This window comes from Salvia hispanica, chromosome 1 (genome assembly GCF_029641045.1).
Source record: "Salvia hispanica isolate PSC_SH4W2 chromosome 1, Shi_PSC_v1, whole genome shotgun sequence".
NCBI classification, from domain to species: domain Eukaryota; kingdom Viridiplantae; phylum Streptophyta; class Magnoliopsida; order Lamiales; family Lamiaceae; genus Salvia; species Salvia hispanica.
In genome coordinates, this window is record NC_142692.1 from 50478551 (window position 1) to 50707966 (window position 229416).

The 229416-nt window shown below is 35.5% G+C and overlaps 22 protein-coding genes, 3 non-coding genes and 3 pseudogenes across 33 annotated transcripts; 19 read left to right on the forward strand and 9 right to left on the reverse strand.

Annotated features, from left to right (window-relative positions):
* Positions 1-14150: 14150 nt before the first annotated feature.
* Positions 14151-16264, reverse strand: LOC125222710 (Thioredoxin z). The gene is made up of 4 exons (XM_048125474.2): positions 15974-16264; positions 15539-15661; positions 14630-14710; positions 14151-14481 (listed from the first exon to the last, which is right to left on the reverse strand). Exons 1-4 carry the CDS (start codon positions 16181-16183, stop codon positions 14365-14367), a joined length of 531 nt encoding a protein of 176 aa, XP_047981431.1. The 5' UTR covers positions 16184-16264; the 3' UTR covers positions 14151-14364.
* A 72-nt stretch (positions 16265-16336) lies between these two features.
* Positions 16337-19352, forward strand: LOC125222711 (uncharacterized). Its single transcript, XM_048125475.2, has 6 exons — positions 16337-16612; positions 17402-17455; positions 17568-17683; positions 17768-17910; positions 18072-18153; positions 18884-19352. Exons 2-6 carry the CDS (start codon positions 17419-17421, stop codon positions 18998-19000), a joined length of 495 nt encoding a protein of 164 aa, XP_047981432.1. The 5' UTR covers positions 16337-16612; positions 17402-17418; the 3' UTR covers positions 19001-19352.
* Positions 19353-20237: 885 nt separating this feature from the next.
* On the reverse strand, positions 20238-21423 carry LOC125218612 (ARM repeat superfamily protein). Its single transcript, XM_048120316.2, has one exon. The coding sequence runs from the start codon at positions 21279-21281 to the stop codon at positions 20388-20390; it is 894 nt and encodes a 297-aa protein (XP_047976273.1). The 5' UTR covers positions 21282-21423; the 3' UTR covers positions 20238-20387.
* Positions 21424-22207: 784 nt separating this feature from the next.
* On the reverse strand, positions 22208-23362 carry LOC125218001 (uncharacterized). Its single transcript, XM_048119592.1, has 2 exons — positions 22757-23362; positions 22208-22679 (listed from the first exon to the last, which is right to left on the reverse strand). Exons 1-2 carry the CDS (start codon positions 23219-23221, stop codon positions 22350-22352), a joined length of 795 nt encoding a protein of 264 aa, XP_047975549.1. The 5' UTR covers positions 23222-23362; the 3' UTR covers positions 22208-22349.
* A 2746-nt stretch (positions 23363-26108) lies between these two features.
* LOC148934078 (uncharacterized) lies at positions 26109-27734 on the forward strand. Its single transcript, XM_089062175.1, has 2 exons — positions 26109-26774; positions 27546-27734. The coding sequence occupies exons 1-2, from the start codon at positions 26109-26111 to the stop codon at positions 27732-27734; spliced, it is 855 nt and encodes a 284-aa protein (XP_088918301.1).
* A 13522-nt stretch (positions 27735-41256) lies between these two features.
* Positions 41257-43048, reverse strand: LOC125217557 (aspartyl protease AED3-like). The gene is made up of 3 exons (XM_048119072.2): positions 42589-43048; positions 41770-42244; positions 41257-41695 (listed from the first exon to the last, which is right to left on the reverse strand). The coding sequence occupies exons 1-3, from the start codon at positions 43030-43032 to the stop codon at positions 41337-41339; spliced, it is 1278 nt and encodes a 425-aa protein (XP_047975029.1). The 5' UTR covers positions 43033-43048; the 3' UTR covers positions 41257-41336.
* Positions 43049-50389: 7341 nt separating this feature from the next.
* Positions 50390-53976, forward strand: LOC125224289 (phosphatidylinositol 4-phosphate 5-kinase 6-like). The gene is made up of 7 exons (XM_089064022.1): positions 50390-51825; positions 52116-52283; positions 52441-52606; positions 52765-52884; positions 52960-53153; positions 53236-53391; positions 53485-53976. The coding sequence occupies exons 1-7, from the start codon at positions 50681-50683 to the stop codon at positions 53771-53773; spliced, it is 2238 nt and encodes a 745-aa protein (XP_088920148.1). The 5' UTR covers positions 50390-50680; the 3' UTR covers positions 53774-53976.
* Positions 53977-54854: 878 nt separating this feature from the next.
* LOC125217926 (uncharacterized) lies at positions 54855-59174 on the reverse strand. 2 transcript variants are annotated; one of them, XM_048119502.2, is made up of 8 exons: positions 58877-59174; positions 57823-58107; positions 57419-57478; positions 57127-57336; positions 56044-56162; positions 55861-55958; positions 55226-55350; positions 54855-55145 (listed from the first exon to the last, which is right to left on the reverse strand). In XM_048119502.2, the coding sequence occupies exons 1-8, from the start codon at positions 59078-59080 to the stop codon at positions 55005-55007; spliced, it is 1242 nt and encodes a 413-aa protein (XP_047975459.1). In that variant the 5' UTR covers positions 59081-59174; the 3' UTR covers positions 54855-55004. The 2 variants fall into 2 exon arrangements, with proteins under 2 accessions (XP_047975459.1, XP_047975458.1); XM_048119501.2 differs by having other exon boundaries at positions 54855-55148; positions 58877-59173.
* An 11661-nt stretch (positions 59175-70835) lies between these two features.
* LOC125219150 (Major facilitator superfamily protein) lies at positions 70836-73441 on the forward strand. Its single transcript, XM_048121037.2, has 4 exons — positions 70836-70925; positions 71038-71255; positions 71720-72249; positions 72543-73441. Exons 1-4 carry the CDS (start codon positions 70859-70861, stop codon positions 73375-73377), a joined length of 1650 nt encoding a protein of 549 aa, XP_047976994.1. The 5' UTR covers positions 70836-70858; the 3' UTR covers positions 73378-73441.
* A 3461-nt stretch (positions 73442-76902) lies between these two features.
* On the forward strand, positions 76903-77922 carry LOC125223822 (two-component response regulator ORR9-like). Its single transcript, XM_048127117.2, has 3 exons — positions 76903-77168; positions 77272-77441; positions 77535-77922. Exons 1-3 carry the CDS (start codon positions 77063-77065, stop codon positions 77787-77789), a joined length of 531 nt encoding a protein of 176 aa, XP_047983074.1. The 5' UTR covers positions 76903-77062; the 3' UTR covers positions 77790-77922.
* Positions 77923-82831: 4909 nt separating this feature from the next.
* On the forward strand, positions 82832-82951 carry LOC125185716 (U5 spliceosomal RNA). Its single transcript, XR_007170223.2, has one exon. It is a non-coding gene; the product is annotated as a U5 spliceosomal RNA (small nuclear RNA).
* A 1447-nt stretch (positions 82952-84398) lies between these two features.
* LOC125185790 (U1 spliceosomal RNA) lies at positions 84399-84543 on the forward strand (annotated as a pseudogene).
* Positions 84544-87941: 3398 nt separating this feature from the next.
* On the forward strand, positions 87942-91434 carry LOC125220096 (laccase-14-like). The gene is made up of 6 exons (XM_048122231.1): positions 87942-88081; positions 88562-88713; positions 88816-89060; positions 89158-89286; positions 90117-91058; positions 91192-91434. Exons 1-6 carry the CDS (start codon positions 87992-87994, stop codon positions 91320-91322), a joined length of 1689 nt encoding a protein of 562 aa, XP_047978188.1. The 5' UTR covers positions 87942-87991; the 3' UTR covers positions 91323-91434.
* Positions 91435-91571: 137 nt separating this feature from the next.
* LOC125185845 (U1 spliceosomal RNA) lies at positions 91572-91732 on the reverse strand. Its single transcript, XR_007170332.1, has one exon. It is a non-coding gene; the product is annotated as a U1 spliceosomal RNA (small nuclear RNA).
* Positions 91733-99159: 7427 nt separating this feature from the next.
* On the forward strand, positions 99160-102686 carry LOC125220440 (transcription factor SRM1-like). The gene is made up of 3 exons (XM_048122609.2): positions 99160-99428; positions 99670-99840; positions 102596-102686. Exons 1-3 carry the CDS (start codon positions 99160-99162, stop codon positions 102684-102686), a joined length of 531 nt encoding a protein of 176 aa, XP_047978566.2.
* An 8173-nt stretch (positions 102687-110859) lies between these two features.
* On the forward strand, positions 110860-112411 carry LOC125220439 (transcription factor SRM1-like). Its single transcript, XM_089062176.1, has 4 exons — positions 110860-111128; positions 111374-111543; positions 112115-112258; positions 112302-112411. Exons 1-4 carry the CDS (start codon positions 110860-110862, stop codon positions 112409-112411), a joined length of 693 nt encoding a protein of 230 aa, XP_088918302.1.
* A 7263-nt stretch (positions 112412-119674) lies between these two features.
* LOC125185767 (U1 spliceosomal RNA) lies at positions 119675-119845 on the reverse strand (annotated as a pseudogene).
* Positions 119846-120167: 322 nt separating this feature from the next.
* LOC125185722 (U5 spliceosomal RNA) lies at positions 120168-120286 on the reverse strand. The gene has a single exon (XR_007170226.2). It is a non-coding gene; the product is annotated as a U5 spliceosomal RNA (small nuclear RNA).
* Positions 120287-123700: 3414 nt separating this feature from the next.
* LOC148934079 (transcription factor SRM1-like) lies at positions 123701-124607 on the forward strand. Its single transcript, XM_089063937.1, has 2 exons — positions 123701-124143; positions 124389-124607. The coding sequence occupies exons 1-2, from the start codon at positions 123875-123877 to the stop codon at positions 124504-124506; spliced, it is 387 nt and encodes a 128-aa protein (XP_088920063.1). The 5' UTR covers positions 123701-123874; the 3' UTR covers positions 124507-124607.
* Positions 124608-124874: 267 nt separating this feature from the next.
* LOC125223063 (Protein kinase superfamily protein) lies at positions 124875-132876 on the forward strand. The gene is made up of 21 exons (XM_048126022.2): positions 124875-125277; positions 125462-125506; positions 125716-125754; positions 126130-126300; positions 126429-126581; positions 126811-126846; positions 127164-127207; positions 127688-127778; positions 128125-128166; positions 128253-128361; positions 129451-129565; positions 129649-129698; positions 129833-129911; positions 130174-130224; positions 130358-130499; positions 130611-130655; positions 131303-131404; positions 131494-131535; positions 131866-132030; positions 132154-132258; positions 132491-132876. The coding sequence occupies exons 1-21, from the start codon at positions 124942-124944 to the stop codon at positions 132593-132595; spliced, it is 2067 nt and encodes a 688-aa protein (XP_047981979.1). The 5' UTR covers positions 124875-124941; the 3' UTR covers positions 132596-132876.
* A 3538-nt stretch (positions 132877-136414) lies between these two features.
* On the reverse strand, positions 136415-139427 carry LOC125219747 (NAC domain-containing protein 17-like; annotated as a pseudogene). Its single transcript, XR_016135189.1, has 3 exons — positions 139062-139427; positions 137410-138569; positions 136415-136958 (listed from the first exon to the last, which is right to left on the reverse strand). The product of XR_016135189.1 is annotated as an NAC domain-containing protein 17-like (transcript).
* Positions 139428-139593: 166 nt separating this feature from the next.
* LOC125220438 (Pseudouridine synthase family protein) lies at positions 139594-145600 on the forward strand. The gene is made up of 15 exons (XM_089064056.1): positions 139594-139743; positions 139852-139911; positions 140246-140360; positions 140460-140532; positions 140886-140931; positions 141513-141623; positions 141952-142039; positions 142338-142434; positions 142540-142600; positions 142711-142841; positions 143788-143905; positions 144646-144769; positions 145138-145245; positions 145306-145380; positions 145452-145600. The coding sequence occupies exons 1-15, from the start codon at positions 139666-139668 to the stop codon at positions 145502-145504; spliced, it is 1338 nt and encodes a 445-aa protein (XP_088920182.1). The 5' UTR covers positions 139594-139665; the 3' UTR covers positions 145505-145600.
* A 1492-nt stretch (positions 145601-147092) lies between these two features.
* LOC125217786 (MA3 domain-containing protein) lies at positions 147093-149949 on the forward strand. 2 transcript variants are annotated; one of them, XM_048119321.2, is made up of 4 exons: positions 147093-147212; positions 147513-147701; positions 147861-147955; positions 148034-149948. In XM_048119321.2, exons 2-4 carry the CDS (start codon positions 147521-147523, stop codon positions 149840-149842), a joined length of 2085 nt encoding a protein of 694 aa, XP_047975278.1. In that variant the 5' UTR covers positions 147093-147212; positions 147513-147520; the 3' UTR covers positions 149843-149948. The 2 variants fall into 2 exon arrangements, with proteins under 2 accessions (XP_047975278.1, XP_047975277.1); XM_048119320.2 differs by lacking the exon at positions 147093-147212 and having other exon boundaries at positions 147486-147701; positions 148034-149949.
* Positions 149950-151763: 1814 nt separating this feature from the next.
* LOC125222402 (uncharacterized) lies at positions 151764-159208 on the forward strand. Of its 2 annotated transcripts, none has more exons than XM_089064068.1 (12): positions 151764-151941; positions 152176-154749; positions 154840-154947; positions 155034-155134; positions 155252-155342; positions 155429-155539; positions 155622-155687; positions 155961-156020; positions 157009-157566; positions 158149-158268; positions 158662-158781; positions 158855-159208. In XM_089064068.1, exons 2-12 carry the CDS (start codon positions 152248-152250, stop codon positions 158918-158920), a joined length of 3903 nt encoding a protein of 1300 aa, XP_088920194.1. In that variant the 5' UTR covers positions 151764-151941; positions 152176-152247; the 3' UTR covers positions 158921-159208. The 2 variants fall into 2 exon arrangements, with proteins under 2 accessions (XP_088920194.1, XP_047980939.2); XM_048124982.2 differs by having other exon boundaries at positions 152190-154749.
* Positions 159209-159764: 556 nt separating this feature from the next.
* LOC125218128 (WD repeat protein) lies at positions 159765-162656 on the forward strand. The gene is made up of 2 exons (XM_048119731.2): positions 159765-160162; positions 162156-162656. Exons 1-2 carry the CDS (start codon positions 159803-159805, stop codon positions 162363-162365), a joined length of 570 nt encoding a protein of 189 aa, XP_047975688.1. The 5' UTR covers positions 159765-159802; the 3' UTR covers positions 162366-162656.
* A 1222-nt stretch (positions 162657-163878) lies between these two features.
* Positions 163879-167960, forward strand: LOC125218989 (ras-related protein Rab7). The gene is made up of 7 exons (XM_048120826.2): positions 163879-164137; positions 164278-164304; positions 164445-164544; positions 164646-164792; positions 166583-166663; positions 166733-166878; positions 167629-167960. Exons 1-7 carry the CDS (start codon positions 164085-164087, stop codon positions 167690-167692), a joined length of 618 nt encoding a protein of 205 aa, XP_047976783.2. The 5' UTR covers positions 163879-164084; the 3' UTR covers positions 167693-167960.
* Positions 167961-169897: 1937 nt separating this feature from the next.
* LOC125185213 (putative ATP synthase 24 kDa subunit, mitochondrial) lies at positions 169898-173672 on the forward strand. The gene is made up of 7 exons (XM_048081712.2): positions 169898-170054; positions 170250-170349; positions 171538-171682; positions 172225-172335; positions 172686-172832; positions 173036-173158; positions 173295-173672. The coding sequence occupies exons 1-7, from the start codon at positions 170013-170015 to the stop codon at positions 173356-173358; spliced, it is 732 nt and encodes a 243-aa protein (XP_047937669.2). The 5' UTR covers positions 169898-170012; the 3' UTR covers positions 173359-173672.
* Positions 173673-189354: 15682 nt separating this feature from the next.
* On the forward strand, positions 189355-193208 carry LOC125217768 (uncharacterized protein At1g76660-like). Of its 5 annotated transcripts, XM_048119298.2 has the most exons (6): positions 189355-189495; positions 189828-189895; positions 189998-190061; positions 190144-190276; positions 191130-192300; positions 192619-193208. In XM_048119298.2, exons 4-6 carry the CDS (start codon positions 190223-190225, stop codon positions 192822-192824), a joined length of 1431 nt encoding a protein of 476 aa, XP_047975255.2. In that variant the 5' UTR covers positions 189355-189495; positions 189828-189895; positions 189998-190061; positions 190144-190222; the 3' UTR covers positions 192825-193208. The 5 variants fall into 5 exon arrangements, with proteins under 5 accessions (XP_047975255.2, XP_047975253.2, XP_047975257.2 ...); XM_048119296.2 differs by having other exon boundaries at positions 189998-190276; XM_048119300.2 differs by lacking the exon at positions 189828-189895 and having other exon boundaries at positions 189360-189495.
* The last annotated feature ends 36208 nt before the right edge of the window (positions 193209-229416 follow it).

Consider the following 229416-nt stretch of genomic DNA (forward strand, 5'->3'; position numbering starts at 1 on the left):
AGGTGTGCCTAGTTAGGTTGGGGCAGTGCTTTTAGCATCTTTTGTAAATTTTGGTTCATGTAATATGCATCGAGACCATTGAATTGTTTGTGTTTCATTTATGATATAATGGTTGTGCATTCATTTCATTGGTTGTTCACATCCATCTCTAGTTTCCATTCGAAATGTATAACTCCAATAATCTTTCGAAGTTGGACATTGAGAAGATAATGGAAAAGTGTAGGAAACCAGGCGACATCGACCGGTGTTCGAGTAAACACTTGGAAACCGTTGTGGCATCGACAACAATAATGAAGCCAGAAGTTAGACGGGAGAAAGAGAAGGTCCATCATCAACTCCAAATCGAGATCAATCTATTGGATGAGATTTGTAATGCATCTATCCAAGGATAAGTTAATTTTTTTTTTTTTTGTAAATTGTAGCTTCCATTTCAAAGAAAGAACATTTCAGACTTCAGATTACATAACATTTCAGATTTCAGCCAAAATCCTAGGTCCTATTTATACCCGCGGCGAAAAATAGAGCAATTGCAATGCACAAGCATATCACCCGGCCAGGCAATTTCAAGTGACAAAACGCCTGGCCCGGGCATTTTTCCTGCTTCACGATCATGCTCCCAATGCCCGGCCAGATGGCCAAAACGCTCGGTCTTCTTTAGTAAAATGCCCGGCCTACGGTTTATGTGCCATTTTCGTCTATTTCCACCTATCGTGACTACAAAAACTCGATAAACTCATCAAAACACTAAAATATGGGATAATGGATGAAAACTCAAGTAGTGTGCTACAAAACATTGAAATATAACACTTTAAGGATCCAAAACACTTGCTAAACTACGAGTTTATCATAATTCACTCCACATTCATGCCAAAGAATGCCAAATACATACCTTACTGCCAAAAGAAAGCCAAAAAAAAATCCATACATTAGTGCCAAAGAAAGCCAAAAAATCCATACATTAGTGCCAAAAGAAAGCCAAAAAATCCATACATTAGTGCCAAAAGAAAGCTCCACTCCACATTCATAGCATACATTACTTCACTACACATTCAAAATACATACCTTACTGCAAAAAGAAAGCCAAAAAATCCATACATTACTGCCAAGAGAAAGATTCAATCCACGTTAATAGAATACATAACTTCACTTCACATTCAAAATACACACCTTACTGCCAAAAAATCCTTACATTACTAAATCCATTGATGCCAAAGAAAGCTTTTACATCATGATTCCACTCCACTTTCATGCCAAAATACATACATTACTTCAACATCAAAATACAAGCCAACATCACAATAACAAAGAAAGTAAATTCATACTTCACAACACTAGCTAATTTCTGTATGGCCCGATTTTTGTCATCGATCGATGCCAAAATCAAGCCTAAACAGTCCCCATCCGTCTCGGCAAGTGTCGGCAATGATTCCACACCATCGTCTTCTTCAATTGGTTTGATTGGTGAGCACCACTTGAAAACAGTGCACTCCTTTTTCTCACAAACAAAGTAGAGCTTTCCCCTTGTAGGTTTATCATGGCTTTTGATGATACGAAGTGAAGCAAGTTTCTTGCAATTGCAATACTCGTATCGGAATCGCAGGTCAAATCGACCGCTGCCACTCTCGCCGGACCCTTTGCTGAAAGTTGAACGCTCCATAACTATGGTTTGAGAGAAACAAGAAGGAAGAAGATGAAAGCTGGAAGTTGAATGCTCCGTAAACACGATGTGAGGAAATGAAATAAGAACCCTAATTCTATTATATATTTCTGGTTTTAAATTAATATTTACTAAAATAATTAAACTTTTAATTAGTGACTTAAAAATCAGAATTAAAAGTATAATTTGGTCAAAATTGAGTTAAATCTGTTGACTGTTATAAAATTAACGGAACTATTGACGAAGGATCAATTGTGATCCGATTTTAAATGTGCAGGACCAAAAAATCTAAAAGATAAAGTTTAGGACCAAAATCGTAAAATGACCATATGTTGAGGACCAGATTTGGCCTTTACTCTAAATTGAAATATGTATGTTTTTTTTAAAAAAAATAAAATGGTTGCAATTTCTCTGTATTCGTGTCGAATATTTAATGCCGTATTTGCGAATTTGTGCATTTGTTTTATTGGCTAGTGCATCGGCTAGTCCTAGTACTAGCCTATTACTGTGTTGTGAGATGTCCTAGTACTAGCCTATTATTGGGCCGTGAGATGTCCTAGTGATGTGGCAGACTGTGGGATGACCTAGTGATATGGCAGAATGTGTTTTTAGTTATTCCTGGGCACTAGGCTATTGACTAGTTCTACCTTTTGTGCCTGCTCTAAGGTGGTATAGGGTTTAAACTAGAAATTTTTCTCCATTGACATGTGCAGTGGCGGACACAGGTGGAGGAGGTGAGCGGCTTAAGCCCTCCCCAAACTATTTTTAAAAAATAAATTTCTACTATTTTTTTTTTCAAAATTCTTAAAACCTATCTTCAGCCCTTCGAAATTCATTTTTTTTGGGTTTAATGGGAAAGAATTTAGTGAGAAGGAGGGGCTGAAAAATAAAATTACAAAGAAAACTTCATGTAATAATGGCCGCACAGGAGTATGGATGAGGTAAACTTAAATGAATATAATAATAATAGTTGAAAAAATCAATCCCTATTCCTCCTATTTAAATGGTGGCACATTCTAACTTCTAGCTATACAAATATTGTGAATAGTGTAACTATGTTTTAAAAATATTACTAACATTTTTATGGAGTATTAGATATTTATTGCTTTTCAATGCTTAGGATCAGTTTATAACAACAACTCTACCACGACTCGAGATATTTAACCGATCTTCGCATATAATATCCTAATGCCATTTTGTAAAGTCTTTTTTCATGGAGTATAAAAGAGTTACAGATTCCTTGCCTGGAAGAAACAATAATCCTACAAATTTTGTAGTCTCGTTGGTCCTAAAATTTGACAGTGTTGGATACAAGGACAAAACATTTAAACATTCTGGAACAGTACAAGTGTTGTGGCAGAATAGAGCAATTGTGTAATCGAGACAAACAGAAACGTAAAGAGACACATAATTTACGTGGTTCACCGACGTTGTGTTGGCTACGTCCACGGACAGGAAACGGATAACATATTGTATTACAGAGTTATTACTTCTATATAAATAGTCACATAGATGACGGGCTAGGCCTATGACCCCTGCGCGTTCGGCTAGCGGCAAACTCCACGGATTCAAGACATACTAACAACAAGAATAAAGAGGTCATGAACTTATGATATTAGCACGAAAATAGAGTTACGAGCCTGTACTCACCCGTGCAGAATTGCCTGAAACACAGAAAAGCAAACATTAAAAAGAAAGGTACACCAACTTAATTAAGAGAAAATATCGAAGAAAAGTAAAGAAAATTGAAATGGAACACCAGCTTGTCCAACAACTTATATAGCTTTGTGATGTAATAATTACATAAATAAACAGTTTAAACCCTAAAAAATAAATGCATATGGCTTTCCAAACCCCTTCAACAAACTTGAATAAATTCATCAAGTACTTGCTAACTTATCGTGCTTCTATTTTAATCAAATTTCCCAACTAAACTATGGTGCAATCATTCTAGCATAAGCTCAATTGTTTTAAACTTCTAAATAAATCCAAGTTCAAAAAACATCAAAATCATCTCGAGATATTTGAACTATTGAATAAGCTTTAAACGATTGAGTTTTTAGGGTTTGGCGGGCGCTGGTGCCACTCCACTCCCGCTCCTCCGCCGCCGCCCGCCGCTGCCATCAAATCAGAGTTTATTCTACTGCTTCTGTTAAAGTGCACGCCACAACTAATGTGTGTTCTTCTCAATAATATTTTGCGTTACTAGAACGACATAAATTAAGTTAGGAAAGTACTAGTAGTATTTCACATGGGTAATGAACGATTATAAATTAATTTAGGAAATTCTATTAATTTCATGAGATATAAAAATGTGTGGTCAAACTTGAAAATTTATGAGATAACTGTATAAATAATTTATATTATGAAGTTGCTATAATTTATGTCACTTTTACAACTTATCAAAATTCAAATTTAAAACCAACTTAAAATTTTTCAGTTATCACATCCATTCGTATTTTTGGTGAAATTAAACTAAGGTGGCAGCCGAAAAAGTCTTGCGGGGAAAATTTTTAGGACGACGCATATTTGAATGCATAATTAGTAAAATATGAGAGAAATAGAAAAAAAAAAGTAATTGAGGTAGTGTTAATGAAGAATAAGAATCCTCGTTACAAAGAAATGAATTACTAAAAATAAAAATATGCTATTTTTATTTGACGAATACAAATAAAAAAAAAATCTATTTTTATGATATAGAATGAGTACTAAAAAGTCAACATCATTTCATTAATGTAATTATTTCCAAAATTCAAATTCAGTCCCATATCACGTCTCATCTCATCAGCATGATTGATCCTTGTTGGATCTCCCGATGAGACAAATTATTGTATCACTTGGCATTAATGGTACAGGTATAAACCACCAATGATTTAGTGAATCTTAACATCGAAGCTATCGTGTCGAGACCATCTCACTCAAACATGGGCGGTTCCCGCGGGGGGGGGGGGGGGGGGCATTAAGCCCTCAATGAAATAACTTTTTCTAATTTTTTTTTTTAATTTGTCAAATTTAGTTTAAAATCTAATGCAAAAACTCCTGCAATTATTTAAATTACTCAAAAATATACCTCAATTTTCTTTTTAGAAATCTCATCCCCTTGCACTCAAACCTTTGAAGGACTGCCGATTAAATAGTGAGAAACTCTCAGATGTCTCAAGAACTCGGGCTCCTTTGGGTTGTCAAAGCTCGGAACTCTAATGAGTTTAGACTAGAGCTGATATGCACAATAAAAAGTATTTCCTCATTTCCATAATAGTAGAATCATTTCATTTTTCGTCCATAAACAATTAATGAATGGTCAAACTAAAGCGTTTTAATTGATCAGCACAATATATGGGGTACTCATGGCATGTTATTTTGGCAACACATCCATGATTCATCCGAAAACCATAGAGGAAAGCACACATTTTTTATTTATTTAAGTTTAGAGGGATAAAAAGTTGGGAATCGTAGTTGTCGAATAATATTTGGACAAGTTTAACAGAATGAGACGTCAAATTGTCAATGAGTATAGTCCCAGCTGCAGCAGCCTCCACACTACATTCCATGCACCCAACCCAATTCCAACCTCTACTTATTTCTTCCCACCTTATTGTTTCACGACAACTTCAAATTCAATAAAGCCAAAAAAATAGATACGTACCAAATTCATTGTATTTATTAGAGTTGAACCTTAGAGACAAAAATCATCTTTTGTTCTTACCTCTTTACCTCTTCAAAAAGTTACTATTGATAATCTTGAACAATAGAATACAACAAAATAAATAGATACAAAACTGAAACCATTATATAAATTTCATGAATGGAACCTCCTAAACTTCTAGTATACATTATGGCATGTGAGTTGGATCGTTGGATGAAGATTGAAAATTTAATTTCTTATCATTCTCATAACTTTTGAAATTGAAAATTAAATTAATCATTTTTCATGTTTTTGTAAATATTGTCTCATTGTCAAACTTTGGATGAAATAAGTGATGACGCGAAAATTGAATTTTCTACTAGAATAATACATTCGGTGAACATAACGACATCATCAATGATACTTACAACAACATAGTTGCATAAATGCACAGGGATCGATTCTCACTACTGTTGTTGGTTGCAATAGACACTGAGAGGTGGACTTCTGGTAGGACAGTGAGTTATTCTGATTGAACACCCCTCACAATGCTGCAAAAGTGATATCAATAAATATAAACAATCAAATGAAAATTGTGGCAAAGCTAGAAAACGTCAGTCACTTAAGGCTGCCATTGAAGATAAGTCAATCTTCAAGTAACCTAGGAAATCCAATCATATGATATTTGAATGTCTTTTTTCCAACTTTCATATATATTTCCCCTGTCACCTCAAATATTTAGTATCCTTCCAAGAAACAACCCTTACTTACAAGCCTTATACGTATAAATATGCTATCTCTAACTCTGCTCAAACACACAACAGAAAACACAATGGATCACAAGAAGAAGAAGCGCAACCTATCACTCAAAGTAGTCTACATCTCTAGCCCCATGAAAGTCACGACCAGCGCCGCCAGGTTCCGGGCGCTGGTGCAGCAGCTCACCGGGAAAAACTCCGACATCGGCCCCTACATGGATTCTGACGGCAGCGCCCTCGTCGACTACCGCGACCATGACGGCACGCTGCTCCCGGACCGGCCTCTGCCCTCTCTCTCTAATTCCGACACGTCGGATTCCCTGCAGGAGGCTGTCGATGATGTCTTCGCTTCCCAATTCTCCGGGATTTTCTCGCCGGAGATGGGCGACATGTTAGGGACCTATCATGACTTGATCATCTGAAACTTTTCGCTGTTTTTTTTTTCCTGGGATTAGAAAATTTTGAGTTCGCTTTGACTAGTGATTATGTAGCTAATGTTAGATGCTTGTAATTAATTAAGGTGTGTTCAACTTCAATCAACTATACTTCAAATCGTAAATTAATTTGTTTTCCCAACATTTATGTCCGATCTTACAAAATTGACGATCAAAAATCTCTAAGAGTATGGAATTCAGATCGAAATCCGAGTCATTAAAAATTAAAATGACTAATCATTCTCGCTAACCTCTTTACCACAAGACATAAAATCAAGCAACGGTTTTAACTATTCCAGGTTTATTATTTCTATATACTTGTGATATCCACAGATAAGACCATTTTGTATGGGCGGAGATAATATATAATACCTCGTTCACTTTACTTTAATAACTATAACTATCTTTCTTTAACTCACAATTATCTCACTTTTATAAACTCAACCGTTTAAATATATTTCTCTTAATAACTTATTAGTTATATATATTGAGCATAGGAAAATGATAAAATTATAAGTGATAATAGTAATTTAAACATGAAATTGATCAAATTCTAATTAGTAAAATCGCGTTTGAAAATAAAAATACTAAATTATGACCATTTATTTTTTCTCAATTTTCTCATCCATATACGAAACGATATTTTTTGATAGTGCTCAAAAAGACGTTATTTTATTCAAGTATAATTCTTTTCTCTATTTTTTCCTACCTTTTTTCTTTTTATTTTATTGAAATTACATTGTTTTAAAATAATCAAAATACATTATTTTGTATACGGATAAGATAATTAAGAATTTTTTTTTTAAAATATCATAAATTTTCAAACACCGAACAAATTTAAATCCAATTTTATAATTGAAATAAGTAGTATCCCAAATTCCGAATAGTGGTTTTCAATAGCATGACGACATCGCATGTTGTTCATCAATATTCTTGATTCCTCTAGCTACAAGATAGCAAGAGAATGCCAAAATGATCCAAGAACAAATGGACCCGCATGAAATAAAAGTCTTCATGTCAAATTTGTCTCATTTACCACTTTATAACTTTATTGAACTTCTCGAATTCAACTATATATATCTTGTGTGAATGTAGCTCATTGAATTCAAAGTTAGATTTGGTTCTTCAAAATCAATGGAAGCTTCCCACCTTAAATTAATGCAAATTAAAGCGTCACAAAAGTTTAAATTTCTTTAGGGCTGCTTTTTAATATTTTTAGCAACGCCTAACTTTGGAATCTTCGTAAAAGCTAAAAAAAAGAATAGAAAAAATAAATATAGTACTCCCTCCGTTCCATAATAATGGAGGGAAAACTTTTCGGCACGGAGATTAAGAAAAATTGTGTTAGGTGAGTTAAGTAAAGAGAGAATAAAGTGAAAAATGAAAAAGGTAGAGAGGTGAAGATAGAAAAAAGTAAGAGAGAGTAAAGTAGGTGTGGAAAAATGTGTTGATTTTTACTAAAAAAGGAAATGACTCTATTACTATGGAACAGACGGAAATAAAAAAACGCCCCTATTACTATGGAACGGAGGGAGTATAAATTTGGAATGTGATGTATATCAAGTCAGCAATCAAATTCGTTTGTCATCTTACAAAGTTACAATTATGTTTAAACTTGGTTTGGGAGTTTAATAAAATCATAGTATTTATATTTGTTGAAATCTAGTTTGGTCAATGCAGTTTGATCGGGTTGCATAAGTGCTAAAAGATTTAATTTTGTAAGCTTAAATATTATACTCCTTCCGTCCACAAAAAATAGGACACATTGGTAATGAGGTTTTAATGTGAAATTGATAAAGTAAGAGAGATGAGAAAAAAGTAAAAGAGAAGTAGTGTTAGTGGAATGTGGGGTCCATATTATTAGTAAGAGAGAATTTGTTAAAAAATTTCCTTTTTTAAATGTGCTCTATTTTTCATGGACAACAAAAAATGACAAATGTGCTCTATTTTTTGTGGACGGAGGGAGTAGAATCTATCTATATATTGAATAGATGGTCATGGAATATTCATTTTCTCTAAATCAATTTATGATAAGCAAGAAGAAATAGTGAATTACAATAATAAAGGTCAAAGTATATTTAGAAAATTTATAAAAAAAATATATAGTAAAGATATTTATAAAAATATGAGTATATGATAAGTTTATTAAAAATATATACCTTCAGGTATTCAGGGTATTTTCGTCCGGAAAGATTTAGAAATACTTCACGGGCCTAATATGATGGTTTGATAAAGTTCATATGGACCATAAAAGATGTTCCCTCTTTATAAAAATGAGCCCCTCATTCCACTATCTTTTCTCACTCATTTTTCTTTACATATCTTAAAACTCGTCCCAAACTCAAATGAGACTACTAATGGCGGACGGAGAGAATAATGATTATATATTATGTTAAAATATAGTAAATATAGTTAATAATAATGAGATGATTTTATGGATTTTATATAATACATAAAATATGTATAATATTTAATATCAATTTCAAGAAATTAAAATACAGATTCAAATTAAGAATTACAATCTTATTTTTATACAATTGAAATGAGATTATGTTGATAATAAATCGTCAACTATAAAACTAAGAAAATAAAATTTAGTAGACATAATTATATAGTCTTTTATAGTACTTAATTAATTATAAAAATAACGAAGATAAAACTTGACCATGATATAATGACATACGTAATTAATTACAAACATAGTCAATATAAAATATTTGACTAAAAGAAAACCAAATTTTGATGCATACGAATAGGGGTCGGCGCGGTACGGTATACCGCACCGAGAATGTCATACCATATACCGTACCACAAATTGCGGTATGAGAAAATATCATACATATACCTTATCGAATTTTTCGGTATACCGCAATGCGGTATACCGAAAATTTGGTATGATAATTTCCGATACCGTTATCATACCGTTTATGCAGTATATCATACCGTATTTCGGTATACCGCACTTTTACGGTATACCGAAATGATGTATGACATACCGAGTACGGTATACCAAAATAAGGTATGATATACCATTATACATGTGTTTCATACCAAAAAATTCCTATTTTATAACCAAATATATAAAATAAAATATCACCTATTTAACTAATGTCCAAAACATTAAAACTACACCACAATCAAATCTTATTCAAAAAATTCAAATCATCAAAACTTCAACAATCAAATTACTAGTGGACTGGATTTCTATCTCTGCGTGTAGACCTGCCTAAGGTTTACCGAACCGCAGGTTAAAACCGAAACCGTAACTGCCGATTACGGTTTCGAACCGAAACCGTGACAATTTACCGAATCGAAACCGTCGATTTTTGAACCGTGGTTCGATTCAGGTTCAAAAATCTTCGAACCGAAACCGTGCCGGAACTGCCGGTTCTGGGTGGTTCCAAACCGGAACCGCGAAAAACCACCAGAAAATCGTGAAACCCAGCCAGAACCACAAAAAATCGGCAGTTCGGAACCGTGAAAAACCATAAAAAAACCGCCAAAACCGAAACCGGCGGTTCCGGAACTATGGGCACCTATATCTGCGTGAGTGTGTTTGGGGTTGGGGGCAAAGGAACTAAAATGTGAAAGTAGAGTTAGAGATTTTAACTTTTCAACAATTTATATATATATAATATATAAAAATAATATATATACCAAAATTTTGGCAAATACTATATATGCGGTATACCGCGATATACGAAAATCTATACATTTACCGTACTGAAATATATCGGTAAGGTATCGTACCATACCGCAAATTCGGTATTTTCGGTATATTTTCGGTACGGTAAGTGCAGTATTTCGATATATTTAGCCAACCCTGCATACGACATGAACATACATAAGAAATATTCAATTAATTATACATTGTCAATAACACATTTACTTGATTAAACGAACACCAAATTTTGATGCATACAATTCTACAAAATTATGTTGTGAAGTTATAAAATATGAATACAAGACATGTAGTCAAGTTATAAGAGAAATTATGTGCTGAAGTTATAAAATACTATGAATAAATAAAAAAGCTTGTGTTATTGTGTATACTGCATATATATTGTATACATATATGATTGTATACGGGGTACGTGTTATAGTAGTATATGTGAAATTGTGAATTATAGAAATTTCCATAAATCATCACATTTTTCCTTTATAATCCATTTGGATATGTATGCTCGAGCTCTAAGTGGGGCCTAATATATTTCTATTTGGTAAAGAAATATTGGTGGAACACACCAAATAACATTGCTAACGTGGTATAGGGTTTAGGGTTTAACTTAGAATTTTTTCTCCATTGACACTGTTAAATTTTTATTGACCAATACAAATCATACAGTAAGTTAAAATTAATATCTCTATTTATTTTGAAAATCATAAACGACATCGGTATTATACAAATTTTCATCTTTACTAAAAGTTCATGATTCTTTTTTTAAACAGATGATGATGGTTCCTGGATTAATAGAAATGGGTGAATCGTAATTGACATAGATGACATTCAAGCTATCAATATAAAATAAATCACGACATGAGTACAATAAATAATAATTGGAGCAAAAAATAGATTTACTAAGCAAAAAGAATACGTAGGGAAAAAAAATCAAAAATGGATAACTCAGCAAAATATTGAAAAGGCAAAGGCAGTAAACTCTCCATCTCAACTCCCTCACATTATGCTGCAACCGTTGGGATTTTCATCACTGAAATATCCGCCGTGGTGATAGCCATTCTGCGGCGGGGCATAGTGGTAATCCAGTTGAGGACGCCCGAACGGCCGGGGCGGACCATGGTAGCTTTCCATCGGAGGCCGTCCGAGTTGGGCCGGGCCATGGTGATACTGCATGCTTGATGATGGGCCATAGCGGGGAGAATTCGGCGGCCCAAACTGATGATGATGAGGAGGAGAATCATGGTAATACTCCAAGTTTGGTGGCGGTGGGCCATAGCTCTGATGAGGAGGAGGAGGAGGCATCGGGTTCTGACGATACTGACGGCGGCGGTTGAGATCTCCGACTGGATAGTGATGGTATTCAGAGCTGCCGTATTGCTGCGGATTTGGAGAATCGTCGAAATTCAGTTTCCAGGTTCTGTAGTTGGAGTATTCCACGCTTCTCAACCCTTCCATGCGCTGCAATTCCGCTATGTACGGCGAGAATTGGCCGTATGAAGGCGGAGGAGGACCTCCTCCTCCCCCTCCCTGTGGCGGATTTTGAACCGCCACCGGCTTTGCAACCGGTGGCGGTTTTTCAACGGGTGGAGGAGCAGGCAACGCATTTTTCTTGGAAGACTTTGGACGTAGCGCACAGAAATCCATGGGTGTTTGTTTTATTATTTTTTTTTTGATATTTTTGAATTGTTTGTGAGGGTTTTTATATCTCAAGTTTGGGACTGAATTAGGAAATTACTATAGACAACTTTTGCCACCAAGAAATTAAATTCCTACGCGTGAAAGATTATGAGAAATAAGATCAATTTTGTACAAGGAAAAAATTGATTGTTATGGTATGACATTAGATTTACAGCTGCGAAATGCATCGTCTTATTTTTTTTGTAAAAGATTTTGTATTGTAATTTATTTTTGTTTTGGAATGATATTAGAATGCAGCTGCGAAATAAATCATCTTATTTTTGTAAAAGATCTTGTATTTATTATTGTTAAGGCAGCGAATTCATACCTTAATTTGAATTATCAAAACCCTAGACGTTCAACAAACAGTATTTAGCACGATTCTAACAAGAGATTAATGGGTTTTGTGACAAAATGATTTATACTAATAAAATATTATTTAATACTAATAGCTTTTATCAACCCCGTGACGACACACTGAATTTTATATTTTGAAATTATTTTATGAAATAAGTTAATAAACAATACTATTATTATACGAAATTTAAAGTCATAAATAAATTGATATATATGTCAAGAATTTATATTAGTATATATTTCATTTTTAATATACACATTAAATATATTCTTTATATATTTACTTGTTATAAATTTATTTTAACTTTTTGAATTTGAAAATGTCATTCCAATTACTATCATTTTATTGAACTTTATCGTATAGTATAGTGTAATTTTATTCAAATAAAATTAATTAATTAAGGTTTGTGTTAAAATGACAACACCTCTTAAAGTGACACCGTGACACCACATATACAACAATATTATAAACGCTACACAATAATATTCAATACGCTAGACAGCAATCTATAAATTGCTGTCTAGCGTGTTGGATATTGTTGTCCGAGAAAAATTGTTGTATAGTGTACAAAATATTGTTGGCCGTTTTTTTTTATCCTTGAACATTTTTTTTATTGCCACATGACAGCTGATTATTTGTCCACGTATACAAATGATTGGCTAGGAATGATAGTATGATGTTACTTTTAAGAGATGGTGGCACCCTAACACTCCTCTATTAATTAATTGATAACACAATTAACTACTTAAAGCCAATATCCTTGCAAGGATTACAAATCATTACTAATTAAAAATCGTTAAAATTATTTTTCATTCAGGAAAACATATACGTATTAAATACGTTTTCTGAAAAAATATGATAAATACACATAATTCTCATAAATAAATATAGTAGCATTAATTATTTTTAACCCTAGAATGTATTTTTATATTTCATTCGTCCCTAAAAAAATAGACAAAATTTTCATTTTGGGCCGTCCCCCAAAATTAGACAAAGTGAAAGTTTTGAACTACTGGACCACGATCCACTAATACTATTTCCACTACTTTTTCTCTCTCTTACTTTACTAATGGTGTCATATACTCCCTCTGTCCCATTAGAAATGAAACGTTTTCCTTTTTGGTCTGTCCCATTAAAAATGAAACGTTTCTAAAAACGGAAACAATACTCTCTCTACTTTTTCTCCTCTCTTACTTTACTCTCTCTTCATTAACTCACAAAACAACCCTACATAAAATCTTGTGCCGAAAAGCAAACGTTGCATATTTAATGGGACGGAGGGAATATAACTTATTCAATTTTTAGGGGGTGGAGGCAGACACTGGTGGATCTAGGGGGCAAGAGGGGGCGATCGCCCCCACTGTGCGACTAATTTCCTCTTATCCGGACGTAAAATTACCATGTCCCCCCTCTCTGTTTTCCCCGACGTCGCCCCGAAAATAAATTTTTTTTGCCATTTTCGCCCTAAACCAACCTACTAATATCTATTTCGCGCTCTCCGTTTATGAATCCTGGATCCGCCAGGAAGTATATTATTTGTATGCCTCCCTTCTCTTACCCTTCATCCTCGGTTCCCTGTTTTCTTCCACTCAGCTGTGTGCCTCTTCTTCTCCTTCCTCTTTCTTTCTTTCTTTTTTTTTTTTCATTTCTTCCACATGTATCATTTCTTTTGAGTCTAAATTAGTGAGTGCAATAGTATTTATTATAAATTAAATTAATAACAAATGTCTATTGTCTTGTAGAAAATGGAATAGGAGATTGTTGAGGCTTCGACCTTTCAATATAAGAATTGCAAAATTTAGAGGTCAGATAATCAATAAATAATTTTCAATCATAAGAATAGGGCTCCAATTTATATCAATTACTCGAAAAGATAATGCAATGATTTTTATTTGTAATAGCCACATTAATTGAATTTGCAATTAAAAATAGCATATTGTTTAAATAAAATGGCTATATATCTTTATCAAAACTCGCTTTTATATATTGATAAATCTAATGATTATGCAGCAGTCGTAAATAGTCACTCATCTAAAACAAGAGAGGAAAAATGAAAAAGCAAATCTAGCCTAATCTGTCTCTCTTCCATCATCTACTACCGCTGAAACAATAATAATACTACAAGCTATATTTTCAGAGTAAACAGAAGCCTAGCTTGACCTGCAACGGTACTCTTTTACATTTCATTATCGAGTATATCGCGCATCATTTGTATCGGGATGAGTCCTTCTGTCCTTATAGCATCTTTCTTTGGGTCAGGGCTGATGAAATACAACGTCGGCAACCCTCTAACCTGTAACACCAACACGTTAAATAGAACGGTAAGAGATCTTACAAGACGAAGACAAGATCGATAGCAAATGAAGCTATGTTATTGGTAGATGAATCCTTAGTTCATAGTTGTGTTGATAAGCTATGAAAAAGATGGAAAAGAACGTCACCTGCATATCACGAGAAAATTCATATTCATCATCCGTGTCGACCTTCACTATAATTGCATTGTTTTCGTACTCAACAGCGAGCTGTATCACAAGCAGAGCTCATAGTCAAGAAAGATCTAAAGATTTATTATGCATGTTGACAACAACAGAATTTCATCTCAAAAATATTCTCTGACTTGATGAGTGAAAACATAGCACGATTGACATTCACTGCAGAACTGCAGAAGAGTGCAACAGTAAAATGTGTAACTAAACTTCCACATTCATCCATATGGAAGCAGTGGCGAGACAGTCATGCTCGGAGCATACTGAGCTTTGGTAAAATGGGTCAACCAAAGTGGACATATTATTCCAATTAAACCTGCAAAGTATCATTTCTCCACTACCATGATGATACACCAAGAACCTATGCTGTGTTGCTACTCAAGTGTTACAAACTACATAAGGAAACCGGCAAATCAAATGCTAGTGTGAACTTATTTTGAAGGATTAGTTCTTAAGACGGGACATCAAATAATGTGACAGTGGATTGGAGTGTCGGTAACGCACCATCAAAACCATCTTAACGATAATTTCTGCCTATAATTTAGGTCAGAGGTGAGCAAACAACCATAGCTTCATTGTAAAGGAAATTCAAGGCTTAGTTAGCAAAACATGGACCCTAAGTCGAAACTCCGTAATGTGTTAAAATCTTCTGTTTTCAGGCTGTTCAGCCTTTATGCCAGCAACAATTATGCCCAAACTAATCTTACCTACAACAGTTATTCATCCCAGTTTTCAAATATGTAGATTTGTTGCTAAGGAAATGAGGCTTGGCATAATTGAAGGAAATCATAACATTCCAAATAATTACTCAAAAAAAAGAGCATCTTTAACAAATAACAAGTGACAGCACTTTACAAAGCATACCATTTCAAGTTCTTGTGCCATCAAGATACAAGGTCCACACCATGTAGCATAGAAATCAATAATCAGTGGCACATTCCTCTCTCCCTTCACCAACTCCTGGATTTCTTTTGCAGATAGTTTTTTCTGCAATCAATAAAACAATGATGATATAAAACAAGAAGCCAAAATCACAATCAACAAAGACTCACCAACTAACTAAGACAACATTATTTGCTTTTCTTCAATTTGTGGTTCAGATATAGTACCAAATTCTTAGGAGAAGTAATAACAGCTACCTAATAATACAATCTATACTGACAATTCACAAATTATTTCTAGCAGCCCAGTTTTTCTAATTCCAGAAAAATCAACAATCAAAAACAAAATATTGAAAAAAATCAAATCTTTCGCAACAAGAAGCACTAAATTGGAAGTGATAAAAGAGTAGATAAATACCACAAGATAATCGTCGCTGAGATACTTTCCTGCAGGGGGCTTGCAGATAAGCTTTCTTGAGAGCGTTTGAGTTGATAAGGTGGAAGCTCTGTTGTTGAAGGTGGAGGTGAAAAATAGAGTGTTTGGCTGCCGGGTTTTCAGCGAGCAAGGTGAGGAATTAGGAGGCTGAGGAGGAGGCGGAGCACCGAATGATATAATTGAAGTTTGCATTATAGCTTAATCGTGTGTCTGCCGGAGAGAAAGAGATAGTGCAGAGGTTTGGAAGATGGATAAATCAAAATATGTTTTCCACTTAACTGAATAGTAGAGTTGATAACAGTAAGATTTTGAGCCCATTACGCGGCCCGATAACGGGCTACGGGCCGTGGAGCGGGCTCTTCTTTGTCCTTTTTATAATAAATTAATAAAAATTGAAAAAAAAGAAAAAGGTACTCGTCGTGTACCTCATTTTCAGTCCCCAAAAGCCCTAATTAAGAAGGATTGAACAATCCTTTACAGCACCGGCGAAACAACTTAGCCTTCTGCCACAAACGTTGTCAGTTCCAATTTAGCCTCATCCTCCAGCGCCTTTACAGTGCCGGAGAAATCTGCCTCGGTTAATTCCTCTGTGCCGGTGAAACCAGATAAAAATTCTCCCATGTATGTAATTTTTTTTTTTTGCTTTTCAATTTTTGTTTTTGTTGGTAATTTCTCTCATATATGTAAATTCTTATCGCAATTGTGCTGAAAAATAATCTGTACGTTGCATCCGTTTTGTAGTATACAGTAAGTGAGTAAGTATGTGGAATTGAGAAATGAATTGTTGTTATATGATTGTTCTCGTCGTTTGCTTAGCTTGTCCAATAAGAACAAGAGAAAGGGAAGCTGACTATTGTTGTTTGCTTTCCTTGTTCAGTCTCTATTTTAGTATTCTTTTAGTTACAGTGCAATTGCATTTTTTATCTCGCTATTGATGATGAAACTGCAAAATTTCACACCTACAAAAACCAAAATGTCTATATCTTTTAAGCCATAGCCACTGCACTTAAGCATATTTCTGGCTCAAACACTTTGTCAATTTATGCGCAAAAACAGAGAATGCTGTTGTTAATTACATATCGTGTTTGTTGCATTATTCCGGTCGCTGTTAAATGCTTTCAGAGGTCTCCATCTGCACACGTAAGAAGTTATGTGTGTATGTGCTTGTCTGTAGGGTGGGACTGAAGACATTTCTCAGGTTCCACCTTCAGTTTTTCATGATAAATCTGCAGTTAGCTTCACATATTCATGCTAGACCGTTTCCGGGTGTAAATTTGAGTCACAATTTGTTTAGTGGCAACCAATATGAATCCATTCTGGGGAATCTTATGGTTGTATTTGTTAGAGTTTCCTCCTTAAATGTTCCTTTACTTTGCTCTTATCACTCTCTTTTCCTTGATTCATCTGCAGTTTAGCTTCACGGATTCATGACGACCATTTCTGGGTCAATTCTGAATTTCTCAGGTTCTACCTTCAATTTTCTTGTTGTGGAAACGTGCAAAATTGTATTTTTGGTGTATCCTTGATCTTTTCCACAATATCAGCTCATTAAAATTGAATAATGTGTAATACCTAGGTATTAAAAGGCTGGAAAATGGTGCTGGGTATCCTAAGATGCTACTCCACCGTCACAAATGCAATACAACCAGGATTAGTAAATTTCACCATGGGACTGCATCAGCAGGGGGGAGGGTGAGCTGCGGATATCATTCCTTAGTTTCAAGATTACTTTTAACTGTGTTTTTGTGTAATAGTCTGTCATTGATTCAAGTTCAGTTTCAAAACCTTCAGAAGCTGTGGTTTCATGGTTGTGCTGCCCCAGTACCAACTATATGTGCAGGAAGAAACTACGAGCTGGACCACAATGATGACTATCATAAAGAGCCTTTCTTGTTAGACATGGTTAAAACAGTCACCTGGTAATGTAATCACAAGAAGGGAAGTGGAAATCGAACCAAGTAGTACGGCTAAAGCAATTAACTAGGAGAACTTTTGAACATACATGGGATTACTTAAGCTTTTCTTGTTTGTATGAAGTGTACATTGCTGTATGCTAACTTTATTATTTTCTGTTTTTTAGGGCAACTCAGAGCTTGTTTCAGTTTTTAGCTGAGCAGCCAAGCCAGCTTAGATATATTGAATGGCCAAGCTTCCAGAGCACGGTTAGTGTCTCTTTGATGGCACACAATCCTTTTCAGTGATTTTAAATATATGTTTGCCATAGCCAGTTTCTTCTCTTTTCCTGTTAACTCTATGTTAAATGTGTATCAAAGGAATAAGGACTTGTCTGATCTATAGCATGAAACAGGTGGTAGACGTGCTAACATTTCTGACTATGTGATAAATATCATAGTTCCAATCATATTTGAGCAACAAAAAGTGATTCATAAGGTCTCTAATACATCTGTAGTTTAGATGGAGTTTGCCATACCATTTCTTTGATAGACATTTAAAGCCCTTCCAATATACATTATCTGAAATCAAATATCTGGATCTGGTAATTTCACATTGCATGTACCAAATGCATTCCATCTGAAGCCATATAATAAGAAATCTTCAACTTTACCTATCAAACACCTACTTTTAGTGCACTAATGAATCATATGATTCTACATAGGGGACATGCTGAAAGTACAATTTCTATTGAATTGTTTTTTGTTGGGTTGGTCTTGTTTAAAGTTTGTGAAGTGAGGCTCATGGCTTGGCTTGCTGCTTCATTGAACTTCTACTATAGCAAGTTAGTTTCCGATGAAATATATCTGAGTTGAATATGAAGTTAGTTTTCTCCCTTGATATCTCATTAAATGTTATAGTTTTGCAAATTTATGTGTGTTGGCAGCTTAGAACTCAAGTAGCCTTAATTAATAAGAGAGATATTTGTATTCTCTGCAGGTGAAGACAGCAATGCTGACTCTTGTTCTTGTTGCTTTGCTCATCGTTGCCCTGTCCACAGTTGATTCTGCCTTGTCTTATCTACTAGCTTTATTTTTGAGGAGAAAGGCGTGGTGATGGAAATGACTTGCAAGAGATTCGTTGGGCGTGGATGTACAAGATGATCCACCTGAGCATTAGCAAAATATCCCATGGATTTGGAGCCGTGGGAGTATAAAAAGGTCTAAAGTCTCGATGGATTCTGACATGGAGAAAAGAACAGAACCCAAACGCGTGATTCCTTATGCTGAGGTAGAAAACTTGACCTTTGATGCTATCAAAACTTGTGTGTAAATTGGAATGCCAACTTTCTCAATATTAGCTGCATCTTCAGCCTCTGCAGCTGGTGCTAAATAGATTGTTAGGTTACGAGTCTCAGTCCTCTTTATTTAATGTTTGTCTATGCAAGTGCATTTGATTTTTTATACTATTATATGCCTAGACTCAGTTCATTATTGTTTCAAAAGTATTACGATGAATTGTCTACAAAAAAGATGGGCTAACTGAAGCATCATTTGCTGATATGGTTTTGTGCATATAATATCTTAATGACCATATCTTAAATCCTCTTAGGGATACACTTGTACAAAATATTGCTAGAAATGTATCGTCTTCTTGTCTTGATGGTGACCTAACTATTATTAGGGCATTCCCAATCGATGTCTTTGTCCCACCTCCAATTTGTCATTTCAATTCGTCGTGTCATCATTTCTCTATTTTTCTGCCTCATAACCTAACACTAATAATATTAACGTCTGATCATACCGTATGAATTAATTTGTATTATGAACTGTTTTTCATTTTAATAATTATAAAATTGAAATTCATAACAATATAATTAATCAAATTACTTCTATACAAATTACAAATTCCTAAAAAATTACTACATCATTAATATTCAAAAAAATCAAAATCTTAAAAATTGAACAATGAAAAGTGATCTAGTGCTAGCATATTTCCATCTCTCGGATCCAATTTTGAAGAGAATTTTAAAGTGGAAGATAGGATTTTGAATTTATAATTAATACTAGCAGTAAAAAATAGGGATGGGCACGAGCTGTGCAATGGGTGCCTGCGCTGGGATGCAGACCTGTCCCATACCTCGTGCCACCCTCACCAGCAGTGCATGGCTCAGTCGACCGGAACTCTCCGAGCAGAGCCTTGCTCAAACCCTCCATTGCAAATGCTCTTATGAGCTGGGGTCGAGACAGTAATCACAATGGATAATCATACAATCAAAATGACTAATTGGGAAGATAATCGGTCAAATCTATAGTCATATAGGATCATCACACGATACTATTAAACTGTAAAATTGTGCGCAGAAAAAGATCATGTCTTCCAAATTTCAACTCACAAGAAGAAGTCCATCTAAAATAACAAGAATGTACAAACAACAAAATCCGAATTGAATTCAGAAGATATGAACAAGTATCTAGAAAACAAGATAATTAGAGGAAAAGGGTCAATAAGAAGCATCAAGAATCTTCAACAAGGCGCTTGCCTTGGCCTTCCCCTTGTCGCTCCCGGTCTGCACAATATCCCCAATCCCCTCAAGCACCCTGGGCTCCAGCTTCCCCCTCACGTCCCTCGCCACCTCCTCCCCTCCACAGTGCACCAGATTGAGCAGCGCCGCCACCGCATTCTCCTTGGTCCGGGCGCTCGACCCCGTCGCATTGTCCAGCAGATCCATCAGCATCTCAATCCCCAACACCTTCCGAAACACCTCCCAGCTCTCCTCACACCCCGCCACCTGCGCGATCACCGCCGTGGCGTCCTCCACCAGCCCCACCCTCCCGTCCTTGACCACGAGCGAGAACAGCGCCTGCACCGCCCCGAGCTCCACCATCTGCGCCCGGTTGAGCGGGTACAGCGCCACCCCGAACAGCGCCCGCAGCGCGTCCTTGATCGACCGCGCCGCCGAGCCCTGCCCGCGCACGATCTCCACCAGCCCGAATATGATGTCGCGCTTGTGCCCGATGATCGGCCGGAACGACTCCACGCTCAGCAAACTGAAGATCGCCGCGGCCGAGCACTGCGCCACGGAGGGGGTCGCCGGGTGCCGGAGCGCGTGGGAGAGCGCGTCGAGGACGCCGCGCGACGAGATGAGGTGGTCCTTGGAGGAGATGGAGAGGTTGAGCAGCGCCGCGGCGGCGTTCTCCTGGAGGATCGGGGACGGGGAGTAGAGCGACTCGGCGATCAGGGGGACGGCGTCGGCGTCGGCGATCAGGGGGCGGGTCTCGGGGTCGTTCTTCGACAGGAGCCGGAGCTCGCAGATGGCCTCCGTGCGGGTCTGCTCCGACACGGAGGTGAGCTTCCCCACTAGGGTTTTCACGGCTCTGCGCTTCACGGCGTCCATCTTTACAGATTCATGTGATTTGGGGGAAATTCAAATTTTATTTCTCAATTGTTTGGTTTCGTTGGGGCGGTGGGTGTATATAAGCTGACTTTTTTGCACGCTTGAATCCATCTTCACAACTTGCGCTCTTTTTATTCACTTTTCTTTTTCCATTCAACCTTCAAATATTTCCATTTTTAAAATCTATAAAACCGTACAGATAACAAGATTGAGATTCGAGAATTTTATCTATTATAGGACAAATATTCTGTGTATTTACCATCTTTATTGGGGATAATTGTGTCATTAAATACTCAACTTTGACCAAAATTGACTTTTCTAGTACGTACTATTTTATTCAGCTAAATAATTCAAAAATTTTCAAGAAAAATTTAAATCTTCGTGGCACGACAAAGTTGAGTTTGAGAAGATTAAGAATTGGCAACTTTTAACTCGGTCGATCAACGGCTTAGGAGAGAATTGCATCGAGTGTAACACAAATGTTGGAAATTGTCAAATTGCTACGACTCTTCTAGTAAATTTATTGTTATCTTCTTGTGTTCATACTCCATAAGATTGAACTCATAAATAACGTAAAGAAGTTAATGTGAAAAAAAATACATGGATAGAAAATGGTTAAAGATCATCCAGTAGTAGCGTGGAATAGATATGTCACGCTTAGGTATGTATTATGATATGGTCATTAAACAAAGACGCAATATCGTCTATTTCAACAATTTAATAATAGCTACAGAAAATTACATGGCCACGAGCCCACAACTAGTCCTAAATTACTGATATTGATACATTAGTCGTAGTTGGTAGAGTTTGGCCAATAAAATCGATGGCCTTTAATTTGGTTGAATTTGTAGGTAATAATCAAGTAATTGATCCGATCAAACTCTAATTAATCTGCATATTAATCGCATCGCAATCACACAGATAAATTCTTCCAATGCAAGTAGTACTAAATCACAATCGTATTGTAAACGTGCGAATACATATTTTCCTATTATTATAATCATTGATTACGAGTGTTTTTGTTTGTGTCAACACAGATATAACTTGAAGATGAAGATGAAGATGCGATTATTGGATGGATGATGATCCTCTAGCAAAAAGCTTAGCGATTTGCAGCTGAGTATTTGCGATGATTTCAGTCCGTTTAAGATCCAATTCCCCTCTCTTTGCCTCTGCTTCTGCTCTAATTCTCTCTATCTCTCTCATCGTCTCCATCCGCGACTGCTCCCACCGCACCACCATCTCCGCCAACCACCGCACGCTCTCCCAGCACCCCTCCCTCCCTCGCTTCCTCTTCACCTTCCCCTTCTCCTTCTCCACATCAATTGCTGGTGTGCTGCTGTCGCTCTCATCAATCGCCTTCTCTTCATTGTTGTTGGCGCCCTCTCCTTCCTCCTCCTGCATCAATCCTTTTAATCAATCAACCAATTTCAACTCTGATTAAACCCTAACAAGAGCTAATCGGCACAATTTACCTTACCCACCGCACCACCGCCGTTGGAATTAGGTGAATTTACTCCAATCTCCTCCACCGCAACAGGGGGAGGGTTAGGGGCGGAAACTCCATTTCCGCGGAGGAGAAGATCGAGGCGAGGATAGAGCGGCCAGGAGGAGGCGGCGGCGGACTCCGATCGGTACCTCTTCTTCATGGATTCGATCTTGTTCTTGCACTGCGTCTGCGTCTTGGCGGATTTGGAGGCGGCGGCGCGCGCCGAGACGTGCTTGGCGATTTCCTCCCAGTCCTGGCCCTTGAGCTTGGCTCGATTGCGGAGCGTCCATTTGGCCTCGTACGCTTCGAGCAGGCACGACACCGCGCCTTCGCTCCACTCGTCCCTCTTCAGCCGATCCGCAGCAACATTTGTGTTAGGGTTTTGATTGGGTGAGAGGAGAGATGGTGGTGGGTTTTCTAATTGTTGGTGTTTATTATCATCTTTCTCCATCTCCCCTTTTCATAATTGGTTGAGGCTAAATTGGTTTAGTTATTTCTCTGCTAGCATCTACAATTTGAGGCTAAAAGCATTTTGTGGCTGAGTTAAGAGTGACAAAAGGACTTTATACAATTTGGAAAGAAAAAAATAAAGTAGGGTGAATGACTAGAGACTCATCTTATATTTGTGTTTTTATTAGGTCATTCATCTTCCTCGTTCTATTATTCCATCATGATGATTCAATTATTCGCATAACAAATTATGACTTTATATATAGATTAAATTTACAGTAATTGCATCATTAATATGCTAGTATGTGGGTGGCCAAGGAGGGCATGCCAATATGCCATGCTAAGAAGTTGATTTGAATTTGATTTTCATGTTTTAGGAATACAAAATGATTATTGATTATTAAGATTTTCATTTCTAATTTGATATTCGTAATGTTACAAGTAGTTCTCTGGCTTTATTCTGATTCGATTGAATTCTATCTTCTAATCATTCTAACGTGTTATTATAGCTCAATTGGACATAAGTCAATGCAACTAAAAAAAGGAACATAAGCTCATAGCTCAATTGGACCAATTTCTTTATAATACAAAGAACAACTCAAGAATCTAATTCCAAATAAATAAAATAAGGGACGCAAAGGGATGTCTCTCTACTTGTTAAGATGTAAACATTTGTATAAGATTAATATGCATATTCAATAATCTCAAATTGTAATTAAAGAAAATGGCACGACCAAGAAGTATTGGATTCCCTAGCAAACAGATGTCGAAAGAACATTAGGTGATGAAAATTCAAAAGAATAATTAGAGCATCTACAACACAATTTTCAATCACTTGATGACAAAATAAGGCCAAGAATCAATGTGATGGCACCCCGATGCATGTCATTTAGCGTGTCTCACGCCACTCGCATAAATAATGCAAGTGATGAGATGTGGTATTGTTGAAAGTGAAGAAGGGGATTGGGAGGGGAAGTTTAGGTAATCAAATGAAGTAATATGATCGTAAACCAACTTTAGCACCCACTCCCTCGAATTTTGATTGCGTTGAATTGTGGTGTTTTAGTGAGTTTTGGCAGTTAGCGTTGATATGAAGCCAAATAAGACATCCACCCATCCATCAACGGTGGTGGTGCCCAATTCACGTGGGGTTGTCACCACTTTTCATCTTACTGCCTTTTTCCAGCTGACCTTTCACCAATGTGAGAGATTACGGCCATTATTTACACCACCCTTATTTTCCCACTTCATATTCCTGTATTATAATAAAAGGCTGATTAATAATGGTTCTAGAATAAAGATAGGACTACGCATTTTGTATATGGCTGGTTTTCTTTAGTACTCCATGAAACGTCTAATTTATTACTTGTACTACAAATACAATAACTTTATTGCTTGTACCATAGCTTTAAAAATTCATTGTTTCATCCTAATTCATGATTTAATTAATTAAGTTAATGAAATAGAAGTAAGTTCATTTGGTTGTTTTTTATTTTTTTATTTGATTTTTATTATTTTATTTGAGTCAAATTTTATTTTGTTTGAGTCAAATTTTATCTCTTCTAAGAGATTTTATTTATTTGCAATCATTTTCATTTAAATTAGAAGTTAAGTTAAAATTCGATAGTATTATATTCCTTTGTATTACTCCTTCCGTCCCACTTTAGGAGAGTCTTAATTGAGTTTGACACGAATTTTAAGAAATGTAAAGAAAAGTTGGTGAAAAAAATAGTGGAATGTGTGTCCTACTTTTTTTATACTTCATTAGTTTTATAATAAAATATGATTGAAAAAAAGTTAATGGAATGTGAGATCTAATACCATTTATGGAATATTCCAACCGGGACTCATGAAGTGAGACATCCAAAAAAGTAGGACATGATTTAGAAACTTAAGTTTTTATATAGGTTGGCCTCATTTCTCTCATATGTTCAGCCAATCTTTTGAGAATCTCGAGAGCAATTTTCACATAGTAAAATTAGGGCCTATTAAGTTACCCATGGCCCTAGCAATTTATGGTTTTATATATCCATCAATCCATACACGTTTAGGTATAATAGCTATTTAGCGCTCTTGTTTGGTGATATCGAACATAATTGTGAAGCCAAATCCGAAAATAGAGATTTAGCAAACAATCGAAGAAGTTCAAAATCGCACACATAAAAGAAGCCAAAATGCAGATATGATAAATCCATATATAGTAGTACTAGTAATTTATAGAGTAAGAAGAGTCGAAGAGTCAAAATGGATCCTTAGTCCTTAGATCTTTTATTTGCTCACAACATCTTAATCCCTAGAGCCCTTCAAGCATATAAACCCGGAATAGTGTCGAAGCTTAAACACTTTTGAGGTCAGGGATGCCATCGAGATAGCTTAAACATTCCATCTGATCTACATAAAGTTCGAGATAGCGCAGATTAGGCATGGTTTTTCCAATTGCAACACCATGCTCTGAAAATTGTAGATGATAACACGAGCAGTATTGAAATATATAGATGCAAATGAGAATAAAGGGAAAATGAGCTGCATGAAGTGAAGTGAGCCGCATGATGAATAAGAAGGAAGACGTTGGAATGAGCTGGCAAGTTAGTTGGTAGTTATAGGTAGTTATAAGGGTTTTGATCGTATGTGATCACACCCATGCTCTCCATGCACCCGTGCACATGTGTGCTGCGTGTTGTATTTGGAGTATAAATAAGTAGTTTGCCTTCCTTTGTAATTCATTGTATTGAATATATGAATAAGAGATATTTTTCTCCAGTTTTATCTCAATATTGAGAGTTGTTTTTCTTCTATGTTCATCTTATATATTTCTTATGGTATCAGTGAACAACAATTGCTTTCGCTTTCACCTTTGATTTTTTGATCTCCTCTATTTTGATTCAATGATGGCTCCTCGCGGCAACGCTGGTAATGCTAACGACAACGGCGGCTACGTGAATTTGGAGGACAATTCAAGTCCGTACTACCTTCATCCAAGTGATAGCCCGAGCTTGCAGCTCGTATCTCAAGTTCTCACCGGTTCAAAATACATTGTATGGAGTAGATCGGTCACTACTGCATTATTGGCCAAAAACAAGTTGCCATTAGTCAATGGTAAGCTGCTCCGTCCAAATGAAGATCATCTTCTATATCCGGCGTGGATTAGATGCAATAGTATGGTTGTATCATGGCTTCACAACTCGATCTCACTGCAAATATGCTCCAGCGTGATGTATTTGGATAACGCTTATGAAATTTGGTCAGATCTGCACGTTCGCTTTGCTCAATCAGATTCGGCACGCTCATATCAACTTCGACAGAAAATCTTGAGTCCCTGTCAAGGTCTGGATGATGTTAGCACTTATTTCACGAATCTGAGAATTGTTTGGGATAAGTTCAAGCATTTTCAACCGATCTCTTGGTGCACTTGCTCTACTTGTCGATGCAGTAGCGCACGGAGGTGGCAAGCTTCACAGGAGGAAGATTGCACGATGCAATTCCTCATTGGCCTTAATCCTTCATTCTCTCAAGTCAGATCTAACATTCTGTCAATGATACCATTGTCATTAGGGGTGTGCATTCGGGTTTCGGTTCGGTTTTTCGCCCAAACCGAACCGAACCCGAAAAACTGAATTTATGCTAAAATTGAAATCGAACCGAACCGAAAAATCAAAAAATCGAAAACCGAACTTAAAAAACCGAACCAAACCGAAAAAACCAAAATTTCAAAACAAAACCGAAAACCCGAAAAAAAATAGTATATTTTAATATATATAATTTATTTTATTTTATATATACTAATAGAATATATATATATATATATATAACATAAAATTAATATAATATATATAATATTTATTATATAAAAATATATTAGAAGAATATATATTATATATATGATATAATATACTATTATATGTATGATATAATATACTAAATTAATAGGATAAAAATTATATAATAATATATTTAAAATATAATTCGGTTTTTCGGTTTTTCCGGTTTTTTTTCGCCCAAACCGAACCGAACCAAAAAACCGAAATTTTTGTATTTTTAAAACCGAATCAAACCGAAAAACCAAAAAAACCGAACCGAATTTCAAAATTTTGGTTTGGTTCGGTTCGGATATTCGGTTTTCGGTTATTTTGCTCACCCCTAATTGTCATCTCTATCCAAAGAAGAGAGGCAGAGAAACATGGATCATGGTTTTGGCTCTCCTTCTCACTCATCTAGTGAACAATCATTTGCTGAAAATGCTACTTCTTCATCTTTTGGCAGGGGGAGATTGTGTACACATTGTGGCAAAAAATAATCACACAATTGATAGATGCTATGTCCTACAGGGTTTTTCACCTAGTTTTGGCCGTGGAAGAGGGAAACCTCCTTACAAGGACTCTTTGCAGCCAAAATCTGTGAATTTCGTGGAAGATAATCTTGCTAATTATGGTGATAAAAGTTCCTCCAATGTTGCAGGAAATACTTCTTCAACAATATCAGCAAACTCTCTGAATTCAACCATGGAGCAATGCTAGCAGCTCATGGCACTCTCAGCTTGGCATATAATCTCCTTCTACACCCTCACCAGAAAACATCTCTGCCGCACTTATACATTCCTCTACCTCTGTCACACCCCAACCCCCCGACATATATATTTATAATAAACAAACACATATTAAAGTAAAGAAAACACATATAAATCATTTCACCATCCAAAATACTATAAATACAAAATCCATCATTTACTATGCTTAATTACAAATATTCTAAACCCGCACAGATAATTGGCGTCAAATATCATAAACAATTTCAGATCCATATGCATATGCCTCTATGTTCAGTTTATTATTCTGTGACAAATTAAGCCTGGTATCTGTCCAGGATTTCCAATATGCCAATATGATTTGACCCGACGGTCCCACTGTGATTTGACCCGTAGGTCCCAATATGATTGACCCGAAGGTCCCACTGTGATCAATGGCGGACGCAGGAATTGAAACTCGTGGGGTCGTCACAATACAAAATAATAATAAATATATAATATTTAAATAATTATTTTTAAATAAAATATTTACTTTAAATAGTTTATTTTCTAACTTAAATATTTGTTTTTAAAGTTTCTTTAAATATTTTAAAACTAATGTTATTGATGTTTATCAATAATTTTACAAAAAAAGTTAAATAAAAATATAATGAAATTATCATTAATAAAATGAACATTATAATTATAATTACTCTTCACTAATCAATAATTTATTTTAACTCATCACTTTTTAGAGTAGGCCAAATTATTTAGCCCATTTCGGTAAGAATTAGAACAATCTTCTTCTCCATCATTCTTTCCACAGCGGCGACTTCTCCCTCTTCCTCTCGATCTCTCTCATCTATTCTTTCGATTGTTATTCTCTCTCTCTTTTATTTCCCGCAAAGGATGACAAATTGCGGTGGAAATCATGTGTTTCATGGTTCAAAAATGTCGAATCTCGTCTGAATAATTTTCGTCTTTGGTAAATTTACCAAGGGATATAGTCATAGTTATCCTCCTATTCAACAACTTAGACCATTTCCGAGCACCCAGCCTCGTCCGCTTTGGGGCATTCCATTCATTTCTTTATTTGATTCCACTTTCAATCAATTACATCCATGTTCATTTCATTTCATTTCATTTCATATACTAAGAAGGACCTAAGAGCATCCATACACCACAACTCCTACCACGCCACAATTTTATAATACATCATCACTTTCCCCACTTTTTGCATCATGCCACAACTCTTGCAATAGGGCACCTCTCGTCATGTCCCTCCCCGCATATCTTACATTAATTTACAACTGTAACTGTTTTAATTGTATAATTGAACTACGGAAATATATAATGCTAAATTTATTTATTAATTAAAAAGAAAATTAAAACACCAAAATATTAAAAGATTAATTTTTTTTTAAAATTAAAAACTTATCTTCTAATTTATATTCATATAAAAAAATGGGTTAACCTGATATTCTCATTAAAAACATATTTTCCTAAATTTATGTAGTCCACATTACAGCTACATGAAATCTAATTTTAACATTATTACCGCCTGCACTCACTTCAACTTGAATTTCATACAATTATTTCTTCAATATTTCTTCTTCAAACAGAGAGTAGTTTCTTCCACAATACACATAAACCACTCCCCCACCCACTCCCAAAACCACCCCACCCCATCCCGTAGCCAAGCGGGTCACCCCTTCCATTGCGCGCCGTCGTCGCCTACCCGATGCGTTGCGACAGGCGACACGCCGTTCCACCACCTGTTGTGGCCCTTCCCCCTGGCCCCTTCTATGTGCACTCTGTAAATGCTCTAAGAATTCTGAAAGAATTAAAATTGCCAGCTCTACATTATTTGTTAGAGCATCCGCAACGCTGCCTCGTTGCGATCTCGGTCTCGTCTCGACGAGACGAGACGGCATCGAGACAGCGTTGCTGTAACAGTCCGCCCTCCTAGGGTACAATAAATGCGGCGGCTGCTTCCCGAAACCGACTCCAAAGAAGTAAACACAGACTAGGGTTTCATTTAAAGAGTACTGACCAAAAGAATTGGAAGAAATATCAGAGTATTTAATGCAACAACTTAACCTAGAAGTTCAAAGGGAGATAGATATCATAAATGAGGGTCAAAACCTTAAGAGTACGACATAGTATCCCAGACAAAATCACGAGAAAAGGGCTAAGGCCACAACCGAAAGTAAGATGCAAATATTCCAAAAAGAAGTTCTAAAGAGTATCAAAAATTCAGCGGAAAACGACCAAGAGAAAAACATAGCTATGTATGGTGACACAACTACACTTAGAGTTCAACACATCCATATTAATTAATTAAGCTGCTCAACACCCGCCACCGCTCGTCATCATTCAACCTGCACATAAGGAAAACACATGCAGGGCTGAGTATTTTGAAATACTCAGTGAGCTCGTTGCCAAAACATTTTATAAGTTATGCCACCCTTACCAAGTGAACTCGAGTTTTAAGCAGTTAAAAAGAATATCACGAGTATCACAAAATATATTTTCATAGACTGGCCAGTCAAAATAACCTCCCATTTTCTCATCAATTAACAATCATTTCATGGTGCGACGAAAGTGTGGCCACACTTTTCGCCCACGAGACCGGCCGACTAGCAAGGACGGCTCTCGATCCCATTGTGTACACAGCCTGGTAGGGCTTGCGGCCCATACTCAGACCCGAATTCGTATAAGCATATCCAACAATCACATTTAAACAAACATAGGCATGGCATAACAGTTAAACCACCCTTATAACACCAAACAACATTTGATAAAATAAAAGAGAGATTTTAGAGTAAAGCCCACCTCGATTGCTTAGTTTTCAAGTAGTTTCGCTTTTCCGTTATCCGGCTTCGCAACCAAAGTTTCACCTTTTAATCACATAGGCACATATCACAAATTAGGTTCAATACTACTCTTACTCATGCATGTCTCATTACTTTTCCCTCTTCCCAACGATTTATTTTATCATTACTAATTAACCAAGATCATGTTTATCACACAAGATTATTTAACCAACCAACACACGCTACACAACACAATAACACACACACACGCGGCACACACATACACACGCCACACACACACACGACACACACATGTATACACGTTCCCACATCCCTTTTTATCCCTCTTTCACTCAACCAAGATGCATGAGGGTTCAAGAAGACCGATTAATCGGTTAGAAGAAGAAAAAGAAGAAGTAGAAGAAGAATAAGAAGGACTTATAAACAAAATACCTTTTTAGCGAAAAACAATCGATAGAAAACAAGTATTAGCCTTGATTCTTCAAAGTTCTTGGATTAAACTTCAATTTCTTCTCAAAGGATGAAGGATTAATGGAGTAAAGTAGAAGAAAAATTGAGAGAGTGTGTGGGAGGGTGGGGGCCGAAAATTATGTGGGCTAGGGTTGATGTTTCTCTTATTTATAGTGCTCAACAAGATCTTTAGGTAATTAGAATAGAATATTTGGTAAGATCTCCTTCTCCACAATTAAATAAAATAAATAAATATTGTGAAGTAGGGAAGAAGAATTAACAAAAATAGATTAGGGTACTAGGCATGAGATTTTTTGAAATTATGGCCTTCCAAAAAGCCAAAATTTTGTTTTGGTATTTTTCCATATAGAATAAAATATCATGGAGCAAAATAAAAATAAGGAAAATCCTCCATGAAGCAAGGTAAGGGGCGATTTCTATGCCTTTTAAATAAGGCATGGATTTTTGAATATTGACTAAAATAAAGTAAGGCAAGATCTCTTGAAGTATGGAAAGAATTGGTAGAATATTTAAATTCTAGGTATGGAGGGAAATCAAGTAAGGAGTCAAATAAAATAAAATAATTCTTTCCTTCCCAAGTAGAGTGATTTTCAAAAATCACTAGAAAATAAGGGGGCTCGATTTTTCCATCTTTAAACAAGGAAATAATTGGCTCTTGGAAGTTAATTTGGATAAATATCCCAAGGACTAAATAAATTCTGAAAAAATAGAAATTCTTTCTCCAAGGGGTCTAGGGTTCGAGAATTTCAAGAATTAGGGTGACAAGTATTTATGGAAATTTTCTCTAATATTCTCACTCACCCTTAGATAATTAATTTACCACATAATCTCACAAATAAGTAAATCACATGCCACATCATTAAATCAATAAGTTTGACTTTTCAAACTTTCAACACAAACCCTAAACTCAAATCGACCATAACATCTCATGAAATAAATGCATTCTCGATTCCACGTCATCAACAATTAATTCTAGGGCTCTAAAATTAGGGTTCTAAAATCCGGGATGTTACATCCTACCACACTTAGAAAAAATTTCGTCCCGAAATTTGATACCTTTTACGGAAAGAGTTCCGGGTATAGCTCTATCATCTTATCCTCACGCTTCCACGTGGCTTCCTCGGGCCCGTGGTTTCTCCATTGAATTTTCACGAAGGCAGTGGTTTTATTTCTCAAGGTTTGGACCTTTCGATCTAAGATTATCCGGGGTTGCTCCTCGTAGCTCAGATCCGGGCTTACAGCAATATCCTCGTAACGAATCACATGCTTTGGATCGAACACGTATTTTCGCAACTGCGACACATGAAAAACGTTGTGCACATTCCCAAGGCTGGGCGGCAGCGCTAAACGATAAACTACGGGTCCTACTCCTTCTAGAATCTCGTACGGCCCTATAAAACGTGGCTTCAGCTTGCCCTTGACTCCAAAACGCGCAATCCCTTTTGACGGGGATACTTTGAGGAAAACTTTATCACCAGCGTGGAACTGTAGGTCCGTCCGTCGAACGTCGGCGTACGACTTCTGTCTGTCCTGAGCTTCTTTCATTCGCGCGCGGATTCGTCGAACGATTTCGACCATTTCTTCGAATGCATCGAGTCCAAGCGCTCTTCGTTCGCCAACTTCATCCCAGTAGAGCGGAGATCTACACTTTTTCCCATAGAGTGCTTCGTAAGGCGCCATGCCGATCGTTGCTTGAAAGCTGTTGTTGTAGGCGAACTCGATCAAAGGGAGTGCGGTCTCCCAACTTCCGCCTCGGTCGAGCACCACGGCTCTTAACATATCCTCGAGAGTTAGTATCGTCCTCTCGGATTGTCCATCGGATTGTGGGTGAAAAGCGGTGCTAAAGTTTAAGCGTGTTCCAAGCTCACGTTGTAGACTAATCCAAAATTCGAGGTAAACTTCGGGTCACGATCAGACGTAATCGTCACTGGGACTCCATGTAGTCGCACGATCTCTTGAATGTAGATCCTAGCTAACCTATCCGATCCATGGGTTGCGGGGATTGGTATGAAATGCGCACTCTTGGTAAGTCGATCGATGATCACCCAGATCGCGGTGTTCCCTTTGAGGGTTTTCGGCAACGCAGTCACGAAGTCCATAGCGATGTGCTCCCACTTCCACTCGGGTATCTCAAGCGGTTGTAGCTTCCCGTACGGTCGTTGGTGTAAGGCTTTCACCTGTTGGCAGGCTAAGCAACGCTCCACGAAAGCTGCGACGTCTCTCTTCATGCCGTTCCACCAAAAGGACTTCTTCAGATCCTGGTACATCTTCGTGCTCCCGGGGTGAGCAGTGTATGGGGTTTCGTGCGCTTCGCTCAAGATTTCGTTCCTAAGACCCTCGTCGTTCGGCACACACAGTCTCCCTTTAAAGGTAAGAGTGTTATCGGAAGCCTCGCTAAACTGTCCGGACTCACCGGTCCTCACTTCGACTCGAATCTCCTCCAATTTCTCATCTAGCCGTTGAGCTGCAACGATCCTCTTCCTTAGATCGGGTTCTACTACTAACGCGGTGATTCGACCTTCCACGGTATCGGGTGTTCTAACTACCTCTGTCCGCAACCTACTCAACTCTCGCACTAAACTTTCCTCTTCTGTTAGAAAAAGAGCGAGTTGCGAATGGTCTCTACGGCTTAAAGCGTCTGCTACTACGTTTGCCTTGCCGGGGTGGTAGTTGATACCACAATCGTAATCCTTCACTAGCTCGAGCCATCTCCGTTGTCGCATGTTCAGGTCCTTCTGCTCGAAGAAGTACTTCAAACTCTTATGGTCCGTAAAGATTTCACACCTAACTCCGTAGAGATGGTGCCTCCAAATCTTTAGGGCGTGCACTACTGCGGCTAACTCTAAATCGTGGGTAGGGTAGTTTAACTCGTGCGGTTTCAACTGTCGTGACGCGTAAGCGATCACCTTGTTGTTCTGCATCAACACGCATCCTAATCCGACTTTCGAAGCGTCGGTGTAAACTACGTAGTCGACTCCAAGCTCTGGCACAGCTAACACTGGTGTGGTGGTCAATTTCTCCTTCAAAAGCTGGAAGCTCGCTTCACACTCCGGCGTCCAGTTCACCTTGATTCCTTTCTTGAGCTGCTGGGTCATTGGTCTCGCTATCTTTGAGAATCCTTCTATGAACCTTCGGTAGTATCCTGCCAAACCCAGGAAACTCCGAATCTCGTTCTGCGTCGATGGCGACTTCCACTGTTGTACCGCCTCGACCTTAGCGGGGTCCACTTGGATTCCTTCTGCTGACATGATGTGTCCTAAAAAGTTGACTTCCTTCAGCCAGAATTCATACTTGCTGAATTTGGCGTACAGCTTCTCCTTCCTCAACGTCTCCAGCACGATTCGTAGGTGTTCCGCGTGCTCCTTCTCGTCCTTCGAGTAGACTAAGATATCATCTATGAATACTAAGACGAACGTATCTAGGTACGGGTGGAAACGGTAATATGACCGTTGAACGGTCATATTTTTAAATTTTTTTTTTAATTTTATTTTATATTCTATATATACTCTTCTCCATTCTCCATTTTACACACAAACACACATCTATTCTCTCATCTCTCTTTCTTTCCTCTCCAATCACTTTTATAAAATCATTCCTTTATTTTTTTCTTCTCCCAAATTTAATCAATTATGGATCCATTTGAGCAAATGCGTCGAATAATGGAAGAATCGCTAGAAGAAGATCGATGTAGGGAGGAGGAAGCCGCCGCGCCTCCTAGGCGACGCCGGACATACATCCATCGTAACCGGGAGGAAGCCGCCGCAAGGTTGGAACGTGATTACTTCAGTCCGAACCCGGTGTGGGGAGATATCTACTTCCGTCGCCGTTTCCGTATGTCACGACCGCTATTTTTGCATATCGTGAGTACATTGGCGGCACGGGAAGAGTTCTTCAGAGAAGGGTTCGACGTTGTTGGCCGTCCTAGCCACACGACGCTCCAGAAATGTACTGCGGCGATCCGTCAGCTTGCTACTGGACAAACGGCAGATGCGTTCGATGAATACCTGCACGTCGGAGAATCCACTGGGCGACTTTGTTTGTTGAACTTCTGCAAAGGCGTTCGGGCAGCCTTCACCGCCGAATTTTTGAAGAAGCCAACCACCGCAGATTGTCAGTTTCTGCTCCGTCTTCACGAACAAGTGCACGGATTCCCCGGGATGCTCGGGAGTGTCGATTGCATGCATTGGCAATGGAAGAATTGCCCTGTGGCGTTGAGGGGGTCATACACGAGCGGCCACAAAGGCACCCACCCCACCGTTATACTTGAGGCCGTCGCCGACTACCAGCTATGGATTTGGCATGCGTATTTCGGGGTCCCCGGCTCGAACAACGACGTCAACGTGCTCAACAACTCCGACCTTTTCGCTGAAGTTCTGAATGGTAAAGCGCCGGCCATCAACTTCGTCGCTAACAATAGCCAGTATAAAATGGGGTACTATCTTGCCGACGGCATCTATCCGAAGTGGCCAACCTTCGTGAAGACGTTCAACAGGCCTACGGACGAAAAACAGTCTCTTTTTGCGCAGAAGCAAGAGTCTGCTCGCAAGGATGTGGAGAGAGCGTTCGGGGTTCTCCAAGCTCGATGGAACATTATCAAAGCCCCGGCTCGACAGTGGTTTATGGAGAATATGGTCGACATCATGTATACGTGCATAATCTTGCACAACATGATTGTCGCCGACGAAGGACCTGAGGCGGGAAATTGGTTCGTCCCTGAAACCCCGGGAAGCTCAACCGCAAGTAGTCCGCCTCGAACGGGAGTGCATCCATCTTTGCAAGAGCGGTTGTCTATTCGGGCAAGGACACGTGATTCTACCGCCCACGCCCAACTCCAAGAGGATCTAATGGAGCACATTTGGGCAAAATTTGGCAACCGTTAGATGATCGTCACTAGAGAACTCCTTCTTCTGCTTCTTTGCCTCCATTTTTTTTTATTTGAGTTTAAGTGTGCAATTTGTAATTTCTAGTTTTTTAATTATGTCTTTTATATTTTTTTAGGTATTTAAATTGTACTTTTATTTTATTTATAATGAAGTGTGTTTTTTATTAAAATTGAATTTGTTGGAATTAAAAATAAAAAATGAAATTGAATGAATAGTTAAGAGATGGAGGGATGCAGGTGCTGTCCCTTGAGCTGAAAAGTACAGTGGGGCCCATGAATAGTGAAGAGATGAGACGGTTACGAGACGGATAAGAGATAGCATTGCGGATGCCCTTAGTACTCCCTCAAGTCTTTCATATCAAAGTTATCACTCAAAGAAGATTGCACAGCCTTAATAGTTTTCAAACAAGGTCCCATAATAAGCATATCATCCACATAAAGCAACAGAAACACAGGAACTGAAGCAAGATCTTTAATATACAAGCATGCATCAAAGGTACTTCTAACAAAGCCTAACTTATGCATACAATTATTGAACTTGATGTTCCACTGCCTGGGAGATTGCTTCAAACCATACAGGGCCTTCTTCAATAAACACACATGATTAGGAAACTTGGGGTCAACAAAGCCTTCAGGTTGTTTCATGTAAATAGGTTTATCTAACTCACCATGCAAGAAGGCAGTCTTAACATCCATCTGTTTTAATTCCCAATTAAAATGAGCACATAAGGCAAGCATTAATCTCACAGTGGTAAATTTTACAACAGGGGCAAAAATCTTTGTATAATCTACCCCCTCTTGTTGGGTAAAGCCTTTTGCCACTAGTCTAGCCTTGTACCTAAGGCCCTCCACCTCATTTTTCAATTTATAAAGCCACCTGCAATCAACCACAGATGCACCAGGAGGCAAAGGTACAAGAATCCAAGTAAGGTTAATTTTTAAAGAGTGCATTTCCTCCATCATGGCTTTATGCCACTGACTCCAAAATTTAGATTTAGTAGCTTGCTTGTAAGTTTGGGGTTCATCCCCATCTGACTCATGAACATTGAAAGCTAAATTTATAAGAGCAACTAAACCAACAAAGCCATCAAACTTAACAGGTTTCTTAACATTAGTTCTTCTAGCTCTATCTCTAGCAAGCACATAATCCTGTAAGTTAAGAACCTCAATGGCATTTTGAATACCAGCAGGGCTATTAATCCCATTTTGAACAGGGGCAGGAGGAAAATTTCTAGCAGGACTATCATGCATATCAGATAGGTTGTCACAAACATTTTGAGCAGTCACATCATTTTGAACACCATTTGGGTGTCCTTCATTAGGTGTCTCATCAGGCATATGGGCTGGATAGGTGTTCCAGAAGGACTGCTCCACCTCACTTGGAGCATCATTGAGAGGCTCCACAGCAGTGAGTGAGTCCGTGGACTCCACCTCACTAAGAGGCTCATTGTCCACATCTATGGGATCTGGGGTACTTGTCAATCTTAAGCAAGGGAATTCATCTTCATTGAAGACTACATCTCTGCTTATGATAACCTTAAACCCAGGTTCATCCCTAAGCCAGACCCTATAACTTCTAACACCCTCAGGGTACCCTAGGAAAACACCTTTCCTAGACCTAGGCTCAAGTTTATCGGACTTGTAATGCACAAAAGCAGAGCAACCAAAGACCCTTAGGTGAGAAAAATTAAGAGGTTTTCCATAGAACACATATTCAGGACACTGACCAACCAAAGGCACAGAAGGAGACCTATTCACCAAATAAGTAGCAGTTAATAAAGCCTCACCCCAAAATTTTTTAGACAAACCAGACTTAGATAGCAAGCATCTCACTTTTTCAAGAAGAGTCCTGTTCATTCTTTCAGCAACCCCATTTTGCTGGGGAGTATATGGTACAATTTTATGTCTTTTAATTCCAAATCCATCACATAAGTCATCCATCTGATTATTGCAGAACTCCAGGCCATTATCAGTTCTAATAGCCTTGATTTTCTTACCAGTTTGAGTTTCTATCAAGATTTTCCAAGTTTTAAGTTTTTCAAAAACATCAGACTTGTGTCTCATCAAAAAACACCAAACTTTTCTTGAAAAATCATCAATCACAGATAAGAAATATACACAACCAGAGTGAGAAGACACAGAAGCTGGACCCCAAACATCCATATGCAAGTATTCCAGAATGCATTTACTCACATTAGCAGGTGCAGGAGTAGAAGGGAAAGAAACCCTATGTTGTTTACCCAGCACACAAGAATCACAAAAGGGCAACTCACTTTGGACATCATTATCAGACAAGATGGCATGCTTTTTCAGAATACTCAGACCTTTAGCACTCATGTGACCAAGCCTATTGTGCCACAACATGGTTCTATCATTTTTAACAACATTGGCATAAGCTTTTTCACATGAAAGAGGCACAGCAGTATAGACATATAAACCACACTTTTTGTTAGCTTTGAACAAGCACATAGACCCTTTGCAAATTTTCATGCAGCCTTCCCCCCACTTTCCCCCCATACCCTCATTTTTAAGAGCAGTACAAGACATCAGGTTATAACACAGATCTGGAACATATCTCACATCCTTCAAGTTAAGCACATAACCATTTTTAAACTTCAAACACACAGTGCCAATACCAAGAATTTCACATTTCTTGTCATCAGCCATTGACACAAAGGTTTTAGTTACAGGTTTTAGCTCAGAGAACACTTCCTTGAAAGGACTGACATGATAAGTACACCCAGAGTCACATAACCAATCATTAGTAGTAAAGGGGCATGAAGGGAAACATTTACAAGAGGCAGGTCATGCACCATAAACACAGAATCATTCATGTTATCATAAGTAGCAACATTGACAAGAGGTTCAACCTGGGAATTATAATTCTGGGACTTATTCTTTTTAGGTTTAGTGCACTCCTTTTTATAGTGCCCTACATCCCCACAGTTAAAACACTTCCTATAGGTCTTAGGATCCTTACTTCTGGACATAGATCTATATTTTTTCTTGCCATTATTACCTGAGTTAGAGCCACTTCCTGATTCATTTCCCCCTCTAGTTTTAGACCTACCTCTAACATTAAGGACTTTGTTATAGGCATTCTTATCAGCAGCTCTTTCCCTAAGTTCAAGTTCCTTAGATTTTAGGGAGCTAACAATTAAATCCAGAGGAGCAGAGTCTCTGCCATACTTAATGGCAGCTTTTACATCACTATAAGAGTCAGGAATGACATTCATTAGGGCAATACTAGTATAAGCATCTATTGTGGTGTCACCAGATCTTTTAATATCCTGAACAAGCTTCTGAAACCTATCAACATTATCATCTATGTCCTTAGTAAGATCAAGTTTAAACTTAAACAATTTTTCAAGCAAATACATCCTTAAGGACATAGAGGTTTCAGTGAACAAAGTATCAAGTAATTTCCACATTTCAGAAGCAGATTCAACATGATCAACTTTTCTAATCACAGAATCAGACAAGTTTAGCACAATAGTGGCCCTAGCCAACTCATTCATTTCATCTTTCCTATCCTGAGCAGTATCCTCAGGTAAGGAGTCATCAACAACTTTGAAAACTTTTTGTTGAATCAAAACACACTTCATTTTCTGTTTCCAAATAGCAAAATCATTTTTACCATTATAAGGGACCAAACTCACAGACTGAGACATTTTTACAACAATTTTTGCAAGAACACGGGAGGCAAGACAGAAACACACAAACTTACACACCTGAGAACACACAGACATTCACCAGCAAACACAAGAACAGGAACAAGGCTTTCACACACAACAGAAAGGACCTCAAATCCTTGACTGTCACGAGCAACACTGGCCAAGGCTATCCCAGCTCGCAATCACTCACTTGTGGAGGGCGCAGGGGGTCACTTGGGCAGTATAGGTGCTTGGTGGTCAAGTAAAATGAGATCACAAGATCACAGAGCACAAGAACCAGCGGAAGCAACACAGAAAGAACAGAAAGCACAGAGAGACCTAAGTCTTTGCCAGAGACTATCTACCAGAAAACAAGATCCCAAGCCTATAGTGGCACTAAGCAGAAAAAGTAAAACCAGGAGATAAAGCCAAAATACCAGATCGAACCCTCACTCGAAGGAGGATTCCACTTGCCCACCTCCTTATGCGACTTGGCGTGCCGCCCTAATCCCCCTGTGGCTCTGATACCACTGTAGAGATCAGATTAGGGTCGGATTCACTAATTACCAAAACCTCTTTGTTCTTCATTAAGGGAGCTCAGTCAAACTCCAACCACGCGACTGATAAGTATACAAGTTACACAAAAGAAGCCCTCACAACTATTACAATCGTAGTAACAAGTTCTATCTAGGGTTCTTGAGTAACCTTGACTTCTTGGAGTACCTACACACTCAAGAAACTTGTTAGATTCACAACACAAGATCCTTTCGGATCAAATACAAGTAAATCACACAAAGAGAGAGACAATACAGAATAGATCACAACATATGGCTCAGAGCCCACCACATAGCCAAGATCTATTCTACTAGAAACCAAATCCAAGGGAGTAACGGTGAATCAACTGGAGTCTACCCTTGTACCGTCGATACCTTCACCACACCACTCCTTTCCACCGGATTAGGTCACTGAAACCCCTTAGATCAGAAACCCTCGTTCTCACACCACAAGCAACCGAAGCAGTTGCTTTCCTACCACTCAACACTTGGATGTTCACACAAGAATCGTGAATAACCCCAAATAATTAAGCGGAGAAGCAATCGGCGAAGTAGAGAGAAATCAGAGAATAGTGAGAGAGAGAAGTATCGAATGAATCAGCAAAACCAACCGGCTCATACATCTCATAGCCACACATCTCACAAACCCTCCATCCAACGGTCAGGAGACATCATCCGAGTGAGAGGGACACATGGCAGTGATCCAGCTACTCTCACTTAAGAGATTGGGCTTCTGGGCTTGGTCCAAAAATATTAACAGCCCAGACACAAATAAACCAAGCCCAAAGAATAAAGGCCACATTAATTCAACAATACTTTATTCTCTCAGTCTTTTTATCTCTTTTTTTTTATCTATTTATTAAACACATCCAAACATTCATTTCTAAAACTCCGTGACCAAAAGTTCCACCTCAACTATAGCGAAACGGAAGGAGTAATTTAGAACGTGTGTTGTTTGACTAAAGACGCAGGGGACATTGTGGCTAAAATTTGGGTGAAATTTAGATGCTGATTGTTGACGAAATGGTCAAAAATAGTAGAAAATGATGGAGCGTCCTCAGCTTACACATATCGATTTATGTTAGCAATCACATTAACCAACGCAACCCAAACCCGTGACCCAAACGCAATAATAACAAGACTACAAATGTGAGTTCTCAATTGAATAGAATAATTTCCAGTTTTCAATTTGATCGGAAATAAAAAGAAATGAGAAATCTAGGTGCACGCCTCACGCGCCACGCCCAGCTTCGAGTTCGGCCCGTCGATCAGTATCCTGTGGTTCTGCTGCTGGAAGCTCGCAATCACGTTCAGCCCCGAATTCACCGATCCCTCCGCCGCCGCCGCCATCGCCAGGCACGACGTGCTCCCCGCGCTGCTTCGGATCACGAAGTTGTCCTGCGCCAGCGTCACGTTCATCCCCGTGAACATGAACGTGATCGTCGGCACACTGATCGCCACGTTGTAGCACGTGTCGAACCCTCCCAGCGACGACACCGCCGCGCCGCGCATCCTCCGCCGCACCTCGTCCCTCACCGCCTCGTACGCCGGCTTCACCAGGATCGTGAACACCGTGCCTTTCCAATTCAATTAACCAAAACAAATTTAGCAATTCAATCAACCAACCAGATCAGATCGGACAGAAATCAACCTGAATCGAAAATGGTGCCGGCGCCGGTGTTGGGGTCGAAGGCGAAGGCGGATGGAGGAATGTCGACGATCCTTCCCCCGACTCTGATTGCGACGAGATTGACGTAGTAGAGAGACGATCTTCTAGGGTTCCTCAAGAGTTGGGTGGTTTTGATTCTGACGGGCTGGCTGTGGGGCCCCAGCGTCAGTGAGCCGGCGAAGCTGGTGGACTTGTAGCCAGGCAGGCAGTAGGAGAATGTGGATTGGTAGAGGCTGGTGCTTTGGCTCATTAGAGATAATGGGCCTCGGCCCAGGCCCAATAATCCTTGGGCCGGGAACGATGAACCCGTGCTTTTCTGCACACACCCGAAGGTGTAGCCGCTGATCGAGTCGGTAGCTAGGGCGATGCTGTCCTGCACAAGACCGGCCGAGATGGAGGAGCCTCCGTATGTCGTGTTAAACCCACACGATGCGCCGCCGCAGCTTGGGTTAGGTACCTTTATGTTAAATCTGTCAATTATTTTTAGGCAAATGAATATAAAACTAAAGATCGTGTACTAGACCAACTCAAACGTAAGATCTGTGTTATCTTATGTCATGTGGGGGTATGAATACAGGGTCACAAGAAGAATAATTGCAAACACCACACCTACCATTAATGGGTCTATCCCCAACATTGCTTTATTTGGAAATCCACATGTTTATAGTAAAGTTAATTATTCAAAATTTTAATTTTTGCACCCTATATATATCTACACTCAAAATAAATGAAACTTTAAATGGTAAACGTTCTAAAATAAGAAAAAACGAAGAGAGTATACGCACGAAATTAAAGTGTTACCTGGGAGCATTGGGGTGAACCGCAGCGGAGGGGTTTGAAGGTGGAGGACTTGGCCGGGTCGAAGGTGGAGGAGGAGCAGCCAACGCAGCCGGTACATGGGATCCAAGCAGCGTCGTTGCTGGTGTCGAGTGCCACAAGCAGCTGCTGAGGTGGGGTGCCGATATTGACACGGACAATGTAGGTGGGATTCTGGGTGATGGTGCGGCCGGAGGCGATGGGGACGACGAGGCTGGAGAGGTATTGGAGGCGGGATTTGTCGCCGGCCTGCATTTGGAGGACCGAGTTTTCCCATGAGAGGGATTTGGGCCTGAATGGGGAGCAGGGGCTGTTCACATGGAGGAGTTGTAGGGTGGAGCCCTGGTCAATGGTGCCGCAGCGGGCGGAGACGGTGGAGGGGTGGTGGCAAAGGAAGAGGGCGAGTAGTGAGAAGAGAAGGGCAGCCATGGTTATGGATTACTCTGTTTGGGTTGTGAGGGTACTTATAGATTAAGTTGGCATGTGCTTGCCAACTAAGTGTATTCTGGAGATTCACTACTCATTACTGTTGATTATAAGATTAACTTTCATAAATACACCCTCTTCTCTAATACTACTTGAGTTAGTACTTTTTTGGCAAAAAAAAATTTCTCATATTTTATCCTCTTTGTAGTTTAATCGTTAAACATCAATTTTTACAATTTCATGGTAATGACGTCTCGACTAACTTGGGATAAGAGAAGGAATTAAATTATATGCCGTGTCCATTGCATTTTTTGCAAAATGAGGATCTGCCGAGCTTGGAAATTTCATAAGAAAATGATTTTTTTATGTGATAGTAAATTATAGTAATACGGTTTAAAGAGCATACTAATTTTATGCTTCCTCTGCCCCACCATAAACTCTTGTGGTATTTCTTTTTAAATTTGGGGCATTCCCACCTAAAATAAGTTATTTTATTTTTTGGCAAGATATAACACAATTATTTTCTATACTACTACTTTATTATATTTTCACTCTTCTACTTTATTTTCTTTCCTCTTAATTTTATTTTTTCTTTTCTTCAATCGCTCTATCTTCTACAATATTTCGCAAATAAGTAGAATATATAGATCTAAATCTACACTTTACAATACAACCCAAAAATCTGTCATTTTCTTTATCCACGTCGACTATTGAAATGTACATATTTTTAAAATAATTGATTTTATAAATCTTACTTTTAATTTCACTAAGTTAACATAATTAGGCAAAGAAATCAGTATTTGATTAGTTGATTGTTTTTTTTCACTCCCAAATTTCAGGCTGCAACACAGTAATTGTGAATAATTATAGATTTATCTTTTTTAATTAAAGAAATAGAGAGAGGGAGAAATCTATATTGCAAAACAATGGAGAAAATAAATGAAGAAATGAACAGAGTTTAATAAATATCAGTCAGGAAAACGTAGAAATAAAGGAAATAAAGTGTGGAGTAATTATGAAAAAGAACATAAGAGCATTATATATCTCAAATTCATGATTCATTTCATAATTATCTTAAAAATGCTAAATAAGATATTTGATATACTACTATGTATGCTATCACTGAGTTTTCAGCTCCACTAGCAGTCTCACCTTCCTATATTAGCTTCTAAAATGAAAAATTTTGGCAACATTCTTATATTTCTTGTAAACTTACAAAGTGGACTTGAGCTGAAAGATACAATGAGTGATATAATTGGAGTTTTGTAGAGAGCTTTGGGGGAGGTCTGGTGTTCAATATAAAGAGGAATTAATGTGTTTTAATCAAAGAAAGGGGCCTAAATAATTTACTCATCAGATACAATTAGTGCTAATTCCACATATATAGCATACAATAATTAGTTAAAAGCGAAAATCTATAAAATAGCCACTAGTATTGTCAAAATAAAACTATTTCAAATAGGAAAACAATAATAGCATTGGACCAAATTTGATGCTCCATCTGAGAAGTTCTTATTTTCCAGGCTGGACCAAACTTGATATCTCTAATGATGGTAGATGATGAATTTTTTCTCATATAGATATTTTACTATAAATTAGATGAGGATGCCTTTTAATTACGGAGTATCTTATATAGATTTGAATAATTAATTCTGGCTAGCTGTTTTATGCACCACGTACGACATGTTTGCTTGAGTGTATTCCCTAAAATGGGCTAATAATCCAATCACATGATTTTATGGGATTAGGTCAATAATTGAAGAACTAATCTTTCACATTTATCCTTTTTGCTTCTATTTTTCATAACATTTAAAATACGAACTTTGAAGATGATATTGCTTTGGTTTGTGGCAAGCAAGCCTTAGTCTCAATTATTAAAGCAATTTCATACAATTATTTCTCTCTCTCTTTAATAGTAGTACTATATTTTCTTAGCTAGAAACCCCGAAATGATTATTTCATTCCATTTCAGATGTTATATGAACTAATACAAATATGAGTACTTAATCGTCCGACTAAAAATGTCCACATTCTTGAGTGATATGAAGTTTTAGGAGGAGTTGTAAAAGGTGGGGTAAGTAGAAAAAAAAAGTAGTTAAATATTTTAATGGGGATAGAAAAATTTATATTCAAATGTAGAAAGTAAACATCTTGAGTGAGACGAACTAAAAATAATGTGAACATCTTGAATGAATCGAAGAGAGTATAATTTATGTCTTTAAAAAAAATTAAACTGCTGCACATGAATAGAGTTATCTCGAAATCTCCAACGTACATCATATGTAGGCAGCAATTACAGATTTTCATGATATTAAAAAAAATACTGTGCGTGTGTGTGTGAGTAGTAGAGGTGTTTTGTAGTTCACATCCAAAACAAAAAATGGAGAATGAATCTCAACTTGTGGTCATTTTGTCTTTACTTTGCTTGTAAGTGTGTGAAACCAAGAATGTTGATCTGGGCAATGTGCGTAGCTCCATGTAGTAAAAAACAATGTTATTGTACTAGTTTAATTGTGAGAGCGTAAGCAAGATTTCACTCGTGTTTTTAGTCAGATTTTCTGAGGGGAGCATATGCGAAATGTTTGCTTAATTATAATAATGATATTTTCTCGTGTAGTATTACCCAATCATGCAATTACAAAGTCATGTGACGGTACACCCAATCAGAAAGTCATGTTACGGTATAAATGTTTGGAATCTATAAGCCCGGGAATCAGTCGTACAAGTGGCGAAAAATTTTAGTTTAATAAAATTAAATAATATAAAATTGATCTATACGTTTTAAACAGATGATGATTGTGTATTCATTTTTTTAACTGATTCCTAATGAATGAAAAATAATGTATTAAAGTTAGTCATAAAAATGAAGTTATGAAATTCCCATTTTGTATTAATTAAAAATAATGAACCGATTCCAATTTTGTAGTATTAATTAATCTCATGGAAACAAAATTTTTATTGTACTCCATCCGTCCGCTATTAAATATCTTTTTTTTTTGGTCCGTCCGTCAATAAATGTCTCATTTCACTTTACATTCCGCTAACTCATTTCATTCCGCTAACTCATTTGACTCACATTTTATTATGAAACTAATATATAAAAGTAGGTCACACATTCCACTAACTTTTTTACTCACTTTACCACATAAAGTCAAACAATTTCTTAAAACTCGCGAGGATCAAATATGAGACATTTAATCATGGATGAGAGAGTAAACCCAAATGCGCCGACTACCTCGTCGAGGTTGTGGCCCCGACCCGAGGGCCTTGGGTCTTGGGTCTGGTCATTGCCATTGGGCTTTGGGTCTGAGTTTATATGAGCCCTATTAATATTTTGGACAACAAAAGCCCAAATTTAATTAATCCAAAATATATTTATTGCTTTTATAATTTCAATTATCAGATTCCCTAATTATTTTTTCAGTTTTTGGTATTGTTTTATACGTGTGATATTATTTCCTCAATTAACATTATTGTTGTATTATCATATTTTCATTTTAATTATTTATTATTCCCTCCGTCCCAGATAATTTGGGACACTTTGATCCGGCACGGGTTTTAAGAAATCTAATAGAAATTGAGTTGGAAAGTTAATGGGATGTGGGTCCTACTTTTAAAATATTAGTTTTATAATAAAATGCGAGTAGGAATAAGTTAGTGGAATATGGGGTCCACTACAAAAAATAGTAAAAGTGAAATGAGACAAATATGTGGGACGGTCCGAAATGGAATACTGGGTCGAATTATCTGGGACGGAGGAAATATCATTTTTATAAAACAAGTGCAAAAATGACCGGGACTCTTATTCGTGGACGGAGGGAGTATATAATAACAAAGCACTTCGCAGTCTCGTGCTTTTGTGCTTACTTTAATCCTTGCCATAATCCTATACTCTTTAATACCATTTCTCTGATTTCATATAATACTAGTATCGCTATCTATGCACATATTAATATATTTTTAAAATATTAATTTTAAATTTTAAATTAATTAAACAAAATTAGAATTAATATTAAAAATGAACCATACGAGTAACAATTTTAGTTATATCAGAATAAAAAATCTATACAAATCAACATTGAAGCATAAAAAATTTGAAATAAATCAAATAATATAATGATTAAACATTAAATCATGGAGTAGGAAGACAAAATTTCAACATAAATTTTTTAACGTGGATCAACTATAAAGTAACATAGATGTACTAAAAATCTAATCATTAATATTGAAAAAAAATTATAACTAGTAAAAACAAAAAAGAAAAAAATGGTGGTAACATCTATCTAAAAAAAGAAAACATAGTAATGAATAAAAATGGATGAAAAAAAATAAAAAATATAATTAAGAAAATGTTAAGAAAAGAAAAAATAATTAGTAAAATGAAAAGGAACGAAAACATAATTAAAAAGAACAAAATTAGCCAACCAAAGAAATTGGGGAAGCCTCGAGTTCACTAAGCATGGTATGGAATGGTTCCATGGCGTCAAGCTTTCCTCCTACGGTAAGAGCAAAAATGGTATGCTTGAGTTCTATAAGATAAATAAGTATGTGTTGATATCCAGTGTTTAAATGACATATTTATAGGCTAAAATATTATGCACGTAACTCTTGATGTAACTGCAAAATTTAGAGGCTGAAAGAAGACGAACCTTGATGTAATACTTGAATGTTCCGCTTGATCCATGTAAGATTTTGGATGTGCCATCAAGTGGGTTCTCTATACCAGGATATTTGGGTCCAAAGGACAAGTCGTGAATTATATGACTCACATTGGCATGAGAAGAACCTTAAAAAAATCTGTAGGAAAGAGATAGATGCCATGCAAATTTATTATATTGCAGATAGTTCGAAAATGAAGTTTCACAGTTATCAAACTGAGAAAGACAAAAACTTGAGGAGAAGGACAATGGCTCCGAAAACATTACCAGTCCAAGGAAAAGAAAGTCCTATATAAAATTAGAAGCTAAGTGTTGTGATTGGTGAACGCCATAACTGCTTAGCATAAATTATAAAAATACTTTAAAATATCTTCATTTACAACTGTCCCACTAATTTATAACTGCCCACTCACTAATTTTAGTTTATAGTTTTTTTTAAAATATGACAAATGATCTCAATAACTTAATTTTTTCAATACTTACCCAAAACTCCCCTTTTATATAATGTATAGATTGTTCCCTCTATTCTATAGAAAATAGATTATTTAGGATTGACATAAGTTTTAATACATAAATAGTATAATAAGAAAGAGAGAAAAAAAAATTGTTGAAATTATGTAGTGAATGGTAAAGCTCAAAATGATAAAATTAAAGAATAGGAGAAAAATATTGTCTTAAATGAATATAGATTATTTCTATGCTATGGATAAAAAAGGAAATATGACCTATTTTTATTTTATGGGACGAAATGAGTATTATATTATATACTAGTACAACAATTCGCTTAATTTACTAGTATCAGAATATCAATATGTCCAGTTATTATACACAGGAGAAAAAATTCAGTGGACCATCCACACTATATAGACATAATAAGGGGGTATATCCCACCAATTATTTTTTGACATATAAAAATTTTTATATGAAGAACCCAACATCCAACTAGACATACAATAATTTAGGAAACATTCAATCTACCACTATTTTTAGAAAATTTCATAATCTAAATATGGACAATTACCAATATATTTTCACCTCCTATATATATTGCATATTAATACACATGCGTATAATATAAATATCTCATATATACAGTCAATAAAAAAAATCTTATAACACTTGTTAGTATTATTTTATGGATATGATTTCCTTTTTCTTTTTTATGTATAAATATATATGTAATTGAAAATTTTACATAGTATTGACCATAATTTAATTTTTTAATATTGTTTTAGTGTATATAAACGATTATATATCTACTCATGCAATAGCTTAGTTCGCAAATAAATATTAAATTATAGTCATACTATCCGTCCACGATTAATTTAACCCTTTTGACTTGGTGCGGGTTTAAAGAAATATAGTAGGAACTAGGAAGTGAGTTGAAAAAGTTAGTGAAATATGAGACCTATTTTTATATTTTAATTTTATAATAAAATGTGAGTACGATAAATTAGTGGAATGTGAGGTTTATTGCCAAAAAATAAAAAATAAAAAAAATAAGAGTGTCAAGTATTTGTATACATACAGAAAATATAGTTGGTGTCGATTAATCATAGACTCTTAATACTATATATACCCAAAATGAAAAAAGAAAATCGTACCCATAAAAAATACTACTAACAAGTGTTGTACTAATATAAATATTGTTTTTGTCGGTACATATAAGATATGTTATTATATTATGTGTATGTATAAATATGTAATATAATGTATAGTACTCCTCATTTTCATAAAAGAAAAAGGAAATCATACCCATAAAAAATACTAACAAGTGTTGTATATATTATTTTTATTGTCTGATTGTAAGGTTATTTTATTATATTGTGTATATATAAATATGCAATATAGTGTATAGAAGTAATTTCCATATTTAAGATTATGGAGTAATTTTCTATAATAGTGGTAGAATGAATGTTTTTAAAATTATTGCACGTCTAGTTGGATGTTGGGTCCTTCATATTTTCATATGTCAAAAAATAATTAATAGCATATACCACCTCATCATGCCTATGTGGTGTGGATGGTAAACTGAAATTTTTTCTCTTATACACAGTCTATACTTTACCGTCTTCTTAATCTCATTTTTAGTTGCATACATAATACTCCATGATTAAACACATCAAATTCGCCTTACTACTATCTAAATATCTACATATTCTTTATGATTCACAATCTCGTTTCTTAAATGAGAATATCTCCAATTTTACTTTATCAATCATAATCTTGTAATAATCACCAATATAAAATTATTATGAGTGTGTCAGATAAATTGGTTTTATAAATGCAGGGGTTTCATTAAATTCCGTGAATTAAAGAATTAAATTATTCTATGCTAGTGAGTAATTATTCATAGCATTTTTTTTAACAATTGATTTGCATTTACAACATATAGTATTCACTATCAATTTGACCGGTCTTCACTATTTCCATTTTGATTTTGATTTGGATTTGGATTTCCACTATTTCCAACCACTGTTCGTTACCATCCTTCCATTTGTTTGGCGCGCAAGCAGATTTAGGAGCCTATTCCGGAAATGAAGAAAATGTATTTCCTCAATTCTTTGGTTTCAAAATAATTGTCAAAAATAGAAGCTTTATTTAGTAAAAATGAAAGAATGAAACACAAATTTTGCAATCCAAAAAAGAGTAATTCCCTCAGACAAAAGAACAATAGGCTGTCCGTTTGTGATTTGTTCCAATTGTGTCCATTAATGAAACAGCTCCCATTCCTAAAAATTATTTGACACCGATTTTGAGGAATGAGATTTACTACGAGACAGGCCAATCATTTTCCAACAAAATCAATATTGTAAAGAAAAGAAAGAAAGTTAAAGGAAAATTTTGGCATTGTGTTGGTGATTCAATCTGCTGCAAAAAATGGGTGTTGTCAATTTATTGGAGCTGGGATTCTTGAAAGAAAGAAAATATGATTTGGGGTGAGAAATGGAGATTGAAGAAAATCAGAAAAGAATTGGATTGTTTGAAGGAGAATGAGCAACGGAGTGAGTGGCATTGTCAAAGTGTGGGAAGCAAAATTGAAGAAATCTCGAGTCACAGCTAGGAGGAGGACCAACAGCATATTTTCAGCAATGTCAGTTGCCCACGTGGACGATGATGACGACATGCATGACGACAACGGCCTGCCCCACGTCGACAAGAGCTTCCCCAACCATGACACCTACTCTGGGCAATGGTCGGACAACTGGCCCCACGGCCACGGCACCTGCTCATGGGCTGATGGCTGCATCTACGAGGGGGACTGGCACTGCGGCTGGATGATGGGCCGTGGCAAGTTCACTTGGCCCTCGGGGGCCTCGTACGAGGGAGGGTTCAAGAATAGTTACATGGAGGGGAGTGGTGTTTTTGTAGGGTCCTCCAATGAGCGGTATAGTGGGACTTGGCAGTCTGGCCTTAGGCATGGTAGGGGGATATGTGACTATGCCAACGGTGATAAATACGAGGGCCATTGGCGCCGCGGCCTTCCTGATGGGAAGGGGAAGTATAGCTGGATCAATGGGAACCAGTATGTGGGGCATTGGAGGAGGGGGAGGATGAATGGGAATGGGACTATGGTGTGGGCCAATGGGAATCGATATGATGGGGGTTGGGAGGTTGGGCTGCCCCGGGGAAACGGGACCTTCCGTTGGGTGGATGGGAGTTGCTATGTGGGGGTGTGGAGTAAAGATCAGAGTGAGCAGAGCGGGACTTACTATCCATCAAGTTCTCATTCGGGTAGCTTCGACTGGGATCCCCAAGAGGTGTATTTGGAGAATTTGAGTGACTGTAGGATCCATCCGGGTGAGGAGATCAGTGACCACCCTTCTCTGAAGATTTTGAACTGGCCTTGTGATGGGGAGGATATGCTCAAGAATTTGAGGGCGAGCTCCATGGATGGAGGGGGGTTGAGCAATGCAGGCTCGGAGTATAGTTTTGATGGGAGTAGTGCTTGCTGTGAGTCGGTTAGGGATTTGGGAGAGGGCTCCCCTGCGTTGGGGCGGGCTGAGGATTTAGATATGCTGCCTAAGGGGTCCGGGAGACCACATATCGTTATCAAGCCAACCAAGAAGCAGGGGAATACTATATCGAAAGGGCATAAGAATTATGACCTCATGCTTAATTTGCAGCTAGGAATAAGGTAATTTTTAGGATGCATTTATGTGATCTGATAATATGCCTTTTATGTTCAACATGTTTGGTAGGAGAAACATTAGAAAGTGGGTATTTCAAGGATTTGGCAATGGTGTGGATGTGGAAAGAAGGAAAGTGATCTTCTAATTGTATAGAACCTAACGTATTTTTGATCGTGGTAACCATAAGTTTAGATTTCTTGATTCGTGTTTCTTACCAAATCATGATACAAAATATTTGAATTTAGTTTGTCTTGCTGCACATTGTTTCTGTAGGCTCATGTGTAGCAATTTACAGGCACGCTGTGGGAAGACCGGCTCCATCGACAACCCTTGATCTAAAATCATCGGCTTTTGATCCAAGGGAGAAAGTATGGACACGATTCCCTCCTTCGGGATCCAAGCACACCCCACCTCACCAATCGTGCGATTTCAGATGGAAAGACTATTGCCCGCTTGTTTTCAGGTGAGGTACTGTCTCATTGGATAGCAAGACTATAATAAATATTAAAAATCTTCAGCTTTGTTTAATTATTATGTTATGTTGTTCTCAAAATATTAAGCTTGAGTAATTACATTATCCGAAATTCAGTGACTAGATATAGCTTGTCATTTCCATTTAGGGCTCTTCGGCAATTGTTTAAGGTAGATGCTGCTGATTACATGATATCCTTGTGTGGAAATGATGCCCTCCGAGAGCTTTCGTCACCGGGAAAAAGTGGAAGCTTCTTCTACTTGACTAATGACGACAGATACATGATCAAGACCATGAAGAAGTCAGAGGCAAAAGTGAGTTCAAAATATACACTATATTTCATTCCCAATGCTCATCTTATCAACAAGTTACTCTTTTTTATGTCAATTTGAAATACAATGCCATGGGAAATGTGTTAAAAAGATTTCAATCTTTGGAGACATTAGATATATCACAAGAAATTATTCTTTAGCAGGTGCTTATCAGGATGCTTTCCGCTTACTATAAGCACGTACGGGCCTTTGAGAACACCCTCGTCACCAAATTCTACGGTCTTCATTGTGTTAAGTTGACCGGTGCTGCACAAAAGAAGGTACCAACAACAACGCACACTCCATTTATCATATTGAAATCACCATTCCTCCCATAATGTGACTGGTCCAACCAGGTGCGGTTTGTGATCATGGGGAATCTGTTTCGCACGGAATATGCCATCCACAGACGCTTCGACTTGAAAGGCTCCTCCCACGGCCGCCTGACTGACAAGCCTGAATCAGAGATTGAACCAACCACGACTCTCAAGGACCTAGACTTGAACTTCATATTTCGTTTGCAAAACTCTTGGTTCCGAGATTTATGCAGGTATACTATAATCTAATATAGTAATCAATAAAAACTATGGTCACATTAAGGAATCTAGTTTGATTAATGAATTCTTGCGCAGACAAGTAGACAAAGATTGTGACTTACTTGAACAAGAAAGAATCATGGATTACAGTCTTCTTGTTGGTGTTCACTTTCGGGACATGTCTAATGCCGGGGAGCCCCTAAACACGGGTGCCCGAACTCCTCTTGGCAACGGATCACTAGACCTCAGCCAGTAAGCCTGCTCATATAAATCAATCTATCAATAAATCTTCTTGTGCAGGAGCAGTTTTTTTACTTAATAGAAAATGACAAGTGGTTGTGGCAGGTTGGCATCGATCAAACTAGGTGACCATATGCCTGCACGAGCCGAGCTGACAATACGGAAAAACGGCGAGGAAGCTCAGCTAGTGGGGGAGCCAACAGGGGAGTACTACGACGTGGTCCTCGTGTTTGGCATCATCGACATCTTGCAAGACTACGATATCAGCAAGAAGCTCGAGCATGCCTACAAGTCGTTCCAGTACGACCCGACCTCAATCTCAGCCGTGGACCCCAAGCAGTATTCCAAGCGCTTCAGAGACTTCATATTCAGAGTCTTTGCCGAAGACGGTTGATGATGGATAGATCTTGTTGTATTTGTAGCTACAATTTTATACCAATTTGTTTTGGTCCAAGTCCATCACAAAAGCAGCTTTGTACACAACAACGGCGATGAGATATTATTCTTTGCGCTTCACCTTGTACTCTTAGCATTCGGACTAGTTTTTACTTTTCACATATATGATAAATGCTTACAATTATTACATTTTTGAGATAATTTATAGTTTACTTTAGTGGTGCCGCGAGCTCCAGTTCCAAACCACTCGTTTCGCTCTTTCCCACAAGGTGAAATCGACGATTTTGGTTTGTGTCCAAAATCAACAGTTCTCCTAATTTTGGAAGTTCCACGAGCTTCCAAGTGTTATTCGTGAGAAGAGAGTCAAACTCATCATCCATGAAAAATTCACCTTCACTTACCAACGCCTTCTCATTCTTCAGTGTATCACTTTAACTTAAGACTGTCAGTGAGTAACAATTGAAAACTTAAAGGTGAGTAACTATCAGGTGCATGCCACTCTGTAGTCGGTCTAGGTAGCAAAATGTTCGGTGATGGAGTTCTTGATTCTTCATCAAGCACCTCTTCAGCGTTCCGACTATTTATTCTCCCACTCGAGTTTAGGACTTAGGGCTCGAAACAGCTAGAGCTTGATTCCTCCAATCTGTCGTACAACATCTGTTCATTTAAAACTACATCTTTACTGCAAAGAACATTCCAGTTATCCTCATCCCTAAGTCTATAATCGAACCAATCGCCTCCATAACCAATGGACGTACACTTTACTCATTTCATTTGGCATCCAACTTCTTTCAATAGAACTAATATGAGCATAAGAAATCTAACCAATTGTGTGTAGGAAAGATATATATATATATATGCCATTTTCCCGTCCAAACCTCCTCAGTTGTTTGAAACTCCAATGGAATTGGTGGACCATTATTGATTAGGAATGCAACCCAAAATATACCTGGAAACCCACTTTTCAATCCCATGCATCTAGCTCGGAAACATTGATGAATTCATGATATTTAACACAGTTAATGTATTGAAAAAAAGCGCAGTATAATTTATTGAACTGAACATATATTGCACTACAGTTAGTTCTCAAAATAAGCAGCTCTCATTTGAACCATTTCCAATGTATGTTGCATATACATATTAACTGATCAGCTATACAATTACAAGGATATATGATAGATATACATTAACTTAGTACAACATTTACTACATAAGATTGGACCTGAATATTACCATGGTTCAGAGTTGTTAAAAAGGATATTTCTAGGCTCTGGCTTTCTAGACCAACCAACCTCCATCAAGATCAGGTTTAGCCGTACGACAAGTTTCTCCACAGCGTCTTCCTCAATTTCGATGTCCGAACCAGATTGCTGCTGGAAAACGAAATGCAACGTCAAGCCACTCTCCTGAAAACAACTATGTACAAGTTTTTGGAATCGATAAGCTATACCTTTGTGTCCTGGTAATGCTTAAGGAACTGCAGTGCTTCCTCGTAATATTCACAATGGTAGAGGAGAACAGCGTAGTCTCTTAGATCCTTAGGGTCATGCTTAAGTAAAATAAGGCGTTCACACGCTGTACAGGCATAATTTGTTAAGATTATGATAAATCCGATGCACGATCTTGGAAAATATGGATTCTAATTGAGTAGTGCATTTATTTAAGCAGCCCCCTTATAGAAAACTACTTCACGAACACGGAACATAGAGTATCTAGAAGCTAGAATCTTCAAATGGCCCATCTCGGGTTATATTATGTTGTTCTTATGGTACAACAGCTAACAAATTGATTACATCCCATCATTGATGTTAAATATCCAACAGTTCCCATTGCATATAGTTAAAATTCAGTATTCCTCACAAATATCTTAAAAGTTTAGATGAATTGGTCATTCTAGTAACCTAGGCTGTAAACAATGAAGATTCACCAAAAAATATTATGGTATCATATCTAGGACTTATTTCAGAAATCCATCAATCTACTATAATACATTACCAAACTTATGCTAGAATCTAACATTCACCATGTCCAGTAGATGAAGGTCAAGTGGAAGTGACTGGAACAGGAATCCATATAGTAAGATACCTGATAATGCACGACGCATATCTCCAAAATGAACACTAGTCCAAACACCTCGTTGCAGCCGATGACGGGCAGCCTTGGAAGAGGCAAGCTGTGAGGCACTGTATTGAACAAAGAAGTAGTAGATTGTGCATGGAAAAGAAAACATTCTTCACTGTATAGATGGTGTCTAAGCTATGGTTCTACCTTTCTTTAGCATTACTGGAACCAGTGACACAGTGAGCTGCTTCTGCAGCCCTTAGAAATGGACTCCTAGCATGATTAAGTTGAAATGGCCAGAAAGCATTCTTTAAATCTTTCAGTATCTGCATGAAATGGGAACAACTTACATTTAATGAAATAGCTGCAGGCATGTTTGTTTACATTGTAATCCTGCCCAGCTGACTAGATTTAAAGACATACAAGACCAAACCTCATTTCTGGATCAAAATGCAGTATCAAGATTACAGGAACTTGATATTGAGAACTTTCAGAATTACAGAATTAGCTACAATTTAATCAAAAACAACAAGCGTGGAAACAGTTGAAGCATTAAAGAGTGATAGGATACAAACATATACGACCTGTGGGTGTGGGTGTGGGTGTGTGAGAAGAGACAGGAATTAAACCCCCGTCCCAGATGCACGCATGCATGCAATTAGTTTCTCATCAGAAAACATGAGGTTTCCGCCAAATATTTAAATTCCAAGCTAGCTAAAGTAAATTGATGAACTGTCATTTTTCCATAGCACATTCCACAAAAAACTGATGATAAATAAACTGGTTGCCAACTTTACAAAAGCTAGGTCAAAACATGTAAAAGGATAAACAGAATTCTTGAAGTTTTGCAGGTTATTTACCCAGGTAAACATTATTAGATATTAGAATTGAAGTTCAAAATCAGAGGCATGCTCCTTTAATAGTAGCCAAGGATAATAGACATCTGGCAGCCTAGATGAACTGGAAGCACAATTACACAATGTTGGACATCTACCAGCACATTACTGTCATATTTAGACATAGCTTGCACCAAAGCAATTGAGTTGAGATAAAAGATTGATAAAAACCGACCAGCAAAAGTGTCCACCACAAACTTGGTTTGACTAGAACAGTCTCTAATGTGATTTCAAATACCAAGATACAAAAGTGAAGCAAACACAACCATCCGAAAAAAGTCTAACCCAACAGTATGCAGGAAATATTCAGAAGATTGCCGAAAATCATCTTCCGGAAAGGAGTGTATGCTACAAACTACAAAGTTAACTAGACAATGAATAATAACATTATTACCTCCACTAATAAAGATTGTGATGTCATAATATGTGATTGATCGGATTCTTTGCTCTTTTGTTTTAGATATCCTCTTGGAGAACTATGTGAATCATGAGGAAAGAAGATTTCCACATCAAAATTCAGGACACCCCAGATGCGAAGCATCTTTAGAATCTCTGAATATATAAGGGAGAGCATTGAAACAGAGCCAGAACGATGTGTTAAGACCTGTACAAGAAATCAGTACAGGGATGATAAACCATATTAGAATCAAGAGCATAATAATCATGGATGTTGAAAGGCCACGCACTGAATTCAGATACAGAGCACGGTGCTCAACATGGTTTCTGGTACTTGTTCTTCGGAAACCCTGAAAAGAAACAAGGCCACGTTAAAGTTGACACTCTAAATAGTGACAAATATACAGATTCTATAACGCTGACATAAAAGAAGCTTTACAGAGACCAGTTATCCCAAGAGACATGCTCATTTTCTGTGAACAACAATTAGTTCCCAAGGCCGAAAGAATAAGCATTATGGTTCCATGAGTGTTCAGGTTTCTTAAGAATTCAGAGATGATGGAAAAGCTTATAGTTAGGGAACATGATCAGCTGATATTCTTCAAAATGCAACTTATGAAACTTGTGGAGGACACAAAATAGAATACACAATCAACTGTAATTGTGCCATGCATAAAGGAGAAGCCTAGCTTACTTTATTGAGGTATAGATATCTTTCTAAACAGTCAAGAAATTTTTCTGGTGTGGATCTAAATGAGGAGCTGTATTGAGAGCAATAGCCCATAGAAAGGTTATCCAATCTATCAATGAAATCATCAACTGGAAGCGGAACAGAAGAGTGAGAGATAAGGGCATCGTCTTCAGCTGCAATTTGAAGAGCTGCTCTAGCTAAATCAACTCCTCTATTTATAGTAATACTTGTTCCTCTCTCAAGGTCAGAGAATCTTTTTATCTGCGAGCAAAAACCAACCCTTGCAGCCTGTTCAACAGAGGCATAGTCAAATATCTATCCCATTACAATCACAAAAATAATTACTGAATCAAAGAAGAAAAAAGATACTCAGTACTAATTGGAATTCCAAAAGATACTTCTATTATCAACACATTATCCTTTGGTCTCTGTTAGCACGGTTAACTAACAAAAGAACTAAAGTTACGCCCTTGGTCTGCCAAACAATATGTCAATCTAGTGATATAACAACTACATCTATTATGTGCATAATGCAAATTCCCTTAACAAGTTGTGTGACCACCACCATTGACTCACATCATTTTATTTCCATCTCATTCCTCAACAAGAATCACAGCACATTCTGTATTCACTTTAAACATGTGCTACCATCAGCAGAGCTTATCATACAAAACTTGCTTACAGATTCCAGAATTTCGAGTGTGATCAAAACCAACAAGAAATCAATAATAGCATCCTAATTCTGTAGCAAGCACACCTAGTACAATCAATTCAAGTTTAAACTTAGAAGACCAGACTATAAATTCTGAATTCAGCTTAAAAACTAGCACTAAACCACAGCAAAGCTTCCCAAAAAAAATCATAGCTTTCAGTATTGATCACTACCTACATAGAATTATCCATCCAGACTACCGAATTTCACAACAGAATTGATCGAATAGTTGACTTCACAAACTATTCCATTCATCAATAAACCACACCACATGTATTTTTTTTACTTAAAGCAGATAAAAATCCATAACTGGATATAAGAAATGTATTAGAAAAAGAAAAAAACCCTGGCGTGGGCCGTATCGATGCCGGAAAAATCAAGCGCATCATGAAGCACAAATTTCAAATCATCTTCAGCAGAGAATCCACAATTAGAGATGCAATTCACGCTCCGTGTGGAAGGATGGAACTGAACTTTGGGCAGTGTCCATGAAAGATTCGATGACGAAGATAATGCTAAGCTGCTGGATAACATCCACGGAAACGCCATAACTGAGCTACTAAAACTTAATTAGATTTCCAATTGCTATTTCTGAAATGAAATATCGGAGACAGAATGAACCTAATTATCTAGCGATTATATGGTGGATTTTTAGTTTCAAAGCAAAAATTAAAAAAACGTGATAAATTTCTAGCACTACTAATTTTTAAATGAAAATTTGAAAAAATGAAACCTATATTATCCTTTCTAACTATAATCAACACATATTTTATATAAAACTTTCTAACTTAGAACATGGTCCCATAATTCATTTTATATTTTAATTTTACTAATGCTTTTATTTATATTTGTGTAGACCCTTACTAGTAGTATTCTTTATCCAATAAAAATAACCTACCAACCAATTTTTTTATAATATGCATCCATCCAATATTGCATAGTATTATGATTAATTTATTATCACTAACCCAAATGTTAATTTAGTGAAGTTTCAAATGCGTCATTATTTTAATTTGTTGTTCCAGTATGACATGTAACAAACTCTCTTGTTAGTACTTGCGTCATTTAGCAACATATTATACATACCTAACTTAATAATCTTCTACGGCACTTGTTCATACAAACCAAAGCTTCATATATATACTTTACAGCTCTCAATGTCTACTATTCACTCCGATCAAGAACATTGCAAATTTACAATGTATACAACTAATCAATGTGGGTGGCGTGATTATCAAAACCTCAAGTTCAAAACCCTTTATGCTTCATCTCTTAACTATAGCAGACATGCGTTTATCTCTTATACTTCGTCCCTTCATAAAAAATAATCTCATTGGTAAAGGTACAAGTTTTAATGTGAAATTCGTAAAGTATGAAAGAGAAATGAATAGAGTGAGTAAAGTTGAAGAGAGAAAGATAGAACGCGAATAAAGTATGAGAAAAATAGAAAAAGTGAATAATTAATTGGGAGTATCTCTCCAGTTTTAATATGAGACTAACTTTGATGGATAAACGAAAATGAAAAGATGGTACTCTATCAGTCCCAACTAGTTTAAGACATTTCTTTTGGGAAAGATTAATAAATTGTGTTAAATGGATTAAATGGATATAAAATAAAATATGGAGATATGAGTAGGAGAAATAAAAAGAGAATAGAGTATGAGAGATAATAAAATAAGAGTGATTAAATATTTCGTTTTTTGCCAAAAAAAAAATAAATTGACTCAATTTAATTGGAACATTCCAAAAAAATATGACTTTTAACATGGGGATTGAGGGAGTAGTATTTCTGGTGGACGGATGGAGTATATGCATGAATACTGCATGAGAATCATCAACACTACTTCAAGCAAAGGCTCTAATAGACTTAACAACCTCAACCCCTACACTTCTCCTCTTTGCTTTTATGTGAGAATTTGCATGGCCACCAATAATCCCAACAAAATCTCCACATGGGACTTCAAAACTGGTTAGATTCTTCAAAATAAAACACCACCACAACGAATCAACCAAAACACCAACTTGAAGCAATGCATGAACTTTGGAAACTGGTAGGAATATTGTTTTCGTAACATGCCAGCTGCATTTCCTTTGACACTACTGACTTTGATAACCTTCACTGTCTTTTTCTCTATCTCATAGTTAATATAGTGAATCTGCATATCAATATGTTTACTCCTTTCGTGAAACACTTGATGTTTTACTACATAACGCTATTGATTCACATTTAATGTTTACTTTGTCTTGTCTTATCCGAATGATAGAGCCATTACTGATTGCATACTTGACTTCCAACTGGTTGCTGAGCCATATAGATTGAAAATATAGCTCGATTGTGATCTTTTATTGTCTGAAGTCTCCGTCTTTGGATAGTCTTGTTAATTAATCTTGTTACGTTTTGGGTATTCCAATCGGTGTGATTCTTTTTTACCTATAGACACACATAGATCTTGCAAGTGCATTCCATACATCATATAATGTGTCGTCCTTTTGTTTCAAGGTGCGCTCCTTCAAGTAGTGATTGAACACTTGTCGTTGTCACTTGTATTTGTTGGATGTTAGGATACTCAGTTGATTAGTTTTGTTCAAGATTCTGGACAAGCCATGTGAACACATAGTGGTTTGCTTGTTTCCAGTGTGAGAAGACAGGTTCGTTTTTGGCAGGGGATGGAGTCTCTAGACTCTAGTGATGTGAGAGATCATCCACCTACCAACCACTAATTGCCATCTTCACGAGCACTTCCGACATAGGCTAGTTTTCTTCATTCAACTTGAAGTCGAGAACCAATGGTTTTTTTTGTTACTAACTTTTTTGCCTCTGGATTGGGTTGCGGTGTTTGTGTTACTGGTTTTGAATATGGTTGTGTTAGCGCAAAACTATTGCGCATCAAGTTTTCAAACTCCTCTAATTTAGACAATGTATTTCGAGGCATCGTTTCATCGGTTTCTGGCATGGTTTTTCTGGTTGTGACTTTAATTTTGCAAACTTTTAGCTAAGAGGCCAAGAAAAGATTTAGAGAGAGTGAAGTTGATTTTTTGAGTCTCGTTGTGCTCTGATACCATCTTGAGTGGTATAATTGTCATCTGCGATGCAGAAGAAAGGTCTGTAATTGTGTTAATTGCTTTGCTTGGTTTCTAGCTACCGAAATGAAGTCCCCTCTAAATAAGGAGAATTGCATATTTCCTCTTATTTTATTTTCATTTCTAACAAACGAAATCAATAAAAAATAAACGTGAGTTCCTTCCGAAACCACAAAAGTTGCTTTTAAAGTCATTGGTAGAGTTCGATGCAGTGATATATAGTCTGACCACATTTGAAGATAAATAAATGTTAAATGTAGGTTATCTTTCAACTTTTTAAATTTATAACTAGCTAGTTCATAAATTGCATATTTAATAAATATAGGGAAATGTATCAATTTGGTGCTGAAAAAATGGAGGCAAAAACCAGAATTGATGACTGAGGTGGTAATATGTTACCTGCAGATTGGCAGACATTACTGTTAGAGATAAAGATGAATGGACCCAATGAATCATCAGATTCCTTAGATGTAGACACAATTCTTGGAATCCATACCTTTTAGTAGTGTACTATGCCTGCATTTCATACAAATATAATATTTACACAATGTATTCATTCACATCAACTTTATAAATACAGATTGTTCCAGAAAAATGTTATGTGGGTGATTGTTTTAGTGCCTACTGAAAAGCTTATTATCATCCTCACATTCATCGGTTTGTGGCTCGTAAGGGTCAATCGGATTTTTCTCTTGTTTTTATATATTTTTGTATATAATTAAGTATATTTACTAATTTTGAAATTAGTCTACAAAGTTAATTCGAAATTATGCGATTTAAGGCCATGATATGTGTGGTGGCCTATATATTAGGCAATGTATTTGGATAGTCTAATTATTACTACTACTACTACTACAAATAGAGTATAATAAAAAAAATTCCATAATTCTAGAAATTTGTAGTCATGGTGGCATGGTGCGAAAGTCATTCATCTAGTTTTTGTAGGTCATAAGAGTTGAAAGGGATGTGAAAATATTGTTATTGATTGAAAAAAGAATCAAACCATCAAACTTTCAATCTTATAGGCAATTCTTAGATAGCAATCTTCCTCAATATTCCATACACTAGAATCTACATTCTTCACTTCAACATGAAAATACATATACAAAATGAACGGGAGGAGGTGGCAGTGATGGAAGGCGGGGGAGAACCGGAGAAGATGAGCAGGAAATTTAAAATTTTAGTCATTAGCAATTTTATGAGACATTATTACATTTTTCAAGAAATAGTATTTCCTAGTAACATATATGGCGCGACAAATACGTTGCAATAAAGGAAAATAATGATTATGTGTGTTTTTGTCCTTTCAGCTTTGGTTACTTAGTCGAATGAAAGTGTCGTCAACTCTTAATACACTATCCCTTGTTTGAAACTTAAAGAAATTGTTCAACTATTTGAAATGCTTATATTCGATAACTAAACATATGGTATAAGTTGATGTGATCGCTTCTCATTCCTATTACTATTTCATGGGCTCACAGTTATGATGGTGCAATACATATTCATGAATTTGGGGGACATATTCATTGAATCTATACATATTTAAATTTTACATTTTGATTTTTTTTTTGGAAAAGGGAGATGTATTATAAGATTGAGTCAACCAAACTGGGAATCCACTAGCTAGTCCAAACAATTGGACAATTGGAGTAGAACAGAATCAGAAACACAAGCAAGCTCTACAAAATAAGTTGAGTGAAAGAGTAGAAGAGCATTAATCAGGTACAAAATAAGTTGAGTGAAAGACTAGAAGGGCATTAATCAGGTACTTCTCCCTAACCAACTTATCGTTTTGTAGCGTGCCTATAATATCACACATCATATACGCTTCTTGGAGGCTACCCAAACTATTGACTTTCTATACTATTACTATATATATCGAGAGTGGTGTGATCAAATAAGAACCACATCTAAAATATTAATAAGAAAAAATCTCATTTCTTGAATATCAAGATTTAGTGGACCTTGTTTACGCCATGCCTTGTTAGATCATTTTCAATTTTTCTTTACTTTTATTTGATAAATGGTACTCTTCTGTCAGTAAATAGGAGTCTCATTTATTTTCAGCATGAGTTTTAAAAAATGTAAGAAAAGTAAAGTTAATAGTATATGAATCTCATTTGTATATATTAATTTTAAATGAAATGCGAATGGTGTGAATTACTGGAATGTGGGGCCTATGGAGTATTATTTATGGTAAAAATAAACCCGGACTTGTGAACTGACTAAAATGGAAAAACGAAACTCATATTCGCGAGCGAACGGTGGGAGTATTTTAACTTGTGACAAAATGATGGTACATTTTTATTTCTGAAAAATAAAATAGACATTGTTCAATACGGTGGAACATATATAGTAATCAATTAACAAAGCAAAACATATCAACGTAATTTTACATCAATATTAGTTCTAAATTGTTTTAGTAACAATTTTATCTTAACTTTACACTTTCAATGTAATTGACTAATTGGGCTATTAGTTTAGAATGCAAAATATATCAGTTCTCTTTAACATCAATATCACTTAAAAAATACTCGATTCATCCCACTTTAGGAGTTCCGATTGAGTTGGGCACATGTTTTAAGAAAAAAATGTTTGAGTGTGTAATAAATAAATATTGTAGTAGATGTTGGGACCCACTTTTAATTGAGTGTCCAATAAATAAATGTTGTAGTGGATGTTGGGACCCACTTTTAACACTTTTTTATTAGTTGTAGTAGATGTTGGGATCCACTTTTAACACTTTGTAGACATTTTTTAATTAATTTATCTCAATCGGGACTCCTAAAACGAGACGCTCAAAATTGATCAACCGGGACTCCTAAAGCGGGACGGAGGGAGTATTAGTAATATTTTGTTTTTCAAAAATATATCAACACGATATAATATTTTTAAAATTATTGATGTGAACATCAAATAGTTATTCACTAATCATTTAAGATGACTCATTCTTTTTCGCACGTATTTTGGAAAAATAATAATAAAAAATTAAAATGAAGAGAAAGTAAAGTAAGCGAGAGAATAATATAGAAGAGAGACTCTTCTACATTATTCTCTCTTAATTTAATTTCTCTTCACTTCAACTATTTATTACTCCCTCCGTCCTACAAAAGACGTCACACTTTCCATTTTAGTTTGTCCACAAAAGATGTCACATTCTCTTTTTGGAAAAAGTTCTCTCTCACATTAATATAAGTGTGAAAAAAAAATAAGTCATCTTAAATGGGATAGAGGAAACTATTAATTTAAAGAATATTATTATCGACATAAGTAATTTACGAGTACAATAATTGAACGTTGAACAACGGCATAATTAAAATTTGATATAATGGAGGACTACTTAATTACTAGTAATTAGTGCAGGATCGTTTAGTGTTAATAATTAAACTTGTTGACTTAACTGGAAGATATATAAAACTCCATAGAATTAATCACATGCTCTAAGATTCTAATTAGATAAATTTTGAATGTACATATTGATGTTAATTTCCTGTAAACTTTAACAGAAGTAAACAATACATATAATTACAGTAGTACTTAATTATTAATACAAATTTAAATTTTAACCAAATTACTTACATATTAGCGAGAATGACGTGAACCTTTAAACGCCTTCACTTCATTTCATAAGATAGTTAGAGCACTGCAAATAAAATCCTAATGAAAAACTTTAATTTGGTAAATTCAGTGGAACAACGACGTTTAAAGATTATATGTATCAATTTGGATAAAAATGAATTTGCAGAAAATTGCTATAAATTTATTGATTTCTCGTACAATAACTCTCAAAAACACTATGAATTACTCCCTCCGTCCCGGCTAAGATGACACATTGCTTAGCCGGCACGGGATTTTAGGAGTTATTGGTTAAAGTGTTTAATTGGAGAGAGAGAAGGTGAGTGTAGGTATTAAAGTAGAAAGATGAAGATAAATGGATATTTTAATAGGAGTGAGAAAAAGTGGTTGAGTGTATTAATTGGAGAGAGAAAGTTACCAAAAAAGGAAATGTGTCATTTTAGTTGGGACAAACTAAAAAGGAAAACGTGTCATCTTAAGCGGGACGGAGAGAGTAATAAAATTCATCTTGTAAAATTTCGACCATGTAACTGGTCTAGTATAAGGATTGGTTTATTCACAATAAGAGAAAATTTTACTTTAATTCTTTCAAAAAAAAAATCTCATTTCTAAATATTATAAATTTTAATCCACGATTAATAAAAACAAGAAATATAAAGAGAACAAGTGAATAATATAAAATAAATAAATAAAAAATGATGAAGTTTTTTTTATGAAATACTACTCCATCTGTCTCAACTAAGATGACAGTTTTTCACCTTGTATTGGAACAATGATAATAAATAATTAAAGTGAAGATAAAGTAAATAAGAGTGAATAATATAGAAGAGACTCTCCAATATATTATTCTCCAAAATACATGTAGAAAAGAAACGTGTCATTTTAGGTGACGGAGGGAGTAACAGTACTCCATAAAATTTTGATCAACATCAAAATTATAAAAAAAAAAAAAGACTCAAATCTTGATGAGCCTCACCTATTCTCATGCACGTCGGTCAGTGGATTTTACTAAGTAAAACTGGTAAATCGGTAAATATATAATCATCGCGTCAAAAGTGAATTGCCACCAAATATAATTGCAGTATCTAACACTAATAAGTAATTATTATAAAAATATATATAATACTTATGCCGACTAAACATGTTGAATGTAAGTTTGACGAATTGACAATATCAATTACCGTCTTAATCAAAACATATCTCGCAATTAGATTTTGTTCCATGATTGTCTACGTGTCTATGATGTAAATTGTTTACTTTTTTTACAACTTTTGTGTTCCATCAAATATGGATCGCCGAACTAGGATCAGGAATTTACCGAATAGTTTACGGATTTGTGATTGAAAACAAAAGTTTGATGGATGATAAAGATATCCATATGGTGGAACAAACACTTGCTAGCAACATGCTCGTGTGTTATGCAATATAAAATAGTGTGTTACATTTGATTGAAATGTATATATTAAGGGTAAAAACAAAATTTAAATGCAACACACACAATAAAAACCAAATACGGAATATGTCATTATAAGAAAACATCGAAGATCATTTTTACTTCGTTTTTAGTTCATTGTTAGACATTTAGTGTTAAATTGAACTAGACAATTTTAGATTCACTGCAAAAAACTTATCTTTAAGAGCACAAATATTGACGCAGTCACAAGCATTTGAAATTTTTTAAATATAATCATAATTTAGGATGCAAGAGAAAGCGTCCTAAGTTAAGAACAAATTATCTTATCTTTTTTTTAGGACGCTTTTATTTATGTACCTTAATTTTAGCTGAGACATCAACAATAGTGGTATTTTATTTGTTATTTTTATTTGTTTTTTACTTATATATGTTTAGTTAGTTATAAAACATTCTTAAACCTTCATGGATTTGAGTCTTTTGATAGTGTATGACGATGAAGTTGTAGTACTTAGATGCTAATCATTAATCTCTGTGAAGACTGATATGGGTACATACCTTTAGCTACGCTAAAATAACACTATCCACCTGCAATATTATGTTATTAATCAAAACTGTATCAAGTTAGAACTATCATAGGATTTTGGTTTGAAGCAAACACGAGATTGGATTATACTCCCTTTGTTCCAAAAAAAATATTTTTCTTTTTCTATTTTGGTTTGCTCCGTAAAAATAGGCTTTGGTTTGAAGCAAAACACAAGGTAGATATCTATTACACCATTATCATGTGTTGCAAACAAAACCCATACTAGTTAGATTGAATCTAATTCATATTTTAAGGGTGGGTTTATTTTTATCCGGAAAAGTATAATATGGTGTAAATCTATCATTTCAAAATGGATTCATAATTTTATATCTCTAATTCTTCTTAATGATATATTCTACATCCTCTCATCCAATGGGTGTCATACTTTTAATACTACTATAATAATTTAATGAGTACAATAAGGTAGTAAAATATACTATAGTCCATTTACCAAGAGGCAAGAGATGAGTTTCCCATGATTGCAACCTATTGTGTCATTATCCCATGAGTGCAACCTATTGTGACACTAAACGTATCAGGAATTTAGGATATCTAGTATGTACAAAAGTGTCACAGAATACATATAAAAGTGTCACACGAAATATTACATGGCAAATATGTCACAATAGATAAGCATACATATTGTGTCAATTTAAATTGTCACAATATATCACTTATCCATGCACAAGCTTTTATCCTTTTAAAATTAATAAAAATAAAATGAAATATTTAATGGCGAATATCAAATTGATAGTAATAACAAACAAATAGAATAATTTATACACCCTTCTTATTCCTTTCTCATAGTACATCAATGCCAATACACCATTACAGCATGTTTGTTTTTTATTCTTTTAAATGCAGAGATAATGAAATGAGATATAAATTCATGATTTAAATTTAAAGTGGGGAGCACATATTTTTATCTTGTTTGTTTTGACTAATACTTTCTTCGTCCACGATTAACTGATATCAATTTCTTTTTTTCGTCCATCAAATTAATTGACATTCTTACTTTTTACTTATTTTTGGTAATGGACCCAACCATATCACTAACTAACTAATTTATCATATACTCACTTTTTTATTATAAAACTAAAATATAAAAATAAGACTTAAATTCCACTAATTTTTTCAATTAATTTTCATTTATTTCTTAAAATCTCGTGTTAAGTCAAAATGGCTCAATTAATTAATCGTGGACAGAGGAAATAATATATATTTATCCTAGTCTTAATATTAGTTGAAGGATAAATTCAAATTGTCAAAAGCTACTATTATTAGTAGTCCACTAAATTGAGGGTACAAAGATTTTTTAACCAATGATGAAATGGGTTATTCCGACTGTTATATGATATGGTCGGATTGATCTTTCCGGAGGAAAAATGGGTTGTCCCAAAAGTTAAATGAGTAAAATATGCTCGGTTTTTAATTTATAACATACAAATGTGGTATTTCATCCATCCTAGCCTTTTTTTTTTTATTTTGGTCCGCATTTTAGTAAGAATTTCTTTTTCAATTTTTATTATAAATAGAAAAAATATACTTATATTTTTATTACTCCCTCCGTCCCACAAAAGATGTAACACTTGTGGGACGGCACGAGATTTTAGGAGGTTTTGTTTTGTGTGTTAAATGGAGAGAGAAAATATAATTTTTATATTCATGTGAGAGAGAACTTTTTTCAAAAAGGAAAATGTGACATTTTTTGTGGGACAAACTAAAAAAGAAAGTGTGACATCTTTTATGGGACGGAGGATGTACAAAACTAGGCGTAATTAAATATCAAATTAAAATTCATATCTCACTAATTTTTTATATTATTTTTCTTTATATTTTTTAAAACTCATGGAGAGTTATCTATGTACTCTTATTCAGAGCGGAGGGAGTATAAATTAATAAATAGTAGAATTTATCCATTGTATTTCAAAGCAAACACAATCTTAAAATAGTCGAGTATTGTCCCACTTAGTGTTATTAGTGAACTTTACGGCTCCTTTGTTGCGTACTTGCGTTAGAGAATCAAGACATTTAAAGTGTTAATAATTTAACTGATTTTATTGTCTTTACTATGTGGTTTGAGATTTGCATATACCAAAACAACGAGAGGGAAAAGTCATTAAAATAGAAACGAGATTTACAATTCAATACACACGTTAAGAAACGGGCATAGAAAAATTATGCAGGTATAAATTGTTCACTGAGGCAGATGAAATCCTATTCAATTAATTATGAATAGAATTAAACATATAAGAAAATAAATACTAGTAAATTTAAGCAAGAAGTGATTGAGTGGTTAAATTAATAGGAAGAAAATTGATCACTGAATTATTTTCTTCGAAACGAAGTTATGCCTGATGAATGAAAGTGTAATTTGATGGTTAATTGTACTTTCTTTAATCAAAGTTGTATAGATTATGATGTGGCTAAAGATAACGTAGTACAAACTTTTAACATTTTAACGTAATAAATAGATGATGTCATGTAAATATAACCTAATTGTAATTCTTTTAATTTGATTTAAACAATATTTTTCTTGAAAAGATAATACCGTTAATACTATTAATAAAGGGTATTTTCAATCCGCAATCAATTGTAAATTGATTCGAAGGACAGTCATGAAAATCTAGGCTGAAATAACTTTTTGAAAAATGTCATTTCCCATTTTCTTAGGAGTAGTTTTTAGTTCTTCTTTTCTACTGTTCCCGTAGTCCGTCCGCAGATAGGAGTCTCAGTTATTTTTACTATTGATAATAATAGGATATCGCATTCCACGAATTTTATTCCACTCATATTTCTATATTTAAAACTACTAATATACAAGTGAGACCAATATTCTATTAATTAATTTTTCCACTCACTTTTTAATATTTTTTAAAATCTATAACGAAAAGAAAATAAGACTCCTAATATGATTATACATGATATATAAGTGAGATCAATATTACTACTTATTTGCAAAATACACCATACAGAGGACTACTTATAAAATATTTGTTGATTTTACTTGACCTCACTTATATGCATTATACATGATTTTAAAAAATCATGTATATATAGCTCTTATTTTATCCTACATCAAATAGATTTCCACAATCTACTGCCATAACACAAAGATTTTAATCTGACTAATGTGGAGGTTGTGAATGAAAGAAGTGGTAGAACAAATATTTAAATAAAGTTATCTAAACTAGCTAGGTTGTCAACAATATTGATGCAAAGAACATAGACATGACAATATTCCACCACAAGGAATTGTTATTACACTTCCATATTGGTGTTAAATCAATGAGAAATACCATATGCAAAATATCAAACAACCTCTCACTCATAAAACTATACTAGTGTTTTTCTCATCAAATCTCACTACCATCAAGTGCTTTATGACCCTCACTTCTCATGTGAGGTGGGGCTACCTCCGGTTTTTCTATTTTTTCCATATTATTATGGGTGTATTTTCATTTTTTTACATTTTATTATTACTAATTTGCTACTCACCTTATAAATTTAGTCATAGTGCACCTACTCTTAGAGCATAGGACCAGAGTTAACCACGTCGACAAAATAAAATAAAATAAATCAAATAAAATATCAATTTGGGTTGAATGTGTGCGTATATATATCTGTAAATGTGAGTAAGATTTATGCAAAGACAAAACCTCAAAAACTTAAAATGGCTGCGAATCCCCCTTCCACCAAACCTTCCAGAGGTGGCTGGAAATCAGCCATTTTCATCATCTGTAACGATCTCTTTTCTTACTAATATAGTAATTAATTTGTATATATGATTCTATTTTTATTTTATTTTTTTGTAAATTAAATTTTGAATTTGATTTGATTTGAATTAATTAGTTGTGGAGGTGGCGGAGAGATTTGCCTACTACGGAGTTGCTGGAAACCTGTTCATGTACCTGACCAAGGTGCTCGGCCAGCCCACCGCCACCGCCGCCAAGAGCGTCAACACGTGGCAAGGCGTCGCCGCCATCTTCCCGGTGGTCGGCGGCTTCCTCGCCGACTCCTACGTCGGCCGATTCAAAACTATTCTCATCTCTTCCATCATCTATCTCATTGTACGCCTCTCTCTCTCTCTACATTAATTTATTTTCCCCAATTTTTATCACACACCAACCAATTCAATGTGTGTACGTTTCATTTCTCTTTTTCTCCGCAGCAATTTTTTTTTGAATCTTTCATCATTTCATTCAATTCTCATCAATCCAATTTTCACTTCAAAATAGAAATCCAAACAGACGTTAGCTGTTGCCTTGTTGGATCATTAATTGTATTGTATACGTATTTATAGGATTTTTCATAATACTACCAAGTACTATACGTAGAAGAATCCAATGGAACAGTAATTAATTACCACATACAAGTGGTGAATAATTAATTACATATATTCAAAATGTATTTGCCTCTTCACATGTGAAATCCTACCAATATTTTCTCTCACTATATGTACAATTATTTTTGTGTGAATTAATTAACTACTTATTTTATCATTAAATTTCAATTAAAATATGAAATTCGACAGGGCCTTATATTGCTGACGGTAGCGGTCTCTACGGTTCCACTCGAAGCGCGCCATACAGTTTTCTTCATTGCGCTCTACATTCTAACCGTAGGCGAAGGCGGTCACAAGCCCTGCGTGCAGACCTTCGCGGCCGACCAATTCGACGAGAGCATACCGGAGGAGAAGGCGGCGAAGAGCTCCTTCTTCAACTGGTGGTACGTGGGGATCGTCTCCGGCGCCACCGCCGCGGTGCTGGTGGTGATCTACGTGGAGGATCACGTGGGCTGGAGCTTAGGGTTCGGGATGCTGGCGGCGGCTGTGGCGGCCGCGCTCGTCGTCTTCCTGGCGGGGAGCGGGAGCTACAGCCGCGAGGCTCCGGTGGGGAGCCCGTTCACGAGGGTGGCGCAGGTGGTGGTCGCCGCCGTGAGGAAGCGGCGGATGCCGGAGGGTGAGGCGCGCGGCGTGTGCGTCGAAGATGACGATTACGGTGGCGTCAGCATGGAGGGTGGTGGTTCCGGTGCGGGGACTCTAGCACCCACCAGTCACTTCAGGTTATCATAAATCTACTTTATTTTCCTTAATTTTTTTTTGTGTTACCAATTAGCAAGATAGTATCACTGTTTGTGAATGATTAGGTTTTTCACCTTAAGGCTTAATGTTGGCAAATTGAGATATGGTTGTTGTTGAAGGTCCACTTTATGACTAACACCAATGTCCATATTCATTTTTCTTTTCTTTTTTAATTATATGAGTGCATGGATTTTGAAAATAGATAATCCTCTAGTTATGAGAATTTTGAAGGGGTGAAAGTGAGTCATTTCTAACAGGTCTGTGTTGGATGCAGGTTTGTAGACAAAGCAGCGGTGATCGATGCGAGGGACGCATCGAGTGAGAAGCGGGACCCGTGGCGGCTGAGCTCAGTGAAGCAAGTTGAAGAAGCGAAGCTGATCTTCCAACTGATCCCGATCTGGCTGAGCTGCCTAATGTTCGGGGTTGTGATCGCGCAGCTCGGGACCTACTTCACCAAGCAAACCTCCACCCTCAACCGCTCCATCACTCGAACCTTCACAATCCCCCCGGCGTCCTTCCAGGTCATCACTGGCCTAACCATCCTCCTCTCCGTCCTCCTCTACGAGCGGGCCCTGGTCCCCATCTCCCGCGCCATCACGGGCCGCCCCTCGGGGATCACCATCCTGCAGCGCATCGGGACCGGCCTGCTCCTCTCCATCCTGACCATGGTGGTGGCCGCGCTCGTGGAGTCCAGGAGGCTGCGCGTCGCGGCACAGCACGGCCTCCTGGACAATCCGCGGGCGGCGGTCCCGTTGTCGGCGTGGTGGGTGGTGCCGCAGTACGTGATGTGCGGGCTGGCGGACGTGTTTGCGGTGGTGGGGCTGCAGGAGCTCTTCTACGACCAGATGCCGGTGGGGATGAGGAGCGTGGGGGCCGCGGCGTACATCACGGTGACCGGGGTGGGGAGCTTCCTGAGCACTGGGGTGATAGCGGCGGTGCAGAGAGTTAGCGCGGCGGCGGGAGGAGAGGGGTGGTTGGGGGATAATATTAATAGGGCGAAGCTGCAGAATTTTTATTGGGTGTTGGGGTGTGTGAGTGCGCTTAATTTCTGTGTTTATATTTGCGTGGCTAATAGGTTTGTGTATAAGAGGAGTCAGCCTGCAGCTTGATTGTGTGTTTAAACTTTAAACTTTAAAGGGACTTAAATAATGTCTCACTCTATATTCTTCTCAATTCTTAAGCCTGCATCGAACAGTTTGGTTCACAAAAGTGTATCTCAAGATTAAATATGTAGTGAGTTTGGTTCATAAAATTGAATTTCACAACTCAATAATCATGGGATAATGTGATAATTAATTATAGTCAACCCTTCAACTAAAATAATCTCACAACTTAGTCGTAGATTATATTTTAGCTAACAAACCGAACACCACCTTTTATTATTACCTATACTTTTTAATTTTAATTTTTATATGTTTTGTTAAATTTTGTACTCCCTTTGATTTATAATAAAGTCCATTTTTGTCATTTTAGTCTGTCTCATATAATAAGAGTTTATTTTCACTTTTGCTGTAAATGATAAGCTGTTCTTAAATTCTACTCCTTTTAACTTATTTTTGACTCACATTTTGTTACGAGTATATAAATTGAGACTCATACTATCAACTTTTTCGACTCACTTGTTTTTTACATTTATTAAAACTCATTCTTAGTCAAAATAATACTCATGTTCTGGGACGGAAGAAGTACTTATTATCAAAATTATTTGTAATTTTTTTTAAAGATATTTAATGTTAACTTTTATCATATAAACATTAATTACTTAAAATTGAAAAATTATTATAAATATTTTTCTAAAAAAATCTATTTTTCCACATGAATATTTCTCCTTTTGTCCGGATTGATTGTCTCACTTTGACTCGACATATAAATTAACAAATAAAAGAAAAACTAGTGAAAAATGTCAGTGACAAACACAACATTTATGCTTTAATCACAAACTTCACCATCTCTCACTCGCGATGAACCGACTTAAAGAAAATAAATATACCATAAATATCTATTCAGAATATATGTCAATCGTATATCATTTAATTCAACATTAATTATGTCCCTCGTACAACCTAGTTGAGCTTACTAGTTGTGGGTCATAAAATTTTTTATTGCTGGGCTTGCTTGTGCTATTATGTTTATTGATTATATAGTCCTACGAAGCCCAAATATCCAATCCAGATTTCCTAAGTTTCAGAACAATTTGTGACTTTTGAAACACCTTACAATTTGAGATTAAAATTACGTAGCAGGCTAGCAAGTAGTCGAATTATAGAAATTAGCAAACTAGCAACTTGTGGCATACTATAAAATTATGTTTCTTACGCAAATATAGTAAGTTTGTGGCAGACTATAAAATTATGTTTCTTATGCAAATAGTTAATTTATTAACATAAGAATGAATAGCTAGTATCTAAAAAATCTTATTGTTATGATTACAAGTAATATATAGATAATTAACAAAAAAAAAAGAAATAATTCAACCGTTAATTTATTATTATTATAATTATAATTATAATAGTAATAATAATTATTATTATTATTATTTTCAAATTCAAAATTTTGGTTCCATCATCGTACCGATTTTAGTTTTCACTTTTTACACTTAATTTGTAAATGTTACTTTTAGATCATAAGGGGTAGTGATAAATGTACATAAATGTACGTACAAACTTTTTTTTAACATTTTACATTGAACATTATTTGATTTAAAATAAATTTCATATTAATCATTTTGCAACATTTTGAAAAAAAATCAAAATTTTAACTATAATATTTTTAAATTTATGAAAAAAATATTTTTATACAAAATATTATATTGTATAATTAATTCGAATCAAGCTTGAATATTGAAATCATGTTATGAGTTGACATAAAATTTCTAAATCACTTCTTTCTTGTTGCTACATTTAATACAATAAACAACAGGGGAGTGTTATATTGCTAACTCATAACTTAATTGCTAACTACAACTAAATAATAGCCATTAGATATTCAAATCAAGAGTTTAGATCATTAATCCCTAAATGCCAATACGATCAACGAAAAACGTCAATAAGGTCATAGGATTAATTCCAAAAAATATCAATAGGAGTACTAATATCAATTAACTACATGTTTAGTTATAACTAACTTTTAAAAGAAATCCCAAAACTTTAAATTCATATAACATATATCAAATTAAAGATAATTTCATAAGGATTCCAACGATATCCTACATGCATATGTTCCGACGTCAAAATTTGAAAAAAATTTGAATTTTTTTTATTTTTTCGTACAAGCAGAAATGTCAACATACTATATAAAATATGTCAATATAATACATGTAGAATGTCAATATAAGCAATGGGTTAACATTCTTAAATCATTGTGTTGATATTTTCGGAACACAATATTGACATTTTTATCCAAAATCCTAATTTGGAGTTTTTTTTTATCTTTATCGATTTAATTAATAAAAACGAAAATTACACATGGCAAAATGTAGACCACACATTTTCTAGAATCCTATGGCCTTAAATTAGTTGTAGTTAGCAATTAAATGATGAGTTAGCATTTGATCACTCCCCGTAAACAACAAAACTAATTTTTACTAAACTCAATTAAATTTAAAAATATAAAAATATTATATACATGTACTACAATTTATGTACATTTATCTTTTCGTAAAAGGGGAATATAACAATCCAAAAATAAAAAAATTGTATAAGAACCCAAATACCCAATATAACCTATTCAAATTATGAAAATAAAATCCGTAAAATCAAATAAGATCAAATATAAAATATAAAGATCCAAAATTTTTAAAAGTTTGTATAAGAATCCAATATAAAAATATAGGAAATCATGAACAAGATAAATAAATACCATGTTAACAATCGTTTAATTAAATTCAAGTTGAAGGAATAATCTCTTACAAATATAAATCACTATCCGCAATCTTTTGTAGTTTAGAGTGGAAGTATATTACGATATCGATACAGATAACTAATGACCCTAAAATAGAAACAAATCCTGATTCTGTGATTCACCTAAAAAAACGCATCAGATTCTGAAATTTCAAAAATCCAAGTATCTCATTTCATATTTTTTAAATCTTGTTTCTTTACAATCGTACAATATTCCATCTTTATCAAAATATTTGCACATCGATCTAGGTCTTAATTAATCTCAGTAAATTCTATTTTAAGGCAACCCATTAAACAACTTTATATCAAGACCGACACGAACAAAGGGTATAAAAAAAGCATCCCAAATATTTCCAAAAGTCGTACCATTAATAATTATTTTTACCAAAACTAAAGATATAAAATAATAAAATAGATATTGAAACGAACATGACTAAGATCGTACGAATAAAAAAAAAAATACATATATGTGAATGAAAAGTCAAAAATAATTGTGAAGATCGCAAATATATTGGCATCATGTTACCATAATAATGTAAAGGTCAAGAGACATACACTATTGTAGCCCTAGACTTGTCAAAGGGCCAAATAGATCAATTAATTTATTCCAATTCAAGATCCTCTGCATTATTTTAAAAAATCAAATCCACGCAAAAGCGAGGGGGAAAATTACTAAAGAAAGTTCATTGCTTCTTCTGCAATTCAAAAATCAACTTAGAAAAATCATCAAGATTCTGAATCATATCTCATTGTTTCTTCTTTTCTCTCTCTTCCTAATTCATATATATTGCATATCAGTCATTCCTCTCCACATCACAATTGCATTATTCTTCTCCAATTCTCCTCATATCAAAAGCTCATCAAATTCTCCAATTTCAATTAGTAGAAATTAACAATGAACGGATTAGAAGGAGAAACACAATTCCATGTGCTAGCCGTTGATGATAGCATCATTGATCGAAAATTGATAGAGAGGCTTCTCAAAACTTCTTCTTATCAAGGTTAGTTAATTTCTAGTAGTAACAATTTTCTATATCTTAATTTATTTTTTATAATTAAATTCATATGCTAATATACATTTTTATTTATCATATATATAAACAGTTACTGCGGTGGAATCCGGAGTGAAGGCTCTTGAATTCCTCGGATTGCTTGACGACGAAGAAGATGACGAATTTTCAAATTCAAACTGCCAAAGAGTTGAAGTGAATCTGATCATCACAGATTACAGCATGCCTGCAGTAACCGGCTACGATCTCCTTAGAAAAATCAAGGTATTTTTAAGTTTTAAGTAACATTACTTTTTTTTAGAAAACCCTAATTATTCAATTATGTAACGATATTAATTATGAATTGATTAATTGCAGAAATCGACGTCGTTGAGAGACATCCCGGTTGTGATTATGTCGTCGGAAAATGTGCCGTCAAGAATCAACAGCTGCTTAGAACATGGAGCAGAGGAATTCTTCTTGAAACCGGTTCGACAATCGGATGTGAACAAGCTGAGGCCACATTTGATGAAAGGGAAAAAAGAAATCCAAAATATTAACAAGAGGAAGCCAGTTGAAGAATGCCTCTCCCCTGATCGGACAAGAACAAGACTGAATCATGACTTGGAATGATTTTTTTCTGAATTTTTAGTATCAAAATTTTGAGTATGAGTTAATTGATTTTGTCCTAGCTAGAAACTAATACAAATACTTTTACTCATGTAAATATATCTCGAAAAGATAAATTAAATTTATCTTTACTTTTTATGCTTTGCCAATTTTCTTTTTCTAGACTTTATTTGTTGTAATTTAATTAAGGCAACAATATATTTTAATGTGATTCAATGAATTTTGCTTTTGGCAAAACCCTTTGAAATAAAATTATATGGCAACATAAAATTCGAGAATCCTGTTTATATGGTTCAGTGGATTTTCATTATGCGAAAACTATTTAAAATAAAAATTAATTGGAAACACCCGATTTGAAAATCATGTCAACAGTTTTAGCCTATTAATTGAAAATAACATAGAATCTCCAAAAAAAAAGAGAAAAAATTGTTTAAGCATAAAAATTATTATTATACGGCACTTTAATTCCGACAGATAAAATTTGACGACAGGCAGGCATGTACTAAAAACTATGAGAAAATAGAAATTGTGTTATAAATAAAGTGAAGCAAATCTCCAACCCAATCTCAATTACTATAATTTATTGATATGGTGAGGATTTGACGATTTGTTTTAATTGATTTGAAGAATCAAGATCAACTACTTTACAATGACTTCTCCTCAACTTGTGGGTCGGTGAGCCAACTTGTTGTCACAATTTTTAAATTCTTCTCTTAATCAGCCATTTTTCTAATTAATGGTTTCAGGGCTGTCATTACTTGTTAATCAACATACCATTGAATGTAATCTCTAATTGCCTAAAATTATGATTATTTTTATTATCCAGGAAAAAAAAATACGCTATATGACTGTGCAATATTCGAGTCTTATTGTGTTATCTATTTTAATTTGACATCGTTCTTGTCAACGTCTAATATTAAAGGCATGAAATCAAATTAAATCATGTTATGCATAATTTAAAGTACATGACGATGCAAGATATATTTTATTTATTAAAGTCAAATTCAAATATGATGGGTTTATAGTTTAAGTTCCTCCATTGTTGACTAGTTAGCATTTGATAAATTAAATATAATTTGAATTTAGGTACTAAACTTTGTTAGGGGTAGTAGTATAAAAGGCCACTAAATCATGTGGTTATTTATATATGGTATAAATTGTAATGAATGATAATCACTATATATCAAAATGAGTATTAACCATTTATGTAAATTTGTCTAAACTTCAAACGAGATTTCCATAGTGAAATTGTAAAAGTTACCTTTGTGTGTAGCGGAAATAGAAATTATGGATTTTGATTAATAAAGAAGAGAAACATGGGTCTGCGTTGACTTCATAGAAATTATGAATTTGGAATAAAAAATTTGACACCCCATATCCACCCTGGCGGCGTGGCACCATGCCCGCAACGGATGGCGAGCAATGCCAACGACTCCCCACCAGCCTAGTCACTAGTTCCTCCAACGTCTGCTGTGGATGCTCCTAGCAAGTCTGCGAAAAGTCTTTAATATAATCATGAATGCTTGTTGGTTATATTTGTAAAAAACACTCAAAAATGCAAAAATAACTATAATGATATCATGACATAGTATAATAATAATTGTATAGTGATCACAAATATTACTCCTTCCGTCCGCTATTAGGAGTCCCATTTATGGGCGGCACATGTTTTAAGAAATGGTAAGAAAAGTGGGTGCAAAAAAATTAGTGGAATAGAGGTCTCACTTGTATATATTAATTTTAAATGAAATGTGAGTGGAATGAGTTAGTGGACTCCTATTCGCGGACGGACTAAAATAGAAAAACGAGACTCCTATTCGCGGACGGAGGGAGTAATAATTTTGTCAAAAACACTCAAAAATGCAAACATAACTAAAATGATATCATGACATAGTATAGATGTAGAGTGATCACAAATATAAATTATTTTGTACAGATATTGCAAAGATAAAATTCCCATTAGTACTTAATTTATTTTTTTGATACGAAAGAAAAGGCTCAAACCGCTTAGAGATCGGTGAGCAAAGGAACCAAAGTTCAGTTTCAACAAACTAGTTCAAGAAAACAAGCAACAAAAAAACCTCAAAGCCAGAAAAAACAAGCTAAGCAAATGAAATGCACCCCTGAAGCAGAACAAAGAGAACAAAACCTAAACAAACATCAACCAACTAACTAGGAGGCAAGACGAGCTATAATGCACCTTTATGTTTATCAGAGTTGCTTCTGTGATTATGCTCCGTCCATCTTCTAGCTTTAAGTAAGTCCTCACACATTTGGCTCGGTGAGAAAGGAAATTCGAGGCACCATCCTTTAGTCCATGCTCCAAGCCTCCAAATAATGAGTCTCTTCTCAGTTTCCCAGTTCGGTTCCATTTTTTGAAATATAACTTTATTTCTGAGCCACCAAATAGACCATGAGATCACATAGAATAAGGAGCTCCAAATTTTAAAGTCAAATCTCGTAAAAGGTGCATCCATCCATGTAAGGAAGCAAGCCATCGGATCTTTGGGGAGACAAAAAGCAAGGTTCCAGCATTTGCATCCGAAATACCACAAGCTACTAGACAACCTGCAACCAAAAATAACATGATAAACTGTTTCAGGTTCCTCCCCACAAAATACACAAAGCTCATCCTCAACTCCGGGGAATCGGAATCTGAAAAGTCTCTCCTTTGTATTTAGTCTGCCATGTAGGACAAACCAAACGAGGAGTTGTGCACGCGGCGGAGCCACATTCTTCCATGCGAGTTTCCCATGACAAAAGCGGTTGCTTCCTTGTCCTACAATGCGACAGACCTACTGGTAAAAATTAGAAACAGAGAAGAGCCAGACTTGTCAAAAGCCCATAGTCTGACATCCCTCGCACTCTCACTCATGGAGTCATGATCCACAGCTAGGTAGAGATCTTTCACCAAATCCTCCTCCCATACAAATAGTCTTCTTCTCCATTTAAGCTTCCACACCCATCTATTTTCTTCCCATTTACCCATGCTCTCAATCAAGTTGTATTGTTGGGTAGAAATCACGAAAAGTCTAGGGAAGAGTCACTTTAGAGTAGCATTTTCAGTCCATTTATCAAGCTAGAATCTTGTGCTCGCTCCATTGCCCACTTTTATTTTTATTCCTTTCTCTGCCACTTCTTGCACTTCTTTGCTGAATTGCGAAAAGTTCAGAATTTGACACCACGTGCTTGATGAATTTTTGTTCTCCATCTTTTGGAACTCCCCAATGTATCTAGTGTTATGTATAGAACTCACAACTTTCTTCCATAGAGGGCATTGGTTTACTGCAAATTTCCACCACCATTTAAATAACAGCGCTGCATTCCTTATGTGAATGTCTCCAACTCCTAGCCATCCTTAATCAACAGGCTTCTGAATTAAATCCCAGACAATCAAGTTTCCTCCCTTCGAGCCATTCTCTTTATAGTACTACTAGTTTAATCTAATTAATTAGGCACAGCTCATGTTATACTAACCAATGCACGCTGGTTTCTACTTTTCCTGTTTGTGCATGCAAAAATTTTGTTAGACGAATTAATACTAAAGTGAAGTACTTATTGGGCAAACTTTGAGGTCATGCAAATAGATAGACAAATCAACAGCTCATATAAAAGGAGGAGATGATTTTCCATTAAGCTAGGTTATCTGTGATCAAGTATATAGTTAAATTAGGAGATGAAAAGGACTAATATATGTAATACAGCACTAAGCACACCCCACTTATATATTCTAAAAATGTAGAATCTCAACCAGAGGTGTGCACCTGCACTACCTCACCCCACCCCAACCTTGTTAATAAAACAACTCAAAACACGTCGCACAATTAAAAATGGCACTCCATAATATATATTCATGAATCATACCAGGAAGAATACAATACAGGGATACATGAAACAGCACAACATAAAAATAATGTGTCTCACCTCACTATAATTTGTTGCGTCATCATTGCCACCAGTCTGATCAGACACATTAGCTTGGATCCATTGCCAATTAGCTTAGTCAGTGCAACAGCTACAATCATATTGACCTTCAGGCTTCAATAACAACCTCCTAACTAGCAACTAAATAGGCTCTCCCCTGTGGAGCTGTTTGAAATATACTTAAATCATACAAATAACTGAGCCAAATAAAACACCATGTTCTGGATGCCCTTCCAAACAAGGATCTATAGATCCTAATAACACTCACTTTCAAATAAATTCATAAACCACATTGCCTTTTCTCAGAGTGAAATGGAGAAACGTACCAAGTCATTTTTATTATTTCTTTTAAGGAAAATTAAATTGATGGAAGAAGAGTAGTTTTAACATATACAAGTACTTGGTGCAAGTCAAAATTTGGTCTATGTTCTGAATTCAAAGGAATGCCTATTACAAGTAATAAAAAGAAAGAAAGAAAAGAAAAGGAAAAAAAACAGTAGCAAACTGGGATTTACAAAAGAAACTACTCCTAACACACATTTCTGCAGACCAAGCTAAAAAAATTAATGAAATCGCATTATTTTGGAGGTGATGTTATGTAGATCAGAAAGAGTTTTTATCTTTTTATCCTGAGGCCCATTACATATAGTTGTAAGAACACGAGAGAGTTCAGACTTTTATCCTGAGGCCCGTTGCTGTCCAATTTTCCTCATTCTTTTTGCAACTAAGAATTAAGCAAGAGCTACATTGCTACAACATGTTGAAACCAGGTAACTTCTACAATCTCAATATACTATGGCACTGTAGGAATTATTGCAACTCAATGTATAATTTTCAGGATTTTGTTCTGTTCTGATGCATCTCGTTTAAGTAGAAGGCTTATATAGTTATACTATACAACATAGTATAATAGTATATGTTGCTACTAGCAGGTTATTTACACTGAGATTGAAACAATTTACACAGTAAAAGGATATAAGTAAATCAAATTAAGATGATGCAAGGGAGAGGGCAAGCACATCATTATTTTGGCAGAAAAGAAGTCCCACATCGTAAAAACACTAAAACAATGATGCAACAAACGTTATAAATATGGAAATTCACAATAAATGAAATCACGCAGCTGCGCGTTGAACACATAGCGAACTATTCTTTCGCCTTTTACTAAAGAATACCGTGTGTTCATCGCAATTCAAGCAGTATACTCCTTTTTTGGGAGGGTATTTTCTTTATTGAAAAGTACCCCACAATGCAAGTTTAATGTTTATGCAATCTGCCATGTTTAATTGTATGATTGATATTTTTTGTAGGCCTGCTTAACCGGTTCTCTGGTTCTTGGTTATCCGGTACCGGAATTGGAATCGGCTGGGTAATTGAGGAACCGGAAAAACCGGTTCCGGTTCTGGTTCTTATGCTTTCGAAAATTTCGGTTCCGGTTCTACCTGGAACCGACCGGTTCTTACCCGGAATCGAATAATATATATCAATTTTAGAGATTATAAAATTTAAATATAAATTAAAATATTAAACTAAGGATATTTCATTTGTTTTATTATTCTTAAAATATTTTTGATTATCCTATTAGCAAAAGTGATTACTGCCTTTGCAAAACGAAAGTACTATTACTTTTTGTGATCAATCTTCAATCTTTCGCACCATTTGTTGATTCGCTCCTATTATGATAACTCAAAAATAATTGATTTTTTTTAAAAATAACTCATAATTAATTAAGATTTTTTTATTAAAATAATCAAGTTTAAAGTGAATGATTAAATGTATTAATATATCGATTTTTTTCTAAAATCAAAATAGAGTAATTAAGATTTTGGTCTTTTGAATATTATTGCCTTATTAGAATATTGGTTGTATACTCGTATTTTGTTGTGCATAGATTTTAATTTTTAGTGTTAGATTTTTTAGTAATTTATTAAATTATTGTTTTAGGTATTTAAATATTGGTTGATGCATATTGTTATCTTGTTGATTTGCATTTTTTTATGTTTATTTGAACTTTTAGGTATTAACTATTTTAGGTATTTATTGAATTATAGTTTTTAGGTATTGGAATATTGGATGATGAATATTGTTATTTTATTGATTTGTATTTATTTGAATTTTTCGGTATTAATTGTTATATTTCTATATGTTGAATTATTTAAAAAAAATTAAAATTGAAACTACAAATCGGTTCCGGTTCGGAACCGGAACCGACCGGTTCTTACCCGACCGATTCGGAACCGGAACCGGCCGGATCCGATTTCGGTTCCGGTTCCCAAATTTATGAAAATTTGTAACCGGGTACCCGGTCAACCGGACCGGATAGAACCGGAACCGGCCGAATAAGCAGGCCTAATTTTTTGTCTTTAATTGATAAATGTATTTGTTGGTTTATTAATTATTATTATTCATATAGTTCAGGACAAACAATGTCATGATATATCAAGTTTTTAAAATTCTTTTGAGTATATTACAGAAACAGGGCATGTACTATGGTGAGGGTGAAGATTCAATCTTGGGTAGTGGTAAGATAGATGAGGGTGAAGATTGAAGAATCAATCTTGGGTAGTGGTCTGATACAACACACAGAAAAACAAAGCAAGCTATTAAGAAAGAAAATAAAACGTCCCACATCGACATATTAGTAGGAGGTGTATGCAAATTGCAGATATATAAAGAAATAGAAGCTCCATACTTACCTGGACGGGGTGAATGGGCGATCCATAAGGCCCATGGCCTAGGTCGGCGATCTCCATTGCACTTAGGAGGGGCGCCCGCCTAAGGTCGGCTTTAGTGGTCGAGCCTACGTCATAATTTGTGTTGCGTTCGCGCGGCCCCTGCCCAATTCTAGTTCAAATGTTTGTACTCGGGAGGGGCGCTTGCCTAAAGTCAGCCTTGTTGCCCTATCTTACCAAGGTGAACTACGATAATTGGAGCATATAAATGTGAGCATTGTTTGGTGGGCAAGATGTGAAGGAGTTAGTTGTAATCTAATACTATGTTGAATGTTTGGATGATTTGTATTTTGTGTCTGACTATAAACTGTATTAGCATTCGATTAGTATATTAAGGAAATTAGATTTGATCATGCCATACATTATACATATATTAAGTAGTATGCAACTGCAATGATCTAATGTGGTGGTGAGTAAGTATGGCGAGGGTGAAGATTCGATATTGGGTACCGGTAAGGTAGAATAATGTGATGAGGTTAAATTCCGTAGATTTGGTAGGGTATTGTCTCCCCTCATCTGATAAAGAGGGCGAATGATAGGTTGATTAATGCAACATGTTTTAGTCACTTGTGGATATATTTGCATGTGTAGATGCATGAATTGGTGGAGCTTAATTCACGATGAGCACAAGAGGAAGCAGTTGGAGTAGAGAAGATTGACTGATGAGGATGATCAATTGGTAACAGATGCCCATACCACCAAGTTGGCCAATCTGTGAACACACGCTTAACTTAGCAAAATGAGTTCCAGTTGCGGATTGAATGGGTAGACTTCTTGGATAAAGCCGCTTTTTACTCATGTGTGTGCATCTATTTGCTACTAATGGAAGTATTTAAGAGCAGAATGTGCCCCAAACAAGCAATCGACAATCTAGTTCTTAATTTTAAAATAGAGGGTTTAACACTTTACATCACACCTCAACTTGTACATGAATATATGCAGTATAAAAATATAAAATTACTTAATGAGTATTTGTCAAAAAAATAACTACTCTACAATATTGTCATGTCATCATAGTAACACATCAATTTTTTCTCTTAAAAGGATTGGTCTTACTATTTTATTTTAGTTTTTACAATTTTTCAGAACGGTTGTTTCTCTTCGTTATTTTACTTTTTTTTGCTAGTTAGACTATTCTCATATTCGGTAGAAGGAGTAGCACATTTTATGACTCCATCCGTTCTATAATAATAGAGTCATTTTGCCATTTTGGTACGTTCCATAGTGATAGAGTCATTTTTCCGTTTAGTAAAAATCAACACATTTTTCCACACCTACTTTACTCTCTCTTATTTTTTTCTCTCTTCATCTCTCTACCTTTTTTTTCATTTTCCACTTTATTCTCCCTTTATTTAACTCCTAACACAATTTTTCTTAATCTTCGTGCCGAAAAGAAACGTCTTCATTACTATAGAACGAAGGGAGTACTAAATTAACACAACAAATAATACTATAAGCAAGACCTCCATTATTTGATTTGTGGCTTGATTTGTTGTTATCGCCCGCTTCTCGGTATTGTTGTAGTTTAGTAAATTATGACATTAAGGTTCGAGTTTCCTATTTTTATAATTTCTCTTTATTTATCACTATAAAATAAATCAAAACATAATTTCGCGGGTATTCAATGAAGTTTGGCACCAGAACTTTAAGTTCACCATAAACACAATTTGAATATAAGTATAAGTAAGAATTAAGAAACAATTGACTTTTAGAGATGATATAATATAGTAAATGATATGCTTGGAAGTTGGGTAATTTTGCAACTTGAATTGACTTTGATGCTATTGAAACTTAATTCGAAATTCACTATTGTTGTTGTTAGAAAAACTCATACGACAAACTAGTAAAATAATGAACGTACGAGGGAATAGTAAAATGGAAAATCAGTAAACAAACTAACGGTTAGTATGACTAAGGAAAAATCATGTTTCTACAAGTTAAATACCAAACTTTTGTTTGCAATATGTCTTTCACTATAAGTTATTGAATTCTATCTAGGTAGTGAAACTTATTTTTTCAACAATACAGTAATTGAGAAGTCATAAGTTATGGCTACCAACCATCATTCTACACCTAGACTTTTTACTTAAATAATACTCCATCCGTCCCAAGATAAGTGACCTACTTCTTTTGGGCACAGGATTTAAGGAATGGTATTTAAATAAGTTAAAGTGGAGAGAGTAAAGTATGAGAGAGGGAAAAGTAGAGGAAAGAAGAGAGAATAAAGTAGGTGGAGAATAAAGTAAGAGAGATGACTTTTTGCTAAAAATGGAAATATGTCACTTATAGTGGGACACCCCAAAAAGGAATACAGGTCACTTATCTTGGGACGGAGGGAGTAATTGTACATGTATGGCTAATATTTATGCGCGCGATATAATCAACAAATTATAAAATACATGCCATTAACAATAATCTTTCATTCTAATGTGTCAGAGAGTATTATTGTTAGAGCTATTGATACAAAAACAACTCATAAAACATGCTTTCTAGTATACCAGTCGAACATATTTCACATTATTTGTGAGGTTTGAAGTCACTTCCTTTTAGTAAATTAAGATTAATATCTACTAATCTTTTAACAGCATTTAGATTTACAAGTTACAATTTAAAATGTCACAAATCGGAGCACTCAAACAAATAAGAAGAAGAAGCATCGTTTTCATTACCTATTAGCTTCGGTATACGACACAACCATTATATTCAAGTCTTCCAAATCCTCTAAACTTTTGAAGATACCAAGATAAATTACGCCATGTTGTGCTCTCAATCGGCTTAATATCACCAAACGTAAGCCAACTTTTTTTTAACATGTAGAAACGTTTCAAATTCACTATGCAGTGACAAACTTGACAGAGTTTCGAGAAGAGAAAACAATTCTACTTGATTAGTTAAGCGATGAATTATGCATATATATGATGAGAGATGTAAAAAAGATTGAGAGATACATTGTGTTCAAATGTGTCTCTAACACTCAAACACCGCTTAAGCAGGGAACATGGAAATGCCTAGTCATCAAGGCTAGACGATGATGGTTACGACAACCAAAAATCAAAGGCCTCGGCCATTTGGACCAAATGTTGGCCTACATTTTCAACATGTCCGACGATTGTTAAATTAAATTAAACACCCCTACTTTTTTAGCAAATTTCAAAGAATATGCAAGACTAAAGCCACTTCAGTCGAAATTTGTGATGATTATTGACCTTAATTCATATGAATAGATGACAAAAATTGTCAAAAACGGATCTAATAAAGGAAAAGGTTATCAAAATCTGGACGCGTAAAATGTCCTTAATTCAAAGTATGCGAAAGTTCAAACTATTTATGAAGTTGAAAATGATGTAAAAAGAGCTTCTTAATTTCAAAAACAGAGGCAAAAGTGATCCATCATATTCTTATCCAGCTGGAAGAAGCAAATCTCAAATCACCTACAATTCTCAACCTCTATATATACTTCAGTTCTAAATAATTAGAAGCATATCAATCTCATCAATAATTTTAAAAATCAAATATATTTAGTTTCTGAGTGATAAAATATCTTCGAGCATGAAGTGCCTCACCTTGTATTTTTCATTGCTTATTCTCTTATGTGGCTTTGTAGCAGTGCATGGAAAAATCCAAAGACAGAAATTTGTGGTAAGTATATGATTTTGCATCATTAATTCTCTCTTTCACTTGCACTGTTCCACACATGCATGCTACTTATATTATACTGCTAACTATATCTATGTTCATTTATTTTTTTACTTATTACTCTCTCCGTTCCACAGTAATAGATGCATTTCATTTTTCGCACTCATTTTGCAAAAATGATATTAAATAGTTAAGGTGGAGAGAAAGTAGAGTAAGAGAGAATAATGTAGAGCAGAGTCTTATTTACAATATTTCCTTTCTTACTTTACTTTTCCTTCACTTTAACTATTTATAATTATTTTTTCAAAATGAGTGCACAAAATTAAATGCCTCTATTATTATGGAACGGATGGAGTATTGTTTATTGAAAGAATTCGACAAGTAACTGCATAAATTGAACCATTTCAATCTTTTATAATTTTAGCACAATTATTTTAGCAATATATAAGAAAATAACAAAATGTGAAATGATATTATTTGCAGTTGCAAGATGTTTCATACACGAGATTGTGCAGCAGTAAGTCCATTTTGACCGTAAATGGAAAATTCCCTGGGCCCACATTGTATGGGAGGGTTGGAGACACAATAATTGTTGATGTTATCAATAGAGCTAGTGAGAATGTAACTATACACTGGTAATATTAAAATTTTCACCTACACATATACATTGACAAATTTTACTACTCAAAAAAGATTACATAACAAACATTTATATACATTGACATTGTTCTTGCTAGGCATGGGGTAAAGCAGCCGAGAAATCCATGGACGGATGGACCCGTTTACATAACTCAGTGTCCGATTCGACCTGGGACTAATTTTACCCAAAGGATCATCTTATCTGACGAGATTGGGACTTTATGGTGGCACGCTCACATTGAATGGTCTCGCGCCACTGTTTATGGTGCACTAATTGTTTTACCCAAAGAGGGAGATGCATATCCCTTCCCTAAGCCAAGTGCTGAAATTCCCATCATATTAGGTACATATAAATAGTAAATTAAATCATCATTTATGTATATATCTCACCAAAATTACATTATTGTTATTATAAATATGAAAAATTGAATAATGTGTAGGAGAATGGTGGAAGAGTGATATAAGACAAGTTCTAAGTGAGGCCCTTCAAACTGGATCAGACCCTAATGCTTCTGATGCTTTCCTTTTTAATGGTCAACCTGGTGATCAATATCCTTGTTCCACATCAGGTAAACGTTAATAGCTTTTTAAATGCATGTGTCTCAATATTTTTTAATATGGATATTATCATTAAAACTATAATATAAAACTATATGACTGCTCGTGTACATGTTGGATAGTGATTGTCCAAAAAGTCAAATCATAGGAGACGATCCAAAAATAAATATGGACCAAGTCAAGTTATACTGACATATACTTAACCCCTCCAAGTTTATATGTAAACATTGGGTCATGTCTTACCATTATAAACATATAGTTGAGCTCTTGTATTTTTGTTAAACAACTTAATTTTCTGATTTCGATAATGTTTTAAATATCTTACATTACGTCCGAATTTCTCAAAGATTACTATTGTTTGAAGCAGTTTAAAGTCTCAACTACGTCATACTAGAATAGATAGCATGTTCAGGATTTTTTACAATAATTAAATTGCTTGATACTCTCTCCTGCCCACTATGTCAAATTTCACTGCTGGCCAATGACTTATGAGTCCATCATATTAATACAAGTTACAGTCCCACGAAATTACAATAAGTCAAATGTTTATCTTCTATTCTTGGTCAATTTTTACCATTTCTAGTTCACATCATTTTATAAAAAAAAAAAAAAAAATCATTACAAAAAGATCTTAGTCAATTTCAACAAAACTAAACCATCAGGCCAATTACATGTATAACCTTTATCTGGATTGTTAAAATTGAACTTATTCGTGCGTGAGTTTGGTTCAGTAGTAATATCTGATGCTAAAGGTTTAAGTTTGAAGCAATCTTTAAAGTTATGTTCATTAATCATCTATAAAAAATTTGAACTTATTTCTGTTGAAAATACGAATTCATAGATACATTCAAAGTGACAGTAGAATATGGCAAAACATACCTACTTCGAATGATCAACAATGTGATGAACAACATCATGTTCTTCAAAATCGCCAACCACAACCTCACTGTAGTCGGCTCAGACGCCGCCTACACGAAACCCTTCACAACCGACTACGTGGCAATATCCCCGGGCCAAACCATCGACATCTTGCTCGAAGCCAACCAACAACCTAGCCACTACTACATGGCCTCTAGGCCCCACAACATCGCCGGAAACTTCGCCAACACTACCACAACCGCCATTCTCGTCTACACCGGAAACTACACCGCACCCTCCTCTCCTCTCCTCCCTACCCTCCCCAACATCGACGATGCCATCTCCGCCAACACCTTCACAGCAAGCCTCCGAAGCTTAGCAACAACGGATCACCCCATCGACGTCCCTCAAAAGGCGGACACAGAGCTCATGTTCACTCTCTCAGTGAACATATTTGAATGTGGCCTAAACGAGTCGTGCAACGGAGCGTTGCAAGGCCGGTTTAGAGCCAGCATCAACAATGTAACGTTCGTGCAGCCAAAAATCGACGTTCTTGAAGCCTACTACAAGCGGGTTATGGGAGTGTACGAGGAGGATTTCCCGGGAAATCCTCCTTTCCAGTTTAACTACACGATGGAGTTCGTACCGCGGCTGCTGTGGGTACCTCAAAATGGGACGCGAGTGAGGGTGGTGGAGTATAATAGCTCGGTCGAGCTGGTTTTTCAAGGAACAAATATTCTTGGTGGGACATACCACCCAATGCATCTCCATGGATACAGCTTCTACGTGGTTGGAAGAGGTAACGGAAATTTTGATCGGGCGACAGACCCTTCCGGGTATAATCTAGTCGACCCGCCTCTGCAGAACACCATTGCTATTCCTCGAAACGGGTGGACGGCCATCAGGTTCAAGGCAAACAATCCAGGTATGCAGTGTAAAGAGAAAACTGAAACCAATATATAAGTTCTAATTGGTTTTAAGTTGGAGTCCTGTTTACTTTTATCATGGTATCAGCGTGGGTTTTTTTCTGGCCTAACAGTATAATGGATTTGTTGCAGGAGTTTGGCTTCTGCATTGCCATTTGGAGCGGCATGTGAGCTGGGGTATGGAGATGGCGTTCATCGTTAAGGAGGGGACGAGCCGAGACGCGAAGATGCTCCCTCGACCTGCAGATATGCCCAAATGCTAAAGCTGAGGCATACATGTCAAACAAAAACACTGCAAGATGTTATGTTTCTTCATTTGTATGTATAAGGCTTGATATCAGTTAGGAAACTGAATAAATAAATACAGTTCTTGAAGGTAGCAACTTCATATTTAACAATTGAGTTTAATAAATACCATGAGAAAGTCTGAACTTCCAAAAATACATAGCAACCAGACATCGATAAGAACATCTTTGGACTAAAACAATAACGAAAAATTAAACTCTAACTGAGCAGGGGCTGCGCGAACGCATGCCCCCTCTAACACAAATTATGACGCAGGGTCAACCACTTGGGTCGACCTTAGGCGGGCACCCCTCCTAAGTGCAATGGAGGTCGCCAACCTAGGCCATGGGTCTTATGGATCGCCCATTCACCCCGTCCAGGTAAGTATGGTGCTATTATTTCTTTCTTCTATTTATATATGTACAATTCACATACCCCACCTACTAACATGTCGATGTGGGACGTTTTATTTTCTTTCTTAATAGCTTGCTCTGTTTAATTGTGTTTTGTCCTTTCTCATTTCTATCACTATTCACTAATAATATCTCTTTGCATCTGTGAACATGAGTTTTCATTAGACCATTCCCTTCTGGCTTTCTATCTTCTTACCACTCAAGATTGAATCTTAGCCCTCCCCATACTTATCCACCTCCACACTAGCCGGTTTCCGTAATAAAATCAAAGAAGTTTAAAAAATATTACTGCATCCGCCCATTTTAGGAGTCTCATTTGTGTTCGGCACGAGTTTTAAGAAACATTAAGGAAAGTTGGTGAAAAAAATAGTGGAACGTGAGTCATACTTTTATATATTAGTTTTATAATAAAATGTGATCAGTGGAATGTAGAGCCTATTACCATTTATGAATTATTCCAACCGGGACTCGTAATTCATAGCCCAACCAATACAATTATCAATTAGAAACAATATATCTATCACACGCCCATTAAACATGGTAGATTGTAAAAACATTAAAAGTAGTATGCTGCTTATAAGGGTCGTATTATACAGTATAGGGTATTATACCCAACAAAAAAAGTAGTATGCTGCTTATGTTGCGATTAGCGAAAGAAAGGTTCGCCAGGTGTCGAGTATTGTACGAGTGAGATACTATTAGATGGTTGTTTCATCAATGGTTCGCACTGGAAGAGAGCCAGAGAGAGATGCAGTCGTAAGAAACTCCCAAAGAGATTCAACCGAGCTGCGGCCGTGCCGTGGAGCTGTGGCGTCCAAACCTGCTCTTGGCTAATCTCAACCGTCGATCTTCACACACGTGGCATAAATAATGCAGCCCAAATATTTTGTCAATCGAGAATGGATCTAAGGCCCAATTCCATGCACAGTCGTCAAGTTATTGAATATTGAAGAGAAAATGTTCGTTTGTAGTAAATTATAATGATGACTAAAATTGTTATTTCACAACATTAAACTTGAAATGAAATCTCAAAACGACGTCATTAGCCTTTTTTCGTCTTTTTCAAACAATCGTGAATCAGAAGAGATCATGACGTCTTCTACCGACTCTAAAGAAAAATTTAGGTCCTCCTGATGGTAGATGATAAGCCCCTCCCTCATTCCCCTAAATTTCGAGAAAAAATTCCCTAGTCAAGACATACTAGAGTGACATTGTGATATGCTATGTCCAGCCTATATTTATTTGATAAGTAGAAATAGAATAACACCAAAATTATTTCACCTAGTATAACATTCACCTTGTTTGGAAATGTACTAAAATATGGTATGTTTTGTGAACTTCCTATGGATAACACATATATACAAATACATGCATTCATGTGTACACAAATGGCTAGTACTCCTAGTATACGACGTATTTACATATTTATTTATTTTATGAAGTAGAGACATATTTTGTGTTGGAATTTATGTCGGTCACTGGACTTTGACCAATTATAATTTTAACGAGATATTTAATTTTGTGAAATTAAATAATATAGCGTCTATCTACGTTCAGAGTAGATGACCGTGGTATATTCATTTTCTCAAATCCGATTCCCGGTGAGTGAGAAATAATAGATTAAAGTTGTGCAAAATTGCAAACTTAAATGAGCTATGAGAAAAGTTTAGGGAATAATTAAGAGAGTTAATTATCCCACATTGGAAGTTACAACCTTATTAAACTAGTATTTAATAAGAAGGATTATTACATGTAATAATTATAGTGGACTAAGATGGGCTGTAAGAGCCCACACGCGCGCACACGCGTGCGCTGCGAGCCCGTGCCCTTGTCCTTGGATCTTGGCAATTGGTCTTTGGGCTTGGTCCTTGGGCTCGACCCAAGTGGGTCTAATTCTTTTTAGACCACCATCGTTTCCACGTCAGCGAGCCAAGTGGGATGACACCTCGTCAGTATGACGCGGGAAGCCGACGTGGCTGACACGTGATAGTCCACGTCATGATCGAATCTAGAAGCGTCTAGATTCAACCTCTCTAGCTCTGAGCTTGTAACGCCCTACCGTTACAACTTGTAACGCCTCGTAACCGACGACCGTTACGGTCTAGCATTGATGGCAGCCATCAAGGCTGCGTTGACCCCTACAGTGGACTGAGCCTATAAATAGGCTAGCCATTCCATGCATTCTACACACATCAAACACTAGAAAGCATTCTGCATCATAAGCTCTCTCCTTCTCTGCATTGTTTTTCTGTCGAAAGCTCTGCCCTCTCCTCCATCCAGTTCACCGGAGCTCTGCTGATAGCGGTGCTGCTTCACCAGAGACGTAGCCGTTTTATCTATGGGGACGAAACGTCAATCCGAAGAGCACTACCGGCGCGTATCTCGTCTTGCGGAAAGAGGCCTCCTCGACTCGGCTAAATCTTTTACGGTTTACAGTTTCGAATTTGTATTTGTAATATCGTTTCAGTTCTTCTTCTGTATTCCTTCTTTTGGGTTGTATTACGCCCGATTTATATCTTGTAATTCCAGAAACCAACATTTTGACTATTAACTTTAGTAATTTTGATAGCTGCATAATTTAAATTATTTTTTATTTTGAATGTAATTGCTATTTTTGCTGGAGTAATCTATTGTGTAGTATTTTGTTCTCAAAGTTTTTTCATGATATGTAAATGTAGATTTACACTTAACATAATATAATAAAAATAATTTTTGGATTATATTTTTATATTTAGCTACCTTTATATTTCAGAGTGAACTACAGAAATGGTACCTGATATTTCACTTTCGCACATAAATGGTAATTGATCTTTATTTTATATCATTTTTGGTACCTATAAATCACATTTTTGGTAACTGATGCAATTTTCACCCCAAAATTTCCTCTAAATAAAAACACTTTTCCATTTGTGTCATTGAAGTTATTTTGGGCATACACAAAACTAAGTACCAAAAGTGATATTATAATATCTTCTTCCATTCTTCTCACTCTTTATACTATTATTATTAATCAATATTAATATTATTATTTTGATGTTATAAATCAATAATTAATTTATTTTTTCATATCATTCAAATATACTTAATTATAATCGTAGTTATAATTATATTTAATTATTGTAATATTATTATTGTTATAATACTAAAAACTAGTTGTAATTAATAAACAGTTATAGTATAATTATTAAAATTATGAATCACACAATATTATATAATAATAATAATAATTATTATTATTATTATTATTTATTATTATTATTATTTTAAATTAAATTAATGATTAATCAATATAGTCTTAATAAAAATTTAAAATTGTGAATTGTATTCATAATGATATTAAGAGTTGAATATTTTTAGTTAGGTGTTTCAACCCTAAAATGAGTATAAAATAATTCAACAAAAAAATATTAAATTGATTTAAATATTTTAAATAATTAAGTTATTTAGGTGTTTTGTTCTTGATTTATATTATGAATGCAATTAGATGTATGTATAAAACACTAAAAAGAAAGAAGAAAAAGAAGAAAAAAGAAAAATGAGGGAACATAAATTAAGGAGAAAAAGAAAGAAGAAAGGAAGATAAAATACGAAAAAGAAAGAAGAAAATGAATAAAAAAGAAAGAAGAAGAAACTAAAAAAGAAAAAAAGAAATAAGAAATGAAGAAAAAAAAATAATCACATGTTTGGTAATATTTAATGAAAATTTCCTAAAATATCCTCCATAACAAAAAAATCACATGTTTGGTACCTAAGGTTATTTTTGTCATTGCCAAAAACGATACTCCATCCATTCCACAGTAATAGAGGCATTTCATTTTCTGCACTCGTTTTGAAAAAATGATACTCCCCCCGTCCCACAAAAGATGTCACACTTGTGGGACGACACGGGATTTTAGGAGGTTTTGTATTGTGTGTTAAATGGAGAGAGAAAATGTAATTTTTATATTCATGTGAGAGAGAACTTTTTCCAAAAAGGGAATTGTGACATCTTTTGTGAGACAAACTAAAAAGGAGAGTGTGACATCTTTTGTGGGACGGAGGGAGTATTAAATAGTTAAAGTGGAGAGAGAGTAAAGTAAGATAGTGAATAATATAGAGAATAGTCTTATCTTCAATATTCTCTCTCTTACTTTACTTTTTTTCCACTTTAACTATTTATAATGATTTTTTCAAAATGAGTGCACAAAATGAAATGCCTCTATTACTGTGGAACGGCGGGAGTATAAATTAAAGATCAGGTATCATTTGCGTGCGAAAGTGAAAAATCAGATACCATTTATATAGTTCACTCTATATTTTAATATAACATATAACCATTTATGTAGTTAATAATGTGCAATGTCAATATTCATGTATGCGCAAAAATATTTTACATCATGATTAAAACTTAACAGATTTAAGTTAATTAAAGTAAATAGAATATGAAATTAAGAATTAAAGTAACTAAAGTAAATTGAAATATTTTACATTATGTTTAATACGAAGATTAATAAAATTAAGTTGATTAAAGTAATTTCACTAAATTTATCCGGAAGCAATTAAAGTTAATACACACGAAAATACATGTGTATATATGGATACATATATTGATACTCCATAATAATCCATATAGGAAGTCCTAATAATGTTACCATATTTTTGTACATTTCCAAATAAAGAGGTGTCATATTAGTGAGATTAATTTGAGTGTTAATCTATTTCCATCCGTCAAAATACATATTGGTTGGATATACCATGTCACAATGCCACCTAGATATTCCTTGACTAAGGGAATTTTTTTCTCGTAAATTTGCCACTTCTTACTCGTAAATTTAATTACATATTATTTCATCAGTCATCAAGTGCGTGCAACATTTGTCTTGAGACGAATTTTCATAAATATTAGTAAGTCAAAGTGGAAAAGTTTCAAAAATTTGTGGACCTTAATTGTTGGATATGTATCGGAACATATATAAAAGGAATTTCCAATTTATTCTGTATGATTTTGTGGGACTTTGGTCAATACTTAACATTCAAATATTTTATTGATGACTAAGAGCATCACTAACGGGACCGGACTGCACTTGGGTCTCAGCCCGCGTCTTTGCGCGTTGGAGGGGAGAGAATCGCGGCAGGGCCACGCCCAGGTCCCGTGCTCCAATGAGTCTCGGCCCGTGCTTCAATATTTTTCCAACAATTTCTCCATTTCAATCCTCTTATTTCAATATTTGTGGCTGTTATGGAGTGGTTTAATAGCGACGAACGACAGATGAACGAACTCGTCAACGCCAACAACTGGTACCTATCGGCATCGCCCAACCCAAATGCAACGCCTAGTCCGGGGGTGGCATCCAACATGGAAATACCATAGCCAGTTAGCACTGATGAGTACGATATCAATGATATGGAGCCCGTTGAATGGAGGGGCAAGGGCAAGGGCAAGGCTGTGGCTGCGGATGATGAGGGGCCGAAGAAGTATAGCCCGCAGGAGACATTGTGGCTGGCCAAGAACTTCGTCGACGTCTCCGAGGATCCTATCATCGGCAACCAGCAGAGCGCAAAGTGTCCTGGGAGCGGATTGCCCAGAAATATAACGTTGGTCGACCTAGAGGGACATTCGAGCGTAGCTACGTGAAGCTACGCAAGCACTGGGGTCGGATCCAGAAGGAGATGAACAAGTGGAATGGCAAGTGAACTAACGTAGTCCGGATGTGGCCGAGCGGGCACAGCGAGATGGGCATCGTGGAGAAAGCCCGGGAGGAGTTTTACTTTGACAGGAAGAAGCACTTCAAGTACTTTGACGATTGGAAGATTGTCGAGAAGAGCCCGAAGTACACCAGTGGGGCAGACACCGCGGCAAGTGGGGCGCCGAAGAGAACCAAAGTTTCCACTGACGGAAACTACTCTGCGAGCGAAGGAGGTCTGACAATCGACCTCAATGTGACAGTCGATGACACCTTCATCTCATCCCCTAGTACTCAAAGCCGTCTGATGGGAACAAAATCGGCAAAGAGGAAAGCGAAGGGGAAGACAACTACTATGAGTTACCCCACTATGCCGTTGCTGCCACACAATCCTTCTCTGGATAAGATATCCAACTCTATGTCGGATATGAGTATTACTTTGCGGATGGGCCAGCTGACGGAGTTGACATTGAGGGATACCTCGACAATGTCGGAGTTCGAGCTCAAGTTGCACCATGAGATGATCGTCTACCTTCGCGCACAAGTGAAGAAGAAGTAGTTTTTTCATTTTTTTTTATTTTTAGGACTTGTATTTTTTTTTCCTAGGACTTGTAAATTTTTTTTTCTAGGACTTGTAATTTCTTTTCTAGGATTTGTAATTTTCTTTTTTCGACTAAACAATGAATTTTTCCTATTTTAATTGTTCAAGATATTCTATTTTACAAGTAAAATATGTTGTAGCTGTGAATAGTTCAATTTAATAGTTGTGGCCTGGATGGGGCCTATAGGGTTAAAGGAGTTGTAGCCTAAAACTCAAATTTAAGGGAATGATGACATGGATGGACTTAGGACCTGAATCCGGGCTGGGGCTGTGGATGCTCTAAGATGTAGGCCACTAAGTCCAGTGTCGATTTTGACACAACGGAAACTAATCAAAATACATTACACACGTACGGTATTCTTTTCCAATCTGACTCAAATTTTAATAAATGATTTTTTTTAATTTTCTATTTTTAATGCATAAACATTTTAAAACATAATTAATATTTTTAATTTTCTATGTATAAATATCATATTTTAATATTCACGAAATGTGGTTGTTTAATTAATATTAACAATCATAATAATATAATTAAGTGTTTTAAAAAATTAACACGTAAAGTGTAAACTCTCATAGTCCTATAAAAACGTACGAGAGTTGGTATTTTAGGCTTCTATATGCTCCGTGCTAATTAACAGGGTAGCGAAAATATTCCTTTAAATATAGGAGTCCGTATTTTAATCATCCATGCATTATGTCACGATTGTAGGCTTGTAGCAGCCTTTTTTTTTAAATTAAAAAAAAAATTAGAATTATGCTTTAGTATTCATAAAATTGGAAAAATAACAAAATCGATATCCGAATCTATTGCAATTTTAGCGATTATTTTCCACATAGGCTAGACGGATAGGTTTTCAAATTTTAATCTTTCTTTTATTTTAATTTCCTTACATTCTATTATCTTTATTTCCTTCTAATTTATTTTCTTTATATTTAATTTCCTTCCCTAAACTATTAGTTTCCTTATATTTTGTCTAATTCCATATGTAATGAATACCTATATATCCTCATAGTCTTCTAAATATTTCCTTAAATTAATGTGTTTTCTAACACTACAGTTGATTCTATATATACAAACAATCCATTCGAGGATTCACACGGCCAAATATATTACATTAACGTATTAACTTACGTTAGCATGAGCACGAGTGATTTGTCAAGGTGGACGTGGGAAGAGGACAAGCAATTCGAGGATTGCATTTTGGATTCTGTTGGTCGATGGGAGGAAATCGCTGCTTGTTTGGGGACAAAATCTGCGGCTGAGGTTGAACACCACTACGCCCTGCTATTGAAGGACATGGAGGCGATGGAAGCCGGGGAGATTGAGCCCCCGGCCTACCTGAAATGCTCCAAATCTGTGAAAAGAAAAATGAGTAAAGCTAAACCTTGGACTGAAGATGAGCACAGGTGAATGGAATAACATAACATTATTGTTTAATAATACCTTTGTTTAAAATAATAGTCTATCATTTTGATGAATCCTTCAAAATTAGTCTTTATCTAATTTTAGCAAGATTTTTTCTCCAAAGAGGTCGATTTGTGCCCTTTATTACCAAGATTATTTTTCGTGAACGGAGGTAGTAGTATTATTGAATTATTATAGTTTTGTTGTTGTTGTTTTAAGTGTGTGTTTATTATGGCAAAAAAGGCTATTTTTGGAAGGATTGAAGAAATATGGAAAAGGGGATTGGAAGAGCATATCGAGATTCGCGGTTGGTACAAGAAATCCATCGCAAGTGGCAAGTCATGCCCAAAAGCACTTCAAACGCCAAGAGGAGAATGAAAGGAAGAAGAGACGCAGCATTTTCGACTCCTCCAATTAATTTTCAGAGCAAGACCATGTTCAGAGTTTTAGGACAACAATATTAGTAATTACTATCGTCGCTTCATTTCGTTCATAGATTAGCCTTTCACATTTGAATTATTTATTTATCATCGACAATATTGTCTTCTCCTGAGATGGAGATTCGTTCATATAGGCTGGCTGTTTTTGGCTATTGTTTCAGTATGCTTAAACCTTCATGAATTTCTCAAGTAATTATTTCTGGTGGCAATGGATTTCGGGAAAATGTGGTTGGTTACGCTGATTTTGGTATCGCGACTTCAGATCGCGATAGAGATATCAACGTAGGGTAAATATTGTTTTTTATTTTTGTTTCCTTAATCTGTGGACAATTTAATTACTACTATTAGATTAGATTTGTGTCAATCTTCTAGGATTTTCTTATAAATTCTTTCCGTTGTAAAGTCAAATCAAGTAGGGGAATATAGAATTCCCATAGACTAATGGGAATTATGAACAAAATTTCACTTTAATTTCTCATCTTTTGCAAAAACCCTAGAAGTTCAATCAGGGAAAATTCACACAAATTCGTCTATAATTTTCGAGTGCTCTTGCTATCTAGATAGGAAGAATAATCCTATCGAATTGGTGCTTCCATTGTTTACTCTTCTCCCACGATTCCGAGTTGACGGGCAATTCGGACGATGAGGAATAACCGACGCCACCGCTAGAGTACACGGTCCAACATGAAATTCAAGGTGGTGGAGAGGGTAAGGGGAGTAAATCGATTATAACAATTGAATTTAATTGGATAACTTGGATTTGGATTGGTTTTAGATGAATTTGGGTTTGATTTACAAACTTGAGTTTAAATTATAGACTTCGCGTTTTTTCACAAAAGAAATACTCCACAACGAAGGATTGGCCAGCAGCAGACCGGTATTGATTATTGAAACACTTCCATAACAAAAAAAAAAATGCATGTGCAAGTTCAAAGCCAAAAATTGAACTCCAATATTTTGTATTTGATTTTGTATTCGTTTGTTTAAAACGTGTTATTTTGAGTTTATTCTTTTTTATAACTTTAATACTACTATATTATACAGTAATCCACACCCAGCAAAAGGTAGCAACTATACATAATACTCCCTCCGTCCCAATAAATATGAAACATTTGGTTTCCGATAGTGTTATTTTGTTAGTTAATGAAGAGAGAGTAAAGTAAGACATATGAAAAATTAGAGATAGTGTTGTTTCAATTATAGGAAACGTTTCATTTTTAATGGGACAATCCAAATAGGAAAACGTTTCATTTCTAATGGGACATGGGAGTACGTACATTGATAAGAAAATATTTGGACTAAAACAAAAAAACAAAAACAAAAATAATTAAACTTGAATAGGTCAGGGGTCGCGCGAGCGCAAGCCCCCTCTAACACAAATTATGACGTAGGCTCGACCACTTGGGCTGACCTTAGGCAGGTGCTCCTTAGTATATGTTTTATTTTTCTTCTTATTGTCATAGCTGTCACTATAATTAATATCTTCTTGCATCTGTGCACACAAACAGATTTCTCATCACGGTTTTATCATAAACCTTGTTCTTGCGTGTTCAATCTCAACTGCAGTAAGATATTTGGTGGTATTCTTGTTTGGTGGAATGTGTATTTCCATCGGGTTGTAAAATAGTAGCAGAGACCAACCAATACCATTAACAATTGTATAATGGTGATTTTAAACTTGTATTATAGGGTATTTTTCAATAAAGAAAAGACCTTCGGAAAAAAAAGGTAGTACAGATGGAGTTGCAAACAAGAAGATTGGTGGGCTGAGAAAATAAGGCATTTATTATTAAATTAGTAATTATAAATGTAATTCATATGAGTAGTACTACTATTATTCAAAAAATAATTTATTCGTAGCTATGGATATAGTCATATAGTTATCTTATTTCGATGGCAAATAATAAAAACAGATTATTTCAAAATATTAAAAAGTAATAGTGTAATAGTTTCATAAAACTTTTAATCAGTTATGCGAAGTATTAAGAATTTGTTACCCAATAAATTATTAATTCACCCCTTAGTTGCTACTAGGGCTGGCAAAATATAACGAAATACCGAAATGCCGTACTTATCGTACCGAAAATACCGAATTTTCGGCATATCGCATTTTTCGATACGGTATGATATTTTACCGATAAATTAAGGTACGATAAAGGTATGAATTTTGCATATACCGCGGTATACCGCAATTACGGTATATACCGTTAATAATTATATTTATTTAATATATTTATTATTTATATTATTATAATATTTATATTTTCAAAACTAAAGCAAGAGTAGAGGACTAGCGGACTAATTCTAAAGCAGCCATCATTAAGACATTAACCCTAATTCTAAGAATCTAAATCTCAATTCTCCATTCCGCCGCAGCAACACTCCACCACCACCACTCCGCCGCAGCACTTCGCCGCCATCGGCCGCAGCTGATTCACTCCACCACGGACGTCCTCTGCAGCTGATTCACTCCACCATGGCCATCTGCCGCAGCTGATTCACTCCACCACCGCCGTCCTCTGCAGCTGATTCGCTTTCTTTCTCGTATAATATTAGTAAGTATTAACATAATTGGTAGTGAATTTAATTTTTATCCCTTTTGGCAATTTTGTCTAATTCATTGAGTTTTTTGTTCGATTTAGGAATGAATTAATGGGTGTGAAGTGGTTATGCGTTGTTGGTTGCTGCTGCTATAAACTTGTACAAAGTTTCTCTTTTTGTACTTGATTTAATGATTCTTCAGTTTTGTGGACTAAGTTTATTGAATGGAAGAGAAAAAAATGTTTGATTGTGATGGAATTTTATATTTTGGACATTTAGATAGATAAAATGTTATTTTCAATATTTTATATATCAAACAGATATGATTTGCGGTATACCGCGGTATACCGCAATATGGTACGGTATACCGAAATGTCGGTAAGGTAAAGGTTTTTTCAAAAATTGATATACCGAATTTTCAGTATACCGCAATGCGGTATACCGAAAAATTCGGTAAGGTATAGGTGTAACAGCCCGCCCTCCTAGGGTACAATAAATGCGGCGACTGCTACCAAAACAGACTCAAAGAAATGAACAAAGGTTAGGGTTTCATTTAAAGAATTTTGACCAATGGTATAAAAGGAACTATCAGAGCATTAAAGCAGCAACTTAACCTAGAAGCTTAAATAAGAAAAAAAAGGAAGGTATCATAAATTACGATCAACAATTCTCAAGAGTACGACATAGTTTCCAAGATAAAAACCACAAGATAGTCTAAGGCCTCTAAACCGAAAGGAGAGTGCAAAATATTCAAAATAAACATAAGTGTATCAAAAACTCAGCGGAAAGCGACCAAGAGAAAGAGTAGCTATGTATGAAGACACAACTACGCTTGAAGTTCAAAACAACCATCTTAATTAATTATCATGCTCAACACCCGCCACCGCTCGTCATCGTTCAACCTGCACATAAGGAAAAACACATGCAGGGCTGATTATTTTGAAATACTCAGTGAGCTCATTGCCAAAACATTTTATAAGCTATGTCACCCTTACCAAGTGAACTCGAGTTTTAAGCAGTTATAAGAGAATATCACGAGTATCACAAAATATATTTTCCAATGGACTGGCCAGTCAAAATAACTCCCCATTTTTCCTCAACAATTCAACAATCACAATCATTCCATAGTGCGACGAAAGTGTGGCCACACTTTTCGCCCACGAGACCGGTCGACTAGCAAGGACGGCTCCCGATCCCCTCGTGTACACAGCCTGGTAGGGTTTGCGGCCCGTACTCAGACCCGAATTCGTTTAACATATCCATATCCATAGACTATAGCCCAATGGAGCGAACTCTCAAACTGGGCATCAGGCGCACAATATCACAACAAAACAGACATAGGCATGGCATAACAGTTAAACCACCCTTATTTCTCCACATTCATAAATTTGCACTTAAAAGAGTTTAAGAGTAAAGCCCACCTCGACTGTTAGGTTTCAAGTATGTTCTTTCCTTTGTTATCCGGCTTCGCAACTGAGGTTTCACCTTTTTAATCACATAGGCACATATCACAAATCAGATTCAATACATACTCCTAACTCATGCATGTCTCAACGTTTTTCCCCTTTCCCATCGACCTATTTTAGCATCATTAATCAATCAAGATCATGTTCATCACATAAGTTCCATTCGCATCCCAAATCTAGATCTAACATCAACATGTGTCATACAAGAGTATTTAGCCATCAAGCACACACCACACAACACAACACAACACACACACACGACACGCACACACACACACACACACCACACACACACACGCCGCACACATGTATACATAATTCCATATCCCTTTTATCCCACTTTCACTCAAACAAGATGCATGAGGGTTCAAGAATACCGATTAATCGGTCAGAAAGAAGAGGAATTGTAACGCCCCACTTTTTCAAACCCTAATTTTCGGGTTATAAAATTTTTTTTGCATTAATTGCCTTAAATGCTATGATATGTGGATTATTTGATGAGTGATTAATTGCATAGTGTCTTTGTGACCTAATTGCGTATGAGAATGGAGATTGAGTTGAATAGTCAACTTGTTGAAATGTTGACGTGGCTATTGAATAGTCAAAGATGGGAAAAATATGACGTGGCCGTTGAAAGGTCAATGCGTTGAGAAAAAAAAAGAGAAAGTGAAGAAATGATTGATTGGAATATGTGAATATTTGATGCGGAGTAATATAATTGTGGGGAATTATTTTCCTAAGGGATGAGTGAGAATTAAATAGGAGCATTAATTAAAGCATGTGGAATTTTCGGCCATTATTATTATTTTGGAGGAGAAATAATATTGTTCTTGGATTTAATTATTTGTTTGGGACAATTATCCAAATTAAATCCAAAGTCCAAATACCCTATAAATCCTACATGGAATTTTCGAATTTTCCATCTTTGATATTCATGAGATTTTCGAAAATCTCATCTAGAAGGGAGAGAGAAATTATTTGTTATTTTACTGATTCCTTATTTATTCTATTCCATGAATAAATATAAGTATGCTAAAATATCCTAGCATATCTTGCCATATCTAAGAAAATCTTACCATATCCTAATTAAATTAGGATTTGAATTTAATTCTTTGTGGAGAGAAGTAATTTAACGCCACTTCTCCTTTTAAATTGGGGAGTATTTTATTTTATTCTTACTCCGTGATATATTATTCTACTCCGTGAAATATTTGAATTAAATCATAGGCTAAATTAATAGCCTAGATTTCGAAAATTCTCTCCTAACCACCTCCAAATTTTCGGCCCCTATAACCAACAAATCTTCCCAAATCTCTAATTATTTAATTATTGGATATTATTTTTGGCACTCTATAAATACATGAGAGATTCTAAACCCTAGAGATCAAAACCGGCGCCCACTCTCCCAAGAAATTCAAAAATCTTCTCCCCACTCTCTCCATATTTTCTTCAAGTTTTCTTCAAGATTTCTTCATCAATTGAGAAGAATTCAAGTGAAATTCAAGAGATTATTGAAGAATCAAGACTAATTCCTTGTTTCTACCGTTCATTCTTTTGGAAAAAGGTACTTTAAATATTGATCTTCTCTTCTTCTACCGATCAATCGGTGTTCTTGAATCCACATGCATCTAGAACGAGTGAAAGGGGTTTTAATTGGTGATTTTTGCGATGCATGGATGTGTGTGTGTGTGTGTGTGTGGCCGAGAGTGTGTGTGTGTGTGTGCACGCCTCGATCGGCGTGCACAATTGTTGTGTTCGTGTGCATGTATTGTGTGTGTGGAACACTCATGCGTGATACGAATTATTGGTGATTTTGGAATGTTTATTTAAATAAAAATGGTATGTTAATCATACTTTGATTTTGATAGTAAGGATTTTGAAAATAATCGAGGGGAAAAAGGGAAAACGTGAGATCATGCATAATATTGATCCATGATTGAAACTGATTTGTGATACGCCTAATTTAAAGGTGATACTTCGCGCTCTCAGCGTGATAAACAAGGAGAAGAGAATACTATCAAGCTAAACCGACGAGGTGGGCTTTCTTTTAAAATAAGGACATTGTCCTAAAATGATATTGATGAGAATGAAAGATGTGTTATCATGCCTTGATTTGTTTTGTCGTGCCTATCCCTCGTGGCTATGCCACTATTGCTTTAATCGAATTCGGATCCTTGTAGAGCCGCAAACTCTACTTGGGTTAGTGTACACCAATGTTAGACCGAGAGTCAGCGTACGGGTTGGCCGGTCTAGTGACTTGGATTGCGGCCGCATTTCTTGTCATGTAGAATGAGGATATGGTAAACGTCTATGAGAAAAATGGTTGCGCGACCGTGATATTTGAGAAAGAAGATATTTTGGTGCCTCGGGTCTTTCTAAAGTTAAAACCCCGACGGACACTTGAAAATGGCATGATAATAACTATATTTGTGATAAAACTGTTTTCGGCAATGAGCCCATTGAGTATGATTATCGTACTCAGCCCTGCATGTGTTTTCCTTATGTGCAGGTTGAGTGGTGACGAGCGGGCGGCGGTGTTGAGTAGGAACTAATAAAGATGAACTGATGGTACTTAAAGTGTTGTTGTGTCTTCATACATAGCCTCACTTCTTTCTTGGTCGCTTCCGCTATTTTTATGAAAATTTATGATCTTTTGTTGGGATAAATACTTTTATTTTTGTGGGTATGTTTTGGAATATGAACAGTTAGAAATATTCTTTTTGAAGAACTTGGTTAAGCTTTTATTTCAATAAATCTTTTGATGGATTCCTTTGCTAAGGCATTATTCTTCCTCTACTTAGTTGTACCTTAAATGCTTTGGTCAAATCCCTTTTAAATGAAACCCTAGCCTATGATTCTTTGATGCATTTAAGTCTACCTAGTTAGCGAACGCCGCATTTATTATACCCTAAATGGGCGGGTCGTTACAGGAATTGAGTAGAAACGAAGAAGATGAATATAAAAATACCTTATGAGAAAAACAAACGGTAGGAATTAAGTATGAGACTCGGTTCTTCAAGATTCTTGGATCAAACTTCAATTCTTCACAAAGGATGAAGGATTATTGGAGTAAAGTAGAAGAAAATTGGGAGAGAGTGGAGAGATGAGAGGGGACGGAAATTATGGGTAGGGGGCGAAAATTTGTGATGGCTAGGGTTAGGTTTTTGGCTTCTTATTTATAGAGTTTAATAAGATCTTTAGGTAAATAAAATAGAATATTTGGTAAGATCTTATTCTCCACAATTAAATAAATAAATATTGTGAAGTAGGGAAGAAGAATTAACAAAAATAGACTAGGGTATCAAGGCTTGAAATTTTCGAAACATATGGCTCCCAATTAGCCAAGATTTTGTTTTGGTATATTTTACGGAGTAGAATAAAATATCACGGAGCAAAATAAAAATAAGAATTCTCCCAACTTGGGATTGAAATAGGCGTCCCCTATGCCTTTTTAAATAAGGCATGGATTTTGGAATATTAACTAAAATAAGATAAGGCAGGATCTCTTGAGGCATGGAAAGATTTGGTAGAATATTTAAATTCTAGGTATGGAAGGAAATCAAATAAGGGATCAATGAAATAATTCTTTCCTTCCCACAATAGGTGATTTTCGAAAATCACCAAAAATTAAGGGGGGGAGGGGAGGGGGGGCGATTTTTCCCTCTTTAAAATAAGGAATAATTGGGTCTTGGATTTAATTTGGATAAATATCCCAAGAATTAAATTAAATCCGGAAAAATAGAATTCCTTCTCCAAAAGTCAAGGGGGTCGAAAATCTCAAGAATTGGGTAGCTAGTATTTATGGAAATTTTCTCTAATATTCTCACTCACCCATAAACAAATAATTCATCTCATAAATTAATAAATCACATGCCACATCACATAATCAAAAAGTTTGACTTTTCAAACCTCCAACGCAAACCCTCTACTCGACTCGGCCAAAGCATCTCATGCAATAAATGCATTCATAAATTAATTCATGTCTCCACGTCATCAAAATAAATTCTAGGGCTCTAAAATTAGGGTTCGGATATCCGGGATGTTACAATAGGTATGACATTTTCTCATACCGCAATTTGCGGTACGGTATGCGGTATGGCATTTTCGGCGCGGTATACAGTACCGTGCCAGCCCTAGTTGCTACCTACAACTTATTTAAGACTATATGATCAATTAAGAGATCTAATGGTCTATAATTTGTCATATGTAATTTCATTTTTTATATTTTAATATTCCCTCCATCCCTGAAACGTATAAATTGTTTTTGTTTTAGTCTGTCACTAATAAAAATGAACTTTCCAATTTTGGAAACTAATTCTCTCTAATGAGGTGAGACTCATCCTCCACTAACAATACTTTAAAAACTTTTTCTTTCTATCTCTCTCTTACTTGTCCAATCATGCATTGAAACTCGTATTGAACCAAATATCCATACTCTTTGGGGACGGTATTAAAAAGATAAGATTAACTACCACATTTAGGGTTTTGAATCGCAATGTTAATATAGTGTTTTAAAGATATCAACACAATGCGTTGATTGAATATGTCAACAGAATTTAATATTGACATTGTACACATATTATGTTGTTGTTGACATATTATGTTATCTATGTTGATATTAAGTTGTTTGTCGAGAAATATGAAAATTTACGATTTTTTTTTAAAATTTTTGACATCGGAACATATACATGTAAGATCTCGTTGGAATCCTTATAAGTTTATCTTGATATAGATTGTGTGAAAAAATAATTTAAATTGAGATAACTATAATCATTTAAAATTTTGAGATATTTTCTAAAAGTTAGTAATAATTAATTTTTTTTTGTTAATTGACATTTTTTTACACTATATTGATACTCGTGGTTGTAGTGAACTTGTGTCTTGATTTAATGATCCAAAATTTATATATCATTTAATCATAGTTAGCAATTTAAGGATAGGTTATTACTAATATAACACACCCTTGTTACCTAATTCTAATTGTAAGTTATAATTAGGACACGTGAATGGATAAAATGATTTTAGAATTAAATTTAATTTTCAATATCAATAAATTAACTTGTTCATTTTGTCATTCTTCATCTAAAGACTTCTTATTTTACTTCATCAATTTCAAACTTTTTTAAATGAAGCAAAAAAAAATGAGACATTGTTCAGTGAGAATTTTGATTCATATGCCATATATTTCAATGATGTATTTGACCTGAAAAAAGGAGTTTGCGATGACGATAATATCTGGGGTGTACAATTTGATTACTTCAATGGAGATAATGAGGCAATACATAATGACAAATGAAACCACAAAGAAAACCCTATGGGTGTCGAAACACGAGAAAAATACTCTTCACTACGTTCAACCCCACGAGTACATATTTTTTTGTTTTGGGTCGTCTTGTCATAATTTATTAAATTCATAAAAAAGAATAAACTCTAAAATAAAACGTTTTAAACAAATGAATACAAAATCATAGACCAAAATATTGAAGTTCAATTTTTGGTTTTGAAGATGCATATGCATTTCTTTTGTTATGAAGTGTTTCAGTACCCATGGCTTAGTATTTCTTTTGTCAAAATTAAAAAACTCGAAGTCTTTAGAATTTAAACGCTAAGTTTGTAAATCAAACCCAAGTTATCCAATTAAACTCTATTAAATTCGGCACATTCCTCCTGTATATAATATACATCGTGTTGATTGCAAATCAAGAATTTGTTGAGTTTCGTAACTTATGTCACGTACTCCCTCCGTCCCACTTTAGCAATCCCATTGACTTTTCTGCCTTCTTTTTGTAAAAATGATAAAAAAATAATTAAAGTCGAGAAATGGTAAAGTAAGAGAGACTAATATAGAGAAAAGTCTTATCTACATTATTGTCTCTTTTACTTTACCATTTCTCGACTTTAACTATTTTATATCATTTTTATAAAAAGATTGCAAAAAAGTCAATGGGACTGCTAAAGTGAGACGGAGGGAGTATTTGGTAGTGCGAATCTTCACGATTCTATGTATATATATAAAGTCAATAGTTGTGTTTTAAAATAAAAGATACGTTAGATTTAAGCAAAAATTTAAAGATTATATGGGTTAGATGCATAAGTGACATCAAACCATTCCATGACATTACTAATAATATTTGCATGAAAATATCACCTAATAATTTAGGAACTGAGACGAAACTTAAGGAAACTAATCCTAATTATAATTTAGGAAGAAAATTAAATATAAAAAAATTAAAAGGAAATAAAGATGATATATAGAAGGTAAAAGCGTAAGAAAATTAAAATAAAAGAATGATTAAAATTTAAAAACCTATCCGAATCTAGCTCCGTATGGAAAAATAATAACTAAAATTGCTTGGTTTGTATACCATTTTTGTGAATTATTTTCAATTTTATGAATAATAGAGCATAGACAAACGCGACTGTGTTAATTTAAAATATTAAAACGGATGTGCTGCACAACGAGGCTGTGTGCGCATCATTCCCACACAAGCTATTTTCATTATTTTTAGCATCTCATTTTTTACATCCAGGTTAGTAGATGTAACGTAATAATTGCAAAAGTTTTGGTTAGTTCATGGTCTTAATATTATTGGCTAATTATTTCTATCATTTTATTTACACACATTATTTTAAGTTAGTTCATGGTCTATGTCCTTTTATTTAGTTTCATTATATTCAAATTTTTAAATTAGTATTATGCTTAGTGAAAATCATAAATTGGCATCTGTATCTACACAATTTTAGAGATTATTTTCCACATAGTGCTAGACGGATAGGTTTTGAAATTATAATCTTTCTTTTATTTTAATTTTCTTACATTCTTGCTTTTGTCTATTATCTTTATTTCCTTTTATTTTGTTTCTTTATATTTAATTTCATTTCCTATAGCTTATACAATGTGGTTGATAAGGTTTGATGTCATTAATACATCTATACAATGGAATCCTTTTGAAGATTCACATTACTAAATACTACATTACATTAGCATGAACACGAGTGATTTGTCAAGGTGGATGTGGGAAGAGGATAAGCATTTCGAGGAATGCATTCTGGATTATGTTGTTCGATGGAAGGAAATCGTTGCTCGTTTGGGGACAAAATCTGCGGCTGAGGTTGAACACCACTACGCCTTGCTGTTGAAGGACATGGAGGCTATGGAAGCCGGGGATATGGAGCCCCCGGCCTACCTGGAATGTTCCAAATCCGTGAAAAGGAAAATGAGTAAAGCTAGACCTTGGACTGAAAATGAGCACAGGTGAATGGAATAATATAACATTATTGTTTATTAATACCTTTGTTTAAAAAAAATAGTCTTTTCATCATTTTGATTAATCCTGTAAAATTAGTCCTTATCTAATTTTAGCAAAAACTTTTATCCAAGGAAGTCAATTTGTGCCCTTTATTACCAAGATTATTTTTCGTGAAAGTAGGTAGTAGTATTATTGAATTATTATAGTTTTGTTGTTGTCGTTTTAAGTGTGTGTTGATTATGGGAAAAAGGCTATTTCTGGAAATATTGAAGAAATATGGAAAAGGGGATTGGAAGAGCATATCGAGATTCGAGGTTCGTACAAGAAATCTAACGCAAGTCGCAAGTCATGCCCAAAAGCACTTCAAACGCCAAGATGAGAATGAAAGGAAAAAGAGCCACAACATTTTCGACTCCTCCACATTAATTTTCAGAGCAAGACCATGTTTTGAGTTTTTAGGACAACAATATTAGTAGATACTACTATATAGTATCATCTTTCATTCCGTTCATAGATTAGCCTCATGACAACCTCTATATATATTCAAAGACTTGTAGGACAAAAATGATTAAATATTTAAGGGTTATATATTCACAATAAATATAATATTTTATGTTCACGTTAAGATATATGTATTGCTTACAACAAGCTTCACAAATCATGCAATTAAAGAAGCTAGATTCGGATCAAGCTTAATTTCTTCTTCCAACTCCACAACCCTCTTTAATACCGCAGTTTAATCAAAATTTCAACTCCATCGTAGCAATAATTCACAGTTACGTAATTGGTAGATCAAAACTGAAAAAGTTGTGTTATTTAGCTCATCTCTCCGTAATTGTAAGTCCTTGAATCTTAAAAGAGAATAATTAATTAAATACTGTAAATAATGACAATGTTTAAAAAAGTCTTTCTTTTTGCCTTAGGCCGCGCCATCTCTTTTATTTCGTTTTCCCCCATTTTCATAAACCAGCCTTTCACATTTGAATGATTTATTCATCATCCACAATATTGTCTTCTCGTGAGATGGAGATTCGTACATATAGGCTGGCTGTTTTTGGCTATTGTTTCTGTATGCTTAAACCTTCAATTTCTCAAGTAACTATTTCTGGTGGCAAATGGATTTCGGGAAAATGTGGTTGGTTACACTGATTTTGGTAGAGTTGATGTGTTGTTGATAGGGACTCAACGCTACCGCCCTCTCGGCCAAGCGCTTTGGCACCTCAGCTCGAGGAAGCTCGCGAGCAGGAGAGAAGATGTGCAGCGCAAGAAACACGAAGAGAGGAAGTAAAGACCAAAAAGGAATATTGTCAAGCCTGCAAGGTATCGCGATAGAGACATCAACTTATATTGTTTCTTTCTTTTTGTTACCTTAGTTTGTAGACAATATAATTACTACCTCCGTCCCCTAAATATTGACACAATTTACCATTTCGATCCATCCCTAAAAGTTTGACACACTTCACTTTTATCATTTTTGGCAGTGGACCTCATATTCCACTAACGCATTCCTACTCACAAATTATTATAAAACTAATACTTTAAAAATATGACCCACATCCCATCAACTTTTTCAACCCACTTTCCATTACATTTCTTAAAACTCGCGTCGGGTCAAGATGTGTCAATATTTGGAGGACAGAGGTAGTATTAGATTAGATTTGTCTCAATCTTCTCGAATTTTCTTCTTGATTCTTTCGCAAGTTGTAAAGTCGAATCAAGTCGAGAGAAAGAATTCCACGGATGGAGCTATTGAGAATTATGAATAAAATTTCACTTTCTCATCTTTTGCAAAGACCCTAGAACTTCAACCAGGGCAAATTCACACAAGTTCACGCGTTTATCTTAATTTTTAAGTGTAAGTTTTGTGTCTCACATATGTGACATGTGATAGAATCTTAAATAGAATTTGATTTTATTATAATACATTATTTGGTATAAGACACATTTTATCCTAATTAATTGACTATCAATTAATTATTTTCACATATCAATTAATCAAATAATCATGTTATATTGCTCCAAAGAGAATGTATATTCATATATATATGTATGTCAATTGATTGCCAATAAATGGAAAAGATTGATTATATAATCTTTTTATGGAATGAATATTCATTCCCTTGGCCATCAAGTAAAGAATCATGCGTATATATTATTAAGATTTGATTAGAATTGATTGTGATCAATTAGTAATATTAATAGACGAAATATTATATTCTTGGTCAATAAGAAACGTATTTACTAATTATTTTAGGCCTCTTTGATGGAAAGGGCTTGTAGGGTTTGATCATTAGGGTTTGTCCTCTCTCTGCCTATAAATACAAGTGTGGTGATCTCATTAAATCACACACATCAAGAGAACACATAAACGAGGGAAAGAGAGAGAAACAAATCCTTGGAGTTGGAGTTACGCCACTACGCCAAAGAAAGTCCGGGAAGTTCGTCTCCTCCTTCCTCAATCGCTTCCGCAATGGATCATAAGGTAAGTTTTTGATCCATTATGTTTATGGTTAATATGTAAAATACATGATGTTCGAAGATCTTGCTTTATTTATATTCAATTATATATTCTTGAATATATAATGATAAATATAAATTCCAACATGTGGTATCAGAGCATGGTTGAAAACTCATGTATTTTCATATTATGGAAAACCATAATTTTTTAGTTTATTTTTGATAAATTATTGATGAATTGTGAATCACGTTTGTGTTTATTTGGTTCTCGGTTCCTTTGAATATTTCACGAATTGTGAATTCAAATTTAGGTGATTCATATTAGATTCATTTTTAAGTATATTTGATTCATTTTATGTATTACGTATTCAAATTTGTGGTGTAAATGAATTCTTATGACTAATTGCACAACTATATTTTGATTGGTTGTCTTTGTGAATTCCACATGAATCGAGACAGTAGGATGGAATTGATAATTTAGGTTATTTAATTTTGTGCGCATAATTTGTCATTGAATTGTACTGGTTAATTATTGTATCAATTAAAGAAAGTTTATTTTGTATGATTATACTTTGAAATATATTGTTTCCATATTGATTTTTATATATATGGAATTGATTTGAGTATTTTAATTGTGTATATATTTCATGTAAATTGAGTTTGAATATATGCATTGATGAATTGAGATTTCAATTAAATGTTTTATGATTATGAATCTACGAGACAGTGGAATGAATGATTACATAATTCAATTCTCGTTTTAACATGTATTTTGATTATATTATGTTTATTTTGCAATCACCAAAGTGAGGCAAAATAAGGAGAGTCTATAATCAAACTCATATTAAAATTTGTTTAAGCAATTAATCTCTATATGTTCTTGATTATATTATGTTTATTTTACAATCACCAAAGTGAGGTAAAATAATAGTTTATAATCAAATTAAGTGAAAATCTGCTTAAGCAATTAATCGCTATACATTAATGATTATATTATGTTTATTTTGCAATCATCAAAGTGAGGTAAGATGAGAAGAATTTATAATCAAGTTAATATGAAAATCTATGTATGCAATTAATCATCATGCTTGTTGTGGTTATTCATTATCTAAATAGTTTGTTTGTTATAAGGTCTAGATTCCCAAAGGAAATAGTCTTTGCGACATAATAAACACTAATGGAGTTAATAATATAAATTGGTGTCGATTACCCAAAGGTAACGCCAATTTATTATTACTCAATTATTGAACTAAGATATGTATATTAAAAGCATGATTTTTATTATTGTATGAAGACTACCCAAAGGAGTTTTCATAATTGCCTCATGATATGGGTTTTCAAATTAATGTTCGTGTTATTATTCAAAGCTTCTATATGTGAGCATTCATTTCTTAATTACTCCTATAATGTAAAAACATATATTTTTTGCTACTAGTATGTCTACCTCAAACGTTCCCCAACTTAATGGAACCAACTTCTTTGCATAGACAGAGAAACTTAAGTTCACTAAATAATGGACTTAGACCTAACATTGTTGAATGATATGCCAATTATTTTATGATTAAAGTAGTTGGCTGATTACCCATAATGCTAGGGAAAAATCTAACAGAACTAAGTTTACAGTTCATTAGAATGTTCGTTGCAGATAAAACCTCTCAACGACTGACATTGCAAAAGAATGTTTGTAGAATGTTGAGGATCGCTTCACAACTGCATATAACTCTCTTGCAGAAAAACTTATAAAGGATCTCATAAGCATGCAATATGATGACTATGTACGAGCATGTGATGAACATAAATAACATCTCTTCTAAGCTGGAAAAGTTAGGATTACAGGTGGATGAAGATTTCTTTGTCCAATTCATCCTAACTTCCTTACCTCCTTAATATAGACCATTCCAAATTGATTCACTGTACAAGATTAGTGGACTCTTAAAGAATTGGGAAACGTATTGGTCTAGGAGAAGCATAAGATGAAGAAGTATGGAATGAGTGCATCTCATGCTCACATTGCAACTGAAGGAGCGTCTAAAGGATAATATTCATTCGAATTTATCATTCTTATGGCATAAAGGAACTGGATCATACTTCTAGTGAAAGAATTAAGAGGCTTACAAAGGATAATATTCATTCGAATTTAGACTTTACAAAGCATTACCATTTGTGTGGATTGTATTAAGTGTAAACAAACCAAACACAATAGTAAAAATGCCACAAGAAGCAATGAGCTCCATAAAATTATACATACAAATATTTGCGGACCTTTTGATATCTCGACTTTTGGTGGAGAAAAATATTTTATCACCTTTATTGATTATTTTTTCGCGTTATGAATTTATTTATTGCAAGAAAAATCTCAGGCACAGTTGAACATTTTATGATTGAGGTTGAAAGGCAATTAAATAGAAAGGTGAAAATTATTCGATCTAGAGGTGGTGAATTTTATGGTCGTACCACTAAAATAAGTCAATTACATGGATCTTTTGCCAAATACTTAGAAAAGCATGGCATTTATGCTTAATATACTATGTCAAGTACGCCTCAGCAGAATGATGTTGCTAAGAGACGAAACCGAATTCTCATGGAAATGGTTAGAAGAATGTTAATTCTACCTTACCTATATCGTTGTGAATTTATGCTCTTAGAACCGCTATTTATGTATTAAACCGAGTTTCTAGTAAGGTTGTACCAAAGACTCTCTTATGAACTTTGGACAGGTAGAAAACTCAGTTTGCAGCACCTTCATGTTTGGGGTTGTCCAACGAAAATTAGAGTATACTCTTCGCAAGAAACGAAATTGGATTTTAGGCAGTTAGTGGTTACTTTATGGGTTACCAGAAAAATCCAAAGGGTATAGGTTTTATTGTCCTAATGATAGCATGAGAATTGTGGAAACTGGAAATATATGATTCTTTGAGAATGGTGAGATCAGTGGGAGTTTTAACACTCATAATGCGGTCATTAATGAAATAAAGGTATAACCTATTTCCCTCATTTCCTCAAGAATTAAGTGTGCCAAATATTGTTGAACAGCCTAACAATATTTGAATGACCAACCACTTAATGATGATGCCAAAGTCATTGAATATGGGTGTGGAAGAAGCATCTACAGAAGTGTCATTTCTGATGATTATGTGGCATATCTCTAAGAATCCGAATGTGATATAGGAATACGTAATGATCCAGTTTCATATTCACTAGCCATTAAGTGTAATAATTCTAATAAATGGATTGATGCATGATAGATGAGTTAAAATCTATGGATTAAAGTCTGGGACCTTGTCGAATTACCCGATAAACAAAAGTGTATTGGGTGTAATTGGGTCTTCAAGACCAAATTCGACATAAATGGTTTAATCTAACGATTTAAAATCAGACTTGTTGCCAAAGGATATACTCAGAAAAGATAGCATTGATTGTAAATAGACTCTCTCAAGTATCAAAGAAGGACTCACTTAGAATCATTTTGGCACTTGTAGCCCATTTCGACTTGGAACTACATCAAATGGATGTGAAAAAACTGCTTTTCTAAATGGCAATTTGAAAGAAGAAGTCTACATGAAACAACTTGAAGACTTCATTAAGAAAGAAAATTTAGTCTTCAAACTTAAGACATCAATTTATGGACTGAAACATGCTTCTCGACAATGGTATTTTAAATACCATGACACTATTACTGCTTTTGGTTTTAAAGAGAACACCGTTGATCTGTGCATATACCTCAAGGTTAGTGGGAGCAAGTTCATATTTTGGTTTTGTATGTTGATGATATATTGCTTGCTAGTGGTTACATTGGATTACTACATGACACTAAAGTTATCTCTCTAAAAATTCCAACATAAAAGATATGTGTGAGACATCCTATGTCATAGGATAGAAATATCCTGTGATCAATCACGTGGACTTTTGGATTGTCTCATAAAAGCTACATAGGTCGAATCTTTTAGAGAGATACGGCATGAGTGCATGTTCTCCAAGTGTTGTTCCAATTCATAAAGGTGACAAATTCAGTTTGAATCAATGTCCAAAACTGAATTAGAACGTAAGATGAAAAATATTCCTTATGCATTTATTGTGGGAAGTTTGATGTATGCTTAAGTCTGTACTAGACCAGACATCAACTTTGCAGTTGGAATGCTAGGCCGTTACCGAAGTAACCCTGGTGTTGAACATTAGAGAACTGCAAAGATAATAATGAGATACTTAAAGGGAACAAAAGATTTTATGCTCACATTACGGAATCTGATCAACTAGAAATTATTGGATTTCCATTAAAGCTAAATTTATGATTTGCTTTGAAGCATTAATGATTGCAAAATTTTATTTCAGGCCTTGGTATTGTCTCCTCAATATCCAAGCCGTTGAAATTATATTTTGATGATAGTGCAATCGTATCTTTCTGTAAGTATGACAAGTATTCAAGGAGCTAAGCACATGGAATTAAAGTTTCTTGTCGTGAAAGATGGAGTTTGGGAACAAAGAATATCTATATAATATATAAGCACACAGCTTATGATTGCTGATCCATTGACTAAGGCGTTACCACCTATGACATTTATGGAATAAGTTAACATAATGAGTCTTGGATATGGAAACGTCTAACCTTTATGTTTCCATGTTGGTTCAGACACTTAAGTTATAGATATTTTGAATTCAATAAAGTTGTTTCTACTTTTCCTGTATATACTTATTATTTGATATGCATATATACGTTTTTAGTATTAATGCAGGAGGTCTTAAAATAAGACAATTACGGACGCGGTGTCACTTATAGATTATATTAGAGTGGATATTGGTGATGTGGTATATGGAAGGAACTATATCGATTGAATGATATACGCCCGCCATGACTCGCATTAGTAGTCTCTCTAATATAATACTTATGTTTACCAATGATGAAAGTATTTATAAATTCAAATATTATGCGCGCCTTATGTTTATTATGTCTATTTTATTGTGGCTCTGTCAAGTGTGACAAGTGGGAGAATCGAAAACTTTGTGTCCCACATGTTCGCCAAGTGGGAGAATGTAAGTTTTGTGTCTCACATATGTGACATGTGATAGAATCCTAAATAGAATTGGATTTTATTATAATACATTATTTGGTATAAGACACATTTTACCCTAATTAATTGACTATCAATTAATTATTGTCACATATCAATTAATCAAATAATCATGTTATATTGCTCCAAAGAGAATATATATTCATATATATATGTATGTCAATTGATTGCCAATAAATGGAAAAGATTGATTATATAATCTTTTTATGGAATGAATATTCATTCCCTTGGCCATCAAGTAAAGAATCATGCGTATATATTATTAAGATTTGATTAAAATTGATTGTGATCAATTAGTAATATTAATAGACGAAATATTATATTCTTGGTCAATAAGAAACGTATTTACTAATTATTTTGGGCCTCTTTGATGGAAAGGGCTTGTAGGGTTTGATCATTAGGGTTTGTCCTCTCTCTCATCAAATCACACACATCAAGAGAACACATAAACGAGGGAAAGAGATAGAAACAAATCCTTGGAGTTGGAGTTACGCCACTACGCCAAGAAAGTCCGGGGAAGTTCGTCTCCTCCTTCCTCAATCGCTTCCACTATGGATCGCCAAGGTATGTCTCGATCCTATTATGATTATGGTTTACGTGAAATACATGTTGTTCGAAGATCTTGCTTTATTTATATTCAATTATGTAATCTTGAATATACGATGATAAAATAATGTCCTACATCGAGCGCTCTTGATATTGGATAGGAAGAATAATCCTATCAAAATATTGGTGCTTCGATTGTTACTTTTCTTCCACGATTCCGAGGCGACAGGCAATTCGGACGATGAGGAACAACCGATGATGTTTGATATGCAGATACGAGTACACGATCCAACATGAAATTGTAGGTGGTAGAGAGGGTAGGGGATTAAATCGATTTTAATAATTGAGTTTAATTGGATAGCTTGGATTTGGATTGATTTTTAGATGAATTTGGGTTGATTTACAAACTTGAGTTTAAATACTAAATACTTCGCGTTTTTTTTACAAAAGAGGTACTCAGCTAAGGATTGAACTTGAATTGGGCAGGGGCTGCGCAAGCGCAGGCCCCCTCTAACACAAATTATGACACAGGCTCGACCACTTGGGCCGACCTTAGGAAGGCACCCCTCCTAAGTGCAATGGAGTGCAATGGAGGTCACCAACCTAGGTCATGTACCTTATGGATCGCTCATTGACCCCATCCAGGTAAGTATGGAGCTTCTATTTCTTTCTTCTATTTATATTTGTGCAATTCGCATACACCTCCTAATAATATGTCAATGTGGGATTTTTAATTTTCATTCTTAATGGCATGCATTGTTTTCTTGTGTTTTGTCTCCTGTCACACTATAATATCTCTCTGTTGTGCACACGAAAAAGTTTTACAATAAACCTTGTTCAATCTAGAAGCTGCAGTCAATTATTTAAATAGGAATCGGTGGTTTTCTTGTTCGGTGGGATGTGTATTTCCAAACAGTAGTACTACATGGTAGACTATAGAATGAAAGTAGAAAGATTAAACTTGTATTATAGGGTATCTTCTATATAGTGAAAGTAGCCTCCAAAAAATGGTGTATGCTGCTAGAATTGCAACAAACACACGGTATTCTTTAGTAAAAGGCGAAATAATAGTTCGTTGTGTTGACATTGATATTTATATTAAAATATTAACACAAATTTATGTTGACATTTTTGACATTTTTAATACTATGTATTGATTTGTTTGCAAATTAGCATTATAACTCACCCCTAGTAGTGTGAATCTCGGAAGGATTTATAAAGTCAATGGTTGTGTTTTAAAATAATAATTAATTTAAGAAAAACTAGTGCAGTTGGTATAATTGAGCCGTTTTACATGATTGAAAATTATTTATTGATTAATTAACGTTTTTAGAGTAATTGGTATGAGTTGAACCATTTTCCACGATTAAAAATTAATTATTGATTAATGGACATCTAAATTTTGCAGTTACACACTTGTTATTATTTTTTTTTTATTTTTTTTGTGTGAGTGAAAGCAGGCCCGGCCTGATTACAGAGATAAATTAACGAGCGTACAAAATACCAAGTCTATCGTGTAACATCCAAATACCAAGCCCTATAGGCGTGATGTAATAGAAAATCCGCAGCAAAATTCCCTTCACGATGCAAATAGTTGACCACCACCGAATCAAAATCTGGAAGCAAGTCACGCACACCTTGCACCATAGATCTATAATTAATGGACACTTCAAAGTCTCCCTTGATCATTGAGATATCCATGGAGCTGTCACTTTCCACCTCCAACTTTCGGAAGCCCAAAGCTTTCGCCAAACGTAAACCATGGAGCAGGCACCAGAGTTCAGCCAACAAAATGGAGAATAATTAACCCAATTTACCACGAAACCATACCTCCAAGAACCTACAGCATCTCGGAAGAGGCCACCTCCATAACCCACTTATTATTAATTTGATTTACAATAAATGTCATTTAGCTCACTAAAAGTCATTAGAAATATCATACACTACAAAAATCTTCTATAAATATTGATTCCAATAATAAAAAATTGTATTTCCTCTTTTATGTTGTTTATGTATTTTTATCCTATTTCATTATATATTATTACAAACAATACAAAGAAGACGAACAACAATCATAATCTTTACATTTTTTTTGCAGCAATCTATAACTAACAAACGGAGAACCTGCCACAAGAAGAAGAAGAATATATGTAACAGGAATACATTCAAGAAAAAATAATGAATGGTACGTTATAATATTTATTCAAAAAAAATTTAACAAATTCATGTAGGGGTGCGTGCATTTAATTTTTTTTTCGAAACTATAGCTGCACTATTCCACATTTTATATTTTGCCTATTGAGGCTCTTTAAATTTAGCAACAATTATTTTATGGATTAATATATTTTACAATCGTGAGGCTAGGGCCATATCATCTCCTCATTCAACGACCATCATTTTCTCAAGTAAATTAATTAGCTTCTGCCCTTTGAAAATGCAATCAATTTGTTTTTATAGTGTGCTATATATTTCTTATATATATTTTTTGACATTAATGACATTTTCTTTTATCTTTTTAATTATTAGTTTGCTTAGTTTAATTCAAAATGTGTAGCAATATTGTAATAACAGTTCGCTCTTTTTTATTATTATAATACATTTTTTATTTGTGGTAATTATTAATTTCAATGGTTAATTCTGATTTATTGTGATGAGCAACACATTTTCACTAAATTTGTGGTAATTCATGTATTGTTTTTACAAATAATAATTACTGAATTAGTTCTAATTAATAAATTGTATTTGGCATTTGCATTATTTCATTTATTTATTAATGGTATTTGATTATGTATTTTGATTCTGAACGTTGGTATAGGTTAAAAATAATATCATATGTTAAATGTTTAATTTAGATATTTTACACAAATTCTACTTTATGCAGAGGAAAGTTTGGTGCCATTATTTATCAATTTTATTTAATAATTTATCTATAAAACAAAGTTTCAGGAGTATATAATAGTGAAGAATTTTTTTCTATTATTTCTATTTTTTATTTATGGTACCATTTCATAAGTAAATATAATTAAAATTTAATTTAAATTATTTTTAACCTAGAAACCCTAAAACTGTTTTTTGTCTTCTATATATTCTTGTCCAGCCGATTGTATAGCGGGCCATATAAATTAGGGGCTTCTGTGTTTTTGCCTTTTATCCATGTGCAAGTCAAATGCATTTATTTTAATTTTTCTTAAACGTATTCAACCACTATTAGATTATTAGACTATAAATAGACAATTGTCAATAGTTATGAGTAGTGAATAATTAAAATTTTTAATTTTATTTTTTTATTGTACTACTTATAAAAAAGTTCTTGCGAAATTAATGTACTACTATTACTCTATTATCATATGTTGACTTTATTCATTTATTTCTTTGTTTACTTTATTATTATTTTATTTCTTTGTTACTAATATGAGTCCTGCAACGCACATATGTGATACTAGTTTTTTAGTAAAAGGCGAAAGAATAATTCGTCGAGTTGACATTGATATTTAAAATGTCAACACAGTATATAAAAATATCAACACAAATTTGTGTTGACATTTTTGACATTTTTAATACTATGTGTTGATTAGCTAGCAAGTTAGCATTATAACGCACCCCTAGGTAGTGTGAATCTTGGAAGGATTTATAGAGTCAATAATTGTGTTTTAAAATAATAAAAACGTTAATTTAAGAAAAAAATTTAAAGACTATATGGATAAGAATTTAGATATATTAATGACATCAACCTTATCAACCATGCCACAACATTACTATTTGCATGAAATTATCAAATAATAGTTTAGGAAATATGACGAAACATAAGGAAAGTAATCCTAATTATAATTTAGAAAGGAAAGTAAATATATAAAATAAAAAAAAAGAAGTAAATATAATAGAAGGTAAAAAGGTCAGAAATTTAAAACAAAAGAAACATTAAATTTAACAACACGGATGTGCATCATTCTCACGTAATTATTCTTCTTTATTTTTTAGCGTCTCTTTTCTTCTTTTCTTCTCACGTAAAGAAAGATTAAAGCTATTTTCCTTATTTTTTTACGTCTCTTTTTCTTCATCCAAGTCGGCAAATATTTTTTCTTATTTTTTTCCTTTTTTATCTTATTTTCCTCTATATATGTATTCATTCATTCTATTCTTTATACCCTCTCTTTTTTACACGATTGTTTGCATATTACTCTATTGAAATTTTGCATTTTTAATGGCCAGGTAATATCTTTTATTCCTGTTATCCCATAATCTCATTGAACAGTCCTATATATTACACTATGTTCATTTAAAATAATGAAGCTTATGGTTTCAATAGTTTAAACAATTGGCGTGCTCCCTATATCTTGTTGAGAGCTTTAGATTGTAGATGTTGTGTTATTATATATTTGAGTATTAATTTTTTTTAATCACTGTAGTAGTAGGTGGAACATTATAATTGCAAACGTTTCCGTTAGTTCATGGTCTTAATATTATTGGCTAATTATTTCTATCGTTTTATTTACACACATTATTTTAAGTTTCATGGTATATGTCCTTTTATTCAGTTTCATTATATTCAGTTATTTAAATTAGTATTATGCTTAGTTAAAAATCAATAAAATTGGTATCTGAATCTACGCAATTTTAGTAATTATCTATATACATAGAATCCTTTCGAAAACTCACATTACTAAATATTACATTACATTAGCATGAATACGAGTGATTTGTCAAGGTGGACGTGGGAAGAGGACAAGCTATTCGAGGATTGCATTCTGGATTCTGTTGGTCGATGGGAGGAAATCGCTGCTCGTTTGGGGACAAAATCCGCAGCTGAGGTTGAACGCCACTACGCCCTGTTCTTGAAGGACTTGGAGGCGATGGAAGCCGGGGAGATTGAGCCCCCGGCCTACCTTGAATGCTCCAAATCCGTGAAAAGGAAAATGAGAAAAGCTAGACCTTGGACTGAAGATGAGCACAGGTGAATGGAATAACATAACATTATTGTTTATTAATACCTTTGTTTAAAAAAAATAGTCTTTTCATCATTTTGATTAATCCTTTAAAATTAGTCTTTATCTAATTTTAGCAAGTTTTTTTCTCCAAGGATGTCAATTTGTGCCCTTTATTACCAAGATTATTTTTCATGAAAGGAGATAGTAGTATTATTGAATTATTATAGTTTTATTGTTGTCGTTTTAAGTGTGTGTTTATTATGAAAAACAGGCTATTTCTGGAAGGATTGAAGAAATATGGAAAAGGGGATTGGAAGAGCATATCGAAATTCGCAGTTTGTACAAGAAATCCAACGATTCTCAGAGCACGACCATGTTTTGAGTTTTAGGACAATAATATCAGTAGTTACTACTCCTATATAGTATATATCTCTTCATTTCGTTCATAGATTAGCCTACGTAATTTGGTAGATCAAAACTGAAAAAGTTAGAGTTATTTAGATCAATCTCTCCGGAATCGCAATTCCTTGAATCTTAAAAGAAAATAATTAATTAAATACTGTAAATAATATTCGACAATTTTACTTTGTTTAAAAAAGTGTTAAAAGTTTGATGAACTTAAAGGAACACTTTGTTTGGCGTGGCAGGCTATACCATTCAATTTTGCGGCAGATTTAATTAGTTTATAACATAACGTATATCCAACTCTTGTGGCATTCATATATTGATATTATTATCAGATAATACGTATATTTAAATAGAGGCCAATAATCACCAACGGTTTGCATCAAATTCAATTCAGTTTCAGAAATCAGAAATCAGAAATGCTGCTCGTCCCTCCTCCATTGCCGCCCTCGTTTCCGCCTCTCAATTTCGCCTCCGCCCGCCATTCGCGCCTCAGTACGCCGCTTCGGCGCCACCTGGTTGCCGCGACGAATGAAGTCGACGCCTTCACGCAATACTCCGGCTACCTTTTCCAGCTCAGCTCATCTGAAGCCGAATCACTGAATGAATACAAAATATCCAAAATCGCCGCCATATATCAGAAGAAGCCTCTGATTCTCCTCCGCCGCTTGCTGCAGACCGCTACCACTCTCGGCCGCTGGTTCGCCCTCCGCTATTACGACCGTATCACCGAGCGCGCGGACGTCATGTTCGAGGTTTCTGATTTTCTATTTCGAATGCGTCAAACGGATAATTGAATTTATTTTCACTACTCGTTGATTGTTATTTTTTGTTGTTGCCTTGTATTTTTGCTTTTGGTCTATTCACTTTCTATTGGAACACTAACTGAATCTGTTTTCGCAACATTGTGCAATTTATCTGGGTTTTTCTGGATTGTAGGTCAGAGCTGCTGAATTGAGGAAGATATTAGTACAACTTGGCCCGGTATATGTTCCTGGGAATTCTATTGTTGTAAATTTTATACTTACTAGCAAAATGCATGCAAGTCTGGTACTCACTAAATAATATTTGGACTGCTATAAGATGAGGAGCAGAGACCTTCCATATTAATTTCCACTTTTGGAAGTCCATTTGATGATGCATCGGATTTATGTGGCTAGTTATCTAACATGCAACCTTGCCCTTTTGTGTAGGCTTATATCAAGATAGCTCAGGCCATTTCGTCTCGACCAGTAAGTTCTGCGTGCTTTAAATAGTTATTTTTGTTATCCTATGTGAATTGTGACTCATGTATTTGCACTGGATCTTTTGTTTCTTAATAGATTTACAATTTTCCCATTATCTCTTGAATGTGAATATTTTCGAAGCTTAAAATTTCAAACATGGTACCTAAATTTCTTCAGGTTTTAATATAAGAAAAACATAAATAAGTCAGTATTTAGTCAATTTACATTCTACCATTCATAAAGGCTCCAACCAATTTCTAGATTGAAGTTCTTGTGCTGCTAAATGGAGCTCTACTAACTAGTAGATTGCTACTATCATTGTCTTACTTGAGAGTGATTATTAGGCATCTACAACTTCCTATGACTATCGCTTTCTTACAGGATTTGATACCACCCACATATTTGGATGAGCTTTCACTCTTACAAGATCGAATTACACCATTTTCCACAGCAGTTGCATTTGATATAATAGAACAAGAACTTGGATTGCCAATAGATGTACTATTTTCAGAAATCTCACCTGAGCCTGTGGCAGCAGCATCACTTGGACAGGTCTTCAACTTATGATCAGAATAATTTATAATATATCCTATTTATTGACTTATGTAAAACGCATCACAATATTAAAGTTTGAGGTCAACTGATATTTTCCAAAAAACAATTTTGATACTTGGGAGAAGGTTTATCAAGCAAGGCTTCGATCAAGTGGGAAGGTAGTTGCCATAAAAGTGCAGAGGCCTGGAGTTAGAGCTGCAATCTCATTGGACATACTGATCTTGCGTTTCTTGGCAGGGGTTATAAAGCGAGTAGGAAGATTTAACACAGACCTTCAGGTAATATGGAAATAATCTCAAATATGATTTCTGACACAATTTATGTCACTTAAACACGGGAAGTCCTTATCTTCATTTTCTAGTTTTACTTAAGATGCCAGCTTATTTAAAGCCTTCAAAAGGTTCAGTGACTGAAAAATTTGTATCTGTTCTCTATCATATATCTCCTTATAGTTCATACACCTTTCCGTGGATTATATCTAACTAATACCTGATAACCGTTTTGCAGTCAGTGGTTGACGAATGGGCAACAAGCCTTTTCCGGGTATTCTACTTTTTTCACTTCTTCACTGAATTTTGAGTCTTGGTATATGCTGCAGTCCAGAAGGAACTTCCTTGGCTATTGCACATGTCGGCATGATAAAACTTAATATTGCACAACCATACAGAAAAAAATCAACTTCATTGGCTGTTTGACTGTATTGGTTGCGATTATCTCTAGAAAACACAGTTATTATTGACGTTTGATTTTATTGATTGTAGTTGATAACACCTTATTCTTGGTTGAGCATCTCTTGATGTTCTAGTCAACACTTCTTCTTAGTGCTTGATATTGAATACAGGTAATCCAATTGAATGCAGGAGATGAATTACATCCAAGAAGCAAAAAATGGAGTAAAGTTTAGGTAAGTCAATTTTTTTGTTGTTATACCAGCACGTTTAGTTAGCTTCCAGTGACACAGGTCTCTCTTATTGGTTGGACTGACGATGTTTGGTTCCTAAAAATAATCCTTTTGTTCAATGAGTATTTGATGATCTGCTAATGTTGTGAGCAGTGAATCAAGAAGAATGTTTAATGATTGATGAATGCTACCAAAATTAGAACTCGTTTCAATCTAAGTTGTCCTTGAACTTCTGTTAGTTCTAGTGGAAGCTAATGTTATGAGCAGTGAATCACAGAACATGATTCTTTTGCTCATCTAGTAGACAAAGCTCTATAATGAATTTTCTGAGAAGATATATGATGATTATTTAGTTATGATCCATATTCTGCATGCTTGTTGATTCCATTTATTTGTTCAAACATCATTTTCATTTATTCTACTGTTCTGTGATATCAGAAGGCTCTTTTAAAGAAGGATTTCTAATATTTGCTACTTGATCAGACAGTTATACGGCAGCATAAATGATGTTGTGGTTCCTGAAATGTATGTTGAGCAAACAACTGGCAGGGTTCTTACCATGGAATGGGTTGAGGTAATTTTTATTTTTGTTTATGTGAATATATATTTACCTAGGGCATTTAAAGGTAAAAACAATCAAAATATCAAACTGAAAGCTATTTAATCTGTTTAATGATCCAGTTATTGAATGCATTTCGACATCTGCAAAGGACTTTCTTCATTCTACTTATTATTCTCATCAGTTTATTAACATGATATCAGGAACTTTGTCTACGAGTTTTCCTCAGTATATCATTTCTGTGGTATGCGGTATAAGAAAGTGTTCAATCAAATCGATGATGAGAGTGATATTTTATAAATATAAATGTTGTTCTTTTTTATGAGAAAACCATGTTTATGGATCATCTTGCATCATGCAGGGTCAAAAGCTAGCGGAAGTGAAGGATCTTTACATGATTCAGGTTATTCTTGAAACTAGTTGCAGTATGCTCTGCTATTTATCTGAATAGACTTCAGTACAACTAGTTGCTTTATTGATGGCCAACAGGTGGGGGTCTATTGTTCATTCAATCAACTTTTAGAGTTTGGGTTTTATCACGCTGATCCGCATCCTGGCAACCTGCTTCGCACATACGATGGGAAACTAGCATACCTAGGTACTTTTTCTGCACAGTTTTTGCATCTTATGCATATCAAGAAGATGAGGTGCAACTTAATATGAAACAATGGGCTGCCAACTTGCAACATTTAATGAAAATTAGATGTCATTATTTAGAAGTCGTCCTTCTCTATGGTGGATATCTGGAATGCAGAAATATATCTTTATACTTAAACATATCCAGCTGATAAGTTGAATTCATTTCTTAGTTTACATCTTTACAACTTGCACTTACCACATACACGCTCAGGCAAAATGCTCATGACCTTATGTTTTTTATATATGCTCCAAACTCATTTTCCAGTTGGATAAGTGATAAGGCCTTCAAATCTGCAATTATACTTACTGGTGAAGCTCCCTGCACATTCTCCGTCCCCGAAAAATATGAACTCTTTCCTTTTTAATCTGTCCCTGAAAAGTATGAACTTTCTATTTGGAAACTTCTTTCTCTTTAATGAGGTGGGACCCATTCTCAACTAATAATTGTTTAAAAACTTTTTCTTTCTATCTCTCTCTTACATTACCAATTATGCATCAAAATCCATGCCGAACCAAATGTTCATACTTTTCAGGGACGGAGGGAGTAACTTCTTATGTTCGATCCTTGACTTCTTCAAAAAATGATTGCATAAAATTATCCATGACTAACTTTAAGTAGTTTAATATTCTCCTACATAATTTCCATGCAAATAAATGTAGTACCTGGATGGACTCTGCTGAGGTTTAATCGGGAGTCCAAAAGATTTATCACTTAAAGAACACAAATACAAGATATCTTATGTATCACTGAAATGATTTTTGAGGAAATCAACTTCCCTTCAAAGATAAGAAGAAGAGACTACTGATATCAATCAATGCTACGGCCTAGGTCTGCTAAAATTCTATTTTTTGAGAATATAATTTCTGAAGCAATATTGTTCATTTAAACAAGGTTTTGAGCAACTCGCCAGAAAACAACTTTGTCTTGAATGTGCCAGCCTAATGTTATGTCTTCTAATAGTCTCTGAGCCTACTATATTAGTGTTTGTAGTTGCATTTCAATGCCGTAGAATTCATTGGTTTCTGAAAGATATAACATACTCCTCAGACTTTGGAATGATGGGTGAATTCAGAGAAGAACTTCGTGATGGCTTTATCGAAGCTTGTCTCCACCTTGTTAACCGTGATTACGATGCACTTGCAGTAGACTTTGTAACTCTTGGGTACTTTGACTATCCTGGTCTGCATTAAGTTGCTACTATGCTTCTTATTGAGTATATATTGATGCCAAAACATAATTCAACAGGCTTCTTCCACCTACAGCTGACAAGGAAGAAGTTACAAAAGCATTAACAGGTCCTCTTTGACCCTAAGATGCAGTATACTTGCTACTGCAGTGCTCTGTTTTAAATTCATTGTCTTTCTTCTTGTTCTTGCTCATTATCCATCTGATAATTGTTTCAGTTCCTGTGATGTGAAATGATATGTAGGTGTCTTTCGAGGTGCTGTTGACAAAGGAGTTCGCAACATAAGCTTTGGAGATCTTCTTGGAGATTTGGGATTCACCATGTATGAATCCTGACATCTTCACCTTCTAGGCTTCAACTAAATATTTCCATATTTTTTTTTGTTTCCAACTCCAGGATGCTTTCTGACTAACTTCGTTAAATTGTGATTATAATTGATGGTGATCAGATACAAATGTACTTATGCGCATCAGCATACTGAATAACCTTATCCTGACACCTTATTTAAAGATTTGATTAGTCATTCTTCATGTTTTTGGAGTATATTCTATTTTATCATATTGTGTTTTCTGTTATGGCTGCAGGTACAAATACAAGTTCAGGATTCCATCTTATTTCTCGCTTGTCATTAGAAGGTCGCTTTTTTATATTTTGACTGTTGTTATTCTATGATTCTGAGAATATATTACTGTTTCAAGATAACTATATTTCTTCTAGTCATGTGGATTCAACTTAACGCTTTCTGTTTCAACTTTTTGGGTGCTCCAGCCTGGCTGTTTTGGAAGGAATTGCCATTAGCTCTGATCCAGATTACAAAGTTCTGGGCAATACTTACCCTTGGATTGCCAGAAAAGTGCTTACTGGAAGCTCAGCGAAATTGAATTCTTCATTGCAAACTCTTCTTTACAAGGTATACCAATTGCCAAAATCTATCTTTCAGAGCTCTTTACTAACTACTTTGTGTGAGCTGGAAGTCACTGTTGATCAAATCAAGATACTGACTTCAAGTTTCTCTAACTAGGATGGTGTGTTCAGAATTGATCGACTGGAGTCTCTCTTATCAGAGGTGAGATAACATGTCTTTACTATTTTACTCGTCATAGTGTCCTCTCTTCACTATTCCTTTGGTTTAATAAGAAATCCGTGGGAAGTGAATTTACCTTGCGCCCTCATGTCTCGTTTATGCATAAGATTAGTCTGCTGTACCCTTATTTTGTTGTTTATGATTTTTGTGTTTGGAAACTCTGCTGTTACCCTAATTCAGTATTATTAGAACCACTCGACAAGTTGTGGAGATCCATTTAAGATAATATTTGAGTAAATTTGCATTTGGCTTCATGGTCAATCAGTAATCATTATAAGCATCTACATCATTTGCTTTATTTTCTTTCAGTTAGCTAATATTAAAGTGGTCACCAAGCCATTCATATAGCTCTTAAGAGGCCTTTATCACTTGGGATTGTCTCTCAGTGACCTCAGTTACGATCCTCTCATAGAAGGGTGCTCAAACTTAATTATTCTCACACTGAAGAAAATAGTGCAATCTGTATGCAAAATTGATAGCATAAATCTTGTATTGATCAAAATGTTTTAAGCTGTCTAGTTTCGGGTAGTCATAGTATTTGTGCGTTTGAAACCCAATGGAATAAATTCCTTAGGAACTAAGAAGATTACTGGTAGACAGTTTTTGATCAAAGATTTCCTTTGACACAGTCACTGCGTGCCAGGACAGAAAGAGCTTTGGTTGAAGAACAGGTAGAAGACAACTCTAAAAAGATGATCAAGCAAGTTATTTCTTTTACTTTGGATGAGACGGTAATATTATCTTCTATTTGTTGTTATTAGAGAAATGTAGAAAGTAGATTATTTATAAGAATTCTAAACTCCATTCCATTCACGCGCAGGGAACATTCGTGAGAGAAATACTTCTTGATGAACTTGCTAAGGTTAGATCTTGAAACTGGACTTCATAGATGTATTTTCATGTCATGTTAGTTTTTGAATCAAAGAAATCAAAGTCCACAGAACCGGGAAGGTTTCTATTATTTGACAACAACCCCTCTTACAAGGTTAAATTTGCATGTGCATGCCGACTTTTTCATTGTAACCCGTTTTGTCTGGGTGAGGCAAAATTAATCATTCTAGCAAACTATAGATAATTTTTATGTTAAAGATTATAATACTCTCAGTCCTGTTGCATTGCATGTCCGTACTAATGTTTTTAGGCCTATCTTTTTTCTGCAACTTACAACTTGTTAATAATTGTGATCACACAGGGCTTGGATGCACTTGGATTAGCGACCTTGGACTCACTTACGGCAAACCTACCCTTCAGGCCAAGTTCGACTTCCATGACTGATGAAGATATCAACAATCTGCAAACACTGAGACGCCTTACGCTATTAATTTCAGAGCTGCAACGAATTGAAACTTCTGCAGCGGTTTGTTCCAAAGACTTTTCTTTTGCTTCCCCAGTCCAAATGACACTAGTTGTGGCTTAACTATGATGATGAAAAATAAGTAACTGGCAGTAAACTTTATGAATCGCTGAATTCTCGTGGCAGGGAGTAAACATTCAGAAACAACCGTCAGATGGAGCAGCACTGCTCCCTTATGGATCGAAATCTGCTCAGGAAATGCTGCCAGTTCTTTTCTCTGCAATTTCTGAGGTAGGAGTCATGCATCAAATATATTCTCAACTAGGTTTTAGCTAGGGGCCTACAGAAAGAAGCCCTTTCATATCTTTTTCTCACACAGATGATAGATACTTTTTAACAGTAACATATTAGAGAATTAGTGCTTTTGCATCAAGGCTGGATGATTCTCCAATGTTTACTTTTTAACAGCATCCGAGTATTCTTTCTTTCTAATTTCTCCCTCACTCTCTATAAACTCTTTCAGCTCCCTCAAGATTCACAGCAACAATTGCTAAGACTGCCAGCAGATCTGGCTGGAAAACTAGTCTCGCGCATTGCTGCCAGGACGTTAAAACGTGCATTCCTATAAATTGAATCTCAAAGTTGTGTGTTTCACATCAGCTACTACCTGCCTTGTGATGAGATGGAGAGAAGCACACAACTCAACTGGAAAAACATACAATAGCAATTGGTCTTGATTCCCTTGTGTGTAATTAATTGGCCACTTTTTATTCATTCAAATCTTTTTCTTTAGTGGATTCATCCTGCTGTTGTGTAAATGATATTTTCGGTGGAAGCGTAGATATTCATAGTTCAAACTATTTAATGTAGAATTATTGATCTAAAGTGGGATATCTGTGGTGGTCTGAATATTTGTGTTAAGGTAGCATGCAATATTATGAATGAACACAACCATCAAAACAAAGAAGTACTAAAGTTTGCAGTGTTCTAATCATAATATCATAGTACTAATACAGCTGTTCTTCACGAAGAAAACAAAAGCAAAAAAGGAATTGAACATGTTAGGAAGTAAAGTCAAAATTTGATGATTGATTTTTATATTGCGAAATAGCAAATTTTATTTGAATCTTCAAGAGACGTGTAGTAAACAACTTCGACTCTTGTTGATGGGGTTTATAAAATATTTATTGTCCATGATCATATCCACCTGCAATCGAAGGAAAACAATCCATATACTACATCAAATTTCATTTTGGTTCGTAGCTCTTGCCTCAGCGTTTATGTTTTTCAGGCAATTCTATCCTACTATAAAACAACCTGACTCAACGTGTTCCTAAACTTATTAAAAGAACATGACTTAATGAAGCTAAAGCCTAACAAGTTACTCCGTATATTTGATTATAAGGTAAAAATTATTACTCATACAAACTAAAATGTGAAACCTATCAATGACTAGAGATATTAATCAAACTAATCCATTAACTTTTTAGTCAACACTACTTGAACCGGGGCAAATTGAGTTTAAATTTTAAATCAACTTAACTTTCAAGTTTCGACCTAGCTCAATGAACTAATCTTGCTAACTATCAATGTATATATTTAATTTTTAATCTTAAGGATCTTATATTTTTCATATACAAATATATCCTGAAGTTAAAACATATAGTAAATGATATGACTGACCAGCATAAACTTCAAACTAGACATTTTTTTTAAAACAAAATCGAGATTACATAACATAAAACTAATAATGAATCATTCAACAATAAATTGGTCTTGAATCAAATTATCTCATACTGAATTTAATCACTTGAATAACATTTTTAATTCTTCTACATCGATAATATTTGGAACTTCTACTTGATGCATGTAGGCTTGTAGCTCTTATTCTTCAGTAACATTCTTCTTCTACATCGATAATATTTGGAACCTCAACTTGATGCTTGTAGCTCGTATTCTTCAATAACGTTCTTCTTCTACATCGATAATATTTGGAACGTCAACTTGATGCTTGTACCTTGTATTCTTTAGATTCTTTACCATCTACAAAAATATATAGTACTATTAAACTTTAATATACTCATTTTGTCTAATTCTAATTAACACTATATTATATATGTTTTAGTTAAAACGTATGCAAAATATTAAACGAAGATTCTAATACTATTGTTATAGGAATGCTAAGCAGATCACACGTCAATCGTCATCCTAGCAAATTCTCCAAAACAATATGCATGATATCTCCGATTCTTAATGAGAAAACATATTTATATTTATAGAATCTCAATATTTAATTGGAGAAATTTAAAAATATACATGTTTAAATTCAAACACGGTTAACTACTACTAGTATAATTGATATCAGATGCGTTATATTGCTAACTATTTAATTGTTAACTCATCAATATAGTGTATTAAAAATGTCAACACGGTGACATCAAAATGTCAACACATGATATCAACACATTATATTGAAGTTCAACAAAATTATGTGTTGACATTTTAATGTCACCGTATTGACATTTTTAATACACTGCGTTGATGAGTTAGCAACTTAAGAAAGTTAGCAATTGATCAAAATATATAACACTTGACAAATTTTGAGTTGTTGAATGATTTAGTTGATCTAGACAAATTAAAAACCCTAATTTAAGTTTCATATAATTAAAAAAAAATATATATAAACTCATTTTAGTAAATTCAAAATATATTATAAAATTCAAAATATATCTTATAATAAACTTAAATTTTCCAATTCATTTATCTATTATATTAGTAAAAATTTAATACATGTACATTGTATATAAATTGAAGGATTCCAACCAATTGTAAAAAAAACAAAAGAATAGAAAAAAGATACGCTTGGAGGGTTTTTGGATCATCCCTAATTTGGAATGAGTTAATCGAACTAAAATTTTATAGGGTTGGAAAATTTCAAGTCTAACCCTTTTAATTTAGCGTGCTATTTAAATCAGATGCAAATTCTGAACTTAACTAATATCCCTATCAATAAATAACTACTCATATAAATCATAATGCAGAAGCAAATAAGAAATCTAAATAATTAACAAAAGAATTTAACATATACTCCTAAATCTATACGAGAGGGGCAAGGAGAGGGTTATATTGCTAACTACAACTAAATAAGAGCCATTAGATATTCAAATTAAAGGTCTAGATCATCAACCCCGAAATGTCAATACGATAAAAAAAAAACGTCAATAAGGCCATAGGATTAATTCCAAAAAATATCAATAGGGGTTTTAATGTCAATTAACTACAACATTAGTTATAACTAACTTTTAAAAGAAACCCAAAACTTTAAATTCATATAACATATATCAAATTAAAGATAATTTTACAAGGATTCCAACGATATACTACATGCATATGTTCCGACGTCAAAATTTGAAAAAAAAATCGAAAATTTTAAATTTTTTCGTACAGCATAAATGTCAATATACTATATAAAATATGTTAATATAATATAAGCAGAATGTCAATATAAACAATGGGTTAACATTCTTAAAGCATTGTGTTGACATTCTCAAATATATTTTCGAAACACTATATTGACATTTTTATCCAAAACCCTAATTTGGAGTTTTTTTTATCTTTTTCGATTTAATTAATAAAAATGAAAATTACACGTGGCAAATTGTAGACCACACGTTTTCTAAAATTCTATGGCCTTAAATTAGTTGTAGTTAACAATTAAATGATGAGTTAGCAATTGATCACTCTCTAAATGTGCAATATATGATCATTACAAATTTGAATGTCTCCAAATGAACAATAAATGCCAGAGATAAAATAACTACATTTGTGTGTGCAACTTGAAAACTATCACCTCTAGCGTGTTCACCCTATAAGAATTCCAATTCTAAAAACTCGAAGAATTAAATTTTTCAAAGAAATGATGCACTATGTGCACTATGGCCCACATTAATTCTCGGCCACTTTGTTCAATTTACATGTTTTGAACTTAAATATGAGCCAAACAGTAGCCCTGATTTCTGAATTTGATCTAATCAAAAAAGGTTGAGCGACAAAATTAACACCAATTCTGCGTGAGTTAGAAGATGATGAGGTGGAAAGCAAAGGCAAATGTGAAAAATCAGCACCAATTCTTGGTAGACAAATCAATGCATAAATAAATCTCAAAGATTTGAATTCTCGTCCAATTCGCATGAGCAGTGCGAGCTGGCCATTTTAGCTTAGGCTTCCAAGAATTAAAAAGTGGAAGGTGAAGCCCAGATTTCTTAGAAATGGACCAAGAATTGGCTAAATCTTATAGAGTGATCATGCCCTAAATGAAGTGCATTATGTCATTAAATGCTGCTCGATATCCAACTAAGCATTCCCATACACGAATATAAATGTAACTATAAATGTTTTGTGATCATAATAACTATGTTCCAGTTTCGTCATATTACTACACAACACATGCTTAATGCGACACCAAATTCATAAAATGAAATGTGCCTCTCCCTCTGTAGATGATTCTAGTTACAGTAAATGCAAAGAATGCTATTGGAACTCAAAACTGCCTTCATATTTCCAATGATGATCCGGCAAGGCATCGGACTAAAAACTCTCTACAAGTAACATATACACATAATAGTGTTATTCATCAATCAGTTAGGTTAATATCACCATCCATAGGATAGCACACATCAATCCTAACAAAGACAAAAAGACAGGACCAGTTCTCGATTTGCCAGATTTTGCATTGGCATTACCTGCAGCCACATTTAAGTTCTTGCCATTCATTCTTACTTTACTGAAGCTAGACATTCGTTCGAACACCTTATTTACCAAAGCACATTCAGAAGCTGAAGCAGGACTTGTTGGTATAGACTCCACAAAGGACCAGAGAGCAGATGAGAACAATGAGTCTGTACCACCATCATCCTGTTTGCCTCTTCCACTTTGATCTGCTCCCACAGAATGATTTACGGAACCATAATTTGGATTTTGATGTGAAACACCTAAACATGCCAAAATCCATTACTATTAGTATACAATCTAAACACAAAAAGAGCTCTTGAAGCTGGCTCAAACTCCCCCACTTTCCACTTGGGCATAATTTGGAGTTTTCACCATCTTGAAGATGACATGGTCTTCCCATACCATCCATCTGACCAAGAGCTCATTTTTAGATTAAGTAGAATCAAAGAGTGAACAATAGGAAAGTAGTGACAAAATACACAAAGCCACAGATGTTTTTCCAGCAGCTTAATGAACATATAATTCCACTGTAGCAGCACATAATGAATAGAAATAGATGCATTTAGAGAAGATAAAAATGTAGATGCATTTAGAGAAGATTAAAATGTATAGTCACAGACATTTCTGTAGCAGATCAAAATGTATAAAGCCATCGATGCTTCTGTAGCTGCTCAAAAATTGCTTCAGTAGGGATTCCACGAATATCAGTACCTGAAGTCGACGGAGGAGCGAATCCCTGATTTGTGGGCGCCTCGGTTACAACACTGCAACTTTGGTCATCAGCGCTCATCTGATAGCTGATTCCATCGTGATTGTTAAATTGTTGCTGCAGCACGTTGCTTGTAGTGTTTTCGATGTTGTTCACACAAGAGCTTGAGATTGGATCAATTGCTCCATTTCCAAAGTTATTATTCATGTCTGGTTGAGATGTCTGTCCCAACTCAACAGACCCCTCATAACAAAGGAACAGGGGTACATCTTGCAACAGTTCGAGCTCGGGCAGACAGTCAAAATCATTAATTGAAATATCATCCGAATCATTAACCAGTTCACTAGGGTTTTGTGAAGTTGTATCTGGACCCAAATCATTCAGTTCAAGAAAACCTCCGAGGAAGGACTCATCAATGAATTGAGAATTTGGCACATTAGCAACTGGGGCAGAAGAGGCCTCTGGTGCATCGGTAGTCAAGAACTGAAATGCACCCGACTGTGTGAGGTCAAAACTATTATCTACAATAGGTTGCTGAACAAATGGCTGGGGAGCTGCGAAAGAAATGTCCTCACTGGCAAACTGCTCCAGATTATACTGATGATCAACAACTGGTGGCTGAACTGGGAGGGGCTCGTCTACAATTTGATTCATGACTTCCTCGAGATAATCAAATGAGGATAGGCCTTGAAAATCAACTACTTTACTACTATTGATAGGTGTGATCTCGTTCACTGGCTTTTGTAGAATTTCCTTCTCAATTGCAGATGGTACTTCAACTTTGTCATCAGTCCAGTCCTCCTCCCTAAACGGTGCGCCATATTGCTCGCCATTTTTGGGACCAAGCCCACTTTTTTTGTAGACCTTGTACAGCACATAGTACTCCATAGCAGCCTGGCATCTTTTCAGCTCTTCTTCATCCATGGTGTATTCATGCATCACCCAGTCGGTGCGCTCTCCTTTAGGCGCATGGCCTCTATAGAATACCAGAGTCCTCTTTAAACCAACAGCATGATCCCCACGTGAGATGGCACGGACCTTCCCAGTTGCTTTCCAAAACCCATGCCTTGTTGCCCTATTGGACCTTGCTCCATTTGGTATTTCCTATCTCTTGGACTGAAGAAGAACCATTGCCGATCACCTGTTTTCAATTTTGAAAGCCCTGCATTTCAGACATGTCAGAAGTCAGTAGGAAGCACAATAACGAAATTTCCGAAATGGAACTAAAAATCAGAAATTTACTACATCCTCCGTCCACAAAAAGTAGTCTCATGTTTCCATTTACTAGTCCCATGTCAAAAAATGGAAAGTTTGTCTCAATTGACTAACCTAATTTACCAACTTTTTATCTTTCTCTCTTACTTTACTACCAATTTCACAGTAAAATAAAACATGGAGTATATAGATTCCAATTGACAACCTTTTAGCAGTGATTACAACTTCCTACATACACAAAATGTCCTTCATAAAGTGCAATACGAAAACAAACTAATCTACATAGACCATTGACTTGTATTCAATCATAATAACAAGAAATCTAAACCCGCAACAAACAGAACATTCATGAACAGTTGATATAAATATCTGAGAAAATCAAACATAACAAGGCATGGTGAAAAGAAATGATAATCGAACGGTGAACGATGAAACATACCAGGCAACTCCTCGGGCTCCCACTTGTAAACATCGGTCTGAGCGATGACGTCGAGGAGATGGCGCTGGCCGCAGATCTTCCGCTTGAGATAGTAAAGCACGAGCTCCTCATCTGTGGGGTGGAATCGGAATCCCGGTGGGAAAACATTCCCCTCGCCCGAAATATCCGATTTCACCATCATAATTCCACCGATTAATCCGGATTTTTCACTGTGTGTCGGAGATTGGGAAAGAGGAGTGGTGGAGAAGGAAACGAGATTAATCTGAAGAGGGGAGAGAATTTTCTTGGAAACTTTATGCTAACGAATTTTGATATGCTGTGACTGAAGTGCACTGTCACTTCTGTGGGGATTCAGTTAAAACAACAGCATTCCATTGGCGCATTTCAAGATCTCTTTTCTTTTACTCATTTTTTTTGTTTGAATAGGATATTCCTCTGGTCAAATTGGACTGCCACGTTCTAAATTTAAACCCAACCAAATTTTTTATTAAAAAGTTAACTTATTTTGTTGAAATATTTAAAAATTAAAATGATAAAAAGGGATTATTTCATCTTTGGCCCCATTTTTTCAAACATTTGGTCTGCAGCTCTCACGCCAACGCAAATGGAGGGAAATCCCAACAACATCGAACTCGTCAATTCGCTTCAAGCTGAAATGGAGTCTCTCCGAGAAAGGATTAATGTAGTCAATTCAGTCGCAGCATTTCTCTCTTCGTAGCCTACTGAATTTCAATGTTAACAAACAAATCGTCCAACTTATATTTTTCTTTGTTGATTTCTGGAATCACAGCAACTAGAGACCGAGAACGCTAAGCTCTCTCAGCAACTCTCGGGTTGCGTCTGCCAGAAGGTAACTTGTGTATGCTTACACTCGTATTTCATAGTGTAGAACGCAGTTGCTTGGAGTTTCGGTGCATTCCATAGGAATGGAAACATTGGTGCTGAATCATTAGACTTGTTCTATATATTTACTCTCTTTGCATTCGAATCATCACTCAAATGATACTGTGAGATTTAAAGCAGCATTCAATAAATAAGAAAGTGTTGAAAATTATATATACTCACTTCTTTTCACATGAATCTGGATTATTGAAGATTGGCTCAGGACATTGACGTTCTAAGTCTGGAAGTCTTTTTTGGGCCAATAGCTAGAATGTGCCTCAACACGTGGTTTCCGGGTGCAGAATGCAGGGAGTGATAGAGCTTTGTCCGTGGACTGCACTAGCTCGATTGGGGAAATGGAGATGCTGAAATTGAATGAAATCGGTTCACTAAACAGATCAAAATATAAAGAATCGGGTAATACTCTGATGTCTGGAGATAGGAACCATATGCAACTTTATTTTAGTGTAGTCGTTAGGTTGATTTGATTTTTTAATTCTATTCTGTCAACTACAGGTGACCATACAATGGCCTTACATCATTTACCAAAGCGACATGTTGCTTTAAAGGTTATGTATTTTGGAAAAAGGTACACATTCAGAAATGCTTTGTGATTCATTTATTTAGTTGTCTTTGATTTTCATTATGAGGTGAAATGAAATCAGGGGAGCTGTTTCTGACAGCCTGTGATTGTGAGAACTTGCTGCTAAATATAGGAGACTTCTTCCTCAATGTATCGTGGACTATAAATATGCTATAGATTTATAACTTCAGAGCAATGAGCTTTCTTTTTATTTATTTATTTTTATTGTAGTTTTGGAGGTAAATAGATTTTTATAGCAATAAAAATCTTTTGTCAGAAAGGTTAATCAATTCATTAAGTGTTACCTGAGTGACAAATCGCTTTTTTATGGTGATAAACTGTTGCATTATGCATGACAGATTTTACGGTTTTGCTTCAGAGGCACAGATGGATCCAACAGTAGAAGTGAGCTTTGCCCCTCCTTTCTCTTTTTTTTTTCTTTCTGTTTGACATATATTCAGACGCAAAAGTTATCTACCTTTTATCTACGATCTATAATTGGAACTTGCAAGCTGAGATTGACTAATTTATCTAGGATTATCATTGGTAGCATTTTATACCTTAGCTTGCTGCTTCACTGTTCAGTTAACTAATTGTCCAGTTAGTTACTTGATCATGTGTGCTTACATAAAACCCAAACTATATATTGTTCTCATGTGTGACACCTGGCAGTCTGTTCCAGATTTAGATTTCAAGGTACATTACCCTGAGTTCAACTTGAGTTGTTTGCTAATGTAGGTATTCTTGATGATGCAACATCGTTGTAGTTCATTAACGATTTCGAATGTCATTTTTCTTTTCAAGTATTAATTATTGTATGCCTGCTTGAAATAATGGCATGTTATCTGTGTGTTGTATTAATCACGCTAGCAGAAGTGCAGAACATAGATATTGGCGGTTTTCTCTGATTAAGATCTTTTCTGAGAACCTGTATCTAACTGTTATGGTGGAGAAGATATGAAATCTGCTTTCTTATAATAATGCAGTCGGAAATTTTTAAAGCCCTTTACAAGACAAGGTTAGTATCTGGTGATAAGAAGGAATTGCAATACTCAAGATGTGGCAGAACAGACAAGGGAGTCTCGTCTGTTGGCCAAGTAAGTCCATACATCTGACATTAAAGAAGAGGTTCATAACCTTCAATTTTAATTGTTTTATCTGCCTACAATTTCTACTTGGAGTATCTCGGTTCCACAAGCAAGACTTGAGATAAAACACTACCTGATTCTTTTCATTCTTACTAAGAGGAAAGCAGATTATAAATGGATACTAAAACCAGTTCTGTCAATAGTTTCATAATTAGCATTTGTTAATCCTCTCTCTCACACAGACATACTTATGTTACTTCCTTCCTTCTTGCATGTGTGTCTGCTAATATTACCTTGTGTGTTATAATTCGGTGCAAACCTGAACTGTTTCATGCAGGTAATCTCTCTATCTCTACGATCAAATCTTAAAGAAACATCATCCAGCAACGGATATTCTGTGGAAATCTCTGCTGAGGAATCATGTGGTATGCCTAACAGTTTTTATATCATATTCCTTAGTGAAGCACTTAGTATTTCATGAACATCTTCAGGTGTAATAAGAACAAAAAAACTTTTTTTTAAAAACCAAAGGTTACCTTGGATCACAATGATGGATTAGTTTTGATATTCATTTGTCGCATATGACATACCTTAATTAGGCTACTGAGTTCATCTCATGCATTAGCAAATTTGTATTGTGTGTATTTTGAAATTGTTGACTTGTCAGATAGCATCTTTTTGTTGCTAGTAAACTTGATGATATATATTCTTTCTTCTTGACAGATGGTGAACTAGATTATGTAAAGATACTAAATAGAGCTCTTCCTAATGATATTAGAATTATTGGATGGTCACCTGCTCCAACTGATTTCAGTGCAAGGTATTTGATTTCTCTCATAAGCACTTTGCTGATGGATCCTTATAGCTTTTCTTGATTAAGAGGAAAATAAGTTCCAGTTGGGATAATAATAACCTGTAAATGCAGGTTCAGTTGTTTGAGCAGGGAATATAAGTACTTCTTTTGGAGAGAAGATTTAAATATCATGGTATGCATCTACTTGTATATGATTTAGATTAGCTCAGTTGTGCTTTTTTACCTGTTTCACTTCTTAATTACTTGCTGAGTATGGAGGTATTTCTTAAATTTGTCTATCAGGCAATGGAAAGTGCAGGAAAGAGATTCATTGGGGAACATGATTTCAGAAATTTTTGTAAGATGGATGCAACTAATGTCCACAACTATAGGCGGTACATCACATCATTTGAGATTTTCTCATGCAATGAAAGGTTTAAAAGTAATCCTGAACCTTCTAGTAAGTTCCATTCCAATTTAGCTTGTTACAGATTACAGAATATATCAGGCACCAATTTAGATTCTCTGTCCACAACCCAGAAGAAAATATTAACAGCTTAAAAAATGATAAAGTAGGAGTAATATATGTTAGGTTGTTGGTGTATTCTTAGATTCTGGTCTGGGGAGGATTCATCATGGTCATATCTATGGTTGTCAGCTTAGGTTCTACATTTTTTCGCAAAGATGATATTATAGTTTCTGAAGAATGATCAGGCCGGCTAGATGTTTTAATGAAGGCAATAAAATTAGAATTTTCATGAATGGTTCCAAGATCTAATACATTATATCTAGATTGGTGAACTCATCAATTTGATGCAACCGGTTATGTAGAACCCCCAAAGGTGGTTTGTTGTTCAAATAACATACTTAGGCATGATATTAAGAAAAGATTCTTAAGTTGATTTGACATGGCCATACTAGTACTTATTTAAAATATAAACGTATGAAAGGACTCCATCTGATCCTTTGGAATTTCATAACAAGACTTTACTGGGCAACAGGCAAAGTAACATAAGGATCAAGGAAAAATCTTTTATAGCTCTTAATCTGTTGTTTAGTTGGGATAGTTAATTCTTTACTGTGCAGTCTGTGCAGACAAAGTTACAACTACTGATTGGTCCTGCAGATATTATTTATCATTAGGAGAGGAGATAAATATATGAATGCTATCATTTTCAGTGCACACGTTCATGGTTCTAAATGGTACCTTGTCATTACTTTCCTGCTTTTGTTGGAAAATAAACATATGTGATGACATTAATCCTTGCTGCTATTGGTGTTAAAATTATCCTCTAGGTCTAATTATATCAGTATCAGGGCATAGAATTGATAAGATTATATTTTCTTTGTTTATTTCAGTTTTTCTCTCATCTTTTTCAGGTATGGAGATGATGAGCTCTGGGCAATGAAAATTAAAGGTAGTGCTTTCCTGTGGCACCAGATCCGATGCATGGTTGCTGTGCTGTTTATGATTGGCCAAGGTCTTGAATCTTCTAATGTGCGTGGCCCTTTTCAAGTCCTACTCATTTGGCTAAGCTACTAAAATATTTTGCAGTCCATTCTATGATAAGTTATATCATCGGGTTTCCTATTTAAATCCATGAAATTCTAGGTTGTAATATGAGAGAGTGACACTATGCTACCAAAATAATTTTTGAGTCATGCATGCGGGTTGTCAGTGATGGAGACAAAAATTTGGTGTCCAAGGTCCATTAGTTGAGCTTTTTGGCAGTTGGAGGTTTGGGCAATTTGGGTTTTCAGTTTGTTGCCCTTTCTCTTAGAAGTTGTGCTCTAGATTAAAGGAGCTGGGTCTGTTTAGGGTTTGGCCCCATTTGGCTACTGATTACTCTCCATAAACCTTGGAAACTTCATTAGGAAAAGGGCACAAGTTTTATTCAGGATTTCTCATTCCCTGGGCAATGGCATTATCTATATCCCCCCTCCCCCAGAAAAAATAGAGTTGTAACTTTTCCAAACTGGGTAGTTATTTATAGGTCGTAGAGGCAGGATAGTTTTCGAGCTTTTGATTAGAGGATAAGTTAAGTGAGCTGCTGAACTAAACCTCAGCAGCAAATGAAGTACACTTTATGTTTGCTTGGTTGTGTTGTGTGAACAATGACATTTTCCATTAATATTGTGCAGTATGCATGCCTGCTTTCTTACCTATTTCAATGGTGTGTGCTTAAGATTTGTGGGAAGTTTCTCTAGTTTTAAGAGGTTATTGTTTTCAAAATTTAGGTGATAGACAAGTTACTGGATATTGAAAGAACAGCAAGGAAACCTCAATACAAAATGGCTCCAGAGATTCCCCTCGTTCTTCAGTCTTGTGAATTTGATGGTCTCAAATTTAAGTGTTCATCAGGTGCGTTGCTACATACCTAGACACAGCTTCACTTGATGCATAAGTTTATTATGTGGCCACTTAGATCTATCAGAAGGAAAGTGTCTTCTCATCTTTCAGTACAAGATCTACCATGATGCCGTCCATTCTCATTCCATGATCTTGTCTTCTCCATAGTGCAAACACCATAAAGATGTTTATATATCATGCTCGTGAAACTTATACTTGGGTGTTGATGTGAGTCTGCTGCTTTATGGGGCATTATGAGAGAATATGAAATTTGATGTAGTTAAGGAAACTGAAACAAAATGGATACAGACTTCAGTTGTTGTGTTCTTTTGAACTTCACATGAAGTTGTTGTCTGACGTCTCATGGGCTTGGGTTACAGATGCTAAGCAAGCTCTACGTGCTCACTTGGAGAAGGAATGTCGAAGTTATAAACTTGAAGCAGCAATCTTTCACGAGGCCTTGCTCAGCTGTTCAAGCACCTTCTCGGGTATGAAAGCCACTTCTTACATACTGCTTTAAATTCTCTTACAAAACTTGTTGCTTGCAGATTCCAGTCAGCTAAACAGTAGAACAAAGAAGAAGGGACCGACTCACATTCCACTGATGGCGCGACCCACTGAGCGTAAGTTCCTCCTATTATTTAATTTAGCGTTTACACTTCCATTTTTAAAGTTAGTCTTATGAATCTTTCAGCCTCTTATGAAGAACGACGCGCAAAACTGGCTGCTGGTCGATCAAACAAGTAGAACAAGAAAAGTTTCAAGTTACATATTGTACTTTTTACGTTATTATACCTTGATTGTTTGTTTTGCAAGTTGTTTACTCCCTCTGTTTCATGGCAATTGAGTCGTATTGCTTTTTAGGCGTCCCACGATAATTGAGTCGTTTCATTATTTTTTGCAAAAACTTTATTCTCTTTTTTTTCTTTTTTTTCTATGTCCTACATTATCTTAACCTCTAAACACTCATTTTTTAATCTTTGTGCGCAAAAGAAATACGTACTTCAATTGTTAACTCATTATTTAATTCTTAATTACAACTAATTTAAGGAAGGATTTTAGAAAACGTGTGGTCTACAATTTGTCACGTGTAATTTTCATTTTTATTAATAAAATAAAAAAGATGAAAAAACTCCAAATTAGAGTTTTGGATAAAAATATCAATATAGTGTTTCGAAAATGTCAACACAATGCTTTAAGAATGTTAACCCATTGCTTATATTGACATTCTACACGTATTACATTGACATATTTTATATAGTATGTTGACATTTCGTTGTGAATATCTAATGGCTATTATTTAGTTGTGTTAGCAATTAAGTTATGAGTTAGCAATATAACACTTATAGGCCCTATAATACTGATAGTAGAATTCTATCCCACCACTGAAAAAAAAAGGTCTAATTTTATTTCTTAGAGGTGGCATGTATAATGAGTTTAAGTTTTAACATCTTTAATCAACCACGGTGAGGGGAGTGATCAATTGCTAACTCATTATTTAATTGCTAACTACAACTAATTTAAGGACACATGATTTTAAAAAATGTCAAATTAGGGTTTTGGATGAAAATGTCAATATAGTGTTTCGAAAATATCAACACAATGCTTTGAGAATGTCAACACAAATTTAGGATTGACATTGTATATGCTTTATATTGACATATTATCTTAGCTGTATTGACATTAGCATGTGTACGAAAAATACGAAAATTCTAGATTTTTTTTTTTTCAAATTTTGACGTCGGAACATATGCATGTAGTATATCGTTGGAATCCTTATAAAATTATCTTTAATTTGATATATGTTATATGAATTTAAAGTTTTGGGATTTCTTTTAAAAGTTAGTTATAACTAACTTGACATTAATACCCCTATTGATTTTTATTGGAATTAATCCTATAGCTTTATTGACGTTTTTTGTTGATCGTATTGACATTTTGTGGTTAATGATCTATACCTTTAATTTGAATATCTAATGGCTATTATTGAATTGTAATTAGCAATTAAGCATTGAGTTAGCAATATGACACTCCCCGCCACGGTGAATGATTTGATTTCGCGCGACTCATTTATTTTACCAATGGGGTGAAAATTGGCTTTCGGTGACGCTAATATGGTCAATTTATGATACAGTCATAACAAATAAAAAAACACTGATAATATAATATTTAAAAAAAAAAACATTGGTCTGCCAAAAAACATCCAATCTGAGTAACCGATTTTCCCGGGCTTTTGCCATCAGACAACAACCCTATTCCAATGGAATCGCCTTCCATCTAACAACCTTTTCCCATCCATGATTAACTAAAATTCTTAAAAAAATAAAGTAATTAATCATTGATCATCAGATCTTCCTGTCGTTTTCTGGCTTCAACTAATTTTCAGTGCGCTGAATCTGCAGGTCGCCCCTTGGATTTTGCGGCGAACTGGGATTTCTTGTTTTCGCTTTGTGTGGTGAGACTCAATCACTATTCCTTCTTAAGTTTGTGCGTTTTTATATGATTTTTCATATATTTTAAGATGTTTGTTTGGTGAGCATATGCAGTTCAATCGATGATGATAAATTCATATAATTACCTTTCCATTCACAAACGTTTATCCATCCTCTGCATTTTGTTCTACCACCATTTGCTATTGATTTATGAAACCTAGTTTTTAACAAAGGACGGAGAAGATGAATTAGTTTTTACTAAGCATTATATGATCCGTTGGAACTAGTTGAGTTTGAAATCCCATCAACAATGGACTACACAGATAAGTTTATGTCAAGCGAGCATCAGGAACAATTTCGATCAGCTATAGAGAGTGCAGATCCATCCTCTGCCTCCCCGCTTATCTCAACATCACCTAAATCTCCGCGATCGCCAAGACCTAGTAAGCACACCGGGAGTCCCATCAAGACTCAAAAGCCCCATTCCGGGAAAGTTGGTGATCCCAAAAAAGGTGAATCGTTTATCTAGAGAATGGACTGATTTAGATTCTTATGCAATGTTAAGTTGCCTGGAATGATGTTAGTTTATTTGAATTTGGAAGATGATGAATTTGTTAAATGCATGAGTTATGTGATGACATGTTATGCTTTTTCTTGTTAAAACTGCGCAGGCGGTTCTGGTGGGAAAGGAACCTGGGGAGGACTGCTTGATATGGAAGGTGGCCACGTGGATGATCCAAACGATCCGAATTACATCAGTGATAAGGTGATCTCATCATTTGTAGTTGTTTATTCATGGGCTGTATTTTGTCTGACTAATGAAAGGACTGTGTTGCAATTACAGGATGACGCGAAGCTCTCCACCAGAACGGATGAGCAGTTTGAGGAGTTCAGGAAGAAGGCCACAATCATGGTGGAGGAATATTTTGACAATGATGATGTTACCTCGACTACTAATGAACTAAGAGAAATTGATATGCCAGGTTACTACTTCTATTTTGTGAAGAAGTTGGTCTCCATTGCCATGGACAGACGGGACAAAGAGAAGGAGATGGCTTCGATTCTGCTATCCTCTCTCTACGGTGATGTGATTGATCCCAAACAAGTCTACAAAGGCTTTCAGAAGCTGGTGCAGTCTGCAGACGACTTAGTGGTGGACATTCCTGACGCGGTTGATGTTCTTGCAATGTTCATTGCTAGAGCCATTGTTGATGACATACTCCCCCCCTCGTTCTTGACAAAGACGATGGCCTATTTGAGCAAGGACTCGAAGGGCGTGGATGTGATCAAACGAGCTGAGAAAGGGTATTTGTCAGCCCCTTTGCACGCAGAGATCATTGAGAGGTGTTGGGGAGGCAGCAAGAACAAGACGGTGGAAGATTTCAAGGCAAAGATAAACGACTTGTTGGTAGAGTACGTGGTGAGTGGGGATGTGAGGGAGGCACGCAGATGCATCAAGGATCTTCACGTCCCTCACTTCCATCACGAGATAGTGAAGAGGGCTATCTTGATGGCTATGGAGAAGAGGCAGGCAGAAGGGCGGCTGCTCGAGTTGCTGAAGAGGACTTGTGAGGAAGGGTTGATCAATTCAAGCCAGATATCGAAAGGGTTCTCCAGAATCATCGACTCTGTAGACGATCTGTCTCTGGATATCCCAAATGCAAAGGTGCTACTGCAGTCATTGATCTCAAAAGCAGCATCGGAGGGGTGGTTGAGTGCTTCGTCTCTGAGGTCGTTGTCGCTCATCCCTGGGAGGCAGGTGGTCGAGGAAAGCATGCTCAAGGCATTCAAGAAGAAGGCTGAGTCGATAATCAGGGAGTATTTCCTAGCGGGTGACGTATCAGAGGTGATCTGCTGCTTGGAGTTTGAGAATGGTTCGGGCGTGGCTGAGCTGAACGCAGCGTTTGTGAAGAAACTGATCACTCTAGCCATGGAGAGAAAGAACAGAGAGAAGGAGATGGCTTCTGTGCTGCTATCTTCTCTGTGTTTTCCATCTGATGATGTGGTGAGTGGTTTCATCATGCTGATAGAGTCAGCAGACGACATGGCCCTCGACATTCCCATCGTGGTGGAGGATCTAGCCATGTTCCTGGCACGAGCAGAGGTGGACGAGGTGCTTACACCACACGAGATGGAGGAGATAGGCCGACATTTCCCGGGACCAACCTCAGTAGGAAACAAGGTGACACAAATGTCAATGTCTCTATTAAAAGCCCGTCTATCCGGGGAACGGATCCTAAGGTGCTGGGGAGGAGGGGGAAGCTGCAACAACGGGTGGACGGTGGAGGACGTGAAGGACAAGGTGGGGAAGCTGCTGGAGGAGTATGCAGCAGGAGGGGACACGAGGGAGGCGTGTCGGTGCATAAAGGAGCTAGGGATGCCATTCTTCCACCATGAGGTAGTGAAGAGGTGCTTGGTGATATTGATGGAGATGAAGAATGAGAGGATGTGGAGTTTGCTAAGTCATTGCTTTGATATGCAACTAATCACCATGACTCAAATGAGTAAAGGGTTTGTGAGAGTGTCTGATAGCCTTGATGATCTGGCTTTGGATGTGCCTGATGCTAAGAAACAGTTTGACAATCTGCTGCACAAAGCAGCCAACCAAGGCTGGCTTGACACTTCTTTGCTACCTCTCAATGGCTTTACTTGAATTTAATCATGTCTTTTCGATTCTAATTATCTTTTTTATTGCAAACTTCTTCGTTATTCTATTATTATATTTCCTCCTTGTTTGCTTCCACAGTGTCTTGTGTTTATAACTATTTGATCTTTGTTTGCCCTCTATTTCTCTTGTGTCAATCACATCCACATATCACATAAAACAATACTACTACTTCACATTGAGTTTAGTATAGTTGCACATGATAAAAAACTAGATATAAAAATATTTAGACAAGCAAGATAATAATGAAAATGATAGTCTCAAACTCTCAATATTTAACCATTTTTTAAATTATATGGTGACATTCTAATCATTTATATTCATAATGCTGATCACATTTTAAATTTAATTGAATTTATTTTGGAACACGATTTAAACATTATACTCCCCCCTCCCACTTTAGGAGTCCCGGTTTACTACTTTTTGGTGTCCCACTTTAGGAATTCCGGTTGAAATATTCCATAAATGGTATTAGGCCTCACATTCCACTAACCTTTTTTCACTCATATTTTATTATAAAACTAATATAAAATAGTAGGACCCACATTCCACTATCTTTTTTTCGCCAATTTTCCTTTACATTTCTTAATACTCGTGCCGAACTCAACCGGAACTCCTAAAGTGGGACGGAGGGAGTAATACTTAAATATCTAAATAAAATTATAGTGATTCAAACAAAATTTTTTGGAACTATGTCATCCCGATTATTTATATTTCTAGAAAACGATTAAAGACAAAAAAAAAAAAAAAGAATTTGCACATCGAAGACAAGGTTCTTATCATTGTCGGGTTTGACCCAACCCAAATATAAGGGATTAGAGCTTCCATAATAAGAGACTTCAGCACAGAATCACGGACTAGCCATGGGCTAGCGGGAAGGGCGTGGCGGACGTCCGCTATTGCGTTAGGCTAACGCGACGGATGTTCGGAAGATGGACGAGCGGTCATCCGCAGACAATAGGCGTTAGCCGATCGCTGGCCGCCTATTGCGTGGCGAACGATAGGATAACCATTTTTTGTTTATACTTTTAATTTTCTTTATTTATACTTTAAAATGAATTAATTGTATTTGTCAATTTATTTCTTAGTCCAGGGTGTTGGCTAGCTTATTGTTTGGCTGTTGTTTAGTTAGCCTATGGCTAGCCTGTGGGAAGTTCATGATAATGTGGCAGGAAGAACTTTTGGCTAGCCTATGGCCAGTCTGTGGCATATTGTGGAAGCTCACAATGCAGCTGTAAACCTATTTTTCAACCGTCACATCAGCTTTTCAAATTTCAGCCACAAAAGCTAGAATGCAGCCGGCTCCAAATTCATCCCCAATTTACCTTCAACTTTTAACATGGTTTTTAGTCATTTAATAATTGACTTAAATTGAAAGTTAGTATATTAAATGAAATAAAAAAATAAACCTAGGAAAAATGCAATAATTTAAATTGTTAAAAAGTTACAAAAAATTATGATATACCATTTAAAAAAATATATATATAGAGAAATTAGTGTATAAAAATGGATATTTATAGATGGAATATCCAACGGAAGGCTGGATATTCAGCCGGAAATGGGGCGGCCGGCTGGGGTGCCGCACTTAGAGAGGGAGCTGGAATGCAGCCCCGTCAAACGGTTGCCCCGATCGAGACTGTCAGACTGCATTGCTCATGCTCTTAATAACAAATTGTTTGGATCAACCAAAATAATTTAGCATAATCTAAATTATATTTTCAGTACTAAAATAAATGACTTTTCTAAGTATTTATGATTACTTGCCTAATCTAAATTAACAAAATTTGATTTTGGCAAGTATACCAAATAAAAAATATACTCTACTCTATAATTTATGATTACTTGCCTAATCTAAATTGGGCCATTATAAAACCCGACCCGATAATGAGTCCAATCTTACTGTATCTGATTTCCGAACCCTAGTTTCCCTTCATTTCATTCGGTGCTGAAGCAATCAATTTCTTTAAGAAACCTCTCTCTCTCCATCTCTAACTTATTCCCTCTCTCCCAATTACGGACATACATAGACATTCATCACTCTTTTCTGGTTTCATCTCCGTCTCGCTCGTTATCCTCGTGGGGCCGTGGTGAGTCTTCTACGAATGAATCGATACGTGATTATTCATGATTGTTTGTGAAGTGTGTTTAATTTTTCAATCTGTTTTTTTTTTTTTTTTTTCCCTTTTTTGGATTCGGTTTCAAATGACGGCTAAATGTTGATATTGAGGATAGCTTTTTGGTTAGGGGTTTCTATAAAGGAAAAATTCGTTGTTTTTTTAGCTCAGGCGTTTCAGTGAGGAGTGATCACTGATCCTCTTTAGATGGGTTTTTGCAGGGAGTTGTGTTGATTTGGGGCGGACTTGATTTGTCGAAACTACAATTGAAGTAATCTGATGGGGAGGAAGAAACCTACAGCTCGCGATGAGGAGAGCGCCCCTGCTGGGGCGGGTGGGGCAGGTAAATCAAAGAAGAAAGGATTTGTGATTGCTGATGATGAGTATTTTATGGGAATTGAATCTGAGGAAACTGCTATTCCGGAAGAGAAGGTTGCTGCCCCTCCAGTAAACAAAAAGAAGGGCAAGAAAGGGGGTTCGAAGAATGCGGTGTTGAATGATGATGATGAAGAAGAGGAGGATGCTGTCATTGCAGATGAGGAAGAGGATGATGCTCCTGCGATCAAATTTGGTGGAAAAAAGAAGGCGAAGGCAAAAAAGAGTGGAAATAGCAGCAGTTTTAGTGCTTTTGGGTTGCTAGGAGAAGATGGCGATGAAAATGATTTTGAAAGCAAGGAAAAAGATGATGACAATGATGATGAAGTGCCTGAAATTTCTTTTTCTGGGAAGAAGAAAGCCTCCAAGAGTAAGAAGAGTGGTGGCAATGTCTCTTCTGCCTTTGAATTGCTTGACGAAGAGGAGGGAGGAGATAAAGATGAGAGTCCCAAAGAGGAAGATGATGATGTCAGCATTGCTTTTACTGGCAAAAAGAAGAAGTCATCAAAGGGCTCGAAGAAGGCATCATTCAGTTCTGCTATGCTTGAAGAAGAAAATGATGATGGTGCATCTGTTTCGAAGGTCGATGATGATTTGCAAGAAGGTAGTGTTGCTGATCAGGAGGAGGATATTTTTGCAGTTAAATTTTCAGGCAAAAAAAAGTCTTCGAAAAAGAAGAATATTAATGATGACACTGCCGCTGGAATTGGGATTGGTGATGCACCACCTGACCTTGTTGAGCTGGATCAACATGGTGGTGATTCTAAAGATAAAAAGCCAAACAGTGAAGATGTAACTTCGAAAAACAAAAAAAAGAAAAAGAAAGGTGGGAAAAATCTTCAAGAAGAAGAAGAAGAAGACTTGGACAAGATCCTGGCTGAACTTGGTGCTGGACCTTCTGCTTCTAAACCTGTTCAAGATTCTGCTGCAGCACCAGTTGCACCTCCTCCAGAGGAGAAGTTACAGAACCAACCTGCCGAACAAGAGGAGGCTGAAGAGGAGGGACCTGTGGAGACTGTAACGTCAAAGAAGAAGAAAAAGAAGAAGGACAAAGAGAAAGAGAAGAAGGCATCTGCTCCTGCAGCAGAAGAAAAACCAGAAGAAACCAAAAATGAGACAAATAGTAAAGTAACTGGTAAGAAAGTCCCAAAGCATGTCAGGGAGATGCAGGAGAGACTTGCGAAACTTAAGGAGGCTGAAGAGAGGAAAAAACGCGAAGAAGAAGAAAAGTTGAGAAAAGAAGAAGAGGAAAGGCTTAAACAAGAAGAACTAGAAAGATTAGCTGAAGAGAAAAAGCGCTTAAAGAAGGAGAGGGAGAAGGAGAAACTCCTTAAGAAAAAAGCAGAAGGAAAGCTTCTGACAGGGAAGCAGAAGGAAGAGGCTCGGAGATTGGAGGCAATGAGGAAGCAAATACTAGCTAATGCAAAATTGGATATACCCACTGGAGAATCTTCCGGAGCACCTGCTAAGAGACCTCTGTACCAGAAGAAAAAATCGAAGCCCCAAACCCAATCCAATGGAGCTGCCATTTCAGAAAATGGGGAGACCACAGATGCAAACGAGTTGGATTCTGTTGAGGCAGAGAATGTTGAGGAAGTTGAGTCTCCAAATGCACAGGATAAAGCTGGGGTAACTGATGTTGTTGAAGACAATGGAGTTGATGAAGAAGAAGAGGAAGATGATGATGAGGAGTGGGATGCTAAAAGTTGGGATGATGCTGACTTGAAATTGCCAGGAGATAGTGTATTTGCTGACGAAGAAGTTGATTCAGAACCTGAACCATTGCCCAAGAAGGATATGAAGAACGCACGGACTGCTCCTCAAGAAGATGCTGAGCTGAATACAAGCAAGCCAGTAGTCTTGGCTGATAAACTAACTTCAGTGATGCCACCGAAATCAGTGGATGTTCAGAAGAAGTCTGTGCTGGAGGGAAATGAAAATGACAACAAAAAGAATTCTTCTAATACAGAAAAGAAGAGCCAAAAAGAAGTAACTGATGATCAGCCTGTTCAGAATGAACAAAACCTTCGTTCTCCTATATGTTGTATTATGGGTCACGTCGATACTGGAAAAACAAAGTTACTTGATTGTATTAGAGGTACAAACGTCCAAGAAGGCGAGGCAGGTGGGATTACACAGCAAATCGGAGCGACCTATTTCCCCGCTGAGAATATACGTGAGAGAACAAAGGAACTGAAAGCTGATGCAAAGCTCAATGTCCCTGGCTTGTTAGTGATTGATACTCCAGGACATGAATCGTTCACCAATTTGCGTTCTAGAGGATCAGGATTATGTGATCTTGCTATTTTGGTTGTTGATATAATGCATGGGTTGGAACCACAGACAATTGAATCACTCAATCTTTTGAAAATGAGAAATACAGACTTTCTTATTGCCTTGAACAAAGTGAGTCATCTTGTATCTTAACATTGTTGAATTCTCCCTACCCATGCTGTTCCACTGTTTTCATTTGGTATTTTCTGTTTGGCAATACAGGTAGACAGACTTTATGGATGGAAGTCTTGCCGTAATGCACCAATAGGAAAGGCAATAAGGCAACAATCAAAAGATGTCATGATCGAATTCAACATGAGGCTAACTCAGGTCATATTTGTCTCTTACCTTATCTATTAGATCTCACTTTCTCATCATCAATTTTGGTTTTATCTAATGTGGATTTTCTGTTACAGATTATCACTCAGTTTAAGGAGCAGGGCCTCAATACTGAGTTGTATTACAAGAACAAAGAAATGGGGGAAACATATAACATTGTACCAACAAGTGCCATAAGGTTAATTTATAAAGACTTTGTTGCTTTACGTTTGTATCTGGTATCCTATGTCTTATTTTCATTCTCACAAGGCCACAAATTTCTGCAATTTCTGACTTGTTGGTGACTGGCAAACAGTGGTGAGGGGGTCCCAGATTTATTGTTACTGCTGGTCCAATGGGCTCAGAAGACAATGATAAAAAGGCTTACATACAGTGAGGAAGTGCAGGTTTGTTCCCTCACCTATTACTGCTTGAGAATGAGAAAGATACTCCAACGGAAATTCTCATCATTTATCCTCAAATTTTGCCACAGTGTACTGTTTTGGAGGTTAAAGTGGTTGAAGGACATGGGACCACAATTGATGTGGTATTAGTAAATGGCGTGCTTCATGAAGGAGATCAAATAGTCGTTTGTGGCATGCAGGCATGAATTGAATGTTTTATTTCTATTTTGGTTCGTTTCGGGAGAAGTTATTAACAAGCATTCTGTTGGCTTTTTTGTGCAGGGACCCGTTGTTACCTCAATCAGAGCCTTACTTACACCTCACCCCATGAGGGAGCTCAGAGTCAAGGTGAAACTTCTTACTCTATCAGTCTATTATTACTTGAAAAATTGGCATTGGTATGATGGACAAAATTATTGTTTCTATTGATTGAGTAGTTGCTAATTTACCTACTGTGTATGGAGTATTCCAAGAGTTTGTATTGGTTTTCCTTGAAATAAATGTACTAAGCTGTCAACTTGGTGTAGTATTTTGCTTTGCAATAAACAGATGTTATACTGTTATGGTGCTGTATAACATTGGACCAGTCATTGAATTTACAATTTGATTATATCTTTCCAGGGAACATATTTGCATCACAAAGAAATCAAGGCTGCCCAGGGTATCAAGATTGCTGCACAGGTAACTGTGTCTCATTCTCATAGCTCCCCTGGACTCATAAAGTTGAAAATTGAAGATAATTAATTTAGAAAAGGATGCTATTAGTTACTCTTAGGAAGTATGAACACAGAGGGGCATTAGCACACTTGCTTGCTTAATGAATTCCAGTAAACATAAATTTTCTAAGATATGGCAGTAGAAACATGGGTTTTCCATTTTAAAGTTCTCAATTGAACTGCAGTATAAACTGCTTACCATTATTGGGTTCTTGCATAGGGCACAAAGAGTCTTACATGTCTTCTAAGTGTCGCAACAATCCACTTTATGTGGTTATTCAACATACAAAGTTTAACCAACAGAACTTCACATTACCGCTCAATCTATGTAGTTCTGTTATCTACGCTAGCGTGTAGCTAAACATATTTTTGTTAATTGTTCAAATCAGTTTTATATTTGTTTCTCATCATTACACATTTCTTGGGCTGAGGGAATTTTTTACATAGATGCTCCCTCCTATTCTTGTATCTTGTTTTTCTTTAGGGTAAAGTAGTAAACTCAGGGAATTAGTATTGTTTATCAACTTGCTCCCACACGACACCACATGATTTGGGATTGGCAGATTAAACTCTATATGACACCTATCAGCCCAAAAAAGAAAAATTGTGGCACATGAATGTTGTTTTATTTAATTCGAAGCAACATTGTACTTTTCATTTATTGCAGAGTTATTTAGACACCAGAACTGCTCATGTGATGTGGTTGATGGATGCTGTCTGATATTTGCCTAATTAAACAGCTTCTTATCGAATATGCCTTTGTTTGGGCAGATGTTTTTTCTTGTATTCACGATAATCTATTTATATTATCATGCAGTATGTGCTGCTAGTAGTTCTCCCTAGTTCTGAAAATCGAATCCTTTCATGTGGTTATTCATGGTCAATCTATTTCCTCTGTTGTTTTAGTTGCCTTGGGATCTTGGCTAATACTTCTTCCATCGTTCTTTCTTCAGGGCCTTGAGCATGCTATTGCAGGCACCAGTCTCTATGTTGTGGGGCCCAATGATGACATAGAGGACATCAAAGAATCTGCTATGGACGATGTAAATTCAGTGATGAGTAGGATTGACAAAAGTGGTGAAGGGGTTTATGTTCAGGCATCTACACTTGGGTCTTTAGAAGCATTGCTGGAGTTTTTGAAGACTCCGGCAGTTAACATACCTGTCAGTGCTATAAGTATTGGCCCAGTTCATAAGAAGGATGTGATGAAGGCGAGTGTCATGCTTGAGAAGAAGAAGGAATATGGGACTATACTGGCTTTTGATGTTAAAGTAACACCAGAGGCTCGGGAACTTGCTGATGAACTTGGTGTAAAAATATTCATTGCTGACATTATATACCACCTTTTTGACCAATTCAAGGCTTACATAGATAATCTTAAGGAGGAAAAGAAGAGAGAAGCTGCAGAGGAAGCAGTTTTTCCCTGTGTCCTGAAGATCATGCCAAACTGTGTTTTCAACAAGAAAGATCCAATTGTTTTGGGGGTTGATGTCGTTGAAGGCATTGCAAAGGTAATATTTTTTTGATAGCGTTTCAAGTAAATTTTGTCCATTCATACACTATATTTTGCTCTTGAAAATTGATCCCTGATATGTGTTAAATTATAATAACTTGCAGTCCTCGACTCCTTGTAATTCACCTTAGTGTCACAAGCATTTCCGACATGTGTTAAATTGTTGACCGTCTTTAACTGAGGAGTATCCAAAATGCTTTACGTTCAATTAGTGGCTAGTACCCTGGTTATTTTTTCTTTCTGAAATGGCATTGAAGTTGGGGAGGCTTTGAAATATAGAGAGAACGGAGTAACTGCCCTTCAATTTTCTGTTTGCTGTTATTCAGAAACATCTTAACTATCATCGTATCAGAATTTGTTGTGCATGTCTATCTAAAATACCACCGTGGCATTCACTTCAAAGGGAATGGAGTAGTTAGATTTTTCTCACTACTATGTATTCTGTACATAGGTGTGTTATTTGTTGACATCTTTCTTCTGCACAAGTTGTAACACATTTTCTTCAGTTTTTCGACTGCCATCCACAATATTGTGCTTCATATGGTGAACTCATATTTCTACATTCTTTTCCATCTCACAGATTGGAACACCTATATGTGTTCCCGGAAGAGAATTTGTCGACATTGGTCGGATAGCTTCTATTGAAAATAATCATAGGCCTGTTGATTATGCCAAAAAAGGTCAAAAGGTGGCCATTAAGGTATGAAATATTGAAATTGGTAGCTTTTTGTCATCTTGTGAGAATTTTGAAATATTTGTCAGGATACTAAATGTTATTTGATTATATGAGCATCTAAAGAGTTTTATCATGAATTTCTAGTCTTTGTTATCGATCAATTTTTTCTTAGATATCAATGTGCATCAAGAAATATAATAATATCTGCCTTCATATTTCAATCCCATTCATAGCCTAGTGTGGCACAAAAGTGAGATAAATGTGTTCAAAGGGGTGATTGTTGAATAGTAGGTTGATGTGCTCAAGTCTTCGATCTCCATAAGTACTTCTACCTTGTGTTATGGCTCCTCTTGTAATATGGTGTCATTTTTCATATTTTACCTTCTCTTGTAATATGTTAAGGTTTATTCTTCGCAGATAATTGGTAGCAACCCCGAGGAGCAACAGAAAATGGTTGGAAGACATTTTGAGGTGGAGGACGAGCTTGTAAGCAAGATCTCCAGAAAATCACTTGATGCACTCAAAGAAAACTACGCGGTTTGTACATTTGATATTACCCGACTACTTACATAATGAAAAGTAATCCTGACTCCTTTCCATTGATGTGCAGGACGATCTGTCTACTGAAGAAAAGAGATTGCTTTTCAAATTGAAGAAGCTGTTCAAGATACTGTAATTTGAATATAATGGAGTTCAATACTGCTAGGGCTGTTGCAATCAGGTGACCGGAATAAGAGTTTGCAACAAGAGAAGACAGATTTAATTTGTGGAAGGCAGTAGTTGATCAGTAAGCTTTGGGTGTTGATAGCAAATACAGTGGTTAATCAGCTTTTCCCTTTGCCCTTTTGTAAACAATTGAAATGAGAAGTACTCGTGGAGAGTTTTTGTGTCCATTCTCCCAAAATTGAGGCCTTCTGTTGTATTCTGCACATATTTTGGGGAAATATTAAAAAGAGTTTTTACATGATTTCCATCCAAAGTTTCTTATAAATGTGGAAGATATGATAGTGCTAGTAAAGTTAATGGTTTTGGATTGGAATAATAAAAAATCAGGCTAATCAAAGTTTAAAAAGAGTTATGGATTGGAATCCATTCTCAACGAATTTACATGAGTGGGAAATTTGATAGTGTCTGTAAAGTTTGTAGTTTAAAGATTGAGCAGTCTTTCTCAGTTTCACATTGATAAAACGACTCTAAATTGTTGATTTGTTGTCTTATTTCTTTTTCATCTCATCTTAGACATTTGGAAATAACACTTTGTTTTTAGGATTCATTTCATTTTTTTCTTCTAATCACAAAATATATATATATATATATATATATATATATATATATATATATATATATATATAGATAGATAGATAGATAGAGAGACACCTCCAAACTATATGCAAGTGCTAAGTGTTGAAAATTAATTATTTTCTAGAGGTTGTCTAATTAGGTTTGGAAGATTTAAAAAAGAATTTAAATAGGATTTGACCTTAATTCATTGGAGAAAATAAAAGTATATATACATACAAAGGAAAACCCATGGTAACAAACTTCATCATTAAGAACAATGGTCGGGATCGCAGAAATCGAAGAAACAGAGGCGACGGCGCCGCTCCTGCAGAATGCCGCGGAGCCGGAGCCAGTTCTGAAGAAGAACCGCTCCGTCAGAACTAGTGTGCCGGAGGCGGAGGTTCACATCTACAACAGAGGGAAAGGTCCCATCGATATCATCAAAGTGAGTTTGGGCGGGTGGGATCAGGACCAGCTCGAGATCCGAGAAATCCTCGACAAGTACGGCTTCAAATCGGTCTATGCCTTCACGCCTGGATCGGGTCGGGGCGTTCCGATCCGGTTCAACCCCAGGAACGGCCGCTCGATGCTCACCTACAGAGATGGCGCTCGTGTTTACATCGACGGAGAGCCTAAGGTAGCAATTCTGGACTTTTATTGATGCATGAATTATTGTTATTTCTGTGGAATTACTGTTGTGTTTGGAATTTTAATCGATGTGGAAATTTCAATTTCAATTTGAATATGAAGATGTGCTTATCCTAATTGATTGACCTGTGGAGTTACAGTTGTGTTTTGAATTTCGATCGATGTGGAAATATCTATTTGAATACGAAGATATGCTTATCCTAATTTGATTGACCTTGATTTTGATTATATGGCTTTTTAGGTATTGGAAGTAAGTTTTACGATAGATTACTGTGGTCTTGTCTCAATGCAGCTGCAATTTCTATGCTTCTGGAATATGCTATCATGATAATGTTTTGAATTGGATAAAGAATGTTGATGTCTTGATTTTATTAAATTCATTCAATTTGGAAAAAGGTTCGGTGTCGTGTGTGATGCCATATATTGTTTGGTTACTGCTGGTGATATTATGGTCTGCGTTTCCTGATTTATAAACTTATTTTCTTGAAGCTAGTTAGAAGATTGAGTAATCACTAACTATAGTGGCGGGTTTATGGGTGGTGGGTGCCTGATTCGGCTATTTCGTTATTACCCTCTTTAGTGTTGTTTGCTACGCTAGACCTACTGAACTTGTTAAGCGAAAATGAAGGGCTTTCTGTATTTTTTTAGAGGGTTGGACTCATCATTTATCACCATCACGAAAAGGGAGCAATAGTGAAACTTATTTTCAAGCTCAACAAGTCTAGTTCGAGGCCGAGTTTGTTGCAATTTATTTATTTGGAAAAAATTTCTCCCGTCCTTGACCAAAAAACCACAACCCTTCCTAGTAGTCATCTTCCACTCTATAGGTAAAGCAAAGACAATGAGATTACTTGAACACACTAAATGGACAAAAAGTTTACCTTGTTGATCAAGTAGTGATGTACTTTTTGGTGGAAAACTCAAAGGACTGTTGGGGACCAGCAATTCAGAATCAAAAGAGTACATTAAGTTTTTACGTGTCTGTTTTCCAGTTTTCCAAAAGTTCGAATCAGTATGGGCCATAATTTAATATAAATACCACCAGAAATGCCACTTGTTGCTATCAGTTGGACTTTTCACCATTTTCATCGATATGCTTGAGTTAGATTTTTAAGATTAGCTATAGTTCTATGTGAGCGAATGCAATTCTTATTTCATAATCTTGTCTCTTACTATTAAGTGTACCTTTTTGAATTGTTTAACTAGTGGAAATGAATTAAAATGGAAGTAGAAGGGAAGTAAGCATGGCTCATCTACATAAATATTTACAATTCCATCTGTGTCAAAAACTGGAAGGGTGGGTTAAGATTCTTTGGACCTTGAAGAACATGTTCTAGTCTTATTATGTCTTTCTTAACATGCATCCTAAATCCTAGTTCATAATCGATAGCTGAAATCTATTGAAAAATGTAGAACTCTTTCTTAATCAACATCAATGACAAAGGCATCACACTCTCTGAGTTTTTCAAACTTAAAATCTTGAAGTGCTCAGGTAAAGCAAATCTTGGTTTTCGTTTTCATTGTGATGGGCCTGGAAGAGGGGGTACATGTCAAGTATTGGCCTGGGAAAAGAGGATTCCTCACTTCTTTCTCTCATTCAAAACCGTGCATGAGACTTTCTTCTCACACGGCTCCTAAGTGACACGTGATTTTGTAATATTAACCAATGTTTTACACCCTTATCATCTGCAGCCTCAAATCTGTAAATTTTATCCCGATTGGGATATCGCTGTACATTTACCTAACTACACATATCAGTACCTCATACCTACTCCACTTTGACGCGTGCGAGAAACATCCTCTTACTGATGTGCACTATCCAAGAGCTTTTATGGTTCTTTACTTGTTGAAACTTTAAGCTCAGTTCATGCCATATGTCGAAAACTTGCAAATAGCTGAACATAAAAGACTTTTGCTTCGACTCTGAGATTTAGCCTGTTGTGATTTATCCATTTTGGCTCATTTTATGCTTGTGAATGCAGGACTCATTGCTCAAGCCCATCACCAGAATAATATTAAGTGTAGCAATGATAACCGTCATCATAGTCTTTGCTATGAAGGAGACTCCAGCATGGGCAAAGAATCTGCAGTCCTCAGTCGGTCCAATTCCACCATGGGTTTTAGCTTGTGTAGTTATCGTCTTCACCCGGATGCAGAAGAGAACCAAGAATTTTTTTCAAAAATACCTCTAGTCAGGCCTTCAGGTTCATCACTCGTATTTGAAAGAGACAATCTTACTTCCTGTATTATTTTGACTTGCATATCTCATGTAAGATTACACCATGGCTTTGCTCTCAGCTAGGTTTTTATAACTTTACAGCTACATAAATTTTGTGATGTAGATTATTTCCACCCAACTGATATGTTAAGCAACCTCTGTTTGATTATGCTGTGCTTTTGTGTATAAGCTGAAGCTGAGAAACATTGTATACCAAAAACAATAATACAGGTTTCATTGAACAGGGCATTTACATTTATTGAAATCAGATGGTCCATTTGCTGCATCTCCTTAGATTTATTGATGTGCTTGATCTAATACTCCGCTGACTGCTGTTGCTGCCATGACACGATGATTGGATGTAGTTTGAGGGATGGAGGTGGTGAAGTGATGTCGGAGAGCTCATGATCCCCCGGTATATTGGAGAACGGCTATCGAAAATTAGTCAGAAAAAGAGCCAAAGAAACAAAGCTGGTTTGAATAAGTGGAAGAAATAAACCGATTCGTTGAATATTGGTTTCTTACATGGCAATAATTGGTTATGAGCCCTATGAACTCAAACTCAATTTATTTCTAAATTAGTTACAAGCCCTACAAGCTCCTTTTAAAATATTTGCTTTTAATTTCAAATGTGAGTAACCGAAAGTTATACTAATCTTTAAAAAACATAAAAATAAATTCAACTCAGGATGATGGTTTCTCCTCTTTTATAAATGTTACATTGTCTAACCTTCACTTTGAGATGCGAATTCCTACTTTAACTTGGAGTACTACTATTTGAACAAATTTTTTCAGCTTGTTTGAACACTTTTTTTTCGTTTTCGAGAGGGATTGTTCTTGTTATCACAATTCACAACCCACACAAATCATAACTACGCATACTGAGAAGTTGAATAATGTCATACATATAAACTTTTACAATGTTCTTCATTTTTTGGTAGAAACTTAATATACATCTAAAATTTTACAATGTTGTTCATTTTTTGTTAGTATGGGGTTCCAAATTTAATTGAATTCTATAGAAAAAGAATTAGATTATTTAGTCTGTGTAAAAATGAACGACTACAGGTGTCAAAACAAATATCGAGTATCAGGTATTACCCAATCCGTCTCGAAAATAGTCGGGTATCAGGTACTCGATAGCAATATATTGTGTAACGGGATAGGGTAAGGAAATCAGACTTATCGGGTAACTCGATCGGGTATCGCGTAATACCTGAATACCTTTATTAGGGTAACCACAATTTTTCTAAAAGAGTTAATAGTCATTTAAATCATGAAGTTTGGTCAAATTCTAGTATGTTTTAAAACTTTAAAATTGGAATATCAAATCACGAAGTTCCAATTTTTCTCGATTGTTTCATGCATACACAAAATGTCATCTTTTAACAACATTTAAAATGACCATGTTTAGTTTTTTTAAGTACGGGGTACTATTTTTTTCCCTATATATTGCTTTATTTAGGATTTCTCCTGTTATTGCAATGAAATATTATCGTTAAAGATTACTACATTGATTTGTGTACGAGACATTACCAATAAAAAAAAGTCAATAGTGTGATTGAGATCGAAATTGGCGCCCCTTTTTCCTGTCCATTTTCATCTCAGCACAAAATTTTCCCTTTCCTCTAAAATTGGCATTGTTGAAAAAGGAGCTTTTTGTTGTTGTTATTGGATTTTAAATCAGTATCCAATGTCATTGCGTAGGCGAACATTACTCAAAGTGATCGTCCTCGGCGACAGCGGGTATTCTCATGCTCATACTATTTCTTTTCCCTGTGCGATCTGATTTATTGTTTTCGAGCTTAGGGTTAAGTATTGGAATTTTGGAATTGACGTGTGTGACGTTGTTGATTTTTTTATTTTTTAATTTTTTAATTTTTCAGGGTTGGTAAAACGTCGTTGATGAACCAGTATCCTTTATTTCTCTCTCTCATTCATTTGGATTGTATTTTTACTTCAATTTTTTTAGTTTTAGTGAAGCTCGAGGATTGCTGATGTTTGATGAATTGCTCGATTACAATGTGTGATGCTTCTTTAACTGGTGATATAGATATGTGCATAAGAAATTTAGTCAGCAGTATAAAGCTACTATTGGGGCGGATTTTGTCACGAAGGAGCTTCAAATAGATGATCGTCTTGTCACTCTTCAAGTGTGTTTTCAGTTTGCTTTTTGTAAATTTGGCTTCTCTGTTGATGAATTTATGTATAAAAAGCTATACATAGTGAATGAACTTGTATTTGCGATTGGTAGATTTGGGACACTGCTGGCCAAGAGAGATTTCAAAGTCTTGGAGTTGCATTCTATCGAGGGGCGGATTGCTGTGTTTTGGTCTATGATGTAAATGTAATGAGGTCTTTTGATACCCTTGACAATTGGCATGAAGAGTTTCTCAAGCAGGTTAGTGTCTTCTGTTTTCATAGATTGCTTGTCTGCTCAAAAGATTTTTCATGTATTTTGGATAATTTTATCATTAAATTTAAATATTGGGCCATAGCGGATTTGAATCCGAGACCTTTGGCCTCATGGATTGACCACTCCACCGCTAGGCCATCACCCAGATATAATTGTTGTTCTTGTTTTGTTTCTGTGAGGCTTCTTGTTTTTCATTTGTTGGCACTTTCTTAAGTTTATCTTGTAAAGCCAACTTGTATGAGCAATGAATGTTGGCTATCTAATAAGGTAGTACTACATATTAAGCTAAAAATTTGTATCTTAGGCTAATTGGCTTTAGAAAGGAAGGTGTACTTGCTGTGATAGTTTCAGGAGAAAGGGAAAAGGTTAAATTTTTACTTACGTGTTGAAATTAAATGCTATATTTATATATTTCCTTCCTTTTTTAATGATGACAATGGGGTGATGCCTTAATGGAATAGGTTTTCCATATAAATAGATTTATGACTGAGAATTTTATTGTTTGTGATATTTTACTATGTAATCGACCTGGGCTGTTCTTTCAATATTTGTCCATCAACTGCTGAACCTTTTTCACATATTCATTGTCATTTCAGGCTCATACTTTAGTCGAAAATAAGAGAATAAAGACCGAATTAAGGACAGAGAATGTGAATCATTAGTCCAGGAGGAGAGACTTATATTTTTAGATTGATCAAAGTATACCAACATGTACTACATGTGTCCAAAACATATTTCTCTTGGCCTATGCTGATTTATTTCAACTTTCCATTCACTTTCAGATAGTTCATTGCCTTATAGCCATATACTTCACCCTGAAGTATTTAATAGTAACCAAATGAAGGTAATTCATGCATTCTAGATTGAAGAGCTTCACCTTTTATAAGGATTAGCATTAGCATTTACAATCTAGAATGGATGGTAAATGTGTAGATAAGAAGGGTTGTAGATATCTATCTATCTATCTATCTATCTTGTTAATGTAGTAGTAGGAAGCTCATATGATGCAAAATTTGCGAACTGAACATGTTGCATTGGTAATGATGCTGATTGTCACAGAGTTTTATTCCCTGACTACTGAATGATAGCTTTAATACACAATAACTGGTAAAGAAAGTTTAAGGTGTCTGTCATGCCTTGTGTTCAGAGCTAAGATATTGACGTGCTCATTATGGCCATTAACTAAAAAAATGATGGCCCTCTCATTATATAATAGAAGTGAGAAGAAACAAAACCATGCACTTTTGGTGATTATGTGTAATAACTAATAATTAAGTTAATAAGCAGTAATATTTTAACCTCTTATCTTCAGTAGATCCACGGTCCACCACTTATATTTTTGGAATGGGCTTCTCTGGCCAATTCATATTTTGATTACAATTCTCACCCTCAGATTTATTTTTGTAGTTGGATATATAGAAAAAGTTACATGTTTGCCTGTTATGTCAAAGAAGTAGTATGACTTTAGGATCTTCATGTTAGTTAGATAGGACAATACGGTCACTTCCTCCGTACTTATGTTTCTCATTGATAACTATTTCAGTGTGTTTGACAAGTTTAACTTCAGTTCGATCCTGGACTAAATGAGGCTATGCAAATGATAGCAATAGCAATGTGCTTCTGTTACTGCTAAATAATTATCATTAGCTTAAAGCTCTTATACTAATTCAGTTGGCCATCTAGATATTTCTATTTTTTTATATTTCTTTTGATATCGACAATATGCTCAGTTTTGGTGGTTATATGGGAAATTGATGGTATTGGTTATAATACAGGCAAATCCACCTGATCCAAAGTCATTCCCATTTATATTACTAGGAAACAAGATTGATATAGATGGTGGCAATAGCAGAGTGGTAAGTTGATTTGTCAAGCTGGTTTTATCTTAGTTTCTTCATACTTTATTCTAATTAAAATGATACCAGGTTTCTGAGAAAAAGGCAAAGGAATGGTGTGCATCAAAAGGGAACATCCCTTACTTTGAGACATCAGCCAAAGAAGATTACAATGTTGATCCAGCATTCTTTTATATTGCGAAGGCCGCTTTAGCTAATGAGCATGACCAGGACATGTGAGTGGATTTACATAGTTTAATCGACACATTTTGTTACAAGTAGTGATCAGCACTCTCCCGTCTCTCCAATTCCATTGTCAGGCATAAATAAGCACGAGCTACATATTCACCTTAATAAGAGCTCTGAATTTGGAGTGACTTGCTTGTGTAATACTGGATTATGTCATTATGCCCACCAAAGAGAACCAATCAGGAATGTTTTAGATTATATAAAACATATAACTTGTGAACTCATCATAGGGGGCTACAATGTGTGAATTCACATAATACAGATGTTATTCTACATAGGAATAGCGAAATCAAATTATATTTTCATAATTAGAATGTTTAGTAGGTTCTTTTAAGGGAAGGATTTTAGTGAAAGGCTTAAACTTATGATTCTTGGAAGTTAAAACACCTTAGCTGCTGGGCTTTTTTGTCAGTCTTAGTGCCCTATCTTTATTATAGTTGATATGTTCTTAAAAAGCAGTTATACATATAACTAATTAATGTGCAATATGCACGTCTCCCGAATACATGTAGTGAAAGTACCGTTGGAAGCTTTTTGAATAAAAAGACAAGAGATTCAGCATAGCTTGCAACTCCTGATTTGCTTTGGTTCTTTTCATGTATACAATTAATTGGTTGAGCTTCCCTGTCCGCACTCTTCAGGCATTTAATTGCCAGTTTCATTTAGAAATTCTCTTGTCTGAGATAGTAACCTGTAGCATCTCGTTTTCTCTAATTCGATTGGAATTTGTACCTCAGATACTTCCAGGGCATTGCAGAAACTCTTCCAGAAACTGAGCAACAAGGTGGCTGTGCTTGCTGATCCGAACTTTGAACCCGATGTTAAATGGATGGGTTAACTTGTTCCTGGTGATTCTTTTGTTTGAGAGTGTTGTTTGTAGCTGCACTTTTGCAAACACTGTATACTAGTATGTTTCTTAAGACTCAGTTTGGGATTGTGTCCCTTTCCATCTATTTATTCTTGATGTTGTAATCTTTTGGTTTTTGATCCTCCTTTGTGATTTTGAGAGGCTTGTGATTGTGATTTGCTTCTTCAATATTCATTATGCTATAAAACATTATTTGTGCAAGGTTTGTTTACTGCGTTTTGTCATGAATTTTCAGTGAAATATGAAACGTTAAGCCGTTAAGGTAAGGTTGCTATATATATATAACATATTGATTATTGATTAAAAAAAGAGAGGGTAAGGTTAGGGTGAAACGACACCTTAAATGCATAACCAAGACTAGATGTGGTCCACTAAATAAAAAAAATGGATGATGTCAATTTTATTGATTGCGTGTGCATTATGTAACACGAACATGGCATCACAATTCACATGAGTAAAATACCAGTGACAGTTGCATTAGAACATCTCCATCCGTGCTCTTTGGCAAGAGCACGGATGTGAGCCCGAATCCACTTTTATTCATTTTTTACTCTTAGTCAAGAGCACAAAACTCATATCCATGCTCTTCCGCAAGGACAAGTTCAAGGGTCCCACTATTCCATTATTTAATTTCAATAAAAACATTTCCACAATATTAAAAAGCATTAAAAATACACGAAAATTTGAAGTATAAATGAGAGATAATTTGATGTAAAGAATGGATGATGAATGTGAGTAATTATAGATTATTTTGGAATAATTTTTTTTTAAAATAAAAAAAAATTGAAAAATGATAAAAAAAACAGCTATATTTTTGGGATCCGAATTTTTTTTTCATTTTTTCCGGATTATTTTCGATTTTTTATGAATTTTTAAAAAATAAATAAATTTAACAGAATAAAAACGACTCAATCACGCAACGCCACGTCACCCTGCTCAGCGGTACGGACATGCTCTTATTATCGAGCAGCGCCCTGCTGTCGGCACGGACGGACAGCGCTCGTCGCACCGTCGGCATGGACAACATCCATCTTACGGACAACAGCTGCGGATGCTCTTACACTCCTATATACTTATACAATTTGAAAATTGCATAATAGAGTTTTCCAGCAATATATTCACACTTGGATTATTATATCAAAGGGAATTTGGGATAGACTTCATTATATGCAAATTGTTGGAATATGAGTCTTTTTATTCGTTATACTACTGCAGCTCTCTCTATCCATGATTAAATTTCTCATTTATTATTTGACTTTATATAAGAAAGCGAGTAGAAGAAGTTAGTGTGAGTAGTACTTTTAAATATTGATTATATTATAAATGTGAGTGAAATGAGTTAGTGGAATGTGAGTCTACTATTAAAAAAATAAAAGTGAAATGTGATAAATATTTAGGGATGGACAAAAATAGAAATAGAGGAGTGTTATATTGTTAACCCAATACTTAATTGTTAACTACAATTAAATAAGAGATATTCAAATCAATGACCTAGATCATCAGCCTCGAAATGTCAATACGACCAACAAAAAACGTCTATATGGATATTAATATTTACACCAAATTAGTTGTAACTAACTTTTGAAAAATATCACATAACTTTAAAACGCATATAACTTTATCGATTTAAATTATTTTTTCACACAACATATATCAAATTAAAGATAATTTCATAAGGATTCTGACGAGATCTCACTTGCATATGTTCCGATGTTAAAATTTGAAAAAAAAATCAAAAATTTTCAACTTTTTCGTATAGCAACAAATGTCAACATAATATATAAAATATGTAAATATAATACATTTAGAATGTCATTATTAAAGCAATACGTTGACATAAGAAATGTGATGACATTCTCAAAATATTGTGTTAAATATTTTCACAACACTATATTGGTATTTTCATCCAAAACCCTAATTTGGTAATTTTTTTATCTTTTTCGATTTAATTAATAAAAACAAAAATTATATGTGGCAAATTTTAATTCACTAGATTTCTAAAATCATATGATAAATTAGTTATAGTTAACCACTAAAATGTGAGTTAGCAATTGATTACTCCCAATAAAAATAAACGACAAATTTTCGGTAAAAGAAAAAGAAATGGGGGTGTCACTATATTGAAAGCCCATAAAATTAGGGGCCCAGCTAAGGAAACGACGGCGTTTTCCGATCCCATCACTGTCCTTTCCGACATATGATATCCACCTAGGTCAGTTCCAATCGAAGCTTTCTCCAACTCCAAATCCCAAAATGGCTTTCGCCGCTCGATTCCTCTCGAGATCCACACGCCAGGTATTTCCTCACTCGTATTTTTATCTCTGCATTTTGTTCTAATTGACCGGATCTGTGTGCGAAATGCTAGGCTTATTTTCGTATGATCGCAGCTCAAATCGTTGATTATTTTGTGGGCTTATAATTTTGATGATTTTCCCTTCGATGAAATACGGATGATTGAATTTCGATGTCCTTTTTTGTGTATTACTGCAGTTGTATGCTGGGCAAAATGTTCTTCGAGCGGAGTATGCCGTTCCTGCGCGTTCCTTTGCCAAAGGAGCTGGCAGCGCTCCCTCCTCCTTGAAGGGTGATGGTGAGTTCTTAATTGTGTTCTTCACTCTCTCTCGTACCATTGCTGATGATGACGATAAAAATCTCTTGGTATTAGGGAGATAACCATGGGGTAGAGAAAGGTATCACACCCTGAAATGATTCGTTGGAAAACACATTTCTATAATTTAGCGTTATCGGGTGGTGTTTTGAAATTGTGTACTTAACTATCCGGAGTTTTATTATGTTAAATTTGACGAATTCGTTTTTACCAAGGGGATTATGATTGTAGATGTGTGATCATGTGGCTCGGAAAGCCACCAAGTGACCTCATTAGAGTAAATTGGGGCAGATTGTTTGGAATAATATGAAATTACTGTCCTAACACACCAGTTGCATGAAAAATTTATTAGTAAGTCACTGATGTGGATGCTGGGTAGAGTAGAACTACTAATAATATTCCTATTGTGCCTGTGTTGGGCTAATGGGCTTATCAATTGTTTCGTGAAACATCCAATTCGTTGCGTCTTGTGGCACACGATTACTAGTTGTGAGCAATGTAGCAAAATTATCTTCTTTTGGTTATCTTTTATCAAACATTGCAACTTTGAAGTAGTCTTGTGACCTCAGATGTACTTACAGATTTTTACATCTGCATGTTTATATTCACATGTTACTTGTTACTACATCTGCTGTGTTAGGTAAATTTTCAAAAGGTTTCCTATCTCATTGTCTATTCATCTGGCAGCATTCCCAAATTCAAATGATGACTGTACATGCATTTGATTTATTGATTATATCTGGAATCAGCATTTATCAGACTTATTTCAAATGAAAATTATAGCAATATACTTTATAAATGAATCTCATGATATATGTTGCTAGCACAAAATGCTGGAATCATGATCTGTATCTTTAACATGTTTTTTTCTTCTTCGTTATTTGGTGCTGTTTTCAATGATTTCTTAGCTCTTGATTCCACATATTATCCTGAAATTTAAGAACCCCATTAAAAATATTATCTTGTGGGCTTCCTCAACTTTTTAACAGCTTGATGCTGGCGGATTGCCTATTTATTGTGTTTCAGTCACTAGCTGTTGATAGGCAGTACCATATTGTTCTCTATGCCTGCACTTTCAGGTGCATATGATATTTAGACTTGTCAGGTTACTGAATACTTGATGTGTCTTATATATCTGTGTTTCTGACTGTTGCATATTTTTGCACAAAGAGATGTTGAAGGGTATATTTCTTGACGTTAAGAAGAAATTTGAGACAGCCATGGGGATCTTAAGGAAAGAGAAGATCACCATTGCTCCTGAAGATCCTGCTGCTGTGGAGCAGTATGCCAAAGTCATGCAGACTGTAAGAGAAAAGTGAGATCTTCTTACTCTTTGTTTACTTGGTCTGTATCAAATTACTTTAATGCCCTTATGTTTAGTAGTAGTATTTGTTTTCTCTGAAATAAGAGATAACTTAAATAAGTAATTTTACCATGGAACACATGCCATTGTGATGGAGTCCGAGTGTTTGCTAGTATATTTTAGTATTTTTTTTAGTTTTTAAGTTTTAATTGGATGGGAGTCTCAACAAGTGTTTATCCCTCAAAGTTAGCACTTCCTTCGTTGGAGGGTTTTATAATGTGAAGAACATATATTAGAGCTTAGAAGTTCCACCAGCTAGCTAGTCATTTTTGAATCGTAATAAAAATATGAAAACTATTCACTTTTTTTTTTATTTCATCATTTAATGGAAACACACTATCGCATTACAGACTACACATCTTCATATGTCCTCTCTTACTTTTGTTTATGTATTTCCTTTTTTCATTCAAGCTTCTGAAAATCATTTAGATATGTAAAACATCTTCATTATTGTTCTTTTATTTATTGCTGTGCATTCTACAATCTACCTGCAGGGCTGATCTTTTTTCGGAGTCACAGAGGATCAAGTACACAATTGATACACGAACACAAGACATTCCTGATGTTCGTTCCTACTTGCTAGCCGTGAAGGAAATAAGGGTGAAGTATGTTTATGCATTAATACCCTGTTTATATATCCTTTCAATTATGTATGCTTCCTTTTGAATTTCTGGATATTTTTTTCAACAATTCTTTTTGTTTCATTTTTCCCAGCATTGTTATTCATGTGACATTTAGGATACATTCTAAGAGTATGATTTTTTACTTCTTTAATTTTTCAATCTTTACTTTTATGCGCTTAACTTGCTTGGCTGAGTCATGGAATTCTTTTATTTGGAATTTTATTTTCTTACAAGGCTTTGGTCAAGGAAAATGTCATGTGAATGGCTGTTTTAGGCTTTTAGCATGCCAATCAACTGGTTCGGTTGCTCATTTTCTCAATTACTTTTGGCAGGAGAGGCCTTACTGATGAACTAGGCGCAGAGACTATGATGATAGATGCACTGAACAAAGTTGAGAAGGAATTGAATAAACCTCTCTTGAGAAACGATAAAAAGGGGATGGACCTGCTGAAGGCAGAGTTTGATAAGGTCAACCAAAAGTAAGCTCCACGAAGTAAAATTAGCATTCATAAAGAAGCAATATCTTCTATCTATTTTTCATTGGTAAAACCTTGTTATTTGAAACAAGTTTTTCTTATAAATTACAGCATTGCACTCTGATAAGCATATGATAAATGTTGCAAGTATCACAATACTGGGCTTTTCCTTGGTGTGCACTTATTATTAACTCATCATCATGTAGGCTCGGCATTCGTAGAGAAGATCTGCCGAAGCTTGAGCAGCAGTTGGAACTTAAACTTGCAAAAGCCCAACTTGAAGAGCTGAAGAAAGATGCTCTTGAAGCCATGGAAACTCAGAAGAAACGGTATGCCTTTTAGCAGTCCTTGCAACACCTTCCCCCTTGTGCATTCTGTATGTGTTTGTTTAATTGTATGCAACATGCCATTGATGTTGAGACATGTTTAATTTGAGCAAAATCTCTCCCTTCCAACTTATTGCAGGGAAGAGTTTAAGGATGAAGAGATGCCTGATGTGAAGTCACTAGACATCCGAAACTTCCTTTAGACTGAAATTCACACCTATTTTGTGTACGTGTTTTTTTTGCCTTGTTCTCTCTTGGGCAATTCCCTGAGTGGGAGATATATTGCTGCTGACTGATTGAAGAGGAACACACATAAGAGTCCTGCCTTTGTTTAATAATAATACTATGTCAGGAATTTTCTAAGACATACACTCGAAGGTTTGATATCCGATGCTCATGTTTCATAAATGATGCATTGTATTGAAACAAACTATAGTTGTGCTGCATCTTAGCTCAATATTTCTTTGTACTATCCCCTTTCAGTATAGGCTCAAAATCTGAGTATTTTCTTCTCTCCTGTTTTGAGTGTTTATAGTATTGTGTAAGAGCATCTGCAGCGGTAACGGACGCCGTCGTCCTTGCCGCTGGCACGCCGCTGCTCACCAATGCACGTTGTCCGTCCTTGCCAGCGGCAGGGAAGAACACGTCTGTGCCGTTTAGCAGGCTTACTTGGCGGGCTGCGATTAGCCAACGACATAGATTTTGTTTGTTTCTTTTTTTAAAAAAAAAAATTCAAAGTTAATTAAAAAAATCGTTTTTAAATAAAAAAAAATATTTTTTCACTTCCCATTAAATTATATCTGTTTTCTACACACTTTTAATTTATTTTTCAATTTTCCCAATGATACGGGGTCTCCGAAGAACATTGGGGATAGAGGACTAGTCTTCCACGGGGGTATTTTTTAGTCTTTAATTATGTAATTTTTAATTTGTAGGATTTTAATTATGTATTTTTTTATTTTCTAGGATTTTAATTATGTAATTTTTATTTTTTAGGATTTAATTATGTAATTTTTTATTTTAATGTATTTTTATATTGTAGAAATATTTTTAGTAATTGAAGTATTTAAATTGAATAATAGAATGGTGAGACCCTTGAGCTTGTCCTTGTGGAAGAGCATGGATGTGGTTGTTGTGCTCTTGCCTAAGGGCAAGGAGTAAAAGTGAGTCTGGGCTCACCTCCGTGCTCTTATTTAAGAGCATGGATGGGGATGCTCTAAGTAATCAAATAAATGTTTGGTTTGAACATATACTCCTAGGGTATGTTTGATAAGTTAGTAATACCAAGATAGAGAATTATATATGGACATTTCTAATTGTTTGATATCATAGTTAAGCTTAACTCAAAGCCCAATATAAGACCAGAGCCCTATCTAATCTTACCAAAATTATAACATTAACCTTGTTTATGTATCTTACTAATTTGTCAAGTTAAGCCATGTTATTTAATATACAATACAAATTTAGATAATTTCTTTTCTATCAAACAACAATTATAAAAAATCATATCTTTGCATATCTTGAAATGAAGCCCATATTTCTTATCTTGTTTTACATATCTTCCCATATCTCATTTTTTTTTATCAAACGAGTCCCTATAGTTGTATCTGCGCCCCCATATTAGTAAAATAGGTTATAACAAGTAAGAGCATCCGCAACGACATGCTCGTCCATCCGTGCTGCTGGCAAGGACACCCGCCGTCCGCCGCTGCAGCTCGTCCGTCCGTGCCAGCAGCACGACACTGCTCTTAAATAAGAGCACGTTCGTGCCGCTGAGCAGCCTTAGTGGCGCAATGCAATTGGCCAACGGTATATCCGTTGGCAAATTTGATTTTTTTCTTTTTTTGTTAACAAAATTTGAAATTAATATTAAAAATTAAAAAAAAATATTTTTGGATTCCCAAAAAAAAGAGCCGTTTATGGACGTTTTTTTGGAATTTTTTGAATTTTTTTATCCCAAAATCATCTATGAATACACACATTCAGCATCCACTTTTCACATCAAATTATCTCTCATTCATATTTTTTCATACTAATCATCTACATCTTCCTATCTCACTCAAACCCTCTCTAAAAAATTTCAAAAATGGATTTCACCGATCTCATTACGGAAGCGGAGTGCGAAGAACAAGAATACCAGGAACAATATCGTGCCGCCTATGAAGCCTATGCCGCCGCCAATACCCCCGCCCCTCATCCTCGGCCAACTAGATCAATTCACCGCCGCTACATCCATCGTGACTGAGAGGGAGCCCAAGAAAGGCTCGTTGCCGACTATTTTTTCGACTGGCCGCGGTTTCCAGAAGATTACTTTCGGCACCGTTTTCGTATGTCAAAACTGTTGTTTATGCGTATTGTCAACACATTGTCCGCCCATGTTGAATACTTTCAACACAGTGTAGACGCAACCGGTCGGCAAAGTCTTGTAGCGTTGCAAAAGTGTACTTGTGCCATCCGACAACTTGCTACTGGGCAAACGGCTGACCTCTTCGCCGAGTATTTGCATGTGGATGAGTCAACTGGAATCCTATTCCTAAAAGTTTTTGCGACGGCGTTCATTCTGCTTTCGGCGAGGAATTCCTTCGGGCACCCACCACTGAAGATTGTCAACGGTTGCTTCATCTTCACGAAACAGTCCACGGTTTTCCCGGTATGCTAGACAACATTGACTGCATGCATTGGAAGTTGAAGAATTGCTCGACTGCTTGGAGGGGGCAATACTTAAGCGGCCACAAAGGCGGCGGCCCAACGCTTATCCTTGAAGCGGTCGCCGACTACCGCCTATGGATTTGGCATGCATATTTCGGTGTTGCCGGATTCAACAACGACTTGAACGTGCTCTATTCTTCACCACTCTTCGATGATGTTTTGAATGGTGTAGCACCGGCGATCGACTTCACCGTCAACGGAAATGCATACCACATGAGTTACTATCTCGCCGATGGTATCTACCCAAGGTGGTCGACTTTCGTGAAGACGTTCAGCAGTCCGCATGAGCCGAGACGGATTCTTTTTGCGCAGCGTCAAGAGTCTGCTTGGAAAGACGTCGAAAGAGCTTTTGGGGTCCTTCAAGGCCGATTCAACATTGTGAAGGGTCCGTCTCGGCTATGGTACGTTAAGAATATCGCCGACATGAGTACACGTGTATTATCTTGCACAACATGATTATAGCTGACGAAGGACCGATGGCGGCTAACTTTTACGACGAGATGAAGCCGGAAGCTCAACCGCGAGGTCTCCCCTACGCCGAGGTGTGCATACGTCGGTGAATGAGAGGATCGAAACAAGACACACAATGCGCGATACAAGAACCCACATTGAGCTACAAAAAGACCTAATCAAACACATTTGAGCGAAATTCGGCAACGAGTAGTGGGTCTTTTTAATTTTATGAATTTAATTATGTATTTTTTATTTTCTAGGATTAATTATTTTTTAAGATTTTAATTATGTAATTTTAATAATGTAATTTTTATTTTTTAGGATTTTAATTATGTCATTTTTATATTTTAATGTATTTTTATATTGTAGAAATGTTTAGTAATTGAAGTATTTAAATTGAATAATAAAATGGTGGGACCCTTGAGCTTGTACTTGCGGAAGAGCACGGATGTGGGTCTTGTGCTCTTAGCTAAAGACAAGAAGTAAAAGTGAGTCCGGGCCCACCTCCGTGCTCTTATTTAAAGAGCACGGATGGGGATGCTCTAAAGAGTAAACTAGAAAAATGGTACCAAGAAGATGGAGTTCGCACCTTCTCAATATCCAATAGGAAAAATCACGTACCTGATCAGGTAGGAAACCTAATTTGTGATTTTACTGAAATTATTATAACCAAGTTTTACTTACTAACTAACAAAAATTGGATTTCTCCAAATCTCAAACACTGTTGATTGTCAACTGCTTCTTCGTCTTCACAAAGCAGTGCATGACTTCCCTAGGATCAGTGGCGTGTTAGGTTTGGTATACAGAAAAGCATGTTTCAAGCAAGTTTCGCGCGAATAGAATCTTGCTTGTATACATAAAACTCTACAATCCACTTTTAACCCGATTCAGTATTATTCGAGCAGTCTCGCACGAATAGAATCACTATTATTATTACATTGTGTTTGCTTGTGCATTTATAAGATGTTTTACAAACATTTAAATGCATAAGAAGTAAACAAAGTCTATGTCTTTTGCTTAGTAAACCGGTTGTGGGCGTCGTCCACTTTAAGGTAACGTGATCAGATCTATGCAATGCTTTGCAAAAGAAAAAGAAGAATTTCACAACCTAGATAGGCTTTGGCTACCTATCGTGAAAGGTTGCAATGTTAGTCTGCATATTTCTAAGCCTTACTGAAATAAGATGACATTGGTGTGGTATAGCACTGAACGGATCTAACAGCAAGACGTGTCTTTATGCTATCTACTGAGACTAGGTCTTGATAAAATACTATTTCTTAATCCACATATGTTAGCATTGAGCATACGGTATTGATTATGCACTACTTTGACTTATCAAATGGTGCGGGTTTTTCGCAACCCAATCATCCTGATATATTGGGTAGTGGTGATTAATATCTAGCGGTGCTAGGATTGCTATTATGTTGAATCGTGCGCGAGGTGAGTCTCGTTTGATAATGTCCTCAAGAGAAGCTCAAACAAGGTTTTATTATTCGGAAAACTGGCCAGTTGGAGTTTTATTACTCTATGAATAATAAATAAATGTTTCTTGTTAAGTCCACTCTTGGAATTAATAAGATATTAATTAATTAAGTCCATAGCAGACATTAATTAATTGATGGACATTTATATCTTAAGCACGAGAAATAAATAATAAACAAAGTGGAAACCCGGATTACTTGTAATTTCGGATTTGGATGGGGAGAGTTCAATATTACTTCTGTAGTGGCTGCTCGTAATATTCCAATATAAGCTTGTACTCCCTCCGTCCCATTAAAGATGACCCACTTTCCTTTTTGGTTTGTCCCAACCAAGATGACCCATTACTTAAAATGAAAACCCCTTTATCTCTACTTTATCCCCTCTCTCTTACTTTACTCTCTCCATTTAACACACAAAATAAAGTTGCATAAAATCTCGTGCCGCCCAAGAAAGGGGTCATCTTCCTTGGGACGGAGGGAGTATTAAATTGTGAGTTTAATTTAATTAGTAAAAAGCTAATTGAGGGAGCTCATATCCAAAACCTTCCATAGATCCCTGTCTGTGCCCAAAAAGAAACTTAATATAAATAGGAGAATAAAGGAAACATAAATCATTCATTATTATTACTCATATTTTTCGTCTCCCACTACCTAGAGGAGTTCGAATTTCTCTCCTAATTGGAGAAGGATTTCTTCTGTCTTCTTTATTCGAGTCCTAGTATTTTGATAAGATCAGCCCACCCTGATATCGAGATACAGTTCGGGAACCAGAGAGAAGATCCGTGGTCTAGTATTGAAGATCATCGTGGAGAAGGCGCGAGCAATCGATGATTCTTTGGAGAATCAAATCGGTAACTCTAAACCGTAGAATTCATGTTTTAGGATTTACTTTCTTTGAGCATGAATTATTTGCGTTCTAGAATGCAATTATCTGTTTAACATGTGAATTGATTAATCGGTCAAATAGATCCTACGTCTGATTTATTTGTTTTGTACAAGTCTTCCGCTGTGCAAGGGGCACCAAACCCCAACAATTGGTATCAGAGCCAGGTTTTTGGCTCTGATTATGTGGATTAATTTCATGTTATGTGAATTGCTTGAATGCATATTTTTATTCGTTATGTGTTTCGTTAGATGTTTGTTGTTTTATTTGTTTTTCAAAACAACGAACGACGAAGAACACAATTACGAAAATAGTTTTTGCCGTTGCAATTATTCCGTCAATTCCATGCTGTCATTGAATCCTTTTTCTTCGCTGCATCGAGGAAACAAATTTGCCTAATATGTAATCACTATGTCTTACCATGTATCCATATGACTTTTGAGTATGTAATGATTACACATGTATTCCGTGAGTATGCCTTACGTGAGTTATGGAATTGCGACATGGAATTTGCTGCGCTGAGTCGTGTGGCCGAGGACGGTGGCTTGCACGTGTGCAGCGCCGGCGGCTGCGGATACGGCGGGAACGACAGCGGTTCGAGTGGGAGCCCTTCGTGGGCAGCTTCCAGGCTCGGAGGAAGTTGTTGTCGTAGCCGCTGCAGAGGTGACGTCGCAGTAGCGACAATGCAGCAACAGCAGCAGCGGCGACCGGAGAAGATGCAGCTGCAGCGGCTGTGCTTGGCGGCTGGGTGTCTCTCTGCAGCAGCGCCTGTGGGGGCACGGGCTGCCGGAAACGAAGCAGCAGCTGCGGGTTCAGTGGGAGTCTAGCCGAGCCATGCAAGGTTCGGTCAAGTTTCTTTCCAAATTTAGATTCAGGTTTCCTTACCATTGGAATTAATTTTGGAAATAATTCGAGATTAATTTAGAATTAAGATTTGAATATATCTTGTGGATTTTATATATTATATAAGATTTGATTTTGTATTAAATCATGGATTAATTACAGATTTTATCTTTATTTTATGGATTTGTAGGGATTTAATTCCTGGATGAATCCTAGTTAAATTTAGATAATGACAATCTAATTTTTAACTATATCCTATGGATTAATGTGGATTTATGCATAGACAAATCCTAGTTGGATTTAGATAATGATAATATTATTTTATTCTTATCCTATGAGTTTATATGAATTTATTCATAGATAAATCTAGATGGATTTGGATAGTGATAATGTAATATTTTATTCTTATCTTATAGATTTATATGGATTTGTTCCTAGATAAATCTTGGATAGATTTGAATAATTATAATATAATATTATCTTATTCTATGGATTTATATGGATTTATTCTAAGATAAATCCTAGATGAATTAGGATAAGCATTTATATTAATTTATTTTATCCTATGGATTTGAATAGATTTTATTCTATTAAGACAAATCTTAGATGGATTAAAATAAGTATTAATCCAATTTATCCTTATCTTTTGGATTTATATCCTAAATAGATTAGGATAAAGATGATATATAAGAAATCCTTAATTAATTGGATTTAGATAAATTTATTTATCTAAGAAATCCTAAGTAATGTTTGATATATTCTAGATGTCTATTCTAAATAGAATTAAGATTTGTACAAATCTTTATTGATTGGTGATAAGACTAATTTCATGCATCGGTTATGTGGTGAAAAACACTTTATTTTACTGGGTCTAACGCAGTTTTTAAGCCAGGTGTGTGAAGGAGAAGCTAGATCCAGGAAGAGCTGGAGGCAATGGACTAGCAAAGGAAACGAAGAAAAGTGAGCAGAGTTGAAGAGAAAAAAATGGCTGGACGAAGGGAGTCAGTAGCTGAGGGCAACAAAGACTATTTATACCTCGCTGGACCCACTTCTATGCCTATAAATAAAGGAGCATGCAGCACACGCCATAGACATGATTTTGCTCTCAGCTCACACACTCGCACACTCACACACACACTTGGGAAAAATGGGAATTCTGGGGTAGCTAAGGGTTTCTAGGAGTTCATCTTCGGTGAAAGTTAGTCGTAACACCGTTCTCACGGAGGGCGAAGAAACAATCAGTTTACATTCAATTTTCTGCACTTTTATTCGGTCGAACTTCAACGTTTTGGAAGTCGATTTGGTTGTTTGCTATTACCGTTATCTATGCATTTGGTTTATGTCATGATGATGTTTATTTTGTGTTGATTTATGTTGATTCTGAGTTTTTGTTTGAGGTTTTATTTCGGCAGTTGAATGTTATTCTCTGTTTTGGATAATTCTGTGCTTGATCTGGGAAATAGGTTGTGGATCTGAATTGTTGTTTTTGATCGGTTGTTGTTTGGCGAATCTGTAGCTATGGGTATACTTTTGGTCGGAGTTTGTGTCGGATGCTTGAATCCGGAGTGGATTTAGAATCCGAAGTTGGATCTGAACAGGGGAATCAAGTTGTGCATGGATTTCAAACTTTTTGCTCTCTTTTCATTTTACTTCGTCCAGTAGTCGCAGATCTGCTTAGTTTTAAATTGTTCTTCGTTTAATTGCTTTAAATTCAGTCTGCTTCGTTTCTGATTCACGTTCCATCTCTGTTTCTACTGAAATTTTTATGCATATTGATTGGAGAAGATGATGTCGCTGTTAGTTGGTACTTTAGTTAGTTTTTTTTTCAGCTTTTCATTCGTACTTTACCTTTTCAGCAAATGGTCCCCACCGTCAGTTCATTTCCCAGGTCTAGGTAATTTAGAAAATAGTTTCTTAGATCTAGTGATTGTCTCGTTTTCCAGATTACATGCATGATTTCTGTTCTGCCTAGATCTAGTTGTTTGCGTAGCAGATTTCAACTCCAAGTTTAGTTTAATTTCCCCAACCCAAAATACGTGGCAGCAGCCAACCCAAAAATAGTCCCGAATCCTTGAGCATGTTTGATTGTACATTCATCTCTGTGGGATCGATCCCTACTTCCATGTGCTAATTTTAGTATACGTGGTTGAGGGTTTTGAAGCGATATTCTGTGTGTCCAACGACCGAGATCTTCCAACGTTCCGTGAGTTCCTAGACCCTGTGATCTAGTGGATTCGCTGGACCTAGGAAACTTGTTATTCCTTTCTGTGCATGCAGTCTCTAAACATGAAAGAAACGAAGCTTCAATTGGATTTTATTTTTATCTTATGGATTATGATGGAAGTGTTTCTATCTAGTAATATCCTAGTACGATTTAAATAATGATAATCCTAGATCAACGTTATCTTGAATTGTAGGATTTGATTTTATGGAAATAAAATCTAGAATAATCCTAAGTGGATTTAGATAAGTTGACTCTATCTTGATAAATCCCAAATGAATTTGGATAAAGATTATCCAAGATAAAACTGAATTATTTAATTGATTCTCCCTTGACTAGATTAAATAATTTTTGATAATTATCCTATGTGTTTAAATGCCATGGATTAAATGGATTTATCTGTTTATTTGGTGTTTATATATTTTAAGTGGATTATCTACTTTATCTGCTTATGTGATAATTATGCAAACACCATACAAAATATCTAAGTGATGATTACAACAAGTGCGTTGTATACGGTCTCCATCAGTTGGACTGCCAAATTTTGTGAAGCTGATTTTCTAATATTATTGCCACCTGCAGAGTAGGGACAATAATCCTACGATAACAGTAAGTTCATAAGGGCGGACTTCTCACATAATAAACAGAATGAACTAGAAAGTGGTTCCCAATATTATTGCCACCTGCAAAGTAGGGACAATAATCCTACGGAACTGCGAGTTTCAGGGTTCAATCAGAATTTATGAGATAACTTGGTTTTGTTATCAGCACATGAACATTGTTATGGGAGTGTGTTGTAGAAATAAAATTCTGTAATGCTAAATCTGATGGTCGTGCTTAGGCAACATTAGGCATATTAACCTCCAAAGGAGAATACAATTTAATGCGTCGGTGTTGTGACTAGTAAAATTGTCAAAATTTTAATGTGTATTAACTTCCAAAGGAGGATACAATTTATTAATTTTGCTGTTGTAAGATACATAATTGTTTTGTGGTTATTTGTGATTATGTATTGAGCATGAGTATGTGATAATAAGTTTATTTGCCAAATCTTCATTATGTCATTTAATATTTGTCTGCGATCCTTAAAGAAAGAAAACTCGAATGCCTAAATTATGTAGACCGGAAACGAAAATGGATAAGTTTCTCATCGCTGAAAACCTAGAGTTTATACTCAATGATTCATGTCCTCCATTTCCTCGACATAATTCCACGAAGAATGTTCGAGAATGCATTATGCATGTACTTGACAAGCTCTTTGAGGAATAAGGTCAAGCTATTTTCCTTTAAGTAGCTCGACAAGTCTTGGTTAATAACGATGAAAGATGGATATCAATAGAATCTGTCAAGATGATTCGATTGGAATATCCTAAAGTGACAGAATGTTTTGAGGATCTTTTGATCACTCAAATAGTTTCTGACACAAGTCATCGTCTAAAGTAACAAGAAATGACTACAAGAAGGTTTAACTGAAAAGTAGAAAATCTTCAGAATAATAGTCGTTATATTACTGTTAGAGCAAAGTAACATGATAGATGACAAATTCATAAAGGCTGCATTTTTTAAGTCCTAGTTCATTTGAACAAAAGGCTAGATGTGGAAATGAGAGAGCCTGAATTGTCATCAAAGTTTGTTTAAAGCGAGAAAGATGCTTTGTGAGTTGGATTGACCTATTTTATAGAAGGACAATGACTTACATGACAATGCAACTTCTAAGTAAGAGATCTTGATCCAGTTAGGTTTTTGTTGCAGTAGGAGCTATTAATGCTCAACTATTGTTTTATGGTTGATGCTTAAGGCATCTTAGTATTAAAATAATATAAGTGCGACAAGGTTGAGTATTCAACAACACATCAACTTCTTAATCATTGAATGATTAAGTATTTAGGGCTCTTAGCCTTAAGGCCAAGAAAATACTTAGAAATTGTTCGAACTGATCTAGACTATCAAGATTTTAACATTTCGTTAAATAGCTTGAGAGTTGAGAAAGTCTATTTGATGCACTATGAGTTAGAATCATTTGATTTTTCAAGAGATTCAGAATACTTATAGAAGTGCAACATAGAAAGACTAGCAAGTCTCAATGGTTTACACCATAAGGAGACGAGCAAAGGGTTATGATCAGTAGTGGGAGTCTAATCTCCATTTACGAATCCAAGCATTCATCTAATGAATGTGATAGTTATGTAAGAAGGAATCAAAGTCTTTCTAAGACAAGTTTGATTATGTGATGAGTTGTACTCATTAAAATCTTATCATTGGTGGGATAAACATTAAAGAAACTACAAACATCAGTACCTTCTACAAAACACGAGTTGTGGACTAGAGCGTCTCTAGTCTAGCACATCTCAAGGTGTAATGTTGATCCAACACGTGTTGGAAAAGTGTCCAAGAAATTGGAGTTGAGTACTGAGGCATGTTTTAAGGTTTGTCCCAAATGATGTAAGGTTATAAGTTCTGTAATCTTCAAAATATAATTCTTGCATGAAGATCAAGAGATGAACTACAAGCCTAACAGCGTGATAACTCTCAAAATAAAGAGAGAGATATCGGATTTTCCACATTGCCAAGAAGTCATACCATTAGAAACTTTTGCACTAATAAAATCAACTTCAGTACCTAAGATTGTAAGAACCATATCGTAGTGGGAGCATTCCACTGGAACACAACAAGTTCTTGGGTCTAAGAGTGTCGGTCTTAGATTAACTTGAACATAATCCCTTTAACTACAATGTAGTATTGGTTAATTTGGATAATCATCTTTGAACAGGTGATAGATTTCATATTACAATCTAAGATAGACAACATGTTTTACAAGACTTGCAATACTACCTACAGGCTATGTCAGTCAGTGGGAGCAAGTATCTTTGCAAGTGTAAATGTGGATCTCAAATGGCTAGACAATGACAATGGGTTATGCCCAAAGAGAATTATCTTCTCACTATCGTTGTGTCAGGATTTATTCGATCATATTGTCTATTAGAACTTACATAAATTAGAATGTATGTATTATGATTGTCAAGACAGCCTTCTATAAATAGAAGTCTTGAGGAAATCATCGTAAGCATTCTAATGGGATATGTAATTAAGGGCAAGAAACGCATGATTGGAAGCTTATATAGACCTTCGTGGTCTTAGACAAGCATCTAAATCAGAGTATATGTGTTTTATCAAAATTGTCAAATATTTGGAATTTGACTTGTGTCCTTAACAGTGCTGTAAGCACAAGGAAGTTGAAAGTGCATTACGTATGGTATTATTGGTACTCTACGATGATGAAATCTACAAAAGTTGCAAACAACTAAGATTGGCATCTGGCGTAGGAAACTGGTTGTCTACCCAGTTTAAGATAAATGATTTAAGAGAAACTAATTACATTCTTAGCATCTAAGTCCTTTTAAGATGCTAGAAAGAATGTTGAGATTCTCTTAGGAATCCTATATCTACACATTGCTTGGAAAATTTAAGCATTAGAAATTCTATGAAAAGGTTTATACCTCTCAAGATGGAATTGTCTTGTCTCTAGTCAAGTGTCGTTTGACGCTTAGTGAGATCAAGAATTATGAGACTAGTTTCGGAGATAGTTGTCTCATGTATGCTATAATGTGTACTAAGTTTGATATTAGTTGTGCTTATGCATAGCAAGTATATATCATATTAACCATGGAAAATGATTTTGATTGAGGTAATGAATATACCCTAGTGCTTGAGAAAGACTAGTAACTATATTCTAGTTTACCAGTCATTCATGTAATGTCCTTGGGGTTACACTGTCTTAGTTTTATGACTAATCAGTGATCGAGTAAGTCATCCTCTGAATATGTGTTTATCTTAGGAATATCTTCCTAAAAGCTTTAATCGTAAGTTTGAGTATGCCTATGAGTATTATTTTTTACTACTCTAGTGAAGGCTAACTCAAGGGACACACGAGTTTATTAAGCTAAGCAATCACATATGGGGATGAAATTAATTAAAGATAAAGTGCGCAACAAAGACATTATGGTGAAAAAGATATTATCAGAGAACAACCAAGCAGATTTTTCTTTCACTTAGTGAAATGAATGGTAGTTCGATATATCTAGTACAAAGACCTACTTTGAGTATAAGTGGGAGAGTTTTTTGGCAGTGGGTATACTCGAAAGTATGTTTTGAGTATAAGTGGGAGATTGTTAGGTTTGGTATACTGAAAAGCATGTTTCGAGCAAGTTTCGCGCGAATAGAATCTTGCTTGTATACGTAAAACTCTACAATCCACTTTTAACCCGATTCAGTATTATTCGAGCAGTCTCGCACGAATAGAATCACTATTATTATTACATTGTGTTTGCTTGTGCATTTATAAGATGTTTTACAAACATTTAAATTCATAAGAAGTAAACAAAGTCTAAGTCTTTTGCTTAGTAGACCGGTTGTGGGCGTCGTCCACTTTAAGGTAACACGGTCAGATCTATGCAATGCTTTGCAAAAGAAAAAGAAGAATTTCACAACCTAGATAGGCTTTGGCTACCTATCGTGAAAGGTTGCAATGTTAGTCCGCATATTTATAAGCCTTACTGAAATAAGATGACATTGGTGTGGTATAGCACTGAACGGATCTAACAGCAAGATGTGTCTTTATGCTATCTACTGAAAGACTAGGTCTTGATAAAATACTATTTCTTAATCTACATATGTTAGCATTGAGCATACGGTATTGATTACGCACTACTTTGACTTATCAAATGGTGCGGGTTATTCGCAACCCAATAATCCTGATATATTGGGTAGTGGTGATTAATATCTAGCGGTGCTAGGATTGCTATTATGTTGAATCGTGCGCGAGGTGAGTCTCGTTTGATAATGTCCTCAAGAGAAGCTCAAACAAGGTTTTATTATTCGGAAAACTGGTCAGTTGGAGTTTTATTACTCTATGAATAATAAATAAATGTTTCTTGCTAAGTCCACTCTTGGAATTAATAAGATATTAATTAATTAAGTCCATAGCAGACATTAATTAATTGATGGACATTTATATCTTAAGCGCGGGAAATAAATAATAAACAAAGTGGAAACCCGGATTACTTGTAATTTCGAATTTGGATGGGGAGAGTTCAATATTACTTCTGTAGTGGCTGCTCGTAATATTCCAATATAAGCTTGCATTAAATTGTGGGTTCAATTTAATTAGTAAAAAGCTAATTGAGGGAGCCCATATCCAAAACCTTCCATAGATCCCTGTCTGGGCCCAAAAAGGAACTTAATATAAATAGGAGAATAAAGGAAACAGAAATCATTCATTATTATTACTCATATTTTTCGTCTCCCTCTACCTAGAGGAGTTCGAATTTCTCTCCAATTCTTCTGTCTTCTTTATTCGAGTCCTAGTATTTTGATAAGATCAGCCCACCCTGATATCGAGATACAGTTTGGGAACCAGAGAGAAGATCCGTGGTCTAGTATTGAAGATCATCGTGGAGAAGGCGCGAGCAATCGACGATTCTTTGGAGAATCAAATCGGTAACTCTAGACCGTAGAATTCATGTTTTAGGATTTACTTTCTTTGAGCATGAATTATTTGCGTTCTAGCATGCAATTATCTGTTTAACATGTGAATTGATTAATCGCATAATCGGTCAAATAGATCCTACGTCTGATTTATTTGTTTTGTACAAGTCTTCCGCTGTGCAAGGGGCACCAAACCCCAACATGGCGGACCCATAATTTTTGTACTATGGGGTGCAAATTAATTTTAACAATTGTTGTATAATTTTAGTGTAAAAGACGATAAAAACAACTCAAACATGAACCTTATAGAACTACGATATAGAGACGGATTATGAGAGAGAAATAATTTTAAATGAGCAATGTAAATTATAGATACATACGTTAACAATGTCGACATCGAAATAATTGAATAATAGTAATTTTTTAAAAATAAAGAGTAGTCAAAATTATTAAAGAATACTTTCTCTGTCCCAAGATAAGCGACTCACATTCCTTTTTGGGATGTCCCAAGATAAGTGATAACTGATAAGTGAGTCATTTCCTTTTTTGGTATTCTCTCTCTTACTTTTTCACTCTACTTTATTAGTTCTCTTATTTTATTCGCTTTTCACTCTATTAATAAAACCATATTTCCTTAAATCTCGTGCCGAAAAGTTTTTGCTCACTTATCTTGGAACGGAAGGAGTATTTTTTTAAAATAAAGAGCATAACTTTAACTTTAACTTTAACTTTAAATTTATATTCTCCATACATATGGACTAAAGAATTAAATATTATTTTTATTCTTAGATTATAAAGATTATTACATGATCTTACAATAGTATTATTTACACTAATAAAACAACAAAAACTACTTAGTTTGAGAAAATATAAATAAACTACTACTCCAATGGATTAGCTAGAAACTAAAAAAAATACATGAATAAACTTAATATATATCACCCATAAAAACAAAAATTACTAGTTTGAAAAATATAAAAAAATGCACCAATGGATTAAATGAGTTAACTAAAGAGTGAACTACGTAAATAGTATATGATCTTTCATTTTTGCACAAAAATGATACATAATCCTTATTTTATATCGTTTTTTAACATAAAAATCACATTTTTATACTCCGTATTTGATCATTTTCACCCGAAAAAATCCTCCAAAAAACACATTTTCACATTTTTGCCATGAAGGACATTTTTAAACACACATGATAAAAGAACCTAAAATAATATTATAAAAATCTTGTCATTTTTTCCTCTCTTCTTATTCCCTAATTCATTTCTCTCTTATCCATAAGTCTTTATTTATTTAATTAGTGTGCCCAATTTATAGGCAAAGTTTTTTAATTTTTTAAAATAAAAGTAAAGTATGGTTCAATGTATCACAATTTCATTTTTATGAAAAAAAAATTTGGTTCAACATTATTACATATAATAGTTTATTCAGTTATATTTCAATCCCTAATTTCGCGCCATTTATTCTTTTTCATATGGCAAGTTTCATATATCCAATTTTTATGATAAATACAATATATTGCCGTTAAATATCCTATTTCTTCCATATCATATTTCCTTAATTATTTTTTTCCAGTAACTTTTTATATGCATTATATTATCTTTAATTAATATTATTGTTGTATTATATTACTTCGTTCACATAATATTGCAGCACAACAATTTATATAATACATTATACATAAGCTCGTTTTGCGTTTTACTTTTTTCCTTAATTGCGAAAGCTACAAACAAAAATTAATTTTCGGTAATCTCTAAATTAGCCAAACAACTTCATCGTTTCCTATTAACACGCGTATAATATGGTATTCTTTTCATTATTTTTTGCATATTCCATTTGTGGTACATATAAGGAAAAAGAAAGGAAAAAGAAAGAAAAGAAATTCACATGTTTACCATTTATTTTAAATTTCAAAAAATATTTTTTATTGTCCAAAAATCACATATGTGGTATTTAGAGTTATTTTTATTACGAAGAAAAAAAATAATATAAAGGATTATTTTTATCACAAAGTACTAAAACTCATAAACAATTTTGAAAAGTGAATTATGGGAAAAAAAAGGGGGGGAAATTAAAATAAAACGACGAAAAATGAAATACTCATATATTGAAAAATTATCAAACGCTTCAATTAATCAACGATCAAGAGAAAGCTGATCAGATCTACGCCCTTTCCATTCTTTCCCTTACATTCGCCTCTCTCTACCTTTCTACATTATCACTCAGCTTCTGTGGATACTTCTTCTTCTTTTTCCAGGTAATTGCATTTGTTCAGTTGCTCTTTATCCTTGTTTTCTTCCTCATTTTCCGTCTCTAATTTTTTGAGCTGTTTTGCTTGCTAGGTTTTCGTGTTTTCTAATTCGTGGAATAATATACTAGTTTAAGATTATTTTGTTTGAGTGGCGCTGGGTTATTTGTTAAATTTCCTTGTTTCATTCTCCGCGTTATGATGTGATGTGGCTGAGAATTTTATTAGGTGTACTGTTGTTGAAGTTGAACATATTTTATGCTGTTAGAGCACAGTAGCTGGTCAGCATTTAGGGTCAACTTTCTTGTTTGTTAGTAACAGGGTTTTCTTTTTACTATCAGATGAATTGGAATGTCATTATTTTGATCAAGAGCTGGCAATGAAGCAGCATTAGGAATTTCTAATTGTGGTGGGCAAATTTCTGAGCTCAATGACTTCTGTGAAATAAATTCTATTCAGAATATATTACCTAATTGTGCTTTCTTCTTGTATGTTGTTACTGATTTTTCAGGTGCATGCGACTGGATAGGATTGAGAAGCAAATTTAGCTTCTTTTAATTGGTCCATGCTTGAAGGTAATTTCATAGAATTTCCTAAGCCTGTCATAGAGCATTTGTCGCTGCTGGTTTGCGTGAATTATAGCCACTTCGATCCCAGTTAGACAGAGTGACAGACTCGTCACCGAGGAAAAGTGTACAAAGAGTTTAGTGTGGGGTCCTCCAGTGAATAGCTTGTTATGGCATCGGTGCAGAATCGGTTTCTGCAGCCACAGCAACCTCCAGTACCTCGGGTATGTTGATGATTAATACATGCCATTTACACATTTGCTTCTTGTGCCCATATATGCCATTTTTAGGTATAGGATTTGAGTGTTATTAGTGGAGGTAGATCTTCCATGTCACATTAACTTCATCTTTCTTGATGATGCTAGCAGCATCCCAGCACTTTATAATTTCAGAATACTGAAAAAACCTTTTGTTGTGATTCAAAGATATAAATGGGACTCCATAGAGGTACAGAAAGTGAGTTTAAAAGTCTCTTTGTTAGTTCAAATGCAAAATTTCAAAATCTATTCAGAAGCTTGGCGAGTTACATCATATTTTTGCTATGTATGATTCAGAATATCATTTATCCCACAGTAAGATTATAGATTCTGTAGTAGTTACACTGTATGCAACCTTCCCTCTTTGTTTTGGGGATATTTCCTTTGATGTGTCTTTCCCTGATATCCCACCCTTCCAAGGCAGGCTTTCTTTACTTTTTTGGAATTTGAGCTTAACTTTGAAGTTTGAAAGAACTAAATTAACGTGTTCATAACTATGGTTAGATTAATATTCCTTAAACTGATAGCTGTCTCGGAAGTCGGAGCTAAGAATCATCACGTGCACCATGTACTATTTAGAGATATATCTCATAATAGCTTCTTTTTGCACCTGCTTATGTGCTAACTTGTCATTTCAAATTAAGTGAAACAATAGTTCAGTAATATTTCAGGTAGTCTCAGCTATTCTTGAAGTAAAAGTACCCAATAGGACCTATTGTTGTAGCTTATTCCTCTTATTGTCTTCCATATTTCAGTTGATTTATGTGAAGAACATTTGTTTGAATGTACATGTGATGATACTGATTAATTATATTGGCAGAGGAAAAGGTGGGCAGGTTGTTTGGGTGGACTGTCTTGTTTCCGGACACAAAAAGGTGGAAAGCGTATTGTTCCTGCATCACGCATCCTGGATGCCAATGCTATATCAAATCAGCCAATTGGGCCTCCAGGTGGTGGATTGACTAATCAGGCTACTGGCGTTGCTTTGTCTCTTTTAGCTCCACCATCCTCACCTGCTTCATTCTCGAATTCTGGACTCCCATCAACAGCTCAGTCACCCAACTGCTTCTTGTCTGCCAATTCACCTGGAGGTCCTTCATCTACTATGTTCGTCACTGGTCCATATGCTCACGAGACTCAGCTGGTCTCACCTCCTGTATTCTCGACTTTCACAACTGAGCCATCTACAGCTCCTTTAACTCCTCCACCAGAGCTGGCACATTTGACAACTCCATCTTCACCAGATGTGCCTTATGCACGTTTCCTTTCATCGTCGGCGAAATTCAAAACCACTGATAAGATCAGCTACCCTGCTGCAAATGATCTTCAATCAACATATTTACTTTATCCGGGTAGTCCTGCAAGTACGCTTAGATCACCTGTTTCAAGGACGTCCGGTGATTGCTTATCGTCATCCTTCAATGGAAGGGAATTCCCTTCTCAGTGGGATCCCTCTATCCCTTCAGAAGGGTCTCCATATGCAAAGTCTGACTCAGGCATGTTTCTTGATGCCCAGACAGCTGGAGCCTCCAAGTCACGTCAAGATTCCAATTTCTTCTGCCCAGAGACATTTGCTCAATTCTACCTTGACCATTCATCCTTTTCTAATTCTGGTGGCAGGCTAAGTATTTCCAAGGAATCAGATGCTTATTCAAATGGTGGAAATGGATACCAGAACCGTCAGAACAAAACTTGCAAACCAGATGCTGAGGAACTCGAAGCTTACAGAGCATCTTTTGGTTTTAGTGCAGATGAAATCATTACCACAACTAATTATGTTGAGATCTCTGATGTGTTAGATGACTCCTTTAGCATAACACCTTTTGCTTCCAGTAAGCATACCGAGGAGGAACATATTGCAACTCCACCCAGGAAAGATGTAATTGAAACCGAGAAGAGGGAAGAACATTTTCCTTGCCCACAGCTCAGTAAAGTACGACTGAATCGGTCAAGTAGCGTTCATATTGGAGGTTCATATAATCACATTGAAGGTAAATTATTAGTTTCCTGTTTACATAATCTTCTTACCTTGAGTTAAGCTTATTAGAAATTCTTTTACATATGTCTTCTCTGATCAAAGAGCGAGTGATCTTAACTTTTTTTATCTGTCAATGTTCATCGGTTCATGAGAAAATTGGTTTCTTATAGCTCAACTCTTTCCTATCATTTAAATTTAACCTACTCGTATTAAAAATAAAAAAATATTGATCTTTTATGCAAATGATTGAATCTACTTGCAGATTCTTGTCATCTCCGTCTTCCTTGTACCTCTTTTCTTGACAATAACAATGGTTTTACTCATGTCTCAGATCAAATTCCACAGAGGCGGTTAGGAGATACTGGGCGAAGCCTCCAAAGTAACCACACTTTGAGCGACGGTGGCAGCATATTCTCTAAGATGGGTGCTTCTGGGGTTGGGCGTAAGTATAAGTTTGGTGCATCAAATTCTGATGCAGAGATTGAATACAAGAGAGTGTCAAGTTTGAGAGAAGGGCGCTACCGGAGAGTACACTAAGGTTAGGTTACTCTGCCTTTCCCGGCAGAGGAGCCATGAGGAACTTTCTTAGGTGTTGGGTGTTCCTTAGCCGCATGATCTATCCAACATCTATGTCGAGTCTGTCATATAATGTGCCTCCCAGTGATGGTATATTTCTCATGAAAATGCTGGGAATGGATCACCCGGGGATGATTTGGAGCAAAGAGGAAGATGAGACTGTTTATATATGTAAATGTTTAAGCATTTACATGGTCCTAAAATGGCAGTAGTGGCTTTAAATATAATTGTGTAGTATGTAGTGCCCACTCAACATTTTGGATCATGTCCGATTAGCTTCTCTTTATTGTACAAATGTTTATTCAGTGATATACAGTTTAGTACTCAAGATTTCTAGTCATTTCAGTTTAGTGTTCTTATACATTAAAATGCAGTGAATAACATCTTATACACGTATAAACATAATATACTGTGACAAATCTAATTAATATACATGTATAAACATAATATACTGTGACAAATCTAATTAATTGGAAAATAAACTAAGAATTTTTACAATATACAAAACTCGAGTTGTGGATCTATTTGCCAAGGTACCTAGTTCAAAAAGAAATATGGAACTTTCCTTCTCCATTGGTGCTAGTTCAAAAGAAATATGGAACTTTCCTTCTCCATTGGTGCTAGTTCAAAATAAAAATGGAAGCATGTGTATATATTGCATGACTCTTAATAAACACACCTAATTTCCAATACCTAATTCCCTTGATAGATGAACTGTTGGAAGAACTCCATAGAGTTGTGGTGTTTCCAAAAATCGATCAACGATATACCTAAGACCGCATTTAAAACCCATCGATATTATGAATTTAGAATTATTATGCCCTCAGACCTAACTAATGCACCTTCAACATTTCAATCATTGAGGGTTTCTAGGATCACTATAAAAGTTGGAGAGTTAGGATCACACCCTTGATGCTCCTGTTATAGTTTGTATACTAGAAATCACGTTTCGAGTGATTGAATACTGTAAAACTCTTATTTTATTTTCCAAGGAATAAAACATACTTATTATTTTTGTCATAATGTTGTTATGTTTTACATTTAATGGATGTTAATTGCATGTTTAAATGTAAGTTAACTTAATAAAGTCTAAGTCTTTGTTTTAGTAGACCGGTTGTAGGCGGCGTCCACTTTAAGGTAACACGGTCAGTCCTAAATAAAGAAAAAGAAGAATTTCACGACCTAGATAGAATTAGACTATCCATTGTGAAAGGTTGCAATGTCAGTCCGCATATTTCTAAGCCTTACTGAAATAAGATGACATTGGTGTGGTAAAGCACTGAACGGATCTAACAGCAAGACTTGTCTTTGTACTATCTATTGAAAGGCGAGGTCTTGATAAATATTTATTTCTTAATCAATGTAGGTTAGAATTGAGCATACGGTATTGATTATGCATTACTTTGACTTATCAAATGATGCCGGTTTTTCGTAACCCAATAATCCTGATATATTGGGTAGTGGTGATTAATATCTAGCGGTGCTAGGATTGCTATTATATTGAATCGTGCGCGAGGTGAGTCTCGTTTGATAATGTCCTCAAGAGGAGCGCGAAACAATGTTTTATTATTCAGAACCTAGCTAGTTGGAGTTTGATCACTCTATGAATAATAAATAAGCGTTTCATGTTAAGTCCACTCTTGGAATTAATAAGAAATTAATTAATTAAGTCCATAGCAGACATTAATTAATTAATGGACATTTTTATCTTAAGCATGAGAAATGAAAGTTAAAACGGAAACCCGGATTACTTATAATTTCAGATTTGGATGGGGAGAGTTCAATATTACTTCTGTAGTGACTGATCGTAATATTCCAATTAAAGCTTATATTAAATTGTGGGTTCAATTTAATTAGTAAAAAGTAAATTGGATGAGCTCATATCCAAAACCTTCCATAGATCCATGTCTGGGCCCAAAAGGAACTTAATATAAATAGGAGAATAAAGGAGACAGAAAAATAAAACAACATATTTATTTTTCCTAAAATTTTTGCCCCTCCCCCCTGGTGTTGGTCGAATTTTCTTCTCCTTTTAGGAGTAGAATTTCTGTCTTCTTTATTTAAGTCGTAGTATTCCGGTAAGATCAGCCCACACTGATATTGGAGTACAGTTCGGGAACCAGAGAAAAGATCTGTGGTCTAGTATTCAAAGCGTCACGTGGAGAAGTAGCTACCCTTCATCAATTCTTTGGAGAATTAATAAGGTATTATTTCTGCTCCGTAGAAAAACATGTTTTAGGTTTCAATATACTTAAAACATGATTAGTTCAAGTTATGAGCAAAATACATGTGAGAATTACGCGAATTGATTTTGTCTAAATAATCTGCTAAATATATCTGACTATTATGTGATATATTTGTTCGATTAAATTATGAAATTCGAAGCACGCTTCCGCTGCCAGTTCCTTCAATTGGTATCAGAGGCAGTCTTTGGCTCTGATTATTTGGATTTAAATTTTGCAAAATTCATGTATGCATGTGTTATTTGATTACGAAACATGTTCTTGTTTTTATTGTTTAATTTTTATGCATGATGAACTCAAGAACATTCAAATCAATAGAACTTGAATTTTCGAACGCACGAGATGAGCGATTCGTCGGCACTTGCACCGGGATGAATCGCGCTACATGCGATCGAAGAGGGTTGTCGAGCAAGTGGGAGCAAGAGAGGCAGACGACCGGCGACGCGCGAACGAGAAAGGACTCGTGCACGCCGCCGGCGAGACCGCCGGTCTTGACGTGCTCCAAGAAACTGCGTCCAATCATTGGAGCATGGAATCGAATGCGCAGCGACGTGAACACGAGCAGAGAGCTCTCCCACGCCACCGTTGTGATCAAGAATTCCGTTATGCTCCAGGGCTGAAGGCGGCGACGAGGATTGGGTGGCGAAGCCACCAGAGATCCTGAAACCCTAGAAGAAACCTAACCCTAAACGCTAACCCTAGCCATGCGACGCTGAACAAGGGGCAACACCACCGTGAGCAGTGGATGCCGGCTCATGCGAGCTCGATGGCGGCGACAGGAATCTGCCGGAAGCCGCGTGACGGTCGCTGCGCGGCTGAGCGTTTTTGCCGGAGGGAAATCGTGGCGTGTTTGCGCCGCAGTGGGAGGAGGAGGCGATCGCGCTTTTTGCGCGTGCAGCCGGCGGCGCCTGGACGGCGAACTCGCCGTTCCGGCGAGCGTGTCGCCGGAAAATCTTCGTCCTACGTCGTTCGGGCGAACCTCGAACGATGAGATATCGATGAAAGATTATTTTAATGATTATTTAATTCATAAATTAAAAGATATCATTAAAAATAATATTATTTAATGAAATAAAATATTTTTGGATGATTTCCCTAGATTTTAGGAATATTTTGATTATATTCTATATCTATGGAATATTTTATATCCTAGATGATATAGATAAGAATAATTTAATAGTTTCCTAAATATTACTCCCTCCGTCCCGCTTTAGGAGTCCCGGTTGAGTCAGACACATGTTTTAAGAAAAAAGTGTTTGAGTGTATAATAAATAAATATTGTAGTGGATGTTGGGACCCACTTTTAATTGGGTATCCAATAAATAAATATTATAGTGGATGTTGGGACCCACTTTTAACACTTTTTTATTAGTTGTAGTGGATGTTGGGACCCACTTTTAACACTTTGTAGGCATTTTTTATTAATTTATCTCAACCGGGACTCCTAAAGCGGGATGCCCAAAATTGATCAACCGGGAATCCTAAAGCGGGACGGAGGGAGTATATATCTAGAATCATAATTAGGATAGATATGTAAGATTACATTAAATAATATAATTATTTTCTTCCTAATCTTGAACATGGATATAATTTGAATTTATTTTTTCATGTCTAATTAAGATTTAAATAATGTAATTTATTTTAGATATATCTTATAGTAAGACATGAATAAGAATTAAATTCTAGAATTAATTAATTCCTAAACTAAGATACTTATAGATAATAAAAGATTTAATTATCCAGTCAATTAAATACCAACAGAATTTAATTAGTCTTAATCTGCCTTAAGGCTAAAGGATAATTAATGAAAAAACCATAACTCAAATATCTAAGCGATAATTATGAACTTAAAGTTTATATATGGTCTCCATCGGTTGGACTGCCAAATTTTGTAAAGCTAGTTTCTAATATTATCGCCACCCACTCTGTGGGGACAATAATCCTACGAAACAGTAAGTTCGTAAGGACGAACTTCTCACATAATAAATAGAATAAACTAGATAGTGGTTCCTAATATTATCGCCACCTGCTTTGTGGGGACAATAATCCTAAGGAACTACGAGTTTCAGGGTGTTGGGGTTTGGTGCCCCTTGCACAGCGGAAGACTTGTACAAAACAAATAAATCAGAGTAAGGATCTATTTGACCGATTATGCGATTAATCAATTCACATGTTAAACAGATAATTGCATGCTAGAACGCAAATAATTCACGCTTAGAAAAATAAAAATCCTAAACATGATTTCTACGGTTTAGGGTTACTGATTTTGATTCTCCAAAGAATCGTCGATTGCTCGCGCCTTCTCCACGATGATGATCTTGAGTTCTAGACCACAGATCTTCTCTCTGGTTCCCGAACTGTATCTCGATATCAGGGTGGGCTGATCTCACCGGAATACTAGGACTTAAATAAAGAAGACAGAAAAATTCCTCACGGATGAGGAGCTGAAATTCTCACGGAGGAGAATAATAGAAAAAACCGTTCCCTCTCTAATTTTGGGAGTGGCATGATTTTCAAGAAAATAATAATGTGTATTTTTTGTCTCCTTTATTCTCCTATTTATATTAAGTTCCTTTTGGGCCCAAACAGGGATCTATGGAAGGTTTTGGATATGTGTTTCCCCAATTAGCTTTTTACTAATTAAATTGAACCCACAGTTTAATACAAGCTTATATTGGAATATTACGAACAACCACTACAGAAGTAATATTGAACTCTCCCCATCTAATCCGAAATTACAAGTAATCCGGGTTTCCACTTTGTTTATTATTTATTTCTCGCGCTTAAGATATAAATGTCCATTAATTAGTTAATGTCTGCTATGGACTTAATTAATTAACATCTTATTAATTACACGAGTAGACTTAGCAAGAAACACTTATTTATTATTCATAGAGTAATAAAACTCCAACTGGCCAGTTTTCTGAATAATAAAACCTTGTGCGAGCTCCTCTTGAGGACATTATCAAACGAGACTCACCTCGCGCACGTTTCAACATAATAGCAATCCTAGCACCACTAGATATTAATCACCTGTGACATCCCTAACCCGGAACTTGCATTATTTTTCATATTATTATATTATATTGTCATTGCATATTATATTCTCATTTATACTACAGATATTTTAAGTGTGTCATAGAGGATATATTCAGTGTTATGATTAATCAGTTTAGTCGAATAAATAGATAGTTGCGATTCCGGAGAATTTTATTTAATGATAAATGTATATTTTACATAATTATAAATTATGTTTGTATATATTAAATATATAGTATATATGTGTATGCATGTGGTGTAACGTGTGCATGAGTAATGAGATTATATTACATATATACATATTTATAAATTTAGTTTTTGGATAGACTAAAGTATATATATTAAACTAATAAACTATGTACGTGGCATATAGCAAATGGACATTTTATGTATTTGTTTGCAGCTCGAGTGTTTACAAAATTACACGTTTTTAGTTTTTAAATTATACGTGTTTTATTTATAAAAGTATAACAAATAATAAGTGAGTCACCTAATTTTGCAGGTTACAAGTAATAGGGGTATAGAGTATATATCTTTTTTTTTATGAGAATGAAAAAGGGGGATTTTGAGGAAGTTACGGTATACACTAAAGAGAAACGAGAGTTAGGAGAAAAACAAAAGAATAGTAGAAAGAATATTTAGGATTTAGAAGTAACGACTATATACAATCTGAGAGTGGCAAACGAAGAGAAGGGATCAAGCTTTTGAATTGTTTATCTATCATATTCAGGTGTGTATAAATCACACTTTTAATTTTACATATTTTATGTGATTGATTACTATGTATTAAATTGGAGTGAATATTTGAATGATATGATGTGAGCCTGAAATGATTATGTGTTATTTGATGTTGATGTTGTAAATGATGTGGATATGTGATTTGTGCAATGAATATGTACTGGATTTACTGATGAAATATATGGGTATGTAATTGATGCAATGAATATGTTTGATGTATGGTATTGGAATTATTCGAATCATTGGATTAAAGAGGATATGTGACTGTCTTGCTCTGGATCTGATATACAATGACAATGGACCTACGGGTCATATACAATGATAATGGACCTACGGGTCAAAGAAAATATGCAAAGAGGAACCTTAATGGAAAGGTCAAATCAAAGAGGGGCCTTCGTGAAAAGGTCAAAATGCAAAGAGGGGCCTTCGCGGAAAGGTCAAAATGCAAAGAGGGGCCTTCGTGGAAAGGTCAAAATACAAAGAGAGGCCTTCGTGGAAAGGTCGGATAAAAAAGGGGTCTTCGTGGAAAGGTCAAATAATTAAAAGGGACCTGCAGGTCGTATACAATGGAAATCCCGGGCAGATAGCAGGCTTGATTTGTCACATAATATTAAAAAGGATCATAGAGGCATATGCATATGAATATGAATTTGTTTATGATATTTATTATTTCTGGTGATATATGTTGGCGAATGAATGTGTTTGATATTTTTGTGTGAAAGTAAAGGTAAGGTTTATATACACTGAGTTGTGGCTCATATAAACCACTAATATTTTTCAGGAATAAAATATCAGTGAAATTATTCGTTTACATGGGTCGTAGGAACTCCAAATGTTATCAGGGTCGGCGGCTGACGCATTTTGGCAACCTTCTCTTTCTCATAATTTTTGCATGTTGATAAATTTATAGTATATAGAGTGGTGAGAGGGTCTCACTATGGTTTAGAATTTATTTGAAATATGTACTTGACAAGTGTTGGTTTTTGAAATGATATAATATGTGTGCTTTTAGTACTTGAACGTGTGGCCATTTATTTGAAATATTTGGATTTATTTATTCTATGTGCACATGTCATAGAAGGTTGGGTGTGACAGTTTAGGTGGTATTAGAGCGGGAATAGAATCCCGCTGGGACATAGCATTCATGTTTATCATATGACACATTTTGGTTATAAGTTTAATTTGCATTTGTATTCTCATGAACATATGTCATTGATGAGAGAAGAGTCTGCCGCCCTGCATCATCAATTAATTATAACATCTCATATGCATACTGCATCATATGGGGATTACCCAGGCTTTTAGAACAAAGAGTACATGGACCAATGATGAGGTAAAGAGATAAACAAATTTAAAGAGCTCGAAAAAGTAGAAGTTGTTGATTTTATGGGACTAATCTGACTGAGGTTGGGATATAGTTAAAATGGATAGAACCGGTGTTTAATCAGATGAGTTGTATGTCAGAAGAAGGTTTAGATTATAGGGTATCTCTTCTTTGAAGCAGTACTTACTCTTGGTGGGAAACAGTCTCTCAAACTATGATACAACCTCTGGTATTCAGTTCAGACGATTTTTCTAGAGAACTAAATGCTAAATATATGCAAAGAAGTGTATTGTGATTAGAAGCAGAGAAGGTTTTGTGGAACTATGTTTGTTGATTATGAGCTGACATTATTTCAATATACACGGTTTTCTAGAGAATGTGTTGCGAGTTAATTCAATTGAGCTGCCATCGGAAAAAAAAAAATTGAGCTGCCATCGGATATTGATTCTCTTGTTCATACACTAGTTTTGATATTATTATGGGTATAGATTGGTTTTCACCTCATCGAACCTAGGTAGCTTGTCAAGTAAAAGAAATGGTAGTATATCATTGAGACGGGATCGAGTGATATTTTACGGTAATCAATATATTGTTCCAGGTTTTCTTATATTATCTACATCGACTTTTTTATTTATTGGAAGTGTAGATTTATCTGGATTTTCACCTTATCATAAGACATATTTCTCTATTGAGCACTACATTTATTTATATTTATATTTATCAACCGCCTTCATTAGAGTTTCAAGAGTTGAAGAAACTGTTACAAGAGTTGTCAGAGATATGTATGACTTAATGTTTTACCTTGGAGGGCACCAATATTATTTTTGAAGAAGAAAGATGATGCACTGCGACATTATATATATTATTGGAAGTCAAATCGAGTGACAATGAAGAATAAATATCTATTACCGAGAATAGAAGACTTATTTGATCAATTTCAAGGTATACAATTGTTTTCGAGTACTGATTTCGATCAAGATATCATCAGTTGAAGATAGCTAAAGAGAATATTGCAAAGACGCCATTTGAACTCGGTACGACCATTATGAGTTTTGGTTATTGTTACACCTCAACTCTTATGACTTATGCACTTACTATAAATAAATTCAAATTTTCAAAAGCACACATATTATAAAATTTCAAAAACCACTCTTTTATCAAGTACATATTCAAAAAAATATTCTGAACAATAGTGGGACCCTCTCACCACGCTATATACTATACATTTATCTACATGCAAAAATATGATGAGGAGGAGAAGGCTGCTAAAACGCATCAGCCGCCGACCCCGATAACATGTGCAATTCCTACGACCCATGTCAATGAAAAACTTCACTGATATCATATTCCTGAAAAATATTAGTGGTTTATATGAGCCACAACTCAGTGTATATAAACCTTACCTTTAATTCCACTGCCCATCAATCAAACATATTCTTTAACCAATACATAAAACAATAATCAACAAATATTAAAATAATTCCATATAAATATGCGTATGCCCCTCTATTCATTTTATTATTCTGTGACAGTTCAAGCCTGGTATCTGCCCGGGATTTCCAATATGCCACTATGATTTGACCCGAAGGTCCCACTATGATTTGACCCGTAGGTCCCACTGTGAATTGACCCGTAGGTCCCAATATGATTTGACCCGAAGGTCCCAATATGATTGACCCAAAGATCCCAATATGTCCATTATGATTTCAGATTCAAGACATGACTATCACAGATCCTTTTTAATCAAATGATTCAATTAATTCCAATACCATATGCAAAACATATCTATTGCACCAATCACATATCCATATCATATTCCACTCAATAATTCCAATTTAATATACTATTAATATATTTATTGCACCAAGCATACATCCCCATCATCACAATTAAACACATATCATATCAGTATCACATCGTATAATCCAATTATTCACTTCAATTTAACACATAGCAATTAATCATATAACGCATGTAAAATTAAAAGTGTGATTTATACACACCTCGTCACGATAGATAAACATATTGAACTCCTGATTCTGACTCTTGATTTATAACTCTCAATCTTATAAATTATTAAATAGAGTACATAATTTAATTGGGGAGGAAAAATAACTATATAATTAGAGTAAAACGTACAACTAAAATTAAGTGTGTGTGTGTAAATTGTAGCTTAAATAAACTAGTCTACTTACCGAAACTTTTCTCTCAACTTTTGTTTTCCCCTGAATCTCCGGAGCTCTCTCTTATTTTTATTTAAAAGATATATCTGTACACAAATATATGTAAACCAATTAACATGAATGTTATGAATGTCATACCATTGTTAAAAATGCAACACGTTAACTCCACAAATATATTATGCATATTATATAATAACAATACGTACACTTGCACAATTTAATTTGTTTAATATACATGCTCTCTAATCTATATATATGTACTATTTATATATGTACGTACAACAAGTATTAGTAACAATTCATTTATATTATTAAATATATATACACATTCATTTTAACAATTCATGTAAATTAAAACTATCTATATATTCGACTATATTAATTCGACTATATTGAGTTGCTATAATAATAAATACTCCCTCTGTCCCATAAAAGTTGAGACAAAATTTTTGGGCACGAAAATTAAGAATTTATATTAAATAAATAGGAGAGATGAAAAAAGTAGGAAAGATAAGAGAGAGTAAAGTAAATGATGGAATAAAATAAGAGTGATTAGATGTTTTGTCTTTAGTTAAAAAAGGAAATGACTCAACTTTGTTGGGACGGACTAAAAAGGAATACGATTCAACTTTTATGGGACGGAGGGAGTATATTTTTTATGACACACTTAATATCTCTGTAGTATAAATGACAATAAAATATGCTAATATGAAAAATAATGCATGTTTTGGGTCAAGGATGTCACAGTTATGCCTTTCAAATTAACTATTGCACCTACAATTATTTATGGCATTGATGAACAAATTCTCTTAACTTTTTAGGATCAGTTAGTGATTATTTCTATTGACTTACTAGTATATTCATGAACTACAGATGGACATGTTAATCACTTGCAGTCAGTATTACAACTTTTGCGAGATAAACAGATTATTGCAAGGTTGAGTAAGCGCGAGTCTAGCTAGATCATATGGTATTGTGGGGACACGTGGTGTCAGGTTTTGGAATAGAAGTGGATCTACAAAAGATTGAACTGGTTTTCAACTAGAAATTTTTCTCGATTATTATTCAATTGATAATGAAGTTAGTACCACAAAATTCTTCTTTTATATGGAGTGAAACATATCAAAAGAGTTTTAATGAGTGGAAGCATCGGTTGAACTGTCACCTATTTTGGTTCTCCGCAGGTACAAGATATTATGTTATTTTTAGTGATGCGCTGAAACATGTATTTGGTTATCTTTTGACTTAATGGAAAGTTTATTGCTTATGCGTCGTAACAATTGCAAGTACATAAAGTTTCTTATTCTGTTCAAAATATGTTATTAGCGACATTATTTTGCTTTGAAGATTTGACATCATTATCTGCAAAAACGCTTATATGGTATTCTAGTATCTTATATATTGACAAAGATCCGCGATTTACTATCTCAGTCTTGATAAAATCTTTTTGTGAGTTTCACCTCAGAAAGGAGTCATGCGATTTGAGCAAAAAGGTAAGTTGAGTCCTCGTTACATCGGGCCGTATAATATCGTCGAAAGAGTTGGACTTATGGCGTACCTGTTAGCATTACTTTTATAATCTTTTTCAGCTCATTATACTACCGCGATTTCAGTTTGATCTTCCGCATGTCCGTAAAAGATCTTGACATACACATTTTTGAGAATTGGACCGCCAAATAAAATAACTGTAAAGAAAAGATATTCCAATGGTAAAAGTTATTTGGCAAAATCATGGAGTCGAAGAGGCGACTTGGGAAGCAGAGGAAAGATAAGAGAAAGAACTATCCATATTTGTTTACGGATTAGAAAATTCATTGAGTACATAAACTTAGAAAGAAATGAATTTTGAGGACAAAATTCTTAAAGAGGGGAAGAACTGTGACATCCCTAACCCGAAACTAGCATTATTTTTCATATTATTATATTATATTGTCATGGCATATTATATTCTCATTTATACTACATACTCCCTCTGTCCTATTAGAAATGGAACATTTTCCTTTTTGGGTTGTCCCACTAAGAATGAAATGTTTCCTAAAATGGAAACATCACTCTCTCTACTTTTCCTTCTCTCTTCATTAACTCACAAAACAACACTTGCATAAAATCATATGCCGGAAACCAAATGTTTCATATTTATTGGGACGGAGGGAGTATATTTTAAGTGTGTCATAGAGGATATATTCAGTGTTATGATTAATCAGTTTAGTCGAATAAATAGATAGTTTCAATTCCGGAGAATTTTATTTAATGGTAAATGTATATTTTATATAATTATAAATTATGTTTGTATATATTAAATATATAATATATATGTGTATGCATGTGGTGTAACGTGTGCATGAGTAATGAGATTATATTACATATATACATATTTATAAATTTAGTTTTTGGATAGACTAAAGTATATATATTAAACAAATAAACATATGTACGTGGCATGTAGCAAATGAACATTTTATATATTTGTTTGCAGTTCAAGTGTTTACAAAATTACACGTTTTTAGTTTTTAACTTATACGTGTTTTATTTATAATTAAAAGGGACTTGCAGGTCGTATACAATGGAAATCTCGGGCAGATACAAGGCTTAATTTGTCACAGAATATTAAAAAGGATCATAGAGGCATATGCATATGAATATGAATTTGTTTATGATATTTATTATTTCTGGTGATATATGTTGGCGAATGAATGTGTTTGATATTTTTGTGTGAAAGTAGGTAAGGTTTATATACACTGAGTTGTGGCTCATATAAACCACTAATATTTTTCAGGAATAAAATATCAATGAAATTATTCGTTGACATGGGTCGTAGGAACTCCAAATGTTATCAGGGTCGGCGGCTGACGCATTTTGGCAACCTTCTCTTTCTCATAATTTTTGCATGTTGATAAATTTACAGTATATAGAGTGATGAGAGGGTCCCACTACGGTTTAGAATTTATTTGAAATATGTACTTGACAAGTGTTGGTTTTTGAAATGATATAATATGTGTGCTTTTAGTACTTGAACGTGTGGCCATTTATTTGAAATATTTGGATTTATTTATTCTATGTGCACACGTCATAGAAGGTTGGGTGTGACATCACCACTACCCAAAATATCAGGATTATTGGGTTGCGAAAAACCCACACCAGTTGATAAGTCAAAGTAGTGCATAATCAATACCGTATGCTCAATACTAACATATGTAGATTAAGAAATAGAATTTTATCAAGACCTAGTCTTTCAGTAGATAGCATAAAGACACGTCCTGTTGTTAGATCCGTTCAGTGCTATACCACACCAATGTCATCTTATTTCATTAAGGCTTAGAAATATGTGGACTGACATTGCAACCTTTCACGATAGGTAGTCTAAGCCTATCTAGGTTGTGAAATTCTTCTTTTTCTTTTGCAAAGCATTGCATAGATCTGACCGTGTCACCTTAAAGTGGACGACGCCCACAACCGGTCTACTAAGCAAAAGACTTAGACTTTGTTTGCTTCTTATACATTTAAATGTTTATAAAACATCTTATAAATGTTTGGATTGCTATTGGGTGATTAATATCTAGCGGTGCTAGGATTGCTATTGGGTAGTTCAATATTACCTCTGCAGTGGCTGCTCGTAATATTCCAATATAAGCTTGTATTAAATTGTGGGTTCAATTTAATTAGTAAAAAGCTAATTGGGGGAGCCCATATCCAAAACCTTCAATAGATCCCTGACTGGGCCCAATATGAACTTAATATAAATATGAGAATAAATGAGACAGAAAGATGATTATTCCCATAATATAATTTTCGTTCCTTTTCTCTAAAGGAGGACGAAATTATTTATTTGATTTTCTCCTCCGTGAGAATTTCAGCTCCTCCTCCGTGAGGAATTTCTGTCTTCTTTATTCGAGTCCTAGTGTTTCGATAAGATCAGCCCACACTGATGTCGGAATACAGTTCGGGAAACAGTTTGAAGATCCGTGGTCTAGTATTGAAGATCATCGTGGAGAAGGCGCGAGCAATCGTCGATCTAAATCGGTAACCCTAAACCGTAGAAATCATGTTTAGGATTTATATTTTCTAAGCATGAATTATTTGCGTTCTAGCATGCAATTATCTGTTTAACATGTGAATTGATTAATTGCGTAATCGGTCAAATAGATCCATGTCTGATTTATTTGTTTTGTACAAGTCTTCCGCTGTGCAAGGGGCTTCTAACCCCATCAATAAATGCACAACAAACACAATGTAATAATATACTGATTCTATTCGTGCATAACTGCTCAAATAATACTGAATCGGGTTTAAAATGGATTGTAGAGTTTTTCGTATACAAGCAAGATTCTATTCGCTCGAAACTGCTCGAAACATGCTTTTCAGTATACCAAACCTAACACAGGGTTCAATCAGAATTTATGAGATAGCTTATTTTTGTTATCAGCACATGAACATTGTCATGGGAGTGCGCTGTAGAAATAAAATTCTGCAATGCTAAATCTGATGGTCGTGCTTAGGCAACATTAGGCGGCCATGCCATTTTGTGGTCTCTGGACTATTCGTCGGTGTTGTGACCAGTAAAATTGTCAAAATTTTAATGCGTATTAACCTCCTCTGGTGGGTACAAAATTTTAATTTTGCTGATGTAAAATTTTGAAAAGTTTTATGGTTAATCTACTCAATTTCCTTATATAAGTTTATGACAAGTAGTAAATTTTTCTGTTTGCAGTGCAATAAAATCCGTCAAGATGTCTTTTAATCCTCTTTCTGCAATTCTCAAAGAAAACAAACTCGAGGGCGAAAATTACATAGAATGGAAATAAAATTTGGATATCGTTCTCACAGCAGAAGAGTACAAGTTTGTGCTCACTACTCCACAGCCTCCAGTTCCCGCGGCTAACGCAGCGGTGGGAGTTCAGAATGCGCATAAACGGTGGCATAAGGTGAATGAGATGGCTAAGTGCTACATGTTGGCATCTATGTCTTCAGTACTCAAGCATCAGCATTCTGCCATGGCGGCTGCCGCCGAGATTATGCAAAATCTTGCAAATCTTTTTGGTACTCAAAATCGAATGACTAAGTCTCAAGCCTTTCGGAGTATCATGACGAAGACTATGAAGGAAGACACATCTGTGAGGCAACATGTCCTCGAGATGATGAGCCACCTCAACCAGATTGAGGTTTTGGGAGGGACGATCGATCCCGAGTCCCAGATTACTATAATCCTTAAGGGCCTTCTCCCTAGCTCCCAGCAGTTCAAGCTCAATTTCGAGATGAACAAGCGGGACTACACTTTGGCTGAGCGCTAACTGAACTTCAGTCGGCGGAGGACCTTATGGTTCAAGCCAAAGTAGCTATGCTCAGTTTGGCACCTAATTCCTCTGGCTCTAAGCCTCGCGCAGGAAAGAAAAAGGCGCAGAACCCAGTGGCAGCTAAGAAGCTTACTGGAAAATGCTTCAAGTGTGGAGAGAAAAGGTCATTGGAAGCCAGACTGTCCTAAAAAGGGCAAGGCTACAGGTATGCACCATGCTCTAGTAGTCGAGTCATGTTTGGCTTCGACATCTACTCATACGTGGGTTATTGATACTGGAGCAACTGATCATATATGTTTTGATTCTGGGAGTGTGTTGTAGAAACAAGATTCCGTAATGCTAAATCCGATGGTCGTGCTTAGGCAACATTTGGCGGCCATGCCGTGCTGCGGTCTCTGGACTATTCGTCGGTGTTGTGACCAGTAAAATTGCTAAAATTTTAATGCGTATTGACCTCTGCTTGAGAGTACAAAATTTTAATTTTACAGTTGCAAGATACATATTGTTTTGTGGTTATTTGCGATTATGTATTGAGCATGAGTATGTGATAATAAGTTTATTTGCCAAATCTTCATTATGTCATTTAATATTTGTCTGCGATCCTTAAATAAGGTAAACTCGAATGCCTAAATTATGTAGACCGGAAACGAAAATGGATAAGGTTCTCATCGCTGAAAGCTTGGAGTTTATACTCAATGATTCATGTCCTCCATTTCCTCGACATAATTCCACGAAGAATGTTCGAGAATGCATTATGCATGTTGACAAGCTCTTTGAGGAAGAAGGTCAAGCTATTTTCCTTTTAAGTAGCTTGACAAGTCTTGGTTAATGACGATGAAAGATGGATATAAATAGAATCTGTCAAGATGATTCGATTGGAATATCCTAGAGTGACAGAATGTTTTGAGGATCTTTTGATCACTCAAATAGTTTCTGACACACAAGCCATCGCCTAAAGTAATAAGAAATGACTACAAGAAGGTTTAACTGAAAAGTAGAAAATCTTCAGAATAATAGTCGTTATATTACTGTTATAGGAAAGTAACATGATAGATGACGAATTCATAAAGGCTGCATTTTCTTAAGTCCTAGTTCATTTGAACAAAAGACTAGATATGGAAATAGGAGAGCCTGAATTGTCGTCAAAGTTTGTTTAAAGCAAGAAAAGATGCTTTGTGAGTTGGATTGACCTATTTTAAAGAAGGACAGTGACTTACATGACAATGCAACTTCTAAGTAAGAGATCTTGATCCAGTTAGGTTTTTGTTGCAGTGGGAGCTATTAATGCTCAACTATTGTTTTATGGTTGATGCTTAAGGCATCATAGTATTAAAATAATATAAGTGCGATAAGGTTGAGTATTCAACAACACATCAATTTCTTAATCATTGAATGATAAGGTATTTATGGCTCTTAGTTTTAAGGCCAAGAAAATACTTAGCAATTGTTCGAAATGATCTAGACTATCAAGATTTTAACATTTCGTTAAATAGCTTGAGAGTTGAGAAAGTCTATTTGATGCACTATGAGTTAGAATCATTTGATTTTTCAAGAGATTCAGAATACTTGTAGAAGTGCAACATAGAAAGACTAGCAAGTCTCAATGGTTTACACCATAAGGAGACGAGCAAAGGGTTATGATCAGTAATGGGAGTCTAATCTCCATTAACGAATCCAAGCATTCATCTAATGAATGGGATAGTTATGTAAGAAGGAATCGAAGTCTTTCTGAGACAAGTTTGATTAAGTGATGAGTTGTACTCATTAAAATCTCATCATTGATGGGATAAACATTAAAGAAACTACCAACATCAGTACCTTCTACAAAACACGAGTTGTGGACTAGAGTGTCTCTAGTCTAGCACTTCTCAAGGTGTAATGTTGTTCCAACACGTGTTGGAAAAGTGTCCAAGAAATTGGAGTTGTGTACTGAGTCATGTCTTAAGTTTGTCCCAAATAATGTAAGGTTATAAGTTCTGTAATCTTCAAAATATAATTCTTGTATGAAGAACAAGAGATGAACTACAAGCCTAACAACGTGATAACTCTCAAAATAAAGAGAGAGATATCAGATTTTCCACATTACCAAGAAGTCATACCATTAGAAAGTTCTGCACTAATAAAATCAACTTCAGTACCTAAGATTGTAAGAACCATGTCGTAGTGGGAGCGTTCCGCTGGAACACAACAAGTTCATGGGTCTAAGAGTGTCGTAAGACTCAGTCTTAGATTAACTTGAACATAATCCTTTTAACTACAATGTAGTATTGGTTAATTTGGATAATCATCTTTGAAAAGGTGATAGATTCCATATTACAATCTATGATAGACAACATATTTTACAAGACTTGTAATACTACCTACAGGCTGTGTCAGTAAGTGGGAGTAAGAAACGCATGATTAGAAGCTTATATAGACCTTCATGGTCTTAGGCAAGCATCTAAATCAGAGTATATGTGTTTAATCAAATTGTCAAATATTTGGAATTTGACTTGTGTCCTTATCAGTGCTATAAGCACAAGGAAGTTGAAAGTGCATTACATATGGTATTATTGGTACTCTACGATGATGGAATCTACAAAAGTTGCAAACAACTAAGATTGGCATCTGGGGTAGGAAACTGGTTGTCTGCCCAGTTTAAGATAAAGGATTTAAGAGAAACTAATTGCATTCTTAGCATCTAAGTCCTTTTAAGATTGCTAGAAAGAATGTTGAGATTCTCTTAGGAATCCTATAACTACACATTACTTGGAACATTTTAGCATTAGAAATTCCATGAAAAGGTTTATACCTTTCAAGATGGAATTGTCTTGTCTCTAGTGAAGTGTCGTTTGACGCTTGGTGAGATCAAGAATTATGAGACTAGTTTCGGAGATAGTTGTCTCATGTATGCTATATTGTGTACTAAGTTTGATATTAGTTGTGCTTATGCATGACAAGTATATATCATATTAACCATGACAAAGGATTTTGATTGAGGTAAAGAGTATACCATAGTGCTTGAGAAACACTAATTGTTATATTCTAGTTTACCAGTCATTCATGTAATGTCCTTGGGGTTACACTGACTTAGTTTTATGACTAATCAGTGATCGAGTAAGTCATCCTCTGAAAATGTGTTTACCTTAGGAGTATCTTCCTAATAGCTTTAAGCTAAAGTTTGAGTATGCCTATGAGTATTACGTTTGGTTGTGATTACTCTAGTGAAGGCTAACTCAAGGGACACACGAGCTAATAAAGCTAAGCAATCACATAGAGAGATGGAATTAATTAAAGATCAAGTACGCAACAAAGACATTATGGTGGAAAAGATCTAATCAGAGAACAACCAAGCAGATTTTTCACATAAAATGCCTTTGTGGCAACATGTTCAAACATGATGTGAAATGAATGGTGGTTCGATATATCTAGTACCAAGACCTACTTTGTGTATAAGTGGGAGAGTTTTTGGCAGTGGGTATACTCGAAAGCATGTTTTGAGTATAAGTGGGAGATTGTTAGGTTTGGTATACTGAAAAGCATGTTTCGAGCAAGTTTCGCTCGAATAGAATATTGCGTGTATACGTAAAACTCTATAATCCACTTTTAACCCGATTCAGAATTATTCGAGCAGTTTCACACGAATAGAATCAATATATTATTACATTGTGTTTGCTTGTGCATTTATAAGATGTTTTATAAACATTTAAATGTATAAGAAGCAAACAAAGTCTAAGTCTTTTGCTTAGTAGACTGGTTGTGGGCGTCGTCCACTTTAAGGTAACACAGTCGGTTCTATGCAATGTTTTGCAAAAGGAAAAGAAGAATTTCACAACCCAGATAGGCTTAGACTACCTATCGTGAAAGGTTGCAATGTCAGTCCGATTATTTCTAAGCCTTACTGAAATAAGATGACGTTGGTGTGGTATAGCACTGAATGGATCTAACAGCAAGACGTGTCTTTATGCTATCTACTGAAAGACTAGGTCTTGATAAATAACTATTTCTTAATCTACATACGTTAGCATTGAGCATACGGTATTGATTATGCACTACTTTGACTTATCAAATGGTGCGGGGTTTTCGCAACCCAAAATAATCCTGATATATTGGGTAGTGGTGATTAATATCTAGCGGTGCTAGAATTGCTATTATGTTGAATTGTGCGCGAGGTGAGTCTCGTTTGATAATGTCCTCAAGAGGAGCTTGAACAAGGTTTTATTATTCGGGAAACTGGCCAGTGGGAGTTTTATTACTCTATGAATAATAAATAAGTGTTTCTTGCTAAGTCCACTCTTGGAATTAATAAGATGTTAATTAATTAAGTCCATAGCAGACATTAATTAATTAATGGACATTTATATCTTAAGCGCGGGAAATAAATAATAAACAAAGTGGAAACCCGGATTACTTGTAATTTCGAATTTGGATGGGGAGTGCAATATTACCTCTGTAGTGGCTGCTCGTAATATTCCAATATAAGCTTGTATTAAATTGTGGGTTCAATTTAATTAGTAAAAAGCTAATTGGGGGAGCCCATATCCAAAACCTTCCATAGATCCCTGACTGGGCCCAATATGAACTTAATATAAATAGGAGAATAAATGAGGCAGAAAGATGATTATTCCCATAATATAATTTTCGTTCCTTTTCTCTAAAGGAGGAAGAATTTATTTATTTGATTTTCTCCTCCGTGAGAATTTCAGCTCCTCCTCTGTTAGTAATTTCTGTCTTCTTTATTCGAGTCCTAGTGTTTCGATAAGATCAGCCCACACTGATGTCGGAATACAGTTCGGGAAACAGTTAGAAGATCCGTGGTCTAGTATTGAAGATCATCGTGGAGAAGGCGCGAGCAATCGTCGATTTTTTGGAGAATCTAAATCGGTAACCCTAAACCGTAGAAATCATGTTTAGGATTTATATTTTCTAAGCATGAATTATTTGCGTTCTAGCAAGGGGCGTCTATTTAATGCGCTACAAGTCTAAAACTTTTGACAAGTTCAAGGAGTTTAAGGCTGCTGTAGAGACGCGTCCAAGAATATCAAATGCCTGCGATCTGATCACGGAGGCGAGTACCTAAGTGCCGAGTTTTTGGACTACTTATCAGCGTCGGGAATTCAGTCCCAATTGACTGCGCCGGGCACACCCCAGCAGAATGGCGTAGCTGAAAGAAGGAATAGGACCTTGTTAAACATGGTCCGTTCGATGATGAGTTATGCACGGTTACCAATTTCGTTTTGGAGACATGCCTTGTTATCTGCAAGTCATATATTAGACAATTTACCTTCTAAATCATTTCATACTACCCCATATGAGTTGTGGACTGGGCGTAAGCCCAATCTGGAACATCTCAGAGTATGGGGTTGTCCGGCTCATGTATTGGAAAAGGATCCAACTAAGCTGGAATCTAGGACGGAGGTATGTGTGTTTATAGGTTACCCTAGAGGATCGAAAGCTTATGAATTCTATAGTCTCCGAGATAAGAAAGTCATTGTGAGCACACATGCCACATTCTTAGAGGAAGACTTTATAATGAATCAGAAGTCCAACAGTTAGATAGGTCTTGAAGAGCTAACTTCAGTCGCAAGTTCCATTAACCAAGAACAAACACCTAGTGTAACAACAATTTCAGAAATTTCAACTTCTACACCAAATGTTTTAGTGTCGCGTCACAGTGGGAGGGTCTCTCGTGAACCCGAAAGATACATTGGTTTGAGAGAGTGCATGGATCACTCCTCGGACAGCAATGTACTTGATCCCTAGAATCTTGCAAAGGCGCAAACAGATGTCGATCATTGCGAATGGGTGAAAGCAATGGATTCGGAACTACAATCAATGGTAGGTAGACAAAGACGTCTATGATTTGTCTATCCTACCCGAAGGTTGTACTACCATTGGGAGCAAATGGATATACAAACGTAAACGTGGACCTGATGGACGAGTTAAAGTCTTTAAGGCAAGACTAGTGGCTAAGGGGGTATACCCAAAGGGAAGGCATTGATTACGATGAGACCTTCTCCCCAGTGCCCATGCTCAAATCGATCCGTATTCTTTTGTCTATAGCAGCTTACATGGATTGGGAAGTATGGCAGATGGACGTTAAGACTGCGTTTTTAAACGGGAGTCTTGAGGAGACCATCTACATGGAACAACCCGAAGGCTATGTGGTAAAGGGCAAGGAACACATGGTTTGGAAGCTTAAGAAGACCATTTACGGCCTCAAGCAAGCATCTAGATCATGGAACCAGTGTTTTGATCAAACTGTTCAAAAGTTTGGATTCGAAAAGTGCCCTAATAAAAGCTGTGTGTATAAGAAGGTTGAAAAAGGAAATGTTGTGTTCTTAGTTTTATATGTAGATGACATTCTTCTAATTGGAAACAATAAAAAGATGTTGTCATCAGTACGGACTTGGTTGTCCAGCCAGTTCGAGATGAAAGATATGGGTGATGCGGGACACATTCTCGGTATCAAGGTTATTCGGAACCGGGCAAAGAGAACGTTGTGCTTATCCCAAGAATCTTACATCGATACGGTACTTAGACGCTTTAGCATGCAAGATGCCAAGAAAGGTTTCTTACCTTTTAGACATGGCATCCATTTATCTCAAGAGATGTGTCCAAAGACAGCATCTGAATAGCGGGGATGAGAAGGATACCATATGCCTCGGTTGTTGGTAATCTCATGTATGCTATGCTTTGTACTAGACCTGATATCTGCTTTGTTGTTGGCATGGTAGCAAGATATCAATCAAATCCCGGCCAAAGACATTGGACTGCCGTAAAGAACATACTCAAGTACCTTAATCGGACTAAGGACTATGTTCTAGTTTACAATGCAGCCGAGCTCTGTCCTTTAGGATATACAGATTCAGATTTTCAAGCTGATGTAGATTCGAGAAAATAAACTTCCGGATATGTATTTACCTTAGGAGGTGGAGCTGTAATTTGGAAGAGTGTAAAACAGAAATGCATGACTCTAGCATGGAAGCCGAATATGTGGCCGCTTCGGAGGCTGCAAAAGAGGATGTATGGCTTAAGAACTTCCTTTTGAACTTAGGTGTGGTTACGAATATGCCCAAGAGCATCATCATTTATTGTGATAATTCTGGTGCTGTGGCGAATTCGAGGGAACCACGGGCTCATAAAGCGAGCAAGCAGATAGAGAGGAAGTATCATATCATTAGAGATATAGTGCAGAGAGGAGACATACAAGTGGTCAAGATTGAGTCAGAAAACAACCTGGCAGATGCTTTCACGAAGGCATTAGCGGTCAAGCCGTTTGAGAGCCATGTTGAAGGAATAGGTGTTCGACTAATACAAGACCTCAATCAGCTTTCAGTATAAGTGGGAGAATTAGACGTACGTTAGCACATTTTTTTTGTATACTCGAAAGTGTTTTGAGTATAAGTGGGAGATTGTTAGAGTTTGTATACTAGAAATCACATTTCGAGTGATTGAATACTATAAAACTCTTATTTTATTTTCCAAGGAATAAAACAGATTATTTTTGTCATAATGTTGTTATGTTTTACATTTAATGGATGTTAATTGCATGATTAAATGTATAAGTTAACTTAACAAAGTCTAAGTCTTTGTTTTAGTAGACCGGTTGTGGGCGGCGTCCACTTTAAGGTAACACGGTCAGCCCTAAACAAAGAAAAAGAAGAATTTCACGACCTAGATGGAATTAGACTATCCATCGTGAAAGGTTGCAATGTCAGTCCGCATATTTCTAAGTCTTACTGAAATAAGATGACATTGGTGTGGTAAAGCACTGAATGGATCTAACAGCAAGACTTGTCTTTGTGCTATCTACTGAAAGGCGAGGTCTTGATAAATATTTATTTCTTAATCAATGTAGGTTAGCATTGAGCATACGGTATTGATTATGCATTACTTTGACATATCAAATGGTGCCGGTTTTTCGTAACCCAATAATCCTGATATATTAGGTAGTGGTGATTAATATCTAGCGGTGCTGGGATTGATATTATATTGAATCGTGCGCGAGGTGAGTCTCGTTTGATAATGTCCTCAAGAGGGGTGCGAAACAAGGTTTTATTATTCAGAACCTAGCTAGTTGGAGTTTGATCACTCTATGAATAATAAATAAACGTTTCATGCTAAGTCCACTCTTGGAATTAATAAGAAATTAATTAATTAAGTCCATAGCAGACATTAATTAATTAATGGAAATTTTTATCTTAAGCACGAGAAATGAAAGTTAAAACGGAAACCCGGATTACTTATAATTTCGGATTTGGATGGGGAGAGTTCAATATTACTTCTGTAGTGACTGATCGTAATATTCCAATTAAAGCTTATATTAAATTTTGGATTCAATTTAATTAGTAAAAAGTAAATTGGATGAGCCCATATCCAAAACCTTCCATAGATCCCTGTCTGGGCCCAAAAGGAACTTAATATAAATAGGAGAATAAAGGAGACAGAAAAATAACACAACATATTTATTTTTCCTAAATTTTTTGCCTCTCCCCCCCCCCCCCCCGGTGTTGGTCGAATTTTCTTCTCCTTTTAGGAGTAGAATTTTTTGTCTTCTTTATTTAAGTCCTAGTATTCTGGTAAGATCAGCCCACACTGATATTGGAGTACATTTTGGGAACCAGAGAGAAGATCCGTGGTCTAGTATTCAAAGCGTCACGTGGAGAAGGTAGCTAGCCATCATCAATTCTTTGGAGAATTAATAAGGTATTATTTCTGCTTCGTGGAAAAGCATATTTTAGTTTTCAATATACTTAAAGCATGATTAATTCAAGTTATGAGCATGATACATGTGAGAATTACTCGAATAGATTTTGTCTGCTAAATAGATCTGACTATTATTTGATTTATTTGTTCGATTAAATTATGAAATTCGAAGCACGCTTCCGCTGACAGTTCCTTCAGTTCCACAGTCCCATTTGCTCTTAGAGCGATGATGGTATAGGGCCCTGTCCATTTCGACTTTAGTTTGCCTGGCATCAGTTTTAACCTTGACTGGAATAGAACATGTCCTATTTGCAACTCCTTATTCCTCAAATTTTTATGGTGCCATAACTTGGTCTTTTCTTTGTACTACCATATTGCTGCATCATAGGATTCCAGCCTCTGTTCTTCTAACTCTTGCAATTGGAGCTTTCTCTCTTCCTCACAACTTTCCGGTTTCATGTTCATCTCCTTAATCGCTCAGTAGGTCTTATGCTCGACCTAACTGGCAGGTGACATATTTTTCCAAACACTAGCCGATATGGTGACATCCTGATAGACGTTTTGAACACTGTCTGGTAGGCCCATAAAGCATCTTCCAGCCTCTTGCTCCAGTCTCTTCTCGTTGGATCCATTGTTTTCTCAAGGATGCTCTTTATCTCTCTATTAGAAATCTCGACTTGACCATTATGTGTTTGTTACACTCATATTAAAAATAATGTATTTATACCCAAATTTCAACAGAATACTAGACAATAAAAATAATTCAGAGAAACATCTACTAGTGAGAAAAATAAAAGAATTCTAAAAATTTAAGTAAATTTTAGACAATTCCAAAAGTTTAGAGAAAAAAATTTGAAATTCTCAAAAGTTCCAAGTATTTAATGGAAAGTCACATTATTCAAAACTTTTGGACATGCAGATTAAGAAATAGTGTTGAATTAATTAAATGAAAATAAAGTAAAATAAGAAAGATGAAAAAAGTAGGAGAGATAAGAGAGTAAAGTAGATGATGGAATAAAGTAAGAGTGATTAAATGTTTTGTTTTTTGTCAAACAAAAAGGAAGTGACTCAATTTTGTTGGGACGTGCCAAAAAGGAATACGACTCAACTTAGTTGGGAGTTGGGACGTAGTAAGTATTAAAATACTTCTACATGTGGTTATGAATTTATTTTTAGTTTTCTTTTATCATTTGCTTTTACATTTACCTATAATGAGAAATGATCTACTGAGCGCAAGTTGAACGACAAATGAGCGCACCTATTTACTTTTTCTCTCCCTTCACTTTTCTCGCTCTTCTTTTCTTCGTTTCCCCTCCATTCTTTGCCAAAATCAATTTTACTATCTTCGCTTGCTCTCTACTCCATTCTTTCAATTCCTAAATTCACAGACTTCTCGCCCAATTCTTAATTTTTTTTTTTATCATAGTCAAAACTCAAAAGCTCCATAAAAAAGGGATGAAAATCAGCGGTGAGATTGTCTTTAATGAAGGAAATCAAGCCCAGAACAATAAGAAGAGAATGAAATATCCCCGATTCGATAGATGAAGTCGCAATTTAATTTCTTGGGACTCTTAATCCCAATTAATAATTTTTCCCCAAAGAAGTAGAAGCAGCCAAAATATGTCTTGTCCAGTGTGGAGATACGAACATTAGCTGTTGATTTTCAATCAACGATCTTTGATAATGCAAATATAATTGTGACTTGAATTATTGAAAGAGTGGTGGGAGGCTGTGCTTAATCAAGATCTCAATATTATTGACGATTTCATTTATTCCGGAATCAGATGGTGCAAGGCAAATTGGCAGAAACAAAAGTCTGCAAATTTATGGAGAATTTGGATAGATAGTAGTGCAAGGCAAATCAAGGACATGATTCTTTTTGGTTTGCTATAGTCAATTAGATTGTTGCAATCTTTCTGTAGCATGTTATATTGCACTTAGCATTGGTTCTGGAGTAATATTAAAATGAGTCCTTTTGAATTTCATTTTCTTGTTACCGCATTTTTTGCAGTTAATTCCACCCAAGGCTGAAGCAGCTGACAGAGCATACAAATTATCATTATGCTAAGATGAAATTTAGTATACCTTGTTCTTTGGAATGAAATTTAGAATCGAAGCAGATAGTAATTGCAACCTCATTATATGAAAAAAAGAAAAGCAAATATTTTAATACAGTATGTTGTTTGATTCAACTAACACTATGATAATTGATAGTACTAGGTGTCTCCAACGGTGCCCCTTCCCACTCGCCCGTCGGTGACGTCCGACCGGACGGGCGCCATAGGGAGCGGGAAGGGCGCCCACGCCCGTCCCGAGTGCCCCTGCGAAAGCCTCGCCCCTCCCGTCGACGTCCGACCGGACGTCCGCCACTGTGGCGAAGGTCGGACGTTCCGGTCGGACGTCCGACATTTTAAAATTTTTTTTTTTTTTAAAATAATAAACTCTATAAATAGGGCTCCCCCAACTTCATTTCATTCACACCACTTGTGTTGACAAGTTTCTCTCTCTCTCTACAAATTTCATTTCTACTACAATGGAGTACAATAGAAACTCCCCCACCACGAACGGAGGGAACACACCCTCGATTCCCATCGGATCGGAGGGAAATTTTGCGGGGATGAATCCCCAGATGGCGGGGATGGGCGGTATGCCGACGATGACTCCCCAAATGTTCTACAATATGTACACTTGGATGAGTCAAATGGGTCAGATGATGTCGGGGGCAGCGGGTATGCCGGCAAATATGTCGGGGATGGGTGGGACTGCGGGGATGGGCGGTATGCCGCCAAATATGGCGGGGATGGGTGTGACTATGCCAGGGGCAGCGGGGATGGGCGGTATGCCGCCAAATATGGCGAGGGTGGGAGGGATGGTGCCCGGAGCAGTGGGGATGGGCGGTACGCCGCCAAATCGGTGAGTGGGTCGATGCAGCACAGGAGCCCGAGGATGCCTAGGGAATCTGTCTATCGGCCATATATAGATTTGTTGGCCGATGACTCCCCTTCTTCTGTTCCGGAGACTCAGTACACCGGCATCGAGACTTTCTCTTTTGAGGATCTGGGGCTATCGCCGATCCGTGAGACTCCCCAGGAGGCGGGGCCTGCAAGGGGCAGGAGAAAAAGCAAGGCCACGGCCAGGAGCGGGGGTAGGGGCAAGGGCAAAGTCCCGAGCTCTTCCTCACACACGGGGATGGGTGAGGAGGAGGGTGTGGATGAGACTGAGAGGAGGACGATCTGGACCGTGTGGGAAAATGCCGCGCTTGCGAAGGCATGGATCGGTGTTGTAGAGGATCCCTACATCAGCTCGAACCAGTATGTTGACCGAATGTGGCATCGCATCAGTGCCGCCTACTGCGCCAACAAACCGCCTGGGGCGAAGCCTCGCATCCCCGAGCAATGCCGGAAACAGTGGCTCCGGTTGAGGCCTAAGCTCAGTCGTTTTGCCGCAATCTACCAAAACAACATGCGCATGGTAAGCAGCGGCATGTCTGAGGATGATGTGTGGAGACAATCCTTATCCCAGTACCCCAGCAAAGACTTGGGGATCAAAGAGTTTGACCAGTGGGAGGCCTTTCTCGTGGTCAAGGATTCGCAAAAGTTTGCGATTGGTGTCGAATCGGGCTGGAAGCGGACGAAGATCAACTCTTCCGGTGAGTACAACAGCAGTGCTGGTTCGCACGAGCTCCCCGAAGCCGAGGAAGTGGCCCCGCTACCACGAACAGACTCTCGCCGTCGTCGTCGCCCGATGGGGCAACAGGCTGCGCAGCAGATGGCGAGGGGAAGCGGCAGCGGCAGCGGGTCCTACGAGGTCGAATCGGAGGTCCCAGGAGGAGAAGAGGACGACAGCCTCGCCCGCGCGCAGCAAACGAAGACCTTGATGCAGATCACTTTGAAGTGGTATAGTATAACACGCACGATCCAGTCTTGAGAAGGCTGTGCAAGGAGATGGTCGACCGATGTCGGCACGATTTAGGGATGCCACCCATTGATGATGATGGCGTCGAGATCGGGGGCGGGGACGTCGGAGGTGGCAGAGGCACAGGCGACGGGGACGAGGACGAGGAGGAGGAGTGAAAGCCGAGGGGATTATGTAATTTTATTTTTAAACTATGTTTTTTTTTTAAAATTATGTAATTTTTTTTAATTATGTAATTTTGTTTTTTAATGTAATTTTCGTATTTCCCGTTCGTATTCGTGTCGAATTTTTCCGTGAATTTAAATTTTAATTGTGAATTAATTTAATTGTGGGAATGGCTAGTGGGAGGGGCGAGTGGGAAGGGCTAGTGATGTGGCAGTGGAATGGGAGGGGCTAGTGCTGACGTGACATGGGAAGGGCGAGTGGGAGGGGCGACACCGGAGACACCCTAAAACATTTCTTTTCTTATAACAAAGCACCACCAAGAATCTATGTATAATCCAGCTGCTCTTATTTGCCTTAGAACTCTTCCCAACACAATAATTTCACCACGCAAACATCATATTGATACACTCATATACAACTCTTTGTCAAGACAGACTGCATGCATTGTGTATGAATGTGTCAGCCTGTGGGTCCTCAGTTGGCTCCTCAGTCCTCAAGAGCGACACATTCTTCATGTTCTTGGCAATCTGATACAAGGCAGTGAGGCAAAAGGCGCGAAGGGCTGAGCCCTCTGGCCACAACTATGTGAACTCCAAAACATCATTGCAGATATTTGCAGAATCAAAGTTCATGTCTTTATCCCCACACATTAAATCCAACTTTGCAGATTGACTAAAAAAAAGCAAATTGTGCATCACAACAAAAAAAGAAACTCGAACAAGGATTATGCTGCTTCTTGGTCTAATTAATTATACTTAATTCACCTTTTTGGGAAAAATTATTTATTGGGATTAAGAGTCCCAAGAAATTAATTAATTGCAACTTCATCTATCGAATCGGGGATATTTCATTCTCTTCTTATTGTCCTGCACTTGATTTCATTCATTATTAAAGACATTCTCAACACTGATTTTCATCCATTTTTTATGGAGCTTTTGAGTTTTGACTATGATAAAAAAAAAATTGGGCGAGAAGTCTGTGATTGTGAATTTAGGAATTGAAAGAATGGAATAGCGAAGATGGTAAAATTGATTTTGGCAAAGAATGAAGGGGAAACGAAGAAAAGAAGAGCGAGAAAGTGAAAGAAGAAGAGAAAAAGTAAACACGCTCATTTGTTGCTCACCACTTGGCGCTTAGCAAATCATTTATTTATCTATAATTATGAGTCTGTGTATCATTATATAATCATAAAATTGAATCTCTCTGTTGGACATTATTTTATCATCATATATTCAAGATTACATAATTGAATATAAATAAAGCAAGATCTTCGAACAACATGTATTTCACGTAAACCATAAACATAATAGGATCGAGACATACCTTGGCGATCCATAGCGGAAGCGATTGAGGAAGGAGGAGACGATTTCCTTGAACCTTTTTCCGGCGTAGTGGCGCAACTCCAAGGATTTGTTTCTCTCTCTTTCCCTCGTTTATGTGTTCTCTTAATGTGTGTGATTTGATGGGATCACCACACTTGTATTTATAGGCAGAGAGAGGACAAATCCTAAGTATCAAACCCTAAAAGCCCTTTCCATCAAAGAGGCCCAAAATAATTAGTAAATACATTTCTTATTGACCAAGAATATAATCTTCAGTCTATTAATATTACTAATTGATCACAATCAATTCTAATCAAATCTTAATAATATATACGCATGATTCTTTACTTGATGGCCAAGGGAATGGATATTCATTCCATAAAAAGATTATATAATCAATCTTTTCCATTCATTGGCAATCAATTGACATATATATATATATGAATATATATTCTCTTTGGAGCAATATAACATGATTATTTGATTAATTGATATGTGACAATAATTAATTGATAGTCAATTAATTAGGGTAAAATGTGTCTTATACCAAATATATGTATTATACTAAAAATCCAATTCTATTTAGGATTCTATCACATGTCACATATGTGAGACATAAAACTTACATTCTCCCACTTGGCGAACATGTGGGACACAAAGTTTTCGATTCTCCCACTTGTCACACTTGACAGAGCCACAGTAAAATAGACATAATAAACATAAGGCGCGCATAATATTGGACTTTATAAATACTTTCATCATTGGTAAACATAAGTATTATATTAGAGAGACTACTAATGCGGGTCATGGCGGGCGTATATCATTCAATCGACATAGTTCCTTCCATGTACCACATCACTAATATCCACCCTAATATAATCTATAAGTAACACCGCGTCCGTAATTGTCTTATTTCAAGACCTCCTGCATTAATACTAAAAACGTACATATGCATATCAAATAATAAGTATATGCAGGAAAAGCAGAAACAACTTTATTGAATTCAAAATATCTATAACTTGAGTGTCTGAACCAACATGGAAACATAAAGATTAGACGTTTCCATACCCAAGACCCATTCTGTTAACTTATTCCATAAATGTCTTAGGCGGTAACACCTTAGTCAATGGATCAGCAACCATAAGCTGTGTGCTTATATATTATATAGATATTCTTTGTTCCCAAACTTCATCTTTCACGACAAGAAATTTTAATTCCATGTGTTTAGCTCCTTAAATATTTGTCATACTTACAGAAAGATACGATTGCACTATCATCACAATATAATTTCAACGGCTTGGATATTGAGGAGACAATGCCAAGGCCTGAAATAAAATTTTGCAATCATTAATGCTTCAAAGCAAACCATAAATTTAGCTTTAATGGAAATCCAATAATTTCTAGTTGATCAGATTTCCGTAATGTGAGCATAAAATCTTTTGTTCACTTTAAGTATCTCATTATTATCTTTGCAGTTCTCCAATGTTCAACACCAGGGTTACTTTGGTAACGGCCTAGCATTCCAACTGCAAAGCTGATGTCTGGTCTAGTACAGACTTGAGCATACATCAAACTTCCCACAATAGATGCATAAGGAATATTTTCCATATCCTTACGTTCCAATTCAGTTTTTGGACATTGATCCAAACTGAATTTGTCACCATTACGAATTTGAACAACACTTGGAGAACAAGCACTCATGCCATATCTCTCTAAAAGATTCGATCTATGTAGCTTTTATGAGACAATCCAAGAGTCCATGTGATTGATCACAAGATATTTCTATCATATGACATAGGATGTCTCACACATATCTTTTATGTTGAAATTTTTAGAGAGATAATTTTAGTGCATGTAGTAATCCAATGTCACTATTAGCAAGCAATATATCATCAACATACAAAACCAAAAATATGAACTTGCTCCCACTAACCTTGAGGTATATACACCGATCAACGGTGTTTTCTTTAAAACCAAAAGCAGTAATAGTGTCATGGAATTTAAAATAAATACCATTGTCGAGAAGCTTGTTTCAGTCCATAAATTGATGTCTTAAGTTTGCAGACTAAAAATTTTCATTCCATTTCTTAATGAAGTCTTCAGGTTGTTTCATGTAGACTTCTTCTTACAAATCGCCATTTAGAAAAGCAGTTTTTCACATCCATTTGATGTAGTTCCAAGTCGAAATGGGCTACAAGTGCCAAAATGATTCTAAGTGAGTCCTTCTTTGATACTTGAGAGAAAGTCTCTTTATAATCAATGCTATCTTTTATGAGTATAACCTTTGGCAACAAGTCTGGCTTTAAATCGTTCGATTAAACCATTTATGTCGAATTTGGTCTTGAAGACCCATTTACACCCAATATACTTTTGTCTATCAGGTAATTCGACAAGGTCCCAGACTCTATTATAATCCATAGATTTTAACTCTTTCATCATGCATCAATCCATTTATTAGAATTATTACACTTAATGACTAGTGAATATGAAACTGGATCATTACGTATTCATATATCACATTCGGATTCTTGGAGATATGCCACAGTCATCAGAAATGACCACATTCGTTCTCATTAAGAAAACATTAATGACACTTCTAGAGATGCTTCTTCCACACCTATGTTCAATGAACTTGGCATCATCATTAGTCATTCAAATGTTCAATATTGTTAGGCTATTCAACAATATTTGGCACACTTAATTCTTAAGGAAATGAGGGAAGAGGAAAATCTACCCTTATTTCACTAATGACCGCATTATGAGTGTTAAAACTCCCACTGATCTCACCATTCTCAAAGAATCATATATTTTCAGTTTCCATAATTCTCATGTTATCATTAGGATAATAAAACCTTTACCCTTTGGATTTATCTAGTAACCTATAAAGTAACCACTAACTTCTAAAATTCAATTTCTTTTCTTGCGAAGAGTATACTCTAGTTTCTGCTGAATAGCCCCAAATATGAAGGTGCTGCAAACTGGGTTTTCTACCTGTCCAAAGTTCATAAGAGAGTCTTTGGTACAACCTTACTAGAAACCCGGTTTAATACATAAATAGCGGTTCTAAGAGCATAAATTCACACAACAATATGAGTAAGGTAGAATTATCATACTTTTAATCATTTCCATGGGAATTCAGTTTCGTCTCTTAGCAACATCATTCTGCTGAGGCGTACTTGGCATAGTATATTAAGCATAAATACCACGCTTTTCTAAGAATTTGGCAAAAAGTCCAAGTAATTGACTTATTTTAGTGGTACGACCATAACATTCACCACCTCTATCAGATCGAATAATTTTCACATTTCTATTTAATTGTCTTTCAACCTCAGTCATAAAATGTTCAACTGTGCCTGAGATTTTTCTTGCAATAAATAAATCCATAATGCGAAAAAATCGTCAATAAAGGTGATAAAACGTTTTTATCCACTAGAAGTCGAGACATCAAAAGGTTCGCAAATATCTGTATGTATAATTTTAAGGAGCTCATTGCTTCTTGTGGCATTTTTAGTACTGTGTTTAGTTTGTTTACATTTAATACAATCCACACAAACGGTAATGCTTGTAAAGTCTAAATTCGAATGAATATTATCCTTTATAAGCCTCTTAATTCTTTCACTAGAAATATGATCCAGTTCCTTTATGCCATAAGAATGATAAATTCGAATGAATATTATCCTTTAGACGCTCCTTCGGTTGCAATATGAGCATGAGATGCACCCATTCCATACTTCTTCATCTTATGCTCCTCCTAGACCAATACGTTTCCCAATTCTTTAAAAGTCCACTAATCTTTTATAGTGAATCAATTTGGAATGGTCTGAGGATATAAGGAAGTTAGGATGAATTGAACAATGAAATCCTTATCCACCTATAATCCTAACTTTTCCAGCTTAGAGATGTTATTTATTTCCATCACATGCTCGTACATAGTCCGAGAACCATCATATTGCATGCTCATGAGATCCTTCATAAGTTTTCCTGCAATAGACGTATATGCAGTTTGTGAAGTGATCCTCAACATTATGCAAATATTCTTTTGCAATATCAGTCATTGAGAGACTTTATCTACAACGAATATTCTAATGAACTGTAAACTTAGTCCTGTTAGATTTTTCTCAAGCATTATGGGCAATCAACCAACTACTTTGATCAAAGATAATTGGATTATCATTCAACAGTGTTAGGTTCCAAGTCCATTATTCCAAGAGTGAACTTAAGTTTCTCTTTCCATTCAAAGAAGTTAGTTCCATAAAGTTGGGGAACGTTTGAGGTAAACATGCTAGTAGCAAAAAAATATATGTTTTTACATTATAGGAGCAGTTAAGAAATGAATGCTCACATATAAAAGCTTTGAATAATAACACGAACATTAATTTGAAAACCCATATCATGAGGCAATTATGAAAACTCCTTTGGGTAGTCTTCATACAATAATAAAAATCATGCTTTTAATATCCATATCTCAGTTCAATAATTGAGTAATAATAAATTGGCGTTACCTTTGGGTAATCGACACCAATTTAAATTATTAACTCCATTAGTGTTTATTATGTCGCAAAGACTATTTCCTTTGGGAATCTAGACCTTACAACAAACAAACTATTTAGATGATGAATAGCCACAACAAGCATGATGATTAATTGCATACATAGATTTTACATATTAACTTGATTATAAACTCTTCTCATTTTACCTCACTTTGGTGATTGCAAAATAAACATAATATAATCAAGAATGTATAGCGATTAATTGCTTAAGCAGATTTTTACTTAATTTGATTATAAACTATTATTTTACCTCACTTTGGTGATTGTAAAATAAACATAATATAATCAAGAACATATAGAGATTAATTGCTTAAACAAATTTTAATATGAGTTTGATTATAGACTCTCCTTATTTTGCCTCACTTTGGTGATTGCAAAATAAACATAATATAATCAAAATACATGTTAAAACGAGAATTGAATTATGTAATCATTCATTCCACCGTCTCGGTAGATTCATAATCATAAAACATTTAATTGAAATCTCAATTCATCAATGCATATATTCAAACTCAATTTACATAAAATATATACACAATCAAAATACCCAAATCAATTCCATATATATAAATAGAATCAATAGGGAAACAATATATTTCAAAGTATAATCGTACAAAATAAACAATCTTTAATTGATAAAGAGATTAACTATAATTCCAGTCAAAATTATGTGAACAGAATCAAATATTCATGCTGAAACAAATTTTCTATGAAAACAGCCGAACAATACACAATTCATAAATCATGGGTATTAAATTAAATATTCAGGCAGAAACAATTTTCTAACATAACATCCCATCAGTACATAATTGTGCAATTTGATAAGCGTGTAGTCATATGATTCATTAAATTTGCATACGTAATAAATTAATTGAGTCAACCAACTTGAATTACTATTCCGTAAATTTCTTGACGGAAGAAAAATACCAAAAGCCGTAAATCGAGAAACAAATATACACAAACATGATTCTCAAGTTAATCAATAATTTATTTAAATTAAAATTCAAACATTATGGTTTTTCAATAATACGAAAATACATGAATTCTCAACCATGCTCTGATACCACATGTTGGACATTATTTTATCATCATATATTCAAGATTACATAATTGAATATAAATAAAGCAAGATCTTCGAACAACATGTATTTCACGTAAACCATAAACATAATAGGATCGAGACATACCTTGGCGATCCATAGCGGAAGCGATTGAGGAAGGAGGAGACGATTTCCTTGAACCTTTTTCCGGCGTAGTGGCGCAACTCCAAGGATTTGTTTCTCTCTCTTTCCCTCGTTTATGTGTTCTCTTAATGTGTGTGATTTGATGGGATCACCACACTTGTATTTATAGGCAGAGAGAGGACAAACCCTAAGTATCAAACCCTAAAAGCCCTTTCCATCAAAGAGGCCCAAAATAATTAGTAAATACATTTCTTATTGACCAAGAATATAATCTTCAGTCTATTAATATTACTAATTGATCACAATCAATTCTAATCAAATCTTAATAATATATACGCATGATTCTTTACTTGATGGCCAAGGGAATGGATATTCATTCCATAAAAAGATTATATAATCAATCTTTTCCATTCATTGGCAATCAATTGACATATATATATATATATATATGAATATATATTCTCTTTGGAGCAATATAACATGATTATTTGATTAATTGATATGTGACAATAATTAATTGATAGTCAATTAATTAGGGTAAAATGTGTCTTATACCAAATATATGTATTATACTAAAAATCCAATTCTATTTAGGATTCTATCACATGTCACATATGTGAGACATAAAACTTACACTCTCGTCTCCTCTTTTTCTCATCCCTCGATTGATACCCATGGCATCAAGATCAAATTCTTATGGGCAGTTTCAATAACTTTTTCAAATGACAAATAATAGAAACATTGGACCTCCAGAGCACTTGATAGTAATGACCAATCCTCTATATATAATTGGAAAATTTGAACTTCATTTTTATGACATACTATGAGGGAATCCAAAGCAAAAAGGACAAAAAAAAATATAATAAATCTAGTCAATCTATAAGCAGTGAAACTTCTACCGATGAATTCAATCATAATTAGTTAATTACATATCAAGAAGAACCATCTTGCCTGCAACTGATAGAAAACTACTCCACGAAACTACACAAAGATGAAATGAAGAATACAAAATAAAGCATATAAAGTGTTTTTTTTTATTATCTACCAACCAATTACAACCCCTGCTCGAAACCCAAATGCTTTCCTCTCAAGAACATATTCCGACACACCCCAGATTGTATACGTCGTGTAGCTGGTGGTTGCAACCGTTGTAATAGAATCTATGACATCCTTGCAGTGCACTTGAAATTCACAAAGATTTATAGTATTGGTGTATAGTGTATACCAACATTGCTATCTTATTTAGACCACCTCCAAGGCTCCAACCATACACCAAATCCCATTTTTGGTGTAAAAATGTGCTCCAACCATACTCCATACCCATGCCCATTTTTGGGTTTTTTAATCAAACAACACCAAATTTGAAGTGAACACCAAAATTGAGTATCTACCGCAAAAAAAACTTTAAATATTGCATAATAGTCCTTATTATTAATTTGATAGTTGAATCAGCCGGCGGCCAATTTGTATACTGTCAATTTGTATACTAGTACTAGTACTTGATAGTTGATTCAAACTATCAGCAACATAATTTAGACACAATTTGTTCACGGAATTTACATATATTTTTCTAATAAAAATAATTAAATAGAAATTATCAAGCTGACCATATTATAATAAATTATACTTTTTTACAAATAATAACTAATAAATTTACTAAATAGGAACGAATATTGCTAAAAAATCTTGTTATTATTTCAAGAGTATATGACCTGATATGACGCAATAAGAAATAAAAGTGCTCATCTGGAACTTCAAAATGCGCTAGTTGATCATTTGTGGGAACAATACACAAATTTCGAGTCTTGAATTTTAGCTATTTTTTATGTTTATCGTGATATGTTTTATGTAATTGCGATATATTTAAATGAGTTTCAATTTATATTTGAATTTTATTATTGCAAGTTTAGT

Bases quoted from the DNA above. Each gene is read 5' to 3' on its own strand.
- LOC125223063 (XM_048126022.2), top strand. From the start codon at position 124,942: ATGCTGCTCGTCCCTCCTCCATTGCCGCCCTCGTTTCCGCCTCTCAAT. The intron at 125,278-125,461 runs GTTTCTGATTTT...TCTGGATTGTAG, and splicing joins GCGCGGACGTCATGTTCGAG to GTCAGAGCTGCTGAATTGAG. The intron at 128,362-129,450 runs GTACTTTTTCTG...CATACTCCTCAG, and splicing joins TGGGAAACTAGCATACCTAG to ACTTTGGAATGATGGGTGAA.
- LOC125217557 (XM_048119072.2), bottom strand. From the start codon at position 43,032: ATGGCTGCCCTTCTCTTCTCACTACTCGCCCTCTTCCTTTGCCACCAC. The intron at 42,245-42,588 runs GTAACACTTTAA...TTTAACATAAAG, and splicing joins GTTCACCCCAATGCTCCCAG to GTACCTAACCCAAGCTGCGG. The intron at 41,696-41,769 runs GTTGATTTCTGT...TGAATTGGAAAG, and splicing joins CGGCACCATTTTCGATTCAG to GCACGGTGTTCACGATCCTG.
- LOC125220439 (XM_089062176.1), top strand. From the start codon at position 110,860: ATGAACACGAGTGATTTGTCAAGGTGGATGTGGGAAGAGGATAAGCAT. The intron at 111,544-112,114 runs CATTAATTTTCA...TTTGAATGATTT, and splicing joins CAACATTTTCGACTCCTCCA to ATTCATCATCCACAATATTG. The intron at 112,259-112,301 runs GTTGGTTACACT...TGTTGTTGATAG, and splicing joins ATGGATTTCGGGAAAATGTG to GGACTCAACGCTACCGCCCT.
- LOC125218001 (XM_048119592.1), bottom strand. From the start codon at position 23,221: ATGGAGAAAGATGATAATAAACACCAACAATTAGAAAACCCACCACCA. The intron at 22,680-22,756 runs GTAAATTGTGCC...GGATTGATGCAG, and splicing joins GCGGTGGTGCGGTGGGTAAG to GAGGAGGAAGGAGAGGGCGC.
- LOC125220438 (XM_089064056.1), top strand. From the start codon at position 139,666: ATGGAGGGAAATCCCAACAACATCGAACTCGTCAATTCGCTTCAAGCT. The intron at 140,932-141,512 runs GTGAGCTTTGCC...ATAATAATGCAG, and splicing joins AGATGGATCCAACAGTAGAA to TCGGAAATTTTTAAAGCCCT. The intron at 141,624-141,951 runs GTAAGTCCATAC...TGTTTCATGCAG, and splicing joins GAGTCTCGTCTGTTGGCCAA to GTAATCTCTCTATCTCTACG.
- LOC125222710 (XM_048125474.2), bottom strand. From the start codon at position 16,183: ATGCAAACTTCAATTATATCATTCGGTGCTCCGCCTCCTCCTCAGCCT. The intron at 14,711-15,538 runs GTATGCTTTGTA...CTTGTGATACAG, and splicing joins TGGCACAAGAACTTGAAATG to CTCGCTGTTGAGTACGAAAA. The intron at 14,482-14,629 runs GTGACGTTCTTT...TTGGTGTTACAG, and splicing joins AATTTTCTCGTGATATGCAG to GTTAGAGGGTTGCCGACGTT.
- LOC125224289 (XM_089064022.1), top strand. From the start codon at position 50,681: ATGAGCAACGGAGTGAGTGGCATTGTCAAAGTGTGGGAAGCAAAATTG. The intron at 52,607-52,764 runs GTGAGTTCAAAA...ATTATTCTTTAG, and splicing joins TGAAGAAGTCAGAGGCAAAA to CAGGTGCTTATCAGGATGCT. The intron at 52,885-52,959 runs GTACCAACAACA...TGGTCCAACCAG, and splicing joins CCGGTGCTGCACAAAAGAAG to GTGCGGTTTGTGATCATGGG.
- LOC125218989 (XM_048120826.2), top strand. From the start codon at position 164,085: ATGTCATTGCGTAGGCGAACATTACTCAAAGTGATCGTCCTCGGCGAC. The intron at 164,305-164,444 runs GTATCCTTTATT...CTGGTGATATAG, and splicing joins AAAACGTCGTTGATGAACCA to ATATGTGCATAAGAAATTTA. The intron at 164,545-164,645 runs GTGTGTTTTCAG...TGCGATTGGTAG, and splicing joins ATCGTCTTGTCACTCTTCAA to ATTTGGGACACTGCTGGCCA.
- LOC125217926 (XM_048119501.2), bottom strand. From the start codon at position 59,080: ATGGCGTTTCCGTGGATGTTATCCAGCAGCTTAGCATTATCTTCGTCA. The intron at 57,479-57,822 runs GTAAGCTAGGCT...GTTTCTTTTCAG, and splicing joins GATATCTATACCTCAATAAA to GGTTTCCGAAGAACAAGTAC. The intron at 57,337-57,418 runs GTGCGTGGCCTT...TTTCTTGTACAG, and splicing joins GTGCTCTGTATCTGAATTCA to GTCTTAACACATCGTTCTGG.
- LOC125217786 (XM_048119320.2), top strand. From the start codon at position 147,500: ATGGACTACACAGATAAGTTTATGTCAAGCGAGCATCAGGAACAATTT. The intron at 147,702-147,860 runs GTGAATCGTTTA...AAAACTGCGCAG, and splicing joins AGTTGGTGATCCCAAAAAAG to GCGGTTCTGGTGGGAAAGGA. The intron at 147,956-148,033 runs GTGATCTCATCA...TTGCAATTACAG, and splicing joins CGAATTACATCAGTGATAAG to GATGACGCGAAGCTCTCCAC.
- LOC125217768 (XM_089064108.1), top strand. From the start codon at position 190,539: ATGCAAAATTTCAAAATCTATTCAGAAGCTTGGCGAGTTACATCATAT. The intron at 190,596-191,129 runs GTATGATTCAGA...TTATATTGGCAG, and splicing joins TTACATCATATTTTTGCTAT to AGGAAAAGGTGGGCAGGTTG. The intron at 192,301-192,618 runs GTAAATTATTAG...CTCATGTCTCAG, and splicing joins TTCATATAATCACATTGAAG to ATCAAATTCCACAGAGGCGG.
- LOC125220096 (XM_048122231.1), top strand. From the start codon at position 87,992: ATGAAGTGCCTCACCTTGTATTTTTCATTGCTTATTCTCTTATGTGGC. The intron at 88,082-88,561 runs GTAAGTATATGA...TATTATTTGCAG, and splicing joins TCCAAAGACAGAAATTTGTG to TTGCAAGATGTTTCATACAC. The intron at 88,714-88,815 runs GTAATATTAAAA...TGTTCTTGCTAG, and splicing joins GAGAATGTAACTATACACTG to GCATGGGGTAAAGCAGCCGA.
- LOC125218612 (XM_048120316.2), bottom strand. From the start codon at position 21,281: ATGGACGCCGTGAAGCGCAGAGCCGTGAAAACCCTAGTGGGGAAGCTC.
- LOC125223822 (XM_048127117.2), top strand. From the start codon at position 77,063: ATGAACGGATTAGAAGGAGAAACACAATTCCATGTGCTAGCCGTTGAT. The intron at 77,169-77,271 runs GTTAGTTAATTT...ATATATAAACAG, and splicing joins CAAAACTTCTTCTTATCAAG to TTACTGCGGTGGAATCCGGA. The intron at 77,442-77,534 runs GTATTTTTAAGT...GATTAATTGCAG, and splicing joins ATCTCCTTAGAAAAATCAAG to AAATCGACGTCGTTGAGAGA.
- LOC125222402 (XM_089064068.1), top strand. From the start codon at position 152,248: ATGGGGAGGAAGAAACCTACAGCTCGCGATGAGGAGAGCGCCCCTGCT. The intron at 155,343-155,428 runs GTTTGTTCCCTC...ATTTTGCCACAG, and splicing joins CATACAGTGAGGAAGTGCAG to TGTACTGTTTTGGAGGTTAA. The intron at 156,021-157,008 runs GTAACTGTGTCT...TTCTTTCTTCAG, and splicing joins GTATCAAGATTGCTGCACAG to GGCCTTGAGCATGCTATTGC.
- LOC148934078 (XM_089062175.1), top strand. From the start codon at position 26,109: ATGGCTCCTCGCGGCAACGCTGGTAATGCTAACGACAACGGCGGCTAC. The intron at 26,775-27,545 runs GTGTGCATTCGG...TATGTCCTACAG, and splicing joins TGATACCATTGTCATTAGGG to GGTTTTTCACCTAGTTTTGG.
- LOC125222711 (XM_048125475.2), top strand. From the start codon at position 17,419: ATGACGACCATTTCTGGGTCAATTCTGAATTTCTCAG. The intron at 17,684-17,767 runs GTGAGCTGCGGA...ATTCAAGTTCAG, and splicing joins CTGCATCAGCAGGGGGGAGG to TTTCAAAACCTTCAGAAGCT. The intron at 18,154-18,883 runs GTTAGTGTCTCT...TATTCTCTGCAG, and splicing joins GGCCAAGCTTCCAGAGCACG to GTGAAGACAGCAATGCTGAC.
- LOC125218128 (XM_048119731.2), top strand. From the start codon at position 159,803: ATGGTCGGGATCGCAGAAATCGAAGAAACAGAGGCGACGGCGCCGCTC. The intron at 160,163-162,155 runs GTAGCAATTCTG...TTGTGAATGCAG, and splicing joins ACATCGACGGAGAGCCTAAG to GACTCATTGCTCAAGCCCAT.
- LOC148934079 (XM_089063937.1), top strand. From the start codon at position 123,875: ATGAATACGAGTGATTTGTCAAGGTGGACGTGGGAAGAGGACAAGCTA. The intron at 124,144-124,388 runs GTGAATGGAATA...TATGAAAAACAG, and splicing joins TGGACTGAAGATGAGCACAG to GCTATTTCTGGAAGGATTGA.
- LOC125219150 (XM_048121037.2), top strand. From the start codon at position 70,859: ATGGCTGCGAATCCCCCTTCCACCAAACCTTCCAGAGGTGGCTGGAAA. The intron at 70,926-71,037 runs GTAACGATCTCT...TGAATTAATTAG, and splicing joins ATCAGCCATTTTCATCATCT to TTGTGGAGGTGGCGGAGAGA. The intron at 71,256-71,719 runs GTACGCCTCTCT...GAAATTCGACAG, and splicing joins CTTCCATCATCTATCTCATT to GGCCTTATATTGCTGACGGT.
- LOC125220440 (XM_048122609.2), top strand. From the start codon at position 99,160: ATGAGCACGAGTGATTTGTCAAGGTGGACGTGGGAAGAGGACAAGCAA. The intron at 99,429-99,669 runs GTGAATGGAATA...ATGGCAAAAAAG, and splicing joins TGGACTGAAGATGAGCACAG to GCTATTTTTGGAAGGATTGA. The intron at 99,841-102,595 runs TTAATTTTCAGA...TTGTACTTGATT, and splicing joins AGCATTTTCGACTCCTCCAA to TAATGATTCTTCAGTTTTGT.
- LOC125185213 (XM_048081712.2), top strand. From the start codon at position 170,013: ATGGCTTTCGCCGCTCGATTCCTCTCGAGATCCACACGCCAG. The intron at 171,683-172,224 runs GTGAGATCTTCT...ATCTACCTGCAG, and splicing joins ATGCAGACTGTAAGAGAAAA to GGCTGATCTTTTTTCGGAGT. The intron at 172,833-173,035 runs GTAAGCTCCACG...ATCATCATGTAG, and splicing joins TTTGATAAGGTCAACCAAAA to GCTCGGCATTCGTAGAGAAG.